The 272,204-nt window shown below is 56.2% G+C and overlaps 17 protein-coding genes across 51 annotated transcripts in view; 9 read left to right on the top strand and 8 right to left on the bottom strand.

Annotated features, from left to right (window-relative positions):
- Positions 1-401: 401 nt before the first annotated feature.
- Positions 402-6,243, top strand: PRSS57 (serine protease 57). Its single transcript, XM_006052741.4, has 6 exons — positions 402-480; positions 752-905; positions 1,792-1,936; positions 3,592-3,855; positions 5,208-5,423; positions 6,190-6,243. Exons 1-6 carry the CDS (start codon positions 402-404, stop codon positions 6,241-6,243), a joined length of 912 nt encoding a protein of 303 aa, XP_006052803.2.
- A 149-nt stretch (positions 6,244-6,392) lies between these two features.
- On the bottom strand, positions 6,393-12,752 carry FSTL3 (follistatin like 3). Its single transcript, XM_025292809.3, has 5 exons — positions 12,548-12,752; positions 11,015-11,200; positions 8,439-8,654; positions 7,653-7,880; positions 6,393-7,562 (listed from the first exon to the last, which is right to left on the bottom strand). Exons 1-5 carry the CDS (start codon positions 12,648-12,650, stop codon positions 7,507-7,509), a joined length of 789 nt encoding a protein of 262 aa, XP_025148594.2. The 5' UTR covers positions 12,651-12,752; the 3' UTR covers positions 6,393-7,506.
- Positions 12,753-21,157: 8,405 nt separating this feature from the next.
- Positions 21,158-29,269, top strand: RNF126 (ring finger protein 126). 5 transcript variants are annotated; one of them, XR_006641408.1, is made up of 10 exons: positions 21,158-21,500; positions 24,044-24,098; positions 26,442-26,500; positions 26,646-26,712; positions 26,805-26,968; positions 27,743-27,811; positions 27,883-27,952; positions 28,402-28,495; positions 28,627-28,742; positions 28,830-28,897. XR_006641408.1 is itself a non-coding variant. In XM_025292814.3 (9 exons), exons 1-9 carry the CDS (start codon positions 21,426-21,428, stop codon positions 28,974-28,976), a joined length of 909 nt encoding a protein of 302 aa, XP_025148599.1. In that variant the 5' UTR covers positions 21,326-21,425; the 3' UTR covers positions 28,977-29,269. The 5 variants fall into 5 exon arrangements, 4 of the variants coding, with proteins under 4 accessions (XP_025148599.1, XP_044803608.1, XP_006052801.1 ...); XM_025292814.3 differs by lacking the exon at positions 24,044-24,098 and having other exon boundaries at positions 21,326-21,500; positions 26,838-27,049; positions 28,830-29,269; XM_044947673.2 differs by lacking the exon at positions 24,044-24,098 and having other exon boundaries at positions 21,327-21,500; positions 28,830-29,269.
- Positions 29,270-29,410: 141 nt separating this feature from the next.
- FGF22 (fibroblast growth factor 22) lies at positions 29,411-33,368 on the bottom strand. 5 transcript variants are annotated; one of them, XM_044947674.2, is made up of 4 exons: positions 33,036-33,368; positions 30,882-30,981; positions 30,578-30,780; positions 29,411-29,584 (listed from the first exon to the last, which is right to left on the bottom strand). In XM_044947674.2, exons 1-4 carry the CDS (start codon positions 33,247-33,249, stop codon positions 29,472-29,474), a joined length of 630 nt encoding a protein of 209 aa, XP_044803609.1. In that variant the 5' UTR covers positions 33,250-33,368; the 3' UTR covers positions 29,411-29,471. The 5 variants fall into 5 exon arrangements, with proteins under 5 accessions (XP_044803609.1, XP_044803611.1, XP_044803612.1 ...); XM_044947676.2 differs by having other exon boundaries at positions 30,578-30,757; positions 30,878-30,981; XM_044947677.2 differs by having other exon boundaries at positions 30,878-30,981.
- Positions 33,369-44,705: 11,337 nt separating this feature from the next.
- POLRMT (RNA polymerase mitochondrial) lies at positions 44,706-61,886 on the top strand. 2 transcript variants are annotated; one of them, XM_044947678.2, is made up of 22 exons: positions 44,706-44,862; positions 45,348-45,446; positions 47,708-48,300; positions 51,226-51,356; positions 51,440-51,632; positions 52,601-52,750; positions 52,932-53,096; positions 53,240-53,395; positions 53,639-53,863; positions 54,056-54,862; positions 55,223-55,345; positions 55,637-55,759; positions 55,956-56,135; positions 56,276-56,362; positions 56,439-56,552; positions 56,630-56,682; positions 56,792-56,890; positions 57,474-57,546; positions 57,682-57,773; positions 57,858-57,919; positions 58,003-58,087; positions 61,627-61,886. In XM_044947678.2, exons 1-21 carry the CDS (start codon positions 44,775-44,777, stop codon positions 58,050-58,052), a joined length of 3,663 nt encoding a protein of 1,220 aa, XP_044803613.1. In that variant the 5' UTR covers positions 44,706-44,774; the 3' UTR covers positions 58,053-58,087; positions 61,627-61,886. The 2 variants fall into 2 exon arrangements, with proteins under 2 accessions (XP_044803613.1, XP_006052796.1); XM_006052734.4 differs by lacking the exon at positions 61,627-61,886 and having other exon boundaries at positions 58,003-58,098.
- Positions 58,169-78,531, bottom strand: HCN2 (hyperpolarization activated cyclic nucleotide gated potassium and sodium channel 2). Its single transcript, XM_025292819.3, has 8 exons — positions 77,870-78,531; positions 68,244-68,667; positions 67,082-67,243; positions 65,639-65,857; positions 64,415-64,561; positions 61,091-61,331; positions 60,764-60,928; positions 58,169-59,492 (listed from the first exon to the last, which is right to left on the bottom strand). Exons 1-8 carry the CDS (start codon positions 78,514-78,516, stop codon positions 58,786-58,788), a joined length of 2,712 nt encoding a protein of 903 aa, XP_025148604.3. The 5' UTR covers positions 78,517-78,531; the 3' UTR covers positions 58,169-58,785.
- Positions 78,532-83,636: 5,105 nt separating this feature from the next.
- Positions 83,637-90,586, bottom strand: BSG (basigin (Ok blood group)). The gene is made up of 7 exons (XM_006052733.4): positions 90,429-90,586; positions 85,802-85,958; positions 85,445-85,527; positions 84,915-85,328; positions 84,543-84,567; positions 84,343-84,415; positions 83,637-84,238 (listed from the first exon to the last, which is right to left on the bottom strand). Exons 1-6 carry the CDS (start codon positions 90,493-90,495, stop codon positions 84,346-84,348), a joined length of 816 nt encoding a protein of 271 aa, XP_006052795.1. The 5' UTR covers positions 90,496-90,586; the 3' UTR covers positions 83,637-84,238; positions 84,343-84,345.
- A 15,719-nt stretch (positions 90,587-106,305) lies between these two features.
- On the bottom strand, positions 106,306-112,167 carry GZMM (granzyme M). Of its 4 annotated transcripts, none has more exons than XM_044947689.2 (5): positions 109,777-109,915; positions 108,483-108,642; positions 107,627-107,762; positions 107,203-107,466; positions 106,306-106,804 (listed from the first exon to the last, which is right to left on the bottom strand). In XM_044947689.2, exons 1-5 carry the CDS (start codon positions 109,802-109,804, stop codon positions 106,631-106,633), a joined length of 762 nt encoding a protein of 253 aa, XP_044803624.2. In that variant the 5' UTR covers positions 109,805-109,915; the 3' UTR covers positions 106,306-106,630. The 4 variants fall into 4 exon arrangements, with proteins under 4 accessions (XP_044803624.2, XP_044803625.2, XP_045022522.1 ...); XM_044947690.2 differs by lacking the exon at positions 109,777-109,915 and adding an exon at positions 109,691-109,748 and having other exon boundaries at positions 106,307-106,804; XM_045166587.1 differs by lacking the exon at positions 109,777-109,915 and adding an exon at positions 109,622-109,746 and having other exon boundaries at positions 106,307-106,804.
- A 2,678-nt stretch (positions 112,168-114,845) lies between these two features.
- On the bottom strand, positions 114,846-121,064 carry CDC34 (cell division cycle 34, ubiqiutin conjugating enzyme). 12 transcript variants are annotated; one of them, XM_044947679.2, is made up of 7 exons: positions 120,722-121,054; positions 117,997-118,083; positions 117,806-117,903; positions 116,981-117,115; positions 116,569-116,646; positions 115,920-116,036; positions 114,846-115,358 (listed from the first exon to the last, which is right to left on the bottom strand). In XM_044947679.2, the coding sequence occupies exons 1-7, from the start codon at positions 120,896-120,898 to the stop codon at positions 115,151-115,153; spliced, it is 900 nt and encodes a 299-aa protein (XP_044803614.1). In that variant the 5' UTR covers positions 120,899-121,054; the 3' UTR covers positions 114,846-115,150. The 12 variants fall into 12 exon arrangements, with proteins under 12 accessions (XP_044803614.1, XP_044803615.1, XP_006052791.1 ...); XM_044947681.2 differs by having other exon boundaries at positions 115,117-115,358; positions 116,981-117,059; positions 120,722-121,061; XM_044947680.2 differs by lacking the exon at positions 116,569-116,646 and having other exon boundaries at positions 117,012-117,059; positions 120,722-121,056.
- Positions 121,065-125,772: 4,708 nt separating this feature from the next.
- TPGS1 (tubulin polyglutamylase complex subunit 1) lies at positions 125,773-132,373 on the bottom strand. The gene is made up of 2 exons (XM_006052728.3): positions 131,821-132,373; positions 125,773-126,547 (listed from the first exon to the last, which is right to left on the bottom strand). Exons 1-2 carry the CDS (start codon positions 132,192-132,194, stop codon positions 126,013-126,015), a joined length of 909 nt encoding a protein of 302 aa, XP_006052790.1. The 5' UTR covers positions 132,195-132,373; the 3' UTR covers positions 125,773-126,012.
- Positions 132,374-133,765: 1,392 nt separating this feature from the next.
- MADCAM1 (mucosal vascular addressin cell adhesion molecule 1) lies at positions 133,766-138,822 on the bottom strand. The gene is made up of 5 exons (XM_006052727.4): positions 138,394-138,822; positions 138,010-138,282; positions 137,270-137,590; positions 135,253-135,759; positions 133,766-134,112 (listed from the first exon to the last, which is right to left on the bottom strand). Exons 1-5 carry the CDS (start codon positions 138,452-138,454, stop codon positions 134,000-134,002), a joined length of 1,275 nt encoding a protein of 424 aa, XP_006052789.1. The 5' UTR covers positions 138,455-138,822; the 3' UTR covers positions 133,766-133,999.
- A 6,561-nt stretch (positions 138,823-145,383) lies between these two features.
- On the top strand, positions 145,384-157,663 carry ODF3L2 (outer dense fiber of sperm tails 3 like 2). 3 transcript variants are annotated; one of them, XM_044947691.2, is made up of 6 exons: positions 145,384-145,670; positions 151,796-151,849; positions 152,276-152,612; positions 153,474-153,581; positions 155,329-155,442; positions 156,459-157,663. In XM_044947691.2, the coding sequence occupies exons 3-6, from the start codon at positions 152,486-152,488 to the stop codon at positions 156,941-156,943; spliced, it is 834 nt and encodes a 277-aa protein (XP_044803626.1). In that variant the 5' UTR covers positions 145,384-145,670; positions 151,796-151,849; positions 152,276-152,485; the 3' UTR covers positions 156,944-157,663. The 3 variants fall into 3 exon arrangements, with proteins under 3 accessions (XP_044803626.1, XP_045022524.1, XP_044803627.1); XM_045166589.1 differs by lacking the exon at positions 145,384-145,670 and having other exon boundaries at positions 147,067-151,849; XM_044947692.2 differs by lacking the exons at positions 145,384-145,670; positions 151,796-151,849 and having other exon boundaries at positions 152,480-152,616.
- A 1,948-nt stretch (positions 157,664-159,611) lies between these two features.
- On the top strand, positions 159,612-189,301 carry SHC2 (SHC adaptor protein 2). 2 transcript variants are annotated; one of them, XM_025292820.3, is made up of 13 exons: positions 159,612-160,108; positions 173,744-173,814; positions 175,195-175,255; positions 175,405-175,524; positions 177,250-177,303; positions 177,434-177,485; positions 177,569-177,695; positions 178,928-179,090; positions 179,663-179,720; positions 182,421-182,570; positions 184,111-184,421; positions 187,229-187,362; positions 188,603-189,301. In XM_025292820.3, the coding sequence occupies exons 1-12, from the start codon at positions 159,644-159,646 to the stop codon at positions 187,355-187,357; spliced, it is 1,761 nt and encodes a 586-aa protein (XP_025148605.2). In that variant the 5' UTR covers positions 159,612-159,643; the 3' UTR covers positions 187,358-187,362; positions 188,603-189,301. The 2 variants fall into 2 exon arrangements, with proteins under 2 accessions (XP_025148605.2, XP_025148606.2); XM_025292821.3 differs by having other exon boundaries at positions 159,614-160,108; positions 182,427-182,570.
- A 3,752-nt stretch (positions 189,302-193,053) lies between these two features.
- Positions 193,054-197,714, top strand: C2CD4C (C2 calcium dependent domain containing 4C). The gene is made up of 2 exons (XM_044947693.2): positions 193,054-193,173; positions 193,763-197,714. The coding sequence occupies exon 2, from the start codon at positions 193,800-193,802 to the stop codon at positions 195,060-195,062; it is 1,263 nt and encodes a 420-aa protein (XP_044803628.1). The 5' UTR covers positions 193,054-193,173; positions 193,763-193,799; the 3' UTR covers positions 195,063-197,714.
- A 21,864-nt stretch (positions 197,715-219,578) lies between these two features.
- On the top strand, positions 219,579-229,761 carry THEG (theg spermatid protein). 2 transcript variants are annotated; one of them, XM_025292825.3, is made up of 8 exons: positions 219,579-219,912; positions 220,722-220,838; positions 220,980-221,051; positions 221,469-221,530; positions 222,187-222,256; positions 223,320-223,437; positions 226,185-226,344; positions 229,374-229,761. In XM_025292825.3, exons 1-8 carry the CDS (start codon positions 219,605-219,607, stop codon positions 229,610-229,612), a joined length of 1,146 nt encoding a protein of 381 aa, XP_025148610.1. In that variant the 5' UTR covers positions 219,579-219,604; the 3' UTR covers positions 229,613-229,761. The 2 variants fall into 2 exon arrangements, with proteins under 2 accessions (XP_025148610.1, XP_025148611.1); XM_025292826.3 differs by lacking the exon at positions 220,980-221,051.
- A 10,265-nt stretch (positions 229,762-240,026) lies between these two features.
- On the top strand, positions 240,027-263,149 carry MIER2 (MIER family member 2). Of its 7 annotated transcripts, none has more exons than XM_025292830.3 (13): positions 240,027-240,109; positions 248,002-248,092; positions 248,672-248,814; positions 251,096-251,221; positions 251,577-251,700; positions 252,144-252,235; positions 252,492-252,561; positions 258,654-258,805; positions 259,030-259,111; positions 259,180-259,274; positions 260,399-260,735; positions 261,424-261,844; positions 262,232-263,149. In XM_025292830.3, the coding sequence occupies exons 1-13, from the start codon at positions 240,101-240,103 to the stop codon at positions 262,251-262,253; spliced, it is 1,764 nt and encodes a 587-aa protein (XP_025148615.3). In that variant the 5' UTR covers positions 240,027-240,100; the 3' UTR covers positions 262,254-263,149. The 7 variants fall into 7 exon arrangements, with proteins under 7 accessions (XP_025148615.3, XP_025148616.3, XP_025148613.3 ...); XM_025292828.3 differs by lacking the exon at positions 240,027-240,109 and adding an exon at positions 262,017-262,049; XM_025292832.3 differs by lacking the exon at positions 240,027-240,109 and having other exon boundaries at positions 260,399-260,523; positions 260,602-260,735.
- A 5,110-nt stretch (positions 263,150-268,259) lies between these two features.
- The window catches only part of PLPP2 (phospholipid phosphatase 2), a 10,202-nt gene continuing 6,257 nt past the window's right edge, over positions 268,260-272,204 (top strand). The window contains exons 1-3 of one of the 2 annotated variants that reach the window (XM_006052725.3): positions 268,260-268,393; positions 271,513-271,664; positions 271,822-272,096. In XM_006052725.3, the coding sequence (XP_006052787.1) occupies positions 271,629-271,664; positions 271,822-272,096 (311 nt within the window). In that variant the 5' untranslated portion in view covers positions 268,260-268,393; positions 271,513-271,628. Of the gene's footprint in view, positions 268,435-271,512; positions 271,665-271,821; positions 272,097-272,204 lie in introns of both variants that reach the window. The other variant, XM_006052724.3, reaches the window with a different exon arrangement.

The raw sequence follows: 272,204 nt of genomic DNA on the forward strand, positions 1-272,204 counted from the left end.
CACATGGGGAGACTGAGGCCGGAGGCAGTGACCAACAGGGCTGGGGTGGGACTGCCTCCATCTGGTGAGCTGGCCCCCAACCCGGAGGGGCGGCCAAGGCTGCAGTGCTGCCGGCTGCTTAGCAGTTTCTGGTGAACCGGTTACTGGTTACTCGGTTTCTGGGTGAACAACATGGCCCCGGAGATCTCACACCTCCCCACTGCTGGTCTCCTGGGCAATTATGATTGTCATCAACACCCCCAATGCAGGAGAATCATTGGGTTTTCTAAAGTGCTGGCTCAGAACCGGCCGTTGCTGGCGGGGCCTCCGACCACAGGCCATAGCCCCATTTCCCTTTTCCTGGACGTTGGGAGGGGTGGGGCCCACTGAGCTCTCCAGGGACACACCTGCCTGTGACAGCCATGGGGCCTGGGGTGGGGGACTGGGGCCGCCTGCTGCTGACTGTGACCGCTGTCCTGACACTGCCCATGAGGCCCCCAGGTGAGGACCCCCAAGTATTCCACCCAAGCCTGCCAGAGGCCCACAGGGACCCATCCAGGAAGCCCCAGACCCCTGCATGGCTGCTCCTCTTGGGTCGCAGCTTGGGGGCGGGCAGGAGGCCCAGTCCCAGCCCCAGGTTTTAGGGAGTCTGGCCCCCGACTCTGCAAACTCCAGGGTCTTCTCTTTCCATCTCTGTCTCTCCTGCCTCCCCCCAGCCTGACCCCCTCCCCATCCTGCCCCACCCCTGACAGGCCACCCACCCTGCCTGCAGGCTCCTGGGGGGCACAGATCATTGGGGGCCATGAGGTGACCCCCCACTCCCGGCCCTATATGGCATCCGTGAAGTTCCAGGGCCAGCACCACTGCGGGGGCTTCCTGCTGAGGGCCCGCTGGGTTGTGTCAGCTGCCCACTGCTTCAGCGGCCGGTGAGCCTGGGATGAGGGCATGTACTGGTGTGGGCAGGGGGGTGGAGGGGGGCTTGTGCAGATGGGCCTCTCAGCTGGGCAGGGGGAGTTAACAGAGAAAAAGGGGCAGGAGAAGTAGGGAAGGACCGGCAGCCGTGACCATAAGCAGAGGTTACAACCGTTGCATTCATCCTGAGTGTGTGCTTGCATGCATATTAAGTCGCTTCAGTCGTGTCTGACTCTTTGAGACTCCACGGATTGTAGCCCACCAAGCTCCTCTGTCCATGGGATTCTCCAGGCAGGAATACTGGAGCGGGTTGCCATGCCCTTCTCCAGGGGATCATCCCAACCCAGGGATCGAATCGCAGTCTTTCACGTCTCCTGCATTGGCAGGCGGGTTCTTTACCACTAGCGCCACCTGGGAAGCCCTCATTCTGAGTATATTGATACAATAATTACGAACATTAAGATTGAAATTATTAGAGGCAATGCTATAATCCAGATGGGAATTAGAATAAATATAATGAGTGTTATATTCATTTGAAGTATAATGTTATAATAAGTATTCAAATTAATAGTGCAGCAGGACTCCCCTGGTGATCCGGTGGTTAGGACTCCACACTTCCACTGCAGGGGCCATAGGTTTGATCCCTGGTTGGGGAACTAAGATGCCACATCTCATATGGAGTGGTCAAAAAAAAAAAAAATATATATATATATATATATATATTGCAGCAATTGGAGTTAATACCATAATTGAGACAGGAGGGTGATCAACTCAACATTTATCATCACAAGCTGGCAGGAGGATGGCATGGGCTTACTTCCCAGGAGGCGAGAGACTGAGCCTGTGTGAGACGGCCCTCACCTCAGCCTTGCTCACATTCCCCGCCCATTCCCCCCACAGAGACCCCGGGACAGGCCTGGTAGTGCTGGGGGCCCATGCCTTGCGCACCATGGAGGCCACACAGCAGGTGTTCAGCATCTCCGCTGTCATCACGCACCCAGACTACCAGCCCACCACGCACACCAGTGACATCTGTCTGCTGCAGGTGACCCATCGCGTGGGGATCGGGCCCTCGGTGCAGGTCTGACCTGTCCCTACCCCTCCCCTTACCATGGCCTGACTTGTTTAAAAACAGCTGTTAGGCGCCTGTGAGCGTCTGTAAGCACCCATGAGTCAAGTCACTCCCTCCACTGCCCTCTGGAACACCTATACAGCCCGCTTGGCCTGCTGCTTGCTGAGCAGTCAGCACCCCCAACAGGCTCTGACCCCCGGGCCTTTGCGCTGGCTGTGGCCCTGCCCAGCCCATGTTCCCCAGACTCCATGTGGCTTTCAGGTCTTTGCTCAGTTGTCCCCTTCTCCGGCAGCCTCCCTTAATGACCTCCAGTTCTCAGCTGCCCCTGGCTCCCCACTTCTCACCCCATTCCCTCTTCTGTGTCCAGCACCACCCACACCTTCTGGAAGCACCTGTACCACTGGTTCCACCTCTGCCCTTGAGGGCAGGGATTTTTATCTCGTTTGTGGTGAGTTGTGGTACACAACTGATGCTCAACATTCACGTTGAAACAGTGAGACTGTGGGGCCATCAAAGACCCTGATCCCTGCCCCCTCAGGCCCTCCAGGGGGTTTCCTCCCTCCCCGCACATGTGCCTCTATTTGGACCTCACATGGCCCTTCCTGCTTGGGGGACCACCCTTCCCACAGCCCCCACCTGGGGGGGCCCCAAATTCAACCCCAGGGACTATGGAGCTGCCATTTAAAGGGAGAATATCCCCAAACTGCCCTTGAAATGTGGTGAAAATCAAACAGAAGGGACACTCAACACAACAAAAATGAAACCCTGGGAACAGGAGGGTCTAGGGTGTGGGGTTTTCTTGGCAAAATATAATGTGGGCAGCCAGTGTTGGCAGCCAAAGCTGGCATATGAATTCTGCTCCTCTGCGAAACCCCGTAGCCTGGAACCCCTGCTCTGATTCACCTAGCCCACTGTGCAGATGGGGAAACTGAGGCCAGGGGTGATCAGGGATGCACCCAAGATCAGGGAGTGAACACCCAAACCAGGGGTCCAAGTTGTTCATTCCATAACTGCTGATTGAGTGCCATCTGTGTGCCAGGAAATCATGAATACACAGCCATGAACATACAGCCCTGGCCTGGCTCCCTCTGAACTCCCAGTCTAACTAGGTGGCAGCTGAGTAAATCAGCCTTGACAGGAGCACATGGGAGCCCAGAGGAGGCACCTGTCCTAGACTGGCAGTCTGGGAGGACTTCCTGGAAGTGGTGTCTAAGCTGAGTCCTAAAACCTGGATAGGAAAGGTGCCCCCAGCAGGGGGTACAGTGTTACAGTGTGAGCAAGTGTGCAGGTGGGAGGAGGGAAGGGCCAAACTAATGGGTCAAGAGGTTTTTTATCCCCATGTCCTAAGGGCAATGGGCACGGAAGAGAGCTCAGAGCAGGGAAGAAGATGCTGGCTAGCAGGACCCCTGGGCAGCTGCGGGGGCGAGACTGGAAGCATGGAGGCTGGTGAGGTCTGATGAGCAGGGGCCCAAGGTGACAGAAGCAGCCGGGCTCTCTGACAGTCTAACAACAGCTGCAACTGACTTCTCTCCACAAGGACAGGAAGAGACGAGGAAAGGTAGACAGGAAGGGGTGGCAGGGGGCGGCTGCAGGCAGGCCTAACCTCCCTGCACCTCCCGCCCCTGCAGCTGAACAGCTCTGCCACCCTGGGTCCTGCAGTGGGACTACTGGGGCTGCCGCGGAGGGACGCCAGGCCTCCTCGGGCTGGGACACGCTGCAAGGTGGCTGGCTGGGGCTCCGTGTCCGACTTCGAGGAACTGCCACCTGGGCTGATGGAAGCCGAGGTCCGCGTGCTGGAGCTGGACGCCTGCAACAGCTCCTGGAAGGGGCAGCTGAGCCCTGCCATGCTCTGCACCCACAGTGGGGACAGCCGGCGACGTGGCTTCTGCTCGGTGAGATGTTTACTCTCAGTCCTGCCTGCTTGCTGTGTAGGGAAACTGAGGCCCTCAGAGAGGTCAGAGCTGGTCAGAGAGCTTGGGCAACTAAGTCCCTGCTCACCTTTAACCAGTTGGTGAGGCCTGGGAAGGGGAGGGAGCCCCCAGGGTCACAGGGCTGCCATGTATGGCTGCACAGGTTGTGCACTGCACAAAGGACTACAGATTTGTGTCTTTAAAAGCAGTGTCCAGATCTCAAGGAAGACGCTTCTGCTCCTAAGCCTTTGTATGGATTAATGGCAAACCTGGGCCTGATGCCCAGGGAGAAACACAGCCCAGACTGGGAGCAGGGGAGTGTCTTTTGTTCTAGCCAAGAAAGTGCGTGGTTCAGATTCTAGAGCCCAACTGCCCGGGTCCACATCCACACTGAGCCACTTCTTACACATATGGTTTTGGAAAAGTCATCTCACTTCTCAGGAGCTCACTTTCTCCATCTGTAAAATGGTCACACCAATAGGACATATTTCTTTGGGTCAGAGCTGATTCCAGGTGAAAATTAGGGTGATAGGTCTGGGGAGAGGAGGAAGCAGGGATTTTAGGGTGAGTATTCAGGAAGGCCTCTCTGAGGACAGTACTTTCAAGACTTGGAAGAGCCTTGAGAATATCTGAGGGGAGACATGCCAGGCAGACAGACCAGTCACAGGGCTGCTGTGTAGTCGCACAGGTTGTACATTGCACAAGGAGCTGTAGACTTGTGTGATATACAAGGAGTGTCCAGCAGGGGGGCAGTAATGGGTCTCAAGGATAGCTCCAACCTAGAGGTTGGAGCTTGGGCTTCCCAGGCGGAACTTGTAGTAAAGAACCCCCCTGCCAATGCAGGAGATATAAGAGACGTGGCTTCGATCCCTGAGTCAGGAAGATCCCCTGGAGGAGGACACAGCAACCCACTTCAGTATTCTTTCCTGGAGAATCTCATGAACAGAGGAGCCTGGAGAGCTATAGTCCATAGGGTCGCAAAGAGTTGGACATGGCTGAGGCAACTTAGCACACAGAGGTTGGAGCTCAGTTTGCTGCAGAAACAGCATGTTTCTGGCATGTCTGGCTGGAACCAAGTGAGTTGGGGGAGAGGAGAGCAGACAAGTGATGGGGGCTGGCTCCTCCAGGCCCTAAAGGCTGAGATGACGTGTTTAGTCTTTGCTCTAAGAGCACTGGGGAGCCATGGTCCCAGCCCAGGCTCTGGGGAGTGTCCATGGAACATAAAAGGGTTTTGAGGTAGAGAAGGTCCAGATCAGATCTACATATATTAGCATCTTTAAGGAAAGTGAGGCCCAGCAAGGGACCCCTGACCTCACCTTTTCCTCCACCCTCAGGCGGACTCTGGAGGACCCCTGGTATGCAGAAATCGGGCCTATGGCCTCGTCTCCTTCTCTGGCCTCTGGTGTGGGGATCCCAAGACACCCGATGTGTACACACAGGTGTCCGCCTTCGTGACTTGGATCTGGGACGTGATTCGGCATGGCCAGCGTGGCCCCCAGCCCAGGACCACTGGGGGCCGGCAGGCGTTGTCTGAACCACAGCAGCACCGGGTACACCACCAAGATGGCAAATGATACAAATAGCTCTGGCCTGGAAAACTCCGAGGCTGGAGCAGAGGGTCCATGAGTCCCTAAACCCCAGGAAGCCTGGTGTCAGGGCAGGTAGGGGGCATCAGTTCCCAACAAAAGGGCAAAATAACAATAAAGTGTTAACTGACTCACAGATATGATGGTCTGCCCTCAAGGTCCACCCACATGCCCTTCAGCTTCTTCTTGGCCTCCGAATGGTCAAGGTTCCAGCTCCGCCACCCCCTCCCTGAGGGACCCTGAGCCACAGGACCTGGACTCCTCACCACCCTACCTCCCGCTCCCCACCCTGACCCCCCTGGAGTTTCCCATCCCTGCCTCACAGCCCAGGCTGGGGACAGCCTCCTGGCCTCCTTGGCCCCTTCCTAGAAAGCCATTCCTCTGCCCTCCGGCCAGACCCATTCACAGATGGGGAAACCAAGGCTGGGAGAGAGTGGGGTCTCAGGTTGGCCTACCTCCGTGTTAAGCCTGATCCTCGAAAAGAACTTCAGGCAAATGGTGCCTGGCTGGCAGCAAGGCTGGGTGAACCCCAGCCCAGTGCTTTTACTAATCATGTCAGTGTCATTAGGGCACCTCCAACCCTTCCGGGCCAGACCGGTTTAGGGTCATTTCTGGACCCTAAACCAAGTGGCCTCTTGGGGCTTCCCTAAGCCACAAGACCCCGTTCCTTTTCTCCCCTTCCCCATAAAGGCCAAGACTCTCCCATCCAACCCCATGCCACCTGCCTCAGTTCTATGCCTGCTACTGCCCACAGCTGAAGCTGGATGCTGAGGCCCAGAAGTAGGCAGCACCTGCCCCAAGAACATGCACTTGTGTCTCTTCTGGATGCCTCCAGAAACCCCCACAGCACCCCAGGCTGGTAACCCCCTCCCAAAGTGGGGGGACACAGAGGTTCAGAGAGAGGGGAGCAAAACAAGGTCTGAACACCCACAGTGGCTTTTTCAGTGTTTATTTCTTTGGCAGGTGAGGCAGGACCCCAGGGCGGGGGAGATTGCCCTGTTGGCGGGCTTGGGCGAACCCATTACTAAAGGGCACTTTTCTGGATGTCACAGGTAAGGCACTTCCTGGAGGCAGGGAAGGACATGGATGAGCACCACCACCTTGGGGAGCTGTGCTCCTGCCCCGCTGGACGCCCCTCCCCCTCTGGGTCTGCACCTGTGGCCTACAGATGGGCATGGGGAGGTGACAAAGAGCAACAGTCCAGGTGGCAGGAGGAAACCCAGCTGGCAGGCAAGGAGAGTTCAGCTGGGAACTGGGCCTAGAGGCCAGGGCAAGATACAGGGAACGCCACCTGTGGATGGGGTAGCAGGCACGGGTGTGCCCCTCAGACACACGGCTCCAGGATGCTAGGTGTGCAGTGGGTCTTGGCATATATGCCCCACCCTGGGCCAGGGGGTGAGCAGGGCCTCACAGGCCCCACCGGGTCCCTCCCACCCGACATGGTGCCTGCTTTGTTCTAGCAGATGCCTCTCCATGCCCAAGGCCTGTGTCAGGAGGCACAGATGGCACCCCCATCCCCCAGGGACATGCTGGGAAATGGGTGAGGAAGGGGGAGGGTAAGTCCCTTGGTCACCCTAGGACTGGTGGCGGACAGTGGTTGCTTCCTTGATCTGTCTGTGGTCTGGGCATGTTCTGAAGCTCATCTATTCACACCCAGGCTGTGAACCCCCTCTCACCCCCTGGTCCCTCTTTTAGAAGGCCAAGGTACCTCCTCATTAATTGCTGGCAGGAAATCCCTAGACCTCTTGGTGGCAGCAACAATTAACAGAGTGATCCCCAAGGGAGCATAAGTTTGAGGTCCTCCTGGGCAATAGGGTACCTGGGGTGGGGGCTGGGGGGGCTGGGGGGGGCTGGGCCCCCACCCACCAGCCCTGCTCCCAGGCTTCTTTTCCCCAGTCCTTCCAAGATATCGTCGAGGGGCACCAGGGCTCCCACAGTGGTCCCTGTCCAGGTTCTGGGGGTGTCCGTTGGACATAAATAGACTCTGCTGTGGCAATAAATAAAATGGGGAAGCCTTGAACGCCAGGCCCAGGCCGGTCCCGCAGGCTCACACAAAGTTCTCCTCCTCCTCCTCGGACTCAGGATCTAACGGCTCGGGGGTGCCTGCAGAGTGGGAGGGACCAAAAGAGAAATGCGGGCGCGGAGAGGGGCTGGGGGCTAGACCCCGCCGCTGCTCCCCTCCGCGTGCCGCACCTGCACAGCTGCCCGGGTGGCGCACGCCGATGGAGCGGCCCAGGAAGCAGGTGGCCTGGCGGAGATGGCAGGAGGACAGGTAGGTGACGTTGTTGTTGCCACAGAGTTCCTGGCCGGGGCTGGATGGTGCGGGGCAGGGCGCCGCGCGACACACCACGCAGTGCGCGCTGCCGGTCTGGTCCACCACACACGACTGTGGCCGCAGGCAAACCACGTGGGCGCAAGATTCTGCAGGTGGGGCGTGGGGACAGGTAAAAAGCGCGACTCCGGACAGGGCGGGGTCTTCAGGCCCCAGCCCCTTGCTGCACCAGAAGCCACACCCCTTCCAATGTCCCGCCCACTCACTGGTCCCACCTTTAGACCCGCCCCATGTTGTACCGAAGTCACACCCCTTCCACGAACCACGCCACGCCCCAGATCTACCGTCAATCTCCCCCCACTTTGCGCCAGTAAGTTCCTCTGACTCTCATACTCGTATTTCTCACCCCATAGGGGCCCCAGAAGCCCCCTTTCCAAACTTGTACCCTACTCGTCCCCATTCCCGATCCCACAAGACCTGATCTTGTGATACTCTCTTGGGACTATAGGCCCCGCCCACGAGCTCACACCTAGGCCCCGCCTACCATGGGCCGCACTCAAATCTACGAGACCTATAATAAGCACCCTGGATTGTAGACCCCGCCCCTTCCTGCCAGTGACCCACCCCCACGCGCTGCGGCAGCGGCCTCCAACAGGATGCTCAGGCCCGGTGGCCCCGCCCCTCCCCAAGGCTCCGCCCTAACGTACTGCGGCAGCGACCCCGGTACATCACGCGCAGGTCCGGGTGGCCGCGACAGCGCGCGGCGCGCAGCTCGCACTCGTCGCGGTAGGTGGCGCCGTCAGAGCCGCAGACCTGCAGGCGCGCCGGGAGCCCGGTGCAATCGGGCGCGCACTCGCAGCGCGGACGGCCCCCCAGCATGCGGCAGGCCTTGCCGGGGCCGCACTCCACGCCCTCGCACGAATCTGTGGACAGAGGACACGCACGCGTGGGCTGCGGCGCGTGGCCGAGGCCGGAGGTCCTCCGAGGCCCAGCGCCCTCGCTCCCTGTTCCGACGGATAAAGGCCGGACCGGAGTGAGGGGCGGTCCGAAGAAGGGGCTCACGGGGGAGGAAACTGATTTGGGGTCTCGGGGAATTTCAGCCACTCCAGGGTGGACTAGGACTCGACGCTTTTCGCGGGACGGGCCTCTGTCGGGGTGCAGGGCTCAGTGTGGGCGGAAGCGAGGGGTCTCTGCCGGGAATCTGGGGGTCTGGGAGGAACAAGCTTCACCCCCAGTCCGGCTCTCGCTCCGCAGCTGGGCCACCCGCTCAGGCTGACGTCTGTTCCCTGATTTACGCGCGTTTCTGGGAAGGCCGGCGGGGGACCGGCTGCGTCAGCCCGGGGGGCTCCACCCCGTCCAGGCGCGGGGCTGGGGAGGATGGGCAGCGTCTGTTCCTCCCGCCTGCCAGGACCTCCCCTGAAGAGGCGTCGGGGAGGGCGGGGTGTTGGCCTGGTCTGCGGTTCATTTCCTGAGGAGGGGGCCTCGCACAGCTCGAGCCCTCGAAACAGGGTTACCGCCCCCCGCGACCCCATTTCTCAGGTAGGGAAATAAATCTCTCTCTGGCTCCTTGCCCCCACTCCGGCCCCACGAAAGCCTGCTTTTCGCCTCCCAGGCCCAGTACAGCCTCCCACCTGCCCCCACAAGGTGGTGCCCTTTTGTCATCATTTTACCAAAGGGGCCTCCCAGGTGGCGCTAGTGGTAAAGAAACTGCCTGCCAACGCTGGAGACACAGGAGATGCAGGTTTGATCCCTGGGTCGGGAAGATCCCTTGGAGTAGGAAATGGTCATCCACTCCAGTATTCTTGCCTGGAGAATCCCATGGACAGAGGAGCTTGGTGGGCTACAGACCACAGGGCCGCAGAGTCCGACATAATTGAGCAACTGAACAAATATATATATACACGCTGCAAAGTGGGAAACTGAGGCCCCATCACAGCTGTGAATTGAGGAGAGCCAGGGCACCTAGATGTGAGAACTCCAGGCCAGACCAGATGGACCCCCAGCTCCATGATTTGTGGGTCTGGGTCTGTCTCTGAGCTCGAGTTGAAATTTCAGCCTCAGTTGCCCTGAGTGTAACAGTGAGGCTGATCCCGAACTCCACCCTACAGGGTGAGCATACAGTGATGGAAGCTCCTTTAGAGGCCAGCCAGAGCCCCTCATGTCTCCCTGCCAGGGCATGTGGACTGCACCTGGGTGCCTCCTGTGCTGCCCGCCCACACGCACATCTGGAAACGCTCCCCCGGGTGGCTTCACGCACGCTAGAACAGAAGTGGCAGGGCTGAGTTCCTGTCGCCAGGGCCAGATGAGGTGGGGGGAGGGCATCCTGGACCATGTCAGGCCCCGGCCAGGCACTTTTTGAAGTCTGTCCTCCTCCTAAAACCCAGAGGGGCTTCTGGAGGGAGCCAGGGCACATGGCAGTTGAGTTCAGGACCACCCAGCCAGGCTGATCTGGTATTAATCACATCCCAGCCGGCCAGCCAGGCTCCTCGGCTTGGCCTGCAGGTCTGCAGCCCTCAGTTCCAGCTTCCATCCGGCACCCCTGTCCTGACTCCACCCACTCGGGTCTGATCCCAGGCCATGGTCTCCGTGCTCCCCCTTCCCCACCCGCCCCACCATGGTCTCTCCAGCTGGCAAACTCCTAATCATCCAACAACACCCTGGTTTCCAGAGCCCACCTCCTTCAAGTCATGTCCCCATGCGCCCTCTGGGTCCTTGCAGGTTCAGTCTTGCACAGGGGGCTTAGAGGGTCTCCAACAAGACTATGTCTTGACTTATTTATTCATTCACTGTGCCTTAAAGGAGCTCCTAGTCTCTCATGGAGGAGGCAGCATTTCACAGAACACAGTTCAGAAGGTAAATGCTTGTTAAACATACAGCTGTGGCCCTAACCACAGACCCTGGAACCTGCGAGGTTAAGGGCAAATGAGTGTTTTGGAACACTCAGTGTGGGGTCACAAACCCTAATGGCCAGTCAGGGAGAATCCACCTTTCTAGGAGCTAGGTGTGCCTGTCTATCCACCATGTGGAGTGAAGGTGGGCAAGGCTACCAGGGCAGAGGGCTCCTCCTGAGTGAGACCCTAGAGGCTGGAAACCAAACTGGGGAATCCTTTCTGCAGGAGGCTGAGGGCCTGGGAGCCCGAAGGCCCCCAAACCCTCTCTGAGTCTGGGATCCCCTTGCCAGCAGCCTCAACCTCCCGCATGCCCCCAAGACAGGAAGCTCACTCCTGCCTGTGCCGCCTCTGACCAAGAGACCACGGCCTTCTGCTGACGCACAGGGTCTCACCTTTGCAGGGGAGGCAGTGGACGAGGCCTAGGAAGCCCAGGAGGCTGATCTTGTTCCCCGGGTGGGTGAAGTTGGACCAGGCGGTGTCGATGTTGCCAGAGGCACAGCATTCAGCCTGGCTCACATCCGTCTTCAGCACCAGGCTGCAGGTGGCCTCTCGGCCCTGCTGGAGCCAGCAGACACCACCTGTGGACAGAGGGGAAGTTCCTACAGGGCCAGAGGTGCCCCCAGATGCTCCTTTCCACACCCAAGCCTTGGCCTGCCAGCCAGCTGCTGGCCCATGGGGATGCATACAGTTGGTGCTCAGTAACTGCAAAGGGGATGATCCACCTCCCACCTGGGAGGGAGGGATGGAGAACCACACAGGTGTCCCCGGTCCGGCTGCAGATTCTTCTGGGATCCTTCCTCTGGGCTCTGGCCCCCACACGGCTCTCCTGCCAACCCCCTCCCCTCCCGGCAAGCTCTCCCCATGGCTCCAGGCCCCCAGCCCAGGCCTGGCATCCTGCCCGACCAGTCAAACACCCGGAGCTGGACGTGTCAGGGTCAGTGGGCCCTAGAGCCGCCTCTCCCGCCTCTGCCCTCTGTCTAGACAGCGCCCGAGGGCACGCGGAGCCCCCTCGCCTGGCAGCCCCCCCTCGCCTGGCCCGCCTCTTACTCACTCCAACTTGGGAACATTCCCCTTGCATGAGCTCACTGTCTCCCCGGGGACGCGGCCTTCGGGGAGGGGGCTTGGCTCTCCCCTCAGTGCAGGGTTGGGGTGGGGCTGCAGGGTGGGGTGGGGGGGACAGATGGCCCTCAGTTTCTGCACCATTAAGTGGGGGCAGGAGTGGCCGGGGGCCCCATCCCAGGAGCTCCCAGGCACTGTGCTGAGCTCCGAGGGACCAGCTCAGTTCTGGGAGCTCGGCATCTTTGCTCCCCTTATAAAAGGGGAAACTGAGGCCCAGAGTTGGGGTGTGACTTCCCTGGCGTCTCCACAACTGGCAGGTATGAGATTCTAACAAGTCTGCCTGCGCCAGACCCAGGGAAGATCTGAGACCCCGGCTGGAGATCCTGAGTCCAACCATCCAGCCCTGCCTCTCTGGGGCACTGGGACCCGGAAAGTCCAGGTTCATATCCGCTTTGCCCCGTACAAGCTGTCTGACACTGTGCCTCAGTTTCCCTATCTGGAAACCGGGCATAAGAGTGCTCACACTGTAGGGCTGCTGCGTGGATTCCAGGAGGGAGGCAGCAGACCCTGAGCACTCAGTAACTGTCAGCAGCCCTGGGGACTAGTTCTTGATAATAAATTGTGAGGAGTCACATCTGCTCGCCTGACCTCCTGGTGACCCTCCTTTAGGTCTTTTAGGGCTGGGGGAGGGGAGCCCCAAGCATTCCCACATTCAACCTGCAGCGGCCATGGGTCACCACGGGTCACTGCTCTCTGCCCCCAGCTGCCACCGCCACCTCGCCCCCCGACCTATCCCCCGGCCCGCATTCCCGGCAGGCCCACGTGGGTGGCCCGCCCCGCCCGCCCCTTCCGGCCGCCCCACTCACCCGGCGCGGGGTCCCCCGAACCCAGGGAGCCCACGAAGCCCACGGCCCATGCCAGGGCCCCCCAGGGCAGCGGCCATAGTGGCCCCGGCGCCCGGGGACGCATGGCGAACACAGACACGGCGGCGACCCCCGCGTCGGACGCGCGGGCAGCTGGCGGGCGGGCGGCAGGGAGGGCGGCGGCGGCACCACTTCCAGCGCGCGGCCGGCGCGCCCTATAAAGGTCCCGCGGGCTGCGGGCGGGGCGGGGCGGGCCGGCCGGGGCGGGGCGCGGGGACGGCGGGGCTCGGGGCAGTGTCGCTCGCGATGTGGGCGGCAGCTGATGAGGGGCGGGGGCCCCACCCGGGAGCCGGGCCCGTGGCTTCGAGTTCGAGGTGTCGCCGTGCGTTTGGGGGGCGAGTTGGCCAGTGACCCACGAAGAGTGCGTCTGCGGAGCCTTGCGCATCGTGGTCTGCATGTGATGGCTGGCGTGGCCCCAGTGTGCTCTGGGCTCCTAGCCTGACCTCCCCGTCCCCTCCCACACACCCGGGGACCTCAGCCCCAGCCACTCCCTAATCCAACCCTCGAGGCCACCCGCCTGCCCACCTGGCCCCTGGAGCCGGTGGGCACAGCTGGGTGTGAGGACGTGGGGGGAGGGGCTGTGGAGAGGCGACAGATACAGACACACCAGTGGTCCCAACAACATTCCAACAGCAATAATCATACTGCAACTCTTCCAGAGTACCTACTGTGTGCCTGGCCTTTGCCCCTCCTACCCTGAGCCTGCAACAACCCCTTAGGTGGCCTGAATAATCTGCCTGCTCCTCCCCTCCAAGGGTCAGTGCTCTCTGTCCTTTGCCACCAGGAATCCTGGTTTCCCAAAATGCACGATGGGCTGGGAAGCACGCAGCCCCCTGGGGCCTCAGTGCAGAAGGATGCTTTTCCTACTCTGGGCTGATCCTTTCAGTCCTTGGGGCCAGAAAATTGTCAGGGCACTTCCACATCTCATGGACCCTGTGCAGCCCCTCTACACAGTTTGTGTTTGTGTTTCTGGGGAATAATTAGTGACAGTCTTCTGGAGGCAAGGACCTTTGAGGGTACTGGGGCAACAGGTTGACTAAGGCAGACCTACTCCCATCCTCAGTGAGCTCGTGTGGTCTGTCCAGGTCATAGACAACAAAACACATAGACAGACAAATTAATGTATAACTTTAAGGGGTGGAAAATGCTTTTAGGAAAAACAAACGATTGAGAGCTATTGGTTATCTCCCAGGGCCACCTATGCCTCATTGCCCCCCATTCCTGCATCTGCCCCCTCCCCAGGTGTAGAAGCAGGACCCCATAAAGCCACACCCCTCTTCTGCATACACGAGATCTGTGGCCAACACCACACCCAGACCCTGTCCTCCACCTTAGCTGCCTGGCCTGACCCATGTCTCCCAGCCAATGCCAGGGGAGACATTACTTCAGAGCAGCACTGAGGGAGGGCACCAGCCGTCTTGACCTGGCCTTGGCCTCTAACCATCCAAGGGGGTTCTCTCCTGGTTGGGAAATGGGGCACGAATGAGACCCTGTGTTCTTACCAAGGGTGTGCGGGGGCTGCACAGGGTGACCTTGGCCGAGACCCGACCCTACCATGGCTCAGCCACCCAGTTCTGAACTGTACAAATAAAAGGGCCATTGTTGGCCTGACGTGGGTTCGAAACCGAGGCCAGCAGCCCGTGGCCTTCTGCTTCCCAGTCTGGCATGTCTCCCGAACCCAGAAGCTCTGTACTGCATGACCTTAAGGAGGTCATGGCCCTCTTCGTGGAGCCCCTCTTTCCAGTATCTCCCGTTGTGCTCTCTTCTCTACCCTGACCCAGCCTGCACCAGCTTCCTACCCTAGCCGCCTGCCCTAAGGTTTCCTGGCCCACACCCATCCTAATTCCCCATGGTCCCAACTTACCACCCCCAGTGAAACTGACAGAAACAATCCGCTAATCAGATCTGTGATGTAAGATGCCAACCTGACCCAGCCCAGGAGGCAGGGCAGACTTCTCAGAAGGAGAGAATGTTTATGTTGAGTTAGATTGAACTGTATGAGGGAAGGGGGGATGGAAACTGAAGTCATGGGATGTTTGTGCTACAAGTAAAGAAAGCCTGAATACAGCCCTCTGAGACATGTGGGTTTGCAGACCCTGTGAATATGTCACCTTCCATGGTAAAAGGACTTTGCACATAGGAGTAAGTTGAGGCCCTTCAGATGGGAGATGATGATCCTGGGTTAACCAAGTGGGCCAAGTGTAATGACAGCATCCTTTAAAGTGGAGACCCTCCCCACTGTGGTTGGAGAGATGCAACATGAGGACGACTAGACCTCCCATTTTCAGCTTTGAAGATGGAGGAAGGGGCCTCCAGCCAAGGAATGTGGGCAGCCTCCAGAAGCTGGAAAGGGCAAGGAACAGATTCTCCCCTGGAGCCTCTGGAAAGGAACACGGCTCTGCCAATACCTTGATTTCAGCTCAGAGACCTGTGTTGGACTTCTGAGCTCCGGAAATGGAAGAGAAAAAAAATTCTGTGTTGTTTTAAGCCACCAAGTTTGCGTCGATTTGTGACAGCCGCTAATACAAAGGGGTTCAGTGTTGCAATGATACGATCCCTACCTGGCTGGAGAAAAACAAGGGGGTGAACACACACATGTGAAGACAGTGGAGGACAGAGACCCCGGGAGCAAGGAGGTTGTGGGGTCTCCGAGGAGGTGACTCTAAGGCCTGGACGGAGGAGGAGGCATCTCGTGGAAGCGCAGTCCAGTCTGTGCCACCCTGGCCAGGCCACATGTGACCACTCTGTGCCTCTATGCTCTCAACTGTAAAATGGGCACAGATCCCAGTACTGCAGATTCCAGTCAGGACACCAGGCACAGTGCTTGGTGCACGGGAGAGGCATGACATGGGTGCAGAGATTATTACTTAAGGAATAGGTAAGTATTTTACCATTCAGAATGAGGCAGGCATCCACTTTACAGAGGGGTCAACTGAGGTTGGAGAAAGGAAAGTGAATTTCTGGGGGTCTCCATTCCCACAGGGTCGGGAATGGAGTCAGTACCAGGCAAACAAGATTCCAGGACCCGAGCAATCAGGGTGCATCCCCAGGTTGTGGGACTCCTCAGGTCCCAGAGCCGGGTTTTCCTTTGGGGAATCACCTGCACTCCCAACTCAAAAGCCCCCAAGAGTGGCCCCAACCCAGGCCTGACCACTTAGAATCATCTGACATTTAGCAACAGGAAGAGTCAGCTCTGAGACATTAGCTTGAAAAGGACCACCCACTTCTTGCCTGAGCTGGAGGGGTGTGAGCCTGGGGCTGCAGATGGCTTCTGCCAATGTCCAGGGAGATGCCAGCTCAGTGGGACACTGAACCAAGAGAGGCAGTAGTAATGCCCTGTGGTGTTATTGGAGGTCCTTGATCCAGCTGTGCCTGAACTCCTCTTCCCCATAAGATAAAGCTGATCTAAGCAGCATTTCTGTCCCTTGCAGGGAACAAAACCAGCTTACAATAATCCTGCTTATATCTTATTTAGGCAAAGGCTTTAGAATCCAGAGCAGCAGGTTCTGTAGGGGCTGTGGGAATCACACCACGCTGCTGTACCAACCACTGCCTCCAGGATGGTCTGGTAAAGAACGCTCAGGGTCATTGGATCCCATTATTACTCAAGCCAGAAGAATGCTTGTGATAGACCCCACATCAACTTAGCCTGTGCAACCCTTGGACTAGACCTGAAACTCTGCAGGCTGTGGGAAGCAAGGTCTTGCTGGTTCCCTAGTGGGACATATGATGATAACCAAGGGCTTTCCTGGTGACTCAGACAGTAAAGAATCTGCCTGCAATGCAGGAGCAGCATTGATCCCTGGGTAGGAAAGATCCCCTGAAGAAGGAAATGGCAACCCACTCCAGTATTCTTGCCTGGAGAACCCCATGGGCAGAGGAGCCTGGCACATTATAGTCCATGGGGTCACAAAGAGTTGGACACAACTGAGTGACTAATACTTCACACAAGACAACACTGAAGACTCGGCCATGGCAGATAGCACGGGAGAACTCTGAATAGAGCTGGGTATTGTAACGTCCAAACCATGCGTGTGGTCCCTGCTCCAAATGCCACCTGGGGCTCCCCATAGCCCCTGGATGGAGTCTAGGCTTCTCGGCCTAGGTTTGAAGCCCTTCCTTCAGAGACTACTCAATTCTTGCCCCTTCCCTTAGCTACTTTCCCACGTTGCCCCCAAATGTCCCCACGCCATCCTCTTCCCTATGAAAGAACAATAGGATTTTACGCGGTAATCGGCGGCCATGTTTGACCCAGAAGGCCGGACCTGCCCTCAGCTTGGAGGCGAATCCTGATTGGCTGAACAGGGTTGCAGTGATGTCAGGCACAACCATGTGATCCAGCACTGGCCAATGGCAGGAGGGATAGCCTACTGGGGCGAGACTTCAGGGAAATACGGAAATGCTCAGGCGGCCTGTGTCTGGAGGTGACCATGTAATAGCTTGACGTATGAGTTTCCTGTTTGCTGCTTTAACAAAGTGTCGTAAATTTAACTGCTTAAAATAGCACAGACTTATTATTTACTGTTCTGGAAATCAGCAGTCTGACAGGAGTCTTAATGAGCTAAAATGTCAGACGTATATGGGGGCCTTTATTCTGCACATCACAGTGCTCAATATTGTTGAGTGTCTGACTTTGCCGACATTTGTTGCCGTATCCCGACTGTGTTCTTGCGCCTGGCACACGGTCGATACCAGCATCTGTGATTGAAGGATTGCGTGGTGATCTCGATCCCTGCCAGGCTGAGAGGTGGTGCAACCCCACCTCCTTTGAAGGAGGCAGAGCAGCCTTGATAAAGCTATGAAAGCTTAATTACCCAATTTGGTAAACGTGCTGCTTCTTCAGATGAGAGAGTGGCCTAGCTTTAGAAGTACACCTGGTCATGCTTGGGATAAAGGGGCTGGGGGCAGCAAGTTAGCCCAAAATCCCACACAGACACATAGAGAGAGCAAAAAAAGTTCGCCACTGGTGTACCCGAGTCAAGGACGCGTGGGACCCTTTGTACTATTCTTGAAACACTTCTGGAAGTTAGAAATTGTTTAACAACTTTTGAGCAGCATTCAAGAGAGGTTGCTCAAGAGAATGAGGATGGAGGCATCCATCTCCCCCACTGGCTTCACAGGTCCTGGTCCTGACGACTTAGTCCTGATAGATTCCTTGAGCAGGTGGAAATGAAGGAAGTTTGACCTAAGAGGATGGTGACTTGACCCCAGGAGAATAGATTGAAGGACATCTGAGGTTCTGGGGCTGCCAGGTCCTGGGTATGGGTGACTCAGGGGTCTAAAATTAAAAATATAACACACAAACCAACAAATACAAATAATAAAAAGGACATAAGTCAAAATATGTAAATAAAAGGTTGAAAAGCAAGCAAAAAAATGCTTAAGCAGATAGCAGTGTATTCATGCCTGTTGAAATAATGCCCGGTGGGGCGGTGGCCTCCCTGGGAAGTGGGTGACAGAACTGCTTCCTCCAGCTCTAGCATTCCCAAAGCTCCCTCCCAGAGGCTGGATTTGAACCCAAGTCAGTGACTAGGGGATGAAATGGTCCTGTGCTGAGGGGTTACTTCCTAATCCACTTTCAAAGACTATTCAAGAAAATGCTGAGAACCCGTCAGGAGGCACCCCACAATCAGAGAGCCCTGGGGTGGCCAGGCCTCCTATCACACATCTGTCCCATCAGTGGCAGCAGCAAGGTGCCCACCGGTCATAAATGGATGCCTGAGGCCCCAGAACATCAGGACCTCTGGATCACATGCAGATACCGGCGTGATTACCTGAATTTGGATGTCCCAGTCCCAGGGTAACCAGCAGGGCAAGGAGCCCAGACCCAGAGGTCCAATGGTTGTGTCTGCTGCGTGACCGTGTTTGAGCCTCAGTCTACTGCAATGCAGGAGACTTGGGTTCGATCCTGGGTTGGAAAGATCCCCTGGAGAAGGGAAAGGCTAACCACTCCGGTATTCTGGCTTGGAGAATTCCATGGACCATATAGTTAATGGGCTTGCCAAAAGTCAAACAGGACTGAGTGACTTTCACTTTCACTTTCTCATCTGTAAAACAAGAGTCTTCATTGCTCCCACATCCTGATGCTTGTGTGAGGATTAAACATCTGGCTGGCACATCCTAAGCGCTTAGTTTTATAAGATACAAAACTCCATATTCTTGTTTCCATTGCATTCCCAGCACCCTACTCAGGCCTGGAACACAGCAGGCACTCACTAATTGTTCTTTTATTCAAGAATCTATTGAGCACCTACTATATTCTGGGTATTGGCTTCACATATTAGGAGATACCACTGATAACTCCTGGATCTGGGGGTGGCTGAGTTGGGGAGAGAAGGAACAGGGCACTGGGCTCCCCCAGGACAGGATCAGAGCAGCCTTCTGAGAAGCAGCAAAAGAGAAAGGATGGTGGGAATGGGACTCCCAGCAGAGGGCATGACCAGGCAAAGGCCCTGAGGCGGGTTGCAGTTCGGCCCACTCATGGGGGCCAATGAGACTGCATTGGGCTGGGGATAGGTGCCAGAAGGGTAGATGAACTCAGGAAGGCCGCATGGCCCACAGGAACCTCAAGCATAATCCAATCTCAAACCCTCAAGAGGAAGTTTCTGCCACCTGCCCAGAGAGGTTAAGTGAGTTGCCCAGGGCCCCATAGCCAGTGTGACTTGGTGGGATTTGAATGCTGTGAGCCCACTGACTCCAAGTCCTCTTGGGTGGTACTTCATAAACTTTTGCAGGATGGGGAATTCCCTGGCAGTTCAGTAGTTAGAACTAGGTGGTCTCACTGCTCTGGGCTCAGGTTCAATCCCTGGTTGGGGAACTAAGATCCCATAAGTCAAAAGGAAAAGAAAAAAACAAACCAAACAAAAAAAACAAAATGAAACTTCTGTAGGATGAATGAATCAATGAATGTATGTCTGGTGTGAAACAAGTCAGGAGCTAGTCAGTAAAGGTCTGAAGCAAAGGGCCCCTCCCTATATCCCTCAGGGGAGGGTTGGGTGGAGGCAAATTGGGGAGGGGGGTGTCTTTTGCCCCAGCAACAGGGCTTGTTTCCCAGCAACAGGGCTGGGGCGCTCTCTGGTGGTCAGAGCAGGAATGCCTTGGAATCACCTCTGAGCTTTGAGGGGTGCAAGATGGTGGCTGGCAGACAAGTCCCTATTCCTTGCCTCTTGACATTCAAGACCCTTTATGCACAGGCTCCAATTTGTAATTCTTTGACACTCTAGCTCCAATACTCCCAACTCTCAGCAGGAATCCCACCTCCATCTAACTCCTATTCATTACTCAAAGTCCTGGCTCTAAGGTCCTGTCCCGTGGGAAGTTCTGTCTGTCTCTCCAGGCAGAGCCAAGTGTACCCTAGGGGCTCATCCCCTGGCTCAGTCCCGTGGGGCTGGGGCGTCTGCAGCCTGCTCTGTGTCCTCCAGTCATGGAGTATTTCAGAAAACCACTTTCATTTCCTGTCTGTGGTTTCCTCTGCTATGTCCTTGCACCCCAGCAGAGTCTGGCATGCAACAGGAGCTTCATGAATGTTTGTCTAGTGGGTAAGGAAATAAGCATATAATTGTCCTGAAACTAACTTCAGAAATGATCCTGGCCTGATTAATTTTGAGAGGAGGGGTAGGTTTTTTGCCCTCTCCTCACCCTGAGGCATCATGGAAACAAGGCCACACCTCGCTCAGAGTCTCTTATGCCAAGTGTCACACTGAGGCATGGGAGAGCAGGCCTCCTTGATCCAGGAATGGGTCTCCTGTCTGCATCCATTCGGAGAATGTTTATGTAAAGCTTGTGTGCCAGGCCCTGTTCTGAGTCCAGCTGGGAACAAGATACAAAAATCCCTTTTGTTGTGGAACTGACCCTACAGTTTATCATATGGACCTAAGCGCTGTTGCGGAACATGCCTCAATAGGTGGACATTTGAACAGACTTGAAAGGTGTGGGGGAAGAAAGCCATGTGGGTATCTAGGCAACGGTGCACCAGGGCAAGGTTACAGCCCGTGCAAACGCCCGGAGGTGAGTGCGCACCGGAGCATCCCAGGAGCAGTGAGGACAGAGAAGTGAGAAACAGGTAAGTCAGTCACTCGGTTCAGTCGCTCAATCGTGTCCGATTTTTTGCGACCCCATGGACTGCAGCACACCAGGCTTCCCTATCCATCACCAACTCCCGAAGCCTGCTCAAACTCATATCCATTGTGTCGTTGATGCCATCCAACCATCTCATCCTCTGTCATCCCCTTCTCCTCCCGCCTTCAATCTTTCATCAGGGTCTTTTCCAACGAGTCGGTTCTTTGCATCAGGTGGCCAAAGTATTAAGAGTTTCAGCTTCAGCATCAATCCTTCCAATGAATATTCAGGACTGATTTCCAAACAGGTGGGTCTTGGCAATAGAAGAAATAATGAGGGAACTAGGGGGGTCGGGGTGGGAGCTGGTAGCAGTTTTGTAGAAGAGGAGGGGTTTGGCCCCACCCCGCCCCAACCCCGCCCTCGGCCTTCCACTTAGCCGTCGAGCCTGGCCCGCCTCCAAACCCACCTCAGGCCCTGATCCAGGTTGCTACGGCGGGCAACCGCCCAGCAATGCCTCGCCCATGGTCCCACCCCCGCCCAGCTCCGCTCCTAGTTTGCTCCTCGGCGGCCACCGTCACCCGAGCCACCGCCCGCCTCGCGCGGTGCCTGTCCCGTTTCCGCTGCCCTTCCCCTCCTCACGCCGTGCGTGCTGTGCGTGCCGTGCGTGAGCGTGCGCGGGCTCGTCGGCCGGCGAGGGAGCAGCAAACGGCCGGCGGCGGGCGCCGCGCGGGGGGCGGGCGGCGCGGAGGAGGCGGCGGTGGCCATGGCCGAGGCGTCGCCGCAGCCCGGACGGTACTTCTGCCACTGCTGCTCAGTCGAGATCGTGCCGCGCCTGCCGGTGAGGCCCAGGCCGGGCGGGCGGGGGCCACTGCCTTGGCCCGAGGCGAGTTGGCACGGACGGGGAAACTGAGGTCCCCGCGGAGGGCCCGGAAGCGGCGGCCCTGGTGGCGCAGCGAGGCCGATGACCGGGAGGGAGCGGAGTCGGCCCCGAGCGCGGTCAGCGCTGCGGGCGCCTCGTGGGAGAGAGCCGTAGCTCTCCCAGGCCCGACGGCGGCCCGAGCCGGCGTTCTTGCGCCTTCCGGGGCCCGGGGTCTGGACCCAGGTGGGCCCTGTGCTCTCATCCGGGTGGAGGCCGCGGGACAGCTGCTCGTGAAAGGCTCGGTTTCCAGGCCCCTCAGCCCGGAACTTCCGAGTGGGTAGGTCCGGGATGGGGTCGGTGTCCCCCTCTTGGCCGACCCTCCCCCGCTGACTGGGAGGAAGGCTAGAAGGCACGGCACCCCTGGCCGGCCTCGCTCGTGGCATTTGCCGCTCGGCCAGCTCAGGAGGAGCAGGAAGAGGGCGATGTGGGGGGCCAGGGAAAGGGGCTGTGGGTGGCGACGATTGATTGAGCACCAGCTCTCCTTGGTCATCTGGCTGATTTAAGAACCAGATTCCCATCCCTGCTTTTCTTGCTGTGGACTTCCCTGGGGGAGTTAGCAGGAGTCGTGGGCATTATCCCAGCCACAGAGGAGAGTGAGCTAGAATGGAGACGGGTGCCCGGACCCAGGAGGCGAGTGTAAGATAAGGGAAGGGTGGTGTGGCTTCCAGAGGCAAGGGGATGAGGACCGGCAGATAAATGGAAACCTCGGTGAGCGAGCAGACTCGGGGGGCCGAGACTTGTCCGACTCCTCAACTCCAGCCTCCCGGAAGACGTACTGCTTCTGCCTCTTCCGGCTTCCTGTGCGCCCCAGCTCTGGGTCTGGTTTTCTCCACTGGCAGGAACGGTCGGGTTGGCGGGACAGCCCTCTAGCCTAGGTGAGCTGCAGGGAGCCCCTTGCAGCTGGTGTGAGCCCCGGACAGGCCCTGGGCCTTGGGCTTACCCCAGAGTGACCTGTCCACAGCCATCGGCAGCCCGGGGCCAAGTAGTCTGTGTAGTTAGCTGTTCTGGCCTCCCTTCCCAGGGCCAGCACGCGGCCGGATCCTGGCCATGTAGTCTCGGACCAGAAGGATCCTGATCTCTGTGGACAGTCTGTGGACACTGAGCTGGCGAGGGCCTTTCTAGTCACAGGATCCAGTGGTGACAAGGTAGCCATGACCTTTGCTCTCAGAGTTTACAGGGAGCCAATGCTGAGCAAATGATTGGCAAATATTTGATTTGTTGGAATGTTGGTAAATTCTGTTAGGAGCAAATATTGGAGGCAAGGGGACTGATTTGTGGGTTTGGGAGGGGTTTGACGGGGTCCTGTAGACAGGTGTCTGTTTATGAGTAGGGGTGCACTTGGTGTTCATGAGGGTAGGGAGGTGGGCTCTTAACCTGGTGACAGTGGGAGGCTCCCGCCAGCAGCACCCCTCCCACCTCCCCCTGCCCCACTGGGGCAGTGAGACTCGGGTGGCTGCAGGCTCTCTGCTCCCGGGGTTTCTCCCTGCAGCCATGAGACTCTGCCTCATTCTCCTCGCCCATCAGATGGGTTGGCGAGGGCACCCCTGTGCTCAAGAGTGCCGGCACAAGGGGGCCAGGATGCCCCGGAAGGGCGGGTGCCTGCCTGGAATGGGCGTGTGGGAGCAGGAACCGGGCAGGCCGGCCAGCTCAGAGGCCTCTGCTTGGGTGCACAGGCCCAGACTCGATCCCCCAGGAAACGGGAGCACCGGGGATGAGGTGGATCTAGGACATCCACGGGCCAGGCTCCTGGTGGCCTGACTGGTGGCGGTCATGGTTCTGTCTGCTGTCCTATGGACACCCCTGATTCTTCTCAGAAGTGTCCCTGAGCAGGGTCGGGGGGACGGGAACAAGCTCTGTTCCGTCGAACAGGCCACCTCGGAGAGCCGTCAGGGTGAAGAGAGAAGGTCCGTCCTCTGCACGGAGCCCCTGGGGCGCAGGCTGGTCCACCTGCCAGCTCAGTGTTAAGGCCATCATCTCTCCAGCTCCCACCTCAATGTCCCCCGTTCCCCGACACTCACCTGGCCAGGAACCTGGGGTCTGCATGTGGCATGAAGGGTGAGGCCTGTCTCCAAGGGCCTACTGTAGGGAGCAAGTGCTGAGTGAATGGAGTGCACGGTCTGTCCTGTGGGCCGCTGTTGCCATGGTAATAATGAGGGAGTATTCACCCTGGTCTCAGGAGAGAAGCTGTCAGCTGGGGATAGGTGCTCACGAGCTAGGGCCCTGCCAAGGTATATAGACTCTGTCTTATGGGGGGTGATCATTCCATCCCAGGGTGTCCCCATTTCTGTCACGGTGAGGTAATTAAATTTCTGGGATGTGCGGCCTCTGGAGGAGGGAGCATTGAAGACCCAGGTCTGGACCTTCTGCATGTGCAGCAGAGTCTGGGGCTTCCCTGAAACCAGGTCACTGTGGCTCAGGGGCCAATTCCAGAGCCTGGGGTTGAGACTACCCTCCATTTGCAGGTGGGGAGATGGAGGCTTGCAGCCGGGACCCAGCTTCCGAGAGGGGGCAAGCCAGGTAGATACCAGCTCAGGCTGTGGGGACCCAGGACAGGGAGAGGCCTAGGCCCTGAGATGGCCGGTCTGGGTTGTGCTGGGGCTCGGGGAACACAGGGACCCCTGAGGATGGCATGGTGATTGGCTCTCAGGCCCCAGGAGCAGCAGTGAGCCTCAGGGGTGGAGGACAGACACCCTATCTCCAGTGGGCGTGTTGCTCACCCCGCCCTGGCTCTCCCAGGCTTGCCCAGGGCAGGGTGCAGGCCTGGGAAGGGTGCCCGGGAGAGAGAGTTTTCTCACGGGGGTTCCGCCAGGCTTCAGGGAGGTTCTGGGCCTTCCTGTTGACCCAGGCCAGAAGGTTCCCAGCTTCCTTACCTCAGTCAGCTCAGACTCAACTGCAGCCACGTTTGCCCCTATCCATTGCCCTCCCCCTGCAGCCTCCTGGAGTGGGCAAGAACCTTGGCTACCAAGCACAGAGCCTCCAGTGACTGCGTTTCTTGGCCTATGAAATGTTGAAGTAAACGACAGGCTGAGTGACAGCCCTGGAAACCCCATGCCAGTGACAGCTATGGTGGGCACTCCCTGGGGGAGCCTCCCCTGGGCCCCACGCCCCTGCTCAGGAGGGCAGAGGGCTGCTGTCCTGCTGTTCCTGGTTCACAGTTTCAGTGCCACATGTCCCACCCACTTAAAGCTCAGGTCTTGCAGCCGGCCATCACCAGTGTCCTCGTCCAGGACATTTGGTTACTCAACAAGAAGACCCGTCCCCATCAGCAGTCACCTTCTTGGTCCCTGACAACCAGGATCCCACTCTGTCTGTGGATCTGCCTGTTCTGGATGTTTCCCATCAGTGGAATCACACTCTGTGTTCTGTGTCTACTTCTCTCAATGAGCACCGTGTTCTCAGGGTCCGTCCACATGGTAGCAAGTGTCAGGGCTTTCCTTTCCTTGTCTGAGTGATGCTCCCGGGGGTGGAGGGACATGTGGTTATGTTTGGCTGCTGTGCATGTGTGGGTTTCTGTGTGGACCTGTCTCTGTCACCCTGGTGGGTGCCTGGTGGGGCAATTGCAGGGTCATGGGGTGACCATGACTGTTTTCTGAGGACACTGCCCCATTTCATAGTCCACCTGCATGTGGGGGTTCCAATTTCTGCGCCGCCTCCCACAGTGGTCCCTGTCAGCTCTGTGGGTCCAGCCATCTGGGTGGATGTGGAGTGTGTCCCGCTGGTTTTGGTTTGCGTTTGCCTGTTGGCAGATCACGTGTACATCTCTTCTTGGCTCATTGCCAACTGTCTGTCTGTGGAGAATGCTGTTCTGATCCTCTGGCCGTTTTCTAACTGGGGCGTTTGTCTTTTGTTGTTGAATCGTAAGAGTTCATTACACATCTGGACACAGGTCCCCGGGACATGTGCAGCTCTGGCCTACCCTCCCGCCCGGCTCAGGAGGTGTCCTTTGATTCCCTAGCCCCTTTGCTCTCTGCAGTGGAGCAGGTGGGGGTCCCGCCTTCCTGACAGGTGCCTGGCCCCCAGCATCTTCAGGGCAGGCCACACCCCACACACCTCCATATTGTTCCCTACAGAGGGTGGCCCAGCCATCGGTGCCCCAGGCTCCTGGGGACTGGGACCATGGGCGGCCTCAGTGGAAGCACCTCACGCTTGCAGCCTTAGAACACATGTGGACCTGAGCCAGTTCCAGGCCCAACTAGTGGATTTGGCGCTCAGGCTCCCTGTCCCTGAGGGGCAGGGCCACCTCTCTGCTGACTGGAGACATCACAGTCTGCCTGCTGGCTGTCCAGCCTGGGGTCACAGGCCATACCTCAGGCAGTCCAGAATGTTCTGCAGGCCGGTTCCTCTGCCTGGGTATGCCTCCCACCCTCGGTGGCTGCCTCCTTGGGAGTTGGTCTCTGAGGCCCAGGTGGTCCTGGAGCCCCACTAGTCACTCTCCTAGTCACTCTCCTCCTTTATACTTGTGTGGGTGTGGAGGTGTTAGGGAACATTCTCAGGTCCCCCAAGTTGGGAAACTTCCCTGGACCCGTGTCAGCTGGCCCTTTGCTGCAGGCTTTGTCAGAGCCTTCATCAGGCCACGTGGCTGAGTGGAGGCCCCGAAACTGTGACTTCTGTCACTGTGGGGAGCACAGGCTGATGGACTCAGGGACGTGGGAGGTTGGGGATGTAACTTCCAAAGTCACGGCCCACCATGTGGGCAAGGAAGTCAGTGCACCAGCCCTGCCTGGGGCCACACGGCTGGAGCTAGCAGGTTCCCACCTGGGCCCTTGAGATGAGTCACACACACACACACACACACACACACACACACACACACACACCGCCTTGCCCTGAGATCATGCTTGCCTGCCCTGTCCTCCCCAGGATTACATCTGCCCAAGATGCGAGTCTGGGTTTATCGAGGAGCTTCCGGAGGAGACCAGGTAAGGCTGCCCCCCTCATGGACCCTCAGCCCAAGGGTGCGCTGGCTGGACCTGGGTCAGGGGTGGAGGGGGTCCGCCTTCATCTGACCCTCTGGCCATCTGTCTGGGGTGGGGTGCTCCTGCTGCTAATGGTGCCTGTCCTCAGGAGTGCAGAGAATGGTTCAGCCCCCTCCACAGCCTCTGCGGACCAGAGCCGGCAGCAACCGTTCGAGGTGAGAGGCAGCCTCCCCGCTCCCTGTGAGGGCTGCCCACCTCCCGCCCAGCCCTGGCCCCTGTCCCATGATGATGGCCCTCCTCTCTGCAGAATGTGGACCAGCCCCTGTTCACGCTGCCGCAGGGCTATGGGCACTTTGCTTTCGGCATCTTTGACGACAGCTTCGAGATCCCCACGTTCCCCCCTGGGGCGCAGGCTGATGATAGCAGGGACCCTGAGAGCCGGCGGGAGCGAGAGCAGCACTCCCGGCACCGGTACGGCGCCCGGCAGCCCCGCGCCCGCCTCACCGCGCGGCGGGCCACCGGCCGGCATGAAGGCGTCCCCACGCTGGAAGGGTGAGGGGGCCCGGGGGTGGCCGCGGGCGGGGGGCTTGGGGCGTCCAGCCCACCCCACCCGCTCAGGCAGAGCAACCAGCTGTCCTTTCAGGAGGTGCTGTGGGCACAAGGCATGGGTGCTGGCTCAGGGGCCGTCCTCCAGGCAGGGCGGGTCCCCTGTGGGTCCAGGTTGGCTGAGAGGCCGTGTGCCCCTCAGTGTCCTTCAGAGAGAGGCCTCCGCCCCAGGGCACAGGCAAACGGCAGTATCCGGTGTCCTTGCCCCTCCTGCGTGCAGGGTCCTGAGGACAGGATGGGAAGACCTAGAAGGCCCGTCCTAGCTCCACGGGACACAGGGCTGAGCGTCCTGTGGGTCTTTATAGATGGAGCTTGATTGCAGGCAGGCCGAGGCTAGTCCAGCCCCGGACATGGCCTGACTCACTGTGACCTCGCTGGCATGTTTCAGGGCCGCTGTGAGGAACAGGGCTGACTCCAGAGCTCCTGGTCCCCCCCTGACTCCCCCCATGGCACTCCTTCTTGGTTGCAAAATGGGGGTGGATGCAACTGTGTATCAACCGGCACTGTCCAGGCCTCAAGGAGACCTCTACCCCAGCACCCTTGTGTTTGGGCTTTTTCTCACCAGTTGAGAGTCCAGGCCCCCTACATTGGACCCTCCTCTTAAGGGCGCTAACCACGGGCCTGGCCACTCTGTTCCAGGATCATCCAGCAGCTGGTCAACGGCATCATCACCCCGGCCACCATCCCCAACCTGGGCCTGGGCCCCTGGTGAGTAGGGGAGGGGCCCCCTGTGCCCGGCCCACCCCTCTGCCACTTGAACCCCAGCCTTCTCTGCCCAGGGGCGTCCTGCATTCAAACCCGATGGACTACGCCTGGGGGGCCAACGGCCTGGACGCCATCATCACGCAGGTACAAGGGCCTTGCTCAGCTGGTGTGGGGACAACCCTACAGGCTGGACTCTGCCCCAGGAGGACAGAGTGTCTCCCGTGTCTGTGTCTTGGGTGGCACTTATGAGGCGGGGCTGTAGCCACCTTGGGGCCTTCTGCTGCATATTCTGTCACGGGTGCCTGCCCCCTGGTTGTAGCCATGTGAGGACTTGGGAGCCACCCTGGCCCTAGGAAGGGGCCGTGGTGTCCCTGGGGTGGCTACCAGCCCTGGCTACAAGGTGGTGATGAGCAGAAGAGTGGGCAGAAGCCCAGGGCTGGGCCTCCTGGGGCAGCTGACCTCTGACCCCTCAGGGTCGGGCCAGGACAAACTGGGCCTCGGTGCTTTTGCAGGTAACCCCGCCTTGCATTTCATAGCCCCGTGGGGCGAGGGGCCCCACCAGCCCACCTGCTCTCTGGCCTCTTGTCTTTCAGCTCCTCAATCAGTTTGAAAACACGGGTCCCCCACCCGCAGACAAAGAGAAAATCCAGGCCCTCCCCACCGTGCCCGTGACTGAGGAACATGTTGGTACGAGCCCCAGGGGTCAGCGGTGGGGTGGGGGGTTGGGGTTGGGTTTGGGCCAGTGACCCCTCCTCCCCAGGACACCTTGGGCAGGGCTGCAGGGGAGCTGCCCTGAGAGATGCACTCCTGCCCTGCAGGCTCGGGGCTGGAGTGCCCCGTGTGCAAGGATGACTATGGGCTGGGTGAGCATGTGCGGCAGCTGCCCTGCAACCACCTCTTCCACGATGGCTGCATCGTGCCCTGGCTGGAGCAGGTGAGCGGTGGGCCGGCCGGGACACTCCCCCGAACCCCTCACCCCCACTGCCTCTGAACTGTTCCCTCTCCTCTCTGTCTTGCAAAGCACGACAGCTGCCCCGTCTGCCGAAAAAGCCTCACAGGACAGAACACGGCCACTGACCCCCCGGGCCTGGCTGGGGTGAGCTTCTCCTCCTCCTCCTCCTCGTCCTCCAGCTCACCTGGCAATGAGAACCCGGCCAGCAGCTCCTGAGCAAACCGGCTGACCAGCCCCCAGGGCAACAGCAGACAGCCCACGTGCCCACGGACTGCAGCGCCACCGGGCCCGCCGCGGAGGAGGCTCGGAGGACCCACCCTTCCAGGCTGCGGAGGGAGCTCGGCCTCCCCAGGGACAACCCGGCTGGGCCGGGCGCCCGCACACACTGCCCGGGCGTCCCACCTTCCCTCCCCTTGGTCTCTGACCTCACCCTCTACATGTTCAACAGCGGAAAGGTTTTTATAATTTTAAATTATTACTGCTTTGAAATAAATGGACGTTTGAGTTCATTCGCGGCCCTGCATGATCTATGGAGAGACGGGGTGGAGCCACTCAGCTGGGGTCCTGGCTGCGTGGACAGGCCCTGCTCCCCACCCTGAACACTAGGGCCTGGGACACCAGGATAACCAGTGAAACAAGGACAAGACTGCTCTGACAGACATTTTTTAAAGGAGAAAATATGTGTATCTTGAAAGCTATTTAAAAATACACCTACTTAGAAAGAAGCCGGTGGTCGGCGTATTCCTTGTGTGCGTCGGTGCAGCCTGGGGCCCAGTCTGTCCACAGCAGGATCACTCTGCTCCCTCTGTGGGTGAGTGTCCAGCCTGTACCCCATGGGAGTGCCCCCCAAATTGGTCTTTTAAGTGGAAATGGCCACTGGGAGGGGTGGGAGCCTCCCCCACCTCCTGGCTCCACCCCTGCCCCCCCTGGGGGAGCTCAGCCCCCAGGAAGCTGACCTGGGACCCCCCTCAGCCTGCACACCCCAAGGCGCTGCACACCTTATAAGGGGCTCTGAGGCCAGTGTGTGTGGGTCTGCAAGGATGGCTGTGACAAATCACCAAACTTGATGGCTTAAAACAACACGTTTATCAACTTCAGTCTTGGGGTCACAATTTGGGTCTTAGAAGGCTAAATCCAGGCGTGGGCAGGGCTAGTCCCTCCCGAAGCTCCAGGGGAGTACCGACTCCCCACTTTTCCAGTTTCTAGAGGTGCCACATCCCTGGCTCACAGCCCCTCCCTCCATCCTCACAGCCAGCAGCGCAGCATCTCCTGTCTCTCTGCCTCTGACCCCCCCACCTCCCTCTTATAAGGACCCTGTGATGACACTGGGGCCCCCCGGAGGATCCAGGGTTGTCCCCATCTTAGGGACCTTAATCCCACCTGCAAAGTCCCCTATGCCCCATGAGGTGACATGTCCATGAGCCCTGGGACCAGGCCCTGCCAGTCCATGGCATCAGTGTACCCCAGCCCCCAGCCTCCCCACCTCCTTGCTGCCTCAAACACCCCAGTAGGTTCCCACCCCGGCATGTTTGCCTCCCCGTCTCCAGCCTGACTGGTGCCTTTGTTGAAGCCTCCCTGGCCCCCAGCTTGTGGCTGGATTCCTTACGCCCCTGCTCAGCTCACTGTCCACCTCCCCTCCAACTCAGTCTCTCTGAGCGCGGGGCCACATCTGTGGGGTCTGGTGGTGTTCCCTGTGCCCAGCAGAGCAGGTGCTCAATGCAGGTGAAACCAGTGAGTAACTGGACACGGGCTCGCCCCAAACCCCGCCTTCCCCAGCCTCACGCGTCTCCCGGAATCTCGGACCAGGCGTCACTGACCCTGGGACTCAGGAGACCAGGACTGGCAGGAAGAGCGTGGACGGGTGGTGTCGCTGTGTGCGGCCCCCGAGCCTCGGGGCGCCCCGACCGTCCAGAGCCAGGAACATAGGCCGGCCTTGGTGGCGCCAGCGGACTGACGCGTAGGTGTTGTAGCCGTTCTCCTCGATGCGTTCCCGGAACCTGCAGTGCGCAGCGCAGAACCGCTGCGGGGTGGGCGGTGAGCGGCCCTGGACACGCCCCCGAACACGCCCCCGCACACTTCTGCGCGCACCCCCGACCGCCCTGTGCACTTCCACTCACCGACCCATAGAGTCTGCCAAGGCGGTTCATGGCCACGTAGAAGCCACTGTGCACCGCCTTGAGCACCACGACGCCCACACGGATGGATCGGATCTCCAGGACGCCTGCAGGGAGGGGCTCTGTCAGGGCTCGCCCACTCCCCACTCCCCTACTCCCCCCCCACCCGCTCTCTCTGTTCATTCATTCATTCACGCGGGAAACATTCCCCATTGGAAACATTTCCCAAGTACCTCCTGTGTGCCTGGCCCTGTGCTGGGCGTGGGGACGCAGCAGGGGCCATGCAAGTCCTGAAGCTGTGGGACTGACGGGTGGGGGAAAGAGTACTCCAAGCCAGGGGGGCGGGGCAGGGGAGGTGGTAGGGGTGGGAATCAGTGGGGAAGGAGTAAGGCCTTTCTCTGGAGGCCAGTGGAGATCATCCCCAAGCTTTGCAGTAGCGGGGAGCCTGTTAGTCAGGGGTGAGAAAACCAAGTCAGAGGAGGTGAGTGCCTCTGTGACAGATATAGACCCCTGGCAGTGAGCACAGGCCCCGCGGGCCTTGCCCACAGTCCCCACAGTGCTGTTACCATAACTGATGGTGACAGCTCGGCTAGCCAGGCCCATGTCTTTACAGGGGAGACACCGCCCAGCCAACGGCCTGGGGGTGGGGCACAAGGTGTTCAGATCAACACTACCTCTAACACTGCTTGAGTGCCAACTGTATGCCAGGCATTGTATCCCACCAAGCCCACACACAGCTCCAGGAGAAAGGTGCTAATTGTGCCCACTTCCCAGGTGGGGAAACTGAGGCCTGAGAGGTGGCAGAGCCAGTTTCTCAGGCCCTGTTGCTGGATGGGTGACCCTAGGGCAGCCCTGCCCCATCTGAGCTGATGTTTCCTGTCCAGTGGAGCAGGGTTGGGGGACAAGCCCCAGCTCACACTCTGAGCCCCACCCAGGCACAGGGGCCTAATCTGGAGTCAAAGCCCTGCCCTCTGGTGTTCAGCCTGGACTTGGATGCCTTTGGTGATGGGGCACTCACCCCATGTCCCACAGGACATCTGCACCAGCTGTTTTTTGGGTGAGACACCCAGTTCCAGGTGGGGAAACCAAGGCTCAGAGAGAAGCAGTGACTATCCTAAGCCATCCAGCAGAGCCAGACTTCACCCCCAGCCCAGGGCCACCCTGCCTGGCCATGCCCACCACTGAGTGACCCGCCCAGCCAGTGCCCCTGTCCTTGCCCTCGTCTGGTGAGACTAATGAGGGCCTTGAGAGCCCCAGATGAAAGCAACTGGGAAGGGCAAGGTGATTATCTGCCCTAATGGTGGTGATTCAGGCAGTGGCCAGCACTGCCTCAGCTCCCCTACTCCCACTCTGCCCAGTCTCAGAGCTGCAGGGAGACTGAGACAGGCCTGGGGTCATTGACCGCCCTAGCCTCCCTTTTATTGCCAATCTCCTCCTTCTCTTTCTTTGCCCCTTCATCTCCTCTTACCTCATACATTCCACAAACACTTATTGAGTGTTTCCTGGTCAGGGCAGCAGGGATGTGACACCAACTCAGTGAGGTTCTGGGCACTGTAGAGCCCCAGCTCCATACCCCCACCTCCCACCCCAGGTAGGTCATTTGCCCTCTCTGTGCCTTAGTTTCCTCATCTGCCAAGTGGGTGTCCAGGAAGACATAGAGGGGACCCCAACTCAGAAGGGCCCTGAGTTTGGTTTTGCAGGCTGGGGAGTTCAGAGTTCAGACTCAACTCTGCCCTCACCTCATTATGTGCTGGGCCCATGGAGGCTCTTCCCGGAGTCCCAGCTTCCCCTCCCCTTCCCCTCTGGAGCCCCCGTGGTCCCAACCTCAACCATCTCTCTGAGACCCTTCTGCTGCTGAGCCAGGCCTGGAGGTGGGAGCTTCCCCCATGACCTTGACCTCAACTGTTCAACCCTCCTTCCAAGTGGGTTGGGCCCATTTTATAGTTGAGGAAACTGAGGCCCCAGACGGGAAATGACTTGGCCGCCACCACGCAGCCGAAGGAGCCTCCAGAACCTCCCTCAAATGAGAGAAGGAACGAGAACTGTGCACAGAACCTGAGTTGGTGTCACATCCCTGCTGCCCAGCCCTGCCTTTGCTATTTGCCTTTGTCCGCCTATCTGCCCTGTCCCCCGCCCCCGGGCAGCGGCCCCGGCTACTCACTGTCAGGGTTGTCGCGCCAGCGGGTGCCTTGCACGCGGCCGCTGGGGTCCACGAGCAGGAAGAAGTGGGTGGAAGAGAAGAGACGCCGCCAACGCACGTCGCCCTCCAGGTGCGGGTAGCTGCGCGGTCTCCGCGGAGTGTTTGGTGTCCCCGCGGCGCCGGGCGCCCGTGCCAGCAAAAGCCACACCAGGCCCAGCCATAGGCGGCCGCGCATGGCCACGCGCCCAACTCGCTGCCTGTTCTCGCCTCCCCGCGAGCATCCGCGGCTCTGCCATTGCGAGATCTGCGAGCAGAGCAACCGACCCGGCCGCCCCACGCAGGCCAATTGGAAGCCTCGGGGGCGGGGCCAGCTCCAGAGGGGGCGGGTCAGGATGCGGGGCGGGGATGTGGTCCGGGGACCGACCAATGCGGCTCCTCAGGGCGGGGCCAGAGCCCAGACGGCGGAACAACTACGCCTCTGGAGCGGGGAGGGTGGGCGGCCCCGGCAGATTGAGGAAAACCCTGCGGTCACTGCGCGTGTTTGTCTTGCGGGGCGGGGAGAGCGGTGCTTCTCCTTGAGTCACCAGATTGGTGTGAACGGACTGCGGGCGTGTGAGTGTTAAAGAGGTAGACTGCAGAGACCCACAGGGAGTCAGAGACAGAGAGACATAAAGACAGAGCCAACGGTGTAGGGAACTACCTTCATTATCTTGTACTAATAATATCCTGGAATGTGAAGTCAAGTGGGCCTTTGAAAGCATCACTACGAACAAAGCTAGTGGAGGTGATGGAATTCCAGTGGAGCTATTCCAAATCCTGAAAGATGATGCTGTGAAAGTGCTGCACTCAATATGCCAACACATTTGGAAAACTCAGCAGTGGCCACAGGACTGGAAAAGGTCCGTTTTCATTCCAATCCCAAAGAAAGGCAATGCCAAAGAATGCTCAAACTACCACACAATTGCACTCATCTCACACGCTAGTAAAGTAATGCTCAAAATTCTCCAAGCCAGGCTTCAGCAATATGTGAACCATGAACTTCCTGATGTTCAAGCTGGTTTTAGAAAAGGCAGAGGAACCAGAGATCAAATTGCCAACATCCACTGGATCATGGAAAAAGCAAGAGAGTTCCAGAAAAACATCTATTTCTGCTTTATTGACTATGCCAAAGCCTTTGGCTGTGTGGATCACAATAAACTGTGGAAAATTCTGAAAGAGATGGGAATACCAGACCACCTGATCTGCCTCTTGAGAAATCTGTATGCATGTCAGGAAGCAACAGTTAGAACTGGACATGGAACAACAGGCTGGTTCCAAATAGGAAAAGGAGTACGTCAAGGCTGTATATTGTCACTCTGTTTATTTAACTTATATGCAGAGTACATCATGAGAAACACTGGACTGGAAGAAGCACAAGCTGGAATCAAGATTGCCGGGAGAAATATCAATAACCTCAGATATGCAGATGACACCACCCTTATGGCAGAAAGTGAAGAGGAACTCAAAAGCCTCTTGATGAAAGTGAAAGTGGAGAGTGAAAAAGTTGGCTTAAAGCTCAACATTCAGAAAACGAAGATCATGGCATCCGGTCCCACCACTTCATGGGAAATAGATGGGGAAACAGTGGAAACGGTGTCAGACTTTATTTTTCTGGGCTCCAAAATCACTACAGATGGTGACTGCAGCCATGAAATTAAAAGACGCTTACTCCTTGGAAGGAAAGTTATGACCAACCTAGATAGCATATTCAAAAGCAGAGACATTACTTTGCCAACAAAGGTCCGTCTAGTCAAGGCTATGGTTTTTCCTGTGGTCATGTATGGATGTGAGAGTTGGACTGTGAAGAAGGCTGAGTGCCGAAGAATTGATGCTTTTGAACTGTGGTGTTGGAGAAGACTCTTGAGAGTCCCTTGGACTGCAAGGAGATCCAACCAGTCCATTCTGAAGGAGATCAGCCCTGGGATTTATTTGGAAGGAATGATGCTAAAGCTGAAACTCCAGTACTTTGGCCACCTCATGCGAAGAGTTGACTCATTGGAAAAGACCCTGATCCTGGGAGGGATTGGAGGCAGGAGGAGAAGGGGACGACAGAGGATGAGATGGCTGGATGGCATCACTGACTCGATGGACGTGAGTCTGAGTGAACTCCGGGAGTTGGTGGTGGACAGGGAGGCCTGGTGTGTTGCGATTCATGGGGTCGCAAAGAGTCGGACACATCTGAGCGACTGATCTGATCTGAATAATAACCTACCCACTCCAGTATTCTTGGATTTCCCTGGTGGCTCAGACGGTGAAGAATCCACCTGCAATGCGGGAGACCTGGGTTCGGAAGATGCCCTGGAGGAGGGCATGGCAACCCATCCAGTATTCTTGCCTGGAGAATCCCTATGAACAGAGGAGCCTGGAGGGCATCATGCGTCCATAGGGTCGCAAAGAGTCGAACACAGACAGAGCGACTAAGAAGGAGCAGCTTAAAGGAAAAGAATCTGAAAAGGAATCTGTATGTATAACCAAATCACTTTGCTATACATGTGAAACTAACACAACATTGTAAAAAAATTTATATATTTCTTTTTGGCTGTGCTGGGTCTTTGTTGCTGCACACAGACTTTCTCTAGTTGCAGCGAGTGAGGGCTACTCTGGAGTTGCGGTGAGGCGCATGGGCTTAGTTGCCCCATGGCATGTGGATTCTTCCCCTACCAGGGATTGAACCGGTGTCCTCTCTTGACTAAGGAAGTCCACAACATTGTAAATTAACTACACTTCAATTTGTCAAAAAAAGGTTAGAAAAGAGAGAGAGAGCCAGAAACAGAGAGAGACAGACAGAGAGACAGTCAGAAACAAGAGACTGAGAGGGAGAGACAGAGAAACAAGAGATAAAGCTACAAGGAGAGACAGAGTCAGTTGGGATAGAGATGGGTAAGACAGAGACAGCATGAGAGAGACAGAGAGATGGAAAAATTGGGCAGAAAAACAGGAGACAGAGAGCTGCCCAGGGGTCAGAGGTTGGGATGGAAGTTCTGGCCCAAATGTCTGTCCATGTTACCCAGACCCCTGGACTGGGTGGCCATGCCCAGGAGTACGGGGGTGGGGGTCAGTCTACCCTTCCAACTGGAGCTTCCTGAGAGCCAGGCTGGTGGCTGGGGTTCCACTGAGGGGTTGGCCCTGGGAAATGTGGTAGAGGAGCAGGTGAACTATTTGAAGGATACTGTGAGCAGAGGTATTTGGGCAGGAAGGTGGCTGACAGGAGGATGGAGAGGTAGGCGTGTCCAAGGCCAGCCAATGGGAACAGGGATGCTGACCAAGGCCAGCGCCCATCCCTAGCATCTGGCTTTGCCCATCCAAGGGGGTAGGAATGGGGCTACCTCAATTACACCCACACCTGCTTGTCATGTACAGACACACCTGGAGCCTTGGGCCCCACGAGGTGAGTGCAGTGAAGCTTCACAGACTCAGCCAAGCAGCAACATTGCCAAGCAGGGAAACTGAGGCCCAAGCAGGGCAGGGCCTTCCCCCAAGCCCCACACAGGACACATGCCTGGGCTCAGAGCCCTGCCTTTCAGCTTCCGGTGCCTCATTCCTACGGCCACAGCTACAGAAGGCACATTTAAGTAGCACAAGCCTGCCCTAATGGACTTCTGGGGGGCAACCAGTCCAGCCAGATGCATGGCCAACATGCCTCCCTGGTGTTTCTGGGGATCCACCACTCCTCATCCTGCCTAGTAGGATCATGCAGGGGTGTGACAGACACCCAGGACTGAGATGGGGGTCCCGCTCAGCCCGTATCCTTATACTCAGAGGGATTTGCCCACGGGCATCACCCTCCCAAGTCTTGGCTCCTCCTCTGGAAGATAGGGCAGGAGAGGCAGGCCAGAAGGATGGATGAGATAGTCCATGACCTTGCTGGTCCTCCGAATGACACCTTCAGTCCCGGCCCACCAGGAGCTTGGTCTTCCCTTCCTAGACTGTCCCAACCCCAACCTGCCAGGAGGACAAGATCCAGGACTCTGTGTGACCAGGGTTGAGGGGAACATGCCTGGAAAGACAGCTGTGCTCCAGGTGCTTCTAACAACAGCATCACTGAGACAGAGTTCACACATCACACAGTTCACCCAGGAAACTGCAATTAGTGCTTTTAGCACAGAGTTGTTGATGCTTAGCTCTAATTCCAGAACATTCCATCTCCCAAAGAGAAGCCCTGTTCTCATCAGCAGCACTCCCACCCCCTCCCGCAGCCCCTGACAACCCAATTTCTCTGTCTGTGGATCTACCTGTTCCAGACGTTTCCCATGAGTGGAATCACACCCTGTGTGTCCTTCTATGTCCGCTTCTCTCACTGAGCATCGTGTTCTCAAAGTCCATCCATGTGGTAGTGGGTGTCAGGGCATCTCTTCTTTTCATGACCAAGTGATGCTCCCTGTGTGAAAGGACCATATTCTATCGATCATCTATAGATGGATTTGAGGTTGTTTCCACATTTTGGCTGTTGTGAATTGTGCTGCTGTGGACATTCATGTACAAGTTTATGTGTGAACACAAGTCTCCATTTCTCTCATGCAGGTACCCAGGAGTGGAGCTGCTGGGTTATATGGTGATTCTGTGGTTGGCTTCTTTTTTAAAAATTAAATAATTAATTTATTTGCCTACCTAGGGTCTTAGTTGTGGCAGGCAGGCTTCTCTAGTGGCGGCACACAGGCCTTGTTGCCCTGCAGCATGTGAGGTCTTAGTTCCCTAAGGAGGAATCAAACCCATATCCCCTGCATTGGAAGGCAGATTCTCAACTACTGGACCACCAAGAAAGTCCCTGGTTGGCTTTTTGAGGGCCTTATTCCACAGCAGCTGCCCCATCTTACATTCCCACCAGCTGTGCACAAGGGCTCCAGTGTCCCCACCTCTTCACTGGCAGCTGTTATGGGCCATGGTTTTGACTGCAGCCATCCCAGCAGGGTACAGTGGTGTGTTGCTGTGCTTTTCTGGAAGACGTCAAGCCTATGGACAAGTTACAAGAGCAGCACAATGAACGCCCTGTTCTGGGAGTTCTCAATTCTTCATATTATTTATTTCCATCAGCTGGAGGATGGATATATACACTGCAGCAAAATCACACCATGCAGCCATGAAAAAAGAGTAACACCCTGAACACACAACAACGTGGATGACTTTCAGAACAAGAAGAAGTTGGACATAGCAGAGGTCTGTCTGTGGGACAGTCTAGAAAACCAACCCACCCACCGTGAGAACTGTCCAAAGGCTGTCATCCTTGAGGGCAGTGATGGGGGATGTGAGAGGGTTTCAGGGGTTGGGTCTTCTCTGGAACACCCTGTGTTCTGGAAAATTAATTGAACTGTATTTTTGATGTGTGCAGTGTTCCATGTTTTACCAGGAAAAATACACACCTGTGGTCTGTTTATGTACATGGCTGTTCAAGAGGCAGCCTCTGACATTCGGCTGCTTCACCCTTAAGTCTATTGGTTCAATTGTTTTGCCTTTTTTTTTTTTTTTTTTCCCTTTTGGTCAGGCTGCACAGCTTGTGAGATTTTAGTTCCCTGAACCTGGGCCCTCCGCAGTGAAAGAGCCAAGTCCTAACCACTGGACTACCAGGGAATTCCCAAATGAGCCTTGAACCCTGAGGTCCTCCACAGAAGCCAGGCTGCAACATCATCCCTCATCTATGCTCCAGTGTCCCCTCTTGTCACTGTGACATCCTCCAGCACCTTTTTTTCTCATCCCAAATCCAGGTGGGGCACATGCAGGGCCCTCCCTTCCCCTTTGTCTCTGTGACTGAATGAATAAAGATCCACAAAAACATGTCTATATTCTAACCCCCGGAACCTGTGGATTTGACCTTATTTGGAAAGAGTCTTGGCAGCTGCCATTAAATGAAGGTCTTCAGACAAGGAGATTGTCCTCAGGGGCCCTAAATGCAGCTGCAAGTATCCTTATGAGAGACACAGACTCAGAGCAGAGGCCAGTGACAAAAAAGGCAGAGGCTGGAGGGAGGCCACCACCAGCTCAGGATGCCTGGGGCTCCAGAAGCTGGAAGAAGCAGGAAGGACCTTCCCCGGGCACCTCCGAACAAGTCACGGCTTTGCCCACACCCTCATTTCATCCCAGTGATGCTAGTTCTGAATGTCTTGTCTTCAGAAATATGAGAAAAGACATATCTGTTGTTTGAGATACCAAGTTTGTGGTCATTTGTTACAGTGGCCCAGAGAATGTGATGCCATACCCTTTCATCTAGAGAGTTGCCCTTGCCTTTCTCAACACGTCTTCATTTTTTAATTAATTGTTTATTGAAGTGTAGTTGATTTACAATATTGTGTTAGTTTCTAGGGTACAGCAAAGTGAATTGGTTATACGTATACACACATCCACTCTTTTTTACATTTTTTTTCCCATATAGGTCATTACAGAGTATTGAGTAGAGTTCCCTGAGCTATGCAGTAGGTCCTTATTAGTTATCTATTTTAGTTATTCATTATTTATTTTAAAACTATTTTTACCTTTTTGGCCACGCTGTGCAGCATGTGGGATCTTATTCCCCTATCAGGGATCGAACACATGCCTCCTGCAGTGGAAACTTGAAACGTTAACCTCTAAACCTCCAGAGAAGTCCCATTAGTTATCCCCCCCCCTTTTTTTTTTCTTTTTTAACTCTGCTGGCTCTTTGTTGCTGGAAGTGGGGCTACTCTGTGGTGGCGTGCGGGCTTCTCATCATGGTAGCTTCTCTTATTGCAGAGTACAGGCTACAGAGCAGAGGCTCAATAGCCCAAAGTGGCAGATGGGCTTAGTTGCTCAAGGGATCTTCCCCAACCAGGAATCAAATCCATGTCCCCTACACTGGCAGGAAGATTTCTGGGACCACCAGGGACCTCTCAGTTATCTATTTTATATATAGCAGTGTGTATATGTCAATTCTAATCTCCCAAGTTATCCCTCTCCTTCCTTTCAACACTACTGAAGTCTCATAGAGAGTGCCACAGCCTAAACTCATCTGACCATCTCTTTGTTTGATCTGGGTGAGATGTTTTGGCATCTCTTTAGTATGTTCACTGGCATACATGAACAGCTTCTGAAATGTAGTCTTGCCTAAGCCACAACATCTCGACACCACGTCCCTCTCTTAAGGGCATCTGTCTCCACCTGTCTCATGGGTTATTCATATTTTCTTGCTTCAGTTTTACAAGGAAACGTGATATCCCCATCCGGAGTGGAAAACCAGAGCCACACACTGACTCACTGACAGCTGAAGAAGAAATACAAAGAGAAGAGACCATGTGACAAGGTCTCAGAGCAGCAGGACCCCAGCCTGCGAGCCATGATATGGTGACACACAGGTGGCACCAAAAGAGACCACCCCCACTCAGAACCTGAGTGCAACTGAGAGGCAGAAACTGAGCAGAAACTGAGAGAAGAGCTGGCTTGTGAGGAGACACTGCTTTAGGGCATGTGATGTCCCAGTGAACAGAAGAGAAAACTGAGGCAAAAGAATTCAGAAGTCTTGGCTTCCAGCCCAGGCTCCTTGCACTGCCAGCCTGTGGGGATGTAAGCGGCTGTCTTTAGGTCTCAGGGAGTGCGGGGGGGGGGGGGGGGGTCCAGCTGACTCAGCATACCCCGCTTGAGACCAGGAAGGCAACCCCAGGTGTGAGTCACTTCTGAGGTCACGGCCCCCCAGGGCATATTGGGGTGGAATGGGTGGGTTCCAGAGGACGCTGCCATCTGTTGAAAACATTCCCAGCCGGTGGCATCACGTCGCACAGGCCCGCGTGGGCAGCTGCGTCTGGAATGTGCTGTTAAGAGCTCCCAGACCTGGGAGTAAGGCCCCTTTAAAGTTCAGGTTCAGCCTCCACTCTCGACACTGACACTGGGGAGACTGAGGTCTGAGCATCTGGGGATAGGTGTTGGCTTGAGCTGAGGCCCCAAGGCCAGCTGTAGTGTGACCCCTGAACACCCTTCCAGCTTTGTCTCTCTCTCCCACTGCTTCACAGATCACAGCCTTGTCATGGCGAAGGGGCTTGCACAACTCAGTGAAGCTGTGAGCCGTGCTGTGCTGTGCCACTCAAGATGGATGGGTCAGGATGGAGAGTTCTGACAAAATGCAGTCCATTGGAGGAGGAAATGGCAGCTCACTTCAGTATTCTTGAGAACCCCATCAACAAAAAAGGCAAAAAGATATGATACCAGAAGATGAGTCCCAACCCCCTAGGTTGGAAGGTGTCCAATATGCTACTGGGGAAGAGGGGAGGGCAATTACTAAGCTCCAAAAAGAATGAAGCAGCTGGGCCAAACAGGAAATGATGCTTAACTGTGGATGTGTCTGGTGATGAAAGTAAAGTCCAATGCTGTAAGGAACAATATTGCACAGGAACCTGGAATGTTAGTTACCTGAATCAAGGTAAATTGGAAGTGGTCAAGCCAGAGATGGCAAGAGTGAACATCGATGTTTCAGCAATCAGTGAACTAAAATGGACAGGAATGGGTGCATTTAACTCGGATGACCATTAAATCTACGACTGTGGGCAAGAATCCCTTAGAAGAAATGGAGTAGCCCTCATAGTCAACAAAATAGTTCAAAATGCAGTACTTGGGTGCAATCTCAAAAATGACAGAATGATTTCAGTTTGTTTCCAAGACAAACCATTCAACATCATGGTAACCCAAATCTATGACCCAACTACTTATGCCACAGAGAACTATACAAAAAAGGTCTTAATGGTCTGGATAGCCACGATGGTGTGGTCACTCACCTAGAGCCAGACATCCTGGAGTGTGAAGTCAAGTGGACCTTAGGAAGCATTACTATGAACCAGCTAGTGGAGGTGATGGAATTCAGCTAAGCTATTTAAAATCCTAAAAGATGATGCTGTTAAAGTGCTGCACTCAATACATCAGCACATTTGGAAAACTCAGCAGTGGCCACAGGACTGGAAAAGGTCAGTTTTCATTCTAATCCCAAAGAAGAGCAATGCCGAAGAATGTTCAAAGTGCTGTACAATTGCACATATTTCACATGCTAGTAAGGTAATGCTCAAAATCGTTCAAGCTAGGCTTCAGCAGCATGTGAACCAAGAACTTCCAGATATACAAGTTGCTGTACAAGCTAGGTTTAGAAAAGGCAGAGAAACCAGAAATCAAATCGTCAACATTCGTGGCTCATAGAGAAAGCAAGGAAATTCCAGAAAAACATCTACTTCTGCTTCATTGACTACACTAAAGCCTTTGACTGTGTGTGTGCTTAGTCACTCAATCGTGTCCAATTCTTGCGACTCCATAGACTATAGCCTGCCAGGCTCCTCTGTCCATGGGATTCTCCAAGCAAGAATACTGGAGTGAGTTGCCATTTCCTTCTCCAGGGGAATCTTCCCAACCCAGGGATCGAACTGGGTCTCCTGCATTGCAGGCAGACTCTTTACTGACTGAGCTACAAGGGAAGCTTTGACTGTGTGGATTACAAAAACTGTGGAAAATTCTTAAAGAGACAGGAATACCAGACCATCTTACTTGTCTCCTGAGAAACCTATAGGTGGATCAAGAAGCAACAGTTAGAACCAGACATGGAACAACAGACTGGGAAAGTAGTACGTCAAGGCTACATATTGTCACCCTACTTATTTAACTTCTATGTAGAGTACATCATGCAAAATGCCAGGCTGGATGAATCACAAGCTGGAATCAAGATTGTCAGGAGAAATATAAATAACCTCAGATATGCAGATGATACCCCTCTAATGGCAGAAAGCGAAGAGGAACTAAAGAGCCTCTTGATGAGGGTGAAAGAGCAGAGTGAAAAAGCTGGCTTAAAATTCAACATTAAAAAAACTAAGATCATGACATCTGGTCACATCTCTTCATGACAAATAGGGGAAAAAGTAGAAGCAGTGACACATTTTCTTTTCTTGGGCTCCCAAATCACTGTGGACAGTGACTGCAGCCATGAAATTAAAAGACACTTGCTCCTTGGAAGGAAAGCTATGACAAGCCTAGATTATTAAAAAAGCAGAGAAATCACTTTGCCAACAAAGGTCTGTCTAGTCAAACCTTTGGTTTTTCCAGTAGTCATGTATGGATGCGAGAGTGGGACCATAAAGAAGGCTGAGTGCTAAAGAACTGATGCTTTTGCACTGTGGTGCTGAAGGAGACGCCACTGAGTCTCTTGGACTGCAAGGAGATCAAACCAGTCAATTCCAAAGGGAATCAACCCTGAATATTCATTGGAAGCACTGATGCTGAAGCTGAAGCTCCGACACCTCAGACACCTGATGCAAAGAGGTGACATTGGAAAAGACCCTGATGCTGGGAAAGATTGGAGACAGGAAGGAGTGACAGAGAATGAGTTGGTTAGATAGCATCACAGGGGAGGCTGGTGTGATGCAGTCCATGTCAGAAAGAGTGGGACACAACATAGCAACTGAACAACAACCATCTCTCTCCCAAACACTGCTCCAATTCCAACAGTTTATCCACAATTGTTCTTGCCTCAAGGCTTTTGTATTAGATAGGATTGCAGCTTGAAGGAAAGTTACACCACTTATTCCTATTATCATCCTTCACATACCAGCTGATCCCAGAATAGACACTCCCTCCCCTGACCTCAGTTTCTCCACCCGAATGATAAGGTGGGGCATACCTTTCAGGTCTGATTCTAAAGCTCTGGCTTGCTCACCCCTGAGTGGGATCTGTCTGGAGACTAGGGCGGAGACGTTTCAGGCTCCAGGGAGTATTTTATTCCAATTATCATTGCTCTTCCCATCCCACTCCACTTCTGGCCTTGGAAACTAGTGGGTAAACAGAGGCCAGAAAGAGTGTATAAGGGTAAAGTTTAGGAAACACCGTGATGCAGCTCATCCTTGGCTTTGGGACTTGGAGTCAGATGGGCCTGGGGTCATTCCAGTGTCTCTGATATTCGTGATGTGTCTTTGGGCAACTTTATTTACCTTCTGAACCTCAGTTTCCTCCCGATAAACTGGAGATAGTAATAGTTACCTCCCCAAAGCTATCATTGGATCAATGAAGATGGACAGGAATTTGTAAATTGCGGAATGCTGTCCTAATTATTTGGCATGCGTGAGTGCTCAGTCATGCCTGACTCTTTGCGACTCCGTGGACTGTAAGGCCCCCAGACTCCTCTGTCCATGGAATTTTCCAGGTAAGAATACTGGAGTGGGTGGCCATTTCCTCCTCCAGGGGAACGTCCCCACCCGGGGATGGAACCCGTGTCTCCTGCATTGGCAGGTGGAGTTTTTACCACTGAGCCACCTAAGAAGCCCAATTATTCGGGGACTATTCCTTAAACCAGGGGTCCCCAACCCCCTGGGCCACTACTCCTGCCCGTTGTGGTCTGTTGGGAACCCAGCTACACAGAAAGAGGTAAGTAGTGAGGAAAACCCAACCCATCTTCCTCCTCCTCCGCCCCGATGGAAAAAATGTCTTCGAAACCGCTCCCTGGTGGCAAAAACGTTGGAAACCACCGCTTTAAACAGAAATAACAACAAAACTCAGGTTCCGGGTCCTCCCAAAGATGGCTTAGAGTGTTGCCCAAGCAACGGCTCTGTCCCGCCCCTCCTGGACAGGGAACAGCCAATCAGCGGGCACTACCGGCTCATGCCCCACCCTTCAGGGCCCGCTGCCTCCTGGGAGTTGTGGTTCCCCTGGTGCCTTCCCGGTTTGTGGTCTCTTCGCGGCCGCCGTAGGCAGCGGAACTACAACTCCCGGCGGGCGCAGGCGCGTTGCAGTGGCGCGGTGGTCCCGCGTGCAGGCGGCATGTCGGCGCTGCGCTGTGGCCGCGGGGCGGCGGGGCTTCGGAGGGCCCTGTGGCCGAAGGGCCACCCCTGCTTCCTGGCCGAAGAAGGTAACGCAGGGGAGGCCCGGGGATGACGCCGGGACCGCTGCTCTGCCCCCTCACCCGCCGCCGTGACTTTTGGCTTCTCGACCCCAGGGATCCAGCTGACTTGCTTTGGCGATTCTGCCGAACCGAGTGACTGTATCCCGCTTTCAGTCGCCCTTGGGCCACTCTACGGACCGGGGTCGTCGGTGCACTTTGACCTTTGATTCCTGGGTTCTTTTGGAGTCCCATGACCCACTATTTACGAATTAGAGTTTTTAACCTTTGAACTGTCTGTGCCTTAGTTCGCGGAACCATTTATCTTCGAACTCAGGCCCCAGTTTCCTTTTTCCCTTACCCTGTGGTATTTCCTTTGAGACGGGTGACCACTGACAGTTGCACGGTCTTCAGGGTTCCTTTGCCCCGGATCCTGCGATTCCTGACCCTGCGACGGCCCTCCCCGCCCCAGCCCTGACACCCACCCGCCTCAGCCTCCCTGGTCTCTCCCTCAGGGACCCTTGGTGGCGTCTGGGGCCGAAAGAGGAGCTTGTCTGCCAGCGCTTGTGAGCAGGACCGCCGGAAGGGCTGCGGCCACGCGGAACTGCTGGAGGGTGAGCCTGATTCCAGGGCACTGGTCCTGATGCTCCTTTCTCACTGTCACCCCGCCGACCACACTCCTGGGAGCCACCTCCTTCGTTCCTCCAAGGTTCCTTGGTTCCACCCCATTGAGAAGGGTTGTCAGTCTGCAAGATGGGGTAACTCACTGGGTCCTGCTCTCTAGTGGTCCACGGGCCCCCTTTTTGCCACTGTGAAGTGAATGCTGTGTGCAGTGAGCTCTTATAGTTCCCTTGTCTTCCCAAACCCACCAGGGGCTCCCACTTTCCAGATGAGAGAATGAAGTGAAAGTTGCTCTGTTGGGTTGGACTCTTTGAGACCCCATGGACTATGCAGTCCATGGAATTCTCCAGGCCAGAATACTGGAGTGGGTAGCCTTTCCCTTCTCCAGGGCATCATCGAACCCAGGTCTCCCACATTGCAGGCAGATTCTTTACCAGCTGAGCCACAAGGGAAGCCCAAGAATACTGGAGTGGGTAACCTATCTCTTCTCTGAGGGATCTTCCTGACCCAGGAATCAAACCGGGGTCTCCTGCATTACAGGCAGATTCTTTACCAACTGAACTCTCAAGGAAGTCCTAATAGATGAGAGACTTGAAGCCTAAATTGTGGCTGGAGAGACTGGACTGCTGTGTGCAGAGCTGGGTTTTGCCCTGTGACATGCCGGACTTCAGTGGTCCTGGCTCAACTTCCTGGACTTGGCGCCTGATAGGGCCTGCTGGTGGTCTTTGTCACTGGGGATGGACAGCCAGGTCCTGGCATCTCCAGAGCGAGCTGGGGGCATCACTGTCCCCTCCCTCTCAGGTGTCCAATGCCTCCTGCTTCCCTCCTGCCCCACATCCAGTGAGTGGCCAGCAGCCAGGAGTGGGATGGGGGAGCCTTTAAAAAGAAAAGCCTGATTTCAGAAAATCCCAAACGTGCAGAAGTGAAGCCACAGGTCCTACCAGCTTTAAGAGCAACCTTCTTTGATTTCTCACCCACCTCATTATTTTAAGGCAAAGCCCAGGGTGTGAAAATGTGATCACTTCATGTCACTCCCTAGTCTCGACCCTCCAGCTGTATCCTTTCTGGCAGAATTCCCTCTCCACCCCCATTGAGGGCCTCAGAGCCCTGTGGCCTCTGCAAGCGTCCTTGGCTTCTGCCAGCGGGATCAGTGCACCTACTTGTCCCCGGTCACCCCCCAGGGGGTTCAGATGTGGCCACCTCGTGCCCTTTGTGGCACTTTGCCACTGACCATCTGCACGTTCAGAAAGTGTCTGCTGACTTTCCATCCACTGAGGCGGGGGCTGTGCCTTTCTTGTTGCTGTGTTTCTGCTCCAGACCAGCCCTCCTGTGTCTGGGCTGATGTTACAGTGAGAGAGGCACAGGCAGGAGACAAGTACCATTGGTCCTCACATTCGCGGATTCTGTGTTTGCAGAATCTCCTACCAGCTGAACTTTACCTGAAACCCCAGTCAGCGCACACCTTCTCAGCTGAGGTGGAGCTGGGTGACACTCTGTCAGTAGGCGTCCTTTTCAGGGTATATCTAGTGCCCTGTGTTTGCATTTTGTGCTGTGTGTTGGTGGTTTAGCTGTTTAAAATGGCCCCGGGCATGGTGCTGCAGGACCATCTTGAGCCCCTCAGCTCCAGGGGACTGTAATGTGCCTTTTGGAGAAAATTTGTCTGATCGGCGAAGTTTGTTCAGAAGTGAGTTCCAGTATTGGCCATTGTATATGTATATATCACGAATATGTGTACGAAATAAGGTGTATCAGATGGGAAAACTCACAACAGGGTGATGCATGGATCTGCTAGTGGGATGGGGCACTCAGGAACCCTGTGTTCCCTGGGTGAGGTCGATCCCTGTTCACCAACTCAATGGCCCCAAACCCCATAGGGTCATGAGAGCTGGCTGTGAAGCAGCACAGGGCAGGGGTGGGCTGTGGCTGTGAACGCTTGTGCATGTGCATTACAGCTGGAGTGGCGACAGGAAAGGGAGGCAGGGATTCAAGGAGGCAGGGGCTGTGGGTAGATTTTGAAGGCAGAGCCCCAAGGAGGCGCTGACTGGCTAGACCTGGAGGGAGAGAGCCCTGGGAAGGACAGAGCTGCCGGGGTGGGAGGATGTCGAGGAGCAGGTGGTGGGCAACTCCAGGAGCTCCTTCGGGGCTGGGTTTGAGCAGCCCAGGCAGACCTGTGCATTTGGTGGTGAGCAGACACACACCCAGGACTGATCCCCACTCCTGACAGCGGGGTCCCCTGACATCTCTCTCCCCACAGTGCTCAAGGCACGGGTGCGGCAACTGCAGGCTGAGGGCACGGCAGAGGAGGTGACGGTGAAGAGGGTGGCCATGGCTCAGGCCCCGGAGGCTGGTGGCATCTGGCCCCCCAGGCAGGCCCCAGTGGGGGCTGAAGGGGCTGCCCCCGTGCTCAGCAGCCACTGGGTGCAGAAGCTGGACAAGGATCAGCAGCTGATAGAGAAGCGCTGGCAGCATCTGGAGGGGAAGCTGCCGAAGATGGAGAAGCCGACCTGGGAGAAGCGTCTGCGCATGGAGCCGCGGCTGCTGAGCAGGAAGCTGGCGGGCCAGCTGCAGCAGTGGGAGCGCAAGAGGCCGCAGAGCCCCTGGGAGGAGCAGCTGGCCCGGCTGCTGCAGGAGGCCCCTCAGAGGCTGAGCCAGGAGGCAGATGAGGGCTCCGAATCCCGGCTGGAGGGCCAGCGCCAGAAGCTCCTGGCCTTCCTGGAGTGCTGCCTGCTCACGGGCCACCTGCCCCTGGCCCACCACGTGCTGGTTGCACAGCACAGCCGGGCCCCACAGCAGCAGCTGCTCACACTCCCCATGTACAACACCGTCATGCTTGGCTGGGCTCGCCAGGTAAGGGGCTGGGGTCGGAGGCGGGAGCCAACCCGGGGCACCTAGATCCCAACTCTGGTCTCTCAGCCCCAGGAGTCAGGCCTTCAGTTTTTATTATTTTGACAGGTTTTTTTTTTTAGATTTTTTTTTTTAATTTATTGGAGTATAGTTGATTTACAGTGTTGTGTTAGGTAGCACAGCGAATCAGTTATATCTACTCTTTTTGTTGTTGTTTAGTCGCTAAGTCCTATCTGATTCTTTGTGACCTTGTGGACTGTAGCCCATTGACTCCTCTGTCTATGGGATTTTCCAGGCAAGAATACTAAAGTGGGTTGTCATTTCCTTCTTCATTGATTTATTTTTTAATTGGAGGAAAATTGCTTTACAATGCTGTCTTGGTTTCTTCTGTACAACAACGCAAATCAGCCATAATTATACAAATACCCCTCGCTTGTGAACCTCCCCCTCCCCCCACCCCTCTCAGTCATCACAGAGCGCACAGTTTGGCTCCTTGCATCACATAGCAACTTATTGCCAGTGTCTGTTTCACACACGATCGTGTATATATGTCGCTGCTGCTTTCTCCCTTCGTCCAGCCCTCACCTTCCCCCTACCCCGTGTCCACAAGTCTGTTCTCTGTATCTGCGTCTTCACTTGTTCCCCACAGTTAGGTTCATGAGCACCATTTTTCTAGATTCCATATGTATGCATTAATACCGATATTTGTTTTTCACTTCCTGACTCACTTCACTCTGTATAACAGGCTCTAGGTTCATCCACCTCATTTGGACTGACTTTTCAAAATTTGTTCTTTTTTTATGACTGAGTAGAATTCGATTGTATATATGTACCACATCTTGGGTGCTTCCCAGGTGGCACTTGTGGTAAAGAACCCGCCTGCCAGTGCAGGAGACATAAGAGACGTGGGTTCGATCACTGGGTCAGGAAGATTTCCCTGGAGGAGGAAATGGCAACCCACTCCAGTATTCTTTGCTCCCATGGCGGGCTACAGTCTGTGGGGTCTCAAAGTGTCTGACACAACTGAAGTGACTTAGAATGCAGTGAACATTGAGTTACATGTGTCTTTTAGAATTGTGGCTCTCTTGGGGTATATGCCCCATAGTGGGATTGTTGGGTCATATGGTAGTTTATTCCTAGTTGTTTAAGGAATCTCCATACCACTCTCTACAGTGGCTATATCAATTTTCATTTTCACCAACAGGTTGAGAGGGTTCCCTTTTCTCCACATTCTCTCCAGCATTTATTATTTGTAGAGAGTTTTTGATGATGGCATTCTGACTGGTGTGAGGTGATACCTCATTGTAGTTTTGATTTGCATTCTTTAATAGTGATGTTGAGCATCTTTTCTTAAGTGGCCATTTAACAATTCTTGAGACTTGTTAATTATAAGTCACACGTGGCCCTCGATGGAAAATGTGAGAATGACAAAACGGCCAGAAGACAGCATTCCTGTGTGGTTACTCAGCCAGGGCTCTGGTGCACGGGGCACTGTAGGCCCTTCTCAGGGCAGCCTCCTCGATGCTCCTGTCTGGGACGAGAACGTTATGGTGCAGCCATCCCCAGCTGTGAATTTCCCTCTGGGTGCAGCTTTAGCCACTTCCCTCAAGGGAAGTGCTCTTTTCACTTGTGACTTCTCTGACCTGTGACTGCTGAGGAGAGTTGCCTAAGCACCCTTGTGGAGACAGCTTCCCCAGCACCCTCCCTGTTGTGCGTCTGCACCCTCATCTGAGGAGCATCGGAGAAAGTCTTAGTGCGGTGAAGGAGGGAGGCGAGTGCGGGTGCAGCTCTGGGGAGGCAGGTTCTCAACAGGGCCTCAGCTGTGCTGACTCACGCACAGAATGGGGCCCAGAGCAGCCTGGCAGCACTGGGAGGCGCCAGGGTCTCCACGGCAACAGTCACAGGGGGTTTCCTGCGTTGTCTTTGTGGGAGGCCTGCTCAGTTCCAGGCGTCAGTCTCCTTTCCTGCGGTGCTGGCCCTCTGGCATCTGCCAGCGGAGAGTTCTGTCAGGGCGGCAGGTTTCTGATTAGACAAGCTTTCTGGGGCCCCAGAACACCTGAACCATCTGGGAGGCTTCCAGCAGTAGACGCTCATTTTCTGTTAGTCCCAGAGGCCTGACGTTCAAGGTCAGGGTGAGACAGGCCCCCCTCCCTGCATCCCATCCTTCCTTCCTGCCTCTGCCGGCTCCTGGGCAGCTATGTCCCTCAGGCGTGTCTCTGTCCCCCTGACCTCTGCCTTGAGTGCCATACAGCGTCCAGCGTGTATACAGTACCTGTTCCAGACAAGGCCCTCTGCTCAGGCTCCAGGTGGATGTGTCAGGCGGCCCTCCTGTTTCTGCCATGTGCTCCCCTCGATCCACACCCTTCCCCTCCCCTCTGGGCCTTGGCTTTCCTATTTGCAGAACGGGGAGCCCTGCTGGGTTTTGGGAGCTGTGAAGGCTGTTGCCCAGGGCTTCGGCACTGGGGGCGGGGGGATGCTGTGCAGGGTCTGTGCGTGTTTTCCTGGTGGTGGTGACAGTCCTGTGAGTTTAGAAAGGCAGGAGAGATGGGCTGCTTCTAGACCAGCGTGTCCAATGGAGCTCTCTGTGACCTTGCCAATCTCCTTCAGCTGCACCAGCCTCCTGCTGCTGCCAAACTGGGTATGAAACTGAGCTCTGGTTAGCGTGCCCAGTGACCACCACACTGAGCAGCCCCCGGCCCATCTGTCCTGGGTGTAGACCCAGCTCTCAGACAGGGAGCAGGCCCCAGGGCAGGGCACAGGCAATGCCCATCTCTGTGGCACTTCTCCTAGATCCTCAGGGCCAAGGGGAAGGTGCTGGCTGAGTTGTCTGGGAGGCCTGTGGTGGGGTAATTGGGGGAAGGAGCAGGCGTGCCCCCCCCCCACCCCCGTACCCCCCTTGCAGGCTCTCACCCAGCTTGGTCCCCCCAGGGCTCCTTCAAAGAGCTGATGTACGTGTTCTTCATGCTGAAAGATGCCGGCCTGGCCCCGGACCTGCTGTCCTACGCAGCCGCCCTGCAGTGCATGGGGCGCCTGGACCAGGATGCCGGCACCATCCGAAGGTGGGCAGGGGGCGGTGGTGGAGCTGGGGTGGGACCCCAGGGGCTCCCCGCTGGTGCTAATAGCTGGGTGTGTGTGCCCTCAGGTGCCTGAAGCAGATGGAGCAGGACGGGCTTTCGCTGCAGGGGCTCTTCTCAGCTGTGCCCCTGAGCGCAGAGGAGCGGGAGGAGCTCCTGCGTGCTGTGCGCAAGGCCAGACCGGCCTTCAGCCCCCAGCCGCCACCCCCGCCCCCACCCCAGGTCAACACCTCGCCACTGCTCCAGGAGATCTACGCCAAGGTGAGCTGGCCTGCATCTGGGAACCTGAAGGGGGCGGGTGGTCACTGGGCGCCTCGGCCCCTCCCCTTGTTTCTCCTGGCAGCACTGGCCCCCCCACCCCATGCTGGTGGATGGGAGGCTGCCCTGTCCTGGGGGGCCCACACCCTGCCATATTTGGTTTCCACATGGAGACGCACCCTAGGCACAGCATAGGGGTATTGCAGGGCCAGTGTACCCACCTGAAACTGCACAGCTAATGCTGCAGGCGGCACAGGGCGCATGAGGTAAAGCCACCTCCCAGGGTGGAGGAGAGCGTAACACCCAGATCCCTGGGGCGACGCAAGGAGTTTTCTTTTTTTACTGGGACAGACTTCTCCTGACCTGCAGTTCACCTTTTAAAGTATAATCCAGTGGGTTGTTTTTAGTACATTGATCTCTACCTCCAGAACATTCCATAACCCTGAAAGGAAGCCCATCCCCATCAGTGGTCACCTCCTACCCTCTCCCCTGCCAACATGGAACCCACTCCCTGTGTGGATCGGCCTGTTCTGAACGTTTCCCATCAGTGGAATCACACCCCGTGTGTCCTGTGTCTGTTTCTCTCACTGAGCATCATGTTCTCAGCGTCAGGTGGTAGCGAGTGTCTGAGCTTCTTTTTTCACAGCTGAGGGATGCCCATGTGTGGAGGGACCACGTGGTGTTTATCCATCATCCCTTGGTGGACACTCGATCACCATAAACCAGGCTCCTGTGGCTGTCTGTGGACCAGTCTTTGTGTGGATGTACATTTTGGGTTTTCTATCTTTAGTGTACCTATCTTTAGAAGGGTCACACAGTTGCAAGTTGGAGGAGAAAACAGCAGCATCCGGGGCCTCACACTGTCTCTGGCACCTCCCCCACCCCCACCCCAGGCCAGGGAGACGCTGCTCTACTCTGGTGGGTGGAGAGGTCAGCAGCGGGGCCTCACTGGCAGCCTGTTGCCCCGGCAGGACCCCTCTGTGTCCTACCCGAAGCTGCACTTGTCCCTGAAGGAACTGCAGGGCCTCTTCCGACAGCAGCTTGGCGTGGAGATGGCCACCACTGTCACCGTGGAGTCCGTGGAGAAGGCCCCGCTCCTGACCAAGGAGGTCCTGCAGGCGGTAAGGGGCTGGGGGTGCTCCTGCCTGCTGAGCTGGGTGTCCGCTGGGCAGGGTTCATCCCAGCACCCGTCCTACTAGGTCCTCTCTCTGAGCCAGGACCTCGACCACCAGGCTGGGCCAGGTTGCCTGGGCACAGTAGTGACTCCTTGTGCAACCCTGCCCTGTCCCCTCCAATCGCCAGCGGAAGACCCTGGCGGCCTTGCGTGCCGAATGGGAGTCGGTGCTGTCCCTGGAGCTGCAGGAGACCAAGGAGAGTGAGGCCCGCGCTGCCGCAGAAGGCCGCCCATCCCTCTTCCCCTACCTGTGCCTGCTCAGTGAGAAGGAATTAGTGGGGCTGCTGCTGCAGGTGTGCACACCAGGAGGGGGCGGGGCCACTGCTATAGGCTGGGGGGCTGTGGGAGGAGCGCTCCTGCAGGGGCCAGGGGGTGGGTCAGGTGGTCCCGATGGAGCATGGGGCTTATGGTGCTGTCCTCCGGGACTGCCCCTCAGACCCTGCAGGCGCTGCCCCCGCATGGCGAGTCGCTTCTCTTCCTGGCGCACGAGCTGGGCTTGCGTGTGTTGAAGAGGAAGCGGCTCAGGAACCAGGTGGAAGAGCTAGAGCAGCGCTACTTCGAGTACCTGCACCTGCTGGCCTCGGACACCCAGGTGAGGCCAGGGAGCCTGAGCAGGGGGAGCCCGGGCGAGGAGCTCTGGGGAGCCCGGGCCGGGTGCCCCAGGCCTCAAGCAGAGGTCCCCTCCCCCTCCCCCTCCATGCCTGGGGTGGCCAGATTGGCCCCCAGACTCCACCTAAGTTTCCTCACCTAACCCTGCTCGTTGCCAGGGGCTGAGCCGGGGTCTTTAGGTCTGCATCTGGACTCTCAGGTCTCTGAACCACCCTCCCACCCGCAGGTAGCAGAGCCCTGCCTGCCTCGCCAGCACTGGGAAGCGCTGGGCGTGCCTGAGGCCCCCCCGGAGCAGCCCTGGCCTGTGTCTGTGCTGGTGCAGCTGGGCAAGCAGCTGGCAGAGGTGCTGGTGCGAGCCGTGCAGATGCCCAGCAGCCTGGCAGCACCCCGGGGCCCCAGCACACTCATCCCTGTGCTCTACCATGTGTATTCTTTCCGCAGTTTCCGCCAGGTACTTCTCTGATGGTGCTCCTCTGTGCTGGAAGGGGGAGGGGGCACCCTAGGGGCTGTGGGGCTCTGGGATCCTGCTGTGGCTCCAGACCCTGAGGACCTGGACTCAGGGTCCTGGCATCTGAGGGGACCCTGGTGTCTTCCTTCGCTGCCTCACAGTGCATCCTGACCTCTTGGCCTATCCTGCCTCCAGATCGGGATCCTGAAGCCACACCCAGCCTTCACACAGCTGCAGGAGACAGCGGCGGAGCGCACGCTGATCTTCGAGTCCACGGAGGTGCCCATGCTGTGCCCGCCCCTCCCCTGGACGTCACCACACTCAGGCGCCTTCCTACTGAGCCCCACCAAGATGATGCGGTCCTTGGAGGGCACCCAGCAGCACCAGCTCCTGCTGGAGCGCTGCCCACCCGCCGAGCTGCACGGCGCTCTGGATGCCCTCACTCAGCTGGGCAACTGTGCTTGGCGCGTCAATGGGCGCGTGCTCGACCTGGTGCTTGACCTCTTCAGGGACAAGGGCTGCCCCCGCCTGGGCGTGCCCGCCCCACCCACTGAGGCCCCCCGGCCCCCCGAGGGCCGCCAGACCCCCAAGGGCTGCCTGCTGCCCGAGGCCTCACCCGCTGACAAGGCGGAGATGCGGCGGGAGCTGGCACGGCGGCTGAAGGTGGCACGGGAGATGCAGAGCCTACGCGCAGATGCACTCTACCGTCTGTCGCTGGCCCAGCATCTGCGGAACCACGTCTTCTGGCTGCCGCATAACATGGACTTCCGAGGCCGTACCTACCCCTGTTCACCACACTTCAACCACCTTGGCAGTGACCTGGCCCGCGCGCTGCTGGAGTTTGCCCAGGGCCGTCCACTTGGCCCCCATGGCCTCGACTGGCTCAAGATCCACCTGATCAACCTCACAGGGCTCAAGAAGCGCGAGTCACTACAGACACGCCGCGACTACGCAGACGCGGTGATGGAGGACATCCTGGACTCAGCTGAACGACCCATGACGGTGGGCTCTGACCCCTCACCATCGGGCGTGCCCCGCCGCCCCCGCACCCACCTCAGAACCCTGCAGGCACCCCCAGCCTTGCTTCTTTCCTGGCACTCTCCTGCTGGCCTTTTCTCTGTCTTGGGCCGTGGACAGCACTGCCACCTCTCATACCACTGTGGCCCTCTCTCCAGGCCGGTCCCCTCCCTGGTCCATTGCTCTGGTCCTCTCCATGCCTCCAGGGCCTCCTATGTCTTCTACCACCTGGGCCCAACCAGCTGCTGCTTGTGCCCAGGAAGTACTCCCAGGCTGGCTCTGACCCCACTGGGTGGGGCCTGGAGACCGTGGGCCTGGCCTCACCCTGCCCACTGCCTCCCACAGGGCCGGAAGTGGTGGATGGAAGCAGATGAGCCCTGGCAAACCCTGGCCTGCTGCATGGAGATTGCCCAGGTGGTGCATTCCCCCGACCCTACCACCTACATCTCCCACTTTCCGGTTCACCAGGTAAGCTGGGGGACCCTGCTGTGGAGCACGCCCAGCCCTCATGGGCTCGGCCAAAGTTTCCTCAGGCTAAGGAGCTGAGGGATGGCATGGTGTCCACTCTGCACTGGCTGGTGTTCCCGGGTAGGGCTTCTCTGTGCCTCAGTTCCCTGTTGCAGAGGTTCCTGGCTGCCTGTCAGTGTGCGGGTCCAGGGCGGTCTTGCTTAAGCAGAGCTGGGGAAACAGGAGCCCCAGCCCCCCACTGCGGACATTGGCCCACCTCACCCAGTCTGTCACTGTCCACCCCCTGCCCAGGACGGCTCCTGTAATGGCCTCCAGCACTATGCTGCCCTGGGCCGGGACAGCACGGGGGCCACCTCTGTCAACCTGTCGCCCTCTGACCTGCCGCAGGACGTGTACAGTGAGGTAGCTGCACAGGTAGGCGCCATGACCCCCCCACCCCCGTGTGCCCTGATCCCCCAAACCCACCAGGGTCTGGATGCTGGACCCCATGGCCACCAGCTGTCACCATACCAGGCCGTGAGTAGGGTTCCCGGGAGGCAGAGGGGGTGACCCCCAAGAGGAGAGGAGACTTCCACCTCTGGGTGGGTGGCCCCGCCCACTGCCTCTGCAGGTGGAGGTATTCCGCAGGCAGGATGCCAAGCAGGGAGTGCGGGTGGCCCAGGTGCTGGAGGGCTTCATTAGCCGCAAGGTGGTCAAGCAGACAGTGATGACCGTGGTGTACGGCGTCACCCGCTACGGTGGCCGCCTGCAGATCGAGAGGCGCCTCCGGGAGCTCGAGGACTTCCCCCAGGTGCGCATCCAGCAGTAGGTAGTCCTGACGGAGGGGCTTGGCTCTGCCACTTGCGGGGTCCCTAGAGCAAGCCCACCCCCTGCGTGCAGGGGGACTTCCTGTGAGGGACCCTGAACCCTATCCACCCTACCCTTCTCCAGGAGTTCGTGTGGGAGGCATCTCACTACCTTGTGCGCCAGGTGTTCAACAGCCTCCAGGAGATGTTCTCTGGCACCCGGTCCATCCAGGTGAGGCCTCATCCTCCCCCTGCCCCGGGCTGTGGCCCCAGACCCAGCCCTGCTGACCTGGTGCCCGTCCCCGCAGCGCTGGCTGACTGAGAGTGCCCGGCTCATCTCACTCACGGGCTCAGCTGTGGAGTGGATCACGCCCCTGGGCGTCCCCATTATCCAGCCCTACCACCGAGACTCCAAGGTCATGGTACGTGCCGTCCCCCACGCCCACCCCCACTGAGCAGGGCAGGACTCAACCTCTGTGTCCCCATGCCAACCCTGCAGATAAAAGGCGGGCTCCAGAGCCTCACGTTCAGCAGCAGCGTGGACACCAACCAGTGAGTGTGGGCACGGGCAGACATGCAGGAGGCCACCCGGGTAGGGATGGGCGGGGCCCAGGCTGTGGCCAGGCTCTGAGTCCTGACTGTGTACCCTGCTCGCCCCCAGGAAGCCCAACACACTGAAGCAGAAGAATGGCTTCCCACCCAACTTCATCCACTCACTGGACTCCACACACATGATGCTCACCGCCCTGCACTGTTACAGGTGTGCTGGTCAGGGTCCTCGTGTGGGAGTGTAGGGGAGGGGCTCTGAGTGTGAAGCTGGCCCTCTGAGGGTCCCCCAACGTGCATGGACATTCTAGGTTCGGGCAAAGGTGTCTGGTTTATCCTGAGCTCCTCTGACCTGGTGGGAAGTATTGACGGTTGTTAGGAACAGCTGCTCACATGGTGGTGTGGCTGTTCTGAGCCTGGTGTCCACTGGAGTTTTGTGTTACTGACCTCCCCTCCCCTTGGGTGGCTACCCTGGGATGGAGCCCTGTGGTGGACCAGGGCCCAGCATCAGCAGCCCCCTACAGGGAGCTGAGAATCAGGCAGCAGCTGGGGGTTGGTGGCAAAGAGGCATCTTCCTGAGAGGAGAACTTGTCACCTACCCGCTGAGCGGGGTGTGCACACAGACAGCCGCTGGAGCATGCAGGGGTGCAGGCAGGAGGAGGGTGGGCATCATTGAGTGGTGGGAAGGGGCTTGAGGTGAGAACTGGGTCAATGGTGGGGGTTGGGGGAGGTGTGGATTGTGAGCAGGGGACCTCGAGGTGCAGCGCCTCTATAGGAGCCCCTCATTCTGGCTGCAGGAAGGGCCTGACCTTCGTCTCGGTGCACGACTGCTTCTGGACGCATGCGGCTGACGTCGGGGTCATGAACCAGGTGTGGCCCTGCGCCCACTAGCGGCTTTGCATCCCCAGCCTCCTCCCCACCCCACTTGACTGGGGAGCCCACTCCACGCCGCTTGGGTCTGGTTTCTGGCTGCTGATGCCCTCCGCCCCTGCTTCCGGTCCCCAGGTCTGCCGGGAGCAATTCGTCAGACTGCACAGCCAGCCCATCCTCCATGACCTGTCCAGGTTCCTCATCAAGCGGTTCTGCTCCGATTCTAGGTAAGGGCCCCCCTCCCGCCCGCACTGCTACTGTCCTTTCCCCAGGCTGCCCTGGCCTCACCCCCACCCTGTCTTTGCCTTCAGAACCTCCAAGAGCATGTGGGTCTCCAGACTAAAGGACACTCTGCTGTCTGTGCCTCCGACAGGTGGGACCCCGGCGGGGTGGCCACCCCTGTGGGCTGGGGGTGGGGCCCCCAGAGCCTACCCACCGTCTCCCTCTGCTCTGCAGGGACCTTTGACTTGGACCAGGTGAAGCGTTCCACGTTCTTTTTCAGCTGACTGCCGGGCCACCCTGTACTCTAGTGTGAATAAAGGTCTGTCGCCACATGGGGGCTGCTGCCTGGGGAGGGGTGGCTACGTTCGGTGTCCCCGCCGAGCAATCAGACGCGGCAGGCTGGGCGCCAATGCTGTTGTTTATTGCGCGGAATGGGGGTGTGGGAGTTAGTGGGGCGTGGGGGGTGCGGTGGGCGCTGCTGCCTCAGCTCGTCAGTACATTCATCACGACGGCGGGGACCCCCGGCCTCACCCTCACGCCGGGGCGCTGGAGGGAGAAGGGTGTGCCCGCTCCGGGGAGGTCACCGCGGATGCGCCTGGACAGGGACTGGGCTGGTTATTGCATGAGCCCAACGGAGGCAGCGGGAAGCCGGCAGGCCAAGTATTGCACTTAGAAACCAATCCTCGTCAGAGGGCGGGCGCGGGCAGCCTCCCCGGCCCTCTCCCCTCGGCCGCGGCCAGCCCGTCCCCCCTTCACAGTTGGGGGAACTGAGGCACCGAGGTGAAGGGAGCCCCCTCGCCCGTGCGCGGCTGCTGGGGGCAGGGGCGATGTGGGTGGGCGCAGGGCGATGGGGGGATGGGGCACGGTGGGGGCTGTTCTCACCTGCCCGGGCCGCCCGTCCGACTACAACTACCTACATCTCCTCTATGGCTTCTGGGGCAGGCGGCCCGGGCTGCGCAATGGCATGGCTTTGGTCTGGGTGACGGCCCCGCCCCATTTCGGGGCGGCGCGTGAGGGTCACAAGTTGGACGAAAGGCGTGAGCGCGCGGAGTCCAGCGGGTCGGGTCCGCCGGTGGTGCCCGGTGAGGGCGAGGCTGAGTCCCTTCGGTCCGGGCTGGGCGCTGCGACCCGGGTGGCGGGCGTGGGCCCCAGGCGCGGCGTGGAGCTGCTGGCCGGTCGCGCCGTGGCCGCGGGGCCGGGTGCGCCGTGGGGCAGCGAGGGCTGCGAGGCAGACAGCGGGCGCGAGGCGCGGCTTAGGCGCCGCGCAGGTAGCGCAGGCCCAGCGCGGGGCGCAGCAGGGGAGCCGGGTGCGCCACTGAAGGGCGAGGTCCGCGGTGCCCTGGGGCTGGCAGGCGCGCCAGGGGGACTGGCTGCGGGGGCGGGTCCAGGCGAGGCGGCAGCAGTGGCAACAGTGGGCGCGGGCCCCGGGGGCAGGCGGCGCACGAGGCGCGGCGAGCCGAGTGCCAGGGGCCCAACAAGCGGGCGTGCGACTTGTGGGCAGAAGCTCATGGCCACGGCCTGCTGCAGCGTGGCGATGGCTGAGGTGCCCTGTGGAGGTGGCGGTGGTGGCGGGAAGAGGCCGACACGCTGGCCCAGCTCGGCCTGCTGCACCATCTCGCGGTCATACTTGACAATCTCCTGGATGATGGCGTTCTCCTGGTTGTTAAACACGCCAGAGTTGAGGTCGTGCTGCACCTTGTGTAGCAGGATGGAGTTCTTCTTGCCTGGGGGCGGGGCGGGGGGAGGTGTCAGAGGTGCCAGCCTCTGCACAGCAGGCATGCCTGGGCGCCTCCTCCAACCAGTAGGCCAGTGTCCTAGTGCCTGGTGTGCCCAGCAAGCAGGTATTGGACCCTGACTGCACAGCCAGCGTGAGCAGATTCCAGTATCTGCTGCGTATAAGAAGCTGAAATTGTGCACCTACTGTATACAGAAAGCAGGAAGCAGGCACCTTTATGTGTAGCTAACATGTGGAATTCCTGCTTGTACACAGTCAGGAATTCCCGTGGCGTGCCTTGCGCGCTGCCTTCAACATGCTGAAGGTCTATGGTATATGTAGCAAGCTGCTGTTGAGCACTTACTGTACATGGTACATATGTTAAGCACCTATTGTATAGAGCTACATTGTATGTGCTTGTTGTCTATAAACATACTGAGTATTTTTTCTGTATCCTGGGAAGTCCTCTTTCTGTTGGCTCTCCTCCCCTCACACCCTCTCTTGGTCCTGCAGCCATTCATTGTGTCTGTTCCCACACACGGTACCAAGGGCCTCCCTGACTCCTGCATCTAGTCTTCAGCTAGTGCTCAGCCATTTCTGAGATTACCCCTTCCACTGCCTCTCCCCGGTTCCCCAGGACACCCCCCAACACACACACAGGCCAGGCTCCCAGAGTCCTCCTGTATACACACAGCCTCATAGGATACACATCTGATCAGGTCCTCCCCTGCCTAGAATCATCCATAGCTCCCTGTTGCTTCTGATCTACAGTCCATATGCTTTCCTCTACCACCCACTAGGGCTCTTGTGCCTGCCCACCCCTCTCAAGCCTCCCTCCTCCCAGCTTCCCTGACTCCAGGTAATCTAGGCCCCTTTCCCACCTCAGGGCCTTGGCACATGCTGTGTCCACTCCCAGGTCATGCCCTCTGTCTTTCTACTGGTAACACCTACTCATCTGGGTCTCTGCTTGGAATCACAAGGAAGCTCCCTGCCCCCACACCTCTCCTCTGTGACAAGCCTGAGGGTGGCTGCCACATCCTCCTCAGGGGCCACATTGTCACCTCCTGGCACACAGCAGGTTCTCAAATACTTGCCTGCTGAGCAGAAATTTCCTCTTCCTTGGGAAAGCCAGGCTGTATTTAGTCAAGGGAGAAAATGGGTTGGGAAATCTGGTCCCAAGACCAGAGAAGAGGCCCTGAGGGTCAGCTAGGCCATAGCACCACCACCCCCCAGACTGTCCCTGCTGGGCGGCCACTGAGGCTGGCCGCTGTGTCCACTCACCAATGCGATCCAGGCGGTCAATGGCGACTGTCTCAAAGGCCCGCCTCATCATGGGGTACTCCTCCAGCACCTCATTGAAGTTGTCCACACTCAGCGAGTAGAGGCGGCAGTAGGTGTCGGCCCGCACGCTCGCCGTGCGCCGGCCCCGTGTCAGCAGGCAGATCTCTGCGTGTGGCCAGGGGTGGCGGCCTCACTGCTGGGCCATCCCCCAGGGCCCTTCCAGCCAGCGGAGCACCCCAGCTCCCCTCACCCAATCTGGGGTCCTTCCTGCTGCACCTGTGCCCCTAAGCTTGCCACCCTGGCCTCTGGCTCCCCACCAACACTCACCCCCGAAGTAGGAGCCATCAGACAACTTCATCTCCTTGTTGCCCTTAGTAAGCACACTGACCACGCCGTGTTGGATGAAGTACATCTTCTTGCCAATGGTGCCCTCACGGATGATGTAGTCGCCTGGCTGGAAGACCTCAAACTTGAGCTTGGTCAGCATGGCTGTGACGAAGTTGGGGTCAGCATTGGCGAACAGTGGCATGGAGGCCACCAGTTTCCGGCAGTTGAAGTTGACGATCTCCTGTGGGGGTGGGAGGGGGACAGTGTCAGGCTTCCTCATCTTATCTTCCTTTTGGAGGTTGCACCTCTCAAATTCTCCGTCTGTGAAAGCAGTTGTACACTTCAGCCCAAAGACCAGCATCTTAATAGGCAGTCACTGGAGGTTTTGCCAAGGACAGGATCAGGGAAAGATTCCCTACTGTTTAACTCTGTGTTGGCAACACTGGTCGATGCTGTTAGACATGGGAAAGCATTCCAGCATTATAAGAACTGGAAAGGAAAAAGTAAAATTATCTCTTTACTCTTTCTATTAATAGGACTGCCTGAAAAACCCAAAAGAGTCAATGGAAAACTATAACAAGGGAAGTTAGTCAAAATAGCAAGTGATTTTTAAAAAACAACATGAAAACCAAGAGTCTTAAAGTGAATGCATGGTGTAGAAGACAGGGTACCATTTATCTTTGGTGGAGAAGCTTTGGGGGATGGGAAGATTTCATGTTTGATCTGTGTAGGGGTTAAGTGCGGATTTTACTTGATAGAATGTCCATCAGGTGAGCCCTGATGACAGGAGGGGCACTTTTCTCTAAGGTACATTTCAATAAGAAGGAGTGCTTACCATAAAGAGAAAACCCAGCTTTTTGTACAAACAAAGCCACTCCAAAGAAGATGCAATGCGTGAGAAGACCCTGTATCCACCCAGATAAAGAGCTACATGAGGTGGCGCAGCATGAGTTTAACAAGACACGTCCAACCCTACATGAAGATGCACTGAAACCCCCCAAAGGCACAGAAGAGCCATGAACACATGCCGCTTACCATCTCTGACACAGGAGACACCCTTTCTCCCTGGGTAGGGCCACAGTGCACAGCCTGTGGAAATGCTGCCTGGCTCGCTTCTTAACAACCAGGGTTGTTCACTCAGAATACACAAGCAGAAACATCAGGAAACCCATGACTAAAGAAGAGCAGGGGGCTTTCCTGGTGACTCAGTTGGTAAAGAATCTGCCTGCCAATGCAGGAGCCACAGCTTGGATCCCTGATTGGGGAAGATCCCACATGCCACGGAGCAGCTAAGCCAGTGTACCGCAACTGCTGAGCCTGTGCTCTAGAGCCCGGGAACCGCAGCTACTGAGCCTGTGTGCCGCAACTACTGAAGCCCGCACACTCTAGAGCCTGTGTCCAGGAAACAAGACACTGCAATGAGAAGCCTACACACCCTAGAGCCTGTGCTCTGAAACAAGAGAAGCCACCACAATGAGAAGCCTGCACACCGCAACTAGAGAAAAGCCTGTGTAGCAACAAAGACCCAGCTTAGCCCAAAATAAAAGAGAGCAGAGGACTCAGCCTCCAGGGCACCAAAACACACTGAAAACTTGTGATACAAACAGTGTGGGTTTGGTGCACACAAAGCAGACAGGCCTGTGGGCCAGATGAAAAGTCCAGAAACAGACCAAGCACAAGGGCGGTTCACCCAGAGCCTGAGGGTGCAGCCCCGCAGCAGGAGAGCCTGGACCCTTCCTCACACCAGTTCCAGGACAGGTTCCAAAGGCATCAGGGATCCACATGCAAAACAGACTACACATATCGGAAGAAGACACAGGAGAATTTCTGTAAAACCTAGGTGTATAGCAGGCAGGTGTTAGGTACCTGCTTTGTAGAGTGAGCATGTATACTGCATGCCTGCTATACACAGAGAGGAGATATTGAAGACTTGTGTGCAGCAGTCAGGTTTGAGCACCTGCTGTATGCAGCAAGCATACATGGAATACCTGTTGTACACAGCAAGCATACACAGAGTACCTGATGTAAAGAGCATAAAAATTCCACATGGGGGAGAAACCACAATCAGCAAGGTTTAAAGACAAATGGTGGGACTTCCCTGGCAGTCCAGTGGTTAAGATTTCACCTTCTGATGCAGGGCTGCAGCAGATTCAACCCCTGGTTAGGAAGCCAAGATCCCACACACCTTGTGGCCAGAAAACCAAAACGTAACACAGAAGCAATAGTGTAATAAATTCAAGGACGACTAAAAATGGTCCATGTCAGAAAAAAATCTCAAAAAAGACAAATGGTCACGGGGTGGAAATCTACATCACCAAGAGGTAAAGTCCTCCAGGTTTTTAGGGAATTCCCTGGCAGGTCCAGTGACTAGGACTCAACGCTGTCACTGCCAAGGGCCCAGATTTGGGTTGATCCTTAGTTGAGGAACCATCTGGCAGCCTCATGGTTTGGCCAAAAACAAAACAGTGACCAGAGGGGAAAGGGGTAGGTAATTGAAGAGTTTGGGATTAGCAGATATTATATGTAAAATAGATAACGGTCCTACTATGTAGCACAGAAGGCTCTTAACCTGTAATAAACCATAATGGAAAAGAATCTATAAAAGTGTGTATAGATAGATGAGTCACTGCTGTACACCAGAAACTGACAGCATTATAAATCAACTGTGTACTGTGCTAAGTTGCTTCAGTAGTGTCTGACTCTTTGCAGCCCCATGGACTGTAGCCCACCAGGCTCCTCTGTGGATTCTCTAGGCAAGTATACTGGAGTGGGTTGCTGTGGCCTCCTCCAGGGGATCTTCCCAGAGGATCAACTATACTTCAATTAAAAATAAGATTTTCTAAAAAAGGCCAAAAGTTCCAAAGGAAAACAAAAGTTACGGACAATTCACAGAAACACAAATAAACAAGCCCTTGATCACAGGAAAACTCTCCCAAAAGAAGAGAATGCACCTGAGTGTAGCTCCTTGGGGCACACCTCTCACTGAGCATTTGGGAACCATCTCCCAGGGCGTCCCTTGTGTCACCCTCAGAGGGATCGAAGGGTGCGCCCCTCCCTCGCCTCTCTGGGCACCACGAGCTCCTCCCTCAATGCGAAGGAGGGGCTCAGAGAGGGGGCGCTGGGAGTGCGGACACCTGGAGGCCCACAGGCGTCCATGGTTTTGTAACAAAATGGATGGAGAGCCGGAGGAACCCTGTGGAGGGACAGGACAGAAGATGGCTATTTTCTGCCTATATCCAGTTTTGCCAGTTTAACTTGATGTAAATGTCTAAGTAAAGATCAAATACAGATCACCAGGAGCTAACTTCTCTCAGAACCCCCTACCTCCCTCAGGGGCCCGTTGAGCTCGCCCAGGATGCTGTCCTCGTCGAACATCTTGCCCTGGTAGCGGTGCTCGTAGTAGTCGTGGATCTTCTGGCGGAAGTCGGCTGGCAGCTTGTGGAAGGACATGTACTGCTCCACTTGCTTGTACTGTAACAGGATGGGGGGGCCCGGGTCAGCAGTGTCTGCTCCAGAGCCCCAGCCTGAGTGGGCCTCAGCTTATGACCATGACAACATGGGACACTCAGGGAATCTGAATTTCAGATGAACGGCTAAAATGCCCCTGATAAGTTTAACCCTGGCAGTAAAAGTTAACTCCTGTGTCCTGAATATCTTCTGGCAACCCCTCCCACCGCCTCTGACCCTTTGGTGGCCCCCTCCTCGATGATCTTTTTAGAAATCGCCAGCCCAGCCCATCCTGAACAGGGCTGGGGGCAAGGGCACCAGTGAAGGGTGCCAGGCCCTACTGTCCCCAGGGTGGCACCCCCAGGGGAGCTCGGGCCCCGCTTCCGCGCTAGCCCCGCCCAGCCACAGCTGTCCTGAGCTCAGCGGAACCCGTGACGGCGGGCGGGTGGCGGCACCAGCTCGTGTTTGGGTGAGAGGCTGGTGGCTTCCGGACAGCCGGGGCGCCTGGCACCAGGCCCAGCTGACCCGGCCGACCTGACTGCTGGGCCACTGCTGGGGGTGCGGCAGCTGCTGGGCCAAGGCCAGCCCTGGGGTAGCAGTACAGGGACAGTGGGGCAGGGTTTGGGGAACTGGGCCACCCTTGGCCCGAGGGAGGGGAAACTGAGGCAAAAGACTGAAGCTGACCTCCAGGAAGTGCTGGTCTATGGGGCCACGTTGGACTGGCCCCAGGGAGGCCAAGTCCCAGGACATCCTTGCTTCCCAGAGGCCTCCCTTGTGTCCTTGAGCAACCCCAGCACCCCCACCCTTCCTGGGACAGCCCAGAGACACCCCTCACCAAGGGGTCTCCTGGCCCTGTCCTTTCCCCTTCATCGGCCCCCGTGTCCCCTCTAGACTTCTTCCTCAGGGCTCTGAGCTTTCTCACTGTCCTGTGAGCTGCTCCCCCTACCAAGGCAGGGGGGTGTTCAGTCTTGATCACAGCCACAGACCCTTTTGAGGTCCCCATCCCCTCTACCCCTCTGGCCTCCATCCTGAGCACAATGCATGGAGCTGGAGGGATGTGGGGTGAACCCCATACCCTCGGCAGTTCCTCCCCCCTCAGACCTTCTCCTGGTACTGGCGCCTTGAGGAGTCCAGCGACTGGATGAGGGCGGTGGCGTGGCCAATGAACATGGCGTAGCAGGTGGCACCCACGATCATGCTCAGCATGGTCAGCCAGATGTCCGTCATGCTTTCTGGCGCCTGCCGCCCGTACCCGATGCACAGCATGTGGCTCATGGCCTTGAACAGTGCGAAGGAGTAGAGCTCGCTCCATGAGTGGTTCTGCAAGTCCAAGGGTGGGTGGTGGGCAGGGGCTCACAGTCCCCAGGGAGCCTCTTGACAACCGCCCCCCCCCCCCCCCCAGGGCCCTGCCTGCCCACCCTTCCCCAGGCATCCAGCTCCCTGTGTCCAGAGTCAACCAAGGGGAACTAGATTCAGGCAGCCAACATGATGTGTACACGTTACAGCAACTCAGCAGAGGGCCGGCGTGAAGCCACCTCCCCACTTCATTCCTGGGGAAACAGGCTCCGAGCAGCTAGAGTCCAGCCCTGGGTGTTCAAGAGCCCTCACCACTTTACAACTTCTGATGAGTGTCTTTGAGGCCAAAGAATGGGGAAGTCCTGGGGACTGTGAGCTGAGGACACTGAACTCCTGATCAGAGGGGCAGGGTGGAAGAGGCATCAGACAGGACCAGGAAGAAACCCACCACCCCCTGCCAGTCCTCAGTTGAACCAGCGGGGAGGGGCAGCAGGCCCCGTTCAGGAAACAGGACCACATGCCCGGGTGTCCGGCCAGACAATGAGCTGCCTCAGCCAGGCAGCTGTGTCAGGCGCTGGGCTGGGCGCCCAAGGGTTTTCCCCTCCACTGCTCCCGCCCATTAATGCCCACCTGCCCTGTGCCCCAAATGCACCCCAGCGGGAGAAAGACTTGTTAACAGTCTCAGCCAGAATGCAATAGGTGCTCCTGAATCTCCCAATTTATTACTTCTCAAGACCGATGATACCACTTTCCCATTTGAGGACTATGATAAAATTGTCATTTAAACACACGGGTGCAAATAAAATGGGCTTCCCAGGTGGGTCAGTGGGAAAGAGTCTGCCTGCCAATGCAGGAGATGCGGGTTTGATCCTTGGATTTGGAAAATCCCCTTGAGAAAATGGCAACCCATTCCAGTATTCTTGCCTGGAGAATCCCACGGACAGAGGAGCCTGGTGGGCTGCACTCCAGGGGGTCGAAAAGAGACATGACTAAGCAACAGCATGCACACAAATGCGTGCAAATAAAAGTGGAATGGATCACAAAACACAATAAGCAGATGACGTGATTTCTAGAGGGGAGAGGGGGACAAAAGCAGCTCTACTGCCCTCAAACGGCAAAGGATCTCCATAGTTCTGGACCTGCAAGGCTCCAACTGGGACAGCAGCCCAGCGGAGCGCTCACCACCAGAGAGGGTTTCAGGTGCCCTGTGCTCCAGGCACGCAGGGGGGACACGAGCGCGGGGCTCACCACCATGCCGTTGATGGAGACCCAGCAGTTGCGTGGGAAGTCCTGAAGCATGGGCACCAGGAACTGCAGGCAGCCATCCCAGTGGCAGAGGAGCAGCATCATGCTGATGAGGTTGCAGATGCGCATGACGGCGCTCGCCAGGTCGTAGGTCATGTGGAAGATCTAGGGGCGAGGCAGGGCAGCTCACGTGAGCGTCCAGCAGACCCATGGTTACTCATGCTCCAGCAGTGGGAAGACACAGTCCCCCACGAGGGGCAGCCCTTACCTCCTTGTAGCCCCCACTCCCCATAGGCCTTTCAAGGTAATGAAGTGCCCTAGACTAGAGAACGTGGCCCCTTACCAGCCTGCCACCCAGGCACCAAATCTCTGCCTGGCCAGCCACCCAGTGTCCTCTCTGAGGACCACTGCCTCTTCCAGTGACCCAGTCCCCACCGACACCCCCCCTGGCAGCCTGTCGCCGTCCTGGAAAGTGCTGGTGACTGAGCCCGTATGGTGGCCAAGGGTTGCAGAAGTCAGGTCACACTGAGTCCAGAAGTGGGTCTGAACTTGGGAGAGAGGGTCAAGACTTCACTTCTTGGGGCCTCAGTTTCCCCATTGCCAACAGGGCTGTGAAGTCTGCCTCTCACAGGGCAGAATGAAGGAAGGGCTGCAGATGTGTCAAGGATTCATGCAGTGCTTTCTGTGACCCCACTCCCCAGCAGGTAGGGGCTCCTGTGGCCACGCCCCTAGCTCCCCGCCCCCAATCCGCCCAGGTTCCACCCGTGTTTCCCAGGCCCGTCTCCGCAGCTCCTGTAACTCCGCCCAGTGTACTCAAGTGACACCGCTACTCTTGTGTGTCTAATCCCACCTGTCTTCTCATTGTAGTACGCCCCTGGACCCTGCAGCACCCCCCGCCAAGGGTCTCCCATCATGGCCCGGCCTTTTTGTTGCCGGTGCCTCCTGTAGCCATCGCCTGGTCCCATCACAACGGCATCCTCACCCATCACCACCCCCTCGCCCATCACAACCCTGCCCCTACATCCCAGCCCAGTTCCAGCCCATTACGACCCCACTGACCCCACCCTTGCCTCTGTGCCCCAGCCCCACAGGCCCTGCCCACCAGCCCCGCAAAACCCCGCCCATGCCCTTGGCCCCGCCCCTGCGCCCACGCGCAGCCACTCACCTCCTCCCACTGATGGATGTAGCGGATGAGGCGCGACAAGCGGAGCAGGCGCAGCAGGCTGAGGATCTTGGTGAAGCGCACGATGCGCAGGGCGCGGGCCGTCTTGTAGACCTCAGAGTCGATGCCTTTCTCCACGATGAGGAAGATGTAGTCCACGGGGATGGAGGATACGAAGTCCACCACGAACCACGTGCGCAGGTACTTCTTCTTGATCTTCTCGGGGTCCAGGATGATCTCCGTGTTGTCCTCGATCACAATGCCCGTGCGGAAGTTCAGCACCAGGTCCATGAGGAAGAATGTGTCCGAGACAACATTGAACACAATCCATGGGGCCGTGGTCTCGTCCTTGAAGAAGGTGATGCCCACGGGGATGATGATGAGGTTTCCCACCATGAAGAGCAGCATGGTGAAGTCCCAGTAGAACCTGGGGGCGAGGTGCAATGAGTCACGACTCTGCCTTTGTGTGGGGCCCTCCTCTGAGCGCTTCTGCCTGGCCCATTGTGCACGCAGGTACCATTGAAGACCAGCCCAGAACTCGCATACTCCAGCGAAGCTGACAATTTGCCCCCACCCCGGGTCATAGTTGGTGAGGGCTTCCCAGATGGCGCTAGTGGTAAAGAACCTTCCTGCCAATGCAGGGGATGTGAGAGACACAGGTTCGATCCTTAGATTGGGAAGATCCCCTGGAGGAGGGCAGTATTCTTGCCTGGAGAATCCCATGGATCGAGGAGCCTGGAGGGTTATAGTCCATGGGGTTGCAAAGAATAGGAAATGACTAAAGCGACTTAGCACACAGGGCTAGTGTGGACCTTGCCTCCAGGAAGCCCTCCCACATCCCAGATTGCACTCTACTGCTGCCTGGACTCCTCCAGCCCGGTTCCTCTCACAGGCCCAGCGTGACCGTCTTTCTTTGAAGAAGTCAGAGACCTAGAATAGCCACTCAAAAATTGACTAAATGTTTCCTGGGACCAAAAAGGTCCGATGTGCCTGGCATAAGGTTGGCGTGCCAAAGGAAGTAAGGCTGAGCAGGGAGGGAGGAGACAAGGGAGAAACTGGAGGGGTGGGGTGGGGATTGGCTCCAGGAGTGTTGGGTGGTTGGGCGGTGGCTGCAGGTATGGGATGGGTGCCAGACAGAGTGCAGGACCCCCACCCCCACTGGGTTTCCCCGTAGGGCACCAGAAGGTTGAGCAGGGGTCACTGGCTATCCCTCCATTTCTGAAAGTGCTCAGGGTACGGGGCGGGGGGCGGAGGGGAGGCGCTGGAGACAGGGAAGAGGCTGGGGTGCCCCAGGGGCAGGGAGAAAGGAAGAGGAAGGCCTGGCAGGCAGAGCACAGGGCCAGGCAACAGAGGAACCTGAGTGACCCAACTTGGCCAGGCTTGGATGTTTCATGTGATAAATATGCCTAAAAATGGGATGACTGGTTGCTTCTGCTGCCAGACCCACACACCCAGGACTGATAATGTGTGCCTGAGGTCAATTCCAGAATTCCACCTGGGAATGCTATGCTCTTGCGAAACGGCCTGTCATTTGAGGAATAAATCTATCAACAGCCGGGCACCGTGTCCTGAGTTCAACATTCACCCGTGAGGACAGATGGACACAGCAAAGGCCACATGGAAAGATGCCCAGCCCTGCAACAAACAGGAATCAAAACTACTTGATGCGAAACTGTCCAGCGCTGCAGAAAGTTAAAGTTACCATGTGGCCTGGCAATTCCACATGGGTCCTGGACCTACACCCAAGGATGGAAAGCAGGTATTCAAACAGACTCTTGTACACCAGTGTCCACCATGGCATGACTTACAGTGGCCAGAATTGGAAACAATCCACGCATCCATCAGTGGATAAACATAATGTGTTCCCTCCACACATGGGAGCATCACTCAGCCACAAAAAGGGGAGAAGCCCTGATATTCGCTACCACGTGAATGGACCCTGAGAACATGGTGCTCAGTGAGAGAAGCAGACACAGGAGGACACGTGGGGTGTGATTCCACTGATGGGAAACGTCCAGAACAGGCAGATACACAGACACAGAGAGTGGGTTCCTGGTTGTCAGAGGCTGGGGAGTTTCTGTTTGGGAAGATGAAAATGTTCTGGCAAGGATGAAAGGTGGTGATTGAGCAACATTGTGAATGTACTTAATGTCACTTGACTGTACGCTTTTAAATGGTTAAAGGCCAAATGCTATGTTGTATTTATGTTAACACATGTATACAAGAGAACACCGAGGACCAGGATCTTAGCGATGAAGGGATGCCCCAGATCGGGGTCTGAGGCCACACTCCCTGTCAAGATTCAGACAAAGGATGGTCTAAAATTCAGAACAGAGTCCTTTGTTTGATTTTGCCTCTCACAGTGCAGGGAGAGACGCCCACCCTGAGGTGGGTGTCCTGGGCCATCTGGTAGGCCAGGCGCCCTCCCCATCATGGCCAGAGTCCCCACGTCCTCTTGGAGAAGATTCTAGTGTATGCAGGCAGGACAGGGCTGGGGAACCCTCAAAGCCTGCCACTTCCTGGACCTCCCTCAGACAGAAAAAGAGACTGAGGTTCCCAGGGGCTGGAGGGACTCTCCCAAATTAGCACAAACTAACAGAAAGGTATAAACAGCAGTGCTGACCTGACTACAGTGAGCACCCTGATTTGGGAGACGCAGTGGGTTGGTTCTCTCGGGAGCAGCCCTGTTAGGGAAGAGGAAGCCTGGTGGGCTGCCGTCTATGGGGTCGCACAAAGTTGGACACGACTGAAGCGACTTAGCAGCAGCAGCAGCAGCAGCATAGCACCTCACCTGCCCAGTAACCCAGGCCTTCCACTTCGGGGAACTGATCCCAAGGAAATCATCCAAGAGGAAGAGAAAAAAATTAAAAAGTGATTTGTAACAAGATGTTCACAGCAGCCTGGTCTGCGAGAGCCAAGCCTGGAAAGGACCCAAAGTCCAAAACGGTGGTGACAACAGCCAGGTCTGGGCTCCTGCCCACTGGCAAGTGTGACCTTGGCAAGTCCCTCCAGCCCCTGGGAACCTCAGTCTCTTCTTCTATCTGTTTGGGAGGAGCCCAGGGAAAGGCAGGGTTTGAGGGTCACCTGGCCCTGTCCACCCACACGTGCTGAGGGCTTCTTCCAGTGGCTGTGGGGACTCCAGCTGGGAAACCCACCTTGGGGTGGAGATAGATGGAGACCTTTAGAGATGAAAGTGTCAACATGATCTGGGGTGAGTGATAAGGGCAGAACAAAGGACTGCTCCAAGTTCAAGGCCTTCTTTACATAAATCTAGAGCAGATGTAGGGCTCAGACCTCTGATCTGCATCATCTACTCAGCCTTGAGACCCCCAGGACCCCAGCCCCAACCTGACTGAGGGGCCTCACCTGCCTGCTCCCTACCTCCACCCCCAGCATGTCCACAGCAAAGCTCCTAACTCCCCGCTTTCTGAATTGAGACCTTCTCCCCCAGCCCCAGTTTTGGGGTTGAAGGGCTTATGCCTGAGGACAAAGCAAGTAGGAAAGAGTAACTGAAGGCCAGTGAAGAAGAAACCTCCAGAGAGCCCAGAAACCCATGAGAGGGGGTTAGAAACAGTCTAAATTGGGGGGCCTAGAAATCACCAGGGTGGGGCAGAAAGTCTAAATGGCCAGAAGCAGAAGCGCTTCCCCTCCCCAGGTGACACATCACAGACGTTCTCTCCTTTTGTTCTGCGGTCAGGGTGTGGGTAGGGGGGCAGGTGTGGGCAGGGGGGCAGGTGTGGGCAGACACCACACTTCCCCACTGACAGACCAGAGAGGTGGCCCAGCCTTGGGATGCGGGGTCAGAGACCTGAGAGCCAGCCTGCCACCCCTGGGCCTGTCCTGTCTACTGCCCACACTGCCAGGATCTCCACCTGCAGGCCTGAGCCCTGGCCAGTGCCCCTTGGTCACTGGGAACTATCCCTGGTTGCCCAGGGTCTCAGCCTCATCTCCTTCAGCCAACGTGGTCCTCCTGGAAGGTGGGCAGGAGGAGGGGACTGAGGCCTGGGGTATAGGTTCCAGGCCCCCCTCGCCTGTACCTCCACCTCTCCTGGGCCTGCCTGCCCCCTTGGGCTGTGCAGCCCCAGGGCTGATCACTCTCTTCTGAGCCTCCATGCCTTATCTGCCCAATCCCGGCAGCCCCTCCTACAGTAGGCCATCTCAGAGACCTCCAAAGACCCAGAGATGCCCTCCCATGACCCAGAGATGTCCTCCCCAGAACTCATGGACCCACCCTGGGACCCAGAGACTCCTCAGGACTCAGAGACCTCCCCCAGGACCCAGATACCTCCCAGTATCCCCAGGACTCAGAGACCCCTGAGACCCAGAGACATCCCCCAGGACCTAGAGACTCCCTGGGACCCAGGGACCCTTGGGACCCAGAGACCCCTCCCACCAGGACCCAGGGAACACCCCAGGACCCCAAGAACTCCCAGGACAAGGTCAGGGCTTCAGGGTCTGGGGTCACAGCTACCTCAGTTACCCAGGGTCTTTGGGGATGGTAAGTAAACCCTGTACTGAGAAGTCCTCCCGAACAAACAGACCCCATGAGAAAACACTCAGGCCCTGGTTCCCACCTGTGCCCAGATAGGAACTGGGTCCTGAAAGACAGCAAGGCCAGGGCTCCCAGGCAGGAAGTGGGGGGCTCAGCACAATGACCCCAGCACTCTGTGAACAGGAGCACTCAGAACCCTCTCCCAGGTGGTTCTGATGTCAGTGGGGCCCACCGGGAGCCCAGCACCTACTCCAGCAGCTCTCCGGCCTTTCTCTGTGCAGATGGAGAAACCGAGGCTGGAAACAGTTAAGTGATGGAAGCCAGGCAGTCAGACCTCAGGACCAGAGCTGGGGACCACGTGATCACCCTCCTATCTCCAGTGCTCCAGGCCCCTCCCTTCAACTCTGGAAACTGGACAAGCAGCCTGTGCTTCCAGGACCGGGCAGGCAGGACTAGGCAAGGGGCCGGCAGGGGCGTCCCAGGAGCCTGAAGCTGGTGGCCATGGACATGGTGAACAAGGGCAGCAGCTCCCTCCGTTCCAGGTTGGAGAACCAAGAACTGGGCAGGAGGCAGTCTAGGAATTATGGATCAGATCAGGCAAATCCCAGGGGATTAGGGGCTGGAGATCTGCAATTAAGGATGAGCCTGGAGGGGTGGAAGGGGGGGTGGTGGAGGATTAGGGCCTGAGCCCTTGGACATGAGTTACAGATCCCAGGCAGGTGTCAGTGATCTGGAAAGGGAGACTCCCCGGGGGAGGATTCTTGGGTGATCCCAAGACAGGGCAGACTGTGGGGCCAACTGGGTGCCAGGCCAGGGGGATACGTGGTGACCAGACAAACCTGTCAGTCCCTCGGGGCCCCAGCCCAGGTGGGGAGCTGGATGTTCCACACAGACAGAAAAATGACTGGGATGCTTCAGGGGGGCTGCTTTAGCTAGGATGAATCAGGAGGGCTTCTCGGAGGAAGTGGCATGTGGGCAGAAGATGGAGAAGGGCCACTAGGCAAAGTACAGGGCACTGCATCCTGGGCCCAGGGAACAGCCAGCATGGAGTTTGCCTTTTGGGCAGCTGGAAGGCCTGGGGCTGGAGCAGGGGCATAAAGGGAGGTGAAAAGCGATGAGAGGTGTGGGAGCCGGGCTCTGTGGGGCTGTGGGGGCCATGGCCGGAGTGAGTTTAAAGTAAGAAGGACAAACATCCCTGCCAGGAAGGGGTGGAGGGTGGTGTTCAGGCAGGAGGTGGGGTGGCCTGTGCTCGCTGTGTTTGGGGGAAGTGAAGCAGGGTCTTTCCTGAGCAAGTGAGTAGCTGAGGAAGCTAGCTTATATAAAGTAAACTCTCCCAGCATTCCCCCTGAGCCCCCAGGTCATGCCCAGGCCCTGGATGTGGACACAGGGCATAGGTGTGTGACAATCTAAAGCAGGGAATTCAAGGACCAGAAGCTCCAACTTCAGGCAGGAACCCCGTAGAGTGACAAGGGGTCCCGACCCCCCATAGGGACAATGAAGCTCCCTTCCTCCCTGCTGGGTGGGCCTGGGCCACAGGTCTTCCACCTGGGAAATGGGTATGTCCACTGCCCCCAACTCTGAGTGCTGGATTCAGAACCAGGGAAGCTCTGGGCCCCGTTCCTGTCTTGCCTACCCTCCCCACCCCACCCCACCCCCACCACCCCTGGGATAATTCAGGGCTTATTCTCATGAGCTGACGCATCCTGATCTCCCACTGATCCATAGGGCCATCTGGGGCAGGAGAAGGCCTCTAGTCCTGTTGGATCTTCAGGCCAGTCCTCTACCACCCCAGGCTCTTGGGGTCCCCTAGGGTGTCACAGATACAGGCCAGCATCCACAGGACCTGGCTTTGTCTGAACTCTGCTGAGGGCCAGGAAAGGGACCCACTTCTCTTTTCCCTGCAAAACCAGGCCTTCTGGTGGCACACAATTTGGGAACATTGAGCAGCAGGAGAGACTCAGGTCAGAACTCAGAGGAGCTTACAGACTTGGAAACAGGATGAAAGGCTCTGGGAAGCCACCGCCCATACTCTTTCTGGGGAGATAAGGCCACTGGCCCCCCATCCCAGACATGCCCAGGCCCCCACTCAACCACAGCTGCCTTGATCCCCAAGTGACCACCATCCGAGGAGGTGAAGAAAGTGGCAGAAGGAGTGGATGGTCCAGAGGGGAGAGCTTCCTGTTGTTCCTGGAACATGCTTTTCCCCTCCCCAACCCCACAGACGCTCGTAGACTGTATCCAGGCGCCAGCTCTAGGGTTACCCACAGCCCCATGAAAAAGTGAAGACATGCCAGAAGGGGTTGGGGCTGGTCCTAAGCTGCCAGGAAATGGGGCTCATGACCTGACTCACAGCCTCACCTGGCACCCACATGGGCCCCTCAATGGGCTCCCCAAATCATCCTGGCCCCCCCTGCATGCCAGGCCCCAGGAAACCATGGTGGGGGAGTGTGTGAGCGGCCGGTAAATGTATCAAGGGGGAAAAGGCCGCTTCCAAGTGCACAGGTGGCGCAGGCACAAATCGGATCAAGAGAAGTGGGGTACACCTTGAATTTGGGGAAACTGAGGCAGGGAAGCCTGGGAAGGGCTCCAGGCTATACACAGGGACTGCAAGCCTCACTGCAGACTTCCCCAGCCCCTCCGCAGCCTGTTCCAGACCTTGTGCTCCTCTCTCCAAGCCTCGGTCTGGTCACCTTCCCCAAGAGCCCTCCTCCCCGAGGCCTCTGCTGACACTCCCTCTCCCTGGAAGCCCTCGTGGTCCTTGGACTGAGGCGTGGCTGCAGCTGTTCCAGCTCATCAAACGTGAATTGTCCCGTCGTCCATGCCAGACAGGTGCCAGGTCAACCTGAACAAAGTTGTTGCTCAAGGAAGTGGTCCTAGGGCTGGTGTGGGAGCCTTGGCCTCTTGGCCTCATTTCCCTTCTCAGTCGTGTCCAGGGCTCACCTGGGCACCAGCGCGGACAGTGTCTGCACCATCAGGTCATCAGCACAGACAGAGCCAAGTGTGGACAAGCAGACCCAAGGACCCTCCCTGCTGCTCTATGAATGGTTCTTAAAACTAACACACACCCATGAACACAGGATGCCTTTGTTCCTCTTGTTTCTTCTTGGCCTGGACAGGACATGGCCAGAGACCAGCTTGCCTGACAATCCAAAGTGCGGATTCAGAGGCCAGCCTCCCTAGGCGTGAATCCCCATTCTACCTGGCTTGGGACTAGCTGTGTTGCTTTGGGCAAGTGAATTTACCTCTTTGTGCCCCTCTCCTGGTGTGTAAATTTGGGGTAGCTGCACTCCAACTTGGCAGGATCTTAGGGTTTTTACCTTGACTGGCTTACCTTGTCCCAGCTACAGGCCACACATGCCCCTTCCCTCGCCCCCACCCCATTGATCACCCCCAGTTTACAATGTACCTGCCCAGGGACACACAAATGACTGTGCAGGACAGGCAGAAGGATGGGGACATCCAGCTCCTTCTCCCAGCACCACCATCCCTTCTGCAGCTGAGAGGAAGCTTGGGCCACCCACTGTCCTGGGGAAGCTGCAAACCGACGTGCTGGAGGGGACAGGGGAATGACTACTTTCTGCAGCTACCTCCCGGTGCCCACATGTCCCCCATATCGCTTTCCAGCCAGCTGGTGTTAGCCCCCGGTTCATAGGGGGACCAGGTGGGCCAGAGAGCCCTGGAAGTCAAGTCCATCCCCATTTCACAGACCAGAACCATCTACAGAAGGATGCAAAGCCCCCAGGCAGGTCGGGACCATCTGGAGGCACCCCCCCCGCCCCCCACCACCCCATCAGGACATGACCCTGGGACCTCTGCCCCTGGCCTCTCCGCAAACCCAAACCTCTAGTCAAGGCTGCACTCACCTCCCAGGAGGGTCTGAAGGGTGAGGAGCTGGAATCATGGACTTTCCTCCAGCCTCTACCCCTGACTTGTGTCCCTGGACCTCCGTTTCCCCAGCCGTCCAGAGAAAGGGAGAGTCCCGCAGCCCCTTTTCACAGCTCTGGGAGTCCAGGGGCAAAAGACCTCCTACTCCAGAGGAGGGGAGACCCGAGACTCGCGGAAGGAGAGGACTCGCGGAAGGACAGGATCCGCAGGCCTCCGGACTGCTGTCCGTGGTGCTGAAACCGCATCCTCCCTGGGAGCCACAGCCAGTAGGCGAGCGGAGGGGGGCACACAGACCCTGTGCACCCTAGCTCACACACTCCAGTCAGGGGCACATCACTAAACACACACACACACACACACACACACACCATCTCTCCCCAACATACAGCCGCGATCTGCCGTGCAGACACACCCCCCAGAGCGCTCGGCCTGCGCCCCCAGGACCCCCGTCCCCCGCAGTCACATGCTCTTGATCACACACACGGACTGCAGTGACAGGCATCGTTTTCACTCGCAGGCCACACAGCGCACGCCCAGGAACGGAACTGCAAACAAACGCGGCATGACCCTGCTCCAGCCTCGCTCTGAGCCTTTCCACGCACCAGCCGGCTCCACATCGACAACCCAACCACTGACACCTGGGCACGCCACCCGGCCGCCAGAGCTTATGAGGCTGAGAAGAAACGGCCGTGGGATACCAGCACGCTCAGCATCCACTCCTCGCGCAACACCCAGGCCCAGGGACCCGGGGCGCGCCTCTCTGCGGCGTGGGGCGCAGGTGGAGACCGTGGGATCCGGCGTGTCCACTTAACCCTTTCTCCGCCAGCCTCTACGAGGCGCGTCCTTCCCGGGCGCCCTTCCTTCCTCCTTCCTTCCGCTCCTCCGCCTCCCTGGCGCCCACGTTCCCCTCTATTTGTCCTCTCCGCCCCTCTGCGCTCAGACCCTGGTCCTGCGGCCCGTGACGTGCGCCCACTCGAAGGGCGGGGAATGTCAGGTTGCGTGGGAGGGGGCGCGCCAGGGTCACGGCACGAGCCTGCGTGCAACTCCCAGCGCCCCTCCAAGGGCGGCGCCTTTGGCGCCCAGGTCCTTCTGGGGCGGGTCCCGGACTCGCCCGAGGTCACTGAGGGGGGCCCGAGGTCACCCGTGGGGCGCACCGCCCCGCCCTTCCAAAAGCGCTCCCAGGACGGCCTCCGCGCGCGTCCGTTCCTTGTGCCCCTCCGCGCGGGCCGGCTGGCCCTCCGAGCGACAGTACCTGAAGTCGCTGTAAGGGTGGATGATCCAGGCCCCCGCTGACTTAACGCGCTCCTGCTCGCGCTCCACGGCCTTCTGACTGCCGAACATCCGCAACGAGAACTTGTTGACGCCCGGCTGCAGGAGCGCGCCGAACTGGCGCTGCATGAAGCTGGCCTGGCTGCCGCGCGACTCCCCCGCCGGGCCCGCCTCCTCGCTGCCCGCCTCGTCCGCCGGCCCGGGCCCGGCGCCCGAGCCCGGCCCGGGCCCCGGGGCTGCCCCGCGGCACGAGAACGACACCTTGGGACCCCGCGCCGGGCCCTCGGACCCCGCGGGGCTGCACTGCGGCTCGCCGCGCCCGCACTCGCCGTTCGGGCTGCCCTTGGCCGTGCTCGCGGCGCCCGGGGTGCCGGGGCGGCCGCAAGAGCTGTCTCGGCTGCGGAGCCGGGCCCGCGGGCTGCCCTCATCTGCTGCCTCCGGGGGCGCCGCCTCGGTCCGGGGCGCCTGCTGAGGGGGCGCCGGTCCGAGCCCCGGAGGGGGCGCGGGTGGTGGCGGCGGCTGCGGCTGCTGCTGGGGGGCCGCGGGCGGCGGCGGCGGCGGCGGCGGCCCCGGCGCGGGGGTCGCGCCCGGGCTCTCCCCGGGCCGCCCGCCGCCCCCGCGCGCGTCCATGGCGAGGCGGCGCCGGGCAGTGCGGAGCGGAGCCGCCGCCGCCGCCGCCGGCCGGAGCCCAAGGGAGGGGGGAAGGCGGGGGTAGGGCGGGGCGGAGCCGCGGGGGGCGGAGCCGCGGTCGCGGGGGAGGGGCGGGGGTGGGAGCCCCTCCTCTGCCCGCGCCCACTCCCGGCGCGCCCCGCCCCGGTCCTGCGCCCGGGAAACTGAGGCCGCCGGGTCGGGGACAGTCCAAGGTCACGCGGCTCAAGATCTTGGAGACCCGATCAAGCTGAGTCCCAGAAGGGGAAACTGAGGCCCGCGAAACGGAAGGACGCGCCCAAGGTCACCGAGCCCAGCCGCGGAGCTGGGGCCTTGGCGCGCAACCTTGGCGAGGGGCCTTCTCCTGGCGCTTCGGTTCTCCTCTCTCCAGAGGGCAGAGCGGGGCGGGAACCACTGACGCTGGGGCTCGGAGAAGTGGGGCCGCCCCCCCACCCGCCCCTGCGACAGCCTCCCTCCTTTCTGTAGGTTTGAGAATTTCCATAATAAAAGGCCACAAGAGCCCTTCCTTGCCTTGTCACTTGAGCCCCTCCACAAGGACCCTTAGGAATCTGTGGAGGGGGAGGGGCAAAGAGCGGTCAGGCCAGGAGTCTCCGGGTTCCACGGTGGCCGCCCCACCTCACCACCACCTCCCGCATATGAGGAAACTGAGGCTGAACTGGGCAGGATGAGGCCAAGAGGAAGAACCACCCAAGGATGCTGTGGATCCCACTTTCAAACAGTGAGAAGTGGGATCTCCCAAAAGGCAGGTGGACTTTGAAGTGGGGAGTTACCCAGAGTCACAGGGGAACCCAGGGTCTGTCACCCTTTCTCACCAGATGGTTGCATGTGATCCCCACTGGGCTGCCTCCTTTCTCTGCCTCTTGGGCTCAGGCTCCAGCGGGCCCCTCAACCCTGGGTCCACAGATCTGGGAAAACACCTAAGGCTCTGCTTTTGGGGCTGTAGCCAGGCTGGGGGTGAGGGTGACTCCTGGCATTAGGTAACATAGGCCACAACCCTGGGGCTCCTCCTAGCCTCCAGTCCACACCCCAGCTCAACCAGAGCTTTCTGATGGACAGACAGAGAGCAGAGATTAGGAAGGGCCTGGAGAAGTGGGGGAGGGCAGGGGACCCCGGCCTCCAAAGACCATCGGGCCTTCTGAGTGCTTTCAGACCTGATATCATGTTGGGAGCCTCCATCCACCTGGATGTCAGGACCAGGATGGTGAGATTGGAGAGGGCCCTGACACTGCACACAGTAGGTGGTACTCAACATTGATTGAGGGATGGGCCCATGTGGACAGTGGGTGGGCTGAACTGGGCCATCTCATGCACCCTCTAGACTGTTCTGAGCCCCAAGGGGCCTCCCAGGGGGCCATCTCTGCTGTGCCCTCAGCCAGACCTGCAGCCAGATGGGCGGACAGGCTGGGCCGCCGTCTGTCCTGAGTCTGTGAAAGAGGGGCTGGGCAGCCATGGAGTTGCAGTGCCAGGCTACCGCCCGCCCCGGGCAGATGTGTGTTCTGGCTGAAGGGGGATCTTTCATGCTCACCCTGGGACGATGTCGGTCTGGGCAGACCGCCAGAGCCCCGGGGCTCTGGGCTGAGAGCAGGGAGGAGGCGGGCCCACAGCTCAGCCCAAGGACCCACCGGACCTTGGAGGGGCACAACGGCACCCCGCCACCAGGGACCTGTGAGTCACAGAGGAACAGGGTCCCAACCCCTCTCCTACAGACCCCTCCCCAACCCACGGGCTCCACCCTGAGCCAGGCCACCATCCGGCTCCCTGTCCCTCTCTCCCACTCTTACCACTTGTCCAAGCCAGAGTGTTCTTAGCATCATTCATTCCTTCATTCAATGAATACTTATTCGGCACTTGATCAGGGGCTGGGATTCAGAAGTGAACCTAACAGGCCATCCCTACCCTGGTAGGTGACAGTCGAGCGGAGGCTACAGTCAGCATGGCAGGTGTGATGTTAGCAGACATGGTTGTATCCTTCAGAGCTCAGCCTGAGCCGGGACAGGGGATGAGGAGATGCTAGGGGTGGTGTCCGAAGCCAAGCCAGGACCCGACAGGAGGGATGGGGCCCTGTGGATGTCTGTGGGAAGAGGGTCCAGCAGGCAGCACTGCCTATGCAAAGGTCCTTGGGCAACGTGGTACCTGGCTGGTGGAGAAGGGACACTGAGGCCCCAGGGGGTGGGAGGTGTAGATGAGCACACAGAGATGGTAGGGGTGGGGACCAGACAGTGCAGATGGAATAAAACTCTTAATAGTCTGTTGTCCTAACTGCTGGATGCCCACTGTGTGGAAGGAAAGCCCAGTTCTTGCCACCCTGTGTCTCTGCCTCTTCCTCACCGGCATCGCGTTCTGGGCCCGGGGACCTCCAGCAGGCGGGGCCTGGAGCCTTTGTCCTGAAATCTGTCTGTCCAGCCCCCTGCCACAGACTCTCAGCACCTCCTCAGCACACCACCCACACTTCCTGCTCAGTCAGGGCAGAGCCAGGTTTGAAGTCATGGAGCCTACAGTCTGAGGACCCTCTGAGTGAAAAACAGCTTTAGGCCAAGGAGCTGAGACTAGGCCAGGGTCTTGGCAGGCCGGGGACCAGCGAGAGAGGGGCCCAGAGTTTAAGTTCAAGGGAAATACCAAACAACTCCTCAGCCTTGCATGGCGGCCTGGCGCCCACATGCACCGCTGACTTTGGAGGAGGAGGAAGTCTCTTGGTCGGGGGTGCCCGCATGAGTGCCATTGTCAGGCCCTGCCTGGCCCATGGCCTTAGTTAAGCAGAGTGCCCCTTGCCCAGGTCTGAGTCCTGGAACCTGCACAGCAAGGGCGAGTCCTCTGTTGGCCTGGAATTTCCTTTCCCTACAGAGCCCCAGAACTGCCTGGTGGGGGCACAAGGGCACGGGGGGACCGGGGTCTGAGGACCCCCACACCTTGGGCTGTTCCTTCTCAGCTCTGCTCTTTGCTGCTGGGCGAGACCCCTCAGTCCGTCTTTTACTGCCCACTGCCGTGGTACCTTGGGGTGCCTCCAGGGGCAGTGGGCCCAGGGACGGGGTGGGCAGCCGGGGCTGTGGCCCAGAGGGAAGGCACACCCAGTCCTGCCCCTGCCTCAGCCACTGGACCTCAAGACAGACCCAGGTCCTGAGCCTCCAGGCGTTTGCTGCAGACAGTCTCCCTGGATCTTGGGACACGGTTGTGATGTTCCCCGGGGGGGAACTGAGGAAGCCCCTGTGGCACAGGGACCGCAGACTGCCACACTCACCAAACGCTTGCTCCAGGAATGGCCAGGAACACTTGGTGAAGGAGACATGCGGAGCCGTGTGTCTGTGCCCCACGGCCCGGCCCTGCGAGCAGTGGCCTATCTCGGAGCTGGTCCCCTCCCCACACCACATGGACCACCCATCCTGTCCCCCAAGGTGCTGCCTGGGGAAAGATGCACACTTTGGATGAAGAAACCAGCACTGCCTCCTGTACCCCAAGCTGCTGTGCGGGTGCCCGAGGCACAACAAAAGAGGGGTTGGGCAGAATGGGTGGAGCCCCAGGGGTCTGGGGTTACAGGCCCCAAGCAAGGGAACTTCTACTCGTGCCCCCTCCATACCAATATTGAGCCCCAGCCTCGGCAGCATCCCCAGAAGGTCCGGCCTTGTCATCACTTCCTTTGTGCTGGTGGAACACCCAGCCCCAGGCGCATCAGTGCTGACCACACTGCCCAGTAGGGATGTCCAGAGAAGTTGAAGTGGTGGGTGCCCGGGGCCCAGAGCCCAGTGTGTCCAGCAAGGGGGCACTTGGGACCAGGTAGGGCAACCCAAAGCCTCTAGACACGATTCTCTGACTTTCCGGGAACCGGTACCCTCAGGGGTGTGCACTAGGTGCCCTCTGGTGGTGGCTGGAGGGAATGGTTGGCCAGCAGCAGCCCTTCTGCCCCAGCCCCTTGGTTTTCTGGGACCAGTGGCCTCAGTTCCTGTGAATGAGGGCATCTTCTCCAGGCTGTGGGGTGCAAAGTACCTATAAAGTGCCCCTACTCACTCCACGGGTGCTCAGAGGAACCAGAGCAGCAGGTGACTTTGTGACACACCTGGTCAGCAGCCTGGTGCAGTGGGATCTGCTGAGCAGAGGCATGTTCATTCTACCTCAGAACCTACCAGGCCTCAAACTGGTGGCCAGCAGGCCTAATTTATCCACATGGTATGTAGGGGATTTTTGCCAGTGTTGAAAAATGCTTCCCTTGTAGCTCAGTTGGTAAACAGTCTACCTGCAATGCAGGAGACCCAGGTTCAATCCCTGGGTCAGGAAGATCCCCTGGAAGAAATGGCAACCCACTCCAGTATTCTTGCTTGGAGAATCCCATTGACAGAAGAGCCTGGCAGGCTAGTCTGTGGGGTCGCAAGAGTTGGACACGACTTAGCGACTAAACCACTACCACCAGATCTCTGGCTTCTCTGGAAATATGGGAAAAGCCAGCCCAACACTGAGACCCCTGCCTCTCCCGAAAAGCAGGGGTCTGAGCCCCTCATCCAGACCTGAAGGTCTGCAGGCCTCCAGAGGGCACCTGGGGGACCACACAACCCTGGGGTTTAGGCTCCCCAGGACCACGGTTTGGCCCCATCCATGCTTCCCCATTTGGTCCAGCTATTGGGGTACAGGATGGGCAAGCAGACAACTCTCTTCTCCCCCTGGAGGGTCTCAAGGCATTGGCCCTGCCCTTCCTCGAGTCCCCCACCCCTACCCGCTATGCCTTCTGGACAGACTTCCAGCTTGAGTGAGGCCCACCCAAGACACAGGGAGTGCTTTGCCCAGGAGAGGGGTACCTGGCAGCTGGTGTGAGAGCTGCCCGACCTGGGGGCCCTATGGGAAGGATGCCTTGGTTTTGCCCAGTTTCTCTTTTAAGGACATAAACAGGCTTATCAGAAGGGCTGCTGCCTGAAGAGCCAGCGGGTGTCTTCAGTTCTGCTGCAGGGCTCCTCCTATCCCTTCCCACCTTTCCCCCTCACCTGGCCCCCAGCACTCCAGCCATGCTCTAGTCTCAGCCTCACCAGCTAAACCTCCCCATCTCCCGAGCTCTCCTGGTGAGCCCCAGGCCTGGCAAAGACACACAACAGAGGACAGAGGACGAGGGTCAGACTTTATTGTGAGCAGGATGGTAGGGAGTGGAGCTCAGGCCCAGCACAGCGGCTCTGAGACTGTTGGCCAGACTACCTTCCTCCTGTGTGCAGATGGGGCATTGGTGAGGGGGATGCGCTTAAGGCCGCCACGTGGTCAGACCTGCAGTGACCTGACAACACTGGCTCCACACGGCAGGACGCTTGGCACAGCACACAGCCTGGGACCTTCCTGTGACCTTCCACAAAGGGCAGGGACCTGGCTCCAGCCCAGCCCAGCAGCTTCAGAGATGGACCTGGACAGGAGCCTTCACCCCTGCCCTGTGAATACATCAGGACACCAACAGCCCAGGGGACCAGTGGGGTAGGGGGTGCAGCAGGAGCCTTACACAAACCTCATGAGGCCTGGGGTGCTCACGAGATGTTTAAACAAGAAAAGCAAAGCCCCTAAGGAGCAGAATTCTACACAGAGAAAACCCTACTTCAGTTTTTAAAAAAGGAGAGAAAATGTGTAGTCTGAATGTACAACACGGTCTGCTTTCGCTGGGGGGTTTCCAGAGAGGGAAGAGCGTGGGGCTGTTCTCTGCGCTGCCTGTAGACTCATCCTGGTCCTGCGGGAAGTGGGGACTCAGACCAGCCCGGGAAGTGGGGACTCAGGCAAGCCCGGGAGCAGGGCCCCACCCCCACCCCCGCCATGCCCTCCCCTCCCCTTCACCTCTCAGCTGGAGTTCCTCTGGCGAACATTCTTGTCTTTGTCTTTGTCATTCAAGGGGTTCCCACTGCTTTTCCTGGGGGCAGAGGAGTCCTCAGGAAGAAGAGACTGGGAGTCCCTGCTCCTTCACCCCTGCACCCCCTCCCGGTGGATCGGGGTCCCAGCCCCTCCCCTGCCCACCCACTCCCCAGCAGGTGACTTACAATGGAGCAGAGCCTATGTCTTCATCTGAGCAGAGCAGAGGCAGCCACATGCAAGAGAAGAGGCAGGTGTCAGGGGTTCCCCACACCAGACCCCTCACTGGGTGGCCCTGACCCACAGCACTCTGCCCTCGGCCGCCCATGGGACAGGCACCCTCGCATGGGCTGTCTAGGGTCTTGGTGGGTCTGGTACCCTGGAGCACCCCTGCAGGCAGGTGCCCGGCCCCGGATGCCCCACCAGGCAGCCCAGTGAGGAGAGGAGAGGTCAGGTCTCATGGGCCAGAAGACTCCCTGCCAGGGAAGGGAGCGCATCCCCGCCGAGAGGCCCAGGGTCCCCCACCCAGGAGGGAGTGGAGGACTGTGGCACCGGCTCACCATCCAGGACCTCGTCTGGCTTCCGCCTCTTCTCGTAGATGAAGATGATGGTGACCAGCACAAGCACCTCAGCCACGATGCCCAGGAAGGGCCAGAGGGCAGCAAAGCGGTTGCGCACGCGCAACGTGATGGCTGCCTGGCTGGTGCCCTCCAAGCTGGTGCCGTTGCACACGTACTTGCCGGGGTCCTCCTTCAGGTCCACGTTGGGGATGTGCAGCTCTGTGCGGCTCTCCGAGGAGACCACAAAGAACTTGCTCTGGGTGCTGTTGGTGATGACCTGGTCCCCAGATTCACTCTCCTTGTACCACAGCCAGTTGATGACTGGCGGGAAGGAGTCCGATTTGCAGACCAGGATCACAGTCTCCCCCTCCGTGGCGTGCTCCGACTTCTTCACGGCCTTGATGCTGGGGGGTCCTGCGGGGAAGAGGGCAGTCTGGAGCCTGACCCCCAGCCAGAGATGGTGGTGGAGCTGCCCTGCCCCAGCCCCCAAGGTGGGATCTGCGCCTGCCCCCACTCCCCTTGGAGCCTACCCCTCACTTCCAGATCGGTGCGGCCCGCGTGCTCCGGAAGGAAGATGCACGAGTACTGGCCTGAGCGGTCTTCCGAGTCCACCCTGCAAGCGGATGCAGGGAGCAGGGTGAAGTGGGCAGGTTCCCAGGGAGCAGAGACCACACCCAGGAGCCCTGGCCTGGCTTCAGTCCAAGCCCATGGCAGCTTCTGGAGCTGCTCCCTGTGGGTCGCAGGGCCCAGCGAGCCAGGAGTGGGGTACCCCAATCCACAGGAAGCAGGAAGGGTCTTGAAGGTGGTGGAGTCTGGCAGCCCGGGAACTTCCCTGGATCCTGGGCCTCAGCCATCTCCACACCCATCTGTATGGTGGCCCCACTTACTCATACTCTGTCTTGAGGTCAGGCAGGGCGTCCTCCTTCAGCACCTTGCCCCCCTTCACCCAGCGGTGGCCCACAATCTCAGTGGCACTGTGATTCAAGGCACAGGTGAGCCGCGTTTTGGAGCCGTCATTGTCTATGTTCGTCCAGATCCTGCTCCCTAGGAAGCCAAGGAGAGATGTGAAAGGCATTAGGAAAATCCATCCGTCAGGAGAACCCATGGTGTCAGTCTGCCATGGGCCCCAGCCCCCTCCACAGGGGAAGGGAGGCCAGGGCTAGTCCCCAGAGTCCAGAAGCACAAGGGCTTTGGAAGGTCCTCCCCTGGGATCTGGGGCGGGACTCTGGGAGAATGGTCTTCACTGGCCGGGCCGCAGGTGTAGGGGGAGCAGCAGCACCCACCTCATGCCAGAACAAGGACCAGGACAGTGAGTGCTGGGTCTGCCCACTCTGGGCGGCCTGGTATGCTCCCCCCTCCCCGAACCAAGGCAAGGCCACCATGAGGGACAGGTGTGCTCAGGTCATGGTGCTGCAGCAGCCCAGCTGGATGTGCCTGCCTTCCAGGAGGCCACATGCCACCAAGCCTCCATGCAGAGTGTCCTGCCTGGACACTGGGGCGATGCCCAGCAGCCATTCCACTTTGTTTCCAGCCAGGCAAACCTCCCCATTTGTTACGACCTTCTCTTTAGGAACCAAAATGCGAAGCCACTTAGAACCAGATGGTCAGAAGCAGGTGTATGGTTCTGGAGAGCGGAACTGGGCTTGAGCTAGGGAAGGTCCCTCTGCAGGGACCAAGGCAGGACACTCCAGACCTCCAGGCATTCAGGGAGGAGCCAGGAGGCAGACCAGAAGAGGACCCCTCTTGGGGGTCAGGCTGCGCCTCCAGGTGCTGACCTTCAGCCATGTCCACACCATAGCCTTTTCCCAGCACTGGGAGCAGGCGTCCGGGGGACACTCCCGTCAGCCCCCTGGGATCCGTGGCTGCACGGGGCTCTCACTGTGCCTGGGGACAGTGGACTTTGTAATAAAGCTGGCTGCCAGGTCATCCACCAGGAGGTGTCTGTTTCTCTGGAACCTTCACCCACACACACACCCCGGAGGTGTCCCTTGGGGAAGGCCATACTCCCAGGATGGATGCGCAGAATAAGCCAGCCCAGAGGCCTCTGGCATAAAGCACAGCCCAGGGCTGCAATGGGACAGCTCAGCCAGCCGGAAAGCAGCCCAGGCCGCCATCCGGACTCCTGCTTCCTCAATGGGGTCACGGTGCCATCTGACAGCACAAAGCATTAGAAGCTGGTGGAGCGATTGGAGACGGTGAAAACTCTAACTGATGCCCAATACCCCAACCAGGGGCCATCCTAAGAGCACAGCCTGCTCAGCCCCCCACTCCCCACTCCTGTCAACACTGACTCCCAGCCACCCAGGAGACTGAGGCTTGAATCCCAGGACAGACTTCACAGCTGGGCTGCCTTCAGCTTTAGGTCCTGGGTGGGCTGGCCGCAGCCTGATCCAGACCCCAGCTCTAGTTCTGGTTCGGGGGACACCAGCTTCCTTCAGGTGGAGGAGGGAGACCCAAGGGAGCCCGTGGACAGGAGACGGGAACAGCCCGGTGGGGTCTCTTTCTGAGTGCCAGTCCTCACTGCCCCACCTCCAGCCACCTGCTGGCTTTCTTTAAAAGAGGACAGGGTGTCTCAGAAGTCAGGCCAGCATGAACTGAAGCAAAGGAGGCCTCTTGGCAGCTCTGGGCGCCCCTGCCCCGGGACTCTCCTGCAGCAGCACCTGCGCACGTGCACACACAGGTTGTGTAGGAGAATGAGCCTGGCCGGCCACAAGGCCCAGGGACAGGCCCACCTTCAAGTCTAACCACCCAGGGCAGCCCACAGGCAACCCAGTCCCCAGGTGAGGTGGTGACAGGAACAGGGGTGTGAGGCTGGATACCACCTCTGCGCCACTTTCGAAGGCTTGCCTCCAGTCACCCGTTTCTCTGTCAAGATTTCCCAAGATTGCAAAACCAGCAGTTCTGTGCAGAGCTGGGAGGTGAGTCAGGGCAGGAAGTGAGGCTGGCAGCCCCCATTCTCCCAGACAGGCCCTCGGACTCAAGAGTGCTAGGAAGGAGCTCAGGCAGGTATTATACAGGCCCCACCCTGCCTCCTGAGTGAGAAAAGAAGTGCCCCAGGCCACCTCCAGGTGGCAGCAAGGTGAGGCCTCAGCTCTCAGAGAGGGGCAGAGGCAGGGCCCCAGTCCCACCCAGGGCGTCTACAGAGGCCAGTGGGGCCAGAATCAACCAGGAGGGCCTCCCCAGCTGAGGCCCTGCAGGCCAACACCCCAGGCTTGGTCAGAGGGCTGCACACAGCAAGGGAGTCATCCTACCCCCTCGAATGATCTGCCCCATCCCGGTCGCCATCAGCAGGGCTGGGTCCCTCCTGTGCGTGTGTGTGTGGTACAGTGGCTGCAGCCACCCAAGGCCACCACGGAGGATGTGACACCTGCGACACTGACGGTCACCAGGACAGGGCCACGAGGAAGGACGCCTCCCCAGTGCCCCTCAGGAAGCACTGACGGGAAAAGCACGCCTGACCCCCAGCCAGCCCAGCACCCAGGAGGCCCGGGCAGCACCCCCAGGACTCACAGGGGCCCCGGCAAGAGGCAGCAGAGCCCAGGAAGGGAGGGCGCCTGACCCTCCTCCTTTCCTGGCCATGTGACTGCAACCCACGTTCTCAAGTAAAGTCACCTTCATCTAAAAACAGCCACCCCTCCTCCGTGCCCACTCAGCAGCCGGGCTGGGCGCAGGGCCAGCCAGGCCTCGGTACACAGCCCAGAGGGAGCTCCTGGGACGAGGCAGACAGAAGACCACCTCTGGAAGGCCAGCCCGGGCTGCTCACCCCTCCACTGTGCTGGCGAGGGGCCAGTCCTTCACTCAAGACCCAGACAGGGACCAGTGAGCAAGCCCCTGCCTGCCCACCAGCTATGCCAGGACCAGGGGACCCTGCACATCTGGACGGCAGGTCCCTCCCAGCAGGAACACTGTCCTGGGGCCTCAGGTGACAGAAGGGCCGAAGAGGCCCCTGAGGCAAGTTTCTGGCTGACCTGGCCAGGAGAGGCAAACACTTCCATGAACGCCCTCACCCCGGGCAGAAAAAGGACATGGGACCCAGACTTTTCGGTCTCTGCCAGAGTCCCTGGAAAAGGTGGAAAGTGAAAACGGAGGATGAGGCAGACACTGCCCCAGGACTGACCAGTCCTGACCACCCCACCCCCACCCAGTACACGTGTGTGTGTGTGTGTGTGTGTGTGTGTGCACGAGCGCGCGAGCAGTCCACAGCGAAGGGTGATGGACCGCCGGAGGAATGGCCCTCTACAGAGAGCCACAAAGGGCCTCCTGCCCCACTGGCCAGCGAGGCCTGCACCTGGAGGGCGCAAGCTGCCAGGGCCTCACCCAGAGGTGGTCAATAAAGGGCCACTTTGATTATAAGGAAGAGGAAAGAGGTGGACTGAGATCTTGGATCTTAAAGTGGGTCAGGAGCAACCAGGGGAAGCTTCCCCAAAATGCAGGCCCTCCCACACCCTAAGGCAGCTGGTGCCCTGCTCAGAGCCCACCTGTTCCCGCCTCCACTGGGGAAGAGACCCAGACCCTGTTGGTTTGCACTTTGTTCTCCGTGTGCCGGTCAGTATAAATCGTTAACCCAGAACCAACTGTGAAGCCTCGATCCACACAAGAAGAAAAAAAAAAAAAGAAATCTGTCTTTGTATTTCAGGCAAAGAGTCTGTGGGGCTTTCTCCAGGAAAGGCATGCCTTAATGCATTTTCAGGCGAGCATTCTCTAAATCCGACCTGCCCACCAAACAGGCTGCCTCTACTTTAAGGAAGCTTGGCAAACAGAGCCTCTGTAAAAAAAACAGACGTCTGGTCCCCCCACACTTCCTGCTCTGAGGCGGGTGGCTCACGGTGACCTTGGAACACCTCCCCTCCCGGCCGGTGCCTCCACTCCCATCCCGGTAAAAATAGGAGGGTGGACCATCGCCACCTCCTCCTGGGCCCTGAAATCGGACAAAACTGGAGGAGGTGGAGTGTCGGCCTCCTCACAAAGGTTTAAGTGTTTCGGCGACCCCAGGGGTTGGGTGCACGATCAGAGTGAGACATGGGACCTAAATCCTGGCAAGAATGCGACAATCCCTCCGGCCGAAAAGCCGGCCCGCCTCAGGGGCCGTCACGTGCCGGGGAGCCGCGGGTCCCCTTGGGGATAAAAGCCCACCCACCTCCCGGATGACAGCCAGTGTCTGGGCGCCAGGGGTTCCCCTGCGCCCCACGCTCCAGCTCTCCGAGCTGGGAAGGCTCTTCATAAGATGCCTCGCGCAGATCTGCTTCAGCTCGGAGTCTCCCTCCCCCCCTCCTCCCCCGGGCCTGGGTCTCCCTCCACAAGCCGGGTTCTACTCCCCTGGGGTCTCCCACCCTCCCCCAGGCGGGGTCTCCCTCCCGGGTCCGAGGTTCCTCTCCCGCCCGGGCCGGGGTCTCCTCGCCAGGCCGTGGGTCCCCCTCTCGCAGAGGCCAGGGTCTCCCCTTGAGCTGAAGGCGAGCTGCTCCCTGCCAGCTTGGACCACCGACAGGCTTCGAGCCCCCACCCCAAGGTCCTGACCTGCCCCGAAGCCACCCTGGGCACTCAGCAGCACGAGCCCCAACACCGCGATCTGACCGGCCGCCATGTCCCGCCGTCCCGCCGTCCCCGAGCAACCGCTGCCCGCGGCACTATAAGAACCCGACAGTCGCCGGGCGCGCGCACGCAGGCAGCGTTGCGGGGCGGGGCGCGTGCACGGTGAGTCGCCTACCACCTGCGCACGCGTAGGGACGCATGTACGCACACTCCAGTCTGGGCCGACTCGTTCTACGGAAGCCGAGTGGGAGGAGCCGTGTGATCACCCGGGTGAGCTACGCCCAGTGTCCAGGGGCGTGGTTACGTTGCTAAGAAACGGGGCGGGGCCTGGCAGGCTGGGCCGGGAGTCTCACCTCTTTATGGCTTGATTTACGCTACAAGAAGTTAAAATGCTCAATTTCTGTGTACTTTGCCCCAGTGCAAAAAACTAAAAAAAGCAGCGACGGAGGCGATGAGGATCACTGTGAACAGGTAGGCTATGTCCAAGGCAAACCATTCAATATCACAGTAATCCAAGTGTATGCCCCAACCAGTAACGCTGAAGAAGCTGAAGTTGAACGGTTCTATGAAGACCTACAAGAACCTTCTAGAACTAACACCCCCAAAAGATGTCCTTTTCATTATAGGGGACTGGAATGCAAAAGTAGGAAGTCAAGAAACACCTGGAGTAACAGGCAAATTTGGCCTTGGAATACGGAATGAAGCAGGGCAAAGACTAATAGAGTTTTGCCAAGAAAATGCACTGGTCATAACAAACACCCTCTTCCAACAACACAAGAGAAGACTCTATACATGGACATCACCAGATGGTCAACACCGAAATCAGATTGATTATATTCTTTGCAGCCAAAGATGGAGAAGCTCTATACAGTCAGCAAAAACAAGACCAGGAGCTGACTGTGGCTCAGATCATGAACTCCTTATTGCCAAATTCAGACTGAAATGGAAGAAAGTAGGGAAAACCACTAGACCATTCAGGTATGACCTAAATCAAATCCCTTATGATTATACAGTGGAAGTGAGAAATAGATTTAAGGGCCTAGATCTGATAGATAGAGTGCCTGATGAACTATGGAATGAGGTTCGTGACATTGTACAGGAGACAGGGATCAAGACATTCCCATAGAAAAGAAAGGCAAAAAAGCAAAATGGCTGTCTGGGGAGGCCTTACAAATAGCTGTGAAAAGAAGAGAAGCGAAAAGCAAAGGAGAAAAGGAAAGATATAAACATCTGAATGCAGAGTTCCAAAGAATAGCGAGAAGAGATAAGAAAGCCTTCTTCAGCGATCAATGCAAAGAAATAGAGGAAAACAACAGAATGGGAAAGACTAGAGATCTCTTCAAGAAAATCAGAGATACCAAAGGAACATTTCATGCAAAGATGGGCTCAATAAAGGACAGAAATGGTATGGACCTAACAGAAGCAGAAGATATTAAGAAGAGATGGCAAGAATACACAGAAGAACTGTACAAAAAAGATCTTCACAACCCAGATAATCACGATGGTGTGATCACTGACCTAGAGCCAGACATCCTGGAATGTGAAGTCAAGTGGGCCTTAGAAAGCATCACTACGAACAAAGCTAGTGGAGGTGATAGAATTCCAGTGGAGCTACTCCAAATCCTGAAAGATGATGCTGTGAAAGTGCTGCACTCAATATGCCAGCACATTTGGAAAACTCAGCAGTGGCCACAGGACTGGAAAAGGTCCGTTTTCATTCCAATCCCAAAGAAAGGCAATGCCAAAGAATGCTCAAACTACTGCACAATTGCACTCATCTCACACACTAGTAAAATAATGCTCAAAATTCTCCAAGCTAGGCTTCAGCAATACGTGAGCTGTGAACTTCCTGATGTTCAAGCTGGTTTTAGAAAAGGCAGAGGAACCAGAGATCAAATTGCCAACATCCACTGGATCATGGAAAAAGCAAGAGAGTTCCAGAAAAACATCTATTTCTGCTTTATTGACTATGCCAAAGCCTTTGACTGTGTGGATCACAATAAACTGTGGAAAATTCTGAAAGAGATGGGAATACCAGACCACCTGATCTGCCTCTTGAGAAATTTGTATGCAGGTCAGGAAGCAACACTTAGAACTGCACACGGAACAACAGACTGGTTCCAAATAGGAAAAGGAGTACGTCAAGGCTGTATATTGTCACCCTGTTTATTTAACTTATATGCAGAGTACATCATGAGAAACGCTGGACTGGAAGAAGCACAAGCTGGAATCAAGATTGCCGGGAGAAATATCAATAACCTTAGATATGCAGATGACACCACCCTTATGGCAGAAAGTGAAGAGGAACTCAAAAGCCTCTTGATGAAAGTGAAAGTGGAGAGTGAAAAAGTTGGCTTAAAGCTCAACATTCAGAAAACGAAGATCATGGCATCCGGTCCCACCACTTCATGGGAAATAGATGGGGAAACAGTGGAAACGGTGTCAGACTTTATTTTTCTGGGCTCCAAAATCACTGCAGATGGTGACTGCAGCCATGAAATTAAAAGACGCTTACTCCTTGGAAGGAAGTTATGACCAACCTAGATAGCATATTCAAAAGCAGAGACATTACTTTGCTAACAAAGGTTCGTCTAGTCAAGGCTATGGTTTTTCCTGTGGTCGTGTATGGATGTGAGAGTTGGACTGTGAAGAAGGCTGAGTGCTGAAGAATTGATGCTTTTGAACTGTGGTGTTGGAGAAGACTCTTGAGAGTCCCTTGGACTGCAATGAGATCCAACCAGTCCATTCTGAAGGAGATCAGCCCTGGGATTTCTCTGGAAGGAATGATGCTAAAGCTGAAACTCCAGTACTTTGGCCACCTCATGCGAAGAGTTGACTCATTGGAAAAGACTCTGATGCTGGGAGGGATTGGGGGCAGGAGGAGAAGGGGACTACAGAGGATGAGATGGCTGGATGGCATCACTGACTCGATGGACGTGAGTCTGAGTGAACTCTGGGAGTTGGTGATGGACAGGGAGGCCTGGCGTGCTGCGATTCATGGGGTCGCAAAGAGTCGGACATGACTGAGTGACTGATCTGATCTGATCTGATGTCCCCTGGGGTGAGATTGCCAGATTTAGCAAATACAAATAGCCCGACAGCAGTTGCATTTGAATTCCAGGTGAAGGATGAGTAATTTCGTAGTGTAAGTGTTCAGTGCAGTGTATGCACACTGCTTTGCAAGGAAAGTATCATCATTTGTCCGAATCAAACATAACTAGTCGTCCTGTATTTGGTTGGACTGCATACCCTGAGGTGCCCGTGTTTTACGACAAATACTTTGAAAAATGACACACAAAAAAACCAGGGTATATAGTATATAATCTTTGTGGCCTTGGATTAGGTAATTTCTTATGAATGTCACCAAAAGCACGAGCAAAAACAACAACAAATTAGATATATTGGAGTTCATCAAAATTAAAAACTTTGGGGGACTTTCCTGGTTTTCCAGTGGTTAAGACTCTGTGCATGAGCTCTAGGGCATGCTGGCTTCAGTATTTGCAGCTCTTGGGCTCTAGAGCATAGGCTCAGTAGTTGTGGTGCATGGGTTTTGTTGCCCTGAGACATGTGGGATTTTCCTGGATAGGGGTTAAGGATCAGGGATCAAACCCGTTTCTCCTGCACTTGTAGGTAGATTCTTTAGCACTGAGCCACATCAGGAAAGCCCTTAAAAACTTTTCTGTTTCAAAGAAGAAAGTGAAAAGACAATCCACCTGATGGAAGGAAATACTGGTAAAGCATATATGTGATAAGGGATTTGTACCTAGAATATATAAAGAACACTTATGACTCAACTTTTTAAAAAGTTTAAAAGAAGACAGATAACCCAATTACAAAATAGAGGATCTGAAAACACAGCTTTCAAAAAAGACACCTAAATAGACAACATAAGCACATGAGAAGGTGCTCAGGGGCGGGCAAGTGGAAACCACAGTGAGACACCACTTCACAGCCACTGTGAGGGCAGGAAATAATGAGATAGGGAAAGTGGAGCCCTGTGCAGGGCTGATGAGGTGGAACGAACTGTGCTTCCATTCCTCAAAAGGTTAAATGAAGTGATAACTTAACCCAGCAATGCCAGTCCTAGGTGTGTGCCCAGGAGAACTGAAAACTCACTACCACGTGGAGGGACCCTGAGAACACAATGCTCAGTGAGAGAAGCAGACACAGAAGGACACACAGGGTGTGATACCACTGAAGGGAAACGTCCAGAACAGGCGGATCCACAGACAGGGAGCAGGTTCCTGGTTGTCAGGGGCTGGGGGAGGAGATGGGAAGTGACTGCTGGTGGGGACGGGGCTTCCTTGTGGAGTGATGGATTGTTCTGGAATTAATTGCGGTAAAGTGTGCTTAACTCTGAATGTACCAAAACCCTTTACGCTCGAATGGGTGAATTGTATGGTAAGTGAATCATCTCAATTAAAAAATGGGGTGATGTGGATCAGGAGGCCTCTTGGAGGTGATGATGTTGGAGGTGACACATGAATGAGGAGGGGGCAGCAGCCAGGGAAGGGCTGAGCTGTGAGTCTCGGGGCAGCCTTGTGTGTGTGTGGGGGGGTGATGGGGAGTAGCTGGCTGGGGCTGAAGGAGATGGGGGTGGTCAGCTGACAGAGCCTGGACTTGCTGATATGGAGGCGGTGAGGGAGGGGAGCCGAGGACCCTTCCTGCGGCCAGCAGGGCTGGGGCCTGGGGCTGGCAGGCTCAGTGAGCCCGCAGGGAGCGGTTTGGATGTGCTGGATGAGGGAGGCAGGCTGCCAGCTGGCCTCAAAGCACCCCCGGGCCCCGACGGAACTCTGGGCCCCCTGCCCACCCGGAGCGGGGCTGAGGAGATCTCCGGGCTGCCAGGAAGGCTCTGTTTGTGTTAATCGAACAAAGCAGCGGCTCCCTGCAGACCTGGCTGTCCTGCACCCACCGGACCCCCTCTTTGCCAGTTCAGGATGGTGGTCCCTGTCCCCTTTTGCTTCCAAGAAGAGTTTTTACAGGATCACCCCGGAAAAGGTGGCCAGATTTAGCAAATAAAAATAGAGGACTCCGAGTTACACTGGAATTTCAGATCTTCCAAAAATCACTAATTATTCAGTATAAGTATATCCCACGCACTGTCTGGTTTATACTTATATTAAAAATGATCTGTTGTCTGTCAGAAGTTCAGATTTCACTGCAGCCCTGTATTCCATGGGCCCTTCGTGATGCCGGACCTCAGAAGCTGTAAGGGCAGAGAGCAGTAGCCGGAGACCTAACCGCTGGACCACAGGGGCCAGCAGTGCAGGGCTGGGTTCTGAGTCCTTGCCTGCCTGGCCAGGATGCAAAAGGTAAAGAGTAAAGTCCAAAGTTTATTGAAAATAAAAGTCCCTGTGGAAAGATCCAGGGGCAAATTCAGAGAGAGAGTCATTCCTTTGGGAAGTATTTAATTCCTTTATGAGTAGTGTTAATCTCTCAGTCATGTCCAACTCTTTGCGACCCCATAGAATGTAGCCCACCAGGCTCCTCTATCCGTGGGATTTCCCGGGGAAGAATACTGGAGTGGGTTGCTATTTCCTCCTCCATGGAATCTTCCTGACCCAGGGATTGAACCTGGGTCTCCTGCATTGCAGGCAGATTCTTTACTGAGTCAGGGAAGGGTGCACTTTTCCAGGTCTCTGTCTTCTTTTTGGCCAATTGTATTGTTTTGACCCCCTGGCTAATTTGCCTCTGGACCCTCCCCTGGGTGCACAGGCACCCCTCAGTTAAGATGGATCTCATAGCAGAGGCTCATGGGAGGGGTAACAGGACTCCAATACTTTGGCCACCTGATGAGAAGAGATGACTGATTGGAAAAGACCCTGAAGCTGGGAAAGATTGAGGGCAAAAGGAGTACAGGACAGCAGAGGATGAGATGGTTAGATAGCATCACCGACTCAATGGACATGAACTTGAGCAAACTCCAGAAGATAGTAAAGAACGGGAAGCCTGGTGTGCTGCATGGGGTTGCATGGGGTTGCAAAGAGTTGGACACGACTTAGCGACTGAACAACAAACTACTCATTATAGGCTGGTGTCCCCTACCTTTCTGACCCCATGAAGGTTTCGCCCATGTCTAGTGTCTTCTTTGCTCCAAGGATGGGAAGTGTGTGACCTCCTGACCCTTTATTAATAACAGCTTAGTCCCAATCTGTTCCTGCCATAAAAATGCCCGATATCTGGTTATTTACCCTATCCCTGTTGCTGTGTGTGTTTTTTTTTTTTAATTTTTATTTATTACTTTTGGCTTCACTGGGCCATCATCGCTGCTTGGGCTTTCTCTAGTTGTGTGGAGTGGCGGCTGCTTTATAGTTGTGCTGCATGAGCTTCTCATTGCAGTTGCTTTTATTGTGGAGCATGGGCTCCAGAGCACATGGGCTTCAATAGTTACGGTGCATGGGCTTAGTCACTCTGAGGTATGTGGGATCTTCCCAGACCAGGGATTGAACCCCTGTCTCCTACACTGGCAGACAGATTCTTTACCGCTGAGTCACCAGGGAAGCCCTCCATTAGTTGGTTTTTATGGAAAGGAGTCGGTCATGAATATGTTGTCCTGGAGCCCGTTTGTCTCCTGCTTCAGGAAATGTAATCAGGGGGCTGGTGATGCATGGACTCCTGGAGCTCATCTCCTTACCCCGGGATGTGTGAACAGGAGGCCAGCTGTAAATACCTAGCTTGGGGCCCGTCTGTCTCCTGCCTCACTCTGACCCCATCTGTCAAAGCAGCCGGTCTGGTCACCCTCTGTAACTAACTCCCCTGGCCCCCTGGTCACTCTCTGCCCTCGTGGGTGCCCCGTGCTCCTCGCTGGCCATGTGTGCAGGCAGGGCCAGGCAGCCTGGCCTGGGCTTGCTGCCACGCTCTGGTTGGCACTCAGCCAGTGCCCCTAACTGGCCATGGGAGGGTTAGAACCTCCCTGGATCCCCATCCTTCCCTGGCCTCTGGAGGCCTGAGGGCACCCTGGGAGGGGCCCAGAGACCCACAAACAGAAGGACAAGGGGAGCAGCCCCCCACCTCTGCAGTGTGCACAGACAGGCCTCCGCTGCCTTCAGCCAGACAGAGAGAAGCTAGCGCCAAACCCCGCCCTGGGGCCTGGCCGTACTGACCCTTGGGCCTTGTAGCCCTCACCTCCCCCACGGCTTGGCTCCAGCCTCGCTGGCCCTGCTCCCGTCCTGAGTTCTGCCTGGGCAGTGTCTGCTGCCGCCAGGCATGCCTTCCCAGGTCACTGCCTGGCTCCTTCCCACGTCGCCCTGGCCGCTCCCAGAGTTCTGGCCCTGAGTCCCCCAACTTGGGACCCCAGCCTCTGTCCAGTTTGCTTTGTTTGTAGTTTGGTTTGTTTGCTTTCTACTTTTTCCTACAAAACCTTTCAGACTCACAGATAAGGGGAGAGAAAGCTGGACGAGTTACCATTTATCACACCCATCTCTCTGTCCAGCTTAAGGATTTATGTGCATTTTTCTATGAGGGTGGGGTTTGAAATCCAACCCTCCCTCTGCTGGGGTGTGGATTTTATCCTCAGGGCACTCAGGAGCCCTGGGAGGGATCTGAGTGAGGGAGGGACATCTCCTGCTGTTAGACTGATCTGGGTCTCTGGTAGGGGGGCCGGGTATGGGCAGGTTAGGAGTGGAATTTAGGGAGGACAGGATGGTGCAGTGGGTTCAGTGGTTGCTTCCAGACCTGAGAATGGGGCTTTATTTGAAAAACATCTTTGCGGATGTAACTGTTAATTAAAGGTCTTGACATAAGGTCATTCTGGGTTAGAGTGGCCCTGCATCCAATGACCAGTGTCCTTGAGGAGACAGAAGAAGAAGGGCTTCCCTGGGGTCCAGTGGATAAGAGTCCGCCTGCCAATGAGGAGATACAGGTTCAATCCCTGGTCTGGGAATATTCCATATGCCTCAGAGCAACTAAGCCCATGTGCCTAGAGCCTGTGTACTGCAGCAAGAGAAGCCTCCTCAACCAGAGAGTAGCCCCTACTCAATGCAACTAGAGAAAGCCTATGTAAAGCAGTGAAGACCCAGTGAGGCCAAAAATAAAAGTAAATAAATAAATCTTAAAAAAAAAGAGAGGAAAGGCCATGTGAAGATGGAGGGACAGGCTGGGGTGATGTGGCCACAAGCCCAGGATGCCTGGAGCCCCCAGGAGCTAGAAGAGGCAGAAAGGACCCTCCCAAGAGCATGGTTTCTGCTGTGTGAATGGCCTAGTTGGTCATGCTTTGTCTGAGCAGCTCCAGGAGCTGGTACAGGGGGTCCGGTGGTTGATCCCTCTAGCGCTGGGGTTGACTAAAGTGTGCCGTGGGCTGCCCAGTTTGGGGGAACGCCAGGCTGGGAGCCTGGGAGGCTCCCTGCAGGAGTGAGTCCTGGCCCTGGACACGCCCCACAAGCCAGCCTGGCTCTGGCTTTAAGGTCGGTGTGTGTGGGAGGAGGGGGACACACGAGGGGGAGGTTTACAGGCACTGCCGCCCTCTCACCTCTGTCCTCCCTGGAAAAGTGACAGAGGACAACCCCAAATGAACCTGGGGTTGTGATGGGGTGGCCCAGGGCTAGTGATCTTTCCTAGGGGGCAAGTCCCACGGGTGAAGCAGGACAAAGCAGAAATGAAAGCCTCTGTGAGTGAGAGTGGGTCCAGCCTCCCCAGCCAAGATTGCAGGTAATTCAGACTCTTGTCCTACACAGTCATGGCTTGCCCTGTCCTGACCACCTGGGAGGCTGTTGTCAACGAAAGACCTCCCCAGGCCGCAAGGGGGCCGAGCTTCAAGGTGTGCTGGTGTTTCCAGGTTTCCTCGGCCTGTTTGCTGATATGTCATCCCGAAATAAGGAGAGGGGTCTTTGTTTCTCAGGTTTGTTTTGCGACGTCCTCAAACGGCAGAGGAGTCCGAGGACAGCAACCCCCGCACCCCCCACACCCCAGCTACCTAGATTCCCAGTCAAGACTTTGGCCACGTTTGCCTCCCCCACCCCTGCTTCTGTCTCTCCCTCCCTGTCTCTCTATCTGTCTCTCCATCTCTCCCTGACTCTCTGTCTCTTTATCTTTCTTTGTCTATCTCTCCATCTCTGTGTCTCTATTTCTGTCTCTCCCTCCCTGTCTGCTGTCTCTTCGCTCTCTTTTTTCAGTCTGTGCCCCATCTCTCTGTCTGTGTCTCTCACATTTTCCCTGCAGAACCATTTCGGAGTAAGGACAGGCACCAGCTTCACCCTAGGAACATAGCAGGGGGCTGGGGTCCATAGGCCCCTCTGAGGTCCGTGTGGGATCTTCCCTGCAGTCTAGTCCCCCAAAGACTGACCTCAGCCTTCCTTCATGGCAGTTGTTCCCAGCTCCAGGGCCAGCCGGGGCCTGACTGTGTCGAGCTGCCCTGTTGCCATCTGGGCCCAGGTTCTGGGACAGATACAGCTGCTGCTCCAAGGGCCGGCTGTGGGGCTTGTTTGTGGGGCTTGTTTCAGGGAAGTCTTTCTCTGCAGGGTCCCTCCCCCCACCCCAGCTGTCCAGCTGAGAACAGAGCCCCTGGTCTAGCCCTCTGCCCACCTGGCAGTGGTGCCTCAGTCCCCCAGCGCCTCCTGCTGCAGCTGCCTCAACCCCTCTCCCAACCCTGAAACCCCTGGGCTCCCATCACTGGGGGTGGGGTAGGGCCCAGCTGCACAGGAAGGAACCTCTGTGGAGACAGATGATAAGCTTCCTCCCACCAGGGTGCTGGGCTTCCAAACACTACCCACCTCCATTGATCTCCGTCCTGCTGGAGTCACTCCAAGTCCCTGCCCAGGACGATGGAGATCCCTAAAACCACAGCTCCCGTGGCCTCGGTGGGGGTGCGGTGCTGAGATTCCTCTGTCAACTACCAAATGTAGTCACCACCTGAAAATAGTTGTGTTATTTTATTTGGTGCAAATGTTAGGACTTCAAGCCAGGGAGGTAGCGTCTCAGGTAGCATGGAGGAGGCCAGGGAAGGAGTCAGAATTATAGGAGTTTGCCACAATGGGGGCAGGCAGTCAGCACTTCAAAGGATTACTGTTAATTAAGGAAAATCAGATACCTCAAGGAATTTAACGTTCGCTCTTCTCCATATGAGAAGATGCAAGAGTCTGGGATTATTGACATCATTCCTTTCATGCATCTCAGCTACCTGGGGGCAGCATCCTGTCCTTTGGATTTCTCACATGCCCCCTCCTGCAGCTCCTCAGCAGTCACCAAAGGGGCTGGAGGCATCTCCTGGATCTGAGTCGCAGGCCTTGTTTCCCTTTTGGGAACCTCGTTCACATTTGGAGGTCTGAAATCACTGAGGGATATTATATCCTTGGTTGTTGATGCCTCAGGCCAACTGCAGGATAGCGGTGGCCAGACGGAGCAGCTACGGACCCACAGCAGCCAAGGGTACAGGGACAGCCCATGTGTCCATCGATGGATAAATGGGACAGATAGCACGTGGTCCCTCCACACCCCGGAGCATCCCTCAGCCCTGAAAGAGAAGCCCTGACACTTGCTACCACATGGACGGACCCTGAGAACATGATGCTCAGTGAGAGAAGCAGACACAGAAGGGCATGCAGGGTGTGTTTCCATTTATGGGAAACATCCAGAACAGGCAGGGACCATGCACAGGGCCATTTGTGTGGGCCCAGGAGGTGGGAATGTCGCTATTCTCTGCAGGGGCTTCAGCTTTTCTGCAGGCTAGAGAATGCACACAGGAAAGACTGGTGCGTCCTATGGGCTCAGGCTCTTGGCCCTCTCCCACTACAGGTGGGCAAGCATGGCATTCATCTTGCAAAGTCCCAAACCTTTGAAGACAATCGACATCCATCCATCCATATTGGGGCTCCCCCACCCTGTACTGCTGATATGGGGGGTCACCCTCTGTGGGATGTCCTGGGTATTGCAGGGTGTGGAGCCACACCACCTGCTCAATGCCAGATTTCCAAGTCCTGGGGACCACAGATGTCTCTGGGGCAGAATCACCCCCAGTGAGACCCCCTGGTCTATGGGAGAGAATAGATGTGAGGGGGTGCATGATGGAACCCCCATGGAATGGCATGGATGGCCCACTTCTCCCTCTGCCCCACACTTGGCCAGGTGGGAGCACTGCCACACTCAGTGTTGAGGGGAGGACTAGACACAGCCCAGAAACCTTGGGGGGTACAGCAGACAGGACCCACCTCAGGAATGGGAACCCGGAGGTAGGAACCTTTCTGGGGTGGGGGCTTGGGGGATCCTGTTGTGTCGACCTGGGCACTGAGTACAGGGGTGTTTTGTTTGCCTGGGGTATTTGTCAAGCACCCAGGGATCCTCCAATGCCCAGAGGACACCATCATGCAGTTTTAATTCAGTTCTGACCCTCTCTGCCTGGAGTCAGTGCAGAACCCACAGCTTAAGGGCTCAGTCCACAACCCTGTCCCCTTCTCATACCAGTCCCGAGTCCTCTGTGACCCCTAAACTTCTTACCGTCCAACTAGCTGTGTGTCATGGTTCCTGCCACCCCTCTCCCTGGGTCTGACCAATTTGTTACAGCAAACAAATGGAACCTAATTAAACTTAAAAGCTTTTGCACAGCAAAGGAAACTACCAACAAAACAAAAAGACAGCCCACAGGATGGGAGAAAATATTTGCAGATGAAGTGACCCCCAGCTATTAATCTCCAAAATATGCAAACAGCTCATGAAGCTCAGTATCAAAAAAAAACAAACAAACAAACAAACAAAAAACCTAATCAAAAAAACAAGAAGACCTAAACAGACATTTCTCCAAAAAAGACAGACAGATGGCCAATAGGTACATGAAAAGATGCTCAACATTACTAATTATCAGAGAAATGTAAATCAAAACTACAGTGAAATATCACCTCACACCAGTCAGAATGACCATTGTTAAAACGTCTAAGAATTACAAATGCTGGAGAGGGTGTGGAGAAAAGGGAACCCTTTGTCCCAGAGTTTTAGGTACAAAGGGCTTCTAGCCTGGTCCCTCCTGGATGTGAACTCAGGTGGTTGAAAGAGGCTCATTAGGAGGGTTTTAGGAGCCGTGTGCCAGGACAGGATTCAGCAGTTTGGTTTGTGGAAAATCACCAGCTCTTGTGACCTGGGTGCGTTCTGTATATAGGTGACACCTCCATAAACAGTTAAAGGTTAACAAGGCACTTGCCCCTGCAGACCCATCAATCTTGGGTTGGGTTATCCAGTCCTGAGAGAAACATCAGAGAAAAAACAGCTCCGTGGAGCGATGCTCTCCAAAACCCCTGACCTGTGCCCCCACCCCCGACTGCCATTGAAAGAGGCACAGCCCAGGGGGATCCCAGAGAGGCCTGAACATCACAGGGGACCCTGAAAAGTCCTGGCGCCGAGAGGATGTCAGGGAACCCAAGGAGAGGTGAATATGGGCTTCGGTTGATAATAACATATCAAGATTAGTTCATTAATTGTGACAGCTTCCCTGGTGGCTCAGATTGTAAAGAATCTGCTTGCCAATGCAGGAGACATGAGTTTGATCTGATCCCTGTGTTGCAGGAAGGGGGACCCCTTCCAGGGCCCGAAACTGGATTCTTATCTAGCACTTGGAAATGAATTGTCCGAGGAGACACATGTGCTGACAAAGCAAGAGGTTTTATTGGGAAAGGGCACCCGAATGGAGAGCAGTAGGGTAAGGAAACCCAGGAGAACAGCTCTGACATGTGGCTTGCAGTCTCGGGTTTTATGGTGATGGGATTATTTTCCGGGTTGTCTTTAGCCAATCATTCTGAGTCAGAGCCCTTCCTGGTGGTGCACGTCTTGTTTGACTGAGATGGATGCCAGATAGAAGGATTCTGGGAGGTGGTTGGGCATGTGGTGTCTCGTTTTGACCTTTCCCAAACTCTTCTGGTTGGTGGAGGCTTATTAGTTCCATGTTCCTTACCAGGACATCCTGTTGTAAAACAACTCAGAGGCAAATGGTTACTATGGTGCCTGGCCAGGCTGCGCAGTTTCAATCAGTGTGCTTCCCCTAACACCTGGATTGGGAAGATCCCCTGGAGGAGAAAATGGTAACCCACTCCAGTATTCTTGCCTGGGAAATTCCATGGATGGAGGAACCTGGTGGGCTACAGTCCATGGGGTCATAAAGAGTCAGACACGACAGAGCACCAGGCACATCATAATAAGAATCTCATCAACTGAAGGGGAAGGAACACTTGGAGACTTGGTACTCTGTTCATTGTTTTCTGTAAATATAAAACTGTTCTAGGGACTTCTCTGGTTGTCTAGTGGCTAGACTGCGCGCTCCCAATGCAGGGGACACGGGTTTGATCCCTGATGGGAGAACTGAAATCCTGCATGCTGCATGGCGTGCCCCCACCCCCCCCAAAAAAAGACAGATAAAAGAACCTTTAGCAATTTAAAAAAGAAAGAAGAGTTGAGTAGACTCCTTCTCCTTTCTGTCCTTCCTTTTCTCTGGCTCTGAAATAAAGACATAAGCGTTTCCCAAAGCATCTTACCACCTTGCAGGAGGCCTGGAACTCACAGTGCTCAGAAGACAGGAAATTCTGCCGCATCACCAGAAGAGAAAAGCCATTGCCTTCTGATGGGCAAAATCACCTTCTGGGCTGCCTGACCACTGGCCTTTCTTGCTCAGAACACCCTTGGATGAGCACGGAAGACGCCGCCAGAGACCGTTGCTTCCTGGGAAAAATGTTTCAATGGAGGAGGAGAGATGATTTTCTCTCCTGAGCGGCCTTTTGTCCCTTTAACTTCCTGCCCATATGCAGTAATAGCTACACAAAATCTCAATGCGAGACAAGCCTGCAAGAAGTGAGGGATCTTCTGGGGTCGGTGGTGCGGATTCCACAGGGCTTGGGTTGCTCATGTGCATGTCTTGCTGTCAGAGCAGCAAACCCTTGATCGAGATTTGTGCATTTCCCTGTGTGGGAGGGAGGGAGGGAGAGATGGGCCTGAGTAAGTCCTGCGACCCAGCCTTGGCCCCCCAGGGCAGTCTGGGGGCTCCTTGGGGAGGCTGCCACCTACATGAGATGCACCAGCAACAAAGCCAAATGGACAGATGGACAGACGGACAGTGGAGGAAGAAGCAAGCACTTTAACTACTCCTGGGAGAACCCGCATGGTGGGAGTGGGGTAGGGGTAGGGGTGGGGGGCTGGGGGGGCAGGCACCTAGGTGTCTGGTATGCGGTTATTTCAGTGTGGCTGTTTGAGCGTTTTCATAATAAAAGCAGAAGATTCTACCAGAAAATATCAGTTTTCTCACACTGTTCCACACAGAGTCCATCACCACACGGTCCAGCAATTTCTCTCTGCCTCATCAGAGCACACTCAGGAGAACTAAAAACACATCCACACATGCCTTTGCACCCGTGGCCACAGCAGCCATGGTGGAAACAAGCTAGGTGTCCATGGACAGGTGAGCAGACATACACACACGTGTCCCTCCACACATGGGGCATCCCTCAGCTCTGAAGAGGAGAGAAGCCCTGACATTCGCTACCACGTGGAGGGACCCTGAGAACACGAGCTCAGTGAGAGAAGCAGACACAGAAGGACATGCAGGGTGTGATTCCACTGATGGGAAATGTCCAGAACAGACCGATCCACAGACACAGAGAGTGGATTCCTGGTTGTCAGGGGCTGGGAAGGAGGTGGTGTTGCTTTTGGGGTGCTGGAAAGTTCTGGAACTAGATAGAGGTGCTGGTTGCACAACCCTGGGAATGCACTGAAAACCCCTGAATTACACATTGTTTAAAAGGGTGAATTGCATGGCATGTGAATTATATCTCAATAAAGACAAACTAAGATCATGGCATCCGGTCCCATCACTTCCTGGCAGATAGATGGGGAAACAATGGAAACAGTGACAGACTATTTTCTTGGGCTCCAAAATCACTGCAGATGGTGACTGCAGTCATGAAATTAAAAGATGCTTGCTCCTTGGAAGAAAAGCTATGACCAACCTAGACAGCCTATTCAAAAGCAGAGACATTACTTCGCTGACAAACGTCCGTATAGTCAAAGCTGTGGTTTTTCCAGTAGTCATGTATGGATGTGAGAGTTGGACCATAAAGGAAGCTGAGTGCTGAAGTATTGATGCTTTTGAACTGTGCTGTTGGAGAAGACTCTTGAGAGTCCCTTGGACTGCAAGGAGATCAAAGCAGTCAATCCTAAAGGAAATCAGTCCTGAATATTCATTGGAAGGACTGATGCCAGAGCTAAAGCTCTGACACTTTGGCCACCTGATGCAAAGAACTGACTCATTGCAAAAGACCCTGATGCTAGGAAAGAGGGAGAAGGCAATGGCACCCCACTCCGGTACTCTTGCCTGGAGAATCCCATGGATGGAGGAACCTGGTAGGCTGGAGTCCATGGGGTCGCTAAGAGTTGGACACGACTGAGCGACTTCACTTTCACTTTTCACTTTTGTGCATTGGAGAAGGAAATGGCAACCCACTCCAGTATTCTTGCCTGGAGAATCCCAGGGATGGCGGAGCCTGGTGGGCTGCTGTCTATGGGGTCACACAGAGTCAGACACGACTGAAGCGACTTAGCAGCAGCAGCAGCTAGGAAAGATTGAAGGCAGGAGGAGATGGGGATGACAGAGGATGAGATGGTAGGGTGGTATCACTGACTCGATGGACATGAGTTTGAGCAAGCTCCAGGAGTTGGTGATGGACAGGGAAGCCTGTCCATGGGGTTGCAAAGAGTTGGACACAACTGAGTGGCTGAACTGAAAGACGGTGGTGGTTGATGGTTTAGCTGCTAAGTCATGACTGACTCTTGTGACCCCACTGATTGTAGCCCACCAGGCTTTTCTGTCCATGGGATTCTCCAGGCAAGAATACTGGAGTGGGTTATCATGCCCTCCTCCAGGGGACCTTCCCAGCCCAGGAATGGAACCCGGGTCTCCTACATTGCAGGCAAATTCTGAGCCAGCAGAGAAGCCCACTAAACACAGAACCAAAGTGAAAAAGAGAAGGAAGGAGATTCGGGGGCCTTTTCTCCATGTCCCTTTCTGGCCCCCAGTGCCCATAGGCCTTGGCCACGGCTGGCCCTCCCATGCAGCCTGAAAAGTGCAACCCATTTTGTAGGTGGCAAACCCGAGGCCCGAGGCCCGCAGGAGGCTCAAGCAGTTTTATTATTATGGTGTATTGGTCCCCTGATACATCCAGGCCCCTGGCTGCCCTGCTGCAGGATGCCCCTTGGAACACAGAATCAGGGCCACCTCTGGAGGGTCAAGGTGAGGGAGGTGAGCCATTGTGGCGGAGGACCTTCTTGATCCAGGGCATGTAGGGGGCCACAGCGACAGCCACGGGGGGTTTGAAGATGTCGGTGCAACTCTCAGAGCTGAAGGACAGGATTCCAGCCACTTGGCCTCTTTTGCACACCACCGGCCCGCCTGAGTCCCCCTGTGGAGGCAATGGAGCACCAGTCACCTCCTGATGAAGGGGGCCGCTTATCCAGTGGGAGGGGATGGCTGATTCCAGGGCAGAGACCCCCATCTATCCCCTTCCCCCACCTCCTTTAGTCCCTTCTCAGTTACTTTCTTGCCTGGTAACTCTCTCTGTGCCCTCTTCCTGCCCCAGGGCCTTTGCACATGCTCCGTCTATGCCCTGATGTTTCTAGGTGCTGGAGTTCAAAGCCTAGCTCTGCCACCCACTGTGTAACCATGGGCAAACTGCTTAGTCTCTCTGTGCCTCAGTTTCTGCACTTGAGAAGTGGGCGCCTGCTCCTTCCCAGCTTCAGGACCTCCAGGGAAGGGAGGGAGCCAGGCTCACCTGGGCGCCCCCACCCCCAGCACCCGCACCTTGCAGGGGGCCTGGTTCTTGGAGTCAGCTGCCAGGCAGATCATGTGGGAGCTGATGTTGCCATGCCAGAACCGACTGTTGTTGCACATCCTGGTGTCCAGCACACGCAAGTCCAGCTCCTGCAGCACCCTGGCCAGGTTCCCAGGCTGGTGGGTCAGGCCCCAGCCGGCCACGCTGCACCGGGTGCCTGTGGCCACCACCTGGCGCCCTCGGGGCAACGCCAGGGGCTGGATGGTCCTGCTGGGCTTCACCTTCCCGTCCAGCTATAGGGACAGGAAGAGGCAGGTGAGTAGGTGAGGGGATGCTGGGGGAGGAGAACACAGCGGGAGGGGCAGTGGGAAGGTGAGTCTGGGGAAGGGGACAGTAGGGGAGGGGAGCCAGGGGGAGGGGATCTGGAACTACCATTCCTCCCACTGGCAGCACCTTTAGCAGCGCGAGGTCATTCTCCAGATGAGGGACTGGCTTGTATTCGGGGTGCCGGACCACCTTCCTGATGTGGTAGGTAAGGCTGTTCTCTCCCAGCACATGAAGCCCCAGCACAAGCCTCAGCTGCTGCGTCCTGGGGGCGGCAGGGTTTGTGGGGGGCGGCAGGGCCTGGGTGTGAGCCCCAGCCCTCCCAGGCTCTGGCCCAGGGGCAATCACTGTACTGCACCCCCTCATCCGGCTTCTTTCTGCAGTCCTTCCCCTGCCCAGTCTGGTCTTCTCCCTGCCTCCTCCAGGAAGTCTTCCCTGCTCCCACCTCACCCCAGACTCCTGTCCAGCCATGCCTGAAGGCTGTCTCTTTTCCATGTTTCAGTTACTTGAATAAACAGACCCCCTTTGATTACTTCTCTGGGTTTGATCTGCGGTCTTTGTTACTGGCCAGTCCAGAGGTAGGACAGCTCTGGGATGGGTTTACCTGGTGGTTTCACAACGGCATCATGCACCCAGGTTCCTCTCTGTGTTGGCCCTGCCACCCTCATAGGCCAGCTCTGTCCCTGTGGCCACAGGTGGGAGACACACTCCTGGGTGTCACAAGAGACCCACCTCTGTCCATTTGGAAGGTTCTTTTTTATAGCAAATAAGCTGCCCCCAGGAATCCTCGCAGCCTAATGTCACATACACAAATAAGGTTGCTGTGATGTACTATTGCCTCAGCAACCACTGCAGAGGGGAAGGGGACCCCCTCACAACACTACAGTTGACTTAAATCTCTCCAGACCCACCTCCTGGTGGGAATGGGGAAACCAGGATAGGTCTGGGGACATCTGGTGTGATGGGGTGGGGCTGGGTCACTCACGGCTGGGTCAGGCAGTGGGCAGCTGTCAACACCCAATTTTGGCGCAGGAGCACCCCACCACATTGGTGGACAGACGACTTCTGCAGCGAGACCATGTATGGGCGTGAGTGGGGGACAGCGTCTCGACCCCCGATGATGTGGGTCTCGAAGGTGTTGCCTCCTGGGGAGAGGGAGAGAAAAGGCCAGGTTAGGACTGGGTGCCCCACCCCTGCCTTGACACTCTGACTCCAGCTCCAAGGCCCTGGATGGAATGTTCTGGAATTAGACTATGGCGATAGTTGCACAACTTCAAATGTGCTAAAATTCTCTGACTTGTACCTTTAACTGGGTAAATTGCATAGTATGTGAATGACATCTCAATAAAGCTGCCATAAAAATTGTTCTAAAGCCAATCATGGGGACTTACCAGTTTTCCAATGCAGGGGACAAGGATTGGATCCCACATTCCTTGGGATGTGGCCAGAAACTTTTTGGAAAATTGTGAATTAAAAATGATTGATAAAAAGCATTTTAATGTAAATTAGCTTAAAAAAATCTACCTGTGATTCCCCATCATGCTTTAATTTTTAAAATCTGTTTTTAAAAATTTTGGCCGTGCTGCATGGCATGTGGGATCTTAGCTCCCTGGCTAGGGGTCAAACCCATGCCCCCTGCAGTGGAAACACGACTCCTAACTCCTTGGCCACCAGGGAAGTCCCTCCTTCATGCTTTAAACATCCAAACTCCTTATGACCCACAAGACACACCTCAGCTGACCCTGCTTCCTTCACACTTGCCCTCACCCCCTCCAGCACTCCGGTCTCCCTGCTGTTGATGGATGGATGATGGATGAGGATGGATGGATAACAGATGGATGGATGGATGCATCGAATGGAAGAAAGGAAAGAAGGAAGGGAGAAAGGATGATGGGTGGTTGGTGGGAACCCCTATCCTCCTGGGTTACCAGTTGATCACAGTGAACCTGGCTGGATAACAATCCAGCCAGGCCAGCATGGTGGGATGCCCACCATCCCACCCAGTCGGCATCTCATGCTCCCAGATGCCATTTATGAACAAGTGTATACAATCTGGGGAGGTAGCCAGCTGGGGCTGAAATTCCAGCTCCGTCCCTCCTAGCGGGGCGATCTTGTGAAGGCTACCTCGCTCGTGGGGTTGTGGTTTCCTTCTCTGAACTTCCTGGGTGCTGCTGGGGAGCAAACAGCCTGCACCTGTCCCACATGCTGCGAATCCAGCTCCACCAGAGCCCCACGGCCGCCGCTCAAGACAACAACCAGGCGCACATGCGCGACCTCACCCTGGAGAGGCCTGGTGGGATCCACCATGAACGGGAGAATACAGCGCCCCTCCGTGGTTCCTCCGGAAAATGCATCATCCGAGCCCAGCCTGGGGACGCAGCCCAGGGCGGCGGTCGGAGGACTTGGGGGAGATGGAGATGCTACCGGAGCACAGGGGACCGAGAACAGCAGGACGACTAGACCTGCTCACTGAGGACACCGTGTGGACAACTGGAATGAGGTCTGTAGGTGAGCTGAGGGGAAGGATGCTGAGAATCCATCCTGTGAAAGGATGGCCTGTTCCCAGCACACACACATAACCCACCCTCCATCCCGGACACACACACACAAGCACACGGACACACATAAGCACACGGACACACATACGCACACGCACACATATGCACATGCACACACACACATACATGTCAAAGCGTTTAGGGGTGAGGGGCAGTGCATCTACATCTCACTCTCAAATGGTTCAGGAAAATAATGATAAACACATATTTGTATTTTGTGTACACACCAAGGGGTGGGGGTAGGTTGGGGGGATGATAAAGCAATGGAGGCAAAATGTTTACCACCGAGGGATTAGGAGAAAAGGAAAGTTGTCCGCAGGACTCTCCTGACTTCTCTGTAAAAGTGGAAAGAAGTCAGAAGGAAAAAAATGGGGTGGCTTCCCTGGTGGTTCCGAGGCTAGGACTCTGTACTTCCAATGCAGGGGGCATGGGTTTGGTCCCTGGTGAGGGAACTAGATCCCACATGCAGCAACTAAGAATTCACATGTCAAAACTAAAGATCCTGCTTGCTGCAACAAAGATTGATGATCTTGCGTGCCACCAAAGATTCGGTGCAGCCAAAATAAACACATTTTTCTTTTTAATTCAAGAAAGGAAAAGAACCTCACATCTGCCAACCCTTGCCCTCACCCTCAGGCCTCACTCAGAAGAAGTCATGACAGCCATATGGAGATGAAACTGACAGACCCTCAGTCACCCAAGCTGTGAAACCAAAACCTTCCCCAACAGCAAGTCCCATCACCCCAGAAAGAAGCCCCGAACTGTTAGCAACCCACTTCACACCTTTTTTTTCTTTAATGGTTGCTTTTTCTTTTTTTTCACTTTTTAAAAAACTGATGTATAGTTGATTTACCATGTGTTAGTTTCAGGTGTATAGCAAATATATATATATATATTATATATATATATTATTCAGTTTATATACATATACATGTATATTATATATATATTCATCCCTGGGTCTGGAAGATCCCCTGAAGGAGGGCATGGCAATCCACTCCAGGATTCTTGCCTGGAGAATCTCATGGACAGAAGAGCCTGGTGGGCTACAGTCTACCGGGTTGTGAAGAGCTGGACACGACTGAGCGACTAACACTCACATTTATATTCTTTTTCAGGTTCTTTTTCAATTTTAGGTTATTACAGGATATTAGGTATAGTTCCCTGTGCCAAACAGTAGAACCTTGCTGTATGTTTTATATATACTTGTGGTTATTTAGTCACTAAGTCATGTCTGACTCTTTGTGACCCCATGAACTATATAGCCCCCGCGCCTCCTCTGTCCATGGGATTTCTCAGGCAAGAATACTGGAGTGGATTGCCAGTTTTTCTCAGGGGGATCTTCCCGACTCAAGGATCAAACCCTCGTCTCTTGTGTCTCCTGCATTGGGAGGCAAATTCTTTACCGCTGAGCCACCTGGGAAGCCCTTTATGTATCTGTTAATTCGAAACTTCTAATTTATTCCTTTTTTTTTTAATTTAAAAATTTTGGCCATCCTGAGTGATAGCTTTCAGGATCTTATGTCTCTGACCAGGGATCAAACCCATGTCCCCTGCAATGGAAGCTTAAAGTCCCAACTGGGGGACCACCAGAGAAGTCCCCCACTCCACTTTAAATTAAAAAAAAAATATATTGTTGGAGGAAAGTGAAGCTCCCTCCCTGCCGCCCCGCTTCCTGCTCTGGAGCCTCCTTCCAGAAATATTTCATCTGGGGAAGGGGAACGGGCTCAGAAGAGAAACCCTCAGGACGGCTGGCGTCCTCCGCCCTTTGCTCTTTGCTTTCCCCACAAGCTCTTTTCGAAGCTGTTTCATGGACAGCCATCTAGTGCTCTGGGAGCCGCTGATGTTTTTTCAGTGAGTCCTGTCTGGGGACAGGGAAATTGTATCCAGTCTGTTTCTTCACCCCCCTGCCCTGCCCCTCGCCATGGGCCGCGGGTGCCGCAGCTCCGGCCTCAGTGTCCCCACCTCGCTCACCTGCCCACAGGGCTTCCAGGACCACCAGCAGTAGCAGCATCTTGGATCCGGGGGCCTCCACGGTTCTGGGCCCGAGCACAAGCACAGTTCACACCCACCCTTCCTGTGGGGGAGGGAGGTGACATTCACAGCTCTGGATGATTCCACATCAACCCCAGGTGTTTCTGAAAGATATGCACTCTTTGGAGACAAAACCCTGTCACCATGATCACATCTGAAAAATTTACAGGAATCCCTACTGAGCATCTATTATCCCGTCATGTTCCACCTCCCAGCTCACTCGTGGTGGTGTGTGGTTTCAGCTCGATCATTTCCTTGCCCTGTTGTCTCATTGTGGCAAAATACACACACCATAAATGCAGCATCCTAACTGTATTTAAATGCACAGCTCATGGCATTAGGTACATTCACATTGTCTTGGGATCACCCTCACCATCATCTCCAGAACGTCATCTTCTCAAACTGAAGCTCTGTCCTCATGAAACACTGACTCCCCAGCCCCACCCCCAGCCCGTGGCCCCACCAAATACTTCCTGTCTCTGGATCTGACTCCTCTAGGGACCTCCTGTGAGTGGAATCAGTGTGTGTCCTTCTGGATCTGGTTTCTCTGAGTATTATGTTCTCAAGGTTCATACATGGTGTAGCAGGTGTCAGAATCTTTCTTTAAAGGCAGAATAATATTCAAGCTTGTGGAGGGACCACATTGTATTTATCCATCATCTGTGTGTTTATCCCTCCATCTGTCCATGGATATCTGGGGTCTTTTAGATTTTGGCTGTTATGAATAAAGATGGTATGAACATTCATTTATTATGAGCACCCTGGGGCTCCTGCAAGTCTAAGGGTCCTAGCCAGGCTCATCTGGGTCCTCCCTCCTTCAGTTCACCCTTCTCCTTGCAGCCCTCAACACCATGGGACCCAGACCAGCCAATCAGAGCACTCCCTATACCCTCTGGCCATAGAGATTGGTTGTGGGCAGAGGACCAATCTAAACCCTGCACCAGCTCAGTGAAGACGAGGACCCATGTTTCTTCTGGAACTTTCCAGAAACAGCCTTCACGCTGCTGGACTTGGAAAGATACCAGCCTGGTATCACCCTGGTGGGACCAGGGTGAGAGGCTTCTGCCTGAAAATGAGGAAGCTGACCACATGCTCAGTGCCTGAAACCACATGCATTTCCTCTCTCATGGGGCAAACATCCACATGTGAGTTCCTCTGGGGCTCCAGAGAATCATTTCCTGCCCTTCCAGTCTAGAGACACAGATGCCGGGGGTCGGGGAATGGACGTTTTTGGAGCTGCTCTTCTTCTGACCACAGGTTGGGGAGAGACACGAGTCTGGGCTGGAGCCAGTGCTGTGCCTGAAACCCCTGCCTGCCAGTCATGGAGGTCACACTTGAGTCAGTGTGAATTGGGTTTTCCTCTCCTGTGATACTGAAAGGGTCGTGATAAATAAATATGACTTGGCTGAAAAATGGGTCACAGAGGCAGACAGGCTCATCCCGGTACTGGCTCTGCAGCAGGGGCCTACTGTCCACCTTTCCTTCAGTGGCATCTGGCACACAAGGCTCTGGAGCCATTTCCACACAGGAGGGTGTGAGGCCAGAGTTAGGTTTAAGAGAAATGGGTATTTATAGTGTGTTCTTATGTCCAACCTTGTTTAATCCTAATGACTCCAGGAAGCAGGTTTCGTTAGTGTCTGGGGCTGGGAGAGGGGGTTGTTCATCAGATTTACCAGGTAAAAAAACTGGGCAACTGCTTATATTTGAGTTTCAGATACACAAGTAACTTTTTGGTACAATTAAGTCCCAGACATTACATGGGATAACATTTATTCCATGTATCCCATTACATGTTTACCTGAAGTCCACAAGGCAGACCCAACCCTGAGATGAGACCCCGGTTAGAAGGATAGGACTCCCAGGCCTTGGTCAGTCATGTGGATCTAGGCCACAAGCCTCACTCTCTGGAGGGCAGCCCATGTCCCTTCCCTTTGCTTCCGGGCTCATACCTGCCCCTGCTTGTCCTGTGCAGAGGGGGCGGTGCTGGGTCACTCAGGTGGCAGAACCTGTCCTGACGCTGGGCTCTCATTCTCCAGGCCCCGAGGCTCTGGTCACCTCAGTGGTGGAGGGTGAACCCCCAACCTACACAAGCCAAGTGTGAAGCAGGGTGAATGCTGAGTCTGGGCCCGTCATTACATGGCAGCGAAAGCCTAGGGGCAGCCTAGGGGCAGGGGGAACGGGTCCCATGAGCAGAAGGGCTGGACCCGCAGGCCTGAGGGTTATGGCAGGTTGCAGACGCGCCTATAAATGACCAGGAAGTGTTTCTGACTTCTGACACAGAGGCTGTGTTACCATCACTCAAGCTTTAAAGCTGCAGCTCAAAAGTAGCTAAATGTGGGTGAAGAAATGAGTATGTCTTTCTTCCAATAAAACTTTTATTTACAAAATGGGCAGTGACAAAGCCTGGCTGGAGGCCTTGGCTGCGGGCTCTGGGGTCTCCACACTGGCTGGTGGCTCCTACGGCCTGGGCGCCGGCGCCTACTGGGTTCAAAGAACACACAGCCCTGGACACCACCAGCATGGGGGACACTGCCCAGGAGCTGGGGCTCAGTACCCCTGGGGCCCTTCCTGCCCAGAGCCCAGGTCCCTGTGGCCCCTCCCCCCCAAGCAGACGACCCAACAGGAGGCCCCAGGAGCTTCCAGGCTCAGAGGGGTGGCTGAAGTCTCCCATTGTGGATCACATGCCCGTCACTGGAGCCTGTGCCCTTGCCTGGGTCCCACCGACCTCGGGGCCAAGGAGAGGTTGGTCCTCGGGCTTCTCATAAAGTTGCTTTATTTAAATTCCAAACAAACCAAAGCAGAGAGAAGAGGTGACCCCAAGTCAATCCGTCCACTCACAAGCCGGGACCCTGAGTCTCTGACCTGCAGGTGGGGCAGGCAGGCTAGAGTCCTTGAGCAGCGTCTGGCCCACGCGGTGCCCAGGGACGCGAGCCCGGCGGCCTCCCTGGAGGCGGAGATGGGGTGGACGGCGCCGGGCCACGCGGCGCCCGGAGGTAGTGGCGGCGGCAGACAGTCGGGCAGCTGAGGTAAAATTTGTAAGTTTATTCGCAGGGATGTAGTGTCAGGACTCTTCGGTGCCTGAATCATCCTCATCGTCCCCGAAGCAGCTGTCGGCCTCAGCCTCGCCATCCTCGTAGTAGTCGTCATAGAAGAGGTCGGAGCCCTCGTCCGGCACTGGGGCCTTGGTCTTCACACAGTACTCAGCCAGTGTGGTGGGTACCTTCACGCCATCCCGCTCTGCATCCACCTTGGTCCCCAGGACCTGCTTCCTGCGGAGAGACACAGATCAGCCTTGCTATGGCCGGTGGCCCCAGACCCGCGCAGGCGCTCCTGTGGAACAGTGCAGGGCACCCAGGGGTGACACCAACACCAGGGGGCGCCCAGAGCAGACGGAGCCAGATCCCTCAGGGAACAGCCCATGTGTGCCCCAGAAACCCAGGGGTTTCTGCTCACACACAGGTGCACACGCACACACATGTGCACAGAATGGGGTGACCATGGGCTGAGGAAGAGGTGGAGCGTGGGCTCTGAACCAGGAAGGTGTCCGCTCATCAGGAAGAGAAACACAGATCCCAGCTGCTGAGGAAAAGGCTGGGTGAAGTGGGAGCAGCCAGGGTGCTGGGCCGGCTCTGTAGGCGGGGGCTCAGCACCGCAGGGGAAGGCCGGCCACAGGGCGGTGCCCCCGGCAGATGCTCAGCACACTGCCGCCAGGCCGGGTCCCAAGTCCTCCCCTCTCTTCACTTGAGTATCTTGCCATCAGTGGCATCACGTCTTCTGCATGTGCTTCCCCACTGGGGCTCTGACTGCACCTGCTGTCCCTGGGGTCCCACCTTCCGACGGTGCCGCTGGGCTCTCTCGAGCTCTCGCCGTGAGGTCGCGAGGCTGGCCCACAGGCACGGGTCTCTACAGCTCCGCAGGCACAGCGACACAGCAGGTGAGTGTGGGTGCTGGTGAGAACAAGGACTCATTTCTCAGGGTAAATGCTAGGGGTGGGGAAGAGGCTAGGTCGTCATGGAAACACGTGTCTGACCTACTTGCTTTTCTAAGACACAAAGAACAGACCAAAAACCTCCTCAGAAGAGACTTATGGAAGAGTTAAGTTTGTCGTGACATAAGTCACAAGTCCCAGGAGAACAAGTGAGGAAGAGCAGTGATCACAGACCAGCTCACAGGACACAGCAGACACAACCGGGTGGAATGTGCAGGCCCAGGGGCGCTGCTGGCACGGCCGGCACTCAGGGGAATTTTGTATAGACTCTCCCGCCAGGTCATGTACCCTGCTCACAGGGGAGAGAACAGGAGGCCAGGGTAATGAGAGCGCTCCCCTGGCCAACTCCTGACAGATGCACTGCTTTCATAGCCAGGAAAAAATGACTTTCCTTAAATGAAGACCTTTCCTAAACATGCTGATCCCACCCGGCTTTGCTGCCTTTAGAAAATGATTTTAAGTCTCAGAACTGCAGTGCCAGCGAGACTCACTTTCGTGAGGTGAGAAAACAGACCACCTTGCACAGCATGGGCCTGGTCACACATGGAGAACCCACTCCCTGAGGAGACCTGTGGGGAAAAGCCAAGGGCCAAGCGCACATGATCACGCCCCAGTGTGCAGGGTCTTCACACAGGGCAGGGCAGGGCCGGGAATCGCTGCCCTTCTAGTTACAAAACAAGGGAAGGTGGCAAGACCCTGCTGAATCCTGGCAGACAGCAGGGTGTGTTAACTCCGTGTGAGGTACATGCCCTCACACCACACACATGACACACACACACATGCCCCCCAACACACACAGCACGTCCACATGTGACGGTACATACGTGCACCACACGCTTCATGAGAGAAAAATCCTGGCCTTTCTGGCAGGAGGAGGAGGGCCCAGACCCCTGGGCCGCTCACCGGATGATGTCCGTGTACTCGCGGTCCTTGCCTTTGCTCTCTTTCCACTTCCTGTACATCACAGAGGCGTCCACGTTGGCTGGCGAGAAGGTGTTGGGTTCGTTGAGGAGGGAGATGACACTCAGGAGGATGGTCCTGGAGGAGCAGGAGTCGGCGTGGGGGAATCCACGGCCCAGAGCACTGCCTGGCAGCCTCCCACCCTGACCCTCATCCTCTGCCACATGCCTAGCTCCTGGGATAGGACGTGGGGTGGGCAGCCAAGGCCAGGACCACCTTTGCTCAGGTGAAGCAGGCCTGTCCCCTCCCCAGGGTGTTCCCCCTGCAGAATGGTTTCCCCAGGCCACCCATGCTCACACCTGGGCTGGATGAAGGGCACTGGGTGTAAGGCAGGGTGAGCGTAGCCCCCAGGACAAAGGGGACTGTGTTCTCTGGGGCTCAAGGAAGGAGGGGGGACCCCTGGGGTAGGCAGACAGGATTCCCCGAAAAGTGAAAGTCGCCGTGTCTGACTCTTCACAACCCATGGACTATACAGTCCATGGAATTCTCCAGATCAGAATACTGGAGTGGGTAGCCTTTCCGGTCCCCAGGGGATCTTTCCAACCCAGGGACTGAACCCAGGTCTCCCGCACTGCAGGCGGATTCTTTACCAGCTGAGCCACAAGGGAAGTCCAGGATTCCCTGAGGATTTTACCAAAGGTGGGTGGGGTAGTGGGTGGCAAAAGATGGGGGAAAGGCTGGCAGAGACAGGGCGTGTGTGTGCAAGGACAGGAAGTTGCGCTCGACCCGTGTCCACACCCCCAGGGCGGGCCTGTCTGATGCCCTCACCTGACATTCTGCGTGGGGTTCCACCGCTCCGAGGGCAGCTCCCCGCTCTGGGGGTCATCCACCGGAGGGTGGAGAATAGAGATGCAAACGTCCCCAGTCTGTGAGATATGGGGGGGCAGGGAAGGGTCAGCACCCACATGGCTCCTGTCCCCATGCCCCCCTACCCTCACAGGGCCCAAGGGCATGCTCACCTCGTAGATGTTGGGGTGCCACATCTTGGTCAGGAACCGAAAGGCGGGAGGGGAGTAAGGGTAGTCGATGGGGAACTTCAGGCGTGCCTGGTGCGGGGAGAGCAGGGGGCTCAGTGAGTCAGGCCACCCACAGCGGTTGGCCTGGGACCCGCCTGCCTCTGGCGCCCCTCACGGGCCTGGGGTGTTCATGGAGTCACCTGAGCCAAGCCGACCCTGGTTCCTGCCTTGTTGCCAGGTGTGGGCAGCCCTGGGGAGCAGCTCCAAGGCCTGTGGTGGGACCAGAGCCCGGGGCTGGCTACCTGAGCACCATGCTGGGCACCCAGCCTCAGTCTCCAGCTCGTGGGGAGGATTAAAATAGATGCGTGTTCACTAGGCAGGCACTGGGGGTGGAGATGAGTCAGCGCCGGGCCCTCTGCCTGCAGGTGCCAGCCCTGGGGTGTCAGAAGGTAGCCGGGAAGGTCATGGGAAGACAGAGGAGGGCCCCTGGGGGAGGGCCCCTGTGTCCCCGACTCAGCCTGTTTATGCCCCAGTCCAGGGACCCTGTCGGTGCTTCAGGCTCTCAGGGCCCCATGGGGCACCTCTGCTATGTCCCCTCTCCTCCTATCATTGGAGAATCACCCTCTAGGATAGGAGACACTGGGGTCAAGGGGGAGGCTCTCTGTTCTGGAGTGAGCCAACTCTGAACTCAGGTCTCAGACCCTGCCCCATCGTCTCCTACAAGCCCAGGGCTGGGTTTCTAAGTGATAGCCCAAGCCCAGCTGAGGCCTCTTCTGCCCCAGGCACCCACCAGGTCCCAGAGGTGCCTTCACCACTGTGTCAACTGAGGCTTGGTGGAAAGTAACATGCCCAGGGGCACACAGCATGCAGCTGTGGAGGGGCTCCCCGACCCGGTCTCTGGGGCACCCCTCAGTACAGCACACGCTTCCTGGGGCGCCTGCAGCTCATAAGGGGGAATGGGTGAGGCTGGGCGGCTGAGAGGGAGGCACTGGGAAACCATGGTGACCCCCAGGCACTTCTAGCACCCATGTCCTCACCCCACTGAGCACCCAACCACAGTGTGACAGGAGGATCCAAGGGTGGCAGAACCACCATGGGTCCCTTGCTGCCTTCCTTAAGGCTAGCCTACAGCAGAGGGGATCAGGTGTGTCCCCTCTCCAAGCCATCCTTCTCTAGAAAACCAGGCTTATACCAAAACTGCCTGGGAGGCCCTACCCACAATCCCTTGCAAACAGTAGGCAACAGCCAGGAACCCAGATTCGTTCTTTTCAGGCCAGAGTCCTGGCCTGGCCTTAGGTAGGACTCCCTATTTCTGCTCTGAGCGGGGCTCTGATCCTCACAGTTAGCTGCTCCCAGAAGCAGACAAAAGGGGCTTGTGGGAGGGGGGCTGGTCAAACCATTTGGTGATCAGCCCCAAACGCAGGCCCTGTGTGGAGAAGATGGACTCCAGATCAGATCTCAGCCTAGGGCTGTCGACTTGCAATCCCCCATCCAACTCCGGCAACCAGAGAACCTCAACCAGGGATCACCCCAGTAGTTCAGCTTGCTCCCTTAAGGCCAACAGCAGGCTTGGCTAAAATGCTAGCCAAGAGTGCAAACACAGACATCTGCCAGGGCAGCACCAGCCTGCCCCGCTCCCGCCCAGGCCTCCCAGCCAGGCCCACTGGGACCTTGGCAGGCAGTGACTGTGTTCCAGCGGTGAGTCCAGGACCCACCTCCCTCGCAAGGCAACCCCCTGCCTTATCCCCCTTGCTTAAGGAGCAAAGTCCTTTGATCTGGGAGATATCCTCCCAAGGCCACATCTGGACTCACAGCCTGTCCAGGTTTTGGCCTGAGTTCCAGTCCACACTGGACTGAGACACAGCCAATCCCAGGGACAGCCCATGCCTCACTGCTCCCAACAATGGCTATTAACAGGGAACTGCTCAGAACTCAATCACCACAGAGGGCCTAGGAGCGGCCCAGAGCAGGCAATTCAGGCCCAAGAAGCTGCTTGATCAGCAGGACAGGAGAAACGCCAGCTAGGCCACAGAGGAGCCAGAGCTTCTGAGGCCGGGCCTGTGTGGGTTCTGCAGTGTGGCTCCCAGCAACAGGACAAAATGTAGGCACGAGGATCGAACGGAACAGGTTATGTAAAGATCATGGTCAAGCCCAGAGGACCTGGCCCACTGCTACTGGCCAGGGTGGCCGCTTTCCAAGCCAATCCTGGCCGCCAAGCCCATCCAGGCCTTTGTTGGAATCCGAGCAAGCGGCCGAGCCAGCCCCCAGGCAGCGGGCCTCCCTTCCCTTTCCCAAGGCCAGGGTTCTTCACAACAGTGCTGGCCGGTCCTGGGAAGGCCTCTTTGTCTGCTCTGGGCAGCAAGTACAGGCGGGAGGAGGGGGGCGGGCACCAGGGCCTGGGGGAAGCAAAGGCCATGCACCCAAAGAGATGGTCCCGGGTCTCCCCACTGGAGGCTTGAAGTGGCCTTAGGGGACCTGGCGCTTCTCAGGGACTCTTGGGGCCGGAGAGGAAGAGGGGGTGACCGAGGGCCCTCAGCACGCCAGAGGAGACCAGGCAGAGGAGCAAGGGGAGGGGGCCCCGCGAGAAGGAGGAGGAAGAAAGGAACCCCACGAGGAGCAGAGACAGTGGGAGTGGGCCCTGCCAGGGGAGTGGGGAGGGGAGAGAGGTGGGGGAGGGGCCCCGAAGAGCTGTAGAAGGGGTCGCCGCCCCTCCCACCCCGCCGCTCACCTTGAAGTAGCCGCCCTCGTAGTAGGTGTTGGGGGGTCCGAAGATGGCCACCTCCCAGTTGTACAGGTCGCCCTCGTCCACCAGGGTCACCCGGAAGCCCTCCACCGGCTCCTCTTGCAGCCCCTTGAGCTCCAGCAACAACGCCTTCTGCGAGCTGGGCACCAGCGGCCGGGCCATGGCGGCGGCGGAAGGGCCCGGGGCCGGGGGCGCGTGGGGCCGTGGAGCCGCGGGGCCGCGGGACGGGCCGGGGCCGGCTTCCTCCTCTGCGCCGCCGCCTCCGCCGCCGCCGCCCGGAACCCCCGGGCGCTCCACTCGCTCTACGCCGCCGCCCGGTGCTTGCCTCCGCTGCCGCGCCCCGCCCCCGCCGAGTGCGCCTGCGCGCCGCCCGCCCCGATCGCGCCTGCGCGCCCGCCCGCGGGGCACGCCGGGAAGCGACCCCTCCCCCGGCCGCCGAGCGCGCCGCCGGGAGCCGGGGGCCGCGCGCGCAGGCGCTTTGGCGCTTCCGACCCCCTGGAAGGCCGCCGCTGCCCCGGCTCGGACTAGCTCCCCGGACGCCTGTGCGTGGGGCCGCGGGCAGGGCAGCGCTGCGCCGCTCTGCCCGGCCCGCCGCGCTTTTGGGGCCTTTTTGTGACGTCCCGGCGCGGGGCGGGGCCGGGGCGGTGCAGGCGCGAGCCTCAGTTTCCCCACCCAGGACCCGGTCCGGCCGCCCCAGACGCTCGAGCGGGGAGGGTTCTGTCGCTCGCAGCCCTCTCCCCACTCGGCGCACCTTCTGCAGCCTTGACTCGGCACCCATCCCACCGGAACCCCAGACCAGAGTCCTGATTCTAGCTATTCCCTGGCCCCGGACGCCCACTCAGATCTGGATGGGAGTGTAGGGGTAGGGCGTGGCCTCCATCCCGGCACGTCCGCAGGTGACAGCTCGCCATGAAGGTGGGCTTGGCACCCGTGGCCTGTGGTGGCCTCGTGGCGGGGGACCCGGGCTGCCAACAGCTGCACCAACACCTGGGGCAGGGCTGAGCCTCTTCCTTCTCCCAGGTGCTCTGACATCTGGCCCTGGGCCGGTCACCACTGAGGACATGTAGGTAGACCTGTCTGGGGGAGGAAAACAAAATGTCATCTGTGGGGACGAATGGAGGACTCTGAGAACCCTGGGCAGAATAGCAGCTTCATCAGTACAGAGGGCTCTGCCCTGCACCCTGTGGGACCTGGAGGGGACCCTCATCTATAAACCGGGCTGCACACCCTGCTTTGTCTAGTGTTCTAAGTGTTCTCTGTTCCTCCTTCTCTGCCCATAGCATCAACATCATAGCATTGGCATGCACCAATTTGTTGATCAGCAGTAATTAGAATGAATTATAATTCTTCCAGAGAAGTTTGCCAACATACACCCCACATCACAGGAGTTTTGGGGTGGGTGGGGTCTCAGCTGGAAAATGTAAAGGGTAAAGGGAGGTGCCAGGTTTATGGACCCTCCAGCCAGTCCCCCCCACATGAGGCTGTGTCGCTCCAGGAAAGCCCACACCTTGGACTCTGAAACATCCTGGGGTGGTGGCCATCTGGGGTTTCTACTTGCCTGTTTTCCAGCCATAGCACCTCCATTTTCCTGTGGAAGTGCCCATTTTTAGCCTGCAAGATTTGAATTGGACTGACCCCTAGCCCTGGCTGCAGAGCTGGGTCATCCAACCAATGTCCTAGGGCCCCTGGCTGGAGTGGTTCATTTGGGGACAGCATGTGACTTGGTCTTTTTTGGGGACACGATGCTGGTATGGCTGAGCTGGGAGAACTTGGGCCTGCAGCTAAAGGACCATCTCATCACCACGAGGCCTGTGAAAAAAATTGGCCCTCAGGAAGGCTGAGCTGCCTGATGGGAACGTGCTGATGATCCTGTTTGTGCTCTGGATCCAGCCATGCCTGACCTCCCCTTGCAGTAATGCAAGTAATTAAATTATTTCTTTTTTTGTTAAGCCAGTTTGAGTTGAGCCTTCCATCACATGCCATAGAAGAGCCCTGTATTCAAATCTAGGTTCTGCCATAAACTTGGAAATGATCCTCAAATGCTAAACCTTCCAGAACTGTGAGATAATGAACTTGTGTTGTTGTGGGGTTTTTCTGGGGTTTTGTTTTTCAAGTGGTTTGTTACTGCAGCCACAGGAAATGAATACCCTGGCTTCTGTGAGTGTAGATTCTTCCTCTGGAAAAGTGATTAATTCATGGCCTTCCATAGACATATTCAGGTACAGCAGTGAATAAAATTTATAAAAACCCCTGCTTTTGGGGAGACAAGAAAGGACAGAAGCAAATTGTTAAGCAACTTCTGGTAGCAGTAATTATTATGAAGAAATATAGAGCAGAGTGAGGCATTAGCAATAGGAGTGGAGCAGACAGGTTATTTTGGAGGGGGATCATTGAGGGAGGCGCCTCTCCAGAAGTGGCATTTGAGCAGAGACCAGAAAGGAGTGAGCCACATGGGTCTGGAGGAATAGTGTCACAGAAAAAGGAACAGTATGTGCAAAGGCCTAAAGCAGGGACAAGCCAGACCAGCTGGAGACCAGTGTGCCTGGCCCAGTGAGGGGACCGAGGCAAGAATAGATGCTGAGGAGTCTCCCTGCCCAGCCTTCCTGAGTGCTCACTTTGTTCACAGGCCATGTGGTGACCAGATGGCTCCAGGATCCAGGCCTAGGTCTTCTAAGCAGGAAAAGTCCCAGGGCTGTGTGTCTCATTGGCCAGCTGGGAGTCACATGCTCTTCCTGAATCACTCACTGAGGCCAGGGTGCCTGGAGCACTGCTGGGCTGGTGGGGATGTGGGCTGGACCAGGGTCGGGAGGACCAGGCAGGATGAAGCTATAATGTGCAAGCAACATGATGCAGAGAAGGGCCCGCTGACAGGACAGGGGAGGCACCCAGGCCAAGCCCCAGTCCTGGGCGGGGAGGCTTCCTCAGAGACCACAAACTCTAGAGGAGCGCCAGGACCAGGGAAGCTGTCCAGAGGCTCCATCCTGGATGTGACAGGCCTGGGATAATCTTGGGATGTCCCTGAGGAGATGCCCAGCAGGTGGTTGGCTCTCCAGGGCTGGAGCAGAGCAGAGCTGGACTTGAGATGTGAATTTGAGACTCCTTGGTGACCAGGCAGTAATTGAAGCTGCAGCCCCAGTGAGATGCCAAGTGAGGAGGAAGCATGAGTAGGGGAGAGGCCCCTAACAGAGCTCAAGGACGCCTGCCTTCCCCTGGGAAGCTGGGGGAGAGGAGGAGACTTCTGGGGCCTGTGGAGTGTGGAAGGCAGGGAGGCCAGCGCCCACGCTGCTGCGAGGCCAGGTAAGCAGGATGGCTCAGCTTCCTTCCCTAGGTCATGCCTGTAAAGGTCAAGCCAGGACTTCTGGACCCAAGACCAGGCGTGATGGTGACTCAGGGGAGGCAGTGAGGGAAGGTGGACGGGACAGGGGACATGACCCCAGCTGGTGTCAGCCTCAGCCCGACCCAGGTGGGGCGGGGGGAGTTGGAGGTTGGCCCTGAAGTGTGAGCTGCCCCCAGAGGTAGCTTCCCCTGAGGCAAGCAGGCCAGCTTAGACCTCTGGCCAGTCCTTCACTGGCCACGCCCCCGGCAGTCCCCCATTGGTTATCCCCTGGTGGTCACTGGCCACTCCTGTCCCAGAGGGGGTGAAGATGTCTCCTGGGCCATGTGGCTCCTTCTCTGCAGTGGGGCAGCTGTGAGCCTCCTTAGCTGGGAAGAGAATCTGGTGGCACCAGTGACGGCTTCTACATACTGCCCAGCCCTGTTTCTGATGGCTGGCGACAGTTTCTGTCTTCCCGGGGGAACCACAGGTTACTGGCGGCTCCTGGGGCCCGAGAGTAATCTGTACGCTGTAACAGCTAATACTTAATGACTGAAGCACCTGCGTGAACCTTCTGGTTATGGAACAAATGACCCCACAACTTCGAGACTTGAAACAATAACACTCATTCATTTACCCCAAAGCAGGAGCTGCCAGTCAGGTACCTCCAGGTGGCTTGTGCCTCCTCACAGCATGGCCACTGCATACCATGCCAGCACCCACAGGGGTACCTGTCACCTTTCATGATGACAGGTACATACAGCCAAGTACTGTCACAAAAGTCACCAAGCGCAAGGGGGGGGGGGACTCAGTTTCCATTTCTTTCCTGCCCCTGGAGGGGGTTGGGAGATTTTGGAAGAGCCAGTGGGAAAAGAAAGGAAGGTGGGGCTGTTACTGATTTATCAGTTACCGGCCAAGGGCAGGTGCTGGGAAACTGGAGGAGGCAAGCTGGCTCCTGCCAAAGGTAGCTGGAGAAAGGCTTTAGATTCCGTCCTTGTGTGTGGTCTCCCTCAGTCAACAGGGGTGGCCTGGATCCCATTTGACAGAGGAGGAAGCTGAGGCTGGACCTGCCTGCACCTGATCTGGGCTAGCAGTGTGTTTCCTGCAGAGTCCTGGGTCCAGGAAGTGATCCTGCTGGTGGGAGGGGGACACTCAGGTGCTTGGTGACTTCTGGTGTGCCTAGATCCTGGATGGGTTCCCTGCCCCCCCCCCCCCCCCCAATCCTGTGGTGGTGGAGGTGGTGTGGGTGACTGGGGCTTGGGCCCTGTTGGCCCCTTGCTGATGGTGTGACCTCTGCTCCTCTGGGTTTGGGTTTCACCATCTGCCAGATGTGGGCAGTGGTTTACCTTCTGCATAAGACAGTGGTGAGGCAAGACACTGCAGGCCTTAGACTTATCCGTCATCACCATCATGACTACCGGCCCAGCTGACCTCTTCCCTTGGTGGCTGGGGTAAATCGAGGACCAGAGAGGACCTGCTCCTGCCGGGGGCTTGGGGAGGGACGGCTGGGGGCCGCCCGTGCCTCCCAGATCTTGGGGCTGTGGGTCCAAGGCATCTCACTGGGTGTCCCACTGCCCTCCGCTCCCATGAAGCCGAGTGCAGGGGCACCCTGGTTTCTGGGCAGCGGTGGGACTCGCTGGGGCTGGCTGGCGTTTCCCCGAGTAGAGAGCGTTTCCGGGGACGTGTGCTGGGAGTGGACACAGGCGCTTGCACACACATCAGGTCAGCCTGGGGAACAGAGTTTATTTCTGCTCGGGAGAGGCGAACCTTGGTGAATGTGCGGGGAGGGACCCTTGCCCCCTCCCCCGCTGAAGGGGGCTGAGGCACCATTCCAGGTGGGAAGCTGGCATGCAGGGACACCCCAGTCCTGGCCCCCGGAAGTGCTCCGCCCAGAAGCAGGTGAACAGGCCCTGAGGGCCCTGTATGTCCAGGCGGAGGAGGAGGCGGCGGCGGAGGGCGGGGCTCAGCCCACGGGCTTGACCTTAGCGATGAAGAGGGCCGCGGCCTTCTCCAGGAACTCCTCCCGGGTCATGGGGACGCTGGGTCGTCGGGCCACCAGCGCGCGGTCCATAGCCAGCGCCAGGCTGTCGGGCCCCAGGCGCGAGCCCGCCTCCAGGTAGCGCGCGGGCGCGGTGTCGTCGCTGGCTTGCAGAGCCCCCTCCAGCGTGTCCAGCACGGCCTGGCCCAAGCGGCGGTCAGCCATGGCCAGGCCCGGGTCCTCCAGCAGCCGGTAGAGGGCGCCGGCGCGTGCCACGAACTCCAGCAGCACGAAGCAGGTGAGCATCCCCGCGCGGAACACGGCCAGCGGCACTGCCTCGTGGTCCCGGCACTGGATCTTGCGCAGCAGTGGAGCCACCACCTCCTCGGGGGCCTCTCCGTCGCGGCAGATGCGCTTCAGCAGCTCGCTATACGTGCGCCCATCCAGCCCCGGCTTCTTCTTGCGCCCGCTGGCGCTCAGGCACTCGTAGGCCACGCCAACGTTGTTGTTGAAGGCCGTCCTGAGGGCGGAGGGGGCGTCGGCTCGCACTAGAGGCCTGCTCCGGCCCCCCAGCCTCAACACACCGGCCTCGCCTGCCTCAGGTCCTTTCCACCAGCTGTGCCCTGACCTGGAGCGCCCTCCCCCAGATCTCCCCACGGCTCCACCGAGTCTGTGCTCAGCTGTCTGTGTTCAGCATCATGTCTAGGGCAGTACCCTCCCCGACCCCCTAACCCCTTCCTATACTTATCTTCACGGAGTCCTCCTGAGTTCCCTCCCTCCCATCACATCAGCTCAGGAGCCTGTCAGGGAGTTCATCTGTCCGGTTACTCATTACAGTCCCAGGGCGCACACCACCACCTAGGAGCTAGAGAAACGGCTGCCAACAGGCTCCTGCCCATGGACTTTCCACCTTAGAGGTGTCACTGGGCAGGACTGTCCCTACCTCTTAACTGAGTTAACTCATTTCACCTGTGCAGGCCCTGAGCCTGTAACCCAGGGTGTGGCTCAAGCCCGCTGCTGCTGCTTTGTAAGTTTATCCGAAAGTGGTCACATCAACCCGGATACGCTGCTTCCTGCCTCCACAGGTCACATCAGGAATGGCCCCAGTGCTGATGCTACTTACTGCTTGCCCCACAAAGCCATGAGGTCCCCCTCTGCCGTGCCCTGGCCATGCCAGGAGCTTCCCAGGTGGTCGTGTGTGGGCTTGGGTCAACCTGGGTGCCCACTCCAACCCCTCCCTTGACAGCCAGCACCCTGCTACAGCTCTAAAGCAAAGAAGTGAGGCTTGAGGCAGCTGATGGCCGGGCCAGGGGTCCCACAAAGGAAGGGGAACCCCAAGGCTCACACTCACCCTTTCTGGGAGCCTGGCTCCACTCTTATCTGTAAGACACGGCATGCCACCCACCTGTACTGCACAGCGTGGGTGGGAGCCTGGTCCACACTGGGCTGGAGCAGGGCGGGGTCCAGGAACAGCCATGCTCACCCAGTGAGCTCCAGGGGTCAAGGCCCCTTACAGAGGAGGAGCCGAGGTGCAGAGGGGACAGGGCAGGACCTGGGGTCTTGCCCAGCTGGGATTCACTTCTCAGTTCTAGGATAATGTGCTAGGGCTTTGGGGTTAGTGAGAGCACCCTGTGAAGTGTGGGGGTGCCAGAACTTCCCTTTGCACAACTGGCACTGCGTTAACTGCTGCTGCCTCGAAACAAGCCCTTGTAGGAGCTTCTGTTGTCAGCTCCTTTCCCCAGGACAAGGGTCTCTGGTGGGAGCAAGCCTGGTGGTGATGATGCTGGGGCCAGCTTGGTGGCCGTGTAGCAATTAAGCCCACACCTAGATCATGTCCCAGACTGAGTCAGGAACTGGGAGCAGCTTGGCTGGGTGGTCCCAGCTCAGTCTGCAGCCAGGACCCTGGTGGAGTCCCCTCCCCTGAAGGCTCCCTGTGGAAGCCCCTCCCCAGGGGCAGTGTGAACACGCTCAGGTTATGGTGCTGGCCCCCTGAGTGGGTGACAGGCAAGGTGGTGATGCAGCCTGGTCTGGTTTGATGTGTGAGGCAGCTGCCTGAGGTTGTGAATACAGGAGGCTCTGGGGGGTATCTTGGCAGCAGGCTGTCCCACCCCCGAGGGCATGGCCCACTTCCCATGGAGGGTCCACTCCTGCAACCCTGGGTGAGCAGTGCCCTGTTGATTCTGCAGCAGCTGTGAGGCCACTGAGGTTTCAGGTTCCTGTCCCTGTGGCCTGACAGCTCATCCATCAACCACTCAGCTCTGCCTGAAGTCTCCCCCAGGAACCTGGTCAACCAGCCAGTTGTTCTGAGTGACTCAATCGCCCTGGAGTTGGTCAGTGCTGTTCCTGGCTGGCCTAGACCTGTGCCGGTTCTATCCACTGTGCCGTTTTTCTCATCTGGAAAATAAGGGTTCTAGCCTGTGTCTCAGGATTCTTGGGAGGACAGAGATTCATTTTTGTGCCTGGTGTGAGGCTGGGGTCCCACGTGTGCTTGTCACTTGCTGCCATGCAGCCCTGTCCAGGTGCTGTTTACCATGGGCTCCCAGCCTTGTGGGCAGGAAGATGCATAGCAGGCAGTGATGGCCCAGGGAGATGAGATCATCAGGGGAGAAGACAGAGGAAGGCCACACCCCACCTTGAGGCCGTTCTGGGGGCTCCAGTTGAGAGGGTGCACCCACGCGGTGTGCCATCCTGGGCTCTGGTCCTCAGGCTCCCCCATGTCAGCTCCCACACGGAGGAGTTTACAGAGCATGTTGGGCATTTGTTAAAAAGAACCAATTTATGGGTCGTGTCACAGAGACAGACTTTTCCGCTGTAGACAGGGGGCTCTCGACGGGGTGACTCTGTCCCCAGGGGACACTAGTGATGATGTCTGGGGGCAGTTTTGTTTGTCACCATTGGGTGGGTGGAGGCCCAGGAGGCTGCTCAACACCTGCAGGACCCCCTACAGAGTGACCTCCCCCACCCACACAATGTCAGAGAGCCAAGGGGGAGGGGCTCTGGTTCAGTGTTTGAAGAGATGGGGTCCTCTCCTTGCTCACAGCCTTTGCCTTCATACTTGCCCCTCTGAGTCATGCGGTGTAAACCAGGGTGGTCCCCAGCATCTGTAAGTCCCCTCTCCCCCACTGACTCAGGTGTGTGTGAAATGTGTACATCTCAGGACTTCAGAGGTCACATGGTCATGGAATGCAGGGTCTCCTGGGGGGGTTGTGGACTCCTTTATCTCGGTGTGTCTCATCTGGGGAGATTCTGCCCCCAGGGGACACGGGGTGATGTCTGGAGACGTCTGTGCTTGTCATGGGGGAGGGCTCCTGGCATTGAGTGGGTGGGAAGCAGGGAGGCTGCCCCACATCCTCACAGTACCCAGGACGCTCCTACAGAGGATGCTGTGAGCCGAGGACACTAGCCTGGACACTTTGGTGCTTCTGCGTGTTTTCTGGGGTGACAGCACCTGCAGGGGTTGGCACTCTTGCTGCTACTCTCAGCATGTGGCGTGGCTGCCCTTCAGCATCAGCTGTTTGTGCTCTGGGGGCTGGTGGGCTGTTAGCTCCACTGTCTACCAACATGTGTCATTTCTCCACCTCAGCAGAGGGCATTTAGGTTGAGTTCGCCCCAAATCTTTCGTGCTGAGGTCATTCTCAAGAGCAGCCACTGCACAGCATCGGGGCTGCCTGGCCTCAGGTGGACCCACGCCCGGGACCCGCCTGGTCTGGCTTCTGCTTCTGACCTGGCAGCTGAGGTGACCGGGCTTCTGCCTGGGAAGCCACCTCTGAGATCAGGGAGACCAGGTGCAGCGCTAGCCCTGGCCGTCGCCCGGCCTGCTCCTTTCCCTTGGAGCCTCCCGCTGACAGCTCCAGCAGCCCTGCAGCATGGTGGACAGTGTGTTATCCCCTCACCCCCACGCGTGCAGTGCAGGTCTGCCCAGAACCTGTGGGTGTGGCCTTGTCTGGAAGTAGGGTCTTTGTGGATGTCATTAGTTCAGGATCTGGAGATGAGATGAGCCTTAAACCCAATGCCAACTATCCTTTAGAGACAGACACCGGGGATGAGGGACTTGGCTGGCCAAGGATATTCGCAATGCCCTGAAGGGAAGGAAGCCAGAAGGACCTCCCCCAACAGCCTCAGGGGATGGGGGAGCACAGCTCTGTAGCCCCTAGATTTCTGGCTTTGGCAGCCAGACTGTGGGAGAATACATTTCTGCTGCTTTGAGTCACCACCTTGTGGTAATTGCTTACAGCAGCCCCAGGACACTCAGGCAGCCCCTAGGTTCTACATCCTACACGTCTCACCTGTTCTCACCTCGAGGGCCACTGGACATGGGGTGGCCGGCAGCTCACAGGTACTTGTGTGGATTAGGAAAAGCGCTGCAAAAAGCCTTCACGTAAAGGTCCTGGTCTGTGAAGTCTAGGGGGTGAGTGGCTTATGCAGTGCTTGACCTGGACAAGGACCTGACAGCCCTGCTGTTGACTTTTCTCTTCCTTGGAATGTGTCCTGGGTGCCCCTGTCTTCTGCTTCCCTCCTTCATGTCTATTCTGCCTTCTCACACTTTCCTGTGGGTGCACTGAGGCTGGGGCTACTCAGAGTCGAGTCCTGGGCTCTTCTCAGCTCCCCTGAGGCCTCCATAATGCCCCTCTCCCCATGACAACCTCCTGCCCATTACATGTCTCAGCTGCAGACGTGAGTATCCACCTTCCAGCTGCAACGTTTTCCCAGCACCCGATTGACCAGTGACCTCCCCTCTCACAGTCCACCTGGGACTGCTCCTGAACAACCCCCAGCCACCTGGGCCCCAGCAGAACCCATGCATGCCCACCAGTCTGTCCCCCATCCCCCCACCCCCACCAGGCCCCCATCTCCAAGTGCTCCCTTTTCTGGCTGTCACTTCGGACACCCCGCCGGCCCTCCACACCCGGCTCCTCCTGGCCTCTCTGCTCCCCAGCTTGGGGTTTACACGTTGACTCAGGAGGGTGCTCCCAGGCAGGTGGGTGCTGGGCTCAGGCTGAAACGCTCCCTTGCTTGGCTTCCTTCCCTTTCCTGGGTTCTCTGGGGACCCCCTCAACATCTGAGTCCAAGCCCACCCACGTCCCGCGGCCACCCTGTCTGATTGATGCTGCGAGTCAGAGGGCTTCTCCCCATCTACCTGACCCGGTCCATTCACTTACCCTTCCCCCAGCTCAGAGCTGTGGGGGGAAGGCGCCATTCCCTCCACCGCCCCATGCTTCAGCTCTTCCCCTTCCCCATGGGTCCCACACTACAGCCCCGCAGACCAGCGCACCTGGTACCTCGTGCCCGTAATACCCTTCCCTATGTGTCATGCGGGCCCCTTCCTGGACGCCCCTCCTGCCCGCAGGGGACCTCCCCGTAGAGCAGGGGCCTCGAGTGACTGGTTTGCTCCCCGTCTCCATGACCCAGCCCTGTAAATACTCATTTTCTGATTGAATGGGCAGGGTTCTCCACGCCGGGAACGCTGCAGCTAGGAGGGACCAAGTCCTGTGTGGGCTCCATGATTTTCAAAAGTGGGGTGGGGTGCACGGGGAAACTCGGCATCTGCAAAGAGGCATCACCAAGTACCAAGTCGACCAGAATTACCAGCGCCAGCACTCAGCTGGGTGGCCTCGCCGGGACCCTGGAGCCCCGCGCCGTCCGCGCCCCTCCTGCGCCAGACGCAGCCGTCTACAGTTCCCAGTACGCCCGCGCTCGTGCACAGGCGCCGAGGGTGGGGAGCCGCGCGGAGCCCGCTGGGAGTTGAAGTCCGGCTGCAGCCCCTACCCCTCCAGGCCCGGCCCAGCCCCGCACCTCTGGGAGTGGTGAGCCAGGCGAAGATGCCACAGTGCGCGGCCCAGGCGCTGCTGCTGCAGCAGGAGCTGGCCCGGAGGCTCCCCGGCGCCGCCGTTTGCAGGAGACCGCAGGCCCATGTTCTCGAAGTAGTGCGCCAGAAAGGCGATGGGCTCCTCCGGTCGCGCCTCCAGCACCTTTAGCAGGGCCGCGCGTAGCATCTCCGTCACGCCGACCTGTCGCAGGAAGTCCTCTTCACTCTCGGCCGTCGCCGCCGTTCGGGGCACCCCCGGCCGGCCGCTGTCTGTGAAACTGGTTGCCTGTGCCACCGCCTGCCGCCGCTTCTCCACTGCCGCCATCTTCGCTGAGGGCAGAGGGACCGGAAGCGCTGCCATATCTCACAGTGCGCTGCCGCTATAGAGCGGCCATCTTGGTTAAGGGCAAAGGGCACCAGAATCTCGCTGAGAGACTCTTAAGAAATGACCACGGCAGGGCACCCTTTTCCCTAGGTTCTAATAGGCACTGTCTCTAGGTTTCCTCTTTATGTGTGCTGCTTGGCTTTCCTGGGTTAGACGCGGAGCTTAAATTTTGCCAGACTCCAAAATGGACCCCAGGAAGGGCTTGGTTTCAGGTATGAAGCCGATTGCTTGCCATCCGGGTAATGGGAGGGTCCTTTCTTAGCCTGTCCCCTAGCAACAGGTCTCCTTGGTTACCAGGAAGCCCTGACAAGCTTGGGCGGGTGGCTCCACCCCCACGCCGGGACTAAGCGCCGCTCTCACCCGCTTTTTTGAGGGCAATCTCGGAGGCTTTGTGCTCAGCCTGCCCTTCAGCCTAACCCAATCTCTGTGTGAGTTTGTAGCTCACCTCGTGCGGAAAGGCTCCCTCTCCCCACCAGGCTGGGTTAGGGCTCTTCTCTGCGCTTTCGCTGCCCTTAGTCACGTGTACGCGTTCGTAGAGTGAAAGACTATGGTGCCCAGTTCCCTGTCCCAGCCTGCTACCTTTCGTTACCACCAGAGGGCACTTTCTCATGGCGCATCTTCTATAGCTCTGAAAATGTTAGTCACTTAGTTGTGTTCGACTCTGCGACCCCATGAATTGTTCAGTAGTCTGCCAGGCTCCTCTGTCCATATGATTATCCAGGCAAGAATACTAGAGTGGGTTGCCATTCCATTCTCCAGGGGATCTTACCGACCCAGGGATTGAACCCAGGTCTCCTGCATTGCAGGCAGATTCTTTACGGTCTGAGCCACCAGGGAAGCAAGCCCTAAGCCCTTTAGCTCTAAACTCTTACAAAGGTCCCCAGTTCCAGAAGGTCGAAACCCGTGGCATCTACAGCCCTTCACCTGCCGGTATCATGTCCAGCCTCTGTCTCACCCCCTGCCGCCACTTCCCCCGCCACCTAATCCCCAGCCACCCTAAAAGTACATACAGTTTCCCTTATCAAGCACCCTTCTGTTTCTTTGCCCGTGCGGTCCTCCAACAAGTACTTTTCTCCTCTTCTTTTGAGGACTCCTAGTTACTCTTGCCTGGAAAATCCTATGGACGGAGGAGCCTGGTAGGTTGCAGTCCATGGGGTCGCGAAGAGTCGGACACGACTGAGCGACTTCACTTTCACTTTTCACTTTCATGCATTGGAAAGGGAAATGGCAACCCACTCCAGTGTTCTTGCCTGGAGAATCCCAGGGATTCTCCAGCCTGGTGGGCTGCCGTCTATGGGGTCGCACAGAGTTGGACACGACTGAAGTGACTTAGCAGCAGCAGCAGTTACTCTTTAAGCTTCAGAGTTCCCACATGCAGGGAGGGGCCCCAGGCAGAGTACACGCCTCCTTCCCCCAGCCCTGGCCACGTGGGACTGCGGTGGTGTCTGTCCTTCCTTGCCTCTCTGGGAGAGTCACCTAGAGCAGAGGATGGTTGGAACTGTGCGGAGGATTCCCATGTCGTGGGACCAGGACAGAAACCACTAAGGTCAGACTAGATGCTCTTTATTTTCCAGCTCTGCACCATGGAGGGTCGGCTCCCCAGGGGCCCACGGAAGGGACACCCAGCCAGTTGGGGAGTCTGGATGTGCCGGCCATCAGGGTAGGGAGCCCACGGTCACCGCCTGCTGTCCAGAATGCTGCCCATGTCCTCTAGTCACAACCGAGTAGAAGGAAAGTCTCCTTTTGTATGGTCTACGCGGGGTGGGGGTGTGAGGCCCAGGTCATTGGCTTGTGGGCTGGCAGCGTTTCCACAGGTGGTAGGTGAGGAACACCAGGAGAAGGAGCCCCAGCGCCAAGCTGCTGGTCCACAGGGCAGCTGACATCGTCGGGGAGCCTGGAGAGAGAGGCATCTGGAATCCTGCAGCCCTCTTCAGGCTTGGGGAGCAGCCCGGCAGAGCCTGCTAAGGGCTCACGGATTGACTAGTTTCCCTGAAACTGTACAAAGGACTTAACAGTTTAAAACACCTTTGTGAAATGTACAGAAATCCCTGGACTAGCCAAAGGCCTTTGGGTGTTTAGTCACTCAGTCGTGTCTGACTCTGTGACTCCACGGACTGTAGCCCACCAGGCTCCTCTGCCCATGGAATTCTTCAGGCAAGAATGCTGGAGTGGGTTGCCATTCCCTTCTCCAGGGGATCTTCTGACCCAGAGATCGAACCCGGGTCTCCTGCATTGCAGGCCGATTCTTTACTATCTGAGCCAACAGGAAAGCCCCCAAAGGCCTTTAGAGCAACTCTTTGGAAAGGTGCCTAGGACCTTGTAGTTAGAAGTGAGCAGTCCAGGAACTTCCTGATGGTCCAGTGGCTAAGCCTCAGCACCCAGTGTAGGGGACCCAGGTTCCATACCTGGTCAGGGAACTAGATCCCACATGCCACAACTAAAGGTACTACAAGCTGCAACTAAGACCAGATGCAGCCAAGTAAATAAATAAATCGCCATATAAATATTTTTTTAAAAAGTGGGCAGTCCAGTGAGGGGTCCCTCACCACAGCTGCATTTGAAGTGTGACCAGTCTGGGTGGACAGCACTGTCCATGTAAAACACACATTGCATTTTGAAGACTTAGTCTGAAAACAAACTTCAGTCATGCTTCTTAATAGACTGCATGTTGAAATGATAACATTTGAGATATATTGGGTTTGATGATATATCGTCAAACTTATTTTTACTTTTTTTTCCCCTCTTGAATGTGGCTTCCAGAAAAACTGGAATTACTGATGTGTCTGTGTCTTGTTTCTATTCCACAGGCTGTCTCAGTCCGTCGAGTTTACAGGGTTTACAAAATGCTGTGACAGCTACAGGGTCCCTGAAACTTAGTTATCGCCATGCAGGCAGCTGTGATTTGTGACCCTTAAAGGGTCAGGGAAGCCCACTAGACAGGTGAGGACACAGGCTGACTAGCAGGGCACTCCTTGTCTAAGGCCTGGACACAAGGCTCCCCTCCCTCCCAGGCCCCTGCAGTCCCCAAACTCACAGATTTCCGGGACCACATACAGGTTGGCTGTGTGGCCCCCAGGGTCCAGGCGACACTGGAACCAGCCCTCAGGATGGCACCCGGACCACAGCGTGCTCCTGCTGCTCAGCCAAGCTTGGGCCCCCGCCTCCCGCATCTCGTAGGCCTCCAGCCCGCCAGGGGCCTGGGTCCAGTGCACAGCCATGCTGGGACCACAGGGCACCTCGCACAGCAGCTCTAAAGCCCCTGATGCTGACGACTGGTGGATCTCCGGGAGGCACGGCCTGGGGGAGCTGTTTCTGGACGCGGCGCCAGGACTTGCGGGGCCAGGACTCGTGGGGCTGCAGGTAGAGGCCAGCTCGGGGGAGGTGGTGATGGGAGGCTTCGGGGGCTTCATGACAAAGGGCTCTGGGGTGGTTGTATCAGTGGGCTCCGGGGACGCAGTGATGCTGGGCTTTGCGGGGGTCATGGTGGGCGGCTCTGAGGAGGTGATGCTCGGGGGCTCCGGGGAGGTCAGGCCCTGCAGGACTGGAAAAGGCAGCAGCCATTTGTTTTCTACCTGCTGCCCAGGCCCCTCTCCTACCTCCCTCTCTCCGCCTGAAACACATGGTTGGACCTGATCTGCTCCAAGCCCTGTCCTTCACTTGGATGAATTGCAGGGTATCCCAGTGGGTAGGAGCAAGATCGGGGTCTGACATGCCCCCCATGACACACACACCAGCGAGTGTCTAAATCTGTTAAGAGGCGTGAGAGCCCCCATCTAGGGGCTGGGCTGCAGAGTGATGCAGGCATTGGACTTTATTATTATGGGGCTAAGGGGGGAGGAAGGGAGGAAGGGAGGGAGGGAAGAGGGCCTGCCTAAGGCACAAGGACGTGCCTAAGTTTTCTTTCTGTACCACCTTGTGGTGCAGATGAGAGACTGAGGGTCTTCCTACCCCACCCTACTTCCCTTACCTCAGCAAGGGAAGGCCAAACCTTCCAGGCCCCCAGGCCCCCAGTCATTAATGTGAGTTTTGGGGTGCCCTGTCAGAGAACCAGTCTGTGCTTGCTTGGCGAGAGGCTGCCACAGGCTTGGTGATATGGGTGGGGTTGTCCCAGAAGAGAGCAAAGTAAACAGTAACCTCTGACGTGAACTGACCACCTACTGTGTGCCAGGCCCCACATTAAATGTTTTCATTCATTCAGCAAGCATTTATTGTGCACCTACAATGGGCCAGGCCCCCAGGATAACAGTTATTCATTCATTCATTCAGGATGTATCTACTGAAAACCTACATGCACTGGGCCCTGTTTTAGCCTCTGGGGACACAGCCATGAACACATTCCTGTCTTAGTGAAACCATCAGCAGGGGAGACAGATGATGGAAAAAGCGAGCACACAAGTCGGATGTTGATAAAAGGTGTCAAGAAACATTCAACAGGGGAAGAGAAGAGGCCTGTGTGTGTGTGTGTGTTTGGGGGGGTAGTGGGACCTCTTGGGCAGGAAGATCAGGGCAAGCCTCACTGGGAAGGAGACCTCACTGGGAAGGAGGGGGGTGCGGGAGCTGTAGGGAAGAGCATTCCCATGGAGGGCACATCAATGCAAAGGCCCTGGGGCAGCAATGCCCCTGAAGTGTGGGAGGAACTGCAGTGTGAGTGAAGGGGAAGAAGGGAGGGGGATAGAGCAGGTGTGCAGGGCCCTGTGGGTGGGTGCAGCCAGCTTGGACTTTCTCCTGGAGGGAGGTGGGAGCCCTAGAGGGCTGTGGGCAGAGTAGGAGCAGCACCTTGGTGGGCTTGGCTCAGGGTAGGTGCGCTGCAAATCTGTTGAATGAATGAACCAGTGAGAAGTAGCCCCCTGGCTGCCACTGGAGGCCAGGTGAAGGATGGAAAGTGACTTTCCCTCTAGCTGGTGGTGCGAGACCTGTCCAGGTGGAGACCCAGTGGGTGCAGGGAGGAGCCAGGACTCCCAACGAGTGGCCAGGCAGCCACCCAGGGCTCACCAGGGACTCAGGTGCTGGGTGGTGTGACCTTGTCCACTTCCCCACGGGCGCAGGCTCACCTGGAATGGTCCGGTGGCGGGTCAGCTCCAGGCCGGGCAGCCTCATGGTCACCTGGCAATGGAGGGTGCGCAGGCTGGAGGTCTCTGAGGTGGGCAGCAGCCAGCGCTGGGTCACTTGGAACAGCGAGTCCTCGCCTTCCTGGGGCTCCTCAGTTATGTTCGGGAGGGCTTCCACTCCCTCCAGTTCCCGATCCCCCAGGAGCAGGGACATGGAGAGGGTGTCAGGGCCAGCAGGTGTGACGTTGTGGGCCGTGCAGGCCACCTCCTGGTCCCTCCCTGGCACAACGGCCTCAGGGGATACAGTCAGCTGGTCAGGGAAGGCTGTGGGGGAGGGGACGAGCGGGTGAGCTGAACCAGGAGGTTTAGGGCTGCGCCTGGAAGAGGGGGCGTGGAGGTGGGGCCTGGGGTTCCTGGAGACTGCTGGGGTACCGGGACAGGGGAGACCCACTACGACAGCCTGTGTAGCTAGAATATAAGGTGTCAGAGCGAGTCCAGAGCCAGAGCGGAAAAGGCAGGGGGTGAGGTCCTGGAGGATCGGGGGGGTGGATGGGGGAGAGGGATGCGCGGAGAACGGGGATTGCAGAGCGACTCTGGAGGACCTGCGAGGCGGGCTATGAGCTGGGACGTGGTGGGCAATCCGGGAAGCGTTCCAGGCGGAGGTGGCCAAGGGACGGAGGGAAAGCAGTGCTGCCGGCCGGGGCCCCGAGGGCGCAGAGGCGTGGGGAGGGGCGGGGGCTCACCAAACACCAGGAGCCGCACCCGGTGCTGGAGGTTCACGTCCCCACAGGAGCCGACGCACACGCGGGTCCCCGCCGCAGACAGCGAGGCGTTGAGCACGTACAGGATGCTGAGGCCCGCGCCGGACTGCACGGCGCCCAGACTGGTGTCCAGGCCCCGCCACACCACCGAGGCCGCCCTGCCGTCTGCGCAGGTCATGCGGCAGGTGAAGTTTCGCGACTCGCCCACGGCCATCGCCACCTGGCTCTCAGGTGGATCCACTTCCAGCAGCCCACCTGCGGGCGACCGCGGTCTCAGCTCCGCCCTCCTCCTCCCAGGCCCCTACGTGGGGTCCCCCATCACCTCCCCAACCTCCGCACGCGCGTCTGCGGCCCCTCCCCGCTCACCGCGGCCCGGCTGGAGCAGCCCCAGAAGGAGGGGAAGCAGGAGGGCGCGGCCCCGTTCCATGCTCGGCCAGGCTCTGTCCCTTGCCCGTGGGGGCGGTGGCTTAAATAGTGGCGTCCCGGGCTCCTTCCCGCCTCCCCGCGACCCCGCGACCCCGCTTCCCCTCTTCCAGCTGCTCCCCGGGGGTTTCCCGAGGGGGTTTCCCACTCTGACCCCCGACGACCCTGGAGGCGACAGAGGGGCAGGGGCTGGGGGCGAGAGGTGCGGGGGCACGGTAGGGGAGCGGCCGAAGTCGGAACAGGAGGGTAGAAGGCCTGGGCCGGTTCCAGGCCTCGCTTTTAGAAACGCAACCTCGGAAGATGGAGGCAGGAGAGGGTTGACGGTGGAGGAGCCAGGCCCGGGGTTGGCGCCAGGTTCGCGCCGTCGCGGGACTCTCGGTCTTTACTACCCGGAGCGGCCGCACGGGGGCGATGGAGAGCGGTCTCCTGGGAGCTGGAGCGGCCGCGCTGGGGTTCTCCTGCGGTGGACCTCCTGGAGAGGGGTCCTGGCGGAGCGGGGGGAGGTCCCCCAGGGGTGAGGATGTTGTGGGGTGGTGGGGTCTCTTGGGGGGTGATGGGGCTGCAGCCCACGATGCCTACGACACCGCAGTAACCGCCTCTGAGCTTGTCTCCCGTGCGCCTAATGGGCAGGCAGGATGGGAGCCCGGGGCCACGGAGCGTCTTCCGAGGAGACGCCTGGGAGGGGACCCACAGCAATCATCAGCCAGGCCCGAGATCCTCGTGTCCCCAACGCCTGAATCCGTCTGCCCTTTCCGTTGTGTAGACCACCCTCAGCCTGGTCCTGGGTTCCCTCAAGGCCATTCACCACCGGGCACCAGAGTGGATTTAGAAACACCCTCTGAGCATGCAGACACTCCACGGCTGCCCCGTGGCAGAGGGAAAAACCCAAACTTCAGGCCACGGCCGGAGCCTGGGCACTTGGCAGCCTCCGGACCTAGCACATGCCTTCTCTGCTGGGCTGTGTCCAGACGCAGCCTCCTGAGTGGGAAGCGCCCCAGCTAGCTTCCCCTCCCCCCACTTCCTCCAAGTCCTTAGAGAGGTCAAATGGCTGATGTCATATCCCCCCTGTACTGGGAATAGCCGGGGCGGGGGCGTTGTCTGCTGTGGCCTGTGCTGTGACCCCAGACTCTAAGCACAGCAGGCACGCAGGAGGAAAAGGGTGGAGGGTCCTGGCTGCCCCCCACCCCCGCCTGACTTTAGGTGTGACTTGTGCCTCAGTTTCCCTGACTTCAGAGTGAGAGGACCTGCTGGGAGATGCCAGTTTCTAAGCACTACCAGCTCTGCCCATCTGTGTTCTCAGCATCTTTTTTTTTTTTTTTTTTTAAACTTATTTGACTGTGCAGGGGTCTTTGTTGTGGCTCTCAGCATCTTCCGTCTTCCTTGCAGCTGCTGGATCTTTAGTTGCAGCAGATGGATCTAGTTCCCTGATGGGGGTCTAGTTCTAGACCACCAGGGAATGCCCTCTTCTCAATATCTTAATTGTCAGAGGCAGAACGTGGGGCCCAAGATCAGGGACTGGAGGCAGAGAAGGGGAGCTGAGGCTGAGGGGCTGGGGGCAGAGGAGGGGCTGAGGCTAGGGGGGAACTGGGGCTAGGAGGAGCTGAAGCTGGGGGACTAAGGGCAGAGGAGGGGCTGAGGCTGGGGGGACTGGGGACTGGGGTGAGCTGAGGAGGTGGCTGTAGAGGGCTGGGGACAGAAGAAGGAGGCTGAGGCTTGGTGGTCCAAGGGTTGGAGGGTGAGGCTGGGGGGCTGGGGATGGGAGTCAGGCTGGGGGGGCCTGGCATCAGAGGATGGAAGCTGAGATTCGGGGGGCCCAGGTGTGTGAACCCAGAGTCTGGCTTCTTTGGCCCCATCCCCCTACCCCTGGTGCCGGGAAAGGCAGCACAGGAAGGAGGCTCCGAGGTGCGGTCCCTCCCCAGGCCGGAGGTTTGGGCCCTTCTCGGGAAGCTGGGCCCTTAACCCGGGTGGGGGGCAGCCGGCCTGGTGAATGGGTCTCTTCCCAGCCCCTGACCTGGCTTCCTGCTGCCCTGGCAGCCAAGGTCCTTGCAAGGCGTGGGCCTGCTGCCCCCACCCCCCAACTGCCTGGCCCCTCCAGCACCAAGCCTCTGCCTGTGTGAACGAAGAACCGTTGGGTTAAAGATGCCTGCAGTGATCAGAGGGCAGTGCTAAGGGGGACACGATGACCAGGGCATCAATGGAGGGCACCATGAGGAAGGGACAGGTGGGCTCAACAGAGGAAGAAGGTTCCGGGCAGAGGTGGGGGACAGGAAAGGGCAGAGACACCGAGACAGAGTAGGGATGGGGGAGGAAAGGGATGGGCAGGTGCTTGGAGGAGCAGAGCCAGCACCAGGGGGAGGGGGTGGAAGACTGAACCCTACTCCTAGGCTGCTCCAGGGACATCTGCTTCTGCCCCTGGGTGACTGAGCCCATGGGAGCCGCTGCCAGGGGGGCTGATGGTCTGGCTGTACCCCCTACCCTGGGCTTCCTGCTCTTGGTTCCCACTTCCCAGCATTGCCCCCTGCACAGAGGAAGTCCTCAGTGATCTCTGCTGGAAGCCTCCTTTCCATGGAGGGTCCTGTCACCGCCGGAGGTCGGACACTCTAGCCCCCTCCTTGCTCCCCAGGATGATCTCAGGGCTCTGCGGGGGACTGGGCTGAGCAGGGTGTCCAGAGGCCAGTGCCCTGGCCCCGGGAGACACCTGTTCCCCCAGGACCCCTGTACTCTGCCTGGCCAGCTTCCCTTGCTAGCATCGCTGGTCAGTTGGGGGCCTCATGGATTTTCTTTGGTGTGAGCTAGAGCCCTGGGGCAGGGCTGAGTCATTGGAGCACCGCCCCCCCACCACATCAGATGCCCCACTCAACTCTGGTGCTGGAGGACCCTGGATGTCACCCTCAGCCCCCTCCCTGGATGGCTTCCTGCCTGGGTGGTCTCAGGGAGGTTAAGGGAGGAGATGGAGGCTATGAGGGTCAAAGATGGCCTGTTACATAGCCCCACAGAAGGTTCTAGAGCCTGACAGGGCTATTCAATCAGTTCTTCAATGTCCCTGATGGTCCCTGAAGTTCCCTGGCCAAGCTGGGCTGAGGGGGTAAGGAGGGCACAGGGGCAGGACAGGCCCCAACTGACCTCAGCAGGTGTGGGCAGACTTGGGCAGAGATAACTCAGGTCTGCCCGCCCAGCACCTGCCTGTCTGGCCATCCACAATTATGCACCCACTCTGTCCCTTAGGCCACCAGCCTCCAACCACCACTATCCATCCATCTACCCAGCCTTCTGTCCACTTGTCATCCAGCTGTTCATCCACCCATGCATCCATCCGCCCTCAACTGAACAAGCTCCCCCATCTACCAACCCACACGTCCACTTTGGCAGCCTCAGTGTGGTGTGGTGACTGGCTGTGTTTGAGGGGGAAAGCACTGCTCCGCTGCTCCAGGCTGTGATGAAGGGGGAGGTTTACAAGGTTGCAAACTCAGATTACTACTGAGTTTGTAGCAGGCAGGGCTGCCAGCCAGATGTCACTCGGTTCAGTTCAGTCGCTCAGTCATGTCCGACTCTTTGTGACCCCATGAATCACAGCACGCCAGGCCTCCCTGTCCATCACCAACTCCCGGAGTCCACCCAAACCCATGTCCATTGTGTCGGTAATGCCATCCAACCATCTCATCCTCTGTCATCCCCTTCTCCTCCGGCCCTCAATCTTTCCCAGCATCAGGGTCTTTTCAAATGAGTCAGCTCTCCGCATCAGGTGGCCAAAGTATTGGAGTTTCAGCTTCAGCATCAGTCCCTCCAATGAACACCCAGGACTGATCTCCTTTAGGATGGACTGGTTGGATCTCCTTACAGTCCAAGGGACTCTCAAGAGTCTTCAACATCACAGTTCAAAAGCATCAATTCTTTGGCACTCAGCTTTCTTTATAGTCCAACTCTCACATCCGTACATGACCACTGGAAAAACTATAGCCTTGAGTAGATGGACCTTTGTTGGCAAAGTAATGTCTCTGCTTTTTAATATGCTATCTAGGTTGGTCATAACTTTCATTCCAAGGAGTAGGCGTCTTTTAATTTCATGGCTGCAGTCGCCATCTGAAGTGATTTTGGAACCTAGAAAAATAAAGTCAGCCACTGTTTCCACTGTTTCCCCATCTATTTGCCATGGAGTGATGGGGCGAGATGCCATGATCTTAGTTTTCTGAATGTTGAGCCTTAAGCCAACTTTTTCACTTTCCTCTTTCACTTTCATCAAGAGGCTCTTTAGTTCTTCTTCACTTTCTGCCATAAGGGTGGTGTCATCTGTATATCTGAGGGTATTGATATTTCTCCCGGCAGTCTTGATTCCAGCTTGTGCTTCCTCTAGCCCAGAGTTTCTCATGATGTACTCTGCATATAAGTTAAATAAGCACGGTGACAGTATACAGCCTTGACATACTCCTTTTCCTATTTGGAACCAGTCTGTTGCTCCATGTCCAGTTCTAAGTGTTGCTTCCTGACCTGCATACAGGTTTCTCAAGAGGCAGGTCAGGTGGTCTGGTATTCCTATCTCTTTCAGAATTTTCCACAGTTTGTTGTGATCCACACAGTCAAAGGCTTTGGCATAGTCAATAAAGCAGAAATAGATGTTTTTCTGGAACTCTCTTGCTTTTTCCATGATCCAGCAGATGTTGGCAAATTGATCTCTGGTTCCTCTGCCTTTTCTAAAACCAGCTTGAATATCTGGAAGTTCCTGGTTCACATATTGCTGAAGCCTGGCTTGGAGAATTTTGAGCATTACTTTACTAGTGTGTGAAATGAGTGCAATTGTGCGGTAGTTTGAGCATTCTTTGGCATTGCCTTTCTTTGGGATTGGAATGAAAACGGACCTTTTCCAGTCCTGTGGCCACTGCTGAGTTTTCCAAATGTGCTGGCATATTGAGTGCAGCACTTTCACAGCATCATCTTTTAGGATTTGAAATAGCTCAACTGGAATTCCATCACCTCCACTAGCTTTGTTCCTAGTGATGCTTCTTAAGGCCCACCTGACTTCACATTCCAGGATGTCCGGCTCTAGGTGAGTGTGAGTGATCACACCTCATGATTATCTGGGTCGTGAAGATTTTTGTTGTACAGTTCTTCTGTGTATGCTTGCCACCTCTTCTTAATATCTTCTGCTTCTGTTAGGTCCATACCATTTCTGTCCTTTATTGAGCCCATCTTTGCATGAAATGTTCTCTTGGTATCTCTAATTTTCTTGAAGAGATCTCTAGTCTTTTCCATTCTATTGTTTTCCTCTATTTCTTTGCATTGATCGCTGAGGAAGGCTTTCTTATCTCTCCTTGCTCTTCTTTGGAACGCTGCATTCAAATGGGTATATCTTTCCTTTTCTCCTTTGCTTTTCACTTCTCTTCTTTTCACAGCTATTTGTAAGGCCTCCTTGGACAGCCATTTTGCTTTTTTGCATTTCTTTTTCTTGGGGATGGTCTTGCTCCTTGTCTCCTGTACAATGTCATGAACCTCCATACACCACTTAAAATGTGATTTTTAATTTAAATATTAACCTAAAAACAGATGTTTAACCTGCTTATCAGAAAACTTTTAAGTGTGCTTGAAGCAACTTGGGTTTATGAATCTACTTTCTCATCTACAATCTCATTTTAAAATTTTATTTATTTAGTTATTTTTGGCCACTCCATGCAGCATGTAGGATCTTAGTTCCCTGATGAGATATTGAACATGTGCCCCCTGTGGTAGAAGTGTGGAATATTAACCACTGGACTGGCAGGGAAGTCCCTTATTTATTTATTTATTTTTGGCCTCACTGGGGGCTGGGGGTAGGGGAACCAGCTCCCTGGCCTTGCAATGGATCTGGGTCCCTGAGCACAGAATGGAAATGTCCTCTATCGGACCCTTGCCTGAGCCCTGGGATGCCCACTGTGCTAAGGGTTTAGGATGGTGGTTTTCACCAGGTGGACTTTTCTGGTGGCTCAGCTGAAAGAATCCACCTGCAATGTGGGAGACCTAGGTTTGATCCCTGGGTTGGGAAGATCCCCTGGAGAAGGAAACAGCCACCCACTCCAGTATTCTGGCCTGGAGAATTCCATGGACTGTATAATCCATGGGGTCACAGAGTAGGACACGACTGAGTGACTTTCACTCTCACCAGGTAGGGGCACTAGGTGACTCCTGAAATGGAGAGGATGGGGCCGGGTGCCAATCAGTGCTGGGAACATCAGAGGTTGGGAAATCCTGGGTGGGAGGTGGTTGGTGGAGGACTTGGGAGCCTCTGGGCGCCCTGCCTGTAGACGCGGAGGGGTTGGGTTGGGGGTCACCCAGGGTCGACCCCTCGGGGAAGTTCTCTGCTCCAGGAGCTTGTTTGAAGCCCAGGCTCTCTACCCCTGACATGAATGGACCAAGAGGATGCGGGCCTGGCAGCAAGGTCTGGGTGATGGGAGGAGGGGGCTGCAAATTCAGAGCCAAATCAAGGTGCGATTGGGGTCGTTCTGCAGGGAGGGTGGGAAACTGGGGTCGCAGGGCTGTGACCAGACACCTGGGTCAAGGCGTCTGGAGGGACCAGGATGGGCTTGGGGGTGCTAGGTAAGGAATGAGGCCAACGTCTAGCGTCAAGCCGACCAGCAGGGGAAGGTCAGGATGGGCAACTGAAGTCAGGGTCCTGCTGGAGCCGAGGGTCGGTGGTCAGGTCAGGTTCGGGCGGGATTGAGGGTCAGGGTCGGGCCTGTAGCTCGTACTCGCCGCGCTGCGTCTTTGGTGACGAGCTTCTCAACCAACAGGACGCGGCGGTCCAGCTCGGCTCGGCCCCAGAAGGCCCACAACCTACAGCGAGGATTTCAGGAACACCCCGGCGCGCGTTCAGGTCTCCCCGGAGAACCACGGTTCCCCCCCCCCGCCCCCCCCGCCCGGACTACAACTCCCGACATGCCGCAGGCGCCGGAGCGGCGGGCCGGGGCGCGTTTCCCTCAAGGCCGGAAGGAGCGCAGCGTCTCTCTAGCCCCGCACTGGCCAGCGAGGTCGCACTGCCCTCGGTTCCGAGCGTAGGGGGCTCCTGTACGCGCGTGATTTAGCACCAATGACGGCAGCGTTGTGCGTCTTTAAGGTCACGCTCCCGGGGCTCCTGCTGCGCTGGCACCGCTTGGGACTCCGGCGGGAGCTCCTGAGGCAGGGGATATGCGGCGAGGCCTGGGGTCCTGCATCCCGAACCCAAAGGTCCGGGTCGCGAGAGACTGCACCACTAGGTCTGGACCGCGGCCTCGAGGCTTCGGGGGCGTCTCAGGGGCTGGGGTGGGGTCGTGACAAGGGTCGTGTAATTGGACGGGGTCCGTGCTAGGCGGTCAGGGTCCGGTCTCCCGGCCCAGGGTCACGGTGCTGGGGCCCTGAGTGTGTTCTCTAGCGCTGGAGGATGACCAGGTTCATGCTGAGGCTGGATTTGTCGCACGGGTCTGGATGAAGATCATTCATTAAGTCACCGAGTAGTTATTGAGCGCCCGTGTGGCCATGCTCAGTCGTGTCCACGTCTGTGGGACTCCTCTGTCCATAGGGTTCTCCAGGCAAGAATACTGGAGTCGGAAGCCATCTCCTGCTCCCAGGATCTTCTGGACCCGAGGATGCCACCCGCGTTTCTTGTGTCACCTGCTGACAGGTGGATTCTTTACCATTGCACCACCTGGGAAGCCACTAGTCGCCAAACATTGTTCTAAGTGCCTGAGAGACAGCAGAGAGCAAAGTGAGCAGACCCTGCCCAGAGGGTCTTCCATTCTAACTGGGGCGGGGAGGGACCAGGAAGTGTAAACATTAAGTATAATAAACAGGTAGCAGTGTGCTCATGGGACTTCCCAGGTGGCTCTGGTGGTAAAGAACCTGGTTGCCAATACAGGTAAGAGACTCGGTTCGACCCCTGGGTCTGGAAGATCCCTTGGAGAAGGGTATGGCAACCCACTCCAGTATTCTTGCCTGGAGAATCCCATGGACAGAGGAGCCTTGGGGGCGACAGTCCATGGGGTCACAAAGAGTCAGACATGACTGAAGTGACTTAGCACTGGAGCACTAGAGTGTGCTTATAAATGTTGAACAGCTAGCACTTTTAAGGCACTTTTAAGCCCTGCTTATGGCACTTTTAAGCTAGTACTTTTAAGCCCTGCTCTATGGCACATACTAATTCGTGGGGTGTAAATACTCCCTTCATGGGTGCTTTCAGGCTTCCATCATGACATCAGCTTGCACATAAAACTTCTGCAAATTTAAGCCAGCTCTCAAAAGCCCCAGCCCAGCACTGCACTGGGGGTCAATGCTATACTATATTTGTGGGAGATAAATGCAGTGGGAAGGGCTTCCCAGGTGGCTCAGCAGAAAAGAATTCACCTTTGGAGAAGGCAATGGCACCCCACTCCAGTACTCTCGCCTGGAAAATCCCATGGATGGAGGAGCCTGGTGGGCTGCAGTCCATGGGGTCGCTAAGTCGGACACGACTGAGCGACTTCACTTTCACTTTTCACTTTCATGCATTGGAGAAGGAAATGGCAATCCACTCCAGTGTTCTTGCCTGGAGAATCCCAGGGACGGGGGAGCCTGGTGGGCTGCCGTCTCTGGGGTCGCACAGAGTCGGACACGACTGAAGCGACTTAGCAGCAGCAGCAGCCAGTGCAGGAGCTGCAGGAGACCTGAGTTTGATCCTTGGGTGGGGAAGCCTGGAGGAGGAAATGGCAATCCACTCCAGTATTCTTGCTGGGATAATCGCATGGACAGAGAAGCTTGATGGGCTATGTCCATGGAGACTGGGACACATCTGAGTGACTGAGCACACGCACAAAGGCAGTGAGAAAAAGGGGAATTGGCAGTGTGGAGGTCGGGCATATGTAGGGTGACATTGGGTGGCCACATGGGGAGGTTTGAGCAAAGACTTGGGGGAAGGGATGAGAATTAGGAAGCATCTGTGTGGGAAGGGGTGTACCAGGTGGAAGATACAGTATATGCAAAGGCCTTGTAGCTGGAGCTACCTGGTGAGCTCCCGGAAAGCAAGGAGGCCAGAGGGGCACCCATAGGGATGGGGAAGGCCATCGAGGGGAGATAGGACCTAGTTGTGGTCAGGTCAGACTTGGTGGGCCTCAGGAAAGCCTGCTAGACCCTCTCAGCCCCCCAGTTTGGACCCTTCTTTCCCCTGAACCTTTTGTCTTTGTCTTCATAACGGGGACTAGGCAGGCGTGCAGCCAGGGACCCAGCGGAACAGGAGAGCCACTCCCTCCCCACCTGGCGGGGTCCCTGGTGGTCTGAGTGGGGAGCCGGCTCTTTCCTGAATGGAGGCATGAGGGGAGTTGGCAGGTTCGCTGGGTCCTTCCGGAATGGAGGCAGGAGGGAGCTGGCAGGTTCGCTGGGTCCTTGTCCGTCTGAGAAGAACAAGGCTTCCTTGTTAGCATCCCCACCTCCCTGGAACAAAGGGGCAGGCAGCCACCAAGGCGCGTGAGTCTGAGTCAGGCCCTGCTGAGGGACAATTGTGAGCACCTTGGGGAGGTGGGAGGTGAGAGATCGCAGGCCAGAGGGCAGAGGGAGAGTTGACACTGCGTGGGGCAGCGTCCTGAAAATACCTGCCCCCCGGCCCGCCCCACCCACCGTGCCAGGGACAGAACAGCAGTCTGGCCTATAATCCAGCTTCTCACTTTCAGCCCCCAGACAGCTTTAGAGATGGTGAGGGACCTCAGCTCAGCTATGTCAATAGCCCCCACCCCTTTCTTCTGTGGCTGTCTGTGCACGGGGTCGGGGCCAGCGATGTGCTGACCCCAGGACAGGACATGCACAGCTTCGCCTCTTTTGTGTGTGTGTGTGTGTGTGTGAGAGAGAGAGAGAGAGAGAGAGAGAGAGAGAGAGAGAGAGAGAGATGGGAAGGAGTGGGGAGAAAGGACAGTAAACTGCTGAAGAAAGCAGCTGGTCTGAGCTCAGGTCCCACTCTTGACGTCTCTCTCCTAATGCTGACCGCTCCTCTCCTCTGCTCCAAAGTCTCCAGGGCTCCCACCTCCTCAGGTTCACAGCCAAGGTGTACCTGCACCCACAGAACCCATGGATGACCAGCAGCCCACCCTGTACAGCTGGTCCACAGTGTGTCTGTGTGCATCTCCTGCTGGAGCCCCAAGCCCCCAACCCCAAGAGTGAACTCATGATCATTTAAAGGCTGCCCTGGGACTCCCCAGTGGTCCAGTGGTTAAGACATGCTGCTTCCACTGCAGGGGGCAGTGGGTTCAATCCCTAGTTGGGGAACTAACTGACCAAAAAAAAGTAATGCCCCATAAATATTTATACAAAATGGAATAAAATAAGTAAAGCCTGCCCCTCCCACCTCTGCTCCCTCCCAGGTACCCGCAGCTCCATCCTTTGAGGTGAGCCAACCAAAGCCCTGGGGCTCTGTAGCTACCTCCCTCCCTCAAATCCGCTTGCAGACCTTGTTGTTTCTAGTTTTAAAGTAGACCCAGAATCCCTGCTTCTCGCCCACTCTTCCATCCCTGCTTAGCTGGGCCCACCATCCCCCGGCCCCCAATTCCCCCTCCCATCTTCACTCCCCACATTCCCCCTCACCATCGCCCTATCATCTCCCTATCATCCATCACCCCTCCCTCACCCCTCCAAGACACCCCCATCTCCACCCCTTATTCCCCTTTCCCAGGGTCCCAGTGCTGCCCATGGCCTGTTCTCCCCGAAACCGCCAGAGGGCGCCTGTGAGCAGAGAGCGAGGCGCGTCCCTGCTCTGCCCCCTCAACCCCGCCCTCCACACCTTCCCCTGCCGTGGCAATCGAGCCTTCCGCGTCCCCGGGCCCTTACCTCCTGCCTCAGTCCTTCGCTCATCCTCCCCGCGGCCCCTCCCACCTGCCAGGCGCAGGGCTGTCTGTCCCAGGGCCTTTGCACAGGTGGTGCTCCCTCTCACCAGGTCTCCCTGCTCTCTCCCCACCTCCCTCTGGTCTTTGCTCCGGTGACTCCTCCCCACTGAGGCCTCCTAGGCTGCACACCCACAGCTCTGGCCCCTTCTGACCACCCCCTCCCACCCCATTCTTCTCCAGGGCACTACTTGCCTGCCTAAGTGGAAAGGAGAGGCGGGGAGGTTGTGTATTTCGTTCACCCCTGTTTCCCCTGTACCGGAAACTACCTGACGCGCAGCTCTGTCCTGGTGGAATTAGTAGTTGTGATGAGGGCTGTTATCAGAGGAGCACTGGCCGTATTTAGACCTCGGCTTAGCCGGGCAGCCTCACTGGATTCTGCCTGCACCCGGGCCTCGCGGCTGGGCCTGAGTCCCGCTCTCACGCCCAGCTGGGCTTCCGTTTTCAAGTTCTCTGACTTGCCCTCTGCTGCTCATGTCATTTTGGATTAAAATGCGGCTTGTTCCCATGTAGACTTTGACTTGTTCACATCTCAGCCCGCCTGCTGGAGTGAAGATTTCTGGGCTAAAGAGAGAGAATCCGGCCAGGAGTGGTGGCCAGGCGGGCTAGTGGGGGATGAACTCGAGTGGGGAGGGGCCTGGGCCTGAGGGTCCCCCGAACACTCTGCACAGGCTCAGGCTGCCTGTCCTTCCTATTCACTGCCCCCCGCCCCCCAACTCTGTGTTAGCTCTTGGCTTCTCATAGTCAGAAAGGGGAACGGAGCCCTGGATGGATTCTGAATGTAGGTTCTCATCCCAGAGGGGCTGGGTCACCGAGAGGAAATGGAGGTGGTGGGAGCCGAGTCCAGTGTCTCCAGCTCTCTTCACTCCAGGGCTGACCAAGGCAGCCTGGGCTGGGGGCCCAGAAATGGGGAGGGCTGGGTCCTTCCACCCCCTGTCCTGGGCCCCAAGGCTGACCAGTTCCTGGGCTCCTGCACATCTAGCCAGTGTGGGTCCCCGAGAGGCGCCCATGGACAGGAGGAGAAGGAGGTGGGTATTCATCCCCCATCTCCTACTTCTGTCCATGACTCTGCTAAGGAGCACATAGCTCATTGAGTGTCGGGGCGACCGGTGCCTGAGGATCGAGCTGGCTGTGGGCTGATGGGCAGAAGTGAGCATCTCTGGGGAGGGGAGCAGGTGAAGGCCCTGAGGTTCCCATCCAAGGGGCAGGAAGCTGGCTGATGTGGCCACAAGGTCGTGGATGAGGGCTGAAGGCTAGGAGTCCAGGGCAGAGGGGAGCAGGATGAGACAGGGAGGACTTGGGTTTTATCCTCAGGATGAGGGAAATCCAGAGATTGAGCATACCTGGAAAACTGAGCAGGAATTAGAACCCGGGAGAAGCCCTTGATGCCAAGCTTTGCTCTAAAACCTGAGTCAGAATTCCGTGCAATCCCTACCCCCACCCCCACCGCCCCCTTCCCCTGACTCACCCTCCCTCCCTCCCCACTCTGTCTCCCCTCCTGTGACCAGAGGAGGTCAGAATGCACACCTCTCATGTGATGCTAGGATAATTAAACACTGCGATGCTGGGCCAGGATGCCTGAGTCCCAGGCTAGTAACCTAGTGACTAGGATACGGCAAACGCCTCTGGCTTCACACAGACTCGTTTCCCCCAGAGCCTGCAAGTCTGCAGGGCTGCCGGCCTCCTGTCCCGATGTTGTCATTCATTCACCGCGCTGGTTTCTTGTTGATCCTTTTAAAGAATCAGCTTTTGGGTGGTGGTGGTGGGGCTTTGTTAATTCTTTCTGCAGTTTTCTGTTTCATGCATTTCTACTTCATTTTTCAAATCTCCCTCCATCTACCCACTAGTACTCTTACATTTTTCTAGTTTTTAAAGGTGAAACCTTAGGTCATTGATTTTAAGATCTTCTTTTCTATATTTTTATTTATTTACTTGTCTGCGCCAGGTTTTAGTTGCAGCATGTGGAACCTAGTTTCCCGACCAGGGGTCAAACCGGGGCCCCCTGCATTAGGAGTGGGGAGGTTTAGCCACTGGACCACCAGGAAGTCCCAAGATCTTTTCTAACATAGCATTTAAGACTTGTTTTATGACCTTTGACACAGACTATAACATTTTGAATAAAAAGTTTCAAAAATTATAGAATGCCTAAAAATTACATTGTGGAATGAATTGTATGATATGCAAATGGTCACTCAGAACACCTGTTAACACGTTGCACTGCAAAAGGGCGTGACCACACAGCAGCAAACAAGGACGCTCTGAAGACAAGGAATGTGAATTCTGCTTGGCCAGGCTTACCTGAGCCTGGTCTCAGATCCCGACATGGGTTGGGGTTGGGGGAACCTTCCTGTGTCAGGGACAGAGATGCTCTGTGTCGCTGGCTTCTGGGAGGAGGGGGCTTCCTGGACAACCGCAGCCACCCCTTGGCCCACGTGACTCCTGTCCTGGACTCAGCTCAGCCCCCTCCTATCCTGAAATGTTGCCTTCTCATCGTCTCATCGCAGTGACCACTTGTCCTGCCCTGCTCTCTGTTTGCAGAACATGTAACACCTTTTAAGGTATGAAGTGCTCCTTTATACATTTATTGCTTATTTCCTCTTGCCTCCTGACATCAGCTCCGGTCTGTCTCTTCCTGTCATGTCCCCCAGCCCAAGCAGAAACTAGTACAGAGTTGGTGTTCAGTGAGAACTTCCTAGATGAGGGAAGGAGGGGAGGAAGGAATGCTTCTTGGCTCAGAGTGGCAATCTTGGACCATGCCTTGGCCTCCCCAGCTGTACAAACAGGGCCATGCTGCCCATGACCTCGCCCATCCCTCCTGCCACCAGGCTGTGGGTGTCCTGTTTGTGGCTCCAGCTCCCGGGAGCCTGCTCTGGCCTGGGCTGCCTAGCTCGGCTGGCTCCTGGGGGACTGGCTCTGCTGACATTGGACTCTTTCCTGGACTGTCCGGCCGCCTGGCCGACACTCGATCCTGGCCCCACTTCCAGGCCAGCGACCGCCGGCCAGCCTGATCAGGCCAGGGCCCCAGACTCCCTGCCGCGGGACAAGGGGCCATCTGTGCCGTTCCGGATGGTGTGGTTGGCCAGGGCTCTGCCAACCCCGCAGGAGCTGCCAGCATCAGGGACAGTGCCGGCACCTGTGGCCCAGAGCTGTGCGGCCAAGGAGCAGACACCAGGAGGCAGGGGCATCCGCCCACCATGGGGACTCTCACCTGCGACCCAGCTCCACGGCTGACCCCAGTGCCTCTGGGCCGGCGGGCCACTGACTGTCAGATCCCGGAGACCAGCCTGAGGAGGACCTGCGGGGTGGCCACCTTGGAGCACGGTAGGTAGGTGGGCGAGGGGCCCTGTGGAGGTGGGATACTTCCCTGCCCTCATCCCCCCAACCCAGATGGGGTTTGGAACATGTGGGAGCCCAGCTGGAGGCAGGAGCTTCTGGCAAGCCCCTGAATTTCCCAGGAACTCAATTTTCCTTCCTGCAGGATGGGTGTGAACCTGGCATTCTTGTGGGCCCGAGTCCAGTATCATAAATCAGACACCTTTCCTGGTGCTGACTCTACAGTGGGCAACAGAGCAGCAAAGGTCCTGTGGTGGGGATGGACGTTAGCAGTGACAGCCGAGAAGCCTTTGCAGTGTGTTCACTGCTGATAGCCACCTTGGAGAAAAGGCAGCAAGGAGGCTGTGAGCTTGTGCAGGGGCAGGAAACGAAGAGATCTGTGGGCAGCTGAGTTTCCTGACTCTGCCGTGGACTCTGGGATCTTAGGGCCTGTTCAAGCCACAGTTCTCCATCCCTAACAAGGCAGCTGGAGTCAGACTGTGGGACTGACATTCTTGTGGAGGCCACCAAACACTGCAGCTGTGACAGTGTGTCTCCATGTCTGGGGTCAGTTTCCCTACAGGTGGCCATGTGTCTCTGAGTCTGGTTTCCCCACTGGTGACAGTGTGTCTCTGTGTCTGGGGTCAGACTTTCCAAGGTGCCCTGGCCCTGCAGCCCCTCCCTTCTATGACTCACAAAGCCTTGTCATTCCCCACTTCCCCCGGCAGGGGAAGGCAGCCCCTCCTCCCCTACCCCTGTCATGGAGGTTGGCTAGGAGGTGGGTGGGGGCTCTGGGGCTGGTCCCTGGGTTCCCCCTTCATCAATCAGGGTGAGCAACCCAAGGCCGTGACCCAAGGAATCTGGTCACAGGCTCTGGGCCAGGCTTGTATGCCCTGCCTTCCACTGTTGGCTACATCAACCACGACTGCACCAGGGTAGCCGGTCCTGCCTACTCACTCTTCCGGAGGCCCATTGAGGGTAAGGCCGGTGGGGCTGGGAGGGGTGTGGGGGGTGGACCTCCAATCTCCCACTGGAGCACTTCCTACCCCCCTTAGATCCAGGCCCTCACTGATCAGGCAGGAAGCTGGGAGGGTGCATGGTGTCACCCCTACTGTGTGACCTCAGGGAAGCTGCTGTGCCTCTCTGGTCCATTTGCTTATGGAAGGGGAGTAGTGGGCGGTGTTCTCCTTGCTGCTTGACTCGGAAAAGCTGTGTCTCAGTTTCCCACGCTGTGAACAATGAGGGCACAGTCCTTACCAAGTTGTACTCAAGACCAAATACACCTCAGAAGCCTGGAGAGGTTCATGGAGTGAGAATTAGGTGGTTTCAAAGTGGCTACCACAGCGCCTGGCCTCTATCAGTAAAGAAGGGCCCTGAGCGTGGGGGTGGCCTCCAGGCCTCCATCAGTGGGATGGGGGCTCCCGGGCCATGCTGTCCCACAGGACACAGGGAGGTGGGAGGCGACCTTTCATGTTTGGACAGGAAAGGCTGGTGAGGCCGCAGGCTGTGGACAGTGCCACTGCTGCCTGCGCCTTCACAGCGATGCCTGCAGGTGACTTCACCCCGCATTCCAGAGCACTCGGGGCCCTGAGTGGGCTGGGCTGGGGGCTGGAAGGGTTTTTACTCTGTGGGGACTTGATTCGTGTGGACAGAGGCTCCTTTGGAGGGGTGGGGCTCACAACCTCTTCCCAGCCTTCAGAATCAGCATCCACCCCAAACCCAGGAGCCTGGGAGTGGCCCCAGAGGCACATAAGGGAGTTAGCACGGCGTCTGTCACTAGGAAGGACTGAGAACTGGGTCTGTGGCCCAGAGCAACCTGGACTTCCAGGCTCTCTTCCCAGTCATAGGAGCCCATCCTGGCACAGAGGGACAGACAGAATGGGGAGTTGGGTTACTGGTGGTTAGTGTAGACTTTGCTGAGTGCCCAGAGCAGACTCTTAGAGGTGGGGGCATGGGAGCTGGGCTTTGTAGGATGAATAGGAATTCGGTCCCCCTTGAGAAGAAGGGGACTCCAGGCAGATCTTGCAGCACAGGCAATGGCCTTGAGGTGGGAAATGACATAAGCAGGGCTGTGCCTATTTGTCAAGACCATGCTTCATGTGTATGCACCATGTCACATATGCACTTGTACACATGGTACTTAAACCCATGAATCCGTGTCACACCTACTACTCTTAGATTCACATGCATTGATACCAGAGTGGGCTTATAAACAGTGGCAGTGGCCATCATAGTAAGGGTCACGAGTATTAAGTGCAGGCACCAGATCACCCTATCCCGAGGATCATCTCCCCTTCCATCTTCGCATCCTGCTGGTGTGAGGAGGAGACTGGCCAGTTGGGCCAAGAGCTTCCTCAGGACCAGCTGTCAGAGACCCGACTCAAGCCCTGCCCCCCAGGCTGGTCTCATGCTAGCATACCCCAGCTCTGCAGGGCTCTCCTCCAACCGATGCTTACTCAGGGCCTGGTTACTTTAACTCTACACACAATTCTAAGTGTCTCATAGTGGGTCCCTCAAGCCGCTGACAGGTTGGAGGTTGGGGGTGGGGCACAGCTCTGATTTCAAGCACATAGATGGTCAACATGATCCCATGCCCCAGGTCCGGGCAGTCACTCCTCCATAGGCTGTCCTTCAGGATGTGGCAGGGGCCTCAGGGTTAATGAGGGCATCGACTGGGGGCGAGGTCACTGGAGCTGCCCTCGAGACCCTGGGCTCTCCCCTGCAGCATCTCCGCAAGAGACCAGCCCTGGGCCAGTCTACTTCCTGGACTCGAAAGTCACCCGCTTTGGCCGCAGCTGCACCCCTGCCTACTCCATGCAGGGCCGGGGCAAGTCTCCCAGTAAGTATCTAATTTGAGCTGATCCCGCCCACAGGACCCTGCCCCTTCAGGGTCTCAGTGAATCTTGCACCTCCCTCCCTTTCTGCCCTACCCCCACCAATTTCTTAGATCCTCAGTGTCTTTGGAATGACAAAATCCAGTGGACTTAGAAGAGGGGTCAGGGACCCTAAGAGAACCTGAACGGGTAAAGTGGGCCAGGCTAATGTGACCCAGTACACATGTGGGCACATGTCTACTCAGCCATCCATCCATCTACTCACCCACCCATCCATCCACTCACCCACCCATCCATCCACTCACCCATCCATCTGTCTGTTCATCCATTCATCCACACTTTCATCCACCCTTCCATCCATCCACCCACCCACCCACCCACTCACTTACCCATCCATCCATGTACCCACTCACCCATCCAACCATCCTTCCATCTACCCATCCATCCATCCATCCATCCATCGTCCACCCACTCACCCATCCATCCACAGTCTGTCTATTGATTCATCTACAACTCCCTGAATCCATCATCTGCTCATTCACTCATCACCTCTCCACTCACTACCCATGCTTCTGTTGACCCATCCACTCAAACACGCACTAAACCAACTGCTGAGCATTGAAGTAGATTTGACTCATTCTCACTTTTTGTAAGACCCCATCCCAGGGTGGTTAGATCCAGGTGGGGACTTCTCACCTCAGTGTGGCCATGTCTGGAGAGGTGGAAAGACCCACATCAGGGGGAACCTGGAAGGGCTGTGAGGGCTCTCTGTAGGAGCATGTGGAGAAGACATGGGGAGAAGGGGATTTTGGGGCTGTCTTAAGATGGAGAAGCAGCTCCTGGGAGGTTGGAATGGGAAACAGGAGGTATGCCCAGCAGAGGGCTGAACCTGGACAAAGGCTGGAGGCTTGAAAGAGAAAGAGGGCAGCCAGGCTGCTGTGAACTCCACAATGCATATGGCAGGGGAGCCATGCCAGATCTTAGAGGAGGTGAGGACTCTGTCCACTGCCCATTCTTACAGGTCTGGAGGTGACGCCCGGCCCTGGGGCTTACAGCCCAGAGAAGGTGGCCCCCATGCGCCAGCGGACGCCTCCAGCTTTCACCCTGGGCTCCCGCCTCCGCCCACGGCCCCTGAACACCTCAGCCCCTGCCCCCAACACCTACACCCTGCCCTCCCTCTGGGGCTCGCAGGTCTTTACCAAGCCCAGCAGCCCCAGCTACACCGTGGCTGGCCGCACACCCCTTGCTCGCCCCCCGCAGGACCCCGCGGAGATACCCGGCCCTGGCCAGTATGACAGCCCGGACCCCAATGCCTACCGTCAGCGCCGGCCGGCCTTCACCATGCTGGGGCGGCCCCGAGCCCCACGGCCCCCAGATGAGACACCCGGCCCTGGCAGCCACAGCCCTGAGCAGGTCACTGTGACCAAGGCCAGGGCCCCGGCATTCACCATGGGTATCCGCCACTCCAAGCGGGCTACCACCATGGCCGCAGACACTGCACCCTGATGCCCTCATGACAGGAGGTGACAGGATGCCTGGCCCACTCCTGGGTTGAGCCTCAGTCTCCTGTGCTGTGAAGTGGGGGGTAGGCAGGTGGTTGGAGGGGGGAGCCTAGGAGAAGCCAGGGTGAGGGGAAGGCACCTCCTTCCTTCCTGTCTTCTGAAAGGTCCAAGGTCCTTCTAGGCCACTGCTTTCTCCAGTCCCGGGGGCTGAGATCCCGTGGTCCCCACAGGGTGAGTCTCCTTCCAGCGTCCCAGTTTCTTCTGTCCAGGTCACACCAGGCCGGGCCAGGCCAGGTGGAAAAAGGGACACTCTGGCCTTCCCTAGCTGCTGGCCAGAGACACGGCTTCCTGTGTCCTAGAACTCAGTGTCCGCCCTCGAGGGCCTGGGTCCCCATCATGGCTCGGGTTTCTGCCTCATCCCTGGGCTCATCCCTGCTACTCATGGAAGGGTTGTTTGGGCCCAGATCCTGCTGGAGGCAGCCCTGCTGCCCTCTCTACCTGCCCCACCCTCTAGCCGCCTGCCAATAAAATCCTGGGGCATCGGCAGCCGTCAGCATCATGGTTGCATCTATTCACGCCACAGGAAGGAAACCTGAACACTGCTCTCAGATGCCAACCCCTAACTCTGCAGCCCCCTGGGCACCTGGATGGGACTGAAGAAGGGGTCCAGGACTGAAGGAAACGAGCCGTGGGGCAGGGGCTTTGAGTGGAGGGAGCCAGCCTGGTAGGCTTCTTGAATGAAGGGACACCAAAGCTGGGCTTTGAAGGATGTACAGGAACTTGATGAAGTTGAACATTTGCCACAGTAGGCACCTACCGTGTTCCAGGCATTGATAAGGTTGTTTTGCAGCAACTCCAGAGGCAAGTCACGTTTACGGACATTTGTCAGAGGGCATAATGGGTGCTGGTGTCCTTCCAAGGCCTGGATATGAATCCTGCCCCATGGGCTCTGTTCCTGCCACTCTTTTCCACTGACAGAAAAGAAATAACGTGGATGAAGCATGTAACCAAGCCCTTGGGACCATGACACCTTATTAACTACAGCCCAGAAAGACCCTAACCCAGGATCTTGGGAGGGACAGACTGCACTTTGACTTCCTGGAGGAGATGACCCCCAGGGCAGCGCAGCAGGAAGAGCCTAGACCTTGGAGTTGGGAGTCAGCTCTCTCCTACTTGGCCCCTCTTCCCCAGCCTGGGTGCCAAACCTCAACACACACCCTTCACCAGACTAGGTGGACACATGCCAGGACCCCCTCTACACACACCTGTGTACATATCAGGACCCCCTACACACACACCTGTGTACACATCAGGACCCCCGACACACACACCTGTGTACACATCAGGACCCAGGACTCCTGACACACACACCTGTGTACACACTGGGACCCCTACACACACACAGTGGTAAACATACCAGGACCCCCCAACACACACCTGCGGTGACCCAGACTCCCTCCTCTCTCACACAGACACACACACACACTTACATCCGCACAGAATATACACATAATCCAACTCTCACACAGTCCACAAGTCTGTAGCCCGCAACAGAGACACAGCACAGAGCCCAGGTGAGGGCTGCAGACCACGACCAAAAGTCCTCCGACCCCCTCACTGACCCGGGGCCACGCCCCTCCCGGGCCGCAGGAGCACAATAGCTCTCGGGGCCGGAGGCTCAGGCCTCCAGCCGCATCCCCGCCCCCGCCCCGCCCGCCGGCCAATCACGGCCGCGCGCGCGCCTCCAGTCCGCATCCCAGCCTCCTCCCCCGGCCCGCGGGCGGCGGCCGCGCGGTGATCTCACCACTCTAATTTATCGATCCGGTCTCGCGCGGCCTCGCCAGTCCTTTGCTTCCATCCCCACCGGCCTGGCTCCGGCCCCCTCCCTTTGTTTCCCGGCAGCCGGCCCTGCCCGGGGCGGGGCTGGAGAGGCCGGGGGGGACCGGCCAGCCCCCGTCCGGGAGGCTGGGTCCTGGGATTGTGTTGGGTGGACCCTGGAAACGGCTCCCCAGAAACGCAGCAGGAGGAGTCCGTGACCCTTTGGTCCGCTCCCCCGGCTTATAGCCGGGGAAACTGAGGCCCAGGGCGAGGCCGCGTAGCGGGGACTCGGCTCGCTCGGACGCAGCCAGCCGGACTGGTTCCAAGTGTGCGCTGTGTGCCCCAGAGCACACCCCTGCCCCTCGCTGATCTCAGGTTCCCAGTTAGAAAATCTAGCAGGGCCTGATTTTCAAGTACCTCCTCCGTCAGGAGCAGTGGGAAGGGAGGGAGACGACCTGGGGGTCTGGGGCGCTCTCCTGCCTTGACTGAGCTTCATTCCTCTCCAGACCTCAGTTTCCTCCTTTCGAAAAGGGAAGAAAGGAGATTTCTGTTTCTCCCACCTCTGTCCTTCTAGGAACTTGGGGGACGTGTGGAGTGCTAAGTAAGGGGTCACCGCCCGGGTGCTGGGTTCGAAACCTCGCTCCCTCCCTGTTTGCAGACCCCGAATCAGCCCCCTGCCTTCGGCGGGCCTCAGTTTCTCGTCTCCCCGCCGGGCACCGGGGCGCCGAGGGCCGGTGGTCCCAGGGGCGCAGCCCCCCGCGGCTGCGCGCTGGGCCGGACGGATGACATCACCGGGCCGGGGGCGGGGAGCGAGCGCGCGGGAGCGGGAGGGCCTCCTCCGCACCAGGCGCAGCGCCCGGTCGGGCTCGGTCCGGCGGCCGCGGCCATGACGCAGGGTCCGGGCGGGCGCGCGCCCCCCGCGCCCCCCGCACCCCCGGAACCGGAGGCGCCCACCACCTTTTGCGCGCTGCTGCCTCGCATGCCGCAGTGGAAGTTCGCGGCCCCCGCTGGTTTCCTGAACCGCGGCCCCGCTGCGGCGCGGGCGGCGGGGGGCGCGGGGGCCGCCGACCCGGAGCCCGAGCCGGTCAGCCCGGCCGGCGTCCCGGCGCTGGCGGCCGCGGTCCTGGGCGCCTGCGAGCCGCGCTGCGCCGCGCCCTGCCCGCTGCCTGCGCTCAGCCGCTGCCGGGCCGCCGGGGTGCGGGGACCGCGGGGCGCTCGGGGGGCGACCGGGCCCCCGGATGCCCCCGCTGACGAGTGGATCCGCAAAGGCAGCTTCATCCACAAGCCAGCGCACGGTTGGCTACACCCGGACGCCAGGGTTCTGGGGCCCGGGGTCTCCTACGTCGTTAGGGTGAGTCCGTCTGCGGGAACCTGGGACCGCGTCCTCCCCCGAGCCTCCGTCTGGACATGGGGGTTCCCATCCCCGACTTCTCTCTCTTGGACACTCTGGACCCGGGAAGCCAGGTGTCTGTCCATCTCTCCTCTCCCCATCACCCTAGACCCCAACTGCCAAGCCGTGCTCTGCTGGCCACCCCCACCCAGGAGGCGCTGGGGTCCAGGTTCCCACGGCGTCACGTGGGGAGGGGCGGGGAGAGGGCGGCTGGTGGGGGGGGCACGCATGCGCAGGTTAGGCGTAGCCCCCCATTTCTTGGGTGAGACTGGGGACGGAAGACGCGGGTGGGGGCGGCGGGCTACCCAGATCCCCACTGAAAACTCCCTCTAGACAGGAGGGTCGGAGACCGTGGGCAACGTGGGGTGCAGAAGGGCCGAGCCCTGCTAGGTCCCTGATTCCAAGTGAGAGATCGCGGGGCCTCAGAAGGCGCTGCAGAGAAGCAGGTCTTTATTTGTCCTTGTTTTATATGAACCTCTGCCTCTGTGGGTAGTTCTGATGAACCATCAGGAAGCGGTGAGCGGCCCGTGGGATGCCTCGCCATGCAATGCTTCCTCACGCCCCAGGCTACCGGCCACTCCGCCCACCCACAGTTCATTGTCACATCAGAGTCCGATGTATATTCACAGCGTTTCAGTCTCGGGTGGGGACCAGGATCCTGGAGTTCTGTGTCTTTGCGTGTGGTGTTTTGTCTTCGCTTCTTTTACAGCCTCCCTCCACCCACCCCGTACTAGGTTGACTAGTATACCTCAGATTCCTGACCTTCTGAGCCTGAGAATATGGTTTTATGTGGAAATGGAGTCTTTGTCGATATAATCGAGTTAAGATGACGTCACACTGGATTACCGCGGCCCTAATGCGATCTCTGGTATCCTAAGAAAAGGGAGATTCGGACACAAACGCTCAGGGAGGGGCCCTGTGACAACAAAGGGAGAAATGGAGTGATGCGTCCACAAATCAAGGGACATCCAGGGTGGCCGCGTACCGCCGCCAGACTCTGGAAGAGGCTGGAAGTACCCTTCCCTCAGGGAGCAGGGCCCCCACCACACCTGGATCCCTGGCTTCCAGCCTCCAGAACTGTAGGGCCAGGCTTACATTTCTGTTGTTTTAAGTCCCCAGTTTGTGGCAGCTCGCAGTGTCCTTGACTTTGGGCATGTCCAGGTGTGGTCCAGGCAGGCCCGCAGCTTCCCTGGGAGTGGGTTAGAAAGGAAGAGCTTTGGACTGGCCAGCAGGCCTTAGGCTGCCTCACATTCTGGACCTGCTCTTCTCTCCTGGAGTCTTCTGACTTGGTCATGGCCCCTTCTTTTGCTGAATCTCAGCTTCGCTGGATTCAACACTGATTTTGTAGCGAGATGTTTCCCTGGCAATACCTTGGGCGTCCCACTACATCCCCTCGGGGGCTGTGGCTGTGGGGATTAGAAGTGCTCAGAATTCAGATGCTCATGTTGTTGGGGTGCAGGCTTTTGGACTGTTCCAGTGGTCTGGACGTTGCCATCGATGCTGCAGACATTTATTAATAATGTGTGCCAGAGCCTGCCAGGTGCTGATGGCATGCTAGGAAATGGGGCCCATCTGATCCCTGCTCTTATGGGGCTCAGGTTTCTAGAGGGAGAGACTGATGGTAAATAAACAAGAGACAGACAAACAACAGGGAAGTGGCGGACATTGGCAGGTGCTGTGCAGAAATTACAATCAAGTGATGTCAGAGACTGCTGGCTGCTCTTAGCAGGGCTGGTGGGTGGGGTGCCCCTCAGAGATGACATTTAAGCTGAGCCCTAAAGCCACAGAGGCCCTAGGCGTGAAACAACTGGGGAAAGAGAATCTGAGGCAGGGTCTCAGCTGGCAGATTTGGGGACTGGCCGGAGACCCATGTGGTGGGGCTGGTGCAGAGAGAGGAGCATAGGAGTAAAATTTGGGGGCTCTGCGGGCTAGCTTGGCTTTAGATGGTTCTAGGCAGGGTCGCAGAGCAGCGTTGGTGCTGAAAGGAGCTTTCCTGTGGAAGTGGGCTGGGGTGGGGCTGGCAGGGCAGCAAAGAGAGCCAGGGGAGGCTGGGGCACTGTTGGGGGAGCAGAGATGCCCTGGAGCAGGGCAGTGTGGGGGTGGGGAGAAGGGGGCTACAGCGTCTGTGTTGGAGATGAGCCCTGGTGTGGCTGCCCCGAAAGGGGGATGGGCAGGGAGTCTGAATCAGCCCCAGTGTCCGGCTCTGTTCTCCTGGGAGCCTCAGTCTCTGAACCCACACCCCTGAGGTGTTCTGAGAGCCATGAGTCCTCTCCAGGTTGGTTCACAGAGAAGTGTGAGGTCAAGGCGGGAGCAGCTGTGCCCCAAATCATGCAGGGGCCGACGGGGGCGACCCGGGTTCTCCAGAGAGAATGTGCTGTCCCCACTTACGTAAGCTGGGGACACCAAGGTCCAGAGAGGCAGAGTTGCCACCCTGTGAGAATCCAGCACCAGACCCAGAACAGAAGCCGCTCTCCAGCCCGAACTTGCTGCCACCTGAGTGGCAGAGTAGCAGACCAGCAGCCTCGGAGACACCCCTGTCCTGGTCCCAGGACCTGTGGACATGTCACCTCACAGGGCAGAGGGGACTTTGCAGGAGGGATTAAGTTAAGGCCCCTGTGATAGGGACGACCCTGCATTCTCAGGGGGCCCAGTGTCATCAAAGGGTCCCTAGAAGAGGGAGGGGGGAGGGTCAGAGGCAGAGAGACAGGAGATGCTGCTCTGCTGGCTGTGAGGATGGAGGGAGGGGCTGTGAAAAGCTGGAAAAGCAGGGAGCCTCTGGAGGGACCAGACTTGCCCACACTGGGATTTAGCCCCGTGAGATCCAAGCTGGACTCCAGACCTTCAGGACTATAAGGGGATACATTTATGTTAAATTTGTGTTAATTTGTTATAGCAGCAAAAGGAAACTAAAACAGCAGCTGACTCACCTAGCTGATATAGTACCTTCATGAAACCCTGTAATGGTCCCTGTTTCAAAACAAGAAAATGGAGGCTCGGTGAGCAGTGATGCCGTCAGGGCATCTGGTCTAGACATGAGTGTGGAGTCAAGCCCCCGGTTGAATTCTCCCCGATCCTGAGGTTTTCTACTCAGTTTCTAGGTGAGGACCCGGAGGCGCAGCCATGTCAAGGAACCTGGCGAGGGTCGTGGCCGCTGTGGCACCATCAGCAGCCTCACCACAGGCACGACTCAGAGCAGCTTAGAACCAGGAGGACGTGGATCCTCTCATGGGAGCAGAGGCCCTGGTGGTTGGGGGCCTGGGGCTGGTTAATTTCCCAGCTCGGTGACCTCATCATGAGTTCTTCTCATTCCCGACCTCACTTGGGAACTAGGTCTTCACAGGTGTTGTTAGGTAGGATGGGGTCACCCTGGATCCAGAGACTGGTGGCCATGAGAGAAGGCCCCGTGGAGACGCATGGAGGAGGGAGAGGTAGGCACCGGCCATGCAGCCCTGGGGCAGGGCAGGCAGGAGGGTGGCTCCACCAGGGGCTGGAGGAGGCAGGGAGACCCACCCCTGTCTCACCTGGGCAAGAGGCGTCTCGCCTTGGTGCGCCTTTTCTGTCCCAGATTAGACCCTCTGCCCCCTCACCCTACAGAAGAGAGGCCCCTCCTGACTGCTGGGTCCTTCTGTGAGTAGGACGCCTCTCCTGGAAAGCCTCAGACTATGTCCTGTGATGTTCCCTAAACTGCCTGTGCGACTGGCACCGACCAGTGCTGCCCAGAGGGTCTCCACAGCGTGGAATGTTCCGGCTCCAGGCTGTCCCATTGGTGGCCACATGTGGCCACGTATACTTGAATGGGCAGGTGCAGCTGAAGAACTCACCTTTAAGTTTGCTCCATTTTAAGCTGAGGTCACGTGGTTGCCTGGCACGTGGCACTCTTACACGTTTACGAAAATTCCAACAACAAGCCCTTTTTGCTCTTCGGGGTGCTGTCATCATGCCCTCTCCAGAGTTCTTTTCAAAGAAAGTTTTCAGTGGAGCCCAGAGAGACAGAGGACTGCCTCAGGGCCCCAGACCTGGCTGCCTTTGGGCCACCCAGTGTTTCCTGAAGGCAGGTTTTTGTAAGTGGGTGTGTACTGAGAATGTGGGAGGTTAACTTGTCTCAGGTGTTTTAGCTGCAAAGACAGCTGATTCCCTGCAGGCAAGGAGTAGGATGGCTCCAGGGTGGATTACGGAGAAGGCAGTGGCACCCCACTCCAGTACTCTTGCCTGGAAAATCCCATGGATGGAGGAGCCTGATGGGCACAGTCCATCAGGTCGCTAAGAGTCGGACACGACTGAGCGGCTTCACTTTCACTTTTCGCTTTCATGCATTGGAGGAGGAAATGGCAACCCACTCCAGTGTTCTTGCCTGGAGAATCCCAGGGATGGGGGAGCCATGTGGGCTGCCGTCTTGGGGTCACACAGAGTCGGACATGACTGAAGTGACTTAGCAGCAGCAGCAGCAGGGTGGATTAATTCAATGACTTGACCATATCCCTGCAGACCCAGGTCTTTTGTCTTTTCACACTGCCATCTTCAGTTTGCTGGCTTAGCTGTCCTCATGGTCACAAAAGAGCAGCCACAGCACCAGGTATCGTATGCAGATCCAACCATGTCCACTGGGAGAAGAGAAAGAATTCCTTCCATTCTCTCCATACCTCACCTGCCAGAGTGTCAAACTCCATTCATGGCAAGGGAGATGGGCCACCAAATTGGCTTGAACCAATGCTGAGCAGAGTGGGGTGCCCAGACATCTGAGAAATTATTATAAATGCACATTCTCAGGCAGAGTCAGAAACTCTGGGGTGGGCCTGGTGATCAGTGTTTTACAAGCCTTCCGGGTGATTCCGACACCCACTCATGTTTGAGAACCACCAGCTTAAGCCAACTGCTTGCAATCCTGTCAGATTAGCCACAGCTCATTTATCATCAGTGTTTTTAACCCTCCATCCTCCCTGATGGCTCAAGTGGTAATAGAACCCACCTGCAATGCAGGAGATGTGGGTTTGATCGCTGGTTCGGGAAGATCCCCTGGAGAAGGAAATGGCAACCCACTCCAGTATCCTTGCCTGAAAAATCCCATGGATAGAGGAGCCTGGTGGGCTACAGTCCATGGGGTTGAAAAGAATTGGACACAACTGAATGATTAAACACACTGAAATGAACATCAAATATAAATATAACATCTACCTGCAGATTTATTTCCCCCAAAACCACCATGATGTAATAAAGCAACAATAAAAAGGAGAAACACAGGGACAGCAATTCATAATAACTTAGAGTACATTTCAATGTATAGGGTGTGGGCTTCTCTCCCCTTGACACACAGGGCACAGAACTGCCCTCACGCAACAGCTAGAGACTGATCCCAGGCAGTACTCCAGCAGCTCCAGTGCCACTGTGGGCGATATGATCTTCCACAACAGTGGACAACCCCAGTAGAGCCTGAATATCAGCAAATTAAGCCTTCTGTCAGCATATGAAATAGTTTCATTAAATTCGGTGTGTATTAAAACCATACCAAGGGAATTTCCTGGTGGTCCAGTGGTTAGGACTCTGCTCAGAGCCCAAGTTCAGTCTCTGGTCAGGGAACTAAGATCCCACAAGCCATGCAGTGAAGCCAAAAAAATAAAAATAAAAGCACTATATCAAAAAGTTAAGCATAGAATTATTACATGATCTAGAAATTCTATTGGTTGGTAAATACCCCAAAAAGCAGGAGGCCTGAACATATATGGCTGGATATATGAGTAAGGTTGAGTGTGTGTATGTGTGTACATCTAGGATAGAAAAGAACTATTTTCCTCTTATGACACTTGAGAAAGAACTCAGATATTTGCACACCCATAGTTATAACAACACGATTCACAACAGTCAAAAGATAGAAACAACCCAAGTGTTCAATGATGGATGAATAGATACACGTGGTCCATCCACACAGTGGAATATTACTCAGCCTTACAAAGGAAGGAGGTTCTGACATCTGCTACAACCTGGATGAACCTTGAGGACGTGGTGCTCAGTGAGAGAAGCCAGACACAGAAGGACACACACTGTCTGGTTCCACTCACAGGAAGTTCTAGAGGCATCAGATCCACAGAGACAGGAAGCAGATGGTGGGGCCAGGGACTGGGGAAGGGGACGGGGAGTCAGTGTTTCATGGGGTCAGAGTTTCAGTTTGGGAAGGTGAGAAAGTTCTGAAGATGATGGGATGGTTGCACGACAATGTGAATGTGCTTAATGCCATCAAGCTGTGCACTCAAAAATGATTAAAATGATAAATTTAATGTTACTTATATTTTGCACTGAAAAATCCCATGGACAGAGGAGCCTGGTGGACTAACAGTCCATGGGGGTGCGAAGAGTTGGACACAACTGAATGATTAAACACACTGAAATGAACATCAAATATAAATATAACATCTACCTGCACATTTATTTCCCCCAAACCACCATGATGTAATAAAACAACAATAAAAAGGAGAAACACAGGGACAGCAAGGCTTCACTTTCTGATATTCAGCCTCTACTGGGGTTGTCCACTGTTGTGGAAGATCATATCGCCCACAGTGGCACTGGAGCTGCGGGAGTAATGCCTGGGATCAGTCTCTAGCTGTTGCGTGAGGGCAGTTCTGTGCCGTGTGTGTCAAGGGGAGCGAAGCCCACATCCTATACACTGAAATATACTCTAAGTTATTATTTAGAAGATATTAAAAAGATATAAAAAGATATTATCTCTTTCTTGAAAAAGATCTTCACGACCCAGATAATCACGATGGTGTGATCACTGACCTAGAGCCAGACATCCTGGAATGTGAACTCAAGTGGGCCTTAGAAGGCATGATTACGAACAAAGCTAGTGGAGGTGATGGATTCCAGTTGAGCTATTTCAAATCCTGAAAGATGATGCTGTGAAAGTGCTGCACTCAATATGCCAGCACATTTGGAAAACTCAGCAGTGGCCGCAGGACTGGAAAAGGTTCGTTTTCATTCCAATTCCAAAGAAAGGCAATGCCAAAGAATGCTCAAACTACCACACAATTGCACTCATCTCACATGCTAGTAAAGTAATGCTCAAAATTCTCCAAGCCAGGCTTCAGCAATACGTGAGCTGTGAACTTCCTGATGTTCAAGCTGGTTTTAGAAAAGGCAGAGGAACCAGAGATCAAATTGCCAACATCTGCTGGATCATGGAAAAAGCAAGAGAGTTCCAGAAAAACATCTATTTCTGCTTTATTGACTATGCCAAAGCCTTTGACTGTGTGGATCACAACAAACTGTGGAAAATTCTGAAAGAGATAGGAATACCAGACCACCTGACCTGCCTCTTGAGAAACCTGTATGCAGGTCAGGAAGCAACACTTAGAACTGGACATGGAACAACAGACTGGTTCCAAACAGGGAAAGGAGTATGTCAAGGCTGTATATTGTCACCCTGCTTATTTAAGTTATATGCAGAGTACATCATGAGAAACGCTGGACTGGAAGAAACACAAGCTGGAATCAAGATTGCCGGGAGAAATATCAATAAACTCAGACATGCAGATGACACCACCCTTATGGCAGAAAGTGAAGAGGAACTAAAAAGCCTCTTAATGAAAGTGAAAGAGAAGAGTGAAAAAGTTGGCTTAAAGCTCAATATTCAGAAAACAAAGATCATGGCATTGGGTCCCATCACTTCATGGGAAATAGATGGGGAAACAGTGGAAACAGTGTCAGACTTCATTTTTTTGGGCTCCAAAATCACTGCAGATGGTGACTGCAGCCATGAAATTAAAAGACGCTTACTCCTTGGAAGGAAAGTTATAACCAACCTAGATAGCATATTCAAAAGAAAGACATTACTTTGCCAACAAAGGTCCGTCTAGTCAAGGCTATGGTTTTTCCTGTGGTCATGTATGGATGTGAGAGTTGGACTGTGAAGAAGGCTGGGCACCAAAGAATTGATGCTTTTGAACTGTGGTGTTGGAGAAGACTCTTGAGACTCCCTTGGACTGCAAGGAGATCCAACCAGTCCATTCTGAAGGAGATCAGCCCTGGGATTTCTTTGGAAGGAGCGATGCTAAAGCTGAAACTCCAGTACTTTGGCCACCTCATGCGAAGAGTTGACTCATTGGAAAAGACCCTGATGCTGGGAAAGATTGGCAGGAGGAATAGGGGACGACAGAGGATGAGATGGCTGGATGGCATCACTGACTCGATGGACGTGAGTCTGAGTGAACTTCGGGAGTTGGTGAAGGACAGGGAGGCCTGGTGCGCTGCGATTCATGGGGTTGCAAAGAGTCGGACACGACTGAGCGACTGAACTGAACTGAACTGATATTTTGCCCACAGTAGAAAAGTCAACACACAAAAATGCCCTAAATGCTTTGAGTTCTGTGTAAAAAGGAGTTAGGTTGGAGCAGTGACTGGAAAGGGCTTTTCACAGACATGAGACAGGATGCTCTGTGGGGACCCACAATGAGTGTGAGTGCAGGGTGTCCCAGTGCTCAACACCAGGGGCTCCCAAGCTTTTGGAGCACACCCCAGCTATGTTGCAGGCTGCCCCTCAGTTTGTTTTGGCCCTCAATGGGGCTCATGATGCTCGTGGGCCAGCTCAGCTTGTGCGTTTTCAGCAGGGGGCTTGGAGGTGCACTCTGTCACCGATGCAGCTGCTGGGAACTGGATCGCTTGGTGTACGGGCGAGGATGGCGTCTCCAGGTTCATGTCCACTGGGCCCCAGAATATGACTTCATTGGGAAATGGGGTCTTTGCAGATGTAATCAGGTCAAGATGAGGTTGAGGTCGTCCTAGGTTAGGAGAGGCCCAGGACCTTCTGTGACAGGGGTCCTTATAAGAGGAGGGACAATTGGACACAGACACACAGAGAGGGGCTGTGTGACCACAGAGGACGAGACCAGAGAGACATGTCTGTGAGACCAGGCCAGCTGCTGCCAGAAGCTAGAGAAGGCAGGAGGGACCCTCACCTGGGGCCTCCCCTGGACATTGGATACCGGATCCCCCCGACTGGGAGATGCCAGACCTCTTGTTCTGAGCACCCCAGGGTGCGGTGCTCCACTTGGCTGCCCCCGGAGACTAACACTAAGTTAAGGGAACGTTTCTCCCTGGTAAAGACCTCATTTGTTTCTGTTAAAATTAACACATACCTGTGGGCTTCCCAGGTGGCGCAAGTGGTAAATAACCCACTTGCCAATGCAGGAGATGCAGGAGACTCGGATTTAATCTCTGGGAGGGGAAGATTCCCCTGGAGGAGGGCATGGCAACCCACTACAATATTCTCCCCTGGGAAATTTCATGGACAGAGGAGCCTGGCGGGCTACAATCCGTGGGGTCACAAAGAGTCGGACATGACTGACCTACTGAGCATGCACACACGCACACAGGGATGTTCTTTCCTGGGGACAGACTTCAAATGGAAGAATAACATAGATGTGCTCAAGTTTGCAAGGTGGTCCTGTGCACAGTCCTGGGGCTCCCTTGCTGGCATCCCTCCAGCCCCTCTCACCAGAGTCCAGTTTTTCTGTCCTTCAACCTCCTCTAGGAGCGGGGAGACTCAGACTCTGCAAATGGCCTGGAGCCCAACGAACTTCCACTAACTTGCTTAGCAAAAATGGGCAATTCATCCTGAATGGGTCTTTTCATTTTGATAATTATATGTTTATTTTAATGGTTATTAGGAAGCACTGCTAGGCATCAAACCTGAGGTTTATGGTAACAATATGCAGTTTCCTTTTTACCTCATGCACATTTCCTTTTCTTTCTTCTTTCTCCTTTTGTTTCCTCATGCATATTTAAAAAAACATATATTTTAGTATCATAAAACTCACTCATTCAAGCTGTACAATTCAGAGGTTCTTGGTACACTCATAGATTTGTGAAACACTCATTATAATCTAGTTCCAGAACATTCCAGCACCCCAAAGGAAGCCCCATCAAGTCACCCTCACCCCTTCCCCTGACCACCAGGAACCCAGTCTCTGTGTCTGTGGATCTGCCTGTTCTGAACGTTTCCCATCAGTGGAATCGCACCCTGCGTGTCCTTCTGTGTCTACTTCTCTCACTCAGCACCATGCTGTCAGGGTCCATCCACGTGGTAGCGAGTGTCAGGGCTTCCCTCCTTTTCAGGGCTGAGTAATATTCCAATATCCTGAGAGGTGACATTTTACTTATCCCTTCACCCGTGTAAAGATTTTGGGGTGGTTTCCTACAGTGGCCTTTAGAAATAAACTCAGTTCTGTTTACAAATGGAGTTTATTTAGAAGGAAGACACTGAGTAATAGTGGTGTGGGGCTGATGGCACCGTGAGCCATGGAGGGTCTTTTGGGCAGAGTGGCAAGCTGGGTGCTTGTACTGTGTCTGCCCTGCTTTGTTGTGTGAGCTTGCCTAGGTCCCTTTCCCTCTCTGGGCCTCAGTTTCCCCACTTTAACTTGATTTCTCCCCTTACATCCTTGGGTGGGCTCTGGGTTCCCTCCATTTCTACATTTGCAGAGGGGAAGGTTGGTCTGCCTCCAGACTTTCTCTGTTGGCCTCGTGGGGCGACTGTAACAAATGACCACAAACTGGGCAATGAAAACCACAGGAATGTTTTCTCTCCTGGTTCTGGAGGTCCAAAGTCAAGGTGCTGATGGGCTGCTTCCTTCTGGAGCTCTGGGCAGAACCTCTCTCCAAGTTTCTGGGGGCCGCAGGCCCCAGCCCTATCCCCCTGCATCTGTGTCTCAGGCCCCCTTCCCTCTGCCATCCTCCTGTAAGGACGTCGGTCACTGGGTTAAGGACCAGTCCTGAATCCAGGACTGTCTCATCTTGACGTCCTGAGCCTGGCTGTATCTGCAGAGACCTTGTTCCACTAAGGCTCTGCTCACAGGTTCTGGGGGTGGGGACGTGGGCAAGCCCTCCTGTGGGTCCCTGTCCATATTCCACAGCTGGCCTCCCATGAGTGTGGGATTCTGGATCAGAGGTTATGCCACCTGGCAGCCTCAAGGCTGAATTTGACCTCTGCCTTCTTTTTCTCTTTTCTATTTAAAAATAAGGATTTCTTTAAAAGGAGATAAAGAAGAAAATAAAAAAAGTTCTTTAAACTTAAAAAAAAATTATTTATGGCTGTGCTGGGTCTTTGTTGCTGCATGTGAGCTTTCTCTAGTTGCGGTGAGAGGAGGCTACTTGCTAGTTGCGGTCCACAGGCTTCTCACTGCAGTGGCTTCTCTTGATGCAGAGCATGGGCTCTGGAGTGCGGTCTCAGCAGTTGTGGCTCTCTGGCTTAATTACTCCCTGTCATGTGGGATCTTCCTGGACCAGGGATGGAACCTGCATCTTCTGCACTGGCAGGCGGTTTCTTACGCACCGGACCATCAGGGAAGTCCTAAGAATAAAAATTTCTTGTCATCATTTACAAATTGGGGCATTTCAGGCAGGAGCCCTGGATTCCAGGGGGTCTGGCCCCAAGCGTGTAGTTTGTTGCAGCCTCACCACTTCCTCCCAGCACTGTAATTCAGAAGCATCAGTTGTGTCTTTGGACTGAAAGGAGATCAAACCAGTCCATCCTAAAGGAAATCAATCCTCAATATTCATTGGAAGGACTGATGCTGAAGCTCCAATACTTTGGCCTCCTGATGCGAAGAGCCAGCTCACTGGAAAAGACCCTGATGCTGGGAAAGATTGAAGGCAGGAGGAGAAGGGGACGACAGAGGATGAGACAGTTGGATGGCATCACCGACTCGATGGACCTGAGTTTGAGCAAACTCTGGGAGATAGTGAAGGATAAGGAAGCCTGGAGTGCTGCAGTCCATGGGGTTGCAAAGAGTCAGACACAACTTACTGACTGAACAACAACACTGCCTGCATGGCTGGTGACACTCTGTGTAACATGCCAGGTGACACTCTGGGACACTGCAGGTGATCCTGGAGCCCAGAATGTGGGCTCATTTTGTGCCCTTGCAGCCTATAAGTAGTGACTGAGCAGGTTGCCTCGTGTCCTTGGGGCTCTGTCTCCGGGGGATGGTTTGTCACTGTATTACAGGGGTTCAGGTGAAGTGAGCTTGGATCAGGCCTGCATGTGACAAGTGACTTACCAATGTCATCACTACCTGGTGCTCCCTTAGCCTCCTCTTCACTTTCCGTGCCCTTGTGGTCTGCTCTCTGTCCTCCAGGATAGGACCCCTAGCCCATCTCCTCTCCTGCACAGCTGAGTTGTGTCCCCACTTCATCCAAGGAGGGGCTGGGGCACGGGAGGATTTCAGCCACATTTCAGCTGCAGAGCCAGGGTGGGCTGCACACTAGTTGGGGGGTGGTGGTTAGACCCCTCACAATGGGGCCCTGCTGCACTGACACCCCCTCAGAACGGGCTCCATGTCAGCTGGGGCCACCTTGTCTCGTCACCAGGCAGGCCAGCCTGACAGGGTTGCGGGGCCCCAGAAGCAGTGGGGGAGCAAGCGACAGGTGCCAGCCCAGGAGGGCAAAGCGAGTCAGTGGGCCCTTTGGCCACCCTGCACTGGGCTGCAGAGTCAAGAGTGACTGGGGGTAAATGCCAGACCACTGGAGCCCTGGGGAGATGGGTGGTCTGTGTGCCCCGACACAGCAGCTTGTACCCACACCTGGAGCCCAGGGGCTGGTGCTTCTGTGAGATAAAGTCCTAGAAATGGAGTTTCAAGGTCAAAATGTGTGTGTGAGTCATTTTTTTAAAGCTGAGGTACAATCAAGTAACTAAATTAACCATGAATCATTCTGGAGCACAGTTTAGTGCTACTTAGTACCTTCACAAGGTTGTACAATCACCACCGCTATCTGTTCTGGAACATTCCATCACCCCAAAGGAAGTCCGTCCCCATTATCAGTAATCCTACCCCTTCCCTCCCCAAGCCCTGACAACCAGGAACCCACTCTTTGTCCCTGCGGGTCCGCCTGTCCTGGACGTTTCCCATCCATGACAGTGATCACATGATGGTCGCTGCATGTGGCCGGCCCAGGTCCCTCCTGCAGCACAGACACCATGTTGGGGGCACTGGTGGCCCTCATCTCTGGTACCCCCCCCCCCCCCAGCTTCCCCTGAGCAACATCTCTTGGAGATTGAGTTCCCTTCCATGGAAAGGGTGGTCCAGGCAGGAGTCAGCATTCTCCCCCTGCAAAGGGCCAGATGGCTTCCACCCACCATCGGCTCTCAAGCCCTGCCCTGGGCCCTGGGATGTAGAAGTGAGCAGGGTTACCCCCACACGGTCCTCCTGGGCTGGCATTCTAGTGGAGCAGAAAGAGAATGAGCAGGAGAGACTGAGATGAAGGAATCTACCAGCTTCCAGGAACAACTCACAGTCAAGAGGGTGGCTCTGAGGAGGCAACCAGCAGCCTGGAGCTGGGGAAGGAGCCAGGCTGCAAATGACAGACAGGACGGTGTGGGGCAGCCAGGTTGGGCATCGTCCTAAGGATGGAGGTGGGGTCTATAGCTCGGGTGGAGGGAGGGGAGGGCTGCGGGCTCACTGGAGGGGGTCTTGGGTCCACAGTGGGCCCCCAGCTCCAGGTGGCAGGAGGGGAGGCCGATGGGGGTGTTCGCTAGAAGGGGCTTGGGTCCACGGTGGCCTCCAGCTGGGCTCTGCGGGGCTGCTGCTGACCTGTGCTCTCTCCCCTCAGTACATGGGCTGCATCGAGGTGCTCCGTTCCATGCGCTCCCTGGACTTCAGCACACGCACCCAGGTCACCAGGTGAGGCTGGCTGGGGCAGGTTCTGGCGCCACTCAGTGCCGGGAGTGGAGGCGGTGGTGCTGTGTACTATGTGCTCCGTCGTTCAGTCATGTCTGACTCTTTGAGACCCCATGGACTGTAGCCTGCCAGGCTCCTCTGTCCACCTGATCCTCCAGGCAAGGATACTGGAATGGGTTGTCATGCCCTCCTCCGGGAGATCTTCCCGACCCAAGGATTGAACTCAGGTCTCTTGCGTCTCCTGCATTGGTAGTGCCACTAGTGCCATTGCTTTACCACTGGTACCACCCCAGAAGCCCTGTGCAACCATGACCACGGTCTAATTCCAGAACATTCCATCACCCTGAAAGGAAACCCTGCCCCTATGAGCAGCCATCTCCAACCCCCTCCCCCAACCCCTGACAACCAGGAACCCACCCTCTCTGTGTGTGGATTTGCCTGTTCTGGATCTTTCCCATCGATGGTATCACACATTGTATGTCCTGTGTCTGCTTCTCTCACTGAGCATCTTGTTTTCAGGATCCATCCACGTGGTAGGGAGTGTTAGGGCTTCTCTCCTTTTCAAGGCTGCATGATGCTCCCATGTGTAGGAGGGACCAGGGGCTGTTTATCCATCTTCAACTGATGGGTGTTTGGGTGGTTTCTACCTTTTGGGCTCTTGTGAGTTGTGCTCTGTGGCCATGTATGCAGGTTTTGTGTGCACCTGTGTTTTCAGTTCTCCGGGGTGTGCACCTGGGGATATGACTGCCTTACCCATTTTGAGGAGCTACTGCTCCATTTGACCTTCCCACCTGTCAGGATGAGGGCTTGGTTTCCCCTTGCAGCACCGACATTGTTAAGAACTTGTTGTGTGTCCGCCTGACCTTCAGGATCCTGTAAAAGTTCCAGTCCCTCCCCAGGGATGAGCCGTTTCATGAAGTCTCTCCCATTCGGTTTGGGGGGTCAGTTTCAGCCCCTGTCTTGGGGGGCCCAGAGCAGAGGGCATCCTCTCATGCCTCAGGTGGGAATCTTGGCCAGCCTGTGGTCACACAGAACTTGGGGTCCAGGCTCAAGGTTTGTGCCAGCATCCCCAAATCTGACCCCAGTGCCTTCAAGTGGGCTGTGGCTCAGGGGTCCGCTGGTCTCTGAGAAAGAAAGGGCAGGAAGGGGAGAGCTGAGGGCAAGAGCACCTGCTGGGGACATGGCGTGGGCTTCTGGGAGCCTGGGAGTCCCCGTCTAGGCCACCAGTTGCCCCAGCATCCCTCTGTCCTCTGAGCCCCTCCCACCTCAGGCTGCACCCCATCCTTCCTTAGCCCATTGCCTTCTCTGAGCCTTTACCCTCCTCTGAGCTCCTGCCCGCTCTCCTCCAAGCTCTCTAAGCCCCCTCCCCCTCCGCCCACACAGGGAAGCCATCAACCGGCTCCATGAGGCGGTGCCTGGCGTCCGGGGCTCCTGGAAGAAGAAGGTGGGTGAGGGGCCTGTGGTCCCCGGGTGGAAGTGAGGGGGGAGACGCCTGGCCATCCCAGGATCTGCCCCAGCTGGAGTTCCACTGTGGTCCCACCTTCTTGAAGGCCAGGCTGCCCCCTTCAACCCCTGTGCCGTCTGCCCCCTCAGGCCCCCAACAAGGCCCTGGCCTCAATCTTGGGCAAGAGCAACCTGCGCTTCGCGGGCATGAGCATTGCGGTCAGCATCTCCATCGACGGCCTCAACCTCTCGGTGCCCGCCACGCGCCAGGTGAGCGCTGCCTGCCCCGCCCTCGGCCTTCTCTAGCCCCGCCCTCAGCCTCCTCCAGCCCCGCCCTCAGGCCCCCCCACCCCCCCAGCCCCAAGTAGGGCCTGGCTGAGGGTCTGTTGTCACACGGGGACGACTAGTGGGCGGGGCCAGGGGAGCTGCTCCTCACTCCACAGCTCCTAGGACGGCGTCCCAAAGAAGGTCTCGGCCCATTGTCTGCATTGCTGAGGAGGCGAGACCGAGGCTTGGAATCTTCTGGTGGAAACAAGCAACCAAAATAAAATTGCAGAAAGGAGGGAATAACTATGAATTCTGAGGAGGATTGTGATGCTGGGCATGGGTTGTGAGCATGCACAGGGCACTGTGACCTAGCAGGGGCATCACGGAGGGCTTCTTGGAGGTGGTGATGCTGGCGCAGAGTGGAGAGGTGAGAGGACATTGAGCAGAGGTCACCTGATGAGATAGAGCCTGAGAGGTTAACAAGGATCCTGGTGAGGAACTGGGATTTTTCCAGACAGCACTGCTATCCTCCTCAGAAGTTTGGAGCAGGAAGTGCTGTGATTTGTGGTCTGGTGTGAGCATGGGAAGCGTGGAGGAGATGAGCTGAAGCCAGGGCCCCAGGGAGGGGGCTCAGACTGCCCCTGGGGAGGAAGCCATGGGGCAGGGAGCTGCCAGCACGTTCACCTCCCTGTCCACCTCTGCATGGACTCTATCTGGAACACACTGGGCTAACCCTGAGCAGGACGCCAGTGGGGCCCTCCCTGGGCAGGGGCCGGTTAGGGGGAGCCCTGAGTATCCCTGAGGGGTGACAGGTTGAGTGAATCATGGGGGACTCTGAGAGAACCCTGCTTGGGCATCTCTGGTGCTTATTGGGTCTTGGAGGGACATGACCACTTAGGGCAGCAGTGGGTGGTGGTGAATAGATGCTAATTGAGCACGCAAGTGAGCACATCAACACAAACAGACATGCAAATACGCAACTCAGCACACTCATGCAAATGAGCACACCGATTAGCAGATGTTGCAAATGAGCAAATGGATGCAAGTGAGCACACAGGTGAGGCTGCCTGGGTTGACAGTGCAGAGTCAGGAGCCTCCAGTGGGTCCTGCTTTTGTCTCCTCAGTGCCTCCATGGTGGCATGGGGCATGTGTCTGAATGTGAGAGTGGTGAGTGTCTGGGTGTGCATGTGCTGTGCCTGGGTGTCTGTGTGGGAGGGTGTGAGGGCCAATGTGTGATGCATCAAGGTGTGAAGGTGGGCTGGAGTATGTGTGAGTGTGTGAGTGGTTGTGTCTCTGAACAGCTGGAGTGGGGAATTTGTGTGTGTGTGTGTCTGTAAATGAAGGGGTGTGTGTGTGTGTGTGTGTGTGTGTGTGTGTGTGTGTGTGTGCAGGGTGTAGTTTGTGTGAGGCTTTTAGCCCATGTACCTTTGTGTGTATCTGTATTGGATGTCTGTGCCTGTGTGTGCACATGTCCACCAGTTGGGGCAGGTTTGTCTTCCCGTGTATGTGGGCGTGTGACTGTGGGTCTCTGCATCCTGCCCTGGCTTCAGGGCTCCCCATCCAGCAGGGCTTTCGGTCATCCTGGCATTCCGTCGAGGGGACGTCTCCACTTCCATGCCTTTGTCCTTCTGGTCCCCACTGTGGCCCTGTTCTAGTGACTGGCCCAAGCCCCTCTCTCCTCCCCCAACTGAAACAGCAGCCCCATGACTGGTGGTCTCTGTCTGCCAGATCATCGCCAATCATCACATGCAGTCCATCTCCTTCGCGTCCGGTGGTGACACGGTAAGGCCCCAGATGGGTGGGAGTGGACTTCCAGCCCCTGTCACCAAAAGCCCTGAGATGCCCTGCCCGTGCACATCAGTCCCACCTCCACGTTGCTGGGACTCCTGTGTCTGCTGCCCTCTCTCCCCAGGACATGGCGGATTATGTGGCCTACGTGGCCAAGGACCCCATCAACCAGAGAGGTGAGGCCAGTGGGGGCGGGTGGGGCCGCGGGCTGGATCCGCAGCCAGTCGAGACCCCGCTGATGCTGCCTGACGACCCCCAGCCTGTCACATCCTGGAGTGCTGTGAGGGCCTTGCCCAGAGCGTCATCAGCACCGTGGGCCAAGCCTTCGAGCTGCGCTTCAAACAGTACCTGCACAGCCCCCCCAGGGTCGTCGTCCCCCCGGAAAGGTACTGGCCTGTCTCTCTATCCCCATTCCCCAGCACCCCTGCTGGCCCTGCCCCTCCCCTTCCCTGGGGTTGGATCCTTGCCCCCTCCCTGCTCTGTGCCCCCCACCTCCATGGCCCACTGCTCAACCATGAGGATGCCAGGCTAACAACATCTCCAGTCCTAGCAGAGGAGAGGACTCAGGGAGCTGATCAGCAGGCAGTGACTGTCATTGCTGTCATCCTTAGTCTGCATGGGGGCGGCCGGCACTTCTGCAAAGGGCCAGACTGCCTGCCTGCCTCTGCCATGGTAGCGGGAAGGCAGCCAAGAAGGACGTGTGAGCAGTCGGTAGGCCGCCTGCCAGCCAATCTTTATTTATGGACACAAACATCTGAATTCCATCTGACTTTCACGTGTCAGATGCAGTTCTTCTGATGTTCTCTTAACCATCTGACAGTTCTGTGGCTTAACAGGGTAGAAGCCATCCTGAGCTCCTGGCTGGCAAATTCAGGCAGTGGCCTGTGATAGGCTATTTAAATATCTGAACAGATGGGAACTGGTTAGAGTAGCGAGTGAATGAATGGACAGTTAACAGAGTCCCATATGCACAGATGAGAGCCAGCAGCGTACAGCTGAGCTTGCCCCTTGGCCTTCACACAGGATCATGTGCCCCTAGTACATGAATGAGTGCTGGTTTTTACCTGGGGCCACCTCAACACCCTCCCCTCTCGTGGCTGCAAAGCCCTCCTCTGGGAGCCCCCCTGAGACCTGCTGTCCGCCCCTGACTGAGGGGCAGGCTGTGGCTTCCCCTGTTTTGCTCTTAGGAGCCAACTTGCCTGGATAAGCATCTGTAGCACACATTTCGAAGGCACCATCCATGGCCAGTGGGTGAGGGCATTTTAAATGCTGATGGTGTCATCATCCTAAGGCTTCCGGGTTCAGGGTGCAAGCCTGATGTCATGCCCTGGCTGCGCGGTGGGGCTGAGGTGGCTGGGATGGGTGGAGGCCCCTCTCAGTTTAGCCAAACCGTTGAGACGTGTGTAGAGCCCCTGTTGGTGGACAGAAAGGGACACCTAGCTCCTCCATCAGCAATGGCTCCTGGCGCCACCGCCCTCCCAGCAGATAGAGGAGGGGTCAGGATCCCTGGGTCAGGCTTGTCCCCCATGGTGCACAACTCAGTCTGGGGGCCTCGGCGCCGTCTGTCCCCCCACAACTTGTGCTGGGGCCCGTGCTCTTGCTGGCTATGTGTCTGCAGGCTGACCGGGATGGAGGACTCGGCCTGGGGGGACGACGAGGAGGTGGAACACAACTACTACAACAGCCTCCCTGGGAAGGAGCCGCCCCCGGGAGGGCTGGTGGACTCCAGGCTCGCCCTCACACAGCCCTGTGCCCTGGGGGTCCTCGGTGCCCTTGGCCAGGTCAGCTTCAGCACACCTCTGGGGAGGGGGGCCCGAGAGCTGGGGCTCAACCCCTAGCTCTTCCTTCTGCTCCCCGCCTCCATGATCCTAGAGGAAGGTCTCTCCTGCTCCCTGCTCCTTCCTCCCTAAACTGTCCAGGTCTGCTGAGCCGGACACACCAGACAAGGTTCCCATCTCAGACACTGATACGATGACCACAGCCATGACTGAATCAGGGCGTCTGAGGAGGGTGACCAGAATGTCCATGGGGGACTGACTGTCCCTGTCAGGAGGATGTCCCCAGGGCAGAACTTGGGCTGGGCCCTAATGGGTCAATAGGAGTTACCCCAGAGAGCAGTGTAGGGAAGGGCCTCCAGGTGTAAGGAACAGCATGTGCTGGGGGCAGGCCTTCCAAGTTGGGCTGGGGGATGCAGCTACAGCAGAGGCAGTTGGGGGCTTGTGGGTAGATTGAGGCCCAGAAGGGAGGGATGGGTACAGAGCTGAGCTTGGAATCTGACTTACGGGAGGGTTGGGGTGGGCGATTGGGGGTCTGGGCCTGCACACTGCAGGGGGACCCTTGCTCTTTTTTTCAGGGAGCCTCTCCTGCTCGAAGAGACACCCGCGGCCTGCAGTGGGATGTAGGCCCCTCAGGTACTGTCCAGCACACTCTGCTCCAGTGTCCCTGAGTCCCCACCATCCCTCACATCGCTTCCCCTCTTTGGGTCACTCCATCTGGCCTGTGAGATCGTGTCACTCCCTGGGCTCTTAGAGATTTGACAGCATCTGCTTTTTGTCTGTGTGACCAGTTTCCTTGCATGTTGGACAGAGACACTGCAGTTAGTGGTTCAAAGCACCAACATATAAAAAGGCGTCCACCGAAAAGTCAGTCTCCTGCCCCCATTTGCTTTATCCACCTCCCTGATCAGGTAACCACTGGTAGTAGTTTCCCTGGTTTTTCTAGAATTTTCATGCATGTTCAAGTCAGTTCAGACATACGTCGCTTTCACAGTTTTGGACAGTAGTGTGCTCTCTATCCCTCCACCTGGCTTTCCCAGGTAAAAGCCCATCTTGGACTCACCCCTGCACCAGTGCTAGGCAGCTGCCGCCCCCCCCTTTTCACCACAGTGTAGTCCCCACCACGTGAAGGACCCCCCTCGCCCACAGACATCCGGGTACTTTCTAGGGCTCTGCCAGGACAGCAGTGCCCCAGTTGTCCACCACTCAGCTTTGTTCAGGGTCTCAGTAGAGTCTGTGCCCAGGACAGCAGCCACTGATCCATGTGATGGAAATCACAGAGCTGCCCACCAGGTACCATGAGGCTTTAACAAAATGGTTGAGTTTTCAGCCCGTGAGCATTTATCCTGTTATACAACATTTAAAAAGACAGAGGAGGCTAAAATACCCTTAGCCCCCAGCTCGGAGGTCTTGAGCTTACCCCCTGGCACCTGTGTGTCTCTTTTCAGCACTTATGTGAATGGAGCCCCCAAAGAAATGAGGACAGGCTGTGAGTACCCACAGTCTCTCAGGGGCTCTGGCTGCTTCAGTGGGATCTTCTGAATGGCCACGTGCCAGTCCCCTGTCCTTGCAGTTGCTTGTCCACGTGGTCCCCTCTTGATCGGCGGCAGATGCCCCCTTGGCTCCCCTCATGTGTCCCTCCCATAGATGCTGAGCTGTAGACAGCATGCACGCCTCCGTCACAGTAGGGGAAGCTGCCAGATGGCTCCCTGACGTGGTGTGGCAGTTTGTTTACCCACCAGCCCTGCCGTGGCTGCCTGTTTCCTTACAGCCATGCTGACATCTGTGTTGGGCTTTTTTTTAAAAAAAAGATTTTCCCAAACAATCTGGGCATTTCACTGATGAGCATCAGAACCCTACTGCTCCCAGCACCTGTGGTTAAAGAACACATGTGGCACTGGGTGCCAAGTAGATGCCCAGCCATCATCTGGCCCTGGTCAGCTATTTCTCTGGGACACGGGCTACTCACACCTGACCCCCAAGCTCATTAGCATTTCTACCCCTGAGCTTTTGCACACGAAGTTATTGCTTCATATCATGTTTTCCCAAGTCTCTGACCAAGAACTCCTACCAATACATCAGTGCCCCAACTCCAATGTCCAGGAATTTTCACTCTCTGGACCCCTGCAACTGAGATTTCTTTTTTCTCATCCCACCGTGACTGTACAAAGCTGGGAGAATCTGCACCTCCTCTGTGCAGACTGGGAAGGCTGGGCCAAGGCCCCTTTGCCCCCATCAACCACCCAGGGCTGTAATGGTGTTAGCAATTTTATCGAATCATAACTTCTGCCAGAGGTTTTGGTCTTCACCCCTACTTGTGAAGAAGCTACTCCTGTTCTCCCTATTCAGCAGAGGAGGAGACTGAAGCCCTGAGAGATTACTCACCTGTCATGCCCACAGAGGGTAGAGCTGTATGTGAGCCCAGTTGCCTATGAGGGTTAAGGATTTAACTGGTACAAAGCAGAGATTGTAGCTTCAGGCCCTTGGGTTGGATTTGGCCACAGTGTACTAAAAGATCATCATTTCCCTGCCAAGGATTAAAAATGGAGATGTTTAGAAATGGATGGATAGATCTAGGGAAAAATACACAAATGTCCATGGAACCTAGGAAAAGATGCCCAACCTTGCTCAAAATAAGAAAAATGGAAATTAAAGTCCCCCTGGATGCCATTTTTCACCTATCAGGTCAGCACAAGTCCAACAGTCTGATAACACACCATGGGTGAGGCCTTGAAGCTGGGCAGAGGCCAACTGGGGAGGACCCAGTAGAATCCGCACAGAATACTGAGGGACCCTGGAAGAGACTCACCCAATGATACCAGTTTCACGAAATTGAAGCTTTTGAACCATTTAAATGCTTCACACATTCAAAACAAAATTAGAAAAGAACAGAAAGGAAACTCTAAAATAGAACACAAGCAAATGAATGACCCGACTGTGCCTCACTTGATAACATAATTACAGGGAGAGCAGAGTCTTATTGCTGTTACTTTTTAAATGTGGAGATTTAACATAAACATCGGGGTTTCTGCCTTCTCTTGAAACTGGGAAGCTCTGGTCCCTGGGCCACCTTCCTGCCTGGTAGACTAGCGGGCCTGGCTGTGTGTGTGTGTGTGTGTGTGTGTGTGTGTGTAGGGGGCTCTGGTAGACCTCTGCGCCTCTCACAGCCCCAAAGCTGGGCTCTCATGGGGTTTTTCACTCCTGACCTTGCTGCGCTAAAGGGCAGGCTTCCTGGAGGGACACAGGCGTGGGCAGGGCGCCGCTCTTGGACCCCTCCCCAGAGCTTCCCCGCGTGACCTTGTGCTCCTCTGAACTCACGCCCCTCTGACTCCCCAATCCCAGCCCAGCCCGGGGATGGCTATGTGCAGGCGGACGCCCGGGGCCCCCGAGACTACGAGGACCATCTGTATGTCAACACGCAGGGTCTGGACGACCCTGAGTCCCTGCGGCCCGAGGACAGCCCCAAGAAGGATCTGTTCGACATGCGTAAGTGGGGGCAGGCCGGCTTGTGGGGTGGGGCCACAAGCTCGAGCAACCTGTGGTCTGGTGGGGGATGGGCTGTGTGCTATGCTTCCCTTGGGACTCCCTCCTCTGTGAGACCCTACGGTCTCCTGAGGGTAACCCAGATTCCTCTCCATGGAGTCCCCAGTTTGACGGGAGGGGCTAGTTCGTATCCTGGAAGAATGTGATGGGGATGCCGTGGGCTCTTCTCTATGGGACTCAGTCTGCAGGGTGGACGTGCCTAGCTCCCTGTTTCTGGGTCTCAGTCTGATGAGTGAGTTTAAGCTCCCTCTTCATGTGATCCATGATCTGAGAGAGGAAGCTCAAGCCCCTTCTGGCTTGTTGCCAGAAATCCCGCCTGAAAAGGGAGGCCTGATCCACATCTAGCAGATGGTGAAGCCCCTCCCCTAGCCTGAGGGAGGGCTTGATCGGATGGAAGAGGTTTGTGTCCAGAACACCCTCCTTCTTTCCCACAACATCAAACTCCATTCTTTTGCATGAGCACTTTGGACGTGTTGGCTCCGTGCTGGCCCAGGCAGGGTCGTTTCCCACTCCCAGCACACCTCCTCAGGTGAGGCCTTTGAGGAACTCCCAAGCCAGCCGGAAATCCCTTCTTTCACAAAGTTTGCAAAGCTCCGCTCCCCCACCGCCTGATGACATGCTAGGCAGTGACATGAACCCCTGCTGTGGCCCCACTGGCTCCTCAGAGATGTCTCAGATGGGAAAGGAGGTGCACCAGGTGTGAGCTCCTGAGGCAGGCTGTCCGCTTGGGCACCCAGCCAGGTGGTCCAGCAACCCTAGTACGAAAAGGGATGCTTGTTGCCAGGCTCCCATAAGAAGTCCTGGGGCTGCCTCAGATTTGCTCTCCTTGGGTCATGGTCTCACCTCCCCCAGCCAATCACTAGGCCAGGAGCGTGAGAGGCGTATGCTGATTGGCCAGGACTAGTCACATGTCTTAGGAGCTGGAGGCTGGGTCAACCTCTCTCAGATCACTGGAGAAGTTAGGGAGGAGGGATTCCCAAGGGACCAGAAGTGAAGAAAGGCGGGTTGCAAAGCAAGCGCAGACACACCAGGGCAGGGATCAGGGCTGTCACTGCGCACTCCAGGGTGTCTGAGCTATGTGGTACCGTCTCAGGGAGGGCGACACTGGTGCCTGCTGGGAGCCATAGGGAACTTGTACAAGCCATCAGGAGCTTTTCCATTCGAGTTTGGAAAAGAAAGGGACACCTGTTGCCTACCAAAGAGGTGGCACGTGTAGCGGAGGTCCTGGCCAGTGCAGTCAGAACGAGATGATGAAACAAGAGGCATAATAAACATTGGGAAGGAAGCCAGTGTAACAAGACAAGAAAAAAGAAATAGGTGTGCACATTGGAAAAAAAGAAATGCTCATTCTTTGGATATGCTTAGAAAATCCAAGAGAATATACTGAGTTACTAATAGGACCAGTAAGGGGTGAAGGAGCAGGTCCCCGTAGCCCAGGCCCCTCCCGCCCACACTGTCCCCCCTCCCCCCCACACCCTCGCAGGACCCTTCGAGGATGCCCTGAGGCTGCATGAGTGCTCTGTGGCGGCTGGCTCGGTGGCAGCCCCCCTTCCCGTGGAGGATCAGTGGCCCAGCCCCCCGACCCGCCGGGCCCCCATCGCCCCCACGGAGGAGCAGCTGCGTCAGGAGCCCTGGTACCATGGCCAGATGAGCCGTCGGGCGGCGGAGAAACTGCTTCGGGCGGATGGGGACTTCCTCGTGCGGGACAGCGTCACCAATCCTGGGCAGTACGTCCTCACCGGCATGCACGGGGGGCAGCCCAAGCACCTGCTGCTGGTGGACCCTGAGGGCGTGGTAAGGTGGGCGCTGGGGGCGGGGTGGGGGCAGGTGCTGAGGATGCGGGGGGAAAGAGTGCAGAGATAGACCGTAGGGGCCTGGTGTGGGGCGGGGCTGGAGGCTGCGTGTGGTGGGGGTGGGGAGGGGACTTACGGGGGTGTCGGGTCTGCAGGAAGGGCCCGGGCCTCTCTCCTCTGTCCAAGATCCGGGGCACCCACATTCTAAGCACCCTTTAAGTTTAATAAAACATTTTTCAGATTACAGAGCCCTTTATATTTACAGATCCCGTTTCCCTTTACTACGTACTTCAAAATTACAAAGTATTTTCCAGTTTTAGAGGAATTTTAGCTTTCAGGATTTCCCAGTCTATAAAGCATTTGGAGGGGTTAGAGAACCTTTTCCAATCTCAAGGCCTTTCAGGGCTTACAAAGTACCATATTTCATCAACTGTAAGATGTACTTTCCCCCCACATTCTATCATCACTAATGCATCTTACAAACAGTGATGTCTTTGAGTGATAAATACAAGGCTGACTCACTGGAAAAGATCCTGATGCTGGGAAAGATTGAGGACAAGAGGAGAAGGGGACGATAGAGGATGAGATGGTTGGATGGCATCACTGACTCAATGGACATAAGTTTGAGCTAGCTTTGGGAGATAGTGAAGGACAGGAGTGCTGCAGTCCATGGGGTCACAAAGAGTCCGACACTACTTAGAGACTGAACAACAGCAACAATTTATGTCATCTAGCTGAATCCTCTGCACCACCCTAGGGGCTGTGTGTGCTCCGTGCCCTGAACAGGGCACACGCCAGTGGCTCCTGTGCAGCCTGGCCCAGGTGGGACCACGGCTCCAGGCCCCTGTTCTGTCAGTTCCCTTCTCCACCTCCTCCTTCATACCTAATCACACTGCTCACTGCTGTGTCCCCTGTCTGAAGTGGCGTTAGCCTCCCAGGGGGGGTCTGTGTTGCATCCGGGTCTGCTGAGATTTTCTCAGCATTCTAAGATGCAGGTGGTGTTTAGATTTGGTGGTTCTGAGTTTTGGATCTGTGTCCACAAGATTTCTGAGGTGTGTTTGTTTCCTAGGGCTGCCCTCCCAGTGACCACCACCAGCTGGGCAGCTTCCAACTACAGAGATTTGTTCTGTCCCAGTTCTGGAGGCTGGACTTCTGACATCCAGGTGCTGGCTGGGCTGGTTCCTTCTGTGGCTCTGAGGAAGGATCTGGTTCAGGCCCCCCCACCAGCTTCTCCTCGTTGCTGGAAATTCTTGTTCTCTGGCTTGTGGACCTATCACCCCAGTGCCTTCGGCTTCTCAGGGCTTCTCTTGGCTTCTCTCTGTGTCTCTGTGTTGTCCCAGTCCTTCTTTTCTTATAAGGACACAGGTCACTGGATTTGAGGTCACCTGAGTAATTCAAGATGAACTCATCCTTTTCTACTCTTTTTCTAAAATTAATTTTTAACTCAAGTGTAGTGGATTTACAATGTTCTGTTAATTTCTGCTGACTAGAAAAGTGACTCTGCTGCTGCTAAGTCGCTTCAGTCGTGTCTGACTTGTGTGACCCCAGAGATGGCAGCCCACCTGTCCCTGTGATTCTCCAGGCAAGAACACTGGAGTGGGTTGCCATTTCCTTCTCCAATGCATGAAAGTTAAAAGTAAAAGTGAAGTCGCTCAGTCGTGTCCGACTCTTAGCGACCCCATGGACTGCAGCCTACCAGGCTCCTCCCTCCATGGGATTTTCCAGGCAGGAGTACTGGAGTGGGGTGCCATTGCCTTCTCCAGAAAAGTGACTCAGTTATACACATATATACATTTTTTTCTTTCAAGAATTTCTTTTCTTTCTTTTTCACTGCTCTGGGTCTGCACTGTATGTGTGCAGGCTTTCTCTCTCTAGTTGTGGCGAGTAGGTTTCTCCTTGTGGTGGCTTCTCTTGTTGTGGAGCATGGAGTCTAGGGTGTCTGGGCTTCAGTAGTTGTGGGACACAGCCTTAGATGTTCTGCAGCATATGGGATCTTAGTTCCTGGACCAGGGATTGAACCCATGTCTCCTGAATATTGGCAGGCAGGTTCTTAGCCAGGGAAGTTTCCATATATACATTTTTAAAAATATTCTTTTCCATTATGGTTTATCCTAGGACATTGAGTACAGTTGCCTGTGCTCTATCTACAGTAGAACCTTGTTTATCCATCCTGTATATGATAGTTTGCATCTGCTAATGCCAGACTCCCAATCTGTCTCTCCCCCAACCTGATCCCCCTTGGCAACCACAAGTCTGTGCTATACATCTGTAACTCTGTTTCTGCTTTGTAAATAAGTTCATTTGTGTCATATTTTGATTTCACATATAAATGATATCATGTGGTATTTGTCTCATTCCACGTAGTGTGATGATCCATGTTTCCACAATTGGCACTATTTCATTCTTTATCATGATTGAGTAGTATTCCATTTGTATATATGTACCACATTTTCTTTATCCTTCAGGATGAACTCATCTTAATCATATCTGCATAGAGGCTTTTCCCAAATAAGGGCCCTTTCACAGGTTTTGGGGGTTAAGATGTGGACAAATCTTTTTTTGGTGATGGGGAACCATTCAATCCACTATAGGAAGCCACAGCCCCTGGGTGCTGGAGCTTTGAAGCATGTGTCCACCTGTAGTTCTGTGGCTGCAGTCTTTGACCCAGTGGTTTTCAGACTTGTGCATGAGCTACAGGAGGCATTGTGAAAACTCAGTGCCCCGTCAGCAGGTCTAGGGTGGCCCAAGAGTTTGCCTCTCCGACCAGCTCTCCCAGTAGTGCTGATGCTGTGGCCTCTCGCCCTGTAGGTGCGGACGAAGGACGTGCTCTTTGAGAGCATCAGCCACCTGATCGACTATCACCTGCAGAATGGGCAGCCCATTGTAGCCGCTGAGAGTGAGCTGCACTTGCGAGGCGTCGTCAAGCGGGAGCCCTGAGCCAGGTGCGTCTGGCCCCAATGTGCCAGATTTTTCGCATCTTAAAAAATTGAAATAAAACAAACAAAAAAAAAATTGACATGGGTGCACATGCTGCACACTTCACCCATTTACAGGGCACAACTCAGTGGGTCTCTTCACAGAACTGTGCCCCCTTCCCCATCTAATCCCAGAACACTCCATCACCCCCAAAGGAAACCCTGTCCCCATCAGCACTCACTCCCTGAATTGTTATGGTAACTCTGTGTTTAACTGGTGGTAAAAATCCCTCAGAGAGGCAGTGTTTGGCCACCTGGGAGGTGGGCCCAGTAGGGCTGGGTCCAGCAGGCCTGGCATTTGAGGCAAGGCAGGTGGGTGAGAAGGTCCACCTGGGTCATCAGTTCTGGAGCCTCAGACGTCTTGAGTGGGGGAGGGACAGACAGGTCCCATGGTTCTAGGGCCTCTGGTGGGGGGTCTGGGGTGAGATGGGGGCCTGTCTAGGCTGGGAAGAGGCAGCTGAACTGGAGTGCAGAGGGGTCGAGGTACCAGGGCAGTCTGGGGGAGGAGGCAGAGGCAGGCTCTGAAGCGGGGGTAGGGGGCAGGAAGCTGGGAGCTGGGGGCTCAGCTTGTGGAGGGAAACAGGCCATGGAATTTCCCCAAAGGCTGAGAGGCCTTCTGGGCCAGGTTGGGCTGCTCTCTCGTCCCCATGACAACAGTCTCTTCCTGCCTCCTCCCTCTGTCAGCGCTGGCCTGCTCCCTGCCCCCAGCCAGGCCCAGCTGTAGGCAGAGACAGGGTTCCCAGCCTGGGGAAGGGCTCCAGGGATGGAGGTGGTCCTGTGGATCACCTGAAATGATGCAGTGCCATGGACTGTGTATGTGCTCGTGCCAGGGTCCGACCTGTTTGTGTTCTACACCCTGAGTTGTTTGTGACCCGAGAAATAACACCGATGGCAGTAATAATCGCTGCCAATGCAGAAGTTGCTGTGTCCTGGCCCCATGCTCAGACCCTCCCCACATCTGTACTAACTCCCACGCAACTCCCAACAGGCACTGTTAACAATGTTCTCATTTTGTGGAAGAAGCAGTGGCACAGAGAGGTTACCGGGCAAGACCATGGAGGAGCTGGGACTTGAACCCTGGCCCTCCACCTGAGGCTTGTCACTGGGTCACTTTGCTACCTTGTAACTGAGGTCTGTGACACCTGAACCCAGGTCTCCTGTTGCTGTCTCTGCTGACCCTTGACCTCTGCTTCACTTTCTTCCCCAGGTGATGGTTCTCAGCCTATGGCTTCTGTCCCCGCTCCTCCGATGCTCCTGTGGTGGCCTTAGGGGCCCCTCAGCCTTTCTCTGGACCCTGGTCAGGCCGGAACCGCCGCTGTCTCTCCTTCTCCACCTGGGTCTCAGGAGTCTTCCTTCTCTAGCTGGTCCTGGGGCTGGGATGGGTCACCCTGGCCAGGACACGGGGTGCATGACCCCTCTCTCTCACCCCTGCCTGCCGCCACCTTCACCTGGAGTGAAGATGTATGTACCAAAGACAGAACCTTTTCTCGCCTTTAAAGAAAATATATCGAAAAGCAGCCATCCGCCTTGGAGCCTGGCCCAGGTCCCCGATGAGGCCAGGGGGCACCATTTTCCTTCCTGGAGGGTCATCAGCTCACCTCCTGGGGAATGAAGGCTCCCAGCTCCCTGGCATGCAGACGGGCTCCCGTCTCCGCTGGGCTCAGATCTTCCACCTGAAAAATCGGCGCATAGTTGTCTTTTGGGGGTAGAATTGAAGCGCTGTGGGTCCTCAGGCCGGGGCAGATGAGGGTGTTGAAGTGGGTGAAAGCCTTGGGCTGATGGGGTCATCTGTCAGCTCCATGCCCACTGACCCGGGAGGGGGTTGTTGTGAGGCCCCTCCCTCCCAGCTGTCAGCCTGGACTGGATGCTTGGAATCTGTTTGTAATTAAACCTGGGAATGACCGTGTGGCACGTGAGCCCTCCTGTGATCTACGAGGCCTCTCGGGGTGGGGACCCTCTCTGGGTAGATATCATCTTGGGGCTGGGGTCCTCTCGGGGTGGGGGTCCTCTCTGTGTGGGTGTCATTTCAGAGCAGGGGTCCTCTCAGGGTTGGGGTCCTCTTGGGGTGGGGGCCCTTTTGGGGTCAGGGTCTCCTCAGGGTGGGGACCCTCCCTGGGTGGGTGTCATCTCATGGTGGGGGCCCTCTTGAGGTGGGGGTCCTCTAGAAGTGGGGGTCTGGGGTCCAGGGAAGCCAGGGCAGCACCAGATTTGGCCCCCCCCAGGGCTGGGGAGGAGAGAGCCAGGCCCTGGTGTGCCCTTGCTATGGGGAGAGAGTTGGGGGCAGAGTCCCCTGACGTTTTGGGACCCTTGATTTTATCCCAAGAGAAAGCACACACCAGCTTCTCTGTTAAATATCCACCCCTCTCTTTGGAAACACCTGAATTTATCTCCCAAATGCTACAAACCTGTGGACTCGATTACTCCAGGTATCTGGCAAAACACTGCTTGTTTTCTTCTCCAAATTGTTCCTGACTTGTCCTGAAGGATGGTCTGGCTTCTCAGTCTCCCAATGGTTCTCATCCTCATTTCTTGAGAAGCACCCAGTTCTCACTCTAGCCCCTTTATCCACCTGAAAGCACCTACTTCTACCACACGCCCAGCTTCCTGCGCTCACTCCGACTCTCTGCTCCTGACCTTTCCTCACATGATGTCTCCTGTCCAGGGAGAACCCCATCTCTCCCCAGGACCCTCCTCACAGCCCTCCCACAAACATGGAACCTTCCCTCCCAAGGGGGTACCAGTCTCACCACTGGTTGGTGTTACATCTCTGCCCAGGTTCTGGGGAGGGGCTTTGCTTTCTTTGCTGTCAGCAGGCCCTGCTCCAGGCCTGGGGGGATCTGGTAAGGGTGTGGGGAAGTAAAAGTCACTCTGATCTGCCTGTAAGTAGGGTGGAAGCGATCATAAGGCAGAGCAAGAAAGGGGACTCTGATGCCCTGTCTCTTACTTCAGAGATCTGGAGACAGAGCTACCAGTCTATCTGTCCATCCATCCACTCATGCATCCATCCATTCATCCTCCCATTCATCCATCCATCCATCCATCATTCACACTCCCATCCATCCATCCATCCATCATCCATTCATTCACTCTTCCATTCATCCATCCATCATCCAGTTTTCCATCCATCCATTCACCCTCCCATTCATCCATCCATCCATCATCCATTCACCCATCCATCATCCATCTATCCATCCATCCATCTACTCATTCATCTGTCTATCCATCTGTTCACTCACCCACTTTTCCATCCATCGTTTATCAGTCCGTCCACCTAACCATCACATCCATCCCTCTAACCACCCATTCATCATTCATTCCACTGATTGGTCCATGCACCCACACCCCCATCCTCATATCTTTTAATCTTCCTTCATGACTTCCTCTTATTGACCAAGACCCCTGGTGGATATCCCCTGGTGGATAATGGAGATGCAACATTACCAAGACAGACCCACTCTTGTGGAGTTTGCCAACACCCATTCATCAGCAGGTCACCACTAAGTGTATGATGACAGCTGTGGGAAGGAATGCACCTTGGAACTTGGGGGTCCCTAGAAATCCAAGTGGGTTTTTTTGTGGGGTTTCTGGAGGATGAGCAGGGAGGCCCTGAATGAGGAGGAGAGATCTGGGCCAAAGGGATGGCGTGTGCAAAGGCCCCAGGTGTGTAGAATACAGCTTTTTTGAGGGACAGAAGGATGGCCAGAGGTTGGAAGGGAGGTCAGACGGCAGTGGAGTCGGGGACACAGCTGGGCGCAGCCTGGTGCCAGGGAGAGCTGCCTGGGGCCTTTTAAGCACAGAGGTGGTAAGAGTCCCAAGTAGGAGTTGTGCTATGGGGACAAGATGGAGCCAAGAGGCGGCTGGGAGAAGGCACTGGGTGGGGGGTGGGGGCTACTGAATAAACTCACTGCCTCCTCCCCAACCCAGCTGGGAGGACAGACCCCACCCCAGCGTGGCAAGGACCTGTGGAGAGTGAAACCAGGTCAGCCTGTCAGCAGGACACCTGAGCCGGTCAGCTTGCTGTCCTGGGCCCCTGTGCTGGTGCGGACAGTGGAGGAAGGTGCCTCACTGTGCTCGGCATTGCTCTTCCCACTGTAGCACTCACTCATCCTGGGGGCCTGCAGGGGTAAGACCACCACCACTTTCCTCCTGGGCTCCAGGCCCAGCAGGGGCGATGTACATTAATGGAATAACTTCTCAGAGTAACCGCGCTCCTCATGAAAGCTGAAGCTGGGGTTCTGTGAGCTCTGTCTGGCTGCGATGTGGGGCAGGCAGGGCAGGCTTCCTGGAGGCGGCAGTGAGGTGATGCATTCATTGGTACCTGCCTACTTTGTCAGCCTATGTGGCCATACCAGCGCTGCCCCTAGAACAAACGGTAGCGGGCTGGATGTTTGTTAGGTGAGCAAAGTTGAGAAAAGCCTCTTGAGGGAGCCTCACTTCCCCCATCTGGACAATGGGACTCTGAGCCCCACCTCACTCCAAGGTCAGATGGAAGAGCTGGAGGGGCTCCACCCAACTCAAGCTCAGCCGGCTCCTGTCCCCCTCGTGCTGTTGAACCAGTGGCCACTCCAGACCAACCCTCATCCAGCTCCAGCGATGATGATCGGGACATGTCTGGAACATGGGTGGCTCCTGGGATATCATAATTTAATAAGGTCCAGGCATTCCCTGCTGTGTGTCAGTCCTGATAGGTTATCTTGCTGGACTGGGAACTGGTCAGTTGGCCTTGTGTTGCAGAGGGGAAACTGAGACTGGGAGCGAGGAAGCTGTGAGCAAGCAGGGGGGCTGGGGCTGGCAGATCACAGGGTGGCCTGTGGGATCCTGAGGGATGCCCGTGGTTTCGGGACTGGCATGCCTGGGTCTCCTGGTCTTGGCTTTGTCAGTTTCCCCACCTGCGAAGTGCATGGGGGACTATCCTCTCACACCAAATCACATTTTTCCTGTTACATTTTGTCACGGGAACCATCAAGCCTACAGTTACTATTTACCTGTGTATTTCTGTACTGGTGTCATCCTGTCCTCCTCCTTCCCCCTGGGACATATCACAAAGTTGACAGCTGCATCCAAGCCACAGCACTGTCCCCAGCGTCCAGTAGGTGCTTAACAAATCTCTCTCCATGAAATAAAGGAGTAGCACCCTGGCCGGCTCCTTGGATGGCTGCACTGAGAGGACCGAGCGTCAGAGGCTAGTTCCGTATTTCTAGAAGGAGACCTTCACCTTCTTCATCTGCAAACTGGAGACGGTCATGGACATATCCACTGGTGCTTGTGACAGTGAGTTGGGGCGAGAATGTTAAGAGCCTGGCACTGAGAAAGTGCCCAGTAATAAATTCAACTGCGGTTATTATTACTGCTATTCTTTTACTCGTCATCGTAAGTCTGGAAAGATGCTCACCAGAGAAAAGGCCCGCAGACGACCTGCGGCAGGAGCCTGGGGTTTCCAGGGGCGCCAGCCAAGCGACCACCTGCCTCTCTCCCCGCTCAGTCCCCCGAGTCGCGGCGAGGCTCCCCGGTGTGGCCGCCGCGGGGGGCGGGGGGCGCTGCGCAGACGGCGTAGACGGTCCCCGGGCGGGCGAGGCGGGGGCGGAAGGCGGCCGTACTAGGAGGAATACGGCGGCGCGGCGGCCGGCTGGGCGGTTTCCCGCCGGTGAATGAGTCCGACTGCGCTGGTGCCGCCGCCGCCCGACCGAGGCTGCGCCCGCGTCCCTGCGCCCCCGGCCCTCGCGCCGAGACCCCGGCGTGTCCGCGGGCCAGCCAGCTTCGGCCCCCGCCCCCGGGCAGGTGAGTTCGGGTCTCGCCACGCTCCGCGGGGGCTGCTAGGACCCCTACGCGCACCCCAACCCCCGCCCCCGGCCGAGTACCGCGGGGCGGGGGTGAGGGTGGAGAGGAGGGGAGGGGTCGGCTCGCAGCGCCTTCAGCCCCCAGACTCACCTCCTCTCCCTTCCCCCACCCCGGATACCCGGACCCTCAACCTGGGAGAAGCCACAGGTGGGTGGGAGCTTGAGGGGGGGCGGAGCTGGGACACCCAGGGGTGTCTTCTCTGTGCACTGAGAGCGGACCCCTTTAGAAAGCGCTTTTGAGATCCTCAATACAGGGGTCGGGGCAAGAGTGGAGCCGCTGTCCCCTGGGGGCTTCCCTGGAGACAGCGCCGCCCCCACCTCCCAGGCCCGGCTTCGGTGCTTGGAAGTTAAGCGCGATTCCTTCCAGGAGGGTAGACGAGGGGCGAGCCCACCCCGCCCCCGTGCTGGGCCGCAGCGCCTCGTCACCTCGCTGGCCCCCACAGGGCTCCCTAGGCAGGTGCCGCAAGCCCTGCTTCCAGCCCCCGGGTGCCGGGGGGCCTGCCGCTCCCGACCCCCGCTTCTCTTCCCAGGCTTCGCAGATCCCTCCTGGCTCCTGACTGCGCCCCAATGAAGAAAACCAACATGTGGTTCTTGGAGAGGTTTCGGGGATCGGGGGAGAATGGAGCTGCGGGGGGTGAGGGCGGGGACAAGGCCGCCAAGGGGCCCCTGTACAGCAACGTGCTCACGCCGGACAAGATCCCGGACTTCTTCATACCCCCCAAGCTGCCCGCCGGCCCCGCCGAGCCCGAAGCGCAGGCCGAGCTGGGGCCCTCGACCTCGGAGCAGAACCTGGCCTCCGCCGCGCCCCGCCGCGCCCCCCGGAGCCCCCGGCTGCCCGCCAAGCTGGCCGCCGAGAGCAAGAGCCTACTGAAGGCGGCCACCCGGCACGTGATCCAGATCGAGAGTGCGGAGGACTGGCCGGCCGAGGAGACTGCCACCAACGCCGACCCCCAGGCCCAGGGGGCGATGTCGCTGCCCTCGGTGCCCAAGGCCCAGACGTCCTACGGCTTTGCCACGCTCGCCGAGAGCCCTCACACGCGGCGCAAGGAGTCCCTGTTCCATAGCGAGCACGGGGCTCTGGCCCAGGTGGGCTCCCCAGGCACCCGGCGCCGTCGGGGGGGTGTCAAGGCCAACGGGGGGGACGGGGGGCCCAGGGAGGCCGGCGGCACCCTCATGAGTCCCGGCCGCTGCGTCAGCGGCGGGGAGAGCGACACGGGGTCCTCGGCCGAGTCCTCACCCTTCGGCTCCCCCCTGCTCTCGCGCTCCGTGTCGCTGCTCAAAGGCTTCGCCCAGGACAGCCAGGCCAAGGTGAGCCAGCTCAAGCACTCTGTGGGCCGCCATGGCTCCCTGTCGGCTGACGACAGCACGCCGGACACCAGCCCCGGGGCCCGGCGCCGCCTGCACCGCAGGGCCACCCCGGAGCCCGGCCCGGAGTCTGGTCCGGCGTCCCGCGCGGAGCACGCCGTGCGCATGGGCCCGCGGGGCAGCGTGCGCCTCCTGGCCGAGTACGAGGCGGCCCAGGCCCGCCTGCGCGTGCGCCTGCTGGCGGCCGAGGGCCTATATGACCGGCTGTGCGACGCCCGCAGCATCAACTGCTGTGTGGGCCTGTGCCTCGTGCCGGGCAAGCTGCAGAAGCAGCGCAGCACCATCGTCAAGAACAGCCGCCACCCAGTGTTCAACGAGGACTTCTTCTTCGACGGCCTGGGTCCGGCCAGCGTGCGGAAGCTGGCTCTCAGGATCAAGGTGGTGAACAAGGGCAGCAGCCTCAAGCGGGACACGCTGCTCGGGGAAAAGGAGCTGCCCCTGACCTCCCTGCTGCCCTTCTTGTAGAGACCCCCTGCCTCCCTCGGGCCGCGGAGACCCCGCCCCCTCCCGGGTCCTGCAAGGGAGGCCACGGCCACGCCCCCTTCCGGACCCTGCAAGTGAGCCCTGATGCTGCGGCCCCTTTTGGGGGTGTCCTGAGTCATGCTGTTTTCCAGGGGTTACTTGAGACAGGGCTGCTGGGGAAAAGAAAGGGCCAGCTTGCCGGGCTGAGTCCCTCTATACCCCAAGTTTCATGCCCCCACCGCAGCCAGTCACTGCTTCTGGAGTTCTGGAACCTGGGCCGGGAAGTAGCAGAGGTTGACCACAGACCCAGAGACTGCGGGTCCTGAGGACCAGGCAGGTCTTCTCTGCGGCACGAGTGTCCTCCTGCCCCAGGCCTGACGGACGCCCCCTAGAGAGGGGTGCCAGGCAGTGCGGGGCCCCATGGGGCTGTGGGAGGACCCCCTCCTGCCTTAGGCTGTCTGGGCAGCCCTCAGTCCTCCCAGGCTCCGTGAGAGCCGGTCAGAGGGAGGAGGGTGCCACCCGGTCTGAGAGCCACTTCCCGGCAAAGACAGGCAGCTGAGGAGGAAGTCCCAGAAGAAGAGGAGAATGATGGCTCTGCCCCTCAAGTGGGACAGCCCTCCATCACCTTCTCTTATCCGGCCCTGCAGCCCTGCTGGACGTCCAGAGCCTTCGACCTCTGGAAGGCTAGCTCAGATCCTGCCCAGAGAGCAGCACCAGCTGGCGGCCCCTGCTCCTTCCTGTCTTCGACCCCTCCTGAGCATGGTCCTCAGCAGCCCAGGAAGTGCTGTTTAGGAACAGACAGCTTCCGCTTTTACTCCACAGGTGTACATAGGTTCTGGCTAGGGTGGGTGGGACAAGGGGCAGCTGGGGAGACCTTGCTTGTGGCTTTTCATGCTGCTAACACAGCTGCATGGGCTTAACTGTCCTGTCAGTATGTGTATCCTCAACTGATTTTTGTGGCTCAGCCAAACAGAAATGACACACTCTGAAACAGGGCCTCCTGGGCTGCCTGCTGGGTGACGATGGACCAGGCCGGTTTGTGGGGATCCTGGGTGCCCCTCCCAGTCCAGAAGTTGTCCCCCCACCTCCAGCTCTGGGTTTCCAAATTACCCTGGGGGAGGGGTGAAGGAGCTGGGGCTGGAGGGGAAGCACACATTCCCTTCTGCACACCTGGTGAGACATACCCATGCCCTTGAGCCTAAGACTGAAGGCCCCTGGCCCTGGGGTCCCTAGCTGCGCGCCCTCTTGCCTCTGTCCTCTGCCTGCCCCTCAGGCTTTCTGGTCCTGGGGACCACCCAGGCCAGGCCTGTGGGCAGAGAAGGTGGACAGAAAGCCCCGCATGGACTTAGATGCTCAGACTTGCCGCCCCCTTCTCTGACCCCAACCGCTCCCACCCCCTGCTTTATCCCTGGGGACCCTCATTTTCTAGGCCCCCCGCACTGTTTGATATCTCTGTGTTTGAAGTTGACTGTGGGTACATCTTGAAGACATCCTCCCCCAAGTGTTTGTTTATAAATGCTGTTTTTAGTGCAATAAAGGTGTTTTGGGGATGTGGGGGTGGAACTCTGCTGGCTTTGGTGTTTAATAACAAGAGAGGAATTTTGCCTTGAATTCCAGGGAGGGTGGCGGAAACCTTCAAGATCCGTAAAGGCCTCCCCACCCTTTCAGACCCAATGGGGCTCTCCTGCTCGTGGGGGCGGCACAGAAGCAGGACTGCAGCAGGGCAATGTCCCCAGGGACCCTCATGCCCTGTTATAAGGACAGCTGCATGCAGGCAGCGCTCTTACCCCCTGAGGCCATGAACGTCCCCCTCACAGGTGCAGAGACTAGCCTTCTGGTCACCCACCCGAGACACTCTGGCCACACCCTCAGTCTAGATGTGAACCCATACCCTCCCTGCAACCACAGGCAAGAGAGATGCCAGGGCTGCCCCTTCTGTGCTCTGTCCACTTGGGGACAGAGGGCAGCTAGGGAGGCTCCAAGCCATTCACGTCTGTGCCTTCCCACATCTTGTTCTCTCTGCCTGGAATGCCTCCTACCCCCACGCCCCCACCCCCACTCACCTGCTTTCAGACTCTAGTTGACGTGGCACCTCCTCCAGGAAGCCTCTCTCTGCTGTGTTTCCCTTCCCATCTCAGCTCATAGGCCATTTGAGGTCCTGTCTGTCCCCAACTCCAGGGCCTGCAGATTTATCTCCCTGAAAGGCCATCTCCAGTCCCAGGGAACCTACTGACAGCACGTGGAAAGCTGTGGCCTGGCCTGGTCTCTGGACTCATGCAAGGTTGCTGGAGAACCAGGGAGCTAACAGTGAAGGCCCGAGTGTCCCAGCCCTTCCCCCTGCTTGCCCTTGAAGAACCGCCAGCTTTTCCCACTTGTGTTGACCTCACCTTCCCCCACCCCCTTGGGAAGTGGTGTCCTTGACCTGGGAGACGCAGCAGTGCTTGAGGACCCAGCAGTGCTTGCCCTGGGGGGCAGGCAGTGCTTGAGGACCAGAGCAGGTCTGCAGCCCAGGACTGCTCAGCCTTCAGGAGTGTCGGAGCTGTAGCTGGCATGGGTTGCATTTGCTCCATTTGACAGATGGAGAAACTGAGGCCCAGGGCTTGGAAGCAGGCCAGCTGTGCCTTCATTGATTCATTTTGCAGGGCTGGGTGCTTCCTGCACAGTGACTGCTCTGGGGGTGAGGGGTGGGCAGCTGTGCCCAAGCAAGGACCACACTGGGTTTTTATGATGGGGTGCCAGGGCTCAGGGAACCAGGACAGTGTCCTTTCATCATGCTGGGGACAGAGTTGGGAGGACAGGGCGTCTGAGCCACAGACCAGAGGATACATAGTGTTAGTGAGGCTGCTCCAGAATGGGGCCCCAGCCCAGCCCTGGGGTGGCCCTGTGCTGCTCTGTGTCCTTGTCACCCCTTCCTCTTCAGAGCCTGTACCAGCATCCATCCTGGCCCCCCTGCTCTGGTCATGGCACCCAGTTGGGACTGGGTGGCCCTACCAGGTAGAGTGGGTTACAGGGAAAACAGGTGCCTTGGAGCCTCCAATCCCTGGGCTGAGAGGGATATGTTGACTGCCTGTTGTATATTGCCAACAATGCAAACCTTGCAAAAGCCCTGCCAGGATGCCTCTCTCCCCATCACAGGGGGAGAAACCAGAACAGGGCAGGAGGAGGGGACATGACAGCCCCCAGGACTGAGTTGTGTCTCCCCCCACTCTGGTCCCTGGCATAGATCTCCAGTACAGGGTGCTGCCTCCTGCCCTGATCCCCAGCCCTTTCCTCTTGCCTTATCCTGGTGGGGCCCAGACCCTCAGGGCCTCACCGTCACCAGGAGGCTTTGTGCAGGCTGGGGTCCTGAGCACCCCCACCTGCTGACAGCCCACCAGATAAGCTGCGCTCACCAGGCCTGGTCGGGTTCCAGGATGTGTTGCCAGGGCAACCAGGCACCGTCTTGCCTCTTCCCCACCAGCCACTTCACGGGTGGGCAGCTGGTGTGTGAGTGTGTGTGTCATGTATGCGTCCATGCACATAGCTATGGGCGCCCTGGGCACATGTGTAACTGTGTGCTGTTGCCTCTGTGCATACTGTGTGAATGTTAGTGTAGCCACGTGCACATGAGAGTGTAGCTGTGTGTGCACACGTGTCACAGCGTGGGCATAAACATGTGAGTGCGTATGTGTTAGCATGCATGTACTTGCACGTCTGTGTGCACTGTGTGTGTTTGTCTCCATGTGTGCACCCTGTGCATGTGTGTAACTGTGTGAGTACAAGTGTCGTTGTGTAACATGTGTGGCTGTGCACATGTGTATTGTGTGTTCATGAGTGTGCACTGTGGCCACTGTGCCTCAGGCTGCCCCTAAAGATAAAACAAGATTCAAGAGGACCCCCTTCTTCCCCACCTCTCTCCATGCTGGCTCCCCACTGGAAATGCCCTCTGCCACATTCCTTCCATCTTCCTTGAGGTCTCAAATCACTGTCTCTTCCCCAGGGCAGCCTCCACCACAATGAGGTCATTGTTGTTCAGTCGCTCAGTCGTCTTCGACTCTTTGCAACCCCATGGACTGCAGCACACCAGGCTTCCCTGTCCTTCACCATCTCCCAGAGCTTGCTCGAATTCATGTCCATTGAGTCAGTGATGCCATCCATCCATCTCATCCTCTATCATCTCCTTCTACTGCCTTCAATCTTTCTCAGCATCAGGGTCTTTTCTAAAGAGTCTGTTCTTCATGTCAGGTGGCTGAAGTATTGGAGCTTCAGCATTATTCCTTCCAATGAATATTCAGTGTTGATATCCTTTAGGATTGACTGGTTTGATCTCTTTGAAGTCCAAGGGAATCTCAAGAGTTTTCTCAACACCACAGTTCAAAAGCATCAATTCTTCAGCATTCAGCCTTCTTTCGGTCCAACTCTCACTTCCATACATGACTACTGGGAAAACCATAGCTTAGATTAGACGGACTAATCAAAGTAGGATTGCCTACTTTGTAGGCAAAGTAATGTCTCTGCTTTTTAATATGCTGTCTAGGTTTGTTATAGTTTTTCTTCCAAGGAGCAAGCATCTTTTAATTTCATGGAGCCCAAGAAAATAGTCTGCCACTGTTTCCATTGTTTTCCCATCTACTCACCATGAAATGATGGACCAGTGATAGGATGCCATTATTTGAGTTTTAAGTCAGCTTTTTCACTCTCCTCTTTTACCTTCATCAAAAGGGTCTTTAGTTCCTCTTTACTTTCTGCCATAACGGTGGTGTCATCTGCATATCTGAGGTTATTGATATTTTTCTCAGCAATCTTGATTCCAGCTTGTGCTTCATCCAGTCCGGCATTTCCCATGATATACTCTGCATATAATTTAAGCAGAGTGACAACATACAGCCTTGATTTACTCCTTTCCCAATTTTGAACCAGCCCCTCCTTTGAATCAACCCCCCCCTTAGTATTCCTTGTTAGTGTCATATACAACTTAGTGACATTGATTTGATCAGAATGGTCTGTTGTTTGCACCTGGAGCATCCCAGTGCTCAGTTCAGTTCAGTTCAGTCGCTCAGTCATGTCTGACTCTTTGTGACCCCATGGACTGCAGCACACCCGCTTCCCTGTCCATCACCAACTCAGACCAGGATGCAAATGAAGACGCGTCAACACTCTCTCCTTCCATCCTGGAAAGTCCAACACTTTCCTACTCTCAGGAGGGTGGTGGGCATCAGGGGCCACCACTGGTACCAGGCACCTGATCTGGTGCAGATCACAGAACCTTGCCCCATTTCTCAGAATGGAGCAAAGGAGGAGGAATCAAATGCCTGGCAACGTGGTGGGCACCTGGATCCAGCTATGCCTGAAGTCCATAACCGCACACCATTTCAGGTCAGAGGGCCAATAACGTCCCTTCTTTGCTTAAGCCCCTTTTCTTTGTCATTTTCAGCCAAAGAATGCTGATACAGTCTCCAGCCCCAGGAAGGAGGCTCCCCGGGACCTGGGGTGCCCCAATCTGATGTAGGAAAGAGAAGCAGAGAAGGAAGGCATCATGGGAAGGCCTGGGATTTGTACCTCCCAAAGAGCTAGAGAAGGCGGCCCTGGAAGGAGGGGTGAGCTTCCATCAGGGCATTTGTCAAGGAAGGCTTTGCAGAAGGAGCAGAATCTGAACCAGGGAAAGAGCACTGGGGGAGCAGAGGCATTCGGGGGGGTGGGGGTGGGGAAGGGGCTCCGGAATCCAGCACCTGACGGTCGCCATCCCACCCCACCACAGCCCTGCGGCACTGCCCATCTCGTCTGCCCCCTGCCTTCACCTGCTGTTCCTGCTCTGAATAATCTTTCATGGTTCCCCACACTTTGGCACTGGAGACCTCCCCGGGGCGCCCCGCCCGGCCACCCCCGCACCTTGCCAGCCGCGCACGTCGTGTGTGCCTCCCTGAGCCTAGCGCGCCCCCCTCACCCGCACCCCACATCTGGAGGAGGGGCTGGGATTCTGAACCCCGACCCTCGCGGGGAGCGTCCACGGCAAAATTCAAGCCCCCGGTTTTCCACTCGCCCTGTGTTTGTCTACAAGTCACGCGGCTTGTCTGGTTCTCAGGCTCCCCACGCGCAACTGTGCTGAGACCCAGGGGCGCATGTGAAAAGAGCCGAGCGCACGGGCGCGTCCGCGGCCGCAGGCGCAGCACAGCGACGGTGTGAGTCTAACCACATCTGAGTGGTAATTCCAGGCCCGCCAGACCCTCCGAGGTGCGGGCTTGGCTGGCCTCTCGGTGCCGCGGGCCTCTCTCTGGAGCCGCACCTCCTCTTCTCCCGCCCCCGACTCCCCCAGTGAGGGATTCAATTAAGCCTTTGTTTTCTTCCCGGCTCCTCCGCAGGTCGGAGGGAGGGCCTGCTCGCAGCCGGCTCCTCTGACGTTGGGGGAGGGGGGAGGAGGGGGAAGAATGACTTCAATTTAAAACCCGCAGCGTGGGAAGAGAAAGAGACGCGCATCGTGCCCCCCGTCCCCGGTCCTGGCTGCCCTGCGCACCCGCTGGCCTGACTCTGGGGCCTCAGTTAACACCCTGCATCCCCGTGCAATGGGGACATTTGACGCAGGGCCCCTAAGGTAAGCACAAACCACCGTGGAGGGGCCTTTTAAGAAGCCCGTGCTGGGTGAGAGGGGGGACCCTCCGAATCCTCTGCAGAACGCTGCCGCCCCCCACCCCCCCAACAGAGGGGAACAGAGGCCCGGGATGGAGGTGGGGGCTTCCTAAAGCTGCCCAGTTCCCTGGGGCGGGGGTGGGGGAGGCGAGGGGGGAATGGACAGGATGCAGTACGAAGCAGCGATGGGAGCAGATCCCAAGCCCTCCATCCCGCCTGGTCTGCCTTCCCACGTGACGGAAGGCCCCTCCTCCCCGTGGGAGCACTCCAGGCTCCTCCTGGGCCGCGCGCCTGGGTTTGAATCCTGACAAGTCATCCTCTTCTCTGTGACTCGAGTTCCCCTCCAGCACCCTGTCTCCCGCCCCGTGGTGGTGGGAGCTGGAGGTGCAGATCCAGACAGACAAGGCGCCCCAACCTGGCCCTGGGAGGCTCCTGGGAGGCTCCCGGGAGGGTGAGGTCTGCCTTATATAGCTTTGCCCCAGTAGGGTGAGGTCTGCCTCATCTAGCTTTGCCCCAGTCCCGACTGACAGGACATGCCACTCCAGGAAGACCGGCCTCCCGGTTTAGGGTGGCCTGGGGGGTGGAGTCAGTGGACCTGGAGCCTGAGGTGGGCTGCCCAGGATGCCTGCACACACCTGCGGTGGACCCCCCCACTCCGGGCCCTGTGTGGGACCCGTGATGCCAGCCGTGTGTGTGTGGTGGGGGAGGGTGTGGAGAGGGTAGCACGTGTGGACCACTAGGATGGAGAGGCTGCTGTAACTTTTCCCTCGACTCTCCCTACATGTGCTCCTCCTTCTGTAACCTGTGGCCCCCTCAGGTGCCTTCGGTGGGTTCTGTGAATCCTTTCCATAGAATCAGCAAACCCAAGGGTGGTTGGGGGACCCCAAACTTGCTGTTGGTGTCAGAAGTGGAGACTGTGCCCTCTGACCTTTCCAACTTGGCTACCTCCCCACTCCCACCCCATGCCCTTCCTAGGAGCTTACTGCCTGGGTTGCTATGGTGATGCAGAACCGCCCCCCACCCCCTCTGCTGCCACCTGAGTCATTCTCAGTCACCCCTCCTTCTCACCTCCCTAATCCCCAAGACCTGAGTAAGGCCATCCGGAGGTGCCCAGCCCCCCATAGCCTACTCTGCCTCCTCCATGTCCTCCACTCCCATGCCAAGCAGCAGAAATTCCCTCCTTGCTCCTTGAAGTCAGGGAGGCACCCTGGGATCATGGTGGCTCGCTGGCTCCCACACTCCTTAAGGAGACCCTTGGGCAAGCCCCTCCCCTCCAAAGCCTCCGTTTCCCTTTGTGTAAGAGGTGGTGCTGAACTTGGGCTCAACTCTAGAGGCTGGGATGATGGCACAGTGGAGTGTTCAAGTCATCACCTGGCTTGCCAGCCTCCAGCCCCTGACCTCTCCTCCACTGTAGCCGCCCAGTTCCTGACCTGTGGAATCCACAAGCAGAAGGGTCCAAGTCATGGCAACCTCTGCCCTTGGGGGGCTTCCTGGAGGAGGAGGCCCAGGGAAGGGATGGGGAGGAGAAGAGCTGTGTGGGTCCGAGGTCAGGAACATCCTGGAGAAGTGGACCCTGCAGGGAGGGTGGACTTTAACTTGGGATGGGGTGGGGAGCCTCAGGGAACAGGGGCTCTGGTTCATGTTTTAGTCCCTCCAGCGTCTGGGAGGAAGGGGCACGTGGAGGGCACGGAGACTGGGCTGGGGTTGTTGCTGAGTCCAGAGGAGGGGGGTGCATTGGGACTGGGCTGGGCAGAGGTAGATGGGACACATGTGACATGTACCATGTCTGGGCTCGGCTGGGCTTGGACGTGAGGGCTGTGGGGTGGGCGATCCGCTGGAACATCTCTCTCAGCTCCACTCAGTCCTGCCACCAGCCAACCCAGTGCTGCCTTCTAACACCCGGAAACCTCATTGCAGAGAGGGGACTGCTGCATGTGGTAGCCAGGGGTGTCTCGGTGGGAATGGCGTCATGTGAAGGACACTGTGCTATTCCGTGGGTAAGAAAGAAGAGAAAAGAAAGAAGAAAATAAGAAAAGAAAGAAGGTCAAGAACAGGCCATAGAGGTCTGCAGAGACAGAAGTCAAGGTGATGGCCACCTGGGGGGTAGTGACCAGCAGGGGTGATGATGGCCTCTGGGGAGCTGTCACTCCCACTGACATTCCCACTGGGTGACTGTTGCTCAGTGAGTTTATAAATGTTCACTGGGCTTTTAAGGGTCAACTATCCAGAAGACATTTAAAATTTTTACAACAACAGGAGGACACATTACCCATCTAAAAATGGGCAAGCCCACTGAGGCTTCTTTGTGGGGCACTTCTCCAGAGAGGAGAATGGTCCAACTCACGTTGGTCCATGACAACTGGAAAAACCATAGCTTTGACTGTACAGAACTTTTTCGTCAAAGTGATATCTCTGCTTTTTAATATGCTCTCTAGGTTTGTTAGAGCTTTCCTAAAGAAGGCTGAGCACCAAAGAACTGATGCTTTCGAATTGTGGTGCTATAGAAGACTCTGAATTCAGAGTCCTTTGGACAGCAGGGAGATCAAACCAGTCAATCCTAAAGGAAATCAGTCCTGAATATTCATTGCAAGGACTGATGCTGAAGCTGAAACTGAAGTTCCAATACTTTGGCCACCTGATGTGAAGAGCTGACGCGCTGGACAAGACCCTGATGCTGGGAAAGATCGAAGACAGGAGGAGAAGGGGACTACAGAGGATGAGATAGTTGGATGGCATCACCGATTCAATGGCCATGAATTTGAGCAAACTCTGGGAGATAGTGAAGGACAGGGAAGCCTGGCATGCTGCAGTCCATGGGGTAGAAAAGACTTGGACACGACTTCAAGACTGAACAACCAAAGAGGATACACAAATGGCTAATACTCCATGAAACAATGCTCGACACGATTAGTCATCAGGGAAATGAAAATCAAAAGCACAGGTGATACTACTTCACACTCATACGATGGCTGTGATCAGGAAAATGGAAGCTAAAAACAGGGTGGTGAGGATGTGGAGAAATTGGAAACTTCCATGCTGCCTGGAGAATGTGAGATTATGCAGCTGCTCCAGAAAACAGACTGCCATTTCCTCAAAAATGTCCACATGAAATTACCATATGACCCTCAATTCCATGTCTAGATATATTCAGAAGACTTGAAAACTGTTCCTCAAACCCGAACTTGGACATTAGTGTTCATAACAGCATTGTTCACAGCAGCCAAAAGGTGGAAGCAGCCAGTGTGTCCATCAACAGATGGTGGATACACACAGCATGTCCCTCCACACACTAGAATATTCTTCAGTCATAAAAGAGAGAAGCTCTGACACTCACTACCATGTGGACAGACCCTGAGAACCTGATGCTCAGTGAGAGAGGCAGACACAAAAGGACACACAGGGTGTGATTCCACTGATGGGAAACGTCCAGAACAGGCAGATCCACAGACACAGGGGGTGGTTCCTGGTTGTCAGGGGCTGCGCAGGGGATGGGATAACTGCTGATGGGGATGAGGCTTTCTTTTGAAGTGATGGAATGTTCTGGAATTAGAGGTAGTGGTTGCAAATTGTGTCTGTACTAAATGACACTGAATTATTCATGTTAAAATGATTGTGTTTTTAAATATTCATTTATTTGACTTTGCTGGGCCTTAGTTGCGGCATGTGGGATCTAGTTCCTCAAACAGGGATTGAACCCTGGCTCCTTGCATTGGGAGCAGGAGTCTTAACCACTGGACTACCAGGAAATTCCCCAAATGATTGTATTTTGTGTAACTTATACTTTAATTTTTTAAGAAGTTCATTGAGGGCTTTATTGGCAGCTCAGTGGTGAAGAATCCACCTTCCAAAGCAAGAGATATGAGTTCAATCCCTGGTCCAGGAAGATCCCATGTGCTGTGGAGCAACTAGGTCCAGTGTGCCAGGACTACTGAGCCTCTAGAGCCGGGGAGCCACAACTACTGAACCCACGTGCTGTGCCTTAACTACTGAAGTCCTTGGCCGCCTGGAGCCCGTGCTTTGCAAGGGGAGCCACTCTGTGAGAAACCTGTGCACCACAACTCAGAGTACCCCCCACTAGAGGCAACTAGGGAAAGCCTGCCCAACAATGAAGACCCAACACAGCCAAAAATAGATGAATTTTAATAAAATCAAATAAAAAGAAGTTGACAGAGCTTGATGTACTTAACAATTTGTGCATTATGTATATAAGCTATATTACAAAAGGACATGAAAAAAATCATTTCCCAGAACCTGCCCATTTCTTGCTCTCTCTTTGGCCCCTACCCAAGTCCCACTATCCACGTCCACCCTCCCTGCCAGGCCCCCCACCGTCCACCCACCATGCCACCATCGTACCCCCCATACCTCCCCGACGGACGACGGACGTACTCCCAACCGCTGCCCCCACATCCACCCCATTAGCCCTTTCCATCATCCTTCCCCCTCGTCTCCCCAACACCCATCATCTTCCATTATCCCCACCTCCCAATCCATTCCCCACCATTCCTGCACCTTAACTTCCCATCCTCCGTTTCCATCATCCCTCTCCCCCAACCCCTACCCGTCCGGGACCCCCGCAGTCCCCTCGCCTGTGTCCCAGTGCCGCCCACGGCCTGTTCTCCCCGAAGCCGCCAGAGGGCGCCGGTGAGCAGCGAGAGGGTCGCGTACCTCCTTTGCCCCCTTCCCCGGCCCACGGGCCTCCGTGTCTCTCTGGTGGGAGTCGAGCCCTCCGCGCCCCCGGGCTCTACAAGCCCTGCTCCTTCCCGTCCTGTCCTCGCTCTCACCTCCTGCCCCCGTCCTCCGCTGATTCCACTCCGACCCGCACTGGCGGGCCTCCCCGCGGCCTCTCCCACCCGCCCGGCGCAGGGCTGTCCCAGTAGCCCCCCCTAAACTCTCCACTGGTCTCCTCACGGCTCTCACCGCAGAAAGGGCGTCGCTGGTGCACATTCATGAAAGATGCACCCCTCCCCCCCGCCCCTTTACCCTCTTTATTTTCTCCCCGAGGAGGGCCAGACTGCCGGCCCCCCGCCGTCCGAACCACCAAGAGTCCCCGTTCTCGGACTTTGTGGGGAAGTCGCCAGCAGGGGCGGGTCAGGCCTCCTCCTCCCCGCGAGGCGGCTGCAGGCGGCTCCCGCCACCTCTCCCCGCTCTGGCTGACGGGGACGGGCTATTTTCTACCGCCTGATCCGCTGCCTCCTGTGCCATAATTGCACAATAATAGTGGCGGGCCTTGGGCGAGGAAACCTAAAATTACATCAGCACGCGCAGCCCATGTGCGGGGGCAGTCCGGCCCTAGTGGTCCTTCACGTGTCCACGCTCGCGGCCTGCAGGGGAAACCTTCCCAGACACGTGCTCCAGGAGCCTGGGGCGGGGGCGGCTGCTTGTGGAGGGGCGGACTGCCCGGGGCGGGGTAATATTCCATTGTATATGCGTACCAAACCTCTTTCTAAAATTTATTTTTTAATGAAGTATAGTTGAATAGCAATGCTGTGTTCATTACTGCTATACGGCAAGGTGACAGTTTTACATATTTATGGGCTTCCCCGGTGGCTCAGATGGTAAAGAATTCGCCTGCAATGCGGGAGATCTGGGTGGCATCCCCGGGTTGGGAAGATCCCCTGGAGAAGGGCGTGGCAACCAACTCCAGTATTCTTGCCTGGAGAATTCCCATGGACAGAGGAGCCCGGTGGGCTACAGTCCATGGGATCACAAACAGTCGGACATGACTGAGCAACCAAGCATATATTTTCATATTCTTTTCCAGTATGATTTATCACAGGATAATGAATGTAATTCCCTGGGCTCTACAGTAGGACTTTGTTGTTTATCTGTTGTCTGTACAATTGTTTGTCTCTGCTGATTCCAAACTCCCAATCCAACCCTCTCCCACCCCCTCCTCCATGGCATCCATCATTCTATTCTCCATGTCCCTGATTCTGTTTCATAGATATGTTCATTTGTGTCATATTTTAGATTCCACGTATAAGTGATATCATATGGTATTCGTTTGCATCTGACTTACTTCACTTAGTATGATAATATCTAGTTACATCTATGTTGCTGCGCTGACTTTATTTCATTCTTTTTATGCCTAAGTATTGTTCCATTGTGTGTATGCACCACATCTTCTTTATCCTTTCATCTGTTAATGGACATTCAGGTTGTTTCCATATCTTGGCTCTTGTGAACAGTGCTACTATGAACATTGGGGTGCATGTGTCTTTTTGAATTATGGTTTTGTCGGAATATATGCCCAGGAATGGGATTGCTGGGTCATATGGCAATTCTATTTTTAGTTTTTTAAAAGTTAATTAGGGGGTGCTGGGTCTTAGCTGCAGCATGCAGGACCTTTCGTTTCGGCACACGGACTCTCCTGTTGTGTGCAGGCTCTGGAGCACGCCTGCTCAGTATTTGCAGTACCTGGGCTCGGTTGCCCCACGCACGTGGGATCTTAGTTCCCAGACCAGAGCTCAAACTCGTGACCCCTTCATTGCAAGGTGGCTTCTTAACTACTAGGCCACAGGGAAGTCCCTATTTTTAGTTTTTAAGGAACATCCATACTGTTTTCCATAGTAGCTGCACCAGTTTGGGTTCCCACTTACAGTGTAGGGGAGTTTTCTCCGCATCTTCTCCAGGATTTATTATTTTAAAGTTTTTAATGATGGCCATTCTGATGGGCATGAGGTGGTACCTCATTGTAGTTTTGATTTGCATCTCTCCAGTAATTAGTGGGAGAAGGTGATGGCAGCCCACTCCAGTACTCTTGCCTGGAAAATCCCATGGATGGAGGAGCCTGGTAGGCTGCAGTCCATGGGGTTGCTAAGAGTCGGACACGACTGAGCGACTTCACTTTCACTTTTCACTTTCATGCATTGGAGAAGGAAATGGCAACCCACTCCAGTGTTCTTGCCTGGAGAATCCCAGGGACGGTGAAGCCTGATGGGCTGCCGTCTATGGGGTTGCACAGAGTCGGTCACGACTGAAGCGACTTAGCAGCAGCAGCAGCAGCAGTAATTAGTGATGTTGAGCATCTTTTCATGTCCTATTGGCCATCTGTCTGTCCTTTTTGGAGAAGTATTCATTTAGGTCTTCTGCCCAATTTTTGATTAGGCTATTTGTTTTTTTGTTATTGAATTGTATGGACTGTTTGTGTTTTAGAAATTAAGCTCTTGTTGGTCACATCATTTGCAAATATTTTTCCTAGTTCATAGGTTGTCTTTTTGTTCTGTTTATGGTCAAACTCTCTATTTTCAAATAAGGTCCCATTTACAGGAGCTGGGAGCTAGGACTCGAACCTGTCTGTTTGGGGACACAATTCACCCACGAACTCTCCTGGTCCTTGGTTGCTGGTTAAGTTGGATTCTGAGCCCACCTCGACCTGCAGAGTCAAGTCTCTGGGGGTCTAGAATGCTGCACTGTGGATACTGTTTTCATAACATTTAATTCTGGTATAATTTCAAGCTTAGAGAAAATTTCAAGATAAATGCCAGAAACTCCTATAGAGTCTGCCCAGATTCACCAATTGGTTGCATTTTGCCCAGTTATTTTTGCCACATTCTGTGTCCATTACTACCTTTACCTGTGTCTACATCTGTGCTCTATATGCATATACAGATATTTATATACATTTTCGGAACTGTTTACGACTGTGTTAGAAGTGTGGTGCGCCTTCACCCATAACCACATCACTCTGTATTTTCTAAAAACCAGGATTCTCCTTTATAATCTGGTGCAGTTCTCAAGATGGGGAAATTTCACATTGATACAGTACTCATATCCAGCCCATGTCCATATTCAAAATGTCACCAGCTGCTCCAGTGATGCCCCACAGGGAGGTGGGGCTTGGTACCGAGCAGGTTGCCATGGCAGTGGATACTGGCAGCCAGGTCACCAGGCACCAGCTCTGAGGAGCCAGCCTTGGTGGGAGGAAGGGAAAGCACCCCTCCCCAAGCCTGGAGATGGTGCTGGTCTTGGGAGAGACTTTATAGAGCTTTGGAGGGGGAGAGAGCTTCCAAACCTCATTGCTTCAGCCCACCTTGGTGTGCCAGGTGTAACCACGTGACTAAGTTCCAATACTGAGCTTTTATACAGCGAGGCTCCTCTTGGTCTTCTCAGATCATAGGGTGGTGCTAGGACCTGAGCATGTCTTTCTGGGGAGATAGCACAAGTGGCGCCTAAGTTCCTGAGGGATGGGTTTTAGAGGTTAGGCATGGCTGGGTAAGACTATGGGTGGGCATCCACACTGGGCATCTCCAGGCTGTCCCTGGCCTGGTAGCCCCCACTATGCCCCTTGCACACCATGTTGCCCCCCTGGCGCCAACCCTTGTGCTTTCGGAGCAGACATGCCTGCTGGCCTTTCTTCCTGTGGAGGAGCCTGGCGACTGTCTGGCACCCACTCCCCACCCTGCCTGGGTGCTGGCATGAATCCCTGTAGGCGTCCTACCCCTTTGCGGAAGACTGTTTTGTGAGTGGATATGCGCCCCCCTCTGGCCAGCGAGATGTGAGGGCAGTCGGGGGAGGGGGGGCGCTCCTTGGTTCTTGACTCCTCACCACCCCGAGACATGGACTGATCCTTCCAGCTGCAGTTTCTGGGTCTCTCTCCTCTGCTTCCTGTGTCCACTTACAAGAGTCCTTGTGATCACACTGAACCACACAGATGATTCAGGATAATCTCCCCACCTCAAAGCAGCTGATTAGAAGTCTCCTTCCACCCGCCCCTCCCCCACCTCCACCCTTTGGTGGAGCAACATGACATATTCACAGGCTCTGGGGATTCCCACGTAGACATTTTGGAGGCTGTAATTCTGCTGGCCACAGAACGTTTCCTTGCTCCTAAGGTGGGGGGGGGGGAGGCAGGAAAGTGGTCCCTTCTGCCTGTGGCCACTGCAGCTTTATGATGAGATGTCTGGAGCAGCTGCAGCCCTGATGACCATCTGAGGATGAATAAATGTGCAGGGAGGCAGAGTCAAGGAAGAAGCAGAGCCAGGAGGCTCTTAAGAGGGAGTCCTGCTGGGAGGAGTCCAGGAGCCTCTTTTTGGAGGAGAGAGCTTCCAAACCTCAGTGCTTCAGCCCACCTTGGTGTGCCAGGTGTGGCTACGTGACTAAGTTCCAATACTGAGATGTGTGTGGAGGTCAAGGAGGGGAGTAGGAAAGAGGGAGGAGATGGAGAGGGCTCAAGGGGGTCCTGTGAGCTGGGTGTGGTCTGCTGTGAAAGTTCTTTGTGCTCCACACTTAGGAGAGATGATCTTCAATCCTTCTAAAAAGTAGAAAAGTACCAAGGGGACGGGGCACAGCCACAGCTCAAGCTGGGCATGGGCTGCTCGTTCCCAGATGTCTGTGGGAAGAAGGAGGCTGCTATTTTAATAAGCCATCACCTTCTGGGTCTTGGCTGCTCCCAGGAACCAGACTCCACATGCTGTCTGCTGAGGCCCGACTTCCTCTCTGCTCACACCAGTGCCCTTTCCAGTCAGGCAGGAAGCATGCGTGTCACCCATCACCAGCGGGTCTGCAGGGGGCCTGCTGTGATCTGTCAGCCACACCTCCCACCGGAGTTTTTCACCGTGGGAAGAAGTCAGATGCTCCTCCTCAGGGCTGAGAAGTCAAGCCAAGAGCAGCGTCCTTTTCAGGAAGGACTAAGTTTCTTAAGCACGAGTGGAGGATGTTTGCTATTTGAGGCACGAGCAGATGGCAGGATCCTGTCTCGAGGACACCACTCACCGGGCCTCACTTTCTCTTGGGGACGGTCTTGCCCCACGCGATGCAGGGTCATGTCTGGGGACGTTTGTGGTTGTCACAACTGGGAGCTTCTGGCATGGAGGAGGTGGGGCCAGGGATGTGTTCAAGACCCACAGAGTCAGGCCAGCCCCACAGAAGGTGACCCAATGTCCATGGTGCCCAGGAGACCCTGCTACGTACAAATGAAACACACAGCAGATGCAAGGCCCCACGCCACCTCCTCAGGCTTTTCTCAGATGCTGGTCACCATCTGCGCCCCACCTCGCAGATGATGACTGCAGCCATGAAATTAAAAGACAAGTACTTGCTCCTTGGAAGAAAAGCTATGACAAAACCTAGACCCTTCTGGACTAGCTCTGACAGGGTCAGGTGGAAGGGGCGGTGTGTTTCCTTCGCCATTCACCATGGAAACGTGTCTGGAGGATGAGACGTGGACCACGGGCAGGCAGCCAGCCAGCCAGGCCCAGGCACGTGGGCCAGCCCAGGTCAGGCCAGTCCAGTCAATGGTCACTGAGTTGTCTATTAAAAAGTAGAGACATTACGTTGTTGACAAAGGTCCATATAGTCAAAGCTATGGTTTTTCCAGTAGTCATGTATGGTTGTGAGATTTGGACCATAAAGAAGGCTAAATGCTGAAGAACTGATGCTTTTGAACTGTGGTGCTGGAGGAAACTCTTGAGAGTCCCTTGGACTGCAAGGATATCAAACCAGTCAATCCTAAAGGAAATAAACCCTGAATATTCATTGGAAGGATTGATGCTGAAACTGAAGCTCCAATACTTTGGCCACCTGATGCGAACAGCTGACTTATTGGAAAAGATCCTGATGCTGGGAAAGATTGAAGGCAGGAGGAGATGGGAACGACAGAAGATGAGATGGTTGTATGGCATCACCCACCCAATGGACACGAGATTGAGCAAACTCTGGGAGACAGTGAAGGACAGGGAAGCCAGCTGTGCTGCAGCCCATGGGGTCACAAAGAGTCGGACATGACTGAGCAACCGAACAACAACAACACACCCCTAGCTTTACCGGGTCCGTGCCCCATCATCTCCCCCACACCAGTGCAGGTAGGAGGACTGGACTGCCTTTCCCAGGACCCCCAGGGTGGACTCTCACCAGACTTGTTGACCCTCTAACTCAGGAGAAACTAATTTAGTCTCGGTGGTAGGGGGTGGAGTTCAGGGAGCTTCGCTGGTCATATGTTTCCTTTCCTGCATCTCTGTAGGAACTGGACTTTACTTTGAAATCCTGATGTGGAGGGCTTGGGACCCTGAAGCCTCAGTTCTGCCTCCTCTGGGACACCCCTTTCCTGAGGAGATGGACACTGCACAGTCCAGCCCCCCAGAAGCAGGAAGGGCAGTGGGTCCCTCGGCTTCTGTCACTAAACTGCGCGAGGCAAGCCATCTGCCTCCCTGGGGTGCTGCTGCCTTCCGAACAGGCACCTGCAACTCAGTGACCATTGACTGGCCTGGCCTGACCTGGGCTGGCCCACGTGCCTGGGCCTGGCCGGCTGCCTGCCTGCCCGTGGTCCACGTCTCATCCTCCAGACACGTTTCTATGGCGATGGCGAAGGAAACACACCTCCCCTTCCACCTGACCCTGTCAGAGCTAGTCCAGAGGGGAGAAATGTATTCTGCTTTAGGGAGAGAGCCCCAAGGTCCCATGACAGAGGGTGTGGGTGCAGGGGAGGGTGAGCACTGGGCCTTTGTGCAGGCCATGTTCCGCGGGCATAAAGGTTTGTAAAAGATGCTGTGGGGCAGGACAAGTTTAATTATTTCAGCAAAACGCAATCGTGCCACAGGCAAAAACATTGAGGATTTTTTACTGTAGCTCAGATTTTCCCTCAAGGTCTTCTTCCCCCTTTCTCCTTGCTTTAGACAGCATCACCCCTGTGGTTCCAGCTCCCGGGATCGGCTGGCCAAGGTCCTAGCTCCCACCCTTCCAACACTTCTCCTGGTGGTCATATCTCCTGGATGCGGCTAATCTCTGAGTTGTCTCCTCACCTCATTTTCCTTCTCAGATCTGTGGGAACAGGTCCCCCTGCAGTCTCCTGGGGGAAGCTGTGCTGCCATACCTTATCTTTAGCTCAGTGAGATCCAGTTGGACTTCTGACCCCAGACCTGGAAAAACAATGAACATGTCTGTTTTGAAGCCACTACATTTGGGGTGATTTCTTACAGCAACTGCAGGAGACGCATGCGATGTCACCAGGTGCCGGGTTCCATGGTGACCCGTCACCCTTTCTTGCAGTACGGAACTGCCCCAGGGATGCCTGCAGTCTGGGAGTGATGTGGCCACTGAGCAGGAGGAGCCTTGGGAGGGGAGCACGCAGTCTTTGAATTCTGAATCCCTGTTTTGGCCGTGTTCACCTGTATCTCATGGCCTGATGCATTGCGTTTGAATTCTGACTTCCTGTCATGATTTTGGCCATGTCCACTTGTATACCTATGGCCTGTTATATGTCCTCAAATCTTTCACCTAAATAAATATGTGCAAAAAGGAGTGTATTGTCTACATAAATGGAAAACCAGTACCACTTGCCATAAAGAAATAGAAGATATTTTTAAAAAGAAGAAAAGAAGGTGTCAAAACTAGTGGAGGAAACTTGATGAGGTGGCTCTGTAAGGATGGCATTAATTTCACGGGGAAGCACTTACTTGACTGTGGAGAAGTCCGGGATGGCCACCTAACTCAGAGGATGAAGTCACCCTTCCAGTGAGGGGACCCGGTGTTCTGGACACCTTTCTCCCAGGAGGGCACAGTTTACACAACACCTCTCACTGATCACGAGATGACAAGAAAGAAGCCCAGGTGGAAGGATCTCCTCTAAAATAACTGCCCAGGGAGCCTTCCCTGGTGGTCCAGTGGCTAAGACTCCACGCCCAAATGCAGGGGGCCCAGGTTCAATCCCTGGTCAGAGAACTAGATACCACAGGCTACCACTAAAGATGCTGCATACTGCAACAATGTTGCTACAACTAAGACCCAGGGCAGTAAAATAACAGACCAGAACTCCTCAAAATGGTTCAGATCATGAAAGACGGAGTGAAGCGCTGTTCCATTTGGGGAGACCAAGGAGACAGAAACATCTTGTCACACCAGGCCTGGCTCCCGGGCCAGGACAAAAAAAAGAAATAGCTGTAAAGGACGTTACTGGACAACCTGTGAAATCTGAACAAGAACGTATCAGTGCTACTTTCTTCTGATTTTGGTCATCATGCTGAGGTGACAGCAGTCACCATCTGCAGTGATTTTGGAGCCCAAGAAAATAAAGTCTGTCACTATTTCCATTGTTTCCCCATCTATTTGCCATGAAGTGATGGGACCTGATGCCATTATCTTAGTTTTTTGAACGTTGAGTTTTAAGCCAGCTTTTTCACTCTCCTCTTTCACCTTTATCAAGAGGCTCTTTAGTTCCTCTTTGCTTTCTGCCATAAGGCTGGTTTCATCTGCATATCTGAGGTTATTGATATTTCTCCTGGGAATCTTGATTCTAGCTTTTGCTTCTTCCATCCCGGCATGTCCCATGATGTACTCTGCATATAAGTTAAATAAGCAGGGTGACAATATACAGCCTCGATGTACTCCTTTCCCAATTTTGAAGCAGTCCATTGTTCCATGTCTGGTTCTAACTGTTGCTTTTTGTCCTACATACAGGTTTCACAGGAGCAGATAAGGTGGTCTGGTATTCGCATCTCTTGAAGAAGGAGGGACTGTATCCCACTCAGTGGCACCTTGAAGACACTAAGCCCCCTGTCATTGCTTCGGGAAACATTCTTGTAGAAGGTGGGAGCTAGGGCAGGTTACTGAGCAAGGGAAGAATGTGGCTGGTCTCCAGGGAGATTAATTTAGCCTCAGGAAGGCCCATGCATCTTTGATCTTTGGTCAAGGGCATTTTGCACCACCCATGAAGTTTGCAAATGCAGCACCAGCTGGAGGCACCACCGGAAGTAGCTTAGCTCTGAATGCTGGGGGTTCAAGTCCCTGTGCCGTCTTAGGTAATGACTTTGCCTCTCTGATCCTGTTTCTCCCTGGGTGAAAGTGAAATGGGGATGATGATGATAAAGCGTACCTTGCAAGGACTGTGTGCGTGTGTGTGTGTGTGTGCGTGCGTGTATGGGAGGCGGTGGGGGGGTGGCTGGTGGGCCTTCAAGGAGATGCTACTGGGAAGTCCATGAGGTCCAATGTTAACGCCCAGGTGGAGGACCAACGTGCCCTTGTGAGCAGCGACATCTTGTGTCCATCACATCATACTGCAGCCTCTTCCCTGCGATCGCGGAGCTCTGTTTCTGCTGTGGGGAGTCCAGGCACCATCTGGCTCCAGTGGAACCTCCATCCTAATGGGCTAACAAGACGACAGTTGTGTTAAAAATGCACTATGTGAGGTCATGGTAAATGCTGTTCAACAACAGCAACAAATTTAGGTAGGAAAACAAGGAAGCTGTACTTCAGATGGGTGACCAGGAAGGCTTCTTGGAGGAGGTGATATCTAAGGTGCCTTTTGGGGAACTCATTCACACGAAAACCAAGGGAAGGGTGAGTGCAAAGGTTGGTGGAACAGGGGAGAAACTTCATATTCTATTACAAGCTAATCACTGCAGGATGTTGCCTCTAAACCTAAATTACACACAATGGTCCATCTCTGGGAGCACAGCATCCCAGGTAATGAGAATTAAGCCAAAATACCTCCGTTTAGCTCACAGAAAACTGCCTGACCAGGCCCAGCTATGAACAGCTGCAAGAGGAAGAAGTCGGAGGCTGCCGGGAACCAGGAAATGCTTGCTGTTACTCCCTCCCCTTTAGTAGAAAAGAAGCTTGAATCCTAACTCAGGTAAGATGGATCTTGGGGCACAGTCCACCGCCTTCTCTGTCTGCTGGCTTTCCAGATACAGTCGCTACTCCTTGCCCCAACCCTTCATATTTTCCTGTTGTGCTGCGAGTTGTAGGAGCTTGGCCTTGGGCCGCAAAAAGTTGGATGAGGGGCACAGAGGGGGCCCCTGCAGGGTGATGGGGGCAGGGTGGTTGGTGGCAGGGACCCTGCAGACCTTCCTGAGCCACTTCGGCAAACTCCCTCAGGACCCAGGACTGGATGGGGAGTGTGGGCTTCAATGATGCCTTGTCGGGTGCAGACAGCCCCAAGTTACCACTTGAAATCACAGTCTGTTACTTCCTGTGTGTCTGGCCCCTGGGCCAGTCTCAGTGGGACTGTTGTCTGTCTGGACACACCATATCTGCTGGGGCTGGAGTATTGGGTATGGCTTCTCCCCTCACTGTCGGGCTCCGAGCTGGGAGGAGGGAGTCTCACTGGGCACTGACCCAGACCTTCCAGATCCAGACCTCGGTGTGCTGCTTGGACTTCCGCCCAGCGTGGTGGATGCAGGGTAGTCAGCCTTCCTCCCTGGTGACCCTTACAGTGGGCAGAGGCAGGAGTCAGGCCCAGGGCCTCACTTCAGCTCCATCCTGCTGGTCAAAGCACCCCCACTCGGATTGGGAGTGGGGGCAGAGAGCTGCCAGATGGCCACGTGTCAGGCAGCATCCTTCGATTCTGGTCCATATTCTGCCTCCGGTTCTCTGCCGCCTGGCTTCCCTATTTTGAAATGAGTGATGTATTCAGTGCTCCCCAAATCAGGGGTGCCTTTCTCTGCTTGTGCTGTGCTAAGTCACTTCAGTTGTGTTGGACTCTTTGTGACCCTATGGACCCCTATGGATGCTAGGGACCCTGTGGGACCCAGAGGAGCCCATGCCAGGCTCCTCTGTCTGTGGGATTCTCTGGGGCAAGAGTACTGAAGCGGATTGCCATGCCATTCTCCAGGGGCCCTTTTTCTGTGGTTCCTGCTTAATGTGGAGTGGTTTTAAAATAAACTGGGTGGAGGGAGTTGGAGAGACAGGAGAGTGGTCACCCAACTGCTTGCCTCTCTCCTCTTCTCTCCTTCCCCTCCCCTTATGTGACCCTCATTTTTTTTTTGAGGATTTCAAGCAATTGCTCATTTTAAAAATTTTATTTTATTAAAGTATATTTGATTTATAATGTGTTAATTTCTGCTGTACAGCAAAGTGACTCAGCTATTCATGTATATTCTCTTTCATATTCTTTCCCATTACACTTTTTCACAGAATATTGAATACAGTTCCCTGTGCTATATAGTAAGGCCTTGTTGTTTATCTATCATGTGTATAATAGTTTGCATCTTCTAATCCCAAACTCTCAGTCCATCCCTCCCCCAACCCCCCTTGGCAACCACATGCCTGTGAGTCCATTTCTGTTTCATAGACAAGTTCATTTGTGTATATGTGACCCTCTCTTATCTATTCACCCATCCATCCCACCATCCACTCATTCATACTGTAAAGAACACCCACAAACGAGAACATTACCAGTAATGCCCCCATCTATAATCCCCACCCTGAATCCTTCACACCATCACTGTCCTCTTCCTCTTTTTTTTTCCTTATAATGAAAAGAATTTTTATGTTTTTTAAGAAATGTACTTCCAAGGAGGAATACAAGCTCTTTAGAACAATTTTTGACTGTGCTGGGTCTTCATTGCTGCACTGGCTTTTCTCTAGTTGTGGCGAGCGGGGGCTCCTCTTGGTTTCAGTGCTTGGGCTTCTCATTGCGGTGACTTCTCTTGTTGTGGACGGTGGGCTCCAGGGTGCGCTGGCTTTGGTAGTTGAGGCATGTGGGCTCAGTGATTGCAGCTCCTGGGCTCTAGAGCATAGGCTCAGTAATTGTGGCACACGGGCTTAGCTGCTCTGTGGCATGGGGATCCTCCCGGACCAGGGATCGACTCCCCTGTCCCCTGAGAAGGCAGGCAGACTTCCAACCACTGGACCACCAAGAGAGTCCCCCCAGGTTCCCAAGAGAATTAATGTGTCAAGTAACGGGAAGCCCAGACAGAGGGCTCCAGGGTTGCCAGGTTCGGAGGCTCAACAACAACATTTCAGGCTCAAATCCTGCTGGTCTCAGGGTTACAGTGTGACAGGGAAGAACAAATCTAACTCCACATTACATCTGCTTCTTAGTTTAACTCCATGCTCTGCAGCCTGTGCTTACCCCTGCTGGCTATGCACCTCTCCTAAAAGGATGCTGCCTGCAGCCTCTTCTCAGGGATCTGACCTCCAAGAGCCCACTCATATGAAGATGAAAAGTTGTGGAGCAGAGAATAACATGCGTCTTGTTAGAGGTTTACAGGAGCGTTGTGACCTGACCTACATGGATGGCTGCAGGAACAAAGAATTCCTGTACCAGCAAGTCTGCAACAACAACCACACCCCTCCCTTACCTGGCCTTAAAAAGGTTTTACTGAATCCCTCTGGGGAGTTCAGGGTGTTGGGGTGGAAGCCACCCCTCTCTTTGTATGGCCTGTGATAAACGTTTCTCTGCTTCAGGCTCTAACATTATGGTTTGTTTGGCCTCACCGTGCATCGGGCACATGGACTTGTGACCGGGAACAAGATGGCTGCCTGAGCTCCAGACATCACACATAGTCCCAGAAACAACCAAGAAGAGAGAGAGTCTCTTCTTCCTGTCCCCTTTCAAGACAGAGGATGCCATCCCTCAAAGCCCCTGCAGACACCCTCTCTGGTCCCATTTCTGAGCCTGTCCCAGGGAGGGTGTGGGACCCCTGGTGAACCGTCACCACCAGCGGCAACTCCCCCATCTGAGCACAAATAGGCCTGACTAAGAGGAAGTGTAGGGTGAGCTGGGTGTGCTCCAGCAGAAGCCCTTCCCCGAGACGCACTCCCAGGCCCCAGTGAATGGGGTGCTCTCAGCCCCTGGCCTGGGAAGGCAACTTTCTAGGAGGCAGACATAGACACTGAAGAAGAAAGGAGTAAGTGAGTGACATCATCTCAGGCCATGCCAAACACCACAGAAAAGTCATGCCAGATGCCAAGATGCAGAGAGACCCGGGGATTGGTCTGCCTTCCCGAGGAGGCGCCCCCCAGGATGAGTGTGGGCAGAGGAGTGGGCACACGTTTAGGGGACAGTACGGCAGAGCAGTAGAAAGGGACCAGCAGGTGAGGCTGGCGGGCTGGGTGGCCCCGGGAGCCCCAGTGCCATCTGGGTGGGGGGGGGGCACCTGCAGACAGGCGTGCTGGGGGTGGAATGTGGGCTGAGAATGTGGGCAGGCCATTCTCCGGTTGCTGGGTGACCACAGACACATTTGGGTGTTGCGGGAGCAAGGCTGGGGAGGGCCTGGCACATGGGGGACCACCAGCAAAACTCGTTCTATAACCACCACACATCGGAGGCCAAGGACCAGCCAGAGAGGGGGCAGGATGATGTCTCGCTGGGCCTCCAGGGCACAATATATGAGAATGTAGGGTCCAAGGACCCCAAGTTCCAGGGTCTGGATGATGGGGACCTGAAACTGGAATACCAAGAAGAGGAGATTCCCCCCGAGGAGGTGGCTGGGGAAGAATCTGTAGATGCCCAGAACCCAGAAGAGGCCCTCTTGGAGCTCGAGAGGGTTCTGGAGAAAGATGTGGAGGAGGGCGTGCCTGAGATGAGGTGGGCTGGAGAGCGGGCACCTAGGCTGGGGTGTGGCAGGGGTGTCCCTGGGGGTGGCTGCACTGGCCTGGGTCCTCTGGACCCATGCCCTCACTCTTAAGCGTGAAGGGGTCAGCTCCTTGCTGCCCCGAGGAGGATGTCGGCAAACTGCCCCTGTCCATGTGGCAGGAGACTTGGAGTGGGCAGAAGTCAGATGGCAGAGTTGAGAGGTTGTGAGCAGCCATCCACAGACAGAAAATGAAGCTCTAAAGCTGAAATCCTTCCAAGTACCACAAATCACCAGAAATGTTTTTGGGTGAGAGGAGGACACCGGGAAATGAGTGGGTGCTCCCTCCTACCTGTGGGACCCTGTGCCCTGGGATATGCCTGGGTTCCTTGGCTGGAAGCCCTCAGCCCCTACTCCTGGGTCAGCACACATCTCCTTGGACACAGACGGGGCCTTTGCCCTCCGGGCACATTGATTTCCAGCTCCCACAGAGCTGGTGTGACGAGTACACAGATGGCGTGTGATGTGGCTGGTCAGGCAGGGGAATGCGGGCATGGGTGGGACTTGGGGAGTTCGTCTGAGCCAGGAGGGGAGACGGGATGTCTGGGGCTCTCAGGGGCTTCCTGGGGGCACTCGCCCTGGCTCAGCGTCCCCTTTGGGGCCCGGCAGTGGGGAATTGAGGGACTGGCTGGTGGCAGAGCTACGATTTCAGACCAGGTCTTGGTGGTGCCGGGTTCTCCTCTAGAGGACAGGGCGGGAGCAGAAGGGTGGGGCTGCCTGCTCGGGGAGCAAGGGCTCGACCTCACCATCCACCTCCCCCTAGGCGGCTCTCCATCTCCCAGAGGATCCCTCGCACCTCCATGAGGCCAGAGAGAAAGAAGAGGAGGCGGCTCTTTGAGCTGGCGAAGCCCAAGACCAACTGGCAAGTCTTGAAAGACAGGTGAGGCAACGGGCCGGTGGGCAGCTGGCCTGGCGGGTGTGGTGGTGGTGGGGGGCAGTCTGAGAAAGGATGAGCAGCAGCCCCAGACCGACCTGGTCCAGCAGAGCCCAGTGTGGAGGCTGGCAGGCCTGTCTCCCGCAGGACGGGGTGCTGCTGCAGGGGCCATGCCTGGGTGTCCCCGCGCATGCGGAGCCTGCAGTTCTGTATCTACTGGTGAGTCTGGGGCCCCCTCCTCTCCTGGGTGGGGGAGCGCCGAGGGCTCTGCACTGGGCCCTACCCCAGGATTCTCAGTTCCACCCGGAGCTCTGGACCCCACCCCCTGCCTGAGGTGGGTCTGTGCCAGTACTGCCTGGGCTCCCTTCTCAGTTATGCCTCTTTTTTTTCCAGCTCCCTGTTTCTCTGAATACCAGCCTTGCTAAATAGTCTACGCTCTCCCGTGCCCCTAAGGCCTCCCTGTCTTGTTCCTCTCTGACCGGCCTCTGCTGCCATCCACTTGCTCTCTCCCTTTCTCCCCCTCTAGTTGCACTCCTCCCACTGTTTGTGCTCATGGGGTGCCCTGAGCTCTGCTTCTGAGTGGGGTACACCCACTGGGGCTGGCTCCCCTCATGAGCCCTGCTGGCTATGTTCCAGGCCATCCGTGTACTGGACAGAGAGATTTCTCGAGGACACCACCCTCACCATCACAGTACCTGGTAGGTCCACCTGTCCTTTGCCTGTTCTTCTTTGTGGGGATGCTGGAGTGGGGACTGGGGCTGGCCTGGTGCCTATGGCCCGGTTGCCCCTATCTCACCCTGACCTGTGCCTGGCTCTGATAGGGTAGACTTTGGGGCCTCCCAGGCCCAAGCCTCTCAGGGCCCCTGTGGGACTGCCCCTCCCCTGTCTTTCAGGAGTGTCCCCCCAGTCTTCCAGGGAGGGTGTCTCCTCTCCTAGCTGGAGGTTGGTCCTGGGGGAGGGGTGGGAGCAAACTCTCCAGGGGAAATCGCAGTTTGTATCTCAGCCAAAGTGGGGTCAGTATAAACTTCACAAAAGACCCCTTCCTTTCCAGAGCTTGTATCTGGAGAGACACTCAGAGCCTCAAGGCAAGTTCTCACTCAGGTTTAGAATTCTCCCCACCCCCAGTTAGCACGGAGGCCCCCTGAAGCCAAGGCCCATCCTGACTTCAGGCCCAAATCCACAGCAGGGCCAAGGAGCAGAGGGGCCTGAGCAACCCCCCTCATGTGTCCTGTGGTCCCCAGTGGGGGTGGCTGGTGTGAGCTGTCACCTGGTGTGAAGCCACGTCAGGAGGAAGAGAGCCCTAGGTGGGAGGGGAGGGCAGCTTTCCAGGGCAGCTGCTTCTCCTTTTGTGCAGAGGTGTCCCGCCGGGTGGAGGAGCTGGCCAGACCCAAGAGGTTCTACTCGGAGTATTACAACAACAACAGGTAGGGGGTTCTGGGCAGAGACCTCTCTCCATCAGGGTGTTGTAGCAGGGGAGGGCCCAGGTCTGGGGGCCAGGTGACCATCCGTGCAGCCTGGGCCTTGGGCACCAAGCCTTTGAGGCCCAGTGGCCCAGATGGGATGGGATGCTGGTGGGTCTCAAGGCAGGTGCTCGAGTCCCCTAGGCAGCAGGTGGCTGTGAGATTTACAGTTTTAGGTGCCTGCCTCCTGGTGCGACTCTGTCTTAGCACATGGGGCTTCCATGATGGCTAACGTGAGGTCTGAAGTTATTCCACACAGACTCTGCTTTCATCTCTCACTCACACATGGAAAGATAAGTGACTGAGGGGAGTCCCACTTACGGGTGTTAACCGGTTCCAGCCACTGGCTCTGTGCCGGTCTTGTGACAATAGCTTTTCCCCTTAGTGCTGGTCAGAGCATAATATGGAGGTACCTCTGAGGGACCAGTAATCCGGGGTGACCTCTGTGGGACCTGTGATCTGGTACAAACAGTTCTGTTGTGCTCACCCCAAAGGGGAGGGCACCGGGCCTTCTGTTGGGCTGACAACATTTATCTGCTTCATTCCAGCCTCACCCCAGATTACAGGTCACACAGAGGTCACCCCAGATTACAGAACTGCATGCCAGGCTCACAGAGGTGAAAATAAGAGAGGAATCGGCCTCGGATCAATGAAATAAGGCTGTTTCTGGGGCAGAGGCAGAGCTGAGACATGAGTTTGGGGGGCAGGCAGGGCTCACTTCATCCCTTTGGTCCACCTCCTGACCCCATCCTGATGGCGGGGGCTGTGGGGATGGCAGGGAGGGTATGACCCAGGAGAGCATTGCTCCATCCTTGAGAGGAAGGTGGGGCTCTGTTAGGGGTCTTTTAAGGACTCATCTTAGAGGGATTAGAAAACCCTCTTCTGCACCAGGCTCCCCTGAACCCCAGAATCACAGAGGAGTCGCACGTGCATGCACAGACACATCTTCCTGAAGGGCCAGGGTCTCAGATACACACAGACACGGCCCCCGGGTTGGCTGGGGTCTCAGACTTAGGCTCTCCTTTAGGACCACTTCTATCTGGCCCATTCCGCGGTCCACCTTGGAGTATCGAGCGTCCAATCGCCTACGGGAACTGGCCACCCCTAAGGTCCGAAACAACATCTGGAGCATAAGCATGTCCGAGGTGGGTGCCCTTCCGTCGCTGGAGCTCCCTGGCTCCCTCTGGGGGGCCCGCCTGCCCCCCCACCCCCACCCAGGGGCTCAGAGGACACACAAGGACAAGAGGGAACAGGCGTGTGGCTGCTTCTCTTAGCCATCGGGAGTCCCAGTGTAGGTTCAAGAAGCCCCGCCCCTTTACTTTCCCCGCCCCTCCACTTCCCCCACTCCCTTTACTCCCCTCCACGCCCACCCCCCACCCTTTGCTTTCCTCCCACCGCTTGAAGGCGGGCAGGGACCACGCTCCTCTGCCGGTCAGGTCAGCGCGGAGGGGAGCCCCAAGCCATCTGCTTGAATGAGTGCATGACAACCGGTTCAGAGGTGACACCAGAGTTCAGTCCATCCTGAATCCGGCCCTTATCTCTCCCCATGGCATGTGGGACCTTAGTTCCCTGACCAGGGATCGAACCTGGGCCTCCTACATTGGGAAAAGTGAAAGTAAGAGTCTTAGTTGCTCAGTTGTGTCCGACCATTTGTGACCCCCATGAATTGTAGCCTACTGAGCGACTGATCTGATCTGATCTGAGGCTCCTTTGTCCTTAGAATTCTCCAGGCGAGAATACTGGAGTTGGTTGCCATTTCCTTTTCCAGGGGATCTTCTCGACCCAAGGATCGAAGCCCGGTCTCCTGCATTGTAGGCAGATTCTTTTACCATCTGAGCCACCTGCATTAGAAGGGGGAGTCTTAACACCTGGACCACCTGGGAAGTCCTGGGCCATGTGGCTTAACATACATTGAAGAGCTTGTCCCTGGGTGTTTTTGTGTGGTTGTTTGATAGACCAACCCTCCCCACCCGCTCCTAACTTGAAGACTTTTACAACTGAATTCAGACATCACACGGTTTGTGATGGTTTAAAACCATACCAACAATGGGGAGCAGTTTTTCAGAGCTATTCTTTGGGCTGCAGTCCTCATTTTGCCCCAAATAAAGCTAACTCACAACTCTCAAAAAGATAAAAAAATAAAAATAAAGTAATAAACATACCAACAATGGTCCAACTAGAAGAATTTAACAATAATACCTTAGTGTTCAAATCCCCAATCCATGTTCCATTTCCCCAGTTGTCTCAAAGAAGGCTTCACAGTCAGTTGGATCGGACAAGGATCCAGAGGAGAGTCTGGCCTCAGCTTTTCCCAGCAGGTATACCTGCTGTTTTCCCGGCTCCCCACCCTGCCTCTGCTGGTTCAGCCTTTAAGCCCTTTTATGCTCCAGCACCCTCTGTGGCTCCCCAGTGCCTGAGAAAGCTGGCAGGATGGGCCCTTCTCCATCCTTACTCTCCCTTGTGCCTCCCGGGGGACTAAATGAAGGTCCCTCAACAGGTCTCCGGCCCTGGCATGCACAGGGCATGGAGTGGTCATCAATATTATTTGAATGTGTGGATGAATGAATTTTCCCTGCCTGTCACCCCTCCAGGCTGGCGGTCCCCTGAGGGTAGGACTGCAGGCTGATTTATCCACCTCAGCTGGTGACTGGAGCTGTGCGGACCGTTGATGGGGGAGAGAAGGAGGGGAAGAAAGGAGTGGGGATGGAATGGGTGGTTGAGAGGGACATGAAATTGTAAACACCAGGATGTCTTTGGTATGAGTAGTATATGTGATTTCTAAGCAGCACAATTTCAGGAGGAAAGAGACACACATTTTAATGATGGCCCTAAGGATCATTTCAGCCAATCCTCTGCCTCTGGGCAGTATCCTACCCAGCAGAGTGCACCCAGTGGAGAGCTTCTGTAAAACGTTAAATGTTTCACACAAAGTGCTTGTGCAATTTACCCTCCTACCAGCCATTCATCGGGTCTCTGTCCTCCCACCTTCCTGCCAGGGCTGGATAAAGCCAGACTTGGTCACTTTTGCCAAATTTGTTGGCATGGAGTGATATTTTGCTGCTTAATTTACATTTTCCTGGTGCACAGAAAGGATTATTGATCCTTTGGGTTTACTTTCCTTCATGATTAGCTATTTCCTACTGATTTTTCATGTTATTGGCTTAGAGAACCTCTTTATATATCATGGCTACTAATCCTTTGCCATGAAATTAAAAGATGCTTACTCCTTGGAAGGAAAGTTATGACCAACCTAGATAGCATATTCAAAAGCAGAGACATTACTTTGCCAACAAAGGTTCGTCTAGTCAAGGCTATGGTTTTTCCTGTGGTCATGTATGGGTGTGAGAGTTGGACTGTGAAGAAGGCTGAGCGCCGAAGAGTTGATGCTTTTGAACTGTGGTGTTGGAGAAGACTCTTGAGACTCCCTTGGACTGCAAGGAGATCCAACCAGTCCATTCTGAAGGAGATCAGCCCTGGGATTTCTTTGGAAGGAATGATGCTAAAGCTGAAACTCCAGTACTTTGGCCACCTCATGAGAAGAGCTGACTCATTGGAAAAGACTCTGATGCTGGGAGGGATGGAGGGCAGGAGGAGAAGGGGACAACAGAGGATGAGATGGCTGGATGGCATCACTGACTCGATGGACGTGAGTTTGGGTGAACTCTGAGAGTTGGTGATGGACAGGGAGGCCTGGCGTGCTGCGATTCATGGGGTTGCAAAGAGTCGGACACGACTGAGCGACTGATCTGATCTGAATCCTTTGCTGAACACACTGCAGACTAACTTCCTAGCCAGTCTTTTGTCTTTCAGCGTTGCTTACGGGATCTTTTCACCCAGGGGTGTGTGAAACAGCTCAGGCTGCTTTACTCTTTCCCTCTAACTCTGTTTCTAGGTGTCCCAAGTGTCCAGGGCAGCCCGGATGGCCATTCCCAGTTCAAGGATCATCCGACTGGCAAAGCCCAAGGCTCCAGCCACCCTGCTGGAAGAGTGGGATCCCATGCCAAAACCCAAGCCACATGTGTCAGACTATAACCGCCTTCTTCACCTGGCCAGTAAGTGGGTCCCGGGGGATGCCCGATGTCTCATGAAGCACCCTTCCACACTGGATGCAGTTGGGAGCAGCCGGTCCCCTTGGAGCTGGTTCTACAAGATTCGTGTTCCCCTGACTCCCACTAACCTGCAGACCCACTGTCTGAATCCCTGTGGGCAGTTCATACTGCATCTGCTCGCATTCCCTGGGGGCTGGCAGAGGGCATCACTCCCCCTGGGATGGGGGTTGTGGGCCTGAGCCGAGTGCGCCATCTGAGTGGGTCTTCCAGCATGGCACGTAGGCACAGAAGGGAAACCTGGGATGCAGGCCAGTGCCTGGAGAGCCAAGCTGGGACCTAAGGGTGCTGGCCAGAGTCTCTGCCTGTCTTTGAAAACAAAGGAAGACCTGGCTCCCCCACAACAGAAGTAATATGCAGTAATTGTAGGGAATCTGAAAAATGTAGCAAGGCATGAAGAAAGGGATCTCACCACCCAAAGGTGGTCAGGGGCTTTGGGAAACTTAAGTGTGCCCCAGCTCCTGGTACAGGATCACCAGGGAGCTTGACTGGCCATTTCGGTTTACTCTGCTGTGTCTTTTTCTCAGTTTCCTATTTCCTGTTTTTATTGGGGGATTGGGGGAGGGAATTAATTTGCAGCAGCTCTTTATGTAAGATGATCACTAACCCTTTGTCGAGCACTTTGCAAAGTAACTTCTTCCCAGTCATTTTTCTTTCGAGCTTGCTTATAGTTTCTTTTGTTTGTTGATTCATTCACCTGTTCCCTTGGTGGTGGTTTAGTCGCTCAGTTGCGTCCTCAACTCTTTGTGCCCCCATGGACCGTAGCCAGGCTCCTCTGTCCATGGGATTCTCCAGGCAAGAGCACTGGAGTGGGTTGCCATTTCCTCCTCCAGGGGATCTTCCCGACCCAAGGATTGAACCCAAGTCTCCTGCATTGCAGGCAGATTCTTTACCACTGAGCCACCAGGGAAGCCTCTTAATATTTGTTAAAGTATTCGTTGAATTTGTTAAAGATTGTTTAAATGAACAGAGACACAAGCACACACTCACTTCTGCCTCTCTCTCACACACACACATGCATGGACACACACATCTGGAACATAAGCACATGTACATTTGTACATACACATGTGTGTGTATTCATCCAGGCTTCACAGGAGCATGTTATCAACGCACATCCCTCTGTGTGTGTGTGTATGGATAAGACTGGCGTAGGGCCGTGTATTTCCAACTGCAGACTCCCACCCACTGATGGTTCTGACCAGCATTTAAAAAGTGAAGAGGGGAAACACGCAGTGCAGGGTCCCTGGGCAACACTGGTCCATGCAGTACGGGTTCTGTGTGGCTGTGGACAGGTTGCACTGTTAACTTGTGGCCGATAGATTTTCAGAGCCCAGATGTTACAACAGGGGGAGCCCCTGAGTCTCCCTGAGGACTCCAGGAAGGTGGGCTCTGGCAGGTCCTCCCAAGGCCCCCAGTACCCTCTTTGGGGGCCTCAGCACAGGCTCCCATTGTTTTCACTGAGTGCCTCTCCCCGGAGCTGCAGCTCCTCTGCTGAGTGGAGACGGCCTTTTTGCATTTGCAGAGTCTTGGGGCAAAGAGGGGTTTGGAAAGGAAACCCTCAAAACTGAAGGGCCTAGAGATAGGAGTGCTCACCAGTAGTCACCAGCAGTTACTCGCTCCTGGCCCTCATGTGGGCCAAGCCCTGAGGCTCCCACTGTGGGGGAAGGGGTGGTGAAGAGGTAGGGGGTCCAAGCTACGGGTCTACTCTGAGACCTGTCTGTCCATGACTGAAATGGACTGAATGTCAATCAACCTATTGATTTAATTCAATTAATGGATTTTATTAAAATTAAATAGGATAAAATCCCAGTCCCTATGGGGTGCTGGTCACGTGTAGCTGGTGGACCCTATGGGGAGGACCCAGCTGGGGCCACAGGTGCATGGGCAGTGGGGCTGATGGAGCCCCTGCCTCACCCTCAGCCACCAGGGTACCTATGTCTGCCCCTCCAGTCCCTGTCTGGGCCCGTGACCATTTGAGACATTGTTCTTTATACTCACCCTTCAAAATGCACAGTTCAGTACTTCCCAGTACACTCACAGACAGCCATGGGCACATTACTACAACCCATTTTATTTATTTAAAAAAATTATATATTATTTTATTTATTTAAAAATTTTATTGAAGTGTAGTTGAATTACAATATTGTGTTAATTTCTGCTGAACAGCAAAGTGACTCAGTTATACCTTCTTTTTCATATTTTTTTCCATTATCTTTTATCACAGGAATTTTCAACTCTTAATTTTGTATTGGGATATAACTGATTAACAATTCTATGACAGTTTCAGGTGAACAGTGAAGGGACTCAGGCATACACATACATGTATCTGTTCTCTCCCAAACTCCCTCCCATCCTGGCTGCCACATACCATTGACTTATATAGAACATAACAGCAGAATTCCAGGTATCACTGGATATTGACTATAGTCCCCTGTGCTCTACAGTGCGACCTTGTCGTTTGTCCATCCTGTGTATAATATAGTTTGCATCTGCTTACCCCAAGCCCCCAATCCTTCCCTTCCCTCCCACCTCCCCCACTGGCACGCACCAGTCTGTTCCCTATGTCCCACAAAATCAAGTCCAGAACATTCCACCACTCCACAGTGACGCCCCATCTCCATCGGCTGGCCCCCTCAGCCCCTCCCCAGCCCCTGACCACCAGGAACCCACTCACTTTGTGGGTCAGCCTGTTCTGGACGTTTCCCACCAGTGGAATCACACCCCGTGTGTCCTTCTGTGTCTGCTTCTCTCACTGAGCATCGTGTTCTCAGGGTCCGTCCATGTGGTAGCGAGTGTCAGGGCTTCTCTTCATGGCTGAGTGATGCTCGCGTGTGTGGAGAGACACATGTGTTTATCCATCATCTGCCGAGGGACAGGACACTGAACTTGGGAGCTCTGACTCAGAAGATTGCTCTCCGTGGGGAGGGGGGCTCCGGCTGCTGACACTGCACCCTCTCTCCCGCCCCCTCCAGTGCCCAAGGTCCAGTCGGACAAGTGTGTTCCTGACCGTGACCCACGCTGGGAGGTGCTGGAGGTCACCAAGAAGGCAGTGGCTAGTCCCCGCATCCTGTCTCTGGCAAAACCCCGAGTGCGGAAGGACCTGAATGAGGGCTACAACCCCTCCCACGTGTCCCCTGCCGCCCTGGTGGCGCAGGCGTCCCCTCGCCTGTACGAGCTCGCTACCCCCAAGACCATCACCAAGAAAGCATGAGCCTCAGGCCTGGCCCCTGAGCCCGTTCCCAGTAAACACCCAAGTGCAACCTGACCCTGTGTGTGGCTCTGAGCGCCTTGGCCTGGAGGCGGGAGGACAGTGGCTGAAAAAGGAGAAAATAATAATAATGATGTTTATGTTTGCATCCAGCCTGCAATCCTGCAGTCTTTTTTCCCACTCATGTTCCCCTGCCATCGCCAGCCCCTCGGACAGCACACCTCCCACTCCCCATGTCAGAAATTTCCCTCCAAGTCCTTCTGTCCTGATTTGCTGATCTATAGTGTCCACAGCACCTCAAGCTCTGTGATGAGCCAACTAATGCCTGCTGCACAATTTACTGATCTTTGCAGGGGGAACCTGTTGGGGACCATCAGTGTCTGAAGTCCCCATGTGGGGACCACTGTGCTGAGGTGGAGACTCAGGGTCACAGAGTTGGTGAAAGACTCACAGTCCTCATCCCCATGTGAGCTTCCTACAGCAGCTGGAATAAGTCACCTCAAACAGGGGGCTAGAAATCACACAGATTCATTCGCTGACAATCCTGAAGTCAGGAGTCTAGCTCAGGCCTCATGGGGCTGAATCCAGGCTTGGGCAGGGCTGGTCCTTCTGGAGGCTCCCAGGGAGCATGGGCTTTTCCAGCTTCTAGAGGCACCGCATCCCTGGCTTGTGGCCCCTCCCTCCATCCTCACAGCCAACAGCACAGCATCTCCTGTCTCTCTGTCTCTCACAGCCACTCCCTCTCATAAGGATCCTGTGATGATACTGGGACCCCTGGGGAATCCAGGGTAGTCCTCATCTCAGGGGTCTTAGCTTAATCCCACGTGCAAAGTCCCTTCTGCCTCATGACATGTTTACAGGCCCAGGGACCAGGAGGGGGGTGTCTCTGGGGCCGTTCTTCTGCTGAGCACAGTGGGAGAATCTCTTGTCTGCATCTGCAGTCCTAGACAGTCTCGTTTGCCTCTGGCTCCTGCTCATTCACTTGGGGACCAATTGCTGGGTCCTGAAGGGGTGGCATGCTGAGTGCTCTCACGTCTTCTCTCAAGCCCACCATGCGTCAGGTCCCAAGCCATGATTCCCAGACGCTTTGAGGACACTACTTCACTCAGTAACATAAAGGACAGTTGTTGAGTATTATAGGTGCAGACCTGGACGGAGGTTCAGAAGAAAAAGGTTAAAAAGAAACCCACCCTCATCTTCTCTGAATTACCTGGCAGCACAGATGGATGGATGGACGGATGCCTCGCTGAGCCTGTGGATGCTCAGCCGCCGAGTGCAGGTTTCTCGCGGGCTGGAAGGGTGATGGCCATGCATGCTCGCCTGGTGATGACGTGACCCCTGCTCTCTCCCTGTTGCTTTGGTGGGTACCACTGTCGTGATGAAGACCAGAAGCATATCCATGCAGACTCACACCCGCGGTGAGTCAGGAGTCCTGCCTGGAACCAGGGTGGCCTGCATCCAGCAGGGTGGACTATGGGGTCAGCTGATTACTGCCCCAAAGATGTCTGGGTCCCAAGCCCTGAGCCTGGGAACATGGCATGCTGGATGGCAGAGGGGCTCCGCAGACAGGGCCCAGGGAGGTTGTTGTGGGTTCCCTGGGTGGGTCCAATACCGTTGCATGTCCTAAGAGAGAAGCTGAGCAGACAGGGTGACACCAAAGCCATGCATTGTGCCCTGGCCTGAGGCAGGAGGGACGCAGCTCTGAAAGGCCCCATGGCCTCCCCTTGGGCCTCGGGAGGGAGGGAGGAGGCCCTGCAGACACTCCCGACCCCCAGGGGATTAGGGTCTGTTGTTTCAGCTACTGATGTGTGGTGAGTAGGAAACCAGTGCAGGTTAGAAATCTTAGACCCTTGGTACCTGCTGTGCTGGCAGAGTGCAGCTCCACCAACAGGGGGGGTCAACCTTAGGGACCTCGTGACACAACGCAAAACAAGGCTTTAAACCAGCCGAGTGTCCGAAATGGCTCACTCATTCTCTTGTCAAAGACCCCTCGTGTTTTAGCGTTCCTCTTCAAGCTGAGAAAAAAGCAAACTGCACACTGACATGTCCCAAAGAAATAAAATGTGACCTTAACTGCCCACATGTCAACTATTATATCGTGATTTAGTGAGAGGATAAAGAGGCGTGTATACTTCGTGAGTCCAGTGTGATCTGTGGTCTCCTTTGTTGAGAACAGAAAGGAAAATCTATCCATCTGGGTTTAACCATCACTGACGCAGGTGAGCGTAGTCACCCTGCAGTCAGCTTCCACAAGTTTAAGCCCCGCCTGAAGCTGCTCAGAGTCCAGGCTGTTCTCCTGGACCAGCAGCTGCTCGCTGACCCTGCAGGCTGAAGTGTCCAGGACTCAGTAAACCAGAAAGTGTTTGGGCGGAGGAGACTCTGTGCGACCCTCACTCTCAGGGTTGATTTTGGCTCACTGCAAAAGAGCCATGGGTTCTTGCCCTCTACTCTTCCCCAGTAGCATTATTGGACACCTTCTGTGCTATAGGCTCATCTTCCGGTGTCATATCTTTTTGCCTTTTCATACTGTCCATGGGATTTTCCAGGCAGGAATACTGGAGGGGGCTGCCATTTCCTTCTCCAGTGGGTCATGTTTTGTCAGAAGCCTTCACTTGGAACTGTCCTTCTCATGTGGGCTTGTGCAGCACAGCTCAGAGCTTCACTGAGTTACAATACTTTGGCCACCTGATGCGAAGAGCCGACTCACTGGAGAAGACACTGATGCTGGGAAAGATTTGAAGGCCAAAGGAGAAGGGGGTGGCAGAGGATGAGATGGTTAGAGAGCATCACTGACTCAATGGACATGAATTTGAGCAAACTCTGGGAGATAGTGAAGGACAGAGGGGCCTGGCGCACTGCAGTCCATGGGGTCGCAAACGGTTGAACATGACTGAGTGACTGAAGAACAACAACATGTCTGCTCAGGGTCAGGACCTGCCCTGTGATTCATCTGGATAGTGCAGAAATGGGCTTGTTCACGTTTCCTGACAGGACCAGCGTCAGGCTCAGTTCTTCCCCTTTACCTTACCACTTTCAACTTGTGTTACTTCTTTTATGTTTTTTTAAATGTTTCAAAATATGACTCAAGCTCTGTGTCAGGGGCTATAGGTTCCCAGGAACCAGACCATGAGACAGAGGCTGAGACGGGGAAGCATCGGGGGTTGGCCCTCGGGTCGCCACTGGCAGCACTCTGAGCAGAGGCGACAGAGTCCCCACAGGTCTGGTGGGAGCTCTGGAGCCTCGTGTTGTCCCCGTTGGCCTCTGTGGATTCCCAGCAGTGGGGAAACTTCTTGTGTGTGTGATGTGGGGTGGGGTGGGGTATGGGAGGTGTGTGCTGGGGGGACAGATCTACCCACAGTACCCACCTCCCTGGAGCTGCTCAGGTCAGGGTGATGTCTGCTGGAAATGGTTCCTCCAGGGCTTCTTTTTCTGGGTGGGGGGCGGGGGGAACTTGCAACAGAAAGATTAGGGGGCTTCCCTCGTGGCTCAGTGGTCAAGAATCTGCCTGTCAACGCAGGAGATACGAGTTCAATCCCTGGTCTGGGAACATCCCACATGCTGCAGATCAACTAAGCCTGTGATGACAACTACTGAGCCTGTGCTCTAAAGCCTGGGAGCTGCAACTGTTGAAGGCCTAGCCCCCTAGAGCCCGTGCTCTGCAACAAGAGAAGTCACCCCAATAAGAAGCCCACACAGCCCAACTAGAGAGTAGCCCCTACTTGCTGCAACTAGAGAAAAGCCCACACAGCCCAACTAGAGAGTAGCCCCTACTTGCTGCAACTAGAGAAAAGCCCACACAGCAATGAAGACCCAGCACAGCCAAAAATGAATAACACTAAAAAATAAGAAAGGTTAGTGGATGAACCGCTGCCCCCAAGCTGCGAGCACCCAGCACCCCTCCCCTCTGCAGCTCTCCCTCCGCTGGGCTTAGCTGTGGGGGTAGCCCAGACCTTAGCCTACTGCTCAACTGTCAGGCCAGGCACAGCAGTGCCAGGAGAAGGGACTCGGAGGCCCTGCCCATTGCCCTGCTGGACGGTGCATCCTTTGTGCTGCTCCCAAGGCCGGGAATACCCTCTGCAGCTCTCTTTTTCCTCTCTGACCTCTCTGCCGAAGACACTGCTTTTTATTTTCCTAGTTTCCTTTCCTGTCCTCTTTATTTGAAATCATTCTGGTTTACAGAATAATTGCAAGGAAAAGCATAGTAAGAAAACCCCTGCAAACCTTGCCCCCAGACTCAGCCATGCAGTTTGCCTACCTGCTCTGTCATTTGCTCTCCCTTCCATGTCTGTGTTTTGTAGACAGAAAACACGTATTTCTGAAGATCTTGAGAGTGAGCTGCATATGTCGTGGCCCTTGACCCCTGTCATCATCCACTGGGGCAACTCTAACAAAAAGGCCACGGACCAGGGGCTTATGAATAACAGCGATTGTGTTTCTCATCTGCAGACTGGAGTCCAGAATTGGGGTGCCAGCAGATGTGTGGTCTGGTGAGGATTTGCTTCCTGGTTCAAAGGCCATCTTCTGGCTGTGTCCTCATAGGGCAGAAGAGCTGAGGGAGCATTCTGGGATCTCTCTCATCAGGGCAGTAATCCCTTCATGGGGGCTCTGCCTTTCTGATATAATCACATGCCAAGGGCCCACCTCCTCTAACACCAGCACACTGGGGATTGTGTTTTAATATACCAATTTTTAGGACACACAGATATTTTGCCTACAACTGCCCCTAAAGCCTTCAGTGTGAATTTTGTAGGAAGTACATCCTCTTACAGAACCACAGAGCAGCTACTGATTCCAAGAAGCTTAATACTGATACAGTGCATTATTCCACCTACATCTGAGTTTCAGCTTTGTCAGTTGATCTAGTGATTTCCCTCCAGCCCAGCATTAGGCAGTGTGTTTAGTTCTCACATCTGGAACATTTCCACAGATCAGTCTTTTATGGTGTTGATATTTTTGAAGAATACTGCCCTTTTCTCCCTTGTTTATGTTGTTGTTCAGTCACTAACTTGTGTCCGACTCCTTGTGACCCGCGGACTGCAGCACACCAAGCTCCTCTGTCCTTCACTATCTCCCCAGTTTGCTCAAATTTATGTCCATTGAGTCAGTGATGCCCTTTAACCATCTCATTCTCTGCTGCCTTCTTCTCCTTTTGCCTTCAACCTTTCCCAGCGTCAGGGTCTTTTCTAATGAGTGAGCTCCTCACATCAGGTGGCCAAAGTATTGGATTGATTTCCTTTAGGATTGACTGGTTTGATCTCCTTGCAGTCCAAGGGACTCTCAAGAGTCTTCTCTAGCACCACAATTCAGAAGCATCAGTTCTTTGGCATTTAGCCTTCTTTATGGTCCAACTCTACATCTGTACATGACTACTAGAAAAACCATAGCTTTGACTATATGGATCTTTGTTGGCAAAGTGATGTCTACTTTTTAATATGCTATCTAGGTTTGTCATAGGTTTTCTTTCCAGGAGCAAGTGTCTTAATTTCATGGCTGCAGTCACGGTCTTCAGTGACTTTGGAGCCCAGGAAAATAAAATCTGCCACTGCTTCTACTTTTCCCCATTCTATTTGCTGTGAAGTGACGGGCTTGGATGCCACAATCTTAGTTTTTTTTTGAATGTTGAGCTTTAAGCCAGCTTTTCCACTCTCCTCTTTCACACTCATCAAAAGGCTCTTTAGTTCCTCTTCACTTTCTGCCATTGGAATGGTGTGTATGTGTGTGCTTAGTCACTCAGTTGTGTCCAATTCTTTGCGACCCTTTGGACTATAGCCTGCCATGCTCCTCTGTCCATGGGATTTCCCAGGCTAGAATACTGGGGTGGGTTGCCATTTCCTCCTCCAGGGGATCTTCTGGACCCAGGGATTGAACCTGTGTCTCCTGCACTACAGGCATATTCTTTACTTGCTGAGCCATCAGGGAAGCCCATATTGAAGTGGTATCACCTGCATATCTGAGGTTGTTGATATTTCTCCTGGAAATCTTGATTCCAGCTTGTGATTCATCCAGTCTGGCATTTCGCATGATGCACTCTGCATATAAGTGAAACAAGCAGGGTGATAATATACAGCCTTGTCCTACCCCTTTCCCAATGTTGAACCAGTCAGTTGTTCCATGTGTCTGGTTCTAACTGTTGTTAATAGAATGTTCCTTATTTGAGGTTTGTGTGAAGCCCCTCAAATAGACACAGATTATGCATTCCTGGGCACAAGTGATGGTCTTTCTCAGGGCACACTTCCTCCCCTCACTTGTGGGGTTAATGTTTCTCACCTGGTGGGATGATTGCCTCATTTCTCTAATCTGTGGGAAGAGATTTTCACATTTTTATTTTTAAACTTTATTTTACTGAGGTCTTATTGATTTACAATGTTGTGTTTAATTTCTGCTATACAGCAAAGTGATTCAGTTATGCATATATATACATTCTGTTCACACTTTCCCATTATGGTTTACCACAGGATATTAAATGTAGTTCTCTGTGCTCTACAGAAGGACCTTGTTGTTTACCCATCCTGTATAGAACAGTTTGCGTCTGCTAAGCTGGGACTCCCAGTACAGCCCTCCCTCAGCCCCTCCCCCTTGGCAAGCACAAGTCTGTTCTCTAAGTTTGTGAGTCTGTTTATGTTTTGTAGATGCTCATTTGTGTCATATTTTAGAGCCCACATATAAGTGATATCATATGGTATTTGTCTTTGTCTGGCTTACTTCTTTCTCTGACTTTCATATTTAGTATGAAAATCTTTAGGTCCATCTTCGTTGCTGCAAATGGCATCATTTCATTTTTTATGGCTGAATAATATTCCATTGTATATATGTACCAAGTCTTCTATATCCATTCATCTGTTGATGGACATTTAGGTTTTTCTGTGTCTTGGTTATTGTGTATAGTGCTGCTATGAACATTGGGGTGCATGTGTCTTTTTGAATTATAGTTTTGTTTGGACATATGCCCAGGATTGGGATTGCTGGATCATATGGAAATCTATTTTACATTTTCGAGGAAACTCCATACTGTTTTCTATAGTGGCTGCACCAATTTACAGTCCCACCAACATTGTAGGAGGGTTCCATTTTCTCCATACCCTCTCCAGAATTTGTAATTTGTAAATGTTTTAATGATGGCTTTAATGATTGGTGTGAGGTGGTACCTCATTGTAGTTTTGATTTGCATTTCTCCATTAATTAGTGATGCTGAGCATCTTTTCATGTGCTTACTGACCATCTGTCTGTCTTCTTTAGAGAAATGTCTAGTTAGCTCTTCTGCCCATTTTTCCATTGGGTTATTTGTTTTTTTGTTATTAGTTGTTGTGTTGTATGAGCTGTTCATATATTTTGGAAATCAAGCCCTTGATTAATTTGCTTAATAATTTGCAAATATTTTTCTCCAAGTCTATAGATTGATGGTTCCCTTTGCTCTTGAAAAGCTTGTGAGCTTGGTTAGTTTCCATTTGTTGGTTGTTGTTCAGTCCCTAGGTGGTGTCTGACTCTTTGTGACCCCATGGACTGCAGCACGCCAGGCTTCCCTGTCCTTCACTATCTCTCAGAGTTTGCTCAAACTCATGTCGAGTCCATGATGCCATTCAACCATCTCATCCTCTGTCACCCCCTTCTCCTCCTGCCTTCAATCTTTTCCAGCATCAGGGTCTTTTCCAATGAGTCGGCTCTTCAAATCAGGAAGCCAAAGTATTGGAGCTTCAGCTTCAGCATCAGTCCTTCCAATGAATATTTAAGGCTGGTTTCCTTTACCACTGACTGCTTTGATCTCTGCAGTCCAAGGGACTCTCAAGAGTCTTCTCCAGTACCACAATTTGAAAGCATCAATTCTTTGGCACTCAGCCTTTTTTATGGTCCAACTCTCACATCCATACATGACTGCTGGAAAAACTATAGCTTTGACTATACAAACCTTTGTCGGCAAAATAATGTTTCTGCTTTTTAATACACTATCTAGGTTTGTCATAGCTTTTCTTTCAAGGAGCAAGTGTCTTTTAATTTCATGGTTGCAATCACCATCCACAGTGATTTTGGAGCCCAAGAAAATAAAATCTGCCACTGTTTCCATTTTTTTTCTTATCTATTTGCTATGAAGTGATGGAACCGAATGTCATGATCTTAGTTTTTGAATGTTGAGCTTTAAGCTAGACTTTTCACTCTCTTCTTTCACCTTCATCAAGAGACTCTGGTTCTTCTTCACTTCATTTTTGCTTTTATTTCTGTTGTGTTGGGAGACTGACCTAAGAAAACATTGGTAAGATTTATGTCAGAGGATGTTTTGCCTATGTTCTCTTTTAGCAGTATTTTCGTGTCATGTCTTATATTTAAGCCAACCTGAGTTTATTTTTGTGCATGTGTATGGGAGTGTGCTAACTTCATTGATTTACACATGGCTGTTCAGTTTTCCCAATGCCACTTGCTGAAGAGACTTTCAGTTCAGTTGCTCAGTCGTGTCTGACTCTTTGCAACCCCATGAATCGCAGCACGCCAGGCCTCCCTGTCCATTACCAACTCCCAGAGTTCACTCAAACTTAGATCCATCGAGTCGGTGATGCCATCCAGCCATCTCATCTTCCATCGTCCCCTTCTCCTCCTGCCCCCAATCCCTCCCAGCATCAGAGTCTTTTCCAATGAGTCAACTCTTCGCATGAGGTGGTCAAAGTACTGGAGTTTCAGCTTTAGCATCATTCCTTCCAAAGAAATCCCAGGGCTGATCTCCTTCAGAATGGACTGGTTGGATCTCCTTGCAGGCCAAGGGACTCTTAAGAGTCTTCTCCAACACCACAGTTCAAAAGCATCAATTCTCCGGCACTCAATTTCTTCACAGTCCAACTCTCGCATCCATACATGACCACAGGAAAAACCATAGCCTTGACTAGACGGACCTTTGTTGGCAAAGTAATGTCTTTGCTTTTGACTGTGCTATCTAGGTTGGTCATAACTTTCCTTACAAGGAGTAAGCGTCTTTTAATTTCATGACTTTCTTCCATTCTTGCTTCCTCTAAGATTAACTGACCATAAGTGGGGGTGTAATTCTGGGCTCTCTATTCTGTTTCATTGATTCATGCCTGTTTTGTGCCGATACCATGCTGCTTTGATGACTGTAGCTTATACTACTGGGGAAGAAACTTTCAGACCTGGAACCCATCCCTCTCTCCATCCCTCCATCTGCTGCTGTTGTTCAGTTGCCAAGTCATGTCAGACTCTTGACGACCCCAAGAACTGCAGCACACCAGGCTTCCCTGTCCCTCATTTTTGATGATTCTTGTTAAAGCTCCCTCCAAGGAGTCTCCTCTGGTCCCCTAGGCTTACTCAAGCCCTTTCCCTCTGTTGCTGCCACGTGTGATTATACAGAGCCTCACTGTCACTGTGTCCTGTTGGTTTACCTTCCTACTTCACTGGACCTCTGGTTGCCCAGTACCCAGTTGAGGGCTGCAGGGGACACTGAGTAACTGATTAACCAAGCTGATCCCTTATCAGTGAAGACCCTCTCTCCAAGGGCCTGAACCCTCAATCTGGACGATGTACATCAATGTGAGTGGGGAGTTCATGACTCATGCAACTTGTGACTCATGCAGAGAAGAGAGCAGGGCAGGCCTTCTAAGACCGGTTCTCTCCTGGCTGGTAGGCTCCCCCAGGGCTGGACTAGCACTTTTACGTCAAGCATCCAGCACCCAGTTGACACTGATATCAAAGTCAGATTGAAAAGGACCGGGGCTGAGTCCTAGGTCTCCCCCGCATCCATTCTTCCTGGTTTGTGTGAGCCTGAAACCTGTGTGCCTCCTCTCTGCTTTGCCCATATTCCCCAACCGTCCACCTCTGCTCTAGCCACCATCCTAGTCTCTCTCCGCTTTGCCCCCTCTGTCTACACCTTCCACCCTGATGCCCTCAGCACATCTCTGAGACAAAAGGTATGGGGAGTCCTTGTCTGGACCCTCTTGTTCAGGCACTTGGCCGTCAGTGCAGGCCCATCATGTTTCATCGATTAGATACAACTCATGACAACAACAGGTCCAGAGCCAGCGGACCGGCTGGGCTCCACCTCCCCTGCTGACACTGGGCACTCGGGTTCCAAGCCCCCAGTGAGATCCGTCGTCACTGGTGCAAACGTGCGGAAAGTTCTAGAACCACGCTGCCCAGACTTAAGTCCTTTTAAGGGGTGGGGGTTGTCTCTCCGGAGCTCGGGATCCTCAGCTGTAACACTGTGGGGGGGGCACTATGGCTTGGAAAGAGGACTGGGGACCCGCGCTTAAGCTCTGCTTATCAGGAGTCGGCACTTCCATCCAGGGTGCCCCCACCTTCCAAGCCGAGGCCAAGGTCTATGGAAACCCGCGCATCCCAGACCGCGCACCTACTACGCGCCGGCTCGCGCCCCGCCCCGGCCCCGCCCCCGACCCCGCCCAGGCGCCCCCCCGCCCGCCCCGGCGCTTCAGCCAATGAGCGCGTGGCCCCGCATCCGGGGATCCCGGCGCGGCCGCCGCCTCCCGCGCACACACGGCCATGGCGGAGGTGAGTGAGCGGGCCGGGGGAGCCGGCCCCCGCCCCGGCCCGCGCCCCCGCCTCCTGGCCGGGCCGCGTTGGGGCCCCGGGCGCCAAGGCCCCGGGCCGGGACTCGGAGCCGGGACGCAATACGGCTCCCGTCGGAGCCCGAGGGGCTTGGGGCTCCATCGGCAGTCGCCCCCGGCCCGGGTCCCCCCCTCCCGGTGCCACATCGCGGGCGGCAGTGCGCATGTGCGGCGCGGGGGTCGGGGGCGCGGGGTGGAGCGGGGGTGGCGGGGAGGGGGCGCGCGCCCGCAGTTTCCCGCCCCCCGCCCCCGGCGCCCGCCCCGCGTCTGCCAACTTCGCGGAGCGCGCTTTCCCACCGGACCCTGCCTCACAGGACCTCCGCCCGCTGACCCCACCAGCGGCGCTGAAGCCCCTCCCCGTGGCGCTCTCCCTGCAGAGTCGTGCCCCATCCGGCCCTCAGCCCCCTGACCCTACCCACCCCCGATCCCGCGGCTCTCCCCCTGCAGAGTCGTGCCCCCTCCGGCCCCCAGCCCCCTGACCCTACCCAGCCCCCACCCCCCGGCGCTGACCTCGCGGAATCTTGCTCCCTCTAACCCTACCCACTCCCCACCCCCCGGCGCTGGTCCCGCGGAGTCGCGCTCCCGCCGGATCCCGGGACCCCGCGCAGGACTCGAGCTCCCACCTGGGGCCAGCCCGGCCCGGAGGGCTGCTTTTTCCCGCGGCTTGAAGTTGCTTCGCGGAGCCTCCTCTCTCTGTCCGCAAAGCGGGCCCAAGACCCCGAATCCCTGGGGCCGGACCGATGTTGGAGTTCAGAGTGTTTCGGATTTGAGGATCTGTGGGGTTCCGGGCTGTGATGCTTGAGCAAACTCAGCTGGGATCGTCGAGATCCAGACACCCGGTAGCTTCGTGGCGGGTCGAACCAGGGATGAAAAACTTTCACTTTGAGGGCTTTTTGGAATGTTGGATAAAGCAGTGCGAACCTGCTCTCACCTTTTAGGGCTCTAGAGAGGATGAAATGAATAACGTATCTGCTAGGGACTCAGCAGACTTGACTCTTAGCGCAGACGGTTAGTGTGGGGACTCTAGGCAGGTCCCTGGACTCAGCAAGTGATTCTCACGCAGTGGGTGAGGCTGCCCAGGCCCAGAGAGGAGCAGACACCCGCCCGGGTCCTGGGATGCTCGGCCTGATCCGGGAGCCACGTTGGGCTGTATGTCTTGGCGCTGAGTGGGTGGGTGTTGTGGAGGGTGGAACTGGCCATTCTCTCCCACCAGTGACTTTCGCAGGGGCAGCAAGAGGCCCTGCGTTTGTGCCAAAGAGGGTGTGGGCATACCAGTGTAAGGCCAGACCTCCCCAGCCCATTCCTGTCTTATATGCAGGTGGCTGGACCCAAAGGGCCCTTCCAGAGTAGTTCTCTTTCCTTAGAGGGCATTTTGGGAAACAAGCCTCCTTGGCAGTGGCTGTACTTGTGGAATGGAGGTAGAAGCCAGGTCTCCTGACAGCCCAGCAGGGGCGTGGCTGTCCATGTGTGGGTCTGCCTCAGGGGCCAGCAGTCTTGGCCAGGCAGGTAGCCCGGTGTGACAGGTGGGTGGAACAGACTCCCCAGCCAACCTGCCCTGAGTGGTGCGTGGTTTGGCTGTTGACGCTGCTCTGTCAGGGCTGCCAGGTGTCCAGTTTGGGGTGAATTGGAGCTGGTTTCTTAAAAAGAAAGCCAATTCAGTGGGAGGCCCTGAGGGCCTGGCAATGAGAGACAGAAGGTATGCAAATGCCAGTGGTGGTGGGCACGGCTGGCCTTTGCCCGGGAGGCTGCCCCTGTCTCTGGAGCCTTTCACTCTGCGCCACCTTGAGCCAGTCTCTGAGTTGAGGTCCCACAAGATCTTGGCTCCGTGCTTGCACAGAGAGGCTGAGCCTTGTGCAGTTCCTGTCTTGATCCAATACAAATGGTGATTTCTGACCAAGCAGTGAGTGCTGATTTTTCTCATCACCAAGGTAGCCATCAGCACCCTGAGAGAAGGTGGGGTGCTTCTGTTTTGCTCACGGATCCCAACTTAATCTTTAAAAAGCTGAGTCTACTGTCCGTATCTTGTGCTTAAAACACGGCTTTTTGTTGTCCTTAGGGTAAAGTGTGTCTTTTCCCTGTGAACCTCAGCCCAGTGGCCTTGTTCTCTGAGGACCCCCTGCACCTTCTCCACCCCGGGTTCCTGTCTCCCTGTGGCATCTGCACCTGTGGGGGCCTGGCTGTGCAGTGGTGTCCGCTGCCCTGCTGGCCTCTGTGGAGTCAGCCATGCAGGCCTCCTTCACCCCTGCTGCGGGGCCTCCACCCTGTTTTCTCCCCTCAGTACCCTGCATCTCTGCTGTTGGCCAGTGTCCCCAACTAGGCGGGTGGCTTGCCGAGACTGGCAGGCAGAACCTGTTTGCTGATTGCTGTGCCCCTGGGGCCTCCTGCGCCCCAGCCCAGAGCAGGTGCTGCATGGGCTGTCAGTCAGCAGTGAGGTGCTGGGCGGCCCAGTGGGACCACACACCTGCTGGGGGCCGGGGGTTCTGGCTAACTGCTGCTGTGTGATGAGCCACCTCTGCAGTCAGTTTCTCAAAGCAGCCAGTGCTGCTTAACTACCTGTCCCAGCTTGGAGGTCTGGCTGGTCCCGCCCATGGTTATGGCTGGTTGGTGGCTGGGCTGAGCTGCCCATGTGTGGCTGCAACGCTAGCGTGGCCTGCCCTTGAGGCTTGTGCTTCCTCACAGCATGGCGGCTGGTGGAAATTACACTGTCTTTCACAGCCTAGACTTGGGGGTCACGTGGATCCCTCCCACCAGAGTCCCAGGCCCAGCCATTGCACAGGGAGGGGGTGTAGGACTCCCCTCTGGAAGGAAGGCATGTGGGTGTCCCATGCTTGGAGGAAGAGCCTGTGGGTGGGGTGCCTGGTTCGCCAAGTGGAGGATGGACCCCGATGTTTCTGTGGGTGAGCTGGACCCAGACACTGCTCTGACCCTTCCAGCTGTGCCTCTGTCCTGTCTGAGCTCCTACCCTATTTGAGCCTCCACCGAAGGCAGGGCAGAGCCCCTCCTCCCTCCTGACTGAGCCCCCTCCCTCCCATCTGGGCCGCAGGGCAAGGCGGCTCCCCGCCCTGGGCTTGTTCTTTGTCCCCACAGTGCTGTCTTTCCTTCTTTCTAACCCTGATTCTCCCCCCTTTTTTCTTCTTTATAAACATTTTTAACTTGGAATGCCCTTAGCCAGCTCCTCATCTGTTTCCTTTTCCCACCTTTGCAAAACAGGGGCCATGGGCTCCAGAGTGCTCTGAATGGGGTGGGGGGAGGGTAAGGTGGACAGGATGCTGGGAACCCACTGCTGCACATGGGCCTGGCTTGAAAGTTGGTTTTGGGGCAACTGTGATGCTCTCAGAGCTGCCTGAGGTGAGCCTGGGGATCTAGGCCTGGGGGGAGGCTGAGCAGACCCAGCCTTCCCCCTGTCCTCTGGCCCCTGTTCCCCCTGCTGCTGTCCAGGCTCCCCTGCCAGTGCCCCAGGGCAGACCCCAAGGTGGAGGGGGTGCTGGGCCGAGCCCTTCTCCGACTGTCTGCTGCTGTCCTCATGCTCGGGCCTTGCCCAGAAGGAACATCTCTGGGCTGGCACCTGCAGGTGGCCTGTGGCCTGCATGCTGCTGGCCCCTTCCTGGAGGGGGGCGAGGGTGCCACTCGGGTGCTATGTCCAGGCTGCTCCCTCACTCCCTGTGTTGTTACCTCCTGCCCCAAGTTGGGGGGGCTTACCTTCTTAAAGCGGCCTGTGTGGGAGGACTCCCTCTTAGAACTCGGGGTGCTCCTGGCAGAGCACTTGGGGTGCCCCTGGGCACCTCCTCCCTCTTAGAACTTGGGGTACTCCCACCGAACACTTGGGGTGCCCCGTATACTTCCTCATAGAACTTGGTATGCTCCTGAGAGAGCGCTTGGGGTATTCCCCCTGTATACTTCCTCTTAGAACTTGGGGTGCTCCTGGCCAAGCTCTTGGGGGTCCCCTATACTTCCTCCCAGAGAACTGAGCCGGTCTCCTGGCAAGCATCAGACTTCTCCTCACCTTGGTGTTTCCAGGGCTCCGGCTTGCTCTGCCTCCTGGCTCTCTGTGGCTTTACTGACCATTTGTGTACTTTTGTTTATGCTCCCAAGAAGCGTGACAGTTCTGTTAAGCGTTTCTGAGTTGCAGAGCTGGAGTTTGCACTTGTAGTTGTACCATTTACATGCTGTGTGAGCTTTACTGAGTGACTTGACCTTTCAGAGATTTCAGTCCCATATTTCTCTAATGAAGAAAATGATTACGCAACCTCTTGACTCAGGAAATCAGCATGGAAATTCTTACTAAACTTTTTTCTAAAATTTAAAGTTTAGTTTGTTAACTATTTTAATCTTTTTTTTTGTAAACAGCTTTACCGAGGTATATGTCGTTCATTTACTTTACAGTTCACTCATTTTAATGTGTCCAATTCAGTGGTTCTTCGTATAGTCAGTTGTGCAGGCATCACCAATTTTAGAACATTTTCACCAGCCCAGAAGAAACCATGTACTCCTTAGTCATCTTTCTTCTCCCCGCCAGCCCCAGACAACCAGGAACCCACTCCCTGTGTCTGTGGATCATCCTATTCTGGACGTTTCCCATCAATGGAATCACACCCTGTGTGTCCTTCTGTGTCTGCTTCCCTCACTGACCATCATGTTCTCAGGGTCCATCCATGTAGTAAGAGTGTCAGGGCTTCTCTACTTTTCAGGGCTGAGTGATATTCCACGTGATGTCTCTCTGGGTTCTTTCCTCCTTTGGCTATTGTGAGTCAGACTGCTGAGAACACTTGTGAACAGGTCTTAGAGTGGATGAGCATTTCCGCTTCTCTTGGGTGTTGTCAGGGAGGAGAGGCTTGACTTTTCCCTCTGCCCCCCTGGGTCCCGGCTGGGGCCCCGTGGTTCAGGCTAAGGGCAGGTTCACAAGAGAGAAACAGCAGCTTGTTAGGCAGGTGGTGTGTGTCACGCGGGAGAACCCCGTGAGGAGTCCCCTGGAGGGTGTGAACAGCAGGGTGGTCAGTGCAGAGGGAAGGCCTTGACCTTCACAGGTGGTGCCTCCTGGGTAGAGGGCTGAAGGGCTGGTCATTAGGCTGTGTGTGCTCCGCCCCTGCGCACAGGTGGTCGGTCTGCTTTCCCGCTGGCTTCCACGCTTGACGCTGCACCAGGGCAGTGTGTCGGGGTTCCCCCAACCCCCGGTGTGCTCCTTGCGCTGTCCACTGCAGGTCCCCTCCCAGGGGCCACGTCCCCACACAGGTGTCATGTATTCTCCTGATCTCAGTGTGCTCACTTGCCCTCCTGACATCGAGCCTTGTTTCCATGTACTGCTTGGCCGAGTGTGTAGCTCTTTGGAGGCTTTGCCTGTTTAAAAATCTGGTTTCCTTTTTCTTGATGATCTGTAGGAATTCTTTATGTATTCTAGATACAAGTCCAGTTTTAGAGCTGCGTGATTTGCATGTATCTTTTACTGGTCTGTGGGTCACCTTTGCACTTTCATGATGCTGCTGTTTGAAGCACAGAGAGTTTTAATTTTGATGAAATACAGTTTATCTGTTTTTTTTGTTGTTGTTGTTTTTTGTGTCTTACCTAAGAAACCGTTGCCTGGTGAGAAAGACTCATTGCCTTGGTTTCTTCTAAGAGTTTGATAGTGTTAGCTCTTATGCTCAAGGTCTTTGATCCATTTTGAGTGAATTTTTGTGTGGTGTGGGAGAGGACTTGAACTTTATTATTCTGTGTGTGGATAGCCAGGCATCCCAGCACAATTTGTTGAAAAGACTGTTTATTACATGTTGAGTTTTTCTGTCACCCTTTAAAAAATTTGCTTGCCTGTAAATATGTGGTTTACTTCTGAATCCTCAGTTTTGTTAATTTGATCTGAATATCTTGCCTTATGTCAACACCACACTGTTTCCATTACTGTAGCTTTGCAGTACTTTTGAGGTCAGGAAACATTGTTTCCCCTCGATTGTTCTGGCTATTCAGGGTCCCTGAGTTTTCTTGTGATTTTTGGGACAGTTTCTGTGTAGAGGCCAGTTGGGGTTCTCATAGGCCTGTCATTGAACCTCTAGATGAGTTGAGGAACGTCGACATCTTGGCAGTTGTAAGTCTTGAGCTAGGAATATAGTGTTTTTCCATTTTATGTAGATATTTAGTTTCTTTCAACATTCTTTGCACTTTTCAGAGTATTAGTTTTGAACTTCTTTTGCTCCTTTTATCTCTAAGTATTTTATTCTTTCTGGTGCTGTTGTAAATGGAATTGTCTTCCTTGTTTTCTTTTTAGATTATTTGTTGCTACTGCATATGAGTAAAGTTTCTGTGGCTTATCTTATGTCCTGCAGCCTTGCTGAACTCCTTTACTGGTTTCAGTTTCTTCAGTGGATTCTTCAGTATCTTCTTTGTCCCAGGTCATGATGTGTTTTTCCAACTTGGATTCCTTTCATTTCACTTTCCTGCCTTCTGGAACCTCCAGGACGGCATTGTGTAGGCAGTGCCCTGGTCTTGGGGAGGCGGCAGTGGCTGGGGTTGGGTGGAAGTTCCCTCGCAGACCTCGTGTATTCAGCGTTTCCATCATGAAGGGGTGCTGGGCTTGGTCAGGTGCTGTGTCTGGGCGTCTGTTGAGATGATGCCGTGGGTGTGTGTCTGGTCTGTGCTGTGGTCGGTTGTTGCGTTGGGCGTCACCTGTGTGTTGTGTCCATGTGCTGAGCCACTCTTTGTCACTGTGTAGTGTTCTCTGCATGTTGCTGAATTCAATTTGCTCGTGTTTTTTTGGGGGGATACTGTGGTTCTGTTTATAAAAGTTATTGGTCTAGTTTTCTTGTTCTTAATAAGCTTTTGAATGTCGTGATAATGGTAGCTGTTGTACTGTTTTGTTTTTTTAATGTAGTTCTAAAAATTTGAGGTATAATTTATGTCCTTCATAATATCCCCATCTAAAGTATTGAATTTGGTGGTTTTTAGTATGTTAACAAAGTTTTGAAACCTTCACCCTTACCACCCCAACAGAAGCCCACCCCCATCAACAGTTGCTCCTTCCCCAGCCCCTGACCACCAGGAACCCGCTCTGTGTCTGCGGATCGGACTGTTCTGGACGTTTGTCATTAGTGGAGTCACATCCTGTGTGTCCTTCTGTGTCTGCTTCTCTCCCTGAGCATATTGTTCTCAGGATCTGTCCACGTGGTAGCGAGTATCAGGGTTTCTCCCCTTTTCACGGCTGAGGAATATTTCCTCATAGGATGGACCATGTCTTCTTTATTCATTCACCTGTTGTTGGGCATTAGGGTGTTTACACCTTTGGGCTGTTGTGAGTCACCCTTCTGTGGGCACATGTGTATACCTTCTGGTATGGACATATGTTTTTGGTTCTTTGGGGTGTGTACCTAGGAGTAGAGTTAGTTGCTGGGTCATTTGGTAACTGTTTATGTTTGGAAGAATTTCCCGATTTCTCTGTGGCGGCTCTTTGTGTTTTGAACATGACGTTTCGAAGGCTGGGCCCTTTTTGTGGCTGTGGTGTCAGCACCAGGCTGCAGGTGTTGGCTGGGCTGTGTGTGGGCCTGGCTCACCTGACACTGTCCTGGCCATGATCAGCTGCTGGTGGCTGGCTGATCCAGGCTCCTCGTGGTGCCCACAGGTGCTAGTCCCACCTGGAGGAGGGTCTGAACTTGGTGGTGGCAGCCCTGTGCCTTCTGAGAATCTCTGCCTGGGCACTTGGACTCCAACCATGACTGAAAGTCTGGCCCACTGTGCCCCCACCCCCAGCCAGTGGAGGTCACTCCTGTGGCCCTGATATACCCTGGGGGTCAGCTCTGACCATGGCCAGGCCATCTGGCCGCCTGCAGGCCTTAACCCTGCTCCTCTCCTCCACAGGCCTCCTCACTGGAGAGGCAGAGCCCTGGTGCGGCCTCCTGCCTGCCTCACAGTCTGTGCCCTGGGGAGCCCAACTTGCAGACCACAGCAGGTACCTAACCCCCCACCCCTCCCTGGATCACCAGGGCCTCGGTGGGGGCAAGGGCAAGCCAGCTGGTGGTCAGGACCTCCCTCTTGGCCAGGTCCGCCCCCAAGCTGGGGGCGGGGGCTGCAGGAGGGAGGGTGCTGGGTGGGCACTGTCTGGGGGCCCTGTGCCTCCCCAAACTGGCCACCGGCCCCTCCTGTCCGGCTTCCGGAGGCTCCAGCCCCTCCTGTTACTCTTGGGACCCACATGGAGACCTTCACTATTTATTCCCTGCTGGGGTGGAGTGAGACCTGGCTGTGTCCTTTTTTGTTTCTTTACAAGTCACTGTACTGAGGAGCAGCATGGAGATACAGCAGTGAGCACATCCTGGGTCTTTGGGGAAGGCTCCAGATCTGGTCAAGTCCCCCAGCTACTGGGCTGGGACCAGAGGAGGGTGGGGCATTTGTTGGGCGGCTGTGTGGACATACACATATGTGCATACACCCACACAGCCCCAGGGCCCGTGGGCTTCTCTACCCCATGGTCTCAGTCGTAGCACGAGGTTTGGGACAGGCGCAGAGCTCACCGGGTTGCTGTCCCCCACAGTGGTGTCCATGGGCTCTGCGGACCATCAGTTCCACTTGGCGGAGATCCTGTCGCAGAACTACGGTGTCCGGGAGGAGCACGAGGGTGCAGCACGGGGCCCAGAGAAGCCGGAGGAGGAGCTGGAGAAGGACTTCGTCTCCCAGGTACCCAGCAATGCAGACAGGGCATCAGCGACCTCGCAGCTGCTCCGTGTGTCCGCTCGGTCTCCGAGCCCACCTGGCTCTGTCAGCAGAGGCCTGGCCGCACCAGCCGGTCCTGCCTTCTTGGGGCGCTGGGCTCCAGACCAGCCGGCCTGGAGTGTGAGCCCACTGTTCTCCAGCTTTTTGACTCCAGAACCCCCCTTTTGTGTTAACAATTATCGATGATCTCAAGGAGCTTTGTTTATGTAGGTGATGCAGCAAACCCATTGTAAGTAGAAAGAACACATTTTTGAGAAAATATAACTGTTTTCCAAACCAAAAAAATAAGGAAAAGAGTGAAATAGTTTTACATTTCTGTAAATCTCTGTGAAATGCTGTCTTTAGGCAGATGTCAGTCTGTTGTGGTCTGTCTCTGAGGTTAGAGAGTGAGTCTTGCCTCTCACAGATCTGTTCATGGAAAAGGCAGGAGTTTTTACCAGTCTGTTGACATAGTTGTGGGTGCTCTCTGATGCTGCAGCAGAGTGCGGCAGGTGGCAGCCTCATGGGCTGGACCCTGTGGCCATATCCGATGAACTCTGTCCTTGTGTTAGGGTCCACTGGTCTTGACCTTGGAATGGTCCTGACCCTGGGGTGGCCCTGACCCTGGCAGCCCTGACCCCAGAGTGGTCCTGACTCATGTGTGATCTCGTCACCTTCTGTATGGATGAGATGCTGGCTGGGTGCTGGTTCCATGATGTGTAAGTCCTGTGCGTGTGCACAGAGTCCGCCATGTAAAATCTAGAGAGCACACGTGTGTCAGCCCCACAGAATGGGATGCTTTAAACAGCAGGTTTATTTTTGTGCTGTTTGGGGCCTGGAAGCCCCAGACAAAGGCTGGCCTGGCATGTCTGCAGGGCGCTGCTCGGCTGCAGATGTGGCTTCTTGTGCGGCGTCTCCAGGGTGAGAGCAAGCTCTCTGGTCTCTTGTGAGAACACTGGCCTCCTGGGTCAGGGCCCTGTCCTGTAGCCTTAATTCATTAATTAATTTTTGGCTGTGTTGGGCCTTTGTTGCTGTGCACAGGCTTTCTCTAGTTGCAGCAAGCGGGTGCTACTCTCTAGCTGAGGTGTGTGGACTTCTCCAGTCATAATGGGGCTTCATCATGTCAGCTTGGAGGTGGGGCACAAAGACCTCAGTTTGTTAAAGGTCAACAGTGACCTCACCAGATGTATTTCAAGTACTGGGACCAAAGAGTAGTCACTGGACATTTATTTAGCTTGGTGCCGTGTACCACTTAGTACTGCTGCTGCTGCTGCTATGTCACTTCAGTCGTGTTCGACTCTGTGCGACCCCATAGACGGCAGCCCACCAGGCTCCCCCATCCCTGGGATTCTCCAGACAAGAGCACTGGAGTGGGTTGCCATTTCCTTCTCCAATGCATGACAATGAAAAGTGAAAGTGAAGTCCTTCAGTTGTGTCTGATCCTCAGCGACCCCATGGACTGCAGCCTTCCAGGCTCCTCCTTCCATGGGATTTTCCAGGCAAGAGTACTGGAGTGGGGTGCCATTGCCTTCTCCGCCACTTAGTACTAATTTGGTCTTAAAACCAAAACATGTCTTCTGTTCAAAAAGGAGAAAACAGTTTTAAAGAGTTCAACTTGAATTCAAAACTTCTCAAAAGTAACCGAAAAAAAAAGTCAGCTATTCTTTAGCTGAATACCTTATCTAATTTCCTCAGGGGAGCTCCCTGGTGGTCGGGTGGTCAGGACTCTATGTTCTCACTGGAGGGCTGGGCAGTCAGGACTCCGTGTTCTCACTGGAACACAGGGTTCAGTCCCTGATTGGGGAAGTGAGATTTGCAAGGCACATGGTGCAGCCAAAAACATCTTTTTCTTCAGATACAATTTTCATTCACTGATTAAGAAAAAGAAAGAACGTATAATAATATCCAAAGCAAAAGCTGAAACGCCTGCGTTTTATATTCCCTTTCTAGCCTTACAGTGGGCATTGGGGTTTATTATTTTCATGCTGTCCGATCCAAGTTTTCCAAAATTGGGATTTTCTGCTTGAAAGCGTTTGTGCCAAGGTTTACTCTGGCGACAAGCAGTCAGTGGTTTCTCTCGAAGGAGCTGCTCCCTTGGTCCAAGACTGAGATGTCCTCTGGGGGACTGAAAGGAGTCAGTAGATGAGGGCTGGACTTGGGGTCTGTTTGGAGTGCACCACTGGGACTGGTCGTGGGGCTGATGGGCTCAAGGGCAGGAGAGCAGAGCCCCCAGCACAGTGCCCCTGACATAGCCCTGCCCCCACAGAGCAGCGACATGCCCCTTGACGAGCTATTGGCCTTGTACGGCTACGAGACCTCGGACCCCATCTCGGAGCGGGAGAGCGAGGGCAGCGATACCGCAGCCCACCTGCCCGACATGACCCTAGACAAGGTGAGAGGAGGCTTCTGGGCTGGGCAGGAGGGCCCTGGACAGGTAGGGGTGTGGTCAGGAAGTGCGCGCCGCCCACCCAGGGTCTGTGTGGCCAAGGGGAGGGCCCTGGGAGGGAGAGACACCGGGTCCTGAGCAGGTCTTGGTGGGGTCAGAGGGGAGGGGTTCTGACTGTCCTAGTTCTCAGGCAGAGGCACATCCCCTCCCCGGCTGGCAGCCCCGGGGACTGGGGAGAGCAGTCCCAGGTGCTCCTACAGGGCGGCTCATCCACACTGGCACCACCATGCTATTATTATTAGTGTTATTTGAGATTGTAAAAAAAAAAGTACAAAAATGTTCTTTACTTTCTTGTTAAAAGGACCAAATAGCGAAGGATTTGCTTTCAGGGGAAGAAGAGGAAGAAACACAGTCCTCAGCCGATGATCTCACCCCATCTGTGACCTCTCACGAGGCCTCCGACCTTTTCCCTAGTCAGAGTGGATGTAGGTGACCCCCGCTTCTGCCCCTGAGCTGCTGGGGGCTCAGACCTCGGGGCCCCTGGGGTGCCTGCTCTTCCTGGAGCCGCTCTGGGCACCATCCCTGTGCGGAGGCTGGTGACCTGGGTTTATGCGAGGGGGGAGCATGTTGGTTCTTGTGGCTGAATGTCTGTTAAGTGCAGGGGATCTCGGGCCGTGACCCGGCCGATGGTGCACTGTAGCAGGAGGTGTCGAGTTTCCGGCCCTCAGTGGGTTTAGGACCGCAGCAGAGCCCCTAATGGACCCTGCTTCTGTGCCCTCTCGCCTCATCCCCTGGCTGGGGCCTGGGACCACCGCCTCTCAGGAGGGGCATGCTTGGGGGTCAGGTGGCTGGAGAATGGGGTGGGGGCCTGGGGTCTGCCAGGGTCTGTTGGCAGAGGGCACGTGCCTCACTGCTCCTCTTTCTGAAGCCTGCTTCCTGGCTGATGCAGACAAGGAGCCTGGCTCCTCCAGCTCATCAGACGCTGAGGAGGACCCGCTTCCTGCCAACAAGTGTAAGAAGGTGAGCAACTCTGACACTGGAGTGGACTCGAGCCTGAGTGCTGTGGCCCTGGTCCTGTCCGGGGGCTCCCCCACTCCCTCCACCCCAGCATAGGACTGGCTATGCCAGACACACTGTTGCTCACATACCTGTACACTCCTAGGCTTGGCCTCAGAGCAGACAGGCAGATTCAGCCAGTCCTGGCTCTGGGCAGTGGCCTGCAGCCCCCATCAACACCACTGTCCACCCTGACCCTCCTGGGCCTTTGCCTTTGCAGGAAATCATGGTTGGGCCTCAGTTCCAAGCTGACCTCAGCAACCTGCACTCGAACAGGCATGGTGAGAAGAGTAAGTGGGCTTGGGAGCTGGGGGGCAGGGAGTAGGTGAAATGTCACCCAGTCCTTCAGGAAAGACTTTGGTGTCCAGCCAGAGTCGGTTCCCAGATCCTCTGAGCAAGCCTGAGAGTCCCGGCCCAGCTCAGGTGCCCACCTAGGACAGCTGACCTGCAGGGTGCTCTGGAAGGTAGCTGCCCCTCCCTGCTGGCTGGCTGTGGGCCCTGAAGTTACCCCGAGCCCCTGCCCAGGGCTGCTGCACTTGTTCTCTTGGGTATGTGGGCTCTTCCCACGTTGCCCACAGGTCAGTCCCTCATCTCATCCGGGGCTCTTCCCGCATGCCTGCCAGAGACCTGTGTTTTTCTGCTCTGCCCTGTTCCTGAGGGCACTCACCATCTGACTTGATGTCTGTCTGTCTGTTGATCCCACTGGAATGTGGAGCTGGGCCTCCATTCTTTGAGGTAGAAATCATCGCTTCTGTGTACAGGTGCTGAGGTCGGGATGTGAAGGCAGGTACCTGTTGACTAGGATCTGTTTTTCTTTGCCCCAGGGCGCCCGCATGCCCTGGGCCGGCACTCTGAGCTCAGAGGCTTTTTTGAGACCATTCGGCAGCTGGGATTGGGGGATGGGATAGACGAGGAAGTCGGGGACCCTTGGTAAAGAGGGGAATGCCTTCCAGGGCCTGAATTTGGATGTGGGCTGGTGGGATGTGCTTGTTCCTCATAGGCAGTTTGGGTGAAGGATGGGAGACAGGAGGCTGTGGCTGAGCCGGGTCCCAGGATGTGCTGGCACACGGCCTCTCCCCAGAGGAGGCCGCGAGCTGAGCCTGTGCTCTACCGCAGGCCTGCCCTTGATCCCTGGGCCGGGAGCTGGCCTCTCCCTGCAGGGACCCCTCCACACTGTGGGCACTGTGGGCGCTGTGGCATCAGGTCCCCTGTGTGCACGCCTATGTTGACTCCTCCGCTAGCCAGTCAGTGTTCTGGTGGTTTGTGGTGTGGCCGTCTTGATGGACACTCACGCTCATTTCTGGGGCATCATCCGTGGGCACCATGGGCCCTGCCAGTTGTGCAGGAGTTCCAGTTGCTCTGTGCCCTCCTCAGCCCTGGGTGGTCTGTCTTGGTGGGTATGGAGTGGGCCCTGCTGTGGCTTTAAGTGCTTTTCCCTCCCACTCGGTGTCTCCTGCAGGTGCCTGCCCAGGCCTTTCCCCTTTGAATGGAGTGCCTTCCTCTCCTGCTTTGCAGTGTCCTGGGTGTGTTGGTGGCTGGCTGTGTGCACTGCAGGCATGTTCTCCCATCAGTGGGGTCTGATTTCAGTGAAGTCTAGCTTGTCTTTATTTTAGCCACAATTCGCTTGTGTGCTAAGGAGTCTGCAGACCCTCTTCTACGTTGGCGTCTGTGATCTAATTTAATTTTAACGTGGTGTGGGTTGGAGGTATGGGTCAGAGTTGACTGCCCCACACCCAACCCGTGGCAAGTCCTGCGCATGGACATGTCCATTGTTCCCCCACTGAATTACAGGGGTGCCTCTATCAGAGATCAGTGTTGGCAAGGTCCCTCTGCTTTGGGGGTTTTTCTTGTTTTCTTTTTTCTGACCCAGGATCCTGACCACTCTGTTTTAATTGTTGCAGCTCTGAAGTAAGTCTGAGATACTGTGAAACCTCCAACATTGTAACTTTTGTCTGACCACTCTGTCTTAATTGTTGCAGCTCTGAAGTAAGTCTGAAATGCCCTGAAACCTCCAGCTTTGTAACTTGTTTGTGCATGCACAGAAGTTTTCAGTTTAGCTTATCCTTTGGTCTAGAAGTGCCTGCTGGGATTGATTAGGGTTGCATTGGCTCTTTAGGTTAATTTGGGGAGGAGCAACATGTTAATGATACTGACACTTCGAGTTTGTGAGTGTGGCTGACCTCTCTGTTTAGGTGTTCTTTAATTTCATCAGTTTCAGAGTTTTAAGGGTAGCAGTCTTGTGATTCTTGCTGGCAGAAATGCAGTTTGGATTCTTTTAGTTTAAACTTGTACACAGCGACGTGGCTAAATTCTCTTACTAATTTTAATGGCTTGTAGATTCTTCTGCATTTTTAAATGTAACCAGTCATATCATTTGTGTATAATAACCTTTTTTCTTTGTGATCTTTGTATGTTTTATTTCTTTTTCTTGCCTCATCTCACTGACTCCAGAACATAAGTTAAAAGAAGTGGTGACTGAGGACATCTGTGTCTTGTTCCCAGATTTGGGGAGATGTTCAGTCATTCCCCACTTGGTGTAACCATAGAATTACATTTATTAGATAAGAAGGTTTCTTTCTGATTTTAGTAGCAGGCAATTTTTGCTGTGAATTTTGTCAGATACTTCTTCTGCCTCTACATCTGTGGTCATTTTTTTGTTGTTCTGTCGATGTAGTGAATTGGTAGATTTTCAGACATTAAACCAGCCTTGGATTCTGGAGTAAACTGTACCAAGTCACAAAATACTGTCTTTTATGATAATGATACATGTGTGTACAGTCGATCCTTTTTATTTGTGGATTCTGTATTTTTGCATTTACCCCATGGCTAAAGTTAACGTGTGGGCCCAGAATAAACACCTGTAGTGCTTTCAGGGTCATTTTTGGGTACGGACGTGTGCAGAGGGTAGAAACATTGAGTTGTCCAGGGCACATGTTCCCGGGAAGGTTGACCCAGGGAAGCTTCCTTCTCTGTTCAGCTCTCATCTGTCACTTGCGTCCACTGAACCCTGTGGTTTTCGCGTTTTGCTGTTTAAAGCGGCCCCAGGTGTGGTGCTGGCTGCCCCTGGGGATCTTGAGCACATGAGAGCTGAGGCGTGCCTGTCAGAGAAAACGCGTGTGAGGTGAGCTTTGTCCAGGTATGAGCTCTTGCTGTGAACTCGGTGTTAGTGAGCCCACAACATGTATGAAATGAGGTGTCTTCTGTCTTTAAACAGAAGCTCATGTGAACAGCTTGAGCTGTGTGCATGAGCTGAGCCCGTGCTTTGACCAGAGGCATGTGAGACCCTGACAACTGCGGGACCCTAACCTTGGTCTATGCTCCCCACGCTGTGCTGGCCACTACCGAGCACTGCTGCCCCCAAGACGGGCTGGTGCGTGTTGTCAGCCCCTTCCTTATACAGGGTTTTGCACGCGTGTCCGTGGAGACACTGGCTTGTCATTTCTGTTCATTTTGTCCTCTTGGGGCTCTGGTTTCAGGGTCACGCGTCTTTGGGAAATGGTTGGGAAGTGCCTTTTTCTAGTGCCTGGAGGAATCTGTGTAAGACGATTACTGCTGCTGCTTTAGATGTTGGAAGGGTTCTGTGGTGATGTTCTGTGGGCTTGGGGTTCAGTTTAGATTTTTTTGTGTGTGGAAGAGTCTGAATGATTAATTCAGTTTATATAAGTTGTATAAGTTGTATAAGTTGTATCAACTTATATAAGTTGTATAAGTTGTATCAACTTATATAAGTTGTATAAGTTGTATCAACTTATATAAGTTGTATAAGTTGTATCAACTTATATAAGTTGTATAAGTTGTATCAACTTATATAAGTATAAGTTGTATAAGTTGTATCAACTTATATAAGTTGATAAGTTATATTTCTGAGAAGTTTACCACTTTCACCTAAATTGTCCACTTTTCAGCAGAAAGTTCATAATATTCTCTTATTCTTTTCTTAACGTGTATAGGACCTGTAGTAATGTCTCTTTTTTGGGGTTCTGATACTGGTAATTTGCATTTTTTGTTTTGTATTCTCTCTTGATCAGAGTTTTTGGAGTTTATATTAATTTTATTGCCCTTCACAAGGGACAGCTAATTTTTGGTTTGTTGATGTCTCTCTGTCATCTGATTTCTGTGTAGTCGACTTTTATTTCCATCTTTACCTCCTTCCTTCTCTTTAGCTTCGCCCTGTTGTTCTCTAGTTTCCCTTGTGGTACCTTCTCTGACTCTGGTTGTTTAGAAGCATGAGCGCTGCGGATTCTCTGGTTTCCCTCCTATTGCTCATGTTGAGCTGGAGTTCTCTGAGGCCCAAGGCTGTGCTCTATTTTCCGTCCTCTGGGGTCAGGGGGCTGGGCTCTGTGGCTGGTGTTGTGAATGTTCCTTTGATGTCTGTCTGTCTGGTATTCACACAGTACATTCCTTTCTGCCTTCTTATGCACAAAGTGTAGTTTTGTAAATGGAGTATATTGGGATCTGATTTTTGTCTGTTCGCATGTTGAGTCCAGTCCTTATATCCTGCAACCTCTGCAAGTAGGGGGTCATGTCTGCCATCGTGCTGTGTGTTTTCTGCCTCTTCCCTCTATTCTTTGTTCCTTAATTTTGTCCTGTCTTTGATTCATCAGGTAATTTATTCTGTTGTTTTGTCCTCTTTGGACTCTGGTCTTAATGTCTGTGTCACTTTCGCAGTGGTTACCCTGGTTCGCTCTGCATGGATGTGCCCCTGTTCCCCTTTACTTCAGGGGCTTCAGACAATGTGACTTGTCCCACCTCTTCCCCAGCCTCGCTCGCACCAGCAGGTCGCAGCTGCGAGCATCTCTGCCCACGGCGCCCACATGCTGCGATCCATCTCTCCAGCCTCCGTGGCCGGGAGGTGGAGAACTTTCTCTTCAGTGCTCCTTGTGCCGTTTTGCTGTGGATGAATTTTGAAAAATATTAATTTCACTTTCATTTTTGAAGACTATTTTCATGGGTGCAGAAGTCTAGGTTTTCAGGCTTTATCCTTTCAACACTTGACCAGCTTTACTCCACTGTCTTTTTGTGTCTGTTTCCATTGAGATTGTTTACTTCCCTTCTGCCTTCTCCTGTTTCTTGGGGTTCAGACTGTGGCGTGCCCTGAGCTCCTGGCTCTGTGGGTCAGAGTTGCCGTGGGCTTCCTGCCCTCCTCTCTCCAGAGCTGGCCCAGGGCCTTGTCCTTGTGATTTGTGGCTCAGTTACCTCTGTCTCAGGTGCTTGTCCATCTCACTCGCTTCTCGAACTGTGTTCTCTTAAAGCTTCAGTTTGATATATTTGAACAAAATTCTTTGTGATGTCACTGATCATGTCATCTGCTGCTGTTGAAGCTCCCTGGTGATTCATAACTTACACACTGTGTTTTCCAGCCCTTGGATGCTTGTGTGATTCTTTTGAATGGCTTTCAGTTCTCTGCTGAAATTTTGCAGCTTTCTATTTGTTTTGTTCTTTTCTGCTGTTATCTTACCTCATAGATCATGGTTATTTTGAAATCCTGCGTGTCAGCTCTGATGTCTCACTGTCCGTGAACTTATGTGTGGTTGCATGGTTCCTCTCACCCTGCTGTAACAGGTCAACACACAGCCATGGTGGCAGGTGTCACTTTTTCTCTGGAGCGGCCTGCTCTCCCCTCTGGCTGACCCCCCTGGTCCAGCCTGGGACTTGGGTTGACTTTGGAGGTGGAGAGAAGTGGCTGCAGTTCCCTGGGCATCAACCGTGGAGTTGCTGGTCCCCCACAGGAGAGAGTCCAGCCTGGAGTGGGTTCCGTCTTCAGCCCCTGTGCTGGGTGTTGGGCTTGTGTGTGTGGTTTAGTTTTTGGTCCCAGGGGCTCTTCCCTGGATAACTGAGAGGTGCTGGCACTGGGGTCTCCCTCTGCCTCTTCTCTACTACGTGCTTTGCCCAGCAAGGGGCTGCCCACTGGATGCAGACTGCAGCCTGAGGGGAAGTCTGGCTGGTGTGTGGTGCTGACTTGAGGGCTTTGGCGGCTGGGCGGCTCTGGCTTGAGCGAGGCTCTCACCCAGGTCTCACCGAACTTGAGTCTGGGCTCCAAGTGTTCCTCCCTTGGTCCCGCCTTTCCCCTCCCTGAGCTCGCTCTGCAGCTGCCTTCTCAGGGCTAGGGTCAGAAGTCCCCCTTCCAGCCCCGGTTAGTTGCTGCCTCCTCTGGGAAGCTGGCCCTGATTTCTGGCCACTCAGTCCCCACTGGCCTCTCCCTGCTCCCACCTTGGTGCCCAGAGCTGGCCCTGAGGGGCACAGAGGTGGAGGCCCTGCCCAGGCCACCAGTCAGGCCCTTGTCCCTGGAGGGGCAAAGTTGGCCTGCCCTGCTTGGCTTCCTGGGAAGTGGTCAGAGGAGGTGACTTGCGTGCCCACACGTGACCTTGCCCCTTCTGCACAGTCTACGAGAACGAAGACCAGCTGCTCTGGGACCCCAACATCCTTCCCGAGAGGGAAGTGGAGGAGTTCCTGTACCGGGCGGTGAAGCGGAGGTGGCATGAGATGGCCGGGTCTCATCTTCCGGAGGGAGAGGCCGTGAAAGACAGTGAGCAGGTGGGCTGCCCATGGGGCGGAGGGACTGCCAGGCCAGAGGGGCGGGAGCCAACATGGTCCTGTGCTTGGGACGAATTCATTTGGAAACCGCTAGTGACAGAAAATGGTAGAGTGGACACCCCCATCCCATCCATCTTCCCGTCCTTGTGGCAGTGTGGACCACCCCCTTGCCCCCTGAGGTGAGCGGGCAGAGGTCTCAGTGGCTGCCACCCTCCATCTCCCAGGCCCTGTACGAGCTGGTGAAGTGCAATTTCAATGCGGAGGAGGCCCTGCGGAGGCTGCGGTTCAACGTGAAGGTGATCCGAGGTGAGCGCTGGTCTGCCTGGGGGCCCCCTAACCCCTGCTCCGCTGCTGACTGCCCCACACCCCTGCAGACGGGTTGTGCGCCTGGAGTGAGGAGGAGCGTCGCAACTTCGAGCATGGCTTCCGCGTGCATGGCAAGAACTTCCACCTGATCCAGGCCAACAAGGTGAGTCCTGCCTGCTGCCCACGGCTCCCAGCCAGGGAGCTCCACCTGCAGCAGGAGGTCAAGACGAACCCCCCCAAGCTCCTGGCAGCTCTAGCTTCCTCCCGCCTGCTCCCCTGGAAAGGCTCCAGTCTGGGGATGGATCCGTGCTCACTGCCGATTTCCCAACTCCAACCCTACCTGCACTCCCCCTCAATTCCCTTGTCTGGGGACTAAGGGTTTCCACTTTGACTCTATCCAAGGATAAGGTTCTCCTGCCATGGCACCCACGGGGTGTGGCCAGAGTGGCTGTCAGGTCCCAGGTCCACGTGCCCTTCCCCACACCTGTGTCGTCCTCCTCCCCAAGCCCATATCCCTCTCATCCAGACCTGGGCCACTGCTGGTCTCCCTGTGTCCTGCACAGGTGCTGCCCACCTGTGGCTCCCTGACCTATGGCACAACCCTGGCCTTCCCCACACAGCCCCAGACATCTGCCTGGCTGGGTGCCTGTGGCGTGTCTGGGGGCCTGACTCTCCCTCTTGTTCTCACGTGACTCCTCCTCCAGCCCGTCATCCCTGACAGTTACCTTGCTCCCCTAGGGCTCGCAGGCCTGGTCCTCCCTGCCCCATGGGATGCTCACAGCTGGGGATTCAGTGTCTCCCCCACAGGGTTGGAGTAGGTGTGGGGCCCATGTGGGGCTATTGTGGACAGGGATGGGCCCGAAACCAGGCCCAGCATACCCAGGCCCACTGTCTTCCCATGGGGGCTGCTTCTGCTCCTGAAGCTCCCAGTGTGGGCCCACTCCTACCCCACCTCCCCCAAACCTGCCACCCCGCCCCCCCAGCCCTCTTCCTGAGCACTTGGCTTAGGGTTCATGGTCTTCCTCCCATACGAGTCTCTAGTCAGCCATGATGGTGGCCTCCAGGAAGCCAGTCAGTCTTGCTTCTGGGGGTCAGGGGTGTTCTGTATCCCTCGTCCCAGGCCCTCCTGGGCATGGGTGTCAGGTCCTGTGTTCTGGGCACAGCAGTGGGTTCTCCCATCAGCAGCTGGGCCACCATCTGCGGCCTCTGCTCTGGGGTCTGCTCCTCCCTGCTGTCTGGGCAGTGGGGGAGGTAGGGCTGGGCTGAGTTGACTGGCACTCCCTGCAGGTGCGCACGCGGTCAGTGGGCGAGTGTGTGGAGTACTATTACCTGTGGAAGAAGTCCGAGCGCTACGACTACTTCTCTCAGCAGACACGGCTAGGCCGCCGGAAGTACGGCCCGTCAGGAAACACGTGTGTGCCAGGTGCCCATGGATGCTGGGAGGGCACTGGGCCTGAGGCAGCCCCAGCCCTCACCCCTTCTCCCCGTAGGGATGCCGACCAGGACCTGGAGGGCAGTGACCCTGATGGCCCTGGCCGCCCCCGCTCATCGCCACCCCTGCCCTTGCCTGCCGCTGCCCACGGCCCGAGCCCTGAGCATGACCGCTTGGCCCAGATGCACGTGGGTGAGTAGGGGGCAGGCCCTGTCCTCGGGGCCCCTCCTCCCTGGTCTCCAACCTGGGCCAGTGGACACTGAAGAGCAGGGGTCTGGGGCCCCTGTCCTTCCACTCATATGGTCTCATAGGGCATCTCACACATGAGGCGCCCTTGGGGTCTGGGTCCACGTGTGGGGGGAGCCCCATGTGGTCTGTGGCCCTGGGTGGGAGCCCAGGGGGCTGTTGTGCTCCCTCTGGCATCCAGGCCCAGGGCTGTGTGGGAGCAGGACGAGGCCCAGGTGGTTAGTGCAGTTGTGAAGGGACCACAGGGGATAAGGACCCTGGTCTCTGGGTCTGCAGGGCTTCCGTTGTCCTGGCTCCAGAGTGTGGTCAGGTCCCTGGTGTGCCTGGTGAGGCGCCTGCATTCCCCTCACCTTCTCTGAACCTGCTGTGTCCTGGCCCACCCTGAGGAACAGGGTCATGTCCTTCCCACAAGTCAGGTCCCTCGTGTCCTCGTGTGTCTTACACGTTTGTGTGAGCGTTCTGTGAGGAGGGTCCTTGGCTTTACTGGGCCCAGCAGGCTGGAGCCCACACAGGTTACCGCCTGAGGTGATCACGACCTCTGGGCCTGCGGACTATGGCTGCGTTGCCCTTGACTTGACGGGGCTGGGCATGGGCACCGTGGGGTCCTGGCCACAGCTGCGTTCTCCCCCCTCAGAGCCCCTGAGCATGGGCAGCAGCATGTCCCGGAGTCTTGGCGAGCCTGGGGAGGCCCTTGACGTACCCCCATCCTCGGAGCCAGGGCCTCGTTTGTTGCCGCCACTGGACGAGCCCTCAGCGCTGCCGTTGCCTCGGCGGCCCCCAGCCCTGGCTGAGCCGGCCTTCTTCCCGCCCGCCACGGCCGCTCCAGAGCCCAGTGCCAGCCCAAGGCTGGCTGTGGACTTGACCCTGCCTGAGGAGCTGCCGCTCGTCTCCAGCCACGAGGACACAGATGGAGAGCCTGAGGAGACCGTGGGCCCTCCGCAAGTGGCCTTGTCGGTGGCCGAGTTTGGACTCATCGGCATCGGGGACGTGAACCCCTTCCTGGCCTCCCACCCTGCATGCCCAGCCTCTGGGCTGCACTCGGAGCCCCTGTCACAGTGAGTGTGGCCCCCCAGACCCCCCATCTGCTGTGCCCCTACCTCAGGCCACGCTGAGGCCAGCGGGAGGGGTTGCCCCAGGGCCCAAGGGAGGCGTGGCCCCCGAGCAGGCTGTTGGTTTCTTTAGCTTTATTCTCTACTTTAAATTTGGCTTATTTATCTTTCTGACTAGGTAATACATTCGTACGGTTCAAAATCCAAAAAGGTACACACGGGGCCAGTGCCAGGCTGCTCCTGGCCCTGCGAGCCGCCAGCCCTCCCCGGGCGCCAGGCCTTGCTGCCTTGGGAGGGGCTGTCGGCAGTGGGGGTGGGTCTCCGGGAGGTAGGGTGGGCCTGGTGCTTGGGGGCTGCACTGATGTCTCCCATCTCTCCCGCTCTCCCCTGCAGCTGTAATGTGATGACCTGTTGATCCCTGGCCACAGGCGGGCGTGTAGCTGGACTGGACTTGGGGCCACTGCGAGGCCTGCCTGTCAGTCTTCCCAACCCCTCCTTTTTTTGTGGGCCTTGGGTGGCATCTCTTCTGCTCAGAACTCTTCAAGGACCAGGGTGAGCGGGGCCCTCCCATGCCACACACCACGTGACCCAGGCTCCACGCCCACCCTGGGATCCATCAGCCGGCCGGGCCTGGAGGGCCGGCCTGTCCAGCAGCAGAGGCCCCTCCAGGGACAGGGGAGACAGGCCGGATGCCGCACCACCAGCAGCCTCCGCCGGGCACCCTCAGCACTCTGCTCACTCGTCTCTTGCGCCTGGCTGGACTATGGGCCGCCCTGGCCCAGGCTTGGGGCAGCTGCTACTCGGTGCCAAACCCCGTGGGGCGCAGAGCCATATACCTCGACGCTGGCCCTGCCCTGCTGTCCGCCCGCTCTCCACTTCAGGAAAAGCTGCACTTTACGCACCCTACCCCCACCCCCTGGGTCCTTGGCTGCCTCGGGTGTGGGTCTGAGGACACGGGACTCACACCCCTCGGCACTGAGGCCCTTTCCGAGCTGCACCGGGGGCCCGGCTCCAGCCCATTTCCCTGACCAAGGAGGTTGTGTTTTTGTTGAGGTCCCAGCAGGACTGCTGGGGTCCTGGACCTTCTCCTCTCCAGCCGCCTTGTTTTATTTATGTTTCTGTTTACAAATGGGAGTGGGGTCCTCCAGGGGCAGGGCAGCGCTCCCACCCCGTGTCACCAGGGGGGCTTTGGCTCGAGCCATCCACAGGGCTGGACTCGACCTTCCCTTGCCCCACCAAGGACCACACTGTGAAGTGACACTGCCTTGACCCCCTTGCTGTTTTATTTATTAAACTTGGTTTGAAGCCCTGTGGGTGCCTTGTGGTGGATCAGGTGGGTGGGTGGCAGGAGGTGCCAGTCATTTGGTGGACCCCATGCTGGTCTGGCTCCAGGGACCTGGGGGCCTGGTGGTCGTGGGGAGCAAGCTCTGTGTCTTGATGATGGTGCAAGGGAGGCTGTCAGGTTAGTGGAGGCAATTCTGAGCTGGCACCTGATGGGGATGGACCTGCCCGTGGGAGCAGGTGAGAAGTGGGGGTGCCAGGCGGCAGACGGGCTGGGCAGGGAGACTGTACCGGTTTCTCTTGGCTTTTGATGGCTGAGAGTCCTCACCCCGCCTTTGTTTCTCAAGCACTTATTTTTTTTTAACTTGGTGTAAGAGTTGGAAATGACTTTGCAACGAAACAATGGTAACATTACAGGTTGGCTTTTTCTTCTCATGGCATCCTTGATGTCCCATTTATTCCTGGCTCGTCTTGTTTGTTATGAGAAGTTTGTCATTTCCCAAACACAACATCTTTTTCTTTCCAACTGTGGTTTTCTGTGCGTTTGGATGTGATGTGCCTGGTGTCTATCCTCTGTGGAGCTCCTAGGACCTGAGGGTCCGTGCGTTTCAACCCTGGTGGGGAGGTGGAGGGTGGGGATGGGGCTTCCCGGCTGGCTTGTCAGGCATTTTTGCTGCCCCTTCTGGGCTCTGCTTCTGGGTCCCCACTTACTTGGCAGAGCCCAGGTTGTCCTCAGACTGTGCATTGTCCTGTCCTCCCTGTGCTGCTTGCTCCCTGGCCCTCCTGCTGCTGCCACTGCCTGGCCCACCTTTGACACACACGTTGTATATTTCTTACTGGTTAATCAGTTTTTGGCTGTGCTGTGTCTTCGTTGCTGCACGGGCTTTCTCTAGCACATGGGCTTCAGTAGTGTCCCCTGCGTTGGCAGGCAGATTCTTTATCACTGAGCCACCAGGGAAGCCCCTGCTTTAGGCATCTTGACGTTGAGCTGGCCCTGCCTGCCCATCTGCAGGTCCACTGGTGTCTATCCCAGACCCGCAGGCAGAATCACTGCCTGCACCCAGGTTTCCTGCTCTGTCCCAGTGCTAGGAGATGCCTGTGCTGGCCTCTAGGATGGGCTTCTCACAGACAGAAGTGCCACTGTACCTTTGCTACTACTACTGTTCTTTAGTTCATGCAGTGTTTTCTCCTCACAGCTGGAATGGAGCTCTTTTGTGACCTACCTTCTAACCACACAAGGGGAGGTGGGTGCTCAATTTGGGGGAGCCTTTCCCAGAGCACATGCCAGGAGGCGACCCTGGTCCCAGCCACTCTGTTGAAGGAGCCGGCCATCAGCTAGGCCACACTAGAGGCTGGACCCACAAGCAGCTCCCGGAGTGGGGGTGGGATGGACGAGGTGGCTACACGTGGACAGTTCTGGGCCAGGGCCTTGTCCTCCTTGGCCCAGGACCCTGGGCTCTAGAATGGGACTGGGCTGTCCCCACAGCTCATATTTTCCTGGTTTGTGGTTCTGAGATGACGTACAGGATTCCCACTTAGATTTGAATCAGGTAAACAAATCTTGAGGGTAAGTATAGCCCATACAGTGTTTGGGACATACTTATATTAAAAGTGACTTGTTCACCTGGGATTCAGCTTCACCCGAGTCCTGTGCACACACTTGTTAGACCCAGCAGCCCTCATCCTGGGCTGCTGTGAGGACAGGAAGCCCAGGTTCCTGGTACCACAGATGCCCTGGTGTTACCCTGAGGTTGTGCTGGGCTGTCACTTTGCCTCAGCATCTGGCAGAGCCTACTCCTGTACCACCAGCCAGGAGGTTCTGGAGCCTGTGTCTCCCCTCCATCTTGGGGGTCCAGCGGGTGGGGCTTGTTCCCCCTCCCCCCAATCCCTGGGCAGTAAAGTTGGGAGGGTGGGCGGTGGTGGCTGGAGTATGGAGATGTCTTGGGGGTACTGCCCGTGCACGCTGCCCCCAGTCCCTCCTGTGGTGTTGGGCTCAGATCCAGGCCTGTGTGAGCTCCTGGGAAGTGCACTCAGGTCTGCTCCCATGGGCTGTCCCCAGGGGGTGAGACCCAGGATGGTAGTGGGATCTTTAAAAGGGGGTTCTCAGTCTCCCTTGCTGCCCGTGCCACTTTCCTTCACCAGTCACCACCTGTCTGGAGGAGCCAGGGTTGGTGGCTTTCCAGTGCTTCCAGGTCTGCACTGTGTGCTTCTTGGTGGGGGGTGGGGGTCCTGGAGGGGTGCCATGGGAGTATGTGACCTGCCCTGCTTTCTGTCAGACTCTGAGGAGCAGGTGGAGACAGTTCTCTGGGCCTGTGTTGATCCTGTGGAGCTCTCGCTCAGGCTGCTGGGCCAGTCGTTGCTCATGGATTCATCTGGGTTCTGAGGCAGCAGTGGAGCGCCTGGTTGGTCCGTCAGGCCTCCTAAAGCTCCAGGCTGGGGATCAGCAGAAGCAGACTGAGCGTACAGCAGGAGAGGGAGGAGGCCTGCATGAGGGGCGATGTCACTGGGACCTGAGCTCCTGGATGTGGACTTGGGGCTGAACTGGAGGTCACCCAGTTCCTGACTGGATGGTCGTGCTGAGTCCTGGGAGCAACAGTGCTGCAGTGCTAAGTCACTTTAGTCGTGTCCTACTCTGCGACTTTTCCAGGCAAGAATACAGGAGTGGGTTGCCGTTTCCTTCTCCAGGGGATCTTCCTGACCCAGGGATCGAACCCGGGTCTCTTATGTCTAAGCCCCAAGAGAAGTGCAGAGAGGGGCAGGGATGGAGGTGCACTGGGTGGGGGGCGCCTGCTTTATGCCAGCCTCTCCGCTCACCCCCAGGCACCTCTTACTGCATCGTCATAACACTTGAGCCAACCCCTAGTCCCTCAGGTGCAGCAAAGCAGCCCTGACTACCAGGCAAGAGGGGAGGTGAGGTCTTTAGGGGCTCAGTTACATCAGTGCCTCCCAGCTTGGGCTCTGTCCTCAGGGTCGGCCTCGTTGGCCCAAGGCGGATTTCCCAGCTAGCCCTAATTTCAGCCCTGACCCGAATCCGTGCTGCTCTCACCACGTTGTGATCCCATCCCTGCCCACGTCAGCAGGGAAGGGAGGGCAGCCCTCTGTCCAGCCACCTGGCCTCCTGCTCCTTCCCACTCTTGGGCCCAGCCCCATAGCCCCACCCCCAGGCTGCCCCTTCCAGCACACAGTAGGTGCTCATTTCATCCATGCCAGTACCGTGCTGCACCTCCCTACCCTTGACTGAAAGTGTCAAGACCACGGGAGAGGGGTGGCCAGTCACCCGATCGCAGCCAGGCTGATGTGGAAAGTGACCAATAAAGATGCCGGAAATCGTCCGTGTGACGTGTGACTCAGGCACCTACATAGGTATTTTGTCAGGTAGTTCCGCCGCTTGAATGAGTGAACTGACGAATGAATGAATGAATGACGGACGGACGGGGCCGTCCCTCCCTGTGTGAGTGCAGCCGGAGGAGCCAATGGGCAGAGGCAGAGACTTACTGGGGCAGGAGCGCGTCAGCCGGAGTCCAGGACTTTGAGAGCTCCCCCACCTCCCAACCTGAACCAGGTCCTGGCGACAGCCCCTCCTCCGCCCAGACCTAGGGAAGCCCTGCGGGCGAGTAATCTGATTCCTCAGGACGCCTGGGAGGAAGTCAGGGGTGAGGGAGGGAGCTGCGTTTTGAGGATGTGCCTTCCCCAGCTCCTGGGTGTGCGGTTGAAAGCGGGGGTTGCTGGGACGTGCCTCCCACTGTCTGCCACACTGCAGACGGAAAATCCAGGTCTAGTTTCCATGCAGAACCTGCTCATGTCCTGGGGGTGGGCCGAGTTATTCTGTGTGTGTGTAGGGGCTGGGTGGTGGTGGTGCTGGAGTCTGCTGAACTGCTTAAGGAAAGTCGTTCCCGGGTTCGGGGGACTCGGCCCAGAGGCACCATGTCAACCCCACCGTCTGTCCAGGGATGGAGGAGCCACAGATGAACTGGGCACTGTCACCCCCACCCCCCACCCCCGACCCCAACACCTTGTCTCTCTGTCGACCCCCGCTCCCTCAGGAAGGGGGCACTGAGTCCACCTCTCAGCTGCTTGACCTTGGAGGATGCTCCTCTCTGGACCTGGCTCCCTTCATCTCTAAAAAAAAGGGTCCAGAACATCTGTTTTCAGATTGTTGGCGGGGGTGGGGCTAGGGCCAGGCCGCTTGGGTTCAAACCCCAGCCCTGCCTATTCTCCCTGTGTGACTTTGAGAGAGTGGCAGAACCTCGCGTGTCCTCTCTTGTCCAGGGCTCTCCCGGAGGTGGTGACATTCCCCAACGCCTCTCATATGGTTGCGGCCCAAAGAATCCAGTGCGGGTGTGTCGAACCCCTGCACGTCCCAGCTCAGTCCTTGGGACCTGGAGGGGACGTAGGGCACGACCCTAAGTTTACCCTTTGCAGTGTGTGAGCAAGTCCTCTGGGCACGACTTGCTCCCTGTAAACGGGGGTGGGAAGTGTGCCACATGGGAGCAGGGCTGGCACAAACCGGGTGGGCGTTGAGGAAATGACTTTCAAATGCCGGGGATGTATAGGGGCCACCAGGATTTTAAGCACCAAGAGGAAAGAAAAAAACCCTGCCGTTAAGCCACGACGCCCCATCGGTTTGTAGACACTTCCTGGTTCAGAAGTATTCAGACGCGCACACAGGGGCTCGAGTGCCCCAAAGAGGAAACCGAGGCGCGCCGAGGGGCCCGCAGGGACGGTCCTGGGGTACCCGAGCTCCGTCCTCCACGCCCCGTCCTGCCGGCCTGTCCGGCTGCCCCTCACACATTCCTTCGTTTGTTCGTTCTTTCTCCCGACCAGACTCAGACGATCCAATGTGTGGGTGCCCAGGGCGTGCGGCCGGACGCGAACGCTGCGGGGTGACCCCGGACTGGCAATCCCCCGGCCTCAGCCTCCCGTTGGGGGCGGGGGGCGTGCTGGGCGCCGACGACTCTGCCAGCTCCTAGACCCGCAACCCTCCTCCAGTCGCGGGCCGGTACCGACCCGGTTGCCCACGCCCCGCCCCCCCCGCCCCCCCCTCCGCGGGCCGCGGGCGGGGCGGGGGCAAAGTCCGCCCCCTCCCCAGGCGGCCCCGCCCCGTCCGCCCCTCCCGGGCCCTGCCCCCCTCATTTCCCCCACCTCCCCACCCCCTGGCTGGGCCGGGCTTCGAGGCCATGTGACCCTGCGGCCCAGCCGGGACGCGACGGGACGCGGTGGGACGGGCGCCGGGGGTCGCGGGCGCGGCCCGGGCGGGGGCGGCATGGAGCGGAGGTGGGTCTTCGTACTGCTCGACGTGCTGTGCGTGCTGGTCGGTAAGAGCCTCAGGGGCCTGGGGGCGTGGGTGGACCCCTTCCCGGCGGCCCCGTCCCCGATCCCCCCGAACTTTTGTAGGACCGGGGGCCTCCACCCCTCGGAGGCCTCTGGAGGTGGGCGGAGCCTTGGGTCACCTCCTCGCCCCCTCCACCGGCCCGGACGTCTGCTCGCGCCCTCCGGGGCCTTGGTTTCCCCCGCGGGCCTCCGGTCGGAGGGGTCGGTGCCCCTTGCCCCTCCGCAGCAGCAGGAAGTCGCCTCCGGGGCCGCTCGCCACCCCCACCCCCTCCACCGCCTGCCTCGCCTGGCCAGGCCCGGCTGGTGATTCACGCGGGCGGCGGCCGGGTGGGGCTGGCAGGGCGGGGGGCACGGCCGCGGGGCGCCCCTGTAGGCCCTCCGCCGCGCGCCAGGCTCGGGTCGGCTGGTTTTGGGAGGGCGGAGCCCCGGCCGGGGGTGCCCGGGCGGTGGTGGGATTCGAACACTCGCCCTCGGGTCTCGGGCCTGGGAGAGCTGGGAGAGAGTCCGGGAGAGAAACCGGGCCCCCGGCTGTTGTCGAACTGGGGGCCTCGGGGTGGCGCGAATCAAACCTGTCGGGCGGGTTTGCGGGCCAGGTTGGGGGAAGGGGCAGCCCCAGCCCCCTCTCCCCCACCCCCCCAGGGGCTCGGAAACAAAGGCTGAGTGTTTGCTCCGGGGCTGTGCGGACAATGGCCCCGGAATTCTACCCCAGCGCAGGGAGGGGCCCCTCCAGCCTCAACTGCCCTCCCCCCAGTCTGGTTCCTGCGCCTCCGCTGGGACGGGAGGGGTCTGCCCTGGCTGCAGGCCGAGGTAGTGCATGCCCCCAAATCCCAGAAGTGACCCCTTTTGGGAAGGGCCAGGTGGCAGCTGGAGTCCTGGGAGAGGGGGTTGTGTGTGTCTGTCCACCTTGGGCATCCTTTCCTGAGCACGTCTTTAATCGTTTTTGTGGCACTTACTGTATACTAGACACTATGACGCCTGTGATAATTAAACCTTTTCCTCCAGTCAGCCTGTGAGAGGGTGCTGCTGTGTCCCCCAGTTTCCACCCAGGGATGTTTGGGTTCCCTCTGGAGGTCACACAGCCGGGGGTGACTGAGCAGAGATTAGGTTGGGTGGGGTTGCTGGTGTGTCAGGGACTGGGGCCCAGGCCGACCCAGCTCCCAGTCTAGAAGCTTCAGTGCAGCAGCAGTTCAGTTTTAGATGGTGACAAGGGCCCCAAGGGAAACACGGGGGTCGACGCAAGGTCAGGAAGGCTCTAGCGTGTCTGCCGTGGGGACACCTGAGCCAGAGTGGCTCAGGCAGAGGGAGGCAGCGGACTCCTGAATCCCAGGAGAGCCTGCCCCAGTTCTGACCCTGGAGATTAGGATATCCAGGGGAAAGGGCTGGGCCTGGGGGACGGGAGTTGGAGGTTGACTCACTGCCCCCCTGCCATGGGAGACCCTGCTCTGCTCAGGCCCTGTGAGTGGGGCTCGACTTGGTTTCTCAGCCTCTTCTAGCCCCCTTCCCCACCCCTGCAGGGCTCTGCTCTTCAGCCTCTCTGTCTCTAGCCTGCTCCCTCTGCTCACCCCACCTCGCTCCCCCCAGCACTCGGCTCTCCAGACTCTCCAGCCTTTGTACTGGCCGCCCCTCTGGGGGTGCTCTTCCCCAGATGTCCTCTGAATTTTGAAGCCACCTTCCCCATGTGTCCTGCCCAATACTCCACTGACAGCCACGGTCACCTCCCAGTCTTGCCATGCGTGTTATTTTTATTCCCAGCCCCTCAGCTCCATGAGCCAGACCTCTGTGTTCTTCATCAAGCCTTTCCCAGCACCAGCACCATCATGGGTGGTCCCCAGGGCCCTGAACTTGACCTTTGGAAGGGGGTGTGGCCCTGCCCTCCCCTTGCTCTGGTCACACCTGTTTTCACATGTCACCTGCCCTGCCAGGGCCAAAGGGCACCCTGCTTGGGTTTGTCTCTGTGCTCCCACCCTGGGGGGGTGGGGAGCCCTGTGCCCCAGGCCGCCCTTGGCTCCTGGGGCCTCTGGACTCCGGGGCTGCGGCTGTGCCAGGCAGGGTCTGGTCATGACTTGTGACTCCTGAATGTACCTTTGGACTGAGCTCCCTGGCCTGGGCCGGGGCTGTCCGGTCCCTGTGTGGCTGGCTCAGGGACAGCGTGTGGATGCAGATGTCTCATCAGGTGTTCCTGGTCTGTGGCCAACCCTAGAACAACAAGCAGGGCATTCTCATTTTGTGTGTATGTGTGCTAAGTCACTTAAGTAGTGTCCGATTCTTTGCAACCCTATGGATGGTAGCCTGCCAGGCTCCTCTGTCCATGGGATTCTCCAGGCAAGAATACTGGAGTGGGTTGCCATGCCCTCCTCCAAGGGATCTTCCCAACCCAGGGATGGATCCCAAGTCTCTTATATCTCCTGCATTGGCAGGTGAGTTCTTTACCACTAGCACTACCTGGAAAGACACTTATCTCTGCCAGGCCCCACCTGAGAAGGCTCCAGAGACTAGTCCTTGATGATGACAGGCCCCCCAGGTGCTCAATGTGGGGGAGCAGTGTCTGGGGAGTCATTCAGGAATCACAGGGTGATTGCAGATTACACAAAGTGAGGACCCTGGAGAAAGGCTGTGAGAGGGGCCCCAGGAGTGGGCGGTCAGTGGGACAGACGGGAGTCAGTCAGAACTGTTCTGGGCAGCCAGTGCGCTGTGAGCAGAGGCCCGGGTGGCTGCCTGCTGGCTTTGGGTGAAGGGCAGAGTGGAGGAGGCTGGAGGGAAGCAAGGGGTGGGAGAGGGTGGGCCGTGTGCAGAGGGTGGATGCTTGGCCTGGGTAGGACCTGAGTGTTGATCTGATATGAAGGGGAATCACAAGGGGTTTTAACCAGGGTGGCGACCTCTCATTTACCATGAGGAAAGCTCCTCCTGACTGTCGGGTGGGCAGGGAGGTGAGGAGACCCGGAGGGAGGCCGAGGCTGGGTCCAGGTGCCAGACGAAGGCACAGCTGAGTGTGGGGCTCAGCTGGGGAGCAGCTGTGGGGAGCACCTCGTGGCTACCGGCCTCCTCTCCTCCCACGCCCCCAGCCGCTCTGCCCTGCGCCATCCTGACGTTCGTCAACACTCCGTACAAGCGAGGTTTCTACTGTGGAGATGACTCCATCCGATACCCCTACCGTCCAGACACCATCACCCATGGGCTCATGGCCGGGGTCATCATCACAGCCACTGTCATCCTTGTAAGGCAGGAGGGTGTGCGGGGTGGCGGCTGGGGCGTTGGCAGGTCCAGTCCTGCCTGGGGTGGCGTTTGTGCGGAAGAGAGCCCTCTTGGGTCCCCAGTTCCCCGGTGACCTCAGAGAGGCTGGGAACCCTGAAGACCCCGGCTGCTGCCTGCAGGTGTCGGCCGGGGAAGCCTACCTGGTGTACACGGACCGCCTCTACTCCCGCTCTGATTTCAACAACTACCTGGCCGCCCTCTACAAGGTGGTAGGGACGTTCCTGTTTGGGGCGGCAGTGAGCCAGTCCCTGACAGACCTGGCCAAGTACATGACCGGCCGCCTGCGGCCCAACTTCCTGGCTGTGTGTGACCCTGACTGGAGCCGCGTCAACTGCTCGGCGTACGTGCAGGTGGAGGTGTGCAGGGGGAGCCCTGCTAACGTCACGGAGTCCAGGTGGGCAGTGCTTGGACCACAGATGCCCCACCCGGGGAGGAGGGTAGAGGTTGCAGAAGGGCCCTCAGGAGCTGTGTATTGCGGGGTGAGCTGCCAGGTTGAGAAGGT

Source organism: Bubalus bubalis, chromosome 9 (genome assembly GCF_019923935.1).
Source record: "Bubalus bubalis isolate 160015118507 breed Murrah chromosome 9, NDDB_SH_1, whole genome shotgun sequence".
In the NCBI taxonomy this organism is placed as follows: Eukaryota; Metazoa; Chordata; class Mammalia; order Artiodactyla; family Bovidae; genus Bubalus; species Bubalus bubalis.

Bases quoted from the DNA above. Each gene is read 5' to 3' on its own strand.
- RNF126 (XM_006052739.4), top strand. From the start codon at position 21,426: ATGGCCGAGGCGTCGCCGCAGCCCGGACGGTACTTCTGCCACTGCTGC. The intron at 27,050-27,742 runs GTGAGGGGGCCC...ACTCTGTTCCAG, and splicing joins GGCGTCCCCACGCTGGAAGG to GATCATCCAGCAGCTGGTCA. The intron at 27,953-28,401 runs GTACAAGGGCCT...CTTGTCTTTCAG, and splicing joins TGGACGCCATCATCACGCAG to CTCCTCAATCAGTTTGAAAA.
- C2CD4C (XM_044947693.2), top strand. From the start codon at position 193,800: ATGAAGAAAACCAACATGTGGTTCTTGGAGAGGTTTCGGGGATCGGGG.
- FSTL3 (XM_025292809.3), bottom strand. From the start codon at position 12,650: ATGCGTCCCCGGGCGCCGGGGCCACTATGGCCGCTGCCCTGGGGGGCC. The intron at 8,655-11,014 runs GTGAGACCCTGT...CTCTGTCCACAG, and splicing joins CCACTGCCTCCCCTGCAAAG to ATTCGTGCGAGGGCGTGGAG. The intron at 7,881-8,438 runs GTACGTTAGGGC...CCCCACCTGCAG, and splicing joins GTACCGGGGTCGCTGCCGCA to AATCTTGCGCCCACGTGGTT.
- GZMM (XM_006052732.4), bottom strand. From the start codon at position 112,069: ATGCTGCTACTGCTGGTGGTCCTGGAAGCCCTGTGGGCAG. The intron at 107,763-108,482 runs GTGAGTGACCCA...TGCCGCCCCCAG, and splicing joins GCCCACTGCCTGACCCAGCC to GACGCAGCAGCTGAGGCTTG. The intron at 106,805-107,202 runs GTGCGGGTGCTG...TTGCCTCCACAG, and splicing joins AGAACCAGGCCCCCTGCAAG to GGGGACTCAGGCGGGCCGGT.
- MADCAM1 (XM_006052727.4), bottom strand. From the start codon at position 138,454: ATGGAACGGGGCCGCGCCCTCCTGCTTCCCCTCCTTCTGGGGCTGCTC. The intron at 135,760-137,269 runs GTGAGCCTGCGC...TGCCTTTTCCAG, and splicing joins CCGCCACCGGACCATTCCAG to TCCTGCAGGGCCTGACCTCC. The intron at 134,113-135,252 runs GTGAGTTTGGGG...CTCTCTCTCCAG, and splicing joins GTATGTGGTCCCGGAAATCT to GCTCCCCGACGATGTCAGCT.
- CDC34 (XM_044947679.2), bottom strand. From the start codon at position 120,898: ATGGCCCGGCCGCTGGTGCCCAGCTCGCAGAAGGCGTTGTTGCTGGAG. The intron at 116,647-116,980 runs GTGAGCGGCCCA...TTTTCCCCACAG, and splicing joins GAGTACACGGACATCATCCG to GTCTCCTCAGGGAGTGGGTT. The intron at 116,037-116,568 runs GTGAGTCTCGCT...TGTTCTCACCAG, and splicing joins TGTTTTCTCACCTCACGAAA to CACCCACACTCACCTGCTGT.
- BSG (XM_006052733.4), bottom strand. From the start codon at position 90,495: ATGGCGGCCGGTCAGATCGCGGTGTTGGGGCTCGTGCTGCTGAGTGCC. The intron at 85,329-85,444 runs GTAGGCTCCAAG...TCTTCCCCGCAG, and splicing joins CACCGATCTGGAAGTGAGGG to GACCCCCCAGCATCAAGGCC. The intron at 84,416-84,542 runs GTAAGTCACCTG...CTCTGCCCCCAG, and splicing joins GACATAGGCTCTGCTCCATT to GAAAAGCAGTGGGAACCCCT.
- POLRMT (XM_044947678.2), top strand. From the start codon at position 44,775: ATGTCGGCGCTGCGCTGTGGCCGCGGGGCGGCGGGGCTTCGGAGGGCC. The intron at 48,301-51,225 runs GTAAGGGGCTGG...TGGTCCCCCCAG, and splicing joins TGCTTGGCTGGGCTCGCCAG to GGCTCCTTCAAAGAGCTGAT. The intron at 54,863-55,222 runs GTGGGCTCTGAC...TGCCTCCCACAG, and splicing joins CAGCTGAACGACCCATGACG to GGCCGGAAGTGGTGGATGGA.
- THEG (XM_025292825.3), top strand. From the start codon at position 219,605: ATGGGGGACCACCAGCAAAACTCGTTCTATAACCACCACACATCGGAG. The intron at 219,913-220,721 runs GTGGGCTGGAGA...ACCTCCCCCTAG, and splicing joins GAGGGCGTGCCTGAGATGAG to GCGGCTCTCCATCTCCCAGA. The intron at 223,438-226,184 runs GTGGGTGCCCTT...CTCTGTTTCTAG, and splicing joins GGAGCATAAGCATGTCCGAG to GTGTCCCAAGTGTCCAGGGC.
- HCN2 (XM_025292819.3), bottom strand. From the start codon at position 78,516: ATGGACGCGCGCGGGGGCGGCGGGCGGCCCGGGGAGAGCCCGGGCGCG. The intron at 67,244-68,243 runs GTGAGTGGCTGC...CCTCGCCCCTAG, and splicing joins ACATCCATCAGTGGGAGGAG to ATCTTCCACATGACCTACGA. The intron at 65,858-67,081 runs GTGAGCCCCGCG...TTGGACTTGCAG, and splicing joins TCTCCATCAACGGCATGGTG to AACCACTCATGGAGCGAGCT.
- SHC2 (XM_025292820.3), top strand. From the start codon at position 159,644: ATGACGCAGGGTCCGGGCGGGCGCGCGCCCCCCGCGCCCCCCGCACCC. The intron at 177,486-177,568 runs GTGAGGCCAGTG...GACGACCCCCAG, and splicing joins GGACCCCATCAACCAGAGAG to CCTGTCACATCCTGGAGTGC. The intron at 184,422-187,228 runs GTAAGGTGGGCG...CTCGCCCTGTAG, and splicing joins TGGTGGACCCTGAGGGCGTG to GTGCGGACGAAGGACGTGCT.
- FGF22 (XM_044947674.2), bottom strand. From the start codon at position 33,249: ATGCGCGGCCGCCTATGGCTGGGCCTGGTGTGGCTTTTGCTGGCACGG. The intron at 30,982-33,035 runs GTGAGTAGCCGG...CCCTCCCTGCAG, and splicing joins CTGGCGCGACAACCCTGACA to GCGTCCTGGAGATCCGATCC. The intron at 30,781-30,881 runs GTCGGTGAGTGG...CCCACCCCGCAG, and splicing joins CGCCTTGGCAGACTCTATGG to CGGTTCTGCGCTGCGCACTG.
- TPGS1 (XM_006052728.3), bottom strand. From the start codon at position 132,194: ATGGCAGCGCTTCCGGTCCCTCTGCCCTCAGCGAAGATGGCGGCAGTG. The intron at 126,548-131,820 runs GTGCGGGGCTGG...CTCCGCCCTCAG, and splicing joins CTGGCTCACCACTCCCAGAG to GACGGCCTTCAACAACAACG.
- MIER2 (XM_025292830.3), top strand. The intron at 248,093-248,671 runs GTACCTAACCCC...TGTCCCCCACAG, and splicing joins CAACTTGCAGACCACAGCAG to TGGTGTCCATGGGCTCTGCG. The intron at 251,701-252,143 runs GTAGGTGACCCC...CTCTTTCTGAAG, and splicing joins TTTCCCTAGTCAGAGTGGAT to CCTGCTTCCTGGCTGATGCA.
- PRSS57 (XM_006052741.4), top strand. From the start codon at position 402: ATGGGGCCTGGGGTGGGGGACTGGGGCCGCCTGCTGCTGACTGTGACC. The intron at 1,937-3,591 runs GTGACCCATCGC...CCGCCCCTGCAG, and splicing joins GTGACATCTGTCTGCTGCAG to CTGAACAGCTCTGCCACCCT. The intron at 3,856-5,207 runs GTGAGATGTTTA...CTCCACCCTCAG, and splicing joins GGCGACGTGGCTTCTGCTCG to GCGGACTCTGGAGGACCCCT.
- ODF3L2 (XM_044947691.2), top strand. From the start codon at position 152,486: ATGGGGACTCTCACCTGCGACCCAGCTCCACGGCTGACCCCAGTGCCT. The intron at 152,613-153,473 runs GTAGGTAGGTGG...ATCTGGTCACAG, and splicing joins GGTGGCCACCTTGGAGCACG to GCTCTGGGCCAGGCTTGTAT. The intron at 155,443-156,458 runs GTAAGTATCTAA...CCATTCTTACAG, and splicing joins GGGCCGGGGCAAGTCTCCCA to GTCTGGAGGTGACGCCCGGC.